At 41.3% G+C, this 288,358-nt stretch overlaps 10 protein-coding genes and 1 long non-coding RNA gene across 27 annotated transcripts in view; 7 read left to right on the forward strand and 4 right to left on the reverse strand.

Moving 5' to 3' along the window:
- The first annotated feature begins 12,766 nt into the window (after window positions 1-12,766).
- LOC117552240 (putative nuclease HARBI1) lies at window positions 12,767-13,456 on the forward strand. The gene has a single exon (XM_034225580.1). It carries the CDS (start codon window positions 12,767-12,769, stop codon window positions 13,454-13,456), a length of 690 nt encoding a protein of 229 aa, XP_034081471.1.
- Window positions 13,457-21,828: 8,372 nt separating this feature from the next.
- dock10 (dedicator of cytokinesis 10) lies at window positions 21,829-84,403 on the forward strand. Of its 7 annotated transcripts, none has more exons than XM_034225422.1 (57): window positions 21,829-22,077; window positions 50,920-51,039; window positions 55,051-55,140; window positions 56,189-56,271; window positions 59,047-59,119; window positions 59,422-59,547; window positions 59,791-59,925; window positions 60,239-60,425; window positions 61,207-61,295; window positions 61,680-61,763; window positions 61,987-62,145; window positions 62,247-62,495; window positions 62,622-62,744; window positions 63,249-63,331; window positions 63,452-63,574; window positions 63,661-63,740; window positions 63,828-64,015; window positions 64,161-64,226; window positions 64,345-64,437; window positions 64,615-64,738; window positions 64,853-64,974; window positions 65,136-65,219; window positions 66,149-66,241; window positions 66,425-66,543; window positions 66,776-66,845; window positions 68,201-68,314; window positions 68,495-68,566; window positions 68,689-68,835; window positions 69,036-69,119; window positions 69,206-69,302; window positions 69,458-69,490; window positions 69,700-69,878; window positions 70,525-70,641; window positions 71,166-71,283; window positions 71,384-71,505; window positions 72,303-72,417; window positions 72,741-72,807; window positions 73,160-73,207; window positions 75,578-75,688; window positions 76,167-76,276; window positions 76,469-76,584; window positions 77,057-77,194; window positions 77,287-77,469; window positions 77,567-77,677; window positions 77,790-78,005; window positions 78,111-78,168; window positions 78,822-78,923; window positions 79,462-79,568; window positions 79,781-79,903; window positions 79,992-80,105; window positions 81,280-81,426; window positions 81,585-81,795; window positions 81,884-82,074; window positions 82,153-82,253; window positions 82,998-83,136; window positions 83,319-83,391; window positions 83,552-84,403. In XM_034225422.1, the coding sequence occupies exons 1-57, from the start codon at window positions 21,970-21,972 to the stop codon at window positions 83,608-83,610; spliced, it is 6,594 nt and encodes a 2,197-aa protein (XP_034081313.1). In that variant the 5' UTR covers window positions 21,829-21,969; the 3' UTR covers window positions 83,611-84,403. The 7 variants fall into 7 exon arrangements, with proteins under 7 accessions (XP_034081313.1, XP_034081312.1, XP_034081311.1 ...); XM_034225420.1 differs by lacking the exon at window positions 21,829-22,077 and adding an exon at window positions 41,772-42,198 and having other exon boundaries at window positions 71,402-71,505; XM_034225419.1 differs by lacking the exon at window positions 21,829-22,077 and adding an exon at window positions 42,040-42,198.
- A 256-nt stretch (window positions 84,404-84,659) lies between these two features.
- Window positions 84,660-88,458, forward strand: LOC117552156. Its single transcript, XM_034225426.1, has 3 exons — window positions 84,660-86,721; window positions 87,211-87,433; window positions 87,627-88,458. Exons 1-3 carry the CDS (start codon window positions 86,388-86,390, stop codon window positions 87,754-87,756), a joined length of 687 nt encoding a protein of 228 aa, XP_034081317.1. The 5' UTR covers window positions 84,660-86,387; the 3' UTR covers window positions 87,757-88,458.
- Window positions 88,459-90,788: 2,330 nt separating this feature from the next.
- Window positions 90,789-99,143, reverse strand: cep57 (centrosomal protein 57). Its single transcript, XM_034225390.1, has 11 exons — window positions 98,927-99,143; window positions 98,306-98,492; window positions 97,743-97,943; window positions 95,146-95,267; window positions 94,856-94,984; window positions 94,462-94,539; window positions 94,268-94,363; window positions 93,744-93,824; window positions 93,414-93,634; window positions 91,777-91,921; window positions 90,789-91,683 (listed from the first exon to the last, which is right to left on the reverse strand). The coding sequence occupies exons 1-11, from the start codon at window positions 98,972-98,974 to the stop codon at window positions 91,507-91,509; spliced, it is 1,485 nt and encodes a 494-aa protein (XP_034081281.1). The 5' UTR covers window positions 98,975-99,143; the 3' UTR covers window positions 90,789-91,506.
- A 170-nt stretch (window positions 99,144-99,313) lies between these two features.
- mre11a (MRE11 homolog A, double strand break repair nuclease) lies at window positions 99,314-107,077 on the forward strand. 3 transcript variants are annotated; one of them, XM_034225537.1, is made up of 20 exons: window positions 99,314-99,455; window positions 99,951-100,025; window positions 100,156-100,288; window positions 100,426-100,586; window positions 100,669-100,756; window positions 100,880-101,021; window positions 101,152-101,266; window positions 101,609-101,794; window positions 101,896-102,067; window positions 102,165-102,245; window positions 102,329-102,458; window positions 102,886-102,986; window positions 103,098-103,268; window positions 103,356-103,415; window positions 103,492-103,657; window positions 105,736-105,822; window positions 106,038-106,099; window positions 106,187-106,248; window positions 106,408-106,498; window positions 106,696-107,077. In XM_034225537.1, exons 2-20 carry the CDS (start codon window positions 100,006-100,008, stop codon window positions 106,732-106,734), a joined length of 2,067 nt encoding a protein of 688 aa, XP_034081428.1. In that variant the 5' UTR covers window positions 99,314-99,455; window positions 99,951-100,005; the 3' UTR covers window positions 106,735-107,077. The 3 variants fall into 3 exon arrangements, with proteins under 3 accessions (XP_034081428.1, XP_034081427.1, XP_034081429.1); XM_034225536.1 differs by having other exon boundaries at window positions 99,435-99,522; XM_034225538.1 differs by lacking the exon at window positions 99,314-99,455 and adding an exon at window positions 99,679-99,797.
- A 264-nt stretch (window positions 107,078-107,341) lies between these two features.
- Window positions 107,342-122,793, reverse strand: tmprss4a (transmembrane serine protease 4a). Of its 7 annotated transcripts, none has more exons than XM_034225356.1 (13): window positions 122,655-122,793; window positions 113,474-113,525; window positions 113,095-113,238; window positions 112,690-112,842; window positions 112,474-112,600; window positions 112,230-112,349; window positions 110,488-110,531; window positions 109,970-110,132; window positions 109,698-109,864; window positions 109,361-109,456; window positions 109,111-109,253; window positions 108,760-108,912; window positions 107,342-108,651 (listed from the first exon to the last, which is right to left on the reverse strand). In XM_034225356.1, the coding sequence occupies exons 3-13, from the start codon at window positions 113,204-113,206 to the stop codon at window positions 108,640-108,642; spliced, it is 1,290 nt and encodes a 429-aa protein (XP_034081247.1). In that variant the 5' UTR covers window positions 113,207-113,238; window positions 113,474-113,525; window positions 122,655-122,793; the 3' UTR covers window positions 107,342-108,639. The 7 variants fall into 7 exon arrangements, with proteins under 7 accessions (XP_034081247.1, XP_034081251.1, XP_034081246.1 ...); XM_034225360.1 differs by lacking the exon at window positions 122,655-122,793 and adding an exon at window positions 119,180-119,496; XM_034225355.1 differs by lacking the exon at window positions 122,655-122,793 and adding an exon at window positions 119,176-119,496 and having other exon boundaries at window positions 110,488-110,528.
- Window positions 122,794-131,537: 8,744 nt separating this feature from the next.
- Window positions 131,538-136,210, reverse strand: il10ra (interleukin 10 receptor, alpha). Its single transcript, XM_034225498.1, has 7 exons — window positions 135,470-136,210; window positions 134,779-134,899; window positions 134,404-134,579; window positions 134,137-134,282; window positions 133,795-133,963; window positions 133,351-133,469; window positions 131,538-133,188 (listed from the first exon to the last, which is right to left on the reverse strand). Exons 1-7 carry the CDS (start codon window positions 135,555-135,557, stop codon window positions 132,268-132,270), a joined length of 1,740 nt encoding a protein of 579 aa, XP_034081389.1. The 5' UTR covers window positions 135,558-136,210; the 3' UTR covers window positions 131,538-132,267.
- Window positions 136,211-153,512: 17,302 nt separating this feature from the next.
- On the forward strand, window positions 153,513-165,249 carry tmprss13a (transmembrane serine protease 13a). Of its 2 annotated transcripts, none has more exons than XM_034225499.1 (13): window positions 153,513-153,794; window positions 158,567-158,741; window positions 158,855-158,965; window positions 159,571-159,738; window positions 159,989-160,115; window positions 160,516-160,611; window positions 160,843-160,886; window positions 161,872-162,034; window positions 162,304-162,482; window positions 162,794-162,892; window positions 163,919-164,061; window positions 164,158-164,310; window positions 164,435-165,249. In XM_034225499.1, the coding sequence occupies exons 1-13, from the start codon at window positions 153,777-153,779 to the stop codon at window positions 164,447-164,449; spliced, it is 1,491 nt and encodes a 496-aa protein (XP_034081390.1). In that variant the 5' UTR covers window positions 153,513-153,776; the 3' UTR covers window positions 164,450-165,249. The 2 variants fall into 2 exon arrangements, with proteins under 2 accessions (XP_034081390.1, XP_034081392.1); XM_034225501.1 differs by having other exon boundaries at window positions 162,307-162,482.
- A 35-nt stretch (window positions 165,250-165,284) lies between these two features.
- Window positions 165,285-174,520, forward strand: fxyd6 (FXYD domain containing ion transport regulator 6). Of its 2 annotated transcripts, none has more exons than XM_034225503.1 (8): window positions 165,285-165,526; window positions 169,365-169,418; window positions 169,862-169,885; window positions 170,754-170,789; window positions 170,883-170,957; window positions 171,362-171,398; window positions 171,486-171,535; window positions 173,217-174,520. In XM_034225503.1, the coding sequence occupies exons 2-8, from the start codon at window positions 169,370-169,372 to the stop codon at window positions 173,252-173,254; spliced, it is 309 nt and encodes a 102-aa protein (XP_034081394.1). In that variant the 5' UTR covers window positions 165,285-165,526; window positions 169,365-169,369; the 3' UTR covers window positions 173,255-174,520. The 2 variants fall into 2 exon arrangements, with proteins under 2 accessions (XP_034081394.1, XP_034081393.1); XM_034225502.1 differs by lacking the exon at window positions 165,285-165,526 and adding an exon at window positions 165,535-166,123.
- Window positions 174,521-186,357: 11,837 nt separating this feature from the next.
- On the forward strand, window positions 186,358-285,714 carry LOC117552194 (Down syndrome cell adhesion molecule-like protein 1 homolog). Its single transcript, XM_034225504.1, has 36 exons — window positions 186,358-186,415; window positions 195,582-195,902; window positions 202,170-202,316; window positions 244,211-244,357; window positions 245,978-246,256; window positions 247,279-247,554; window positions 248,139-248,430; window positions 249,173-249,180; window positions 250,586-250,728; window positions 250,915-251,044; window positions 252,693-252,971; window positions 253,160-253,288; window positions 253,460-253,639; window positions 255,084-255,289; window positions 257,467-257,563; window positions 257,720-257,848; window positions 258,426-258,593; window positions 258,874-258,944; window positions 259,109-259,349; window positions 262,300-262,446; window positions 262,533-262,688; window positions 270,154-270,293; window positions 272,678-272,831; window positions 274,411-274,528; window positions 274,808-274,971; window positions 275,165-275,263; window positions 277,413-277,601; window positions 278,021-278,149; window positions 278,337-278,495; window positions 278,637-278,792; window positions 278,955-278,985; window positions 279,117-279,235; window positions 279,378-279,530; window positions 279,689-279,883; window positions 280,058-280,366; window positions 280,867-285,714. Exons 1-36 carry the CDS (start codon window positions 186,373-186,375, stop codon window positions 281,400-281,402), a joined length of 6,240 nt encoding a protein of 2,079 aa, XP_034081395.1. The 5' UTR covers window positions 186,358-186,372; the 3' UTR covers window positions 281,403-285,714.
- A 559-nt stretch (window positions 285,715-286,273) lies between these two features.
- The window catches only part of LOC117552183, a 3,397-nt gene continuing 1,312 nt past the window's right edge, over window positions 286,274-288,358 (reverse strand). The window contains exons 2-3 of the long non-coding RNA XR_004569910.1: window positions 288,133-288,175; window positions 286,274-287,287 (exon numbers count right to left, since the gene is read on the reverse strand). This is a non-coding gene — a long non-coding RNA (uncharacterized LOC117552183). The remainder of the gene's footprint in view (window positions 287,288-288,132; window positions 288,176-288,358) is intronic.

The raw sequence follows: 288,358 nt of genomic DNA on the forward strand, positions 1-288,358 counted from the left end.
CATCCTTTTGCTGTATGTGGTTAAAGTGGTCTTTATGAAGTGTGTCCTTATCTGATTTGAGGGTCTATAAGGTTTAAGTATATATCAATGGTACTATTTTGAAAAGGTCAAAAAATGGTCAATGCAAATGTATAACATCATAAAAATGTCTCCATATACTACCAACAGAGACTTAATTTGATGTGTGGCAGTACTCTGTGTCGATGATTATACTATATGTCACTACAAGAAAGAGGGTCAGTATTGCACACTAGGCTCGCCAAAGAACTGTCATTTGGCACTGTAGCTCTTCTCTCATTCTGTGAGTGTATGTCCTGCACCTCGCTAACCTTTTTCTTACACACCAGTGTTACACACCACTTTGCTTTGATTCAGCCAACAGCTCTTCAGATACAGAGCTGCACTGCACCACTGGGTCACCAGCACAGGTGAAGCAGTCCAGGTGAGCTTGGCAGGAGAATGCACACGGCTGTCTGTAGGACGTGAGACTCAGATGGGCTCTGAAGCCTCATCTTGGCATCCCACTTCGCACGGAAAAACAATGTAACCCAGGTAAGGCAATAGTATACATGTACACAGCATTGGCCAGGCTCCACCGTGCATTTGATTGGCCAGTCATTTTTGTAATATACTGGGATACAATTGTGTTTAATTAGTGCTTGTGGAACATAATCATTCAGGGTAAGACCTGAGTCTGCGGGACGCAAATTGATTTCCTGATGAATTAATGAAAGAATACTTGAGCTTGATTGTGTTGTGTGACTGTTAGTTCACTGTCTTTGCCAAGCCATTATCTGCTGCCCTGATGTTGAAGTGACGCCATTGTCTTCTTCGCCTCCAGAATGATCTGAATAGACAAAGCTCAACTTTGTTGCGTCATAATACAAAAGTTGCTGAAATACCAGCTGGTAATAAGGTTAGTCCGTCGTCTGTTGCTTATTAAGTTAAAGAGTCAGAGCGTAAGTCAATCACATAACTTTCTTGCTCCAACTACACACACAAATACACAATCCATATGTACTCTATTCATCTCTTCTCTCACACACACAGTCACACACTCAGAAGCTTAACAGGTCCGAGGTCTCCTGACATGGCCTCTCTAGTGACATTTCGTCAGAGGGTGAGTGCGGCGTCCCTGCCGTGTTGATGTGATTGGCTTTGTGCTTTGCTGTCGTACTGACCGGGGGAAGATTGATTGTTGGGGCGCAGGGCTCTGTGTGTCATAGTTTGGTGGAGGGTCTTTTAGTGAGGGGACAGGCTGGAAAGGTCAGTCTCTGAGGTGAAGCCTCTGATATTGACTCTACAAAGGTTCGCTCTGATGAGAGTCTAATACCTGTGGTCCCACAGCTCCATGGTGCACACACACAGGCATGCACACACACATGTACAACCACACATATACAAACACACATGTACACACACACACACACACACACACACACACACACACACACACAAGTAATAAAGATGCTCGTGGGATAACTTTGAATTGATTACAGATAAATGTAACTCATTCTAACATCATGCTGATCTTTTTCCCATGTGCTGTGCAAAATAAATCAATTGATTTGATCCAAGGTTTACGTTTTTAAAGCAGGGCAGGCCTATAATCTGCAAAGTAGCTAGTTGTCCTTACAAACACCTTTCTTTAGTTTTTGTCCAGCGTTTTCTTTCCTTTCTTCACTTTCCGTCTTTCTTTCCCTCCTTATTTCCAAGCGTCTTTCACCACTGGCTGGTGTGTTTTCTTCCAGGACATTTCCTATCATTGTTCTTCAGTTCGCAGCACCGTGCCTCTATGTTTCCTGCCCGTCTCAGTCTGTGCCCGCGCCCATTCGTCTTACGGCCACCTGGCAGCGCAGGCTGCCTCTCAGCATTTTCTCGTCTGATGCTGCTCCACGGGCCCAGGCCCCTTCTAACTCGCTCAGCCCCTCACCCAGGGAACCTGCCTGGCTAATTAAAGGAAAACAAACTCTGCGATTTCCACCCGCTCTGTGCAAAACACTGCTTATTAAGGAGTAAAAGTCAAACTTCATGATTCATTAAGAAAAGGAAGTCTGAGCAGACTGGACAGATCAATGAGAAAGGAGAGATGGAGCGAAAGAGGAAATGGGGGAGGGTGTGTGTGTGTGTGTGTGTGTGTGTGTGTGTGTGTGTGTGTGTGTGTGTGTGTGTGTGTGTGTGTGTGTGTGTGTGTGTGTGTGTGTGTGTGTGTGTGTGTGTGTGTGTGTGTGTGTGTGTGTGTGTGTGTACTGCTTTTTAATTGTGGGGTGGCAGAAACTTGGATCCACCTGATAATAATTCCCTGATTAAAATTGTAGATTTTGTTTGCTTTAGTAAAACACGTCTGTCATGATTATATGCCTCACACCTTTTCTCTCTCAGGTCTGTTACATCTCCTGGCCTCTATGTGTTCAATGTTAGCCCTCTAATTTCCTTTAGCAAATGTGTTGAATGAAATATTGATTTGTGCGCCGAAAAGCTATACACAACTGCTTTAGTGTTACAGTTTAGAACGGATACAGTATCAGGCAAAGTAATTAAATCACAATCAGGTTTAGAAAGCTCTTTCAAATTATTTAAGTCAATTTAATTCAGGCAGTTACTCCTTGGCTTACCACAAATGCTCTATAATCATTTTACAACCCATGTTCTTTTAAGTGAAATGTTGCCTGTATTTACATGCTTTGAACATTTAAAACATTCATATTATGTTTAAATGTTATCTTTTGGGATATTTAATACAGCTTTACGTCTTAGAAAAATATGTCGTTTTGGGTTTTCTATTTTAAGGATGGGGACTTTCCATCATAATCTTTGGGAAATCTTAATAATGAGAGTACTTTACATTTGTAAAAGGTTCATAATAAATAATAATAAACCAAAACGTAAATTCTCAACAGATTTTAAAATAATACATTTGAACAGCAGTATTTAATTTGTTGTTGTTGCTTGTTTTATTAACCTAATTGTACATTTTTAGCAGGTTTGGCCAAGTTGAGTACAATTGCTAAATGTTAATATATTTGACTCAGAAAGTAAATTCTACAACAACTGACTGAGACCAAAAAGGACCTCCAGAGGTAATTAGCCTGGACGTATGAGAATAAGAAAGTAATAGATGCATACTAGTGATGATGCCACCTGATTTAATATCATCATTATCAGGGGTTTTCAACATGTGGTTTGGAATAACAATATTATAAAATAATACAAATATACACCGGTAACATAAATTCAATAGTTCAAATGTCATACTAGTCATGAACCACTACTTAAACATTTCAGTCTACCACGTGTGAATGTTAAAAAACTCTTTTCAAAATGAATTATCGATTATTTAAGCACCAGCAACTACAGCATTTAAGCATTAACTCAAAGAATACATTTGGTTAGGGGTGGGATCTGACAATCTCCAATGTTATGATGAGGTTACTGTGTATTGTATATCTATGTGTACATAACTGCTTAAGTGTGTCTATACGTATATGTGTGCCAGGATGCATGTTTACATATGTCACCAACATTTTCACGATATGCCAGCTATAGTGTGAAGTTTCAGTGTGGACAGTAACATACAGTGTATCTGTGTGTGCGCGCATGTGTGCGTGTGCGTAACCCATTCCTCTCTCCAGCTTTCCTCGGTGTGATGTTTTCCTTTAGCTCTAATGAGTTCTAAGTGGCCAATACTTTCTTCTGCAGGAAACTCGTGTCAAACTAATTAACTTTTAATGAGAGGAAACCCACTGATTAGAGTGTTTTTCTTGGCAAACGAGCCTATTAATTCTGTTGGTTTGAGCAGCAGGGCCGAGGAGCCGGGGAAGAAGAAGGCCTCTCTTCAGCAGTCAGCACCACTCTCTCTCTCTCTCTCTGACACACACACACTCGCACAAACTTACAGATCCTGCCTGAACCCCTGCTCAGTCTGTTTGGCCAGCTGCTGCAGCTTTGAGTTTTCTATCTCTCTCTCTCTCTCTCTCTCTCTCGCGCTCTCTCTCTCTCTCTCTCTCTCTCTCTCTCTCTCTCTCTCTCTCTCTCTCTCTCTCTCTCTCTCTCTCTCTCTCTCTCTCTCTCTCTCTCTCTCTCTCTCTCTCCCTGCCCAACACTGCTCTCTAGTGACTGAAAGATTCTTTAAAACATTTAGTGGTTGGTCTTATTTTTTCTGTTCAAGAATGTTAGGGTGTATTTTCAAAAGCCGCCTGTCTGAAGACTTGAGAGAGAAAAAGAAGAAAGAAAAGGATGGATTTTATAGCAAACTATCATTTTGGAAGTCATTTTTTATAAAGAAACAAATGAATCCAGAATATAATCAGCAAACTGATAAATATGATATCAAATCGTTAGTTACTGCACTTATACTGTTTGAGGCACATTTTTGTCCTTTTTGTATTATTGAAAGAAGCACCCAAGAGAAAATTCAGACCTGAAAATTCATATTCTTTAAGAGGTATTGGCCTACATGTGTACATTATTTAAATGTAATCGTAAAGCAACCAATCCATCCAATCAATGTACTAGTTTGAAAAATGCATTTTCCTAATGGATAGGCCTATTCATGAAAGCCATATGGAAGTTTGATTAAATACAAAGATGAAGGCTTGGATACATGACTGATAACATGGCACTCAGGCACTATTTAAATTAAAAAAACGTTTGACACAGATGTCAGTCACTCCCTTTTGTGGGGCAGCATGTGTCTGAATTATGCTTCCATTATAAATCTGTGTAATGTTAAACTGGCAGTCACATGAGGGCCACACATTAGGGGGCAATATTTCAATGACAGACACATTCATGCTACTTTTTGAGCGTGTCTGTGTGTATATGTGTGTGGTTCACCGGCATCAGCAGTGGGCCTATTTGACACATATTTTCATATCAGAGTGGGTTTAACTGCCAATAAACCACATTAGAAAGTACTAACATCTTATTACGGCGGCATTTCGATCCAGTGGGAGCAGATATATGCTCTCTGCCATTCCCTGGAATCCCGAGTGGGAGCGTTTGATGTGCCGTTCGGTGTGGGCCTCTCAGAACCTGGAAAATGTGTCTGTTTCATCTCTCAATTACTGTCAGGGTTTGAAGTGCTGATGTTATACCTTTATCTGTCACAATATGGCTCAAGTTTGTTGAAGTATTGAGAAATAAAAAGGTACGCCAGCGAGTCCAAAAGAGAAAGAAAGAGAGACAAGCAGGCCCGGCAGCTGGTACCGTTTCAAAGCCTGCCCAAGCCCTTAAAGATGAAATCCATTTTGTTTCAAGTTCCACAACCAGCTTGCCTGATGAGGGCTCTAGGGGTGAAGAGGGAGAGAGTGAGAGAGAGAGGGGGAGAGAGAGAAATCTGTTTGATTTGTCAGAAGTTCTTTAATTTAATCTACAGCTGTCAGGATGCTGACGATCCAGACCTCATCACTGCCTTTTATCTGCCTGATTTCACCCCAGGCACCAGACACTCTTCGCTAACACAGCGTGTCGGCACACACACTCACACACACAAAGTAAGTGAATGGGAGAAGGGATAAGAGAGGATGAACACTATTCATTTATTAAAGAACACAAAGAGAGACTAAGAGCAGAAAACAAATAGAGGAGGGCATGTCATCGAGCATTGGACCCAAGAGTGACACTTCACATACAGTATCTGGTTGACTTTGTACAACTCCAGTGTGTAAACAGAGAAAGAAGAAACCAAAAGATAAAACTAGAAAAATATGAGGATGAGAGCAGGCGAAAGTATCTCCCTGTGGCAGATATGGAGGTGAGCATAGCGAGTTGATAAATATCAATCTATGTCTGATCTTCAGTGTATCACTAAAGTAGAGGTGAAAGTATTCAAGTCAAGGTTTTTTTAAGCAAACATGCAAAACACTTTGACCATCATGCTTCTCAAACATGAGGATTTGCTTTTTTGTGTGATAATGGTGGTTTTGGACTTTTGGTTGTTTGAGAAAAAGGCAAGTTGATGACAATACCTTTGGCTCTAACCAACTAAAATGGTTTTCTTTGAGATTGGAGAAAAATGATGATTGAAATCAGTGACAATGAGGTACAGCAGCTAAAAGAGTGAGTATCGGACCAGGCATTCAGTGAGAGAATTTGGTTTCTAATACTAGGTGCAGTCAGATAAAAAAGTATTGAATAGTGTGTGTGTGTGTGTGTGTGTGCGCGTGCGTGTGTGTGTTTTCAAATACACTCAGGTAGATGTGCTTCTATTAGCCTTTATAAATTATGAAAAACTCAAGTTTCTGAAGGAATTATGCACTGTACATTAACTACTGTGAACTAATACAACAAATTCATGATTCATCCCAACAGTATTACTAATAATATTTACTCAATTTGTGTACATGAATCCGACTCTTTCAAACCTCAAGGGATACAGTTGTCTCTTGGACAAAAACCCCAGTGCACGAGCTGCCTTAAAGTATCACAGTTGAAGGTCAAATGTAATACTAGTGTCAATGACTTGACAGATAAAGGGACTATGCACATGTAAGTATAAGACAATAAAAGAAGAACTTTTTTTTGGATTGATAACAAAACAAAAACGTTCTTGTAAATCAGTTCCAGGCTATGTCTCTTGAACGCATCACACTAGAGCTTTTTCCTATTTTTGTTCAGCCTTTGTAAAGGGGTTGCTCACTTTCACATGTATCGACATAACTGCCTGATGTGCAAAGAATAACAAATTCCACTTAGAGCTACACAGTGGATTTTCCCCTTGACATTCACTTGTCCTCCACATTTGAAGGCCCATATGTTCTGAAACCTCAATTGTCCATATGTTTGCAAATGTTCCATTTTCCTCCCTTTTTACCTACATTTTTATTATCACTGCACTTCTCCCTCCGTCTAAGTCTCTCGTTGTGGTTGTATATCCACCATCAGCTTGTCCTCTACTGGCAAAAGCTCTCATTTCCCATAGACTCTCCATCTTACAAGTGTGCTCACTTACTCTCCTACACATCGTATCCACATGTCTCCAAGAATCTCTCACACACTCAGCAGCACACATGCATGCATTGGACCTATACACACACCAATCTTCTCTCTGCATTGATGGACCCTATTGCAGATGTACACACACGCCTTTAGTGTAAGAGGAAATTAGAATTAGACACTGGGGCGAAGCCTTGCCTGCAGAAATGTGATTCTGCTGTTCTCCCGGAAGGCTTCAAAAAGTATTTTTTCTTTCTTCACTCCTCAAGATAGTCTTGAACTGCAGAACCTGTGGACGCTGGAGAGTGCTATCTCGATATTGAATCTGAGGACTTGACAAGAAAAATAGGCTGCCTAAAGCTGCACTATGTCCAACCCCTAGAAGAGATCCAGCATTTCACCAACCCTCTTCATTCTCTTTTTTCTGTCTTGGCTGCTCTATTTTCTCTTTTCCATATCCTGCATTTCACATTCACCTCTCAGTTAACCTTCACTGTCAGCCATACAGGACTGGGATTGGGGTAGAACTCGCAGTGCACTCATAACTGTCTGGCTGACCCATTATGGGATTAATTTATCATTTATGAGTAGACCAGCACTTATTTCATGACTACTTTACTTGTCTTCTTCATTTCTGCTCTTTTGCTTCTATCCCCTCTTATAAATCTACCCTCCCCATCTGGATGTCTCTGTCTGCAGCACGAGGTGAGCCGAGATGTGTGTCAGTCCGCACAAGATTTAGTCATGTGTCCAAATTGTATTTCTACACCCTGCGGACACTTTATTACAAGTTGCAGAATCTAGTAGGAGGACTGATTTGCCCGCAGAGCAGCAATATTTGGCACGTTTAATGTGAAAATCACTCATCATGTGTAACTCCGGGAAACAATAATCACATGCATTTATTTATTAACAGGCATGCTCCGTCCATCACATCTACACTCATGTCTGCATTAAACGGTGTAGAAACCGAAAAAGAGGACAGCCAGCCTACCATCGGAGCTCCATGAAAAGCACACTTAACCCCAGTACCCTATACAGCACTTCAGACGTACCATCCTGACATCTTAAAATGGAAAAGAACCAAATAAACCAGTGATTAGCAAGCTGGCTAAAAAGAAATACCACGTAAGACATCTCTGGAATTCCCTGGAGGCATAGTCAGCCTCTATTAGCCGTGGAATAAAAGTGGAATTATTATCATAGTGTATATTTTCTCATCAACGGTGTTAAAATAAAAAATTCATAGGTGATAAAGATTTTACAGCACAGGGTAAGAAATATTTCCCTGGAGATTGGTCAATACTTAAAGTTATGTCTTGTGGTCCTTTTTCAGATGGACCATAGTAATAAAAGACAGCAGTAAAACAAAATGGTGAAGAAAATCAAGAAATAATAAAAAAATGAGTACAAAATCCGAATGAAATAGTAATGGAACTAAGTAAATGTGTGCACAAGTTTGATTTATAGTTTCTTGAGCTGAGGTGTCTCGCACTTTTGATCAAGCCATGTTGAACTTAGGTACCATGCAACCCTGTCTAAAAACAATGTATCTACTGAATAACACATAATAAACTTAGATTACAGAAGTGGAAAATCTACCTTAAGTGTCCATTGAGTGTGTGTGGATGTATTTCACTCATATGAATAGAATAGATTTTCATCTATTCCAGATGGCTTCATATGACAAGTTATATGAAGTATATGTTCCCAAAGCCTTTGCTGTGAACTCAGTGAAATATTTAATAGTTATTGTTTCCATGTTAAACATGACATTTTATAATGCATGGTTAACCTTTGGTTTGTTCTGCTCAGATGCACAGACTCAGCTAAGGCCACGCCTGGTGTGTTACTGCCACCCAGAGGTCAAAGTTGGTATAACAACTTTATTAGTTGCACCCAGCGCTATCTTTTAAACTGTCCTGCAGTAGGCCAAATCCTACCTTTATGAAGGTTATGATGTTCAGTTGTTTTTAAACTTTTACAGAAGTGATGATTAACTTGACAGTAATTTTAAAGGCTGCCGTTTGTTGTGCTGTTGTATTGTGATATTTGTATAATAAGAGGCGTTTGTATTATTATCTCTATCCTTATTGTTATGAATAGGGTGGGCCAAAATGTTGAAGACCCCTCTTTTTATAATATGAGATAGTTTAACAGCACCACACTGCAGCGGTCAAAATTTCCATTAAGTTGACTCAACGGCTCACTAAATCATCAAGGCTATTTTAATAGACTGCAGTTTATTAGCTAGGTTACCGTGTACTAATAAACTAGAAACTAATTTGATAGGGCTAACTCTGAGTCTGAAGAGTCAGTCCTCAGGGTTCACACACTTTTTCAACAATGATTTTCAATGACTTTTCCATGACCGTTACCTAATTTTCCATGACCAAAACAATTACTCTTTCTCAGCGGTACCACTGAAAATGGTTTATTTTAACATGGAACAGGAACATAAGGTCTGCATATGAAACATGTTGGTCCTATCTAAAACAAATCAAATAGTAGGCTTACTAGCTTCTACACGCTAAAGTAACTAAAATCTCTCACCAGCAAAATACCTCGTCAGTTAAATGCCATTTTACGTTTCATTACTACCATACAGTATGTATTATCATTATAGTCAGGGCTGCACATAACTGGTGCGCATGCGCACCCGCCGCGAAAAAAGGAGCACCGGATCATTTGAAAAAAGGCGCATTTGCGCACCAACATTGAGAGAGAGAGAGATATTTGCGAGTTGCATATGAACTGGTAAGATAGCAGGGTTTCCCACACATAGACTTTAGCTGGGCGGGCCACCCAGGTATATTAACGGCCGCCAAAGTATAATTCGTAAGCCGTTTAGGTTTGATTTTTTTAATCCGTCCGCGAGCACGACGGCATCTGTCGATCCCTCGCTCTACCCCCTCGCTATCGTGTGAAGGGTCTGCTTTATGCACTCCGCACAGTAACCCTGCTGCGAGGCTCCGGTGAACAGTCCATGAGCGTGCTCACTAGCGCAACTCCCCCCCCGTTTATAAAGTCAAGTACCCCTCAAAAGGTCCGGTTTATTTCATTTTAAGGATGCGCACCAAGCAACATCTCCAGGTGCTCCTTTGAGAACCAGTGCAAAAAGGTTGTGTGCACCCCTGATTATAGTATTACTATTTCGGCGATTAGATAAAATATAAATTATATTTGATGCAACTTTAGTTACATTTCCATGACTTTTCCAAAACCTTGGGAAAAATATTGTTTTCCATAACTTTTCCAGGGCCTAGAATTTGCATTTTGAATTTCCATGACTTTTCCAGGCTTTTAATGACCGTAAGAACCCTGAGTCCTGTCAAATTGGTTCTACTCGGACACAAGTACTTAACTTGCATGGATCCCAATCATGACTAAGTTGTATCTAGGCTATGTACCTGCAGAGCCGGCCCGACCCATTAAGCGACATAAGCGGCCGCTTAGGGCCCTGCAGCCACGAAGGGGCCCCCTAGCAACAACAAATAAATAAAAAATAGCTAGCAGCTAGTTTCTATTATGAGATGGACAGCCAGAGAGAATAAATGAAAAACAGTTATGAAATACTATATGACAAAACAAGAATACAGTTTAAGTGATTTGAAAAATATCCATAAAAAAAAATCTGCTTACAGTTCTGTTTCATATGGGTGTTGAGAGATGTATCCATATATCTCTTAATTTTGTTCTCAAAGTGCACCAGATTGATGCTTTTAACTTCAATATTTTAAAAAAAAATCTTCCCAGGGGAGCATGCCCCCGGACCCCACTAGAAGAGGTGAGGGCCCCCTTAGAGGAGGTTAGGTCCACGGTGTTTACATGCTTATTTATACAATATGTGTGCTTATGCTAACATCATAAGACAAAAGTTGGTTCCGTGTTGTGTGTAGTGAGAATGCGCTAGAGTGAGGGGGGCCCCCAAGCCAAAGCTCGCTTAGGGCCCCCAAAAGTCTAGGGCCGGCCCTGTGTACCTGACATTCGAAAACAGGTTTACATTACTAAAGCTATGAGCACAGCTTAAAAAAAAAGAGACTTAACAAGAATTAAAACTTTTCACAAGCGACTAACAGACCAGACTCATTGACAAATCACAGTCACCAGGGCCCAGGAGTTCAAAACTTTTAATCTCAATCAGATCCGATCAGATTTTGAAATCCCATTGTTTGTGATCCAGGATCAGACAAGTCGGCCAAATGTTGTCCCTGGAGTTCAAAGCAATTCAGGATAGGATCAGCCTGATCCAGATTACGATTTTTCAAGATGACTAGATCCTGAATATCAGTGCTTTAATCCTACCAATCGCCATCTAGTGGACATGAAAAATAATACAAGGAAGACAAGAGACCACATTGCAGAGACATCTATAATGTTTAATTATATTTTTAAATACATAAAGGACATCAAATCATAATGAAATTGTAATTTAAAAAAATACTCCCACTAGGGTAACAACAATAAAACATTCATTTAAAGGCAGCTGGATCATCCAGGCGTGCTTTGAGGAGCTGAATTCTCAGTGAGGTTTCAGTTTGCTGAAGCCGGCACAGCTGTATTTGTTCTTCGGCCAGACGGATCTGCATCTCTGCCCTTTCCGTTTCACGGCTCAGCAGAGTCTCGTAGGCATCACCCCTCTGCTCTGGTTTTCTGGTGCGCTTGCATTTTATCTTTAGAGGTGGCTCTTGCAGTGTGTCATCAGGCCTGGCTGAAGGTCCAGCTTCTGGATCCACATGGGTTAGGAGGACCTCATCTTCAATGGTGTGTGTCACATCAGGTGCATTGACGACCTGAAATGAAAGTTTATCAATATACTTTATACCCCTTAATAAGATGATCACAAGCATGCAAGCTCCTGGAAAATGGTAGTACTAGGATGCTATGTAAGACATATAGCCATTGTAGTACTATGAAAATAACAATTATACAAGATAATAATTGTAGTTCTATAGGGACAAGGATAAAATCACACATACCTGCGACTCACCATCCAGTACAACGTTTGGTATTCCATGTAAAGATTGTGACTGCTGACCACCAATGATATCAAGTACCACATCTGTGTATTGTCCCCTTTTATATGGTTTGTTACCCGTCTGTGGGTTTTTAGCCTGGCTGTGGTCTTTGGTACTGTAGCTTGCTGCTTCAAATTCTTCCACCTCAACCTCACTTGGTCCACCGTCCTCTTGTGTCCAGATCCTGTGGCATTCACATTGTCTGTGACTTCCATCCATATTCCGCTCTTTACTTTAGTCGCTCCACCCTCTCTGTTAAAGCTACCAACTATGGAGTCATAATTGTTCCTTACACCCTGCAGCAGTGCATGGGTCTCAGCAGATGTAAAATTAGGCCCCTTTTTGTCCATCTTTCCAACTCAATGGTTTGGTCAGGTCAGCAATTAGTTTTATAGGTCTGGCCTTGCTATTAATTACATAATTAACCACAGGCCCTAACCAATCTGGACATGCATTCCAGGTGTGTATTTGCAATTAGTTGTTATTCAGAGACTAATGTAGGCCTACTGACTGAAACCACAGTCAGAACACAGTCATGGCAGGGATTGTTCACATCTTCCATGCTGGAAGGAGAGGTTACCGCCAAAGGGTCCACACTGAGCACCCCAAACCTCTCCAACAGTATACACAACAGAAGAACTGTACAATCGTTTTCGATTTGGACTTGATGACATCAACAACATTGCTGATCTGGTCAGGCCACAACTGCAGTGCAGAACCTTGCGGAGTCATGCTCTGACTGTAGAGGAACAGGTCCTCATTGCCCTGCGCTTTTACGCATGTGGAACATTCTATGAGGTCATAGTGACAGCATGGGAGTCCACAGGACAATAGTGGGTGAAGTGGTGACAGCTGTGTCTGATGCACTGGCTCGCCTGCTGGATCACTTTGTGACTTTTCCCACTGATGGCCAGATTGCCAAAGTGAAGCAGAAGTTTTTTCTTCTGGGAGACATGCCCAACACCATTGGGGTGATCGACTGCACCCATATACATATTCAAGCACCTCGTCAGAGGGAGTGGGAATATGTCAACAGGAAAGGGAGGCACAGCATCAATGTGCAACTTGTGGGAGATGCTGACCTTGCCATCACCAACTGTGTTGTGAGATGGCCTGGGTCAGTCCACGATGCACGTATCTTCAGAGAGAGCCGGTTGTTCACTGAATTCCAAACCAACAGGCCGGATGGAGTTATATTAGCCGACAGTGCCTACCCACTCCTACCATGGGTGATGACACCTTTTCCCACGGCCAACACTCCCTCACAGATGCGCTACAACAACGCCCATGGAAGAACAAGGTGTGCCATTGAGCGCTTGAATGGAGTACTGAAGAGGCGTTTTGCTTGCCTCAACTATCTGAGAGTGGAACCCCAAGGAGCATGCCAAATAACACTGGCTTGTATTGTGCTACACAATATCGCTGTCCATCGCAGAGTCCCCCACTCTGACATCGATGATCCCCCAGAGCCCCTCGCACCTGCTGATGATCGAGGATTCTAGGCCCACCTATGGATTTCCCTCTAAATGAGAGACTGAGTGGTGGTGCAAGGTGAGATGCTATTGTCCACAATTACTTTTGAAAGGTGATGACAGATGATGGACTTTTTTTTTGTTGAAGATATTTTTTCATTAATCTAAATTACATTTGTGATTGACAATCTTTGCTGTGATACTTTCATGAGCATAAACATTTATGTCATCAACATTTGGTTAAAAACAAAATAGGCCACCACAAACGTGAGCAAAAATGAAAAAAATAAAATGTATTTCCCATGAAGGCTAAAAAGTGTGTATTATTTCAGTTAACAAACGTTGCCATCTTATTTAAATTCAAACATATTTTAAAATAAATTGTACAGTACATTTTGCTCTGGTAATCCACTGGAAATCCACCCCTCTGGTGGGATCAGGATAATCCAGTTTTTTGGGATCAAACTGAACCCAATCATGTGTTGTCGGTTTGAACTACCCATTTTGAAGATTTGATCCAGATTAAAGCTTGGATTGGATTTCCTGATCTGATCGGATATCAAAGTGATCCTAATCCTGTTTTTTGGTTTTGAACTCCCCAAAATCCAAATCTGATCTGATCAGATAGGGATTACAAGTGTTGAACTCCTGGGCCCATGTGACTGGATAACCAATAAACTGGATACAGAAATCCAAAGCCTTCCCAGTTTACTGTGTAATGTTTCCAGATGACCACATACAGTAAACATCAACAAGCAACACAGCAAAGAGTTTTAAAACACAGAAAGCCAAGCACACATTAAACCAGCGACGAAAGAAAGATCATAAGGGATATCCGACTCACCTTTTTGACGCTGAAGACCCTTCCAACTTGCTTTCTTTCATCGTGGTGAAGTAAAGTTGTCCATGTTATTCCCAACTGCACTTTTCGCAGGGGTTTGTTGCAAAGTATTTTGTATTAGTACTAGCTAACTAACGGACTAGCTCCCAAAAGCACATTAGCTAATTTTATAGCAAAACTGTGAAACCTACTTTAGCTAGTTAACTCTCGATTAACTTAGCCTATATTAGCTTTATAATGTTAACTTTCTTATGTTGTGACGTCCGAGAATGGGTGGCTATGCTTCACAGTTCAATTTAGAACTGTACATTCACATTTTATTCATGCAACGGGACCGCATGCGATTGACAAACATTTAAAAATTCACCCGGCGTCTAGTAGTTGACAGTTAAACTGCATTGTCATCTTTGACCACACGGGCAGTCCAGGGACCACACCTGTAGACCCGCACCAGCTGTGTTTTCCCACAGTCCCGTTTTGTTTATTGTTTTGTTTCCACTTTAGAAGTGAGGTATTTCCTTTCCTTTTGTATAGTACTGGGCAACTCTCTTTTGGAGACCCTTTAGTGAGATAGTGACAGATTGACCCGTTGTTGGGCCAAGCTGTTTGTGTACATCATTTACACAGTTGCCGTTACAAATAAAACCACCGGTAACATATACCAAATCCAATCTGGTCGTGTCGTTTCCCTTTTGTATCCCTAGACAAGAGGGAACGTAACAACTAGTAAAGTAAGAGTAGCTATATTTAAAAAAAATAGGCTTCAAAGCTACACGTAAAAGTCCTAACATCGTACTACAGTAGGCCTACTAGCATGAAAGTCGCTTACACATTTATTTGCTTAAACATACTTTTATAATTAGTGAAACTGGTGTATCACTTTAATGTTCTGGTAAGGTGGGGACACATTTATTATCATACACTGCTGGGTAGCTTAACCTTTTAATAATTAGGGGTGCACCGAATGGGAAATTCTTGGCCGAAACCGATACCGAAAATAGGAAACAGTTGGCCGAAAACCGAATGCCGAAAGGCCGAAAATGATTAATAGAAATATATATATAATGTATATACATTTTTTACCAATGTTGTTCTGATTATGGAAATAGACATGATTATGGCAAAACTTAACTTAAATAATAATCACTATTATGGGTCCATAAAACATTTATTCAGCACTTTTGAATGCATACAGTACATTTATATATGTCATGTATTATTGCTAAAAAACATTATATCGCAGTCTTAGTGTCGCCAACTCGTTTCTAATATGCAAAGACAACAAATGCGTCTATGATGTATTTTCGATCAGACGAGATCTCTCTCCCCCGTCTGTGTGCGAGGGGGCGGGGCAGTTTACGCACACGCAGCTGCTACATGCAGCGGAGCACACTGCGGAGATGGCGGGGAGAACGCGCTCCGAGGTGTGGTTAAACTTTACCCGTCTCGATGTGGAGAATACTTGTTACCATAAGTGCAATAAGAGTTTAGCATGTAAGCACGAGCAATTTGTCTAAACATTTAGCAAAAGTGCACCGCATGCAGACGGAGGAATGTACCGGGTTCGACCGTCTTTCTAGCAGCTCTGTAGCCCCATCCACGAGTAACGTTTCCACGTCAGGTGTTATGTATGCTAGCAGCAACACACAGAGTTAACTCCATGATACAAACATGGGTTAATGATTAGAGGAAACTGAGTTATTTATTTAGTTAAAATTTCAGCTATTCTGTTTACAGTCTGTCATCAGATTATTTAATACGATTTGTTAAAGGCTCAGGGCAATCTCGATGACAAAGGTCAATGTTCCCCCCCCCTGTGAGCCAGCCGCGAGCATGGTCGCCGCGTCTTTATTACGTCATCACAACGTTAGTTTACCAACGTAAGCCTGTTCTGACATTCGGTGATATTTTTTCGGTGCTAAAACCCTTTCGGCCGAAAGCCGAAAGGGCCTTTTTAACCATTTTCGGCCGATAATTTTCGGTGGCCGAATATTCGGTGCATCCCTATTAATAATACATTTTAATTCATTTTTTAATAATATATTGTAGTGCCGTGAAAAGAGAGTCTGAGGCGGTGTATTAAGAATGGAGTTCCAATCTTTATTATCCATTACTTTCAGAGAGGTTAACACATGCACTGCTCTGCCTGATGAGCTAGCAGGAATGGCAGCTAAAGCTACAGGTGTTCCCCACTAAAGGGTCCGTGTGGCAACACAATAAGCAAGGTGAATTATGTCCAATAACGTGTCACCACACAAGCCCCCCCAGAATTCACACATAAACAAAATCAGCATGGCGGGGAGGAACGACACGCCGACCCCCACGACTCCTGAGCACGGGAGTCGGAAAAGTGACTCCCGCCTGTGCGGCCCCCGGAAGGGGAGGGACCGGAACAACAGGTCTTAAATCCGTGACAGGGGACGAGGCCGGGGGGGCGGCCCCGTCGCGGAGGTCGAGCCAGCACCACAGGCTGGTCCAAGTCCAGGTGAGCAGCCTTCACCCGGTCCACCGAGACGTGCTCGGCCTTGCCACCCAGGTCGACCACCAGGTGCTTGTCCCCGTGCTCCAAGACCCGGAAAGGCCCATCATAAGGGGGCTGCAGGGGGCCTCTGTGCGCATCGTGCCGGATGAACACGTGCTCCGCCGAGTGGAGCTCTGCGGGAACCTGGGACACCTGAGTACCGTGCTGAGTAGTAGGGATCGGAGCAAAGGCCTCCGCGGCGTCACGCAGGAAAGCCCGCTGGGCCGACGCCGACCAGGGAGCCGATGCATTTGGGAGGAAATCCTCAGGCCCAGCATCACCCAGGGCAGCTTGTCGACCCAGTTACCGTCCGTAAGGCCGGCCTTGAGGGCCGCCTTCATGGAGCGATGAAAGCGCTCGCAGAGGCCGTTAGCCTGAGGGTGGTAAGCGGTAGTCCTGTGCAGCTTAACCCCCAAACCGCCTGCCACAGCGTTCCAGAGCTCGGACGTGAACTGAGAGCCCCTGTCTGAGGAAATGTCTGACGGGGTCCAAAACGACACACCCACGTTGCAATGAAGGCCCGGGCAACGTCTGCGGCTGATGTCGAAACGAGCGGAACCGCCTCCGGCCAACGGGTCGTTCTGTCCACCATGGTGAGGAGGTAGGAAAACCCCTGAGAGGAAGGCAACGGACCAACCAGGTCAATGTTGACGTGATCAAACCTCCTCTCAGGCACCAGGAAACGCTCCAACGGGGCCTTCGTGTGGCGGTGCACCTTAGCGCGTTGACAAGCCACGCACTCCCTGGCCCAAGTCCTCACGTCCCTTTTCAGTCCTTGCCAAACGAACTTCGCCGCTACCAAACGCACCGAAGGTTTAACGCCGGGGTGTGACAGGCCGTGCACAGCCTCGAACACAGGACGCCTCCAGCTGGCAGGGACGACAGGCCGCGCCAGGCCCGTAGAGACGTCACACAGGAGAGTAATGCCCGCGTCGCCGAACACCACGTCCTCAAAGCGCAGCCCCGCGCTCTCCACCTTCAGGACCTGGACGCCGGGATCTGTGACCTGGTCTGCCGCCATGCGAGTATAGTCCAGGCCCAACTGGACGGCACCGATGACGACCCTGGAGAGGCAATCAGCAACCAGGTTCGACTTGCCAGCCACGTGCTTAATGTCCGTAGTGAACTCCGATATGTAGGACAGCTGCCGCTGCTGACGTGCCGACCAAGGCTCCGCCACTTTTGACATGGCGAAGGTGAGCGGCTTGTGGTCGACAAACGCCGTAAATTCACGGTCTTCCAGCATGAAACGGAAGTGCCGCACGGCCAAATAAAGTCCGAGGAGCTCCCGGTCAAAGGCGCTGTATATGCGTTCTCTAGGCGTCAGCTGGCGGCTGAAAAAGGCGAGCGGCTGCCAAGCGCCCTTCACCCACTGCTCGTGCACTGCGCCGACCGCGTAGTCTGACGCGTCCGTGGTGATGGAGATGGGAGCCGTAGATGATGGGTGTGCCAGCAAAGCCGCCTGAGCCAACGCGGTCTTGACCTCAGCAAAAGCGCCGTCCGCCTCTGCTGTCCAGTCGATCTCCGGGACGGGGGTCTTGCCTTTCAACGCTTCATACAGCGGCCGCATGATGTGTGCGGCCCGGGCGATGAAACGGTGGTAGAAAGTCACCATCCCCAGAAACTCACGGAGCGACCGGGCTGTGAGCGGGCGAGGAAACGCCGCAACAGCCTCCACCTTCGCTGGCAGAGGTGTCGCACCGCCCTTGGTGACGCGGTGCCCCAGGAAATCAATGTCCGACACCCCGAACTGGCACTTTGCAGGATTGATGATTAATCCGTGTTCGTTGAGCCGTGTGAAAAGGGCTCGGAGGTGGGACAGGTGCTCCTGCACTGAAACGCTGGCGACGAGTATGTCGTCGAGGTAAACAAACACAAACGGCAGGTCCCGCAGCACCGAATCCATCAGGCGCTGGAACGTCTGAGCGGCATTCTTGAGTCCAAAAGGCATCCGCAGGAACTCAAAAAGTCCAAAAGGCGTTATCACTGCTGTCTTGGGAATGTCCAGGGGGTGCATGGGCACCTGGTGGTATCCACGCACCAGGTCCACCTTGGAAAACACCCCCGTACCGGCCAGATGCGCCGAAAAGTCCTGAATGTGCGGCACCGGATAGCGGTCAGGCGTAGTGGCGTCGTTGAGTCGGCGGTAATCCCCGCACAGGCGGAACCCGCCGTTCGATTTGGGAACGACGTGCAGGGGGGAAGCCCAAGGACTGTCGGAGCGGCGGACAATGCCCAGGCGCTCCATGGTTGTGAACTCCGCCCTCGCTACAGCCAGCTTAGAAGGGTTCAACCGCCGGGCCCTGGCGTAGACAGGAGGCCCCCCGGTAGTGACGTGGTGTTCCACGCCACACTTAGTGGTAAGCGCAGAGAAGGTGGGTAGCGACAGGTCTGGAAACTCGGCCAACAGTCTAAGAAACGTGTCTGCACCTGACAGCGAGCCTGACAGCCAAGTGTGCACACGAGGGAAGAAAACGTTAAGGCATCAACCAAACGCCTATTCTTAACGTCCACTAAGAGTCCATGAGCACACAAAAAATCCGCTCCGAGGAGGGGAAAAGAAATGTCCGCTGTCACAAAATCCCAGCTGAAACGCTGTCCTCCGATGCACAAACACATAGGCCTCACGCCGTACGTGCGAATGGGACTGCCGTTAGCCGTCGTCAATCGCGGTCCGTGCCCCCCACGGGCGACGTCTTCACTCGACGCTGGAACTACGCTCCGTTGAGCGCCCGTGTCACACAGAAACAAGCTCCCCGAAACGCTGTCGCTGACGAAGAGGAGCCTGCACGTGCCGCCGACACTCAGAGCCACTACTGAGCGCCGGCCCCTCCGTTTCCCGGGGGTTTGTAGCTGCACGGAGCGATGCTGCACGGAGCGATGCATCTCTTCGCCCTTGTCCCGAAACGTGCGTGGTAAACGCACTCTCCGGCGTCTTCACGCCGGCTAGCCACAGCCGTGTCCGGCCTCCGCCACGCTTTCTTGACTACCGGTGGGCCGCTGAGCGTCGCGGCTAACGTCTCTGCCCCGGGCTGTTGCGTAGCCAGGAAAAAACGATCCGCTTCCTCAGCCAAAGCACGGGGCTCCGTGACAGGCGTGTTGGCCAGCGCCGTCTGTACCCGGGGAGGCAAGTGACGCAGGAAAATCTCCGTGAATAAAATCCGGGGATCTTCCCCCCCTAGCAGATTTAGCATTTTCTCCATTAGCTGGGATGGCTTGCTGTCTCCTAGGGCTTGAATGTCAAGTATCTGGCGGGCCCTCTCCTTAGCAGATAAACTAAATGTCTTAAGGAGAAGGGCCTTAATCGCCTCATATTTGCCATGATGTGGGGGGGGCTGCGATGAATCCCACCAACCTGGATGACGTGGAGCTCCCCAGCGCTGCTACCACATGGTAGTATTTTAGGTCCCCGTCACGGACCTGTCGGCAGGCGAAATGTGCCTCCACGTGTGCGAACCATGCCTCCGCGGCGTGCTCCCAGAATTCCGGCAGCTTTATGAAAACATCGCGCTCAGCCATGTTCGTTAATTTTCCGGAAACTTTCTCGGAAAAGTCAGGGTCACCAGTGTAGTGCCGTGAAAAGAGAGTCGGAGGCGGTGTATTAAGAATGGAGTTCCAATCTTTATTATCCATTACTTTCAGAGAGGTTAACACATGCACTGCTCTGACTGATGAACTAGCAGGAATGGCAGCTAAAGCTACAGGTGTTCCCCACTAAAGGGTCCGTGTGGCAACACAATAAGCAAGGTGAATTATGTCCAATAACGTGTCACCACAATATTTCGTTTTCATAATCAAAATCTGTAAATTAACTATTAGTTTGCGTGATTAAACAATTGTAATAATAATAATATATATTTTTTACAAAAGCCTTTCGTGTCATGTGACCAAGTGACATTACTACACTAGGCAGGTAAACTGAGTGGATACCTCAAAAATCCAACAAATAAAACTTAAATACATATATCTTAGATATCTTGATCAAATTCATTACACATTTTTCCCTGATGGTTAATTGAACACACACAACGTTGGACTTCTCAATTCATACTGCAGTACTCTTTGAGTACACAAGAGGGAGGTAAAGTATTACAGTACTAATAAAATCTGTCCGACTGATTCATTGGGTGTGTGTGTTTGTGTATTAAAAACGTTTTATATATAAACTGTGAATGGTTAAAAACAGGTTTCTATGAAGGTTATTTAATTGTGAATCCGCCAATAGTTGTTCAGGGAAAGAATAACTCAACCAACTGATATATTTTTTTATCACTAGACTGATGCTGTCGATTTGAAAATGTCTTAACCTTTACCACCAAGTGTCGCTGTTGGCCTGTGTGTTTCCCACATATTCTAACCTACTGTAAATGCTGCTCCATCCTTCCTTGGTCGTGACTGGACTGCTGATAAGTAGTTGACATTTCAGAGGTCCCCTTGAGATTCAGGATGTATACAGTAAGGTGCAAATACCCTGGTCAAATCTAGTTTAGACATTTAAACCGCTGGTGTACTGTTCAATGATTAATTAATCCATAATCTGCAGAAGAATGGGGTTGGCTTTTACAAAATTATGTTTTGAGCATTTTTTCTTTTTTATAAATACATGTAGAATCAGAAGACATGGAATTGGCTTATATGGTGGTGCAAAAATAAACAACATTAGACATTGTTGCTGCTATTATTAGCAACACGTGACGAATGGATCCATATTCATGGGGATTAAATGGGGTTGGCTTTTACTAAATTATGTTTTTTTTAATAAATACATGTAGGCCTACATAGTATTGCAGCTTTATGGAAATTACAATTCAGTTGCAGCAGTGTGGAAATGTTTATTTTCACATGTAAAGTTACAGATAAAATACATCAAATGATGGTTTGTCCCTTCAAAATAAACGCACCTCTCAGTCGAGCATTAATCTCGCTCGGCATTGCCAAAGCTATTGTTTTTATTTTGAAAGTCGTGACAGGAAGTGTACTTTTTTTGAACCAGTCCAGTTTGACAGCGCTCAGGCATCTTCTGCACTCCGCGCGCTGCGTGTGTGTGGACTGACGGTGTGTGAAGCTTGTGTGCGTGTGTAAACACAGCTCGGTCGGCTCATGTTAGGAGCGAGGAGGGCCAGGCTGCAGCAGAAACAACAAGCAGGCTGAATCGTACTGGGGGACCGCTCAGATGAGGAGATGGCAGCCGAATCCACCCGGAGATTCACCAAAAACCTTCTGAAGCCGGGGACCGCGGCGGAGATACGGCAGACAGCGTGCAACGCAGTCAGACACTCCGCAGTGACGGTGAGTGGACCCCAATGAATCGTGAAAACATGGTGGTAGTAAAAAAAAAAACGCATCACCACCTGTGGGCCTGAAGCTTTTACTACTATGAGCTTTTGATTGCCATGCCCACCAAAGCTTTGCATCTGGATGTGGTTTTGGTGTCTGCCTCTAACACCGCACCTCAGCTCTGGCAGATCTGACATTGGCATTCATGTTGCATCTTTCTTTGCAGAGGATGAGCACAGTGCAGCACCGCTGTCTATTGATCCTGCAGGGGGAACGATGCAATACGTTTAATGCTCAGTATTGTGCAGGAATCTACACATTTGTTCCCACTATTGAATTTCGCTTATTGGCTGGTAATGTGACTATAAAATCGTAGAGCCTATCATATTCCCATGTGGGTTGGAGTTTATTTCTGTATGGCTGGCTGGAGTGAATGAAATGAGGCTTAGTAGTAGGATAGTGGGATGCGGCAAGACACAGGCAGCGGTTTACATCTGCCCAGCGGTGCAAAGAAACACCGGGAAAGATGGAGGGAGGGGCACAGAAAAGACAGAACAGAGGGAGAGGAATTCGACCGCTGGGCTTGATTTACGACTAATAACATTTGCAGGCTATTTAAATGTCGCGAGTTGTGAAATGTATGCTCAAGTGGGTGTGTCACGCCGTATAATGAGAGGCTCTGATTGACGTATGCTATAGTGGGAGGAGGGGTATTTCAGAAAAAATGCAGCCACACGCACGCATGCACAAACACGCATGCACAAACACATACAAAAAAGGATTTGTGTTTTGATGATGTCCTTTTGACTCATCTGACGGAGGACAAATCCTCCACCTTGTGTGTGTGTGTGTGTGTGTGTGTGTGTGTGTGTGTGTGTGTGTGTGTGTGTGTCCACGATGTAGGGATTAGCATAGAGAAAGGTTACTCCACTCCAGTCTCTTTGCTGCTACTCTACATCCTCTTCACTCTGGTGTTAGTGTGTCAGTGGGACACATGTGTAAAAGAGCCCAGGGAGAATTGATTGGAATAAAGAGAGAACATCGAGCTTTGCTGGTGCATGTGGGAAGACAGGATTAAAATGGAAACGAATTGAATGAATGAAACCTTGCTTTTTCCCTGGACAATCGAAGTGTTCCATCAGCACTCGGTCAGCAGAATATAACATTATTACAAGATAATAGCATGAACCTTAAGACTAAAGGTTTACTGACACTATACATGTGTCATGGTGCCAAATGGAGTACAAGAGAATAGTGTTTATTGATTCCCATTGGATGTAGAAATTGACTGGTGGACTGGTAGTCACCTTGTGTTGGTATCATTAAGAACACTCATACACATGTTGCACTGCATGAATAACATACAGAGCTTCACTGCCTTGCCTACAGTATAAGCGCTGCAGCTGATAACAGATTGTGTCTGTAGTTTTGAAGCACACATACAAGTGACTAGTGTAAAAAGGAAGTAAGAGATAAATTAGCCTGAAGCAAGAGGCACTTTTGTGGCCCGATGTCCCCCCAATATTATAGTATCATACATACAGTCAGGCTATATGAAGATGTTTAAAGAAGTCTGTCAACATCAGGGTTTCCCACACATAGACTTTACTTGGGCGAGCCGCCCAGGTATATTAACGGCCGCCCAAGAATATTTCGCGACCCATTTCGTTTTTAAAGTTATTTTCATTTTTTTGTATGTATTGTGAACGCAACGCTGCACAAATGTGGGTCTGCCTCCCACAGGGTGACTGGCTGTCTACATGATGTAGCCTGCTGACATGGCCACTGTCATACAGATCATAAATCAAAGCCCTTGATTGGTCTCTGTGTGTCATTCAAGCTCGGGATATCCTCAGCTCAGGTGAGGGACTCTCTGAGTGTTTAGATAGTTAACTTAGTCTAAGGTCTCAAACGGTTTGGTCACCATTTATGTAAACACATATTTCCACTTGAGGGGGTAGTGATTAGTAAAATATGCATGAATTAAAAAAAATTGTTTAACTAGGTGAAAAAAGGTAAGATACACTTTTAAAGGGGGGAGAGGAGGGAGACAGGTGAGGCTGATTCAGGAGCCCAGACACACTCGCAACTATAAATGAACCAAAAATAAATAAATAAACAAGTTTCAGTGTTTTTTCATATTGGATATGGTATGTTATTGGTTATGGCCATGATTTTATGATTATTGAAATGTATACAGTTCTGTTTCATATAGGTGTTTCCATAGATCTAGTCTCTTTATTTTCCCCTCAAAATGCACCAGATTGATGCATTTACGATAATACGATACGATAATACGTTATTTGTCAGATCAAGTCTGAAATTTGACTTGCGTCACAGCAGCTCCATGTCCAACATCAACAGACAAGTATCCAGACACAATACATGAAACACAAACAACAAACATTTAACATAACAGCACAATCAGTGAGAGAAAACATGCCCAAAGAGCCTTCAGCGTGCATTTAACTCCAAAATAAATAAAAAACTAACTGCACTTATTATCACATGGACATGTTCCTAAATAAATGTACACATTTATTTAAATAGTAACCCATGTCCATATATTTATTTGTGGGTAGTAGATTTAAACTATAGGGCTATCACTATGGGCAGCAACGCTGTAAATATTGACAAATAAATCCAACAAAATGGCACAAAAATAAACTGGTAGTTGCCTGGCTGGGTGTATAATTTCCTGCCTGACTTATTGTCTCGGTCCGGCCCTGGCTGTACCTGTTCGCTCTGCAATCGCGTGAAGGGTCTGCTCACAAGCGACCAACAGAAAGGTTAATGTTGTTGTTGCACGTCACCTCACCTTACTCCCCCCCCCCCCCCCAAGTATATTTCAGATCTGTGGGAAAAACTGAACATGTTTGTATTCTTTATTTGTTTATTATAGCCACTATTAATTTGTGATGAGTCATGCAATTTCACTTTATATTCCTATTTCTTTATCTGCTTAATATGTGCTTTTATATTTATGGACCGTTGATAAGTCAGAATCTTTGTTACTATACAAGTGTTGCCGTATATTATTCCCGCTACTTAACCTGCTGTTTTGCCCACAATATCCTCAAAGATATAGCCTAAATTAACAATGTCACAAATGTGTATTGTCATATGACCCTACCCTATGCAGATTCATATAACAGTTGAGTTGTATTCGGTAAGAACGGAAATGGAAACCATGACTTTGAATATCAGTATGCTCAAAGACACCTGTTTTTTTGTCTTCCTCATCCTCAATGATAAACTGGTTAGTTTCAATTATTCCCTATATCTTTAACAAGATTGAAAAACCCATAAATAATTAAGTCATTCTATATGTGGATATAGGATGTAGAAAGAGAGAGTGAGTGTGATAGAAGAGTAAGCATGTGTGTAAAAGTGTAGGTATGTGTTGGGTTTAGGGTTAAGTGGGTGTGTAAATGTCCATGGGCATTCTCTGTGTGGATGTTTTTAGTGAGTGTGTTAATGCATGGTCTTTGTTGGTGAAAGAAACCAGGTCAGCAGAATAAGGCCCCATGGCATAACATTGAATGAAGCGTGATCCTCTTTCACGCTGACCCCCCCTCTCTTTTTATAGTAGTCTGTTTCCTCATTCACTTAAACATCATTCCCCCCAAACCTGACTTTACTCCCCATCTCTCCATGTTTGCGATTCTTCCATGTTTGCATCTGCCATGGTTTTCTTTCTTTGTTTCTTACCGTTCCATACCTCTGCATCGGTCCTCAGTCAGGTTAGGTCCGTTTCTGAAGTGTGTGTGCTTGTGTGGATTCAGGAGTGTATAGCATACACGATAACTGGTAAATGCTGCATTTCCCTCCTCCGACGTGCTCTGTGGAAGCAATCATAGCTCTCTGACTACTTCACTGTTTCTCATAGTGGTCAGCCCACCCATCCCCAAATACGCACAGAGCATGGAAAGGGAAGATAGATACAAGAATGAAGGATGTCAGGGTGGTTGAGTTTGGGTTTTAAGAAGCTACAGTTTGTTGCTTCAGTGACCATGAGATATGTTCCATTACATATTTTCTGGCCTCTGCCTTAGCCGCTGGACAACAAATAACAACAACATTTTTCTTTTTTAAATAAAATATATTTAAAACAAATATATATATATCTAGCAAATGTTGAATATATACGGTAACAAGGCTTGTTTTGTATCAAATTAACACCTTAATAAAAAAATACAGTATTTCAATCACATTACTGCTGATTTTGTGCAACAGAGAGTGAGTGTTTATTATGACTCACTGTCACTGCTAAAGTGAGCAGTAGTGTAGACACAAGCGCTGTTCTTGTTGTGACTCTGGTTGCCTGCTGGGATGAACCACATGTCATACCGTGCCTGGAGGATGCCAGCCACACTAACCACGCAGCCAGAGAGTGGAGCCAACAACCCCCCCCCCCCTGGCAGAATTTATTTACCCATGGCACAGGGACGCTTGTATACAGTCATCCTCACTCGTCTCTTAATGCATGCTCATGCATTTTCACATGGCATTCTTATGTTTGGTGTCATACCACCCATCTTTGCTTTGGTGCCAAATTAAGCCATTTCATGCCTGATCAGGTTTTGACTATTTTTGGTGCCCAATCCCAGGCTCCAGACAGTTACTGGGAATTTTCCATTTCGTTACAACCCAGTGTCTGATGTCATGTCATGGAGATGTACGTTAATCCCGTAATGTAAAGGTATCATAGCAGTTTTTTGCTGATTTAGCTTATTAAATACAAATTACTGCATTTTTTTTAAAATTGCTGACTGTTTGCTATTGGCTCTTCCGACAAATTTCTCAAGACTTTGCATTTTTTCAGTCATCTAAATATTGACTCAAATAATGTTTTAAGCACCATATAACTGCAGGAAAGGCCCCAGGAAGGAGTAACTGATATCAGGTTCCTAAGTGTATTCCTTCCTCTGAACCAAATAAATTAGGTAACATTTATATAATCCTTTTTGTTAGATAGCTAGATAATTTTATGTCGCTTCTGCTTTGATAACTGCCTGGAGTTGAAAGCATTAAATCACTCTGTAAACGCATGTAGTGCTTTGGAAACTAGCTGATAGTGATGTAAAATACATGTGACTTAGAGTTAATGGGTTTACACATACAAAACCCTTTAGTATGATGAACCTTTACCAATGTGGTTCACCTCCATGCTCATGTGACAGTGTGTGTTCTTTGGCCTTAACACCATAAGTGAAAACTCACACAGCAACATATAAAAAGAAGTCCAAGTGCTTTCAGTTCCTGTATTCTACCACATTTTGAACATGACACAAGGCTTTCAAGTATAAAAAAAGATGGTCATATTTTATTGAGCTAGTCTTTTTTTATTGTTCACTCGCTTGGATGCTTTATCCCATTTGTTATATAACTCATCAATTTGCTATTTGGGGAATAAAGGATGGGAGACGTGATATTTCAGTAGGTTGCTAAGGATCTCCTTTCCCCTCCTCTCACTGGGAATGGAACCCTTTTTTGTCTTGTCTCATACCATTAATCAATTTCAATTTCTCTTTTAATGTGTATGAACATCAGCCTTAATGTATCTGCTCCTGGACTTTACTAGTCATAGTCTGTTTCTATGTTTTGGTTGTTCTAGTAAAATACCACCACTGGGCATGTCTGTCTGTCTGGAGCTAAAATGTGTGTCAGACAGCGTGGAGCAGCCATTTGTTGGTTGGGGGCTCGTCTACCCAGCGATGTGTTGTGTGTGTGTGTGGGATGGTTTGTGGGGACATGCTGTCAGACTGACTCTGCTCGCTCCTCATGACGCATCATGACAACAGCCTGGGATTCATTGTGCATGACTGCTGACCTGTCTAATATAAAAGAAAAAAATATATTTTGAATACATTTTTCTATTTATTCAACCGGGACAGTGCACATTAATAAACATTTCTGTAAATGTGCCATATGCTATTTTTCGACTGAACCGATGTTGTAATCACCCTAAAAAGTAATCACAATCAGTAGAAACATGCAACATACAATACTGGAAATGCTAATATAAAACAAAACATACATATTACATAGCAAGATGTTTGTTATAGTTGTGACATAGCCTATATGTGCATGTGTGTTATCTGTGTGGTGAGTATAGTTATTCTGAAAATCATTTAGACTGCTGGTAAATTCGTGTCAGTGTGGTTTTATCTTGTGTCGACCACAGTGTGCTGCTGCCCTGTTTCAAGAAGACAGTTGTCAGTGACACGTCAATCAGCATTAACACTAACTATATATGGTCATCCAATGCAAACTGATAATGCTGAAAATCAATGGTCCCAGAGGAGAGAAACAATTGAGATGAACAGTAAGTAGCGTACTCTACCACAGACTAGCCCCTGTTACCACGGCAACAGAGAAAGGTCAATTATGATGGAATTCTAATTCTAAGGAAGCACTCGTTGCATATCTCTACATTTAGTCTTCTATCTCATTTCATCTCATCTGATGTGTCTCCACTCCCACGCTCTAAATTACTTCATTTAGCTGGTCTGCTCATATTACACTATTATTTTAGCTGTATCCAACCCGCCTCCTTTAACTGCTTTCCTTCCACTGCATCTATTATCACCTTTTTTTGTATGATTATTTTTAATTTATCTAGCTTGCTTCTCCCTTCTGAGGTTATTGCTTGCATGACGACAGTCTGAATCTGATATGTCTTTGGTCTGAATAGGAGATCTGCTCAGATCCTGACCTTCCTGTCACATGCCTCTTATTACATCTGGACAGGGCATGGTAGGACAGGGACAGGAGAGCAGCTGGAGCCATAATCAAGCTTTTAATTGGGTCAGACATCGGCAGTCTCATCATTTCAGAAAGCCAGATCTTAAAGAGGGGGAAACCCAAGATGAAAATGAGGAAGGGGGATAGAGAAAGAAAGAGATATGGTAGATCTCTCACATCTCCCAGAGGAGTAACAGCCAAGGCTCTACAGCAGAGGACTTTTATTTAAACACTGTCCTGTGTGTGGGGTATCACACATGTAGCAGGCTATTGTTCAATTGCATCGCTATTTACATGTTTTAATGAACATTGTTTGCACATGTGGGTGTCTCATTAGCATAAGAAGGCTTATGATAGAGTATACATGCAATGTTGAGTATCTTTGTGCTATATTCACAAGTTACCACACCAGCAACTTTTCAGGTCCCTGCGGATATTCATGTAAGTGCTCTAGTTTTTGAAGAAAGTTTGTTCCTCAACACTCCAGGCCAGAAAATGCAAATGCTGTTCTGTTGTCTTTATTTCCAGAGTCACATGTGAAGCTGCTTAACAAATCATCAGAGGCAACATCTCCCTGCCTGCCAATACAGTTATTCTCTTACATAAGTTGGGGTTTTAGAAATCATACCACAGCCCGATTGTATAACCATATAAATAAGACTGAGCGAAAGAGACTTGTCCAGCAAGAATAATTAAGAAAGGAGCTTTTGGACTTCAACATTGCAATGGAACTATTTCGTTTCACTTTATTGAATGATTTTCAGGGATTATAGTGGTTGTGGGCCAACATACCTAACATAAAGATCAACTCGTCTACTAATAAACATCACATCATACTTAAATTATTTGTATGAAATAAAACTAGGAAAACAAATAATTATTACACAGTGAAAGATTATTCTGTTTAGGCCATTATCTAATAAAGACATTGATCATGAAACAAGATGGATGATGACCCGCTCTGCTAAACAATTCTCGGGGGGAAACCATCATTACACTGTAGCTAGGATAGCACTAATACATGGCACTATATGTCGATGGTCAAGAGCAGAAGACGCACTCCATGAAAAAGCAAGGAAAGCCAGAAAAGCAGTAAGATTGGTGTTTGTTCAAAAGACTTTAACCTCTATTTGTATTTGGTTCTGTGTCATTGCCTGGGACCACTGTCTCATGACCTATAGCCTGTAGCTGACGCGTAGTGACACACCTCACGTTGTTTCCTTTCCTCTCCATCTCGCATTTTGGTGTATGTCAGATCATAAATTCTAAATGTGTCAAACCAAGTTGTGAAGTTTCACCGCCTTGATTGTGTTTCATGACGTGGGACAGGATGTTTGTGTCTTGCATATCGTTAATTTTGTGTCTCTGAACAACTCAGCATGCATCTTTTCTGAGAAGCCATGCTGTGCAGTTCTTCAGGGCGTCTTCGTCATGCAGTGCAACCAAAGGGTCTGTTCGTGTCACTTTAGAGATTTTATCAGCAAGGACACACTTCTCTTCCTCTTTCAAACTTCCCTTCACCCCGTCTCCCCTTCTAATCTTCCTGTTATATTTCACTTCTTACATTCATTCTTCCTCTACTCCCTCTCTCCATTTTCTTCTTCTTAGTTTTTTTCCACTTCTGCACACATTCCCTAATTGCCTAAACTCCCTTTCTATTCCCTCATTCTCACTCAAAATCAACTGGATTACATTCACCCTGCTCTTTGCTTCTCACTCCTTGTCATGTTGAGTGAATGCTTCCATTGTACCGGGTGTGTGTGTATACACATGCAGACAGGAGAATAGAGAAAGGGATTAAAGGAGATGAATAGTTCTTTGACATTTGTTATGACTGAGCTGCAGAAGACTCAGCCGTGTTTGCCTGATAACAGTAGGACCGTGCACTGCCAGGGCTTGGTGTATGTCTGTCCCCATTTTCTCAATGACTCATTCAGAGAGGACAGAGAAATAAAAGCAAAGAGGCACTGGAAAAAAAAATCTAAGCCGGCTACTGTCACTAGTGACACTGTCTCTTGCTGAATTCCCCCTCTGTTTGAACTCTGCGGGAGGCTGTGCAGGGATCTCACTAGTGTGTGTGCTGGGTGTGAGCACAGGAAATTCATTTTTTTAACTTTGTAGTGTCAGACTGGCAGTTGTTTGATTGTACATTAAGACAAAAGGTCTGTTTAGTCTAGGTTGGAAAAGTGGATATAGAGAAAGTACGTGTGTGTGTCCTAGCATTACTATCCTTGTAGGGACCTAAATCTGTTTACATAGTCACGTGTGGGGACTCGCCTCCCTTATGGGGACAAATTGGAGGTCCCCATGAGGGGAATCATTAATTTTAGGGTGAAGACTTGGTTAGGGTAAGGGTAAGGTTAAGGGTTAGGGTTAGGCATGTGTTGGTTATGTTTAAGGTTAGGATAAGTCTCCAGGAAATGCATGTAAGTCAATGTAATGTCCCCTGAAGTGATGTATACATGGTATGTGTGTGTGTGTGTGTGTGTGTGAGGTCACATGAGAGGAGGAGAGAGAGAGAGAGGTCCCCCGGGCTCCATGCATTGTGCCAGTGTACGTACAAAAGACTCTTTGGAGAGGCTTCACAGCCAGTGAACTGCTCCATTCAGACTTAGCTGACCGAGCTTTGCCTCACTGGAGCTTAACTTTTATCCTGTCTCTCACTTTTTGTAAAGCTCTCCATCCAGCTTCACCATCCTGCCCTGTACCTTTTATAGACACCACGTCAACTCGTCCATCCAGGCTTTTTTTCACGGCCCTCAGGGAAGGGGTTAGGGAGGGGAGAAAGGGGGGGGGTCCACTTCACATGCTGGACTAAGAATAGTTCAGTGATTCTCTGCTAGTGAATTGCAGTGTTGTGTCTCTCCCTCACTCTGCATTCCAGAGTAGGAGGCCTGAATATGTTACTGCCATTACCGTCCGACCCCCATGCCCTGCTGCCCTTGCCCTGTTGTATCTACACACACACACACACACACACACACACACACACACACACACACACACACACACACACACACACACACACACACACACACACACACACACACACACACACACACACACACACACACACACACACACACACACACACACACACACACACACACACACACACACACACACACACACACACACACACACACACACATGCTCATACACACTGTGTGGCAGTCAAAAGTGATATGGACTTTCCCTCATTAACTGTCTTCACCGGCTGGTCAGGGTGAGACAGATAGAGCGCACTATCTAATTAGGAAAGGAAATGTCTCATTTGTACAAGCTGTTCTCAAAGATATAAATCTTAAAACAAAACTGTGTATTTGTTACATGTTTGAGACATGTAAGTTCTTTGTGTGCCATTCACCGCCATCTTTCCAACTGTTCCTTGCTTTGATCAACCCGGCTGACTTGCCAATCATGCTGTCCGTCCGTGTATGTCCTCTTAGCCGTGGTTTCAGAAAGTAAAACTGAAAGAGACAGAAACAAGCAGCCATTATTCATTTCAGTGCCAGCTGTACTTACCCACAATCCATCCATACCCAAAGATAAAAGTGCACACATTCATGCACACACATTATTATGTCTGCAGAGCCTGGGCCCCTGTCAGAAATAGAACAGATAGTTTTCACTTACAGATATTGTGTTGTCTTAAGTAGACATAGCTGGCATAGCTTGTTATTGCAAAAGATAAATGGCTAAAAAAAAGCCTATAGTTTCAAGATATTGCTGTTCTCAACATGCTCGAAAGGAATCTGGTTCTAACTTAAATGCACTCAGATTCATTTTAATTTAAAGGTAGGTTAACTGGATGTGGCGAAAAATCAATTGCATCTAACCAGAAGTTCAAACAACCGGACAGCCAGCAGTACAGTATCTGTAAAGGATTAGGATTTCTTAAAAGCTGTTGTGTAAAACACAGGGCTCTAATATTCGTTGGCCAATGGGTAGTGAATCTCCACTGTTTACTGAACAACACAAATCAAATATTTCATTAATTGAAAAGCTTTAGAGATGCTTGCAGGTGTTAGTTTAGCTTTTTCCCCCTGTTTTCAAGTCGTTACCTTAAGCTAAGCTAAACTAAGCTAAGCTAGCTTCCAAGACTAGGCAAATAAAGTGTTTACGGTATTTCCCCAAATTAAACAGGACAAACAGTAGTAAGTCAACCTGGGAAGTTCAATACATGTTGTTTATTTTTACCAGAATATTTCTGGAGAGATTCCTCTTGAAAGTAAAGTGACTGTCAGAACTTAAGGGTGTATGGTCAGTGTTTAATCACACAGTTTTGTCTGTCGAGTGGAAGAGTAGAAATAGATTTTACTCAAAGATGCCAGTTTCGCTCATTGCTATTTACCCTGACTGTGTCTCTATGACATGTGTCGCACAGGAAACATAACCCGGAGCCAAAACGCTCAATAAGTGAAGGGAGTTAAGGTCAGGGTGCTCAGATCTCTGGCTGTCTGTCTTTCTTGTGGTTGCTGATGTTAGAGTGAAGGAGTTTGTAGGATTTCTGTTTTTGATTTAATGCCTCTCTACGGCTTAATGTTTGCGTCTGTTTGGCTTTGTATGTTTTGGTGTGCGTACACAAATTGTGTTTGTCTTAAATGTCAGCCAAAGAGCTGGAAGGGGATCTGCAAAATAAATAAGAAAGGGGAAAAAAGCACTGAGAAGAGCGAGAGACAGAGGAGTGATTTTGAGTCTGTAAGATAGGGGCGGGGGGAAGGTAAGGAATAATAGATATGAGGAAAAGTCTTCAGAACAGCTGTGTCCTCGGCCTAAACTGGGACCTCAGGGAGAAGGAGCTGTGCTGAGTGGGCGTCTGGTGGATAGTTAGCGCTGGTGTGGAGGTTATATAGAGGTTACATGTAGGCTTTGTGTAGGTGTCAGATGTAGGTGTCAGGACTGAATGATTTATTGCTAACTAGACATTCTAGTTGGCTTTTTCTTCACTCTGAGGGTGTAGATCAGGGGGTTGGCATAAAGTCTTAAGATTTATTTTACACTCAGGCTGGATGGACGTGACTGTGCATAACCATAGCTCATAACCATAGCATGCATTGTGATGGTATGTGTTTCTGGCATTTCTGCATCAAAGTAAATATTGGCTTGGGCATGATTTAAGATGAATATGGCAGGTTCAGAGTGAGGACACATTTTTCAAGCTAACAGACCTACAGGAAACATAAATCATTAGGCGTAATTGCCCGAGGAGTAGTTAGGGTTTCCGAGTGTCAAGAGGCTCCGGCATGCTGTGGAAGTCGAGGAGAGTTTTAAGTACAGTATTTCTGAGTTTGATTTGGCCAGCATGAAGGAGTCTGTGAACTTTCTCAGTGTTGGAGACTCTCTTACCTGTACAGGAAACAGGAGAGGCCTAACAGCTGTATAAATGGCCAAGATAAGATCACGGAGAAACAACGGATACATGGCACTGCTGAGAGAGAAATGATGGCTACTGTACTCAAGTGGTATTTATTATGTAGCTGCAGTACTTTTTCCAGTAGTATCAGGTTCTGATGAACGAATAAATACTGGCAAAGGGTCTTTTTCTGTTTCTAATTAATGTTCCCTCTTGGACGAATAAATCACGATATAAGTAAAAGCTCTTTTGCTCTGCTTGCTGCTATTTATTTAAACCTTCCCTGTATTGTGAGCTGACTGCATCTGTTTTTCTCATTGAAACCTTAAAAAGCAACATAAGAGCACTGTACCCTGTCTGCGCGAACCAAAATAAGCATTACCACCTCATTAAGGATGGGTATTATTGTAAATATATATTGCAGAATGCATTAAGAAGCCGGTGACCTCAGCCGGCTATGCTTGACTGCTGAGGCCAGAGTTGAGACATGGGGGGGGGAAACATCAGGGAGATATGGAGAGATGCCACGTGGGAGAATGAATTAATGAGACACCGGCTCTGTGACAGTACAGTAGCTGTGTGGAAATCTACTGCCCTTGCTCCTGAATGGATGCTAGATCATTCCAGTGTTCAGCTTTTCAAATCTCACAGGCCAGATTCTTTATGAATTTGTGAATTGTCATTAGAAAAAACAGGGAGGTAGAAAGGTACAAGCTGCAGTTTTATTGTTTTGTTTTGCCATTATGTTCAAGTTAAAGAGTGTTTGAGATAAAGGAATCTGGAAGTCTCAGGGGGTTCCCAAGAATGTTTTTATTGGATTTGGGTCACTGCACTCTAAACATAGTCCACCTTCCCAAACCTGATAAAATATATTTGTATTTAATTAAAAATAACAGTTTAGAGTGAATAAGCAAATGGCATGCATTTAATGAGAGTGACTATTAATCAAAGTATTAATTTAATGTAAGTATACCTCAACGAAACCGTTTCTAAAACCATTTCCTTGATGTGTAATGTAAACCAGTCTGTGTGTCTTTGTACAAAGTTCCACATATATTTCATATAGGTGGAGTCCAAAAGTGGTCCAACTAACAAAATGTACATATTTATTCATTAAGGTTTGTAAAGACAAATGGATGTATGCTTTCAATTTGTCTTTCCTTGATTACATAACATTTAAATATGTCGTCTGTTATAAGGAACATATGCAGATATACTTTTCCCATGAACTCAAGTGTATATGTATCTATTTTGTTACTTTTGATCCATGCTAAATTATTATTGAAAGTAGAAATACTGAAAGTAATTTTCTGCGAGGAAAGTACGTTGAGGTTGTTGTTGTTTGGTTAGATGGGTGAACTTTTAGTAAGAGGTAAGGAAAATGAATGGAAATGTTTAACAATGCCCCCCCTTTCCCAGCAGTTGCTACCTAACAACTTCCTCTCTCCCACATTCTCCGTCTCATCTCCCCTCTCTTGCTCCCGCCCCCAACATCCCTCCTGCCCCAGGACTTTAGTTCTCAGTTAAAGACATTTTAATAGCTTCCTTTTCTAAATAAACCAGAGGAGCAGATAGTATCTATGGCACAGAGCGCCTCCTGGAGGTCATTCATCAAAGATGTTGCTGTAAGGGCCACTGCAGCACTGAGGTGAGCAGGGTGCCAGCCTCTCACCCTCCACACGGCCTGCTGTGTCCGGCTCTCAGCACTAGATGGCATTGGCAGAGTGCTGTGGCGCTGAACTCTGTCCTTCCTGTTAACACCTCCAGAGAAAGAGATACTTCACAGTTTTCAGGTTCACAACATGATCCTGTTACAGTCAGATTGTACAAATGGATCAAAGTGATTCATATTTGCAAATGCATTCTCTCATGAAAATATGTCTGCAGTGTTTGTTTTAGAAGGGCAATGGTTCGCAGAGAAGGTAAAAACGACAACACATCTAACATGTGAAAGAGAAAGAGAGAACAATGACAGTGAAAGTAAGAGCTCTGGATGAGCAACAGAACCAACACAAATCTTAATCATGAAAACCCCTCCAAAAGTACAGAAAAAGTCTTACATCTGCTCTGTGAGACTCTTCCGATACAGAAAAAATGAATCTGAAAAGCACATACTTTCCAAGCACTATTTTTCCACAGCTGCAGCACAGCAGGCTAACGCCATTAATGTATACAACCACCTGAAACAACATCACAAAATACAATATGATGAAACACTCAAAGCCAGGAAAATAACATAAAAGTATATGACCACAAAAACATCTGACAATTACAGGTACAGGTCAAACATAGTGCAGACAGATTTGTATTGCAATGTTTTTCTTATCAATTCTTAGGGGTGCCTGGCTGAAACTCACTTTAGACTTTAGTCTGTCTTCCTGTTTGTGCAAGATAACGTGTGCTGTGGTGTTGCATCCGCAGGCTGAGGTTTTACTGCAAACAGCACATCAGGATTAATGTGAAACAATATTAACAATATACAAGTGTAGCAACAAAAGATCCCTTCAAATACAAAGAATAATCTTGAGCTAAATTTGGCCCAACAAATCAGATTGAAACGCATTTTGTACACTATTTGCAGTGGAGTTTATCAGAAAATTACCTTAGATTAACTTGACCTTAAAGTGTCCGGACATGGGTGTATTTTTCTTCTTCTGCTCCGTTCTTTTTCCTTCTCTTTTTTATTCGAGTCAGTAAACTTTCTCGATGACTGCAGCCTGTAAGAGTGCGTGCTGTGTTTAAGAGTAGGGGGTGGTGCAGCCAGAAAGAGGGTGACCCTGTGCCCCTCGTGTTGCTCTGTGAGTGCCAGGGGGCCAAACCGTCACTGAGAACCCAGCCCTCTTGAGTGACAGCATCCTTCCTGTTGTGGTCTCCATGGGAACAGGAGAGTGTTTTCCCGAGTAAACTCCGTGAAGCTCTGCACCACATCAAACAGCGCTGCCGTGAGTCAGCCTGCAGCGCTACAGGGAACCTCACTAAAGCAGAGCTAACTGCTTACAAGGCAGTGTGCAGGAGTTTAATGGACTGTGGTTTCCTCCTTGGCCTAGTTGGCTGAGCTAATCGAAGTCAGTAAAACAGCTTATGTTCGTCTAAATAGTTAACATACATGCGTATGCTTCATGCACACACGCATCACACTTCTGCAAATCTAGCGTACATAACCACCACTTTGTCACCGTCAGTGTTGTTAAGCAGAGTAACAGAAGGGTTGTAGAGACTGAGGCTACACAGCTGGAAAACATTAACTCAACAAATGATGGCAGCTCTCTGCCCTATGCACCCCGATGATGTCATCCTCTACAGAGGTTCAGACTTACACACAGTGAAACCCTCGGTCACAAAAAAAAGCAAAGGTGAGCACAAAGAGGACACATACTCAGGCATGCTGTAGGTCCAAGCAATAGAAAAGGTGCTCACAATTAAATGCTAATGCTTAAATGTAATGGTCCGTGTGAGTCTCTATAATATATTTGACGTTACCTTGTGTGTAATGATTTGTTTTCTTATCTTAGAAGCTTACCATTGTGGGTTAACAAGAACATATTTAGGTGGTTTATCTGCAATTTGCTTTACATTTGTAAGAAAGAAAGTGAGCATGCAACAGTTTTTAAGTTAAAGTGCATGTTCATATTTTGCACTTAAAAATGGAATCTACAAAACGAAATGACCAAACTCGCTCCCTTCAGATAAGCTAACAATGTAATACTGCTTACATTTTCATTCATTAAACTACAGCAAGTTTATAATAAAAAAAACATTATTTCTTGGAATTATTCTATGACATTTAAAGCTAATTGAATACCAGACTCATTATCTATGTTCCTAGTATATTATTTCCTCTTTCTTTTTCATGAAGTTACTGTCAAAAATAGCACTGGCCAAGCTGTTTCTCCATTTACTCAAACTAAATGCTCAGTTTCGAGTTCCGTAAAAATAACACTTACATATCAGTTACTTTATTGAACATTAATTGGAATAAATAACCCATGAAACTAAAGATACAGTTATGGGGCTTGGCATTTATTATGCGTCCAAGGTAGTTCAGAAATTAGATCTTTGAGTGGCACATGATTAACTGAGAAGAAATAGGAAGCGACAGAGGAATAACAAAAGGAGTCAGCAGATTATTCCGTCTCATTGTGTACATGGCGGTGTTTGTGGTTGTGTTTGGGCATGGGACACGATCCTTGTACAGCTTTGTTCTTCCATTTCATTGTGTGATTTATTTACAGTAGTCTCCTAACCGACTCTCACTAAAGGACAGGTGTCCTGGGAGCTGAGCTGCTTTACACTGTACCATCTCCATGTCTCTCTCCAACCACAGAGGGCGGTTTCCTCACTCTCTTCCATGAAAGTGCAATGTCCTCATCACTTATTCAACACTCACCACCTCGTTCACTGAAAGTTGCCTCTGTGTTTTGCTTTAAATTCACTTTTCCTTCTACTTCTATTTAAAAAAATGGTGGAGTGAAACAATTACAAAATGCAGAGAAGGTTGTAACTAAAGAGGCTTTCCTCAATGAACCCCCTACTCTGCCTCTGCATTAAGACTACATTTCTCTAAAATAGTACATTTGCAGGCAACTTTGATTGATTAGTGCATAACAACAAACATAAAGCATGAATATGGTGTGATCAGGCCTCGTCCTAGCATGATGATGGTATAATACATCTAGACTAACAGACTGCAACTCTCCTGATAACAAAAATAAGTACTTGTCTTTACTCTGTATTGCCCATTTTGCATGTGTGCATAACAATAAAGTGAAAGACAACCAAATAAATCTTGCACAGTATAATAATCTGCTCCTGCTTTCCTTTCTGAATTTTGAAAGCCAATGAAGACAAAGCACCAGCAAAGTACTGCTGTCTATCTTCATGCTAGAGTACCCCAATATACTGTCAGAAATGTCAATGATTCCTCATAATGTGTGTGGACAGACACAATTCATTTATAGTAACATTAATGTAACATGAGCTTCAATTCGACACTCTTCAAATAATCTTATCTTGTGATAATCTTTTGCAAATGCTTTCATGTCACCAGTTCAAAATGTGGATGGAAACATACTCACAGCAGCCAGCGTGATGATATAATGTCAATGTGAAGGCAGGCGGGGTGAATGAGAGCACAACGCCATGCTAGCTGTGTAACATGGGGACTGTGCTGGAGACTACAGTGCATGTTTGTGTGGGCATATTTTCATGACAGGACCATTGTGGAGGCCTGGCATACAAACAAAGCCCATCTCTGTGGGCTCTGTCTGTTTTAGCTGCTGTTATACGGCATGTTGCAATGCAGAGCTTTTAATGTGAAGTAATTGTTTTTGGAGGTGTTAGGGAGGGGATGGTGGTGGGGGTGGGTTTAATTTTACTTTACTTTGAACATTCAATGGACATATTCACTATCATCTCCTTTAAAATGTGTATGCCTAAATGTGTTTTTCTATGTGTCTGGTTGTGTTGGGCTGTTTATATTTAGCTATGTAAAGCATTATAATAATGAGTGTTTATGTGGGTGGTGGGTGGGTTTTTCTGTCATGCAGACATGGACACTAATGACCCTAATCATGACCTAACAACATCACCATGGTTACCTCCTACTCTCTGCAGGGAGCTGAGAGTGGGCAAATGTCATTGCCTATACATTATGTGCCACTTGAAGACCAATCGACCGACCGCCTTTAAAAACAATGCGTGATGTAGAACTAAATTATAATGTAGTTTAATATAGGTTGAATATGTAAAGCATTACCTTAAATGACCCTAGGCTTGGGTTACTAGCTATATCTTTGTCAGCGATGCTTTGAGATCTGCATTTCCATGTTTTACTTTATTTGTGTTAGTCTACTTACTCTTTCCATCCTTACATTGATTAAGTTACCAATTATCATACAAACCATGAATCTCCAAAGCATCAACTTTTTATGGCTAAGAAAAGAGAACTGTTTTCATCATTGACACTGCATTATTTTAGCCAATCCAATAGTTTTAAACCGATAATTGTCTTAATACTTTTTAATTTTAAAAGGAAAAGATTATGACAAGATTATGATGTCATGTCATATTGTACCAATTCAAATAATGACACAAGTGTCGACATAAAGAATGTGTAGTTCTCTAATACAGTAGCTTCTGGATGCTGATTCCTTGAAAAATAACTTTTAATACATTAAATTGTTATATTTTTTAAAAGTTTAAGTTATTCTAACTTCTTATTATGTGTATTGCATTGGTGATTTTGACAACCATTGTTCCATTGACGATATTTTCCGTCAGTGTTTGATTGATTGACAGTCTCAACCTGTCACATTCAATTTGATATGTTTGTTGGTCCCGTCTTGCTCCCCCTCCTCCCTATTAACCAAATTAAATTAAGATTCCAGAGACTGACAAAGATGGCAAAGAACAGTTACCCAATGTCAAGGCTTTAAAATGTCCCTCAAGAAACCTTTGTGAAAAAACTGGTCCTAATGTACATCAATATTTTTTTCCAAATGTATGTATTGGACGACCTCTTGTTCCGCAAGTACAACTCGCAGGAAGAAAACATTGGGAATTTTCAAATGAAAAGGATTTCAAATGGCTGCAAACATGTGAAGATCATTTTGGTCTCTGAATGCATATTGCTTTCTGTCTTTCCATTTAGCCACACACAGTGAAAATGGAACATAAAGAATAAAGCAAGACCAGATGTTACTGTGACATGAGAACAATTAGAGCGTTGAAAGTGATTGTCCCTGGCACATCTGATGTAATGTCATTTTATGAGTTTCATTTAGCCAAAAGCCCAGTCTGTATCCTGTTGCAGTCTCTGAGCTAAACCAAAGTTGCAGGAATTCCCCATGTTAGCTCTACAGTCCGAAAACTCCAAGTGCACGCTTCATCTGTTGCCACCCACTCCCCAATTACCATCCACTTTTCGTTCAATAGCGTCTCTCACCACTCCCCAACTCAACCCCAGAGCTGCACACACACTCTGCCAACATCCACTCTTGAACATTAACCTGATTTTACCTCTAGCAAACACATGAATATGCACATTTTATACACTTTCGTAAAACAAAAGCAATAGTTTATTTTACCAAATGAAAGTGTGGGACAGCGTTTTTGCTTTCTACGGACTGTCTGGAGTCCATTAAACACAAATGCCCAGCCAGCAGATCTGGCCACTTGAAAGGACACGTGTGATTGAGAAAAAAATTGTGAGGAAGAGTGCTGCATAATGAAAATCTGAAAAATGATGTAAGTTTGTATGTGTGTGTGCACGCATGCAGCAGCTGGTTCTGGTCAGCTGACGGCTATTGCAGACTGTGATTTGTTCGGTGAGTCGGGCTGGGCTGAACCGTGCACAGCTGTTGTCAGTGTGTGTGTGTGTGTGTGTGTGTGTGTGTGTGTGTGTGTGTGTGTGTGTGTGTGTGTGTGTGTGTGTGTGTGTGTGTGTGTGTGTGTGTGTGTGTGTGTGTGTGTGTGTGTGTGTGTGTGTGTGCGTATGTGGTGTATTGGAGGAAAAGAGAGAGGGAAAGAGAGAGAGAGCCAAGTAAGGCTGCCAGTGTGTAAGCTCAGCAACAGCAACATTAGGAGCTGGAGACTGGAGAAGAGCAGTGCAGGAAAGAAACAGAAAGCTTGCAAAGCAGGACTGGTTAAAGGGAAAGAAGACCAGAGAGGACAGTAGGATGGAGCCTCAGATATCCTACTGGGCCTGAAAAGAGCACAGCACCACTGGCCGGACCAGGTGCTATCTGGACTGAACTGTGTCATCAGGGCAGGCACTTCAGGTTCAGGTTAGGATAAACAAGGAGTCTCAGTTCAGGTGAAGCCTACACTGCTGAACGGAATCACGCTGGACTAGGAGACGACAGCAGAGGATTATGGGTTGTTCGGCCAGTGTTGTCCTGCTTCTACGTTCAGTGGGCGGTGTAGACTGCGGTCACATGTGTTCGCGACAGGACCAGATGTCATTGGAAGCTGCCACTCCAACCCTAGAGGGTTACACCACTACCACATCCCCTCTGACCATCATAGTAATGGTAACCTACTGCACCTCCAACCCTCCATTAACTCAGCCTTACTACCTTATGCATGCGTGGGCAGGTAAAGGGGGTGGCAGTATGTGGGTCTGGAGTAATGTCATAATTTTTGGATGGAATGTGTGTATATATTTGTGCATTTTGATTGCATTAATGGATGGATTTATGTCTTAAGCCAGAAGGTAAAAGCAAGTTTTACCTTAGGTATACATTTTCGTTTATTAATTGTGACATTCTATATTGTTTTTTCTACATATATGCCTTTTCTTACAAGCATACTTTTTTGTACTCTCCCTGATGCTGAGGTTGATGTATGATCAATGATTGGGGCCTGGTCGTTTCTCTTCACAGCTGAGAGGCAGAGGGGCGGAAATGGAGGGAGGAGAATAGAGGGGGGTGGTCGGGTCAGACATGAGGAATCTAATTTCTGTGGGAAAAATCTGCTTGCTATGCATATGGCCAAGAGAGAAGATGATTAAAATAGCTATTCAAACGGGACTGGATAAAATGGTGGATGAGGTTTACATGGTTGAGTGAATTAATGAATGACTGGATGAATATATCGATGAATGAGTCACTTAAAAGAACATGTGTACCTTTCTTCACAATTTTTTCTTTGCAGGTCAGTCAGTACATCTGTTTGGTATCTGTATCCACTAATGGTTACCAGTTTTTTATTCCGAGAAAGACCCTGGTTTCTGAAAGCCCAGTGGAAAAAATGTTCGAGTTTTGGCAGAGTGGGCCCTCTACACTCGCCCCTTCTGTTTCCCCTTTCTTTTTTTCTTTCCTTCTTTATTTCTTTCCCTCCATTAACCTCTCTTCTGGTGCCTGTTTTTCTGGTCTCTGTGGCAAGCTAGAGTCATAATAGTTTAAACTGCAAAGTCATGCTAAACTGCTGATTCTTGTACTGTAAGTATAATCTAATGTGCTGATATATTTAGGCTTCACTACAAACGAATGTGCTAACTAAGCCTTTCCCAAATCAGAGAAAGACATTCATCAGTGCTGAAACAATGCCAGGGTGTCTACAATTTTCCAGGCTAACATGGTTTGAAAGACCCCATTCCAATAAGCACATTTTGTTTAGGCAAGGCAAGTTTATTTATATAGCACTTTTCAACACAAGGCAATTCAAAGTGCTTTACAAAAAATGAAAGACATTAAGAAAATGGCATTTAAAATCAGTCATTAAAAAGAAAAGCTAATGAAATAAACATTAAAAGAAAAAATACATGGATAAAAGTTACAGTGCAGTCTAAGATATGAATAGTTCAATTAAAAGCAGCGACAAAAGAAAAGTCTTCAGCCTGGATTTAAAAGTAGTCAGAGTTGCAGCGGACCTGCAGGTTTCTGGGAGTTTGTTCCAGATATTTGGAGCATAATAACTGAACGCTGCTTCTCCATGTTTAGTTCTGACTCTGGGGACAGAAAGCTGACCAGTCCCTGAAGACCTGAGAGATCTGGATGGTTCATAATTTAGCAGGAGGTCAGAAATGTATTTTGGGCCCAAACCATTCAGTGCTTTATAAACCAGCAGCAGTATTTTGAAATCCATTCTTTGACACACAGGAAGCCAGTGTACAGACTTCAGAACAGGAGTGATGTGATCCACTTTCTTAGTGTTAGTGAGGACTCGAGCAGCGGCGTTCTGAATCAGCTGCAGCTTTCTAATAGATTTTTTAGTGAGACCTGTGAAGACACCATTGCAGTAGTCGAGTCTACTGAAGATAAAAGCATGGACAAGTTTTTCCAAATCCTGCGGTGATATTAGTCTTTTAATCCTAGATATATTCTTTAGGTGATAGTAGGCTGATTTAGTAACTGTTTTAATGTGACTGTTGAAACTCAGGTCAGAGTCCATGACTACACCTAGATTTCTGGCTTTATCTGTTGTTTTGAACATTGCAGACTGAAGCTCAGCGCTAACTTTAATATGTTCTGCCTTCGCTCCAAAAACCATTACCTCAGTTTTATCTTTGTTTAATTGGAGAAAGTTCTGACACATCCAGTCATTGATTTGTTCAATGCACTTACTCAGTGTTTGAATTGGAGCATAGTCTCCTGGTGAAATTGTTACGTACAGTAAATGTGTGTGTCATCCGCATAGCTATGGTAACTTATTTGTTGTTTTTCATTATCTGAGCCAGTGGTAGCATGTAGATGTTAAAAAGAAGAGGCCCCAAGATGGAGCCTTGAGGAACCCCACATGTCATATTTGTCAACTCAGATGTGTATTTACCTATAGAAACAATGTTGTTTCTGTCCTTTAAATAGGATTCAAACCAATTTAGAACTGTTTCCGAAAGTCCCACCCAGTTTTCCAGTCGGTCTAGTAATATGTTGTGGTCAACAGTGTCAAACGCAGCACTGAGATCTAATAATACTAACACTGAAGTTCTGCCACTGTCTGTGTTTAGGTGGATGTCATTAAAGACCTTTACAAGAGCAGTCTCAGTGCTGTGGTTTGGACGAAAGCCTGACTGGAACACATCGAAACAGTTATTTAAATGCAAGAAATTACTCAACTGTTGAAAAATAACTTTTTCAATGATTTTACCTAGAAATGGGAGGTTTGATATGGGCCTGTAATTGTTCATTACTGTAGCATCTAGATTATTCTTTTTTAAGAGTGGTTTAATGACTGCAGTTTTCAGGGCCTGTGGAAAAATACCTGAGTGAAGAGATTTGTTTACTATATGAAGTAGATCTGAGGCCATGCAAGGCAAAACATCTAAGTTTAGTAACTTAAATTAGTTGGTCACAGTTTCATGTCTAGCCCATATTTGTGAAAAAGGTTTTGGGTTGTATGTCATCTGCATACAATTGAATAACATCATTACAATATGAGAACGTGGCAGCATGCAGACATTATGGGAAAGGTACTTTAACAGGACATGAAAGTCATTCATAACTCAGTACCATCTCCTTACCATTGTTGAGAAAGCCCTTTGAATTTGTTGTCATGAAACCAATGACACAATCATCTTCAACAACTTTCGTCAGCAGAAATGTTTGGAAGTTGTGGTCAGAGAAAGAACGAAAATCCTCTGATCTCTATCCTCCTTGTTGCTGGCAGCTTGGCATATTGTGTTGCTGCTTGGTCAATTGGTCATTGACAACATGAGTAATTCAGGGAATTATTTGTTAATTCACGGTGGAACGACGGATCCTTAGGGTTTGAGTAATGGCCTTCCCACAGATTAAAATAGATTTCAAAAGTCAACAGCCACCACAAAAAACTGTAGTGTGTGTTTTGGAAGAAGCCAAGACATTTCGTTTTTTATTTTCACCACTACTCAACACGTCAAATAGGCCTGGCAGAAGCGATGAGCGCAAGAAAGTCAGACAGTCATCAGAGGAGCAACGTCTCTTAGAAGAATCCCCATTAGTCCCAATGCGTCCCTCCCCAGACCTCGCATTGCTCTAATAATGTAAAGCAGATGCCTTCTGTCTGCTTTCTTCTCCTCTCTACTGTCCCAGTTGTCCCCTATCTCCCCTTATTCATCTCTCTCTTATACTCCCTCAACCTTTCACATTTGTTTTCTTCATCCAAACTCCCCCTCTTTCTGCTTCCGTCACACTTTCCGCACATCTTTCCTTTAACAGGATGATAAGCCCTTAAATCTGTGCTTGAGAATGACACAGACCAGCTTGTGCACATAACGTGCAAGGAGTTGAACCCTGTGAATTTTCTCTATCTTTGTCTTAATAATTTCCCGAGCTTGATTTATTCTGCTCTTCTTCTTTGAGTACCCCAACCCATCCTCCTCTATCTCTGTCTTCGTCTGTCTCACTTTCTAGTTCACAGTTATGTTGGAGGAAAGCCACGCTGTGAGCCACCAGTGTAGTGCTCTATTTGTGCCCTCCAGAAAGCTGTAGTTTACCAACATCAACACCCTCTCTATCTCACCCCCGCTAAGAGGGAGGGAGGAAGAAAAACAGAGCAGCCAGGGAGTGAAGGAGAGATGTTAAAAGGGATGTTTAATAGGGTGAGAACAAGAGATCAGGAAAGAGACCGAGATAATCAAAGGAAGAATTAATAAAGGAGTGTGCTGCTGAGGATGTTTGATGAAATGAGACGGATGGAGGGATCGAGCCTGCCGAGGCTGCTGCAGAACAGAGGATGGATGGATGGGGGAGGTAGGTAGGGAGGCTGAGCTGCACTCGTTAAATGGGTTTGAGCGAGCGCAGTGCAAAGAGCATAATTATGATTAACTATCTCAAACACAAAACATCAAAGAGTTATTAACGATTATTAAATGAAGATACACAGAGTAGATTAAGATAAATGCTTAGAAACATCTTGTCCTGCCTTTCAGATTGTTGTTTTACCCTCTCATGTCTCTGATAAATAACCAGATGCTAATTCGGAGGGAAACACAGGACCAGCGTTTGCATTTTACACTCTTTGTATTTGACATGTCATTTCCATTACGTGTGAATGTGAAACCGTTTTGCACTTTAACCTCAAAACCTTAGTTGTCACTTCACATCACTTGACCAAAACTAACTGTCACTAACTGACAATAGGTCCACCTACTTTTAACAATAATAGCATGCGGCATTACACTCTTCCAAGAATGGAGTCTGGATAACCCACACTTTCTTTAGTTTACTTTTTAACAAAGATATACTCACTATAATGTTTACAGTTGATTCTTTAGATTATCAAAAGTCAAACAAGGACACTGTTTATACTGTAGGCATAGATTATGGTTTTTAATCAATTTATGTATAAATTATTTTAAATGAAAAGTCGTTGACCTCTATTGCATAGGGTGGAGGCATAACATTCATGGCAAGGCAAGGCAAGGCAAGGCAAGTTTATTTATATAGCACTTTTCAACACAAGGCAATTCAAAGTGCTTTACAAAAAATGAAAGAGATTAAGAAAATGGCATTTAAAATCAGTCATTAAAAAGAAAAGCTAATAAAATAAACATTAAAAGAAAAAATACATGGATAAAAGTTACAGTGCAGTCAATTAAACATTAAAAGAAAAAAGTACATGGATAAAAGTTACAGTGCAGTCTAAGATATGAATAGTTCAATTAAAAGCAGCGACAAAAAGAAAAGTCTTCAGCCTGGATTTCAAAGTAGTCAGAGTTGCAGCGGACCTGCAGGTTTCTGGGAGTTTGTTCCAGATATTTGGAGCATAATAACTGAACGCTGCTTTACCATGTTTAGTTCTGACTCTGGGGACAGAAAGCTGACCAGTCCCTGAAGACCTGAGAGATCTGGATGGTTCATAATTTAGCAGGAGGTCAGAAATGTATTTTGGGCCTAAACCATTCAGTGCTTTATAAACCAGCAGCAGTATTTTTGAAATCTATTCTTTGACACACAGGAAGCCAGTGTAAAGATTCAGAAACCTCAATGCAATATTTGTGCAAATATAAAAAACTACAGATATATTAAGTGAACAATATGTCTGTTCTCTTTTGGAATAATGCAATACATTTATTTTACTGCAATATTTAATTAATGCATGCTCCCAAAAAGCCTAATAGCGCCACCTCCTTATGTGTTAATGTGTGCAGGACAGGTATCACAGTTTATCATCAGGAGTTGTTTCCTCTTGCACAGATCTCTGTTCTGCTATATGGTTTAATCCAGGGGGAAGTGTATGTACAGGCCAAAAATAAATACAATGCTATGGTGCGTTTATATGGTCTGGCATGCATTTATATACATTTGATCAAGCAACATTGGAAACCTATACGTTTTTGTTTTGTATATGCCTTATTGTATACACAGTGTCATGTACATGAGGATGACAGGCTTGCTTTAAAACAGGAAGTTGATGGTGTGCACGCTGGTTTATATATGTGTGCATGTGTGGGCTTACGTGAGCTGTTGATACATTTGGACAGAGCAAGATAAGGTCTTTAGAGTTGACTTTTAGTGTGTGTGAGTAGACGATAGTGTTATGTGTAGAGAGGGGTTGTGTCTGTTTGTAGGGTGGGTACTATCAACCTTAAATGAAATATATTTTCTATTGCACTTACAAAAATAGTTATAGAGAAGTCAGAAAGTAAAGGCATCGAGAGCATGATGTGTAGAAACTGGAGTGTCTAGTGGGTTAGTTTCTCATTTGCAGGGGTTTTTCAGCGAGTGTGTTCTTGCATATGTGTGTGCGCTGAAGTGAGTGTTGGACATCAAACATCGACTTCCTCTAGATGCACTGACACAAAATCACAATCCCTCAGTGTTAGTTCTGCTTCTCACAGAGCACATGCCTGCGATTTGCCTTTTAGTTTAATTCACTTTTAATTTAGCTTCAACCATTTTCTTACCGGCAATGAGCTTCAGGAGCAAAATTACCTTCAGGAGGAAAATAAAGAGCAAAAGAGTACGATCGGATTTCTCCCGGCTGAGTATTGTATGTATTTTTTTATCTCTGCCGATTTCATTTATGATCAATAACAACGCTAAACTGCCAGTTATTGACTATCACGTGGCAACAGTTTACTATCAGTTACTTCCATGTGTTTATATGCTGTCAAAAATAGTCATCATTTTATTTGCATTCATTTATACAGCTTTAATGATTATAGACTACAGTCAGTGCCCTATATACTGAAATGATTTTCAATTTGTCTGTGCTTCATTTACTCCTCTTATTAATAATACCTTTGACACATGACATTTAGAAAGGCTGTGACAGTAAAAGATAGAGATAGAAGAGAATTGTGAATACTCAATGGTAACAGATTCAATTATGTGTGTATTAATGATGCACACCTCACAGAGCTAATGCTACATTGCTGTGGGTGACAGATGTCAGCTCATGAAGGGAAAGCCTGAGACTTTCCCCTGAAACATCAACACTGACATCACATGGGTCAAAGAAGAGTCGGAATGCACGTTTGAAAACCGCAAGCTTAATGTACTCGCCTGCCTATTCCATCCTGTGTCTCGTGTGCTTCACTTGCTAATGATTGGTGTGCAGAGAAGCCATTTTTTTTCTTCACATTTTTATTATGATTATTGATTAATTGTTTGTCTAAGATTAGATAGAAATGGAAAGAAAACCAATCACAATTTCTCACAGCTCACGTTGACAACAGCTAAAAAGTCAAAGTCAACTTTATTGTCATCCTCTTTGATAAAGACAGAGAGATCCAAATGCTGTTTCCTACCATCCCGAGAAATACACATTTAAAATGTATACAATTAAGATTTACATTTAACAAGAAAAAGTGAAAATATGTCAAATCTTGAACTTGAAGATTGCATAATTAATTTAATTGAGTAATCAATTATGATGAATGTTGTTAAGTGTGCTTATAATCAATTTATGTAAATCTTGTTTTGTTGAAAAGGATGATTGTAAATGAGTTTTACATTTCTGACAAGGAACAGAAAACAAAAGAAATGGCACTGTAAATTAACTGTGGAGTATACAACTTGTAATGGGGGTAAAGGTTAACAGCATACAGGTTGGGGGGTCAGGGCAGTGCTTAGACAGATGGCCCACCTTGTGTTCAGTTATATATTTCCTTCTTGTCTCTGTGCTCTCTGTTGGTTGTGCGCCAAGAGGCCTGTTCTGACTGTTAGCGTTGCTGTGGTGGGTAAAAGCCCCGGTCTGCAGTGTGTGCGTGTGAACCAAACCAAAGATCATTACTTCCTCCGCGTTCCTCCCCACAGCCTGCTGCAGCTCTCGCTCTGCTGCTCTGTTGCTATTCTCTGAATGACAGAAGTAACAAACCATTGGCCGCTATCTGTGAAACACATGTTTGAAAGGTTGGCTTTTTGTATGACTCATTGACACGTTACATCATTCTTCAACATAGTTTTGAATCTCATTGAGAATATAAAACATGTTAGTGTGTAATGTGTACACCATCATTTTACAAGTTCAGTGGTTTGTATACTAAGTGTGTAAAATGGGCCTTCACACAAAGAAGTGACTGTTGATCAGTGGATCCTGAATGTAGTATTTCGAAGTCTGAGGTCATCAAATTTCAGTATATGTGGGTCTGAATGCTTAGGTTTTAATTTACTGAGAAATCCAGCTGTATCTCAGTGTGTCGGTTAAGAAAGCTCTTTCTACTCTACACACACATGTATTTAAGGTGTGGTGTTTCACAGTCTCACTTCAGCTGCAGCGCCACTTCCTCTACCAATCTTTTAGGTCCTAATGATGTCATCACAAAACACAGGAAATGCCATGACTAGTTGTCATGGACACTGCTTTTAAAAATACTTGTGCTGTATTTAGGCTGCAGTATTGCAGTTCATGAATAACCCTATAATTATACTGAGTCTTTTTTTCTGCTTTCACAATAACTGGTCATTTAAAAGAGTAATGAATTAATAAGAAACTTTGAGAAGCATTTTGTTAACTTTTTGTGACCAACTTTGTATTGTTTTCTAGTTGGGATATATATACACAGATACAAATTATGTAAACGATAAAACAAAAAGAAAGTGAAATAACATAGGGAGTCCCTTGCCCACGCCACCCCTCTTGCCATTTCACAGAAATCATACCTGATGCTTGTTAGGAATTGTCTGAGTTCATCTATTTACATATTTTAGCATAACCATTCATACACATCACATACATTCATACATTTATTACATAACATTTCATCTGTTTCAACTGGATTGACATTGAGTCATAATCATCTACCAATGCACCAAGGTGTGCAATTATGTACGATCTTAATTTACATGAATGATCTAATCAAATGTCTCTGTGTTTTCCATTTGCAGCAGGAGAAGCCAAAGCTGATCGATCCTCTCGACTATGAGGCTGTCCTTTCTGAACTGGGGGATGAGTTGAAGGAAGACCCTCTCAGAGACCTGCTCCTATTCCCCGACAATGATTTCTCAGTAAGTCTGTGAATGTGTGGATTGTACGGGTTAGGTGAGGTTTCAGTGGGTAATGCATTCAGAAAATAAGGTTCTCAGTCGAATGTGAATCCTGATTGACCGGCGTGGAGCTCTATGTCAGAAATCTTTCACATCTATAAATTCCTTTGTGGTATTTTCAGAAAGTATTTTACATGATATAGACATTATAGACATTTGAACCTTTGTGTTCCCCTTACTGTGCATTTTCCTGGTTTGATTGTTTTGACAGCATATAGTATAACTAAGATCCCCTAAATATGCTCTACACATTAAAAGCCAACTCATTAACACTAGTTTTACTTATCTTATTGCCATTTTTGGTCAAAGGACCGTCAATTTAACCACATTTTTGAGTTAACAAAAGGCCAACAATTGGATTTTTTTTCACCATAGTTTAGATCACAGGAATATATCTTGATGGATTGTCACAGACTTATATACGTCAAAGTTTAGTAAGGATTCTGTTTAAAACCATTTAAAAAAAAAGATTAAGGGCATCACATAATGACACCAGATGCTATACATTTAAATGAAACGCACATAATAAAAAAAAAAATAGTAATCATAATCTGTCCTTGCGGAGAAGGTGGTATGAAACCATCCGTGTTATTTGTGTGGCAATGACATGAAATACCCTCTTATCATGTAATAAATATTTAGAAACAGGTCAGATTTTACCCGAAGCCAACAGGAAGGTTAAGACACTACTGTATAACATGCATACATGACAGTCTGTATAGTTACTACATAGTCATTTGGGTGTGATATTGAACACATACTGTACAACTCTCCAGATCATAATTTGCCAATAGAACATTGTTGTTTAAAATGCAACGTGTTACTTATTTTCCCCATTACAGCACGACACACTTATTCACACTAATCATGCATGTTGAGCATAGTGTTTTTTTCATTACGGTCCACAATTTATTCTCCCCTGCTCCCTTTAGGTCTTTGTTCATTAGTTCTTTCATTACCGTGCTAATACGTTTCTGCAGACACAGATCCACCTCACACTAACATGAACTAATTGGCTGCTTGTGGTAAAGGGAAATGTCTGCTTGTGAAGTTGTAGCTTTAATGGCTGACTCTGCTGATTCCCAGCTCTGTCTGGCTGCAACACAATCTCCTCTGATTCTCTTTGTCTCTGCAGCCTAAAGTCAATTTTCATAAGTAAGTGAAAGTGGTTTGCCGGAGTATTGCTAATGCTCAAAAGGCATTTACTAGATCGGCTTCTCTGCCAGTTGGTTAGTGAGTGCTGCGCTCCAGCCAGCTGATTGGGTTGTGTAATCAAAGTCTGGGAAGAACATTTCTTTTGAATATACATTATAAAACCATAAAAATGGTCTTTGCATAATTAAAGTTTAATGGGTAAGGATATTAGTTGTAGGTGTAATCACTGCTTAGAAATACATTATTCATCTCCACTGCAATAAAGCTGGCAAGAAACTATTTCTGTAAGAAGGAATGAATGAATATTACATCAAAATACCCGATAAGTATTGCTTTTTCTCTCAAATCATTGCTCATTAAGTGTTACCTATAAAGCATGATGAGCAGTTCTGATCGTCCAAAGCCTGCTCTAGATGAAACGGGACATGAGATAACTTCTGTTGTGATTTGCCTTATTAAAAAAACTCTGAGCCACCCACTAGTCCCATGGCTGTGAACCATCCTCTGAGTGAGGACAATGAATGTCTGTACAAAATGTCATCGCAATTTAAATAACGGTTTTAATTTTTTTAGAACAATTCAATCTTAACAAACTGGTGAACCACAGAGAGACCATAGCCATCCCTAGAGTATTTGAGCTATTATGGCTAACAATGGACGGGGTCGATCAGAGCATTTAAGTTTTGTTTATTTTCATGTTGGTTAGTTTTACCAGTGAGAGTTAAGAGGCATTGTGGTAAGTCCTTATATTTAAATATGACTATATATATTTACTATACAAGCATAGTCGACTCTAGTATACAGTTGGGTGACATTAAAAGAGAAACAACATACTGTAAGTGTAGTCTGTTGAGCCAACACGGGCCTTCAGAACAGCTTAAAAAGCTTCTTTACCAGGGTTCCTGGAGAAAAAAACATTCTTGTTAAAAATTGGCTGTCATGTGTTTTGGTTTTAGTTGAAAGCACTGTCCAAGTATATCTGTTTTCATGTTTATTTTTCAAATTTTGCCACCCCTTTCTCCATCTTTTTTTGAAGGGCTGTACATTTTCTTCCTAATGGGAATCAGGGATCTAAAGATGGAGGATGTTATATGCTGTACAGACTGAAAAGCCCTTTAAGGTTCAAGGTTCTTTATTTGTCATACGAACATAGCTACAGAGTAGTTATGTCGATGAAAATCTTAGGTCACAGGCTTCTCCAACAGTGCAACACAATAATACAGAAAAACTGAAAAATATAGTGCAAGTACATTTTAAAAAGTAAATACAAAAAGAAAAATTGTTTAAAAAAAGTGAAGTAGTGAAATAAGAGTCTATATGCAAGCTATTGGAATGATATATTAGATAAATAATTACTAAGTAGCAGATGAATGTTATGGATGTTGTTACAACAGTTCAGGTGTTTAACAGTCTTATTGCCTGTGGGATGAAACTGTCTCTGAATCTGGTGGTTTTTGTCCGGATGCTGCTGTAACGCCTGCCAGACGGGGGTCTTTTATAATCCGGAGGGATTTCTTCCTGAGCCCCTGGGAGTATAGGTCCTCCATGGATGGCAGGATTCACCACCCTCTGTAAAGCCTTACGATTAAGGGCGGTGCAGCTGCCGTACCAGGCCGTGATGCAGCCAGTCAGGATACTCTCTATGGTGCACCTGTAGAAGTTGCAGAGTATCCTGGAATCCATTTTGAACCTCCTCAGCCTGCGGAGGAAGAAGAGCCGCTGTCGAGCTTTCTTGGTGATGGTGGTGGTGTGAAGAGTCCATGTCAGGTCCTCAGTGATGTGGACCCCAAGGAACCTGAAGCTGCTGACTCTCTCCACCGTAGTCCAATTGATGGCGATGGGGGCGTGTCCCTCTCCCTGCTGCTTCCTGTAATCCACAATCAGCTCCTTTGTTTTGCTGACGTTGAGATGGAGGTTGTTATCCTGGCAACAAGATGTCAGGTTTTCGACCTCCTCTCTGTACGCTGTCAGCAAACTTCACGATGGTGTTGGAGCTGTGTGTGGCCACGCAGTTGTGAGTGAACAGGGAGTAGAGGAGAGGGCTGAGCACGCAGCCTTGAGGGGCACCGGTGTTGAGGATCAGGGTGGAGGATGTGATGTTTCCCACCCGCACTGCCTGGGGTCTGCCCGTCAGGAAGTTCAGGATCCAGTCACAGAGGGCGCTGTTGAGCCCGAGGTCTCTGAGCTTAATGGCCAGCTTGGAGGGCACAATGGTATTGAAGGCTGAACTGTAATCAATGAACAGCATTCTCACATATGTGTTCCTCTGGAGGGCACATTACCCATGTATTGTAATGGGCTATAAAAGTAAAATAACTTGATTTGACAGTTGGGTGGAGATCTGGTGTGTGTTAGGGCCACAGCATATGATTCACATTTATTTGGTAGACATCCAGTCATCAATATGTATTGATTGAGTTTCTTTTCTTTTATTCGTCATTCATTTGTTACTTTCATTTTCATTTAGAAAAACGATTTAATTGTTGAACGATGTCCTAGACTGAGTGAAATATATTTAGAAGCCATTAGTGGCTTGGATATAAATTAGAATTGATGAATGGATGATTTCCTATTGAGCCACCAAGATCCTCACTCATCTTGTCCTGTAATCAATGTAGTTAATGTATGAGAGTCTAGACTCTAAACAATACCCATACGTGAATATGACATTTTCTTTGTGTAAGAGCACATTTGCTACTTTTTTTTCAGTGGTTTGATCCCTTTGAAGAATATGTTTTTTGAAGTAGCTCATCCTGCCATAACACACTTTTTTTATCATTTTTTAACGGTCCCTTTACAATTTGTTTAACCCTCCAGGTATCCACTGTGCCTCAGGAGAGACGCACTCTCAAATCGACTGTTCCTGAGGGGGCAGAACTACAGGCTGAATGTCTGCTGGTCAGACAGGTAAGGAGTGTGTGTGTGTGTGTGTGTGTGTGTGGTGTGTGTGTTGTGTGTGTGTGTGTGTGTGTGTGTGTGTGTGTGTGTGTGTGTGTGTGTGTGTGTGTGTGTGTGTGTGTGTGTGTGTGTCAGTGAGTGTGTGTCCTCATATAGCCTTGGGTGTACAGGACCGCTGTACTGTCAAATATAAAAGGTTTCGGTTGGTTGGTGGTTAGGTCTGTCATTTTAGGCTCTCAATTTAGGACATCCTGACACCGGTGGAGCTGTGTGTGTGTGTGTGTGTGTGTGTGTGTGTGTGTGTGTTGTGTGTGTGTGTGGTGTGTGGTGTGTGTGTGTGTGTGTGTGTGTGTGTGTGTGTGTGTGTGTGTGTGTGTGTGTGTGTGTGTGTGTGTGTGTGTGTGTGTGTGTGTGTGTGTGTGATCATATGTTCTTTCTCCACTGAGCCCTTGAGATTATGGCAGGTCGATCTGAAATGAGGCCTGAGTAGACGGAAACTCCCCAGACAGTACTGTCACAGCTCAATTCAGACTAGTGTGTGTGTCTGGCTTTCTATGTGTGTGCTATCCTGTCCGATGTTGATGTTGTAGCTGATAATATGTTTCGTCTGTCTATCATTTGTGAATTTGTTAACAAAATATCAAGATCTTTCTAACAAATGGATCAAGGAAAACAAGCGCACAGCATACAACAAGCAGACACGAGAGGATGTGAAACTGACTTGTGTATGTGTGTGAGGCGTGAGCCGTAAGGACCTCCTCAGCAGAGTACTATTTCCACCCTTGAGACAGACAAGAAATCTATTAAGATGTACAGATATCTTTATTTGCAGATTCCTTTGGGACAGAGTCTTAATTCAGTTGCTTTTTATAATTTAGATATTTAAATCCCAGGCTGCACATCAGTGACTAGGCCTCAGGAGAGCTGAAATATGGCTTTACTCTCAGTGTGGTGTAGCTTTCTACATTGTCTGCAGACGTTCCTGCTGCCACAGGTCTCCCAGAGAGGCAGAAAAGAAAGTTAATATTTAAAACTTAATCTCCTTCCTCTCCTCCAGGCCTGTCAGTATTACAACTCCGACCTAAATGTGGTCCAGTTCAAGTATGATGAGTACGCTGGAGACTACCGCCTGCTGCCCAGGTAATACACTCTGACATTACTAGATAACCTCTACTGTAAACTACTGTATTGTACCTGAAGGAATAGTTCATCATTTTGGGAAATATACTTCACCTAGAAGATTGATAACAATTTACATTACTTTATGTGAAGCTGCAGCCAGGATATGGTTAGCTTAGGTTAGCAGTAACACTGGTTTTATTAGTTGTATCTTGTTTCTTTGTTGTGATATACCTATTCTGAACAAAGAGCCTCTGTTAATGAAATAAGACGTTAAATAAAAAAGGCAATACAAATAAACATTAACACTGGAAGCAGAGGGAAATAGTTAGCCTGATTATGACTTGTTTGCAAGCCTCCTTTTGCCCTGATTTGAAAAAAATCATCATGGCTGTGGCTTCATGTTTAACCTACAAATATGAGCGGGGTATCAATCTTTTCCTCTCACATTTGAAAAGAGAGCAATCAATAGCTTTTACCAACATTTCAAAACCATTTCTATAACATGTACTGCCCTGTTGGGTAGGGCTGCTCAATTAATCGTATTTTAATCGCAATTACGATTATGGCTTGCATCGATTACGAAAACAACGTAATCGAAATAAAACGATTCTTTTTTTTTCAAATACTTTTTTTTTTATTATTGGTTTTTCAGTTGAATTATACTTAAAGTTCAGGGTAATCAACTGTTAAAAACATACTGTTCAAATAGTTTTTCTCCAATAAATTGACATTTTCAAAGTAAATGGATAATCGTTATTAATAATCGTGATATCAATTATTGACCCAAATAATCGAGATTATGATTTTTGCCATAATCGAGCAACCCTACTATTGGGTTCCTCCTATAGAGCTGCATATTGAGCTTGGATCGATTTTTGATGTACTTTCAGGTTCATCATCTTTTTTTACTTATTCTCGGATTACAGGAATCTCGATTTAACATTGAAATGTTTTTATTGTCAATACTTATCTTTTAAAGGTATTGAAATCATACCTTTTTTGTATTTGTATCAAAAACTCAAGCTCGCCACAAGTACTGCATAATTACGTTACCCAGCCTAAGATTCTACATGAGCAAAATTCTGTACAGTTTCAGTATGTTATTTGGAGATGTATGCTGATTGGAAGTTTAAAAAAAGTGGCTTGAGATTTGTTTGACTTACTGACTTGATCAAACACATGCTGGACATTTTCCCTCATTTACAATGAGACCCACAAGTCGCCCCTAACATCGAGAATAACCATAATTTGTTACACTGAGGTGGGAGGTCATTAACAAGAACAAAATGTTGGGAGGTGTTGAGTGAGAAAGAGAGTCAGAGTGGGAGAGGAAATTCCTCTCTAACAAATGTTAACTTTTACTGCTCCCTCGATATCTATTATAAATGTCAGTCATCCAATCAGACACCCATTCATTCAGGCGCTCATTTGTCAAAATCAGGCTGTCAGTGAACTTGAAGTTGTATCCGTCCTAGTGAGGCTGACCCTGAGCCGCCCTGCAGTGACTGCTCTCAACCACAGGAATGTCCCTCTTTTGTCCCATGGGTTGCCACTGTATTCTTTCAGTCAGTTCACATGACCTCTGAACTGACATCCAGGGTGAACTGTAAAGTGAAATGCAGCTTAAATACAAGTTATAGCACAATCACAGCACATTTTCTTGTCTTTTTGCAGCAATTGATCTAGCATTAAACCTATTGTTATATGTTTTGTTTATAAGCCAGACAAGCTTACCAAACATAAACAAAAGGCATTCAGGTTATAAGTTGCATGTACAATACAGGGGATCCAAATACAATGGGAATCTACAGCTACTGTATATGTGTGGTTGTCACCACTGAGATAAAGTGGAGCGTTTTTCATCTGTGCAGGACAGTATTAGCATTCCTCTGTCAGTGGCCAGCCTACAATCACCAGCAATCTTCTAAACATAGTCCCCTTAAGAGATTTGTTTCAGTCTGCTTTTACGACTGTGTGACTTTGAGCGAAGGGTTGTTCCAGTGTTACCCTTCACAGACTGTAGCCTAGCTGTCTGCAGCTCACAGCACACACACAAAGGCATTTTATCCCATGGCTAGCACACAAAGACAGGTCGGCCATTGGAATCAGCGGAGAGGGATCAAGTGAGCACTACCTATTGTCGACTCCTGACAGAGAACGATGGAGCCCAGTCAGCCACCCACACTAATTTACACCACTCAAATAGAGTGGAATAATTACATTCCTGAAATCATTTTCTCTTTCCATCAATATACACTGAACAAAAATATAAACGCAACACTTTTGTTTTTGCTCCCATTTTTCATGAGATGAACTCAAAGATCTAAAACATTTTCTATATACACAAAATAACCATTTATCTCAAATATTGTTCATAAATCTGAAAAAATATGTGATAGTGAGCACTTGTCCTTTGCCGAGATAATCCATCCCACCTCACAGGTGTGGCATATCAAGATGCTGATTAGACAGCATGATTATTGCACAGGTGTGCCTTAGGCTGGCCACAATAAAAGGCCACTCTGAAACATGCAGTTTTGCTTTATTGGGGGGGTCTGGGGGGGTCCGAAAACCAGTCAGTATCTGGTGTGAGGGGTAGGGTTAGGGTTAGGGTTAGGGTAATGTTGTGAATTGAGTGGCCCATGGTGGTGGTGGGGTTATGGTATGGGCAGGTGTATGTTATGGACGACGAACACAGGCCACTCGCAAAAACAAAAGTGTTGCGTTTATATTTTTGTTCAGTGTATTTCATTATCAGAGTTCAACATTTTTCTTCTTCCAATTCCTTTATAGGAAACTGTACAAAGCTGAGAAGCTGCCGTCACATTCTTTTGAGATCGACCATGAAGACATTGACAAGGATGAGGTCAGTAATGACCGTCTTCTGACAAATGCTTTTAGAATGAATGCATTACACACTCAATACATCCTGTTTAAATTAGTTTACTACAGCCTTAAAGCTGTTAAAACATACTTTGGGAGTGCAGTTAGTTCATTACAGGTCAGTGGGACCTTGTTTATGAACATCATTTGACTGACAAATAGCCATCCTAAGATAGAATGAGTCTTGGAAAGTCTCTTTTTCACTATTGATCATCTGCTCCTCTTTGTCAGAGGGATAAACAGAGAGCTAATGTTCCCACAGCTGACCATATTTATGTTTTACAGGATACAACATCCCTGTCCTCGTCCAAAGGAGGGGGAGGTGGTGGAGGTGGGATCGGTGTGTTTCGGTCAGGATGGCTCTACAAAGGGAACTTTAATAGCACCGTCAACAATAGCATTACTGTTCGGGTGACACACTTTTTCTATCTTCCTTTATCACCCTGACCCTCACTTGCCCCCCATGTTTTAACTTTAAGTGTGACTCTTATTAATGACATGTTTTTGTAATAATAATACGGCATCATCTACATTACTGTTTGATTTTCAAGCAATAATGCACTTATTTTGTGTTTTGGGTAATTTGAGCACATACCCTAAATACATTGTTGTCTATAACTTTGTCTTAATAATATTTGCACCTTTTCTGCGCAGTCGTTCAAGAGGAGATATTTTCAGCTCACCCAGTTGACGGATAACTCGTACATCATGAACTTTTACAAAGATGAAAAGATCTCCAAGGAGCCCAAAGGGTGCATCTTCCTTGACTCCTGCACTGGTGTGGTACAGGTGGGTCTTAAATCATTTAAATAAATAAGAGCACCATTTACACTATCTCATACATACTAAAGACTTGTATATTCAGAGTAATATAGGGAGGCTTTTTATGCTCCCGTTCCTATTCAATCCTCAATATTGCACAAAGCAGCCAAGTAAATAAATTGTAACAATTAATCCCATGCAAGCAAGGATATGTTTATAATTCAGCACATGCAAAACCTGCACTTGGAAGAAAGAGTCAAGTTTTCCAAAGCCGAACCAAGCTCTGGTTTCATTGCTTAACCACATTATCCTATTCATCCTTCCATTCATCCCCGTACAGAATAACCGTCTAAGGAAACATGCCTTTGAGCTGAAAATGAACGAGGTTACGTACTTCGTGCTGGCCGCGGAGAGCGAGCAGGACATGGAGGAATGGATCAGCACTTTGACCCGCATCCTACAGATCAGTCCCCACGATGGTCCCGCTCCTGACCGCAAGAGTCTTGACCTCACCGACCATCGGCAGGGTGAGAGCGGCTCTGTTTTGTATTTAGGAAAGCACAAACCATGAAAAATAGTTGGAAAGAGCAAAGAGGATTGTAAGCACAAATGGTAATTTAGTAGCGAGAGGGGTATTTAAGGAGGGGAAATTTAAGCAGAATTCCAACACATGTATAAATCATGGTGCCCTAAAGAGAGGAAGACTTTTTTTAACCCGGTGTCAGCAAAAGTGTTAACGTCTCCTCTCTGTCCAACTCATTTCAGCTAGTTTTAGGTTCATTGACTCCACCTTTGTTTAATACATCATACTTTATTATTAAATAGCAAAATGCATGAAACTTGATAATATGTGAGAGCCTGAATCATAACAGACAGCAACAGCAATGAAACTCAACCTGGTGAAAAGTGGTGGAATGATGTAATGGCCTCAGCCGTCATGGCTCTGTGGTGCCTCTAAATCAGGCTGTGAGCGTGTGGTGACCTACCACTAATGAGCCATTTTGTTGAGGATGGCCTTTAAGAAGAAGTGCTACGGGCACATGACCGTTATATATCTGCAAAAGCCTGCCTGCCTTATTACCCGTAAATACCACAAATAGTCCTATTTCATTCTGAGATGGATATATGCCGGCTGACTCCGTGAGTGTGTATTTAGTGTACTGCTGAACCTATTCTAGAAAACGTAATATAGCCTTTAACCTTTTGGGAAAATGAAGTGCTTAGATAAACTTTCCCATCCACTCGGTGTCATCACTCATAAACAGAGGTCCCTCTCAGGAGTACTGATCGTGTTTGTTCTCCCTCCAGATGTGTTTGACCTGTCGTTGAGTGACTGCTGCTTACAGGAGAATGAAGATACTACAACAGAGAACGGCATCAATCCAGAGCTAGCAAAGGTAGTACACATGTACACATTCAAGCAGAACACATTCCTGATGGTTTTTCCAATGGGCAACAGTAATGGTAGAAAAGAAGCAATGCATTAGCTAAAGACAGAAAATAATGAAAGTGCTTATCAGCCTTACATGGATGTAAACAATGCCAATATCCAGATATAAAAAAAGTTGGCTTTGTAAATATTTTATGAGGCAGGAATTTGCCATGTTTTTATAGGCCTCAAGAATTCCCACAATGCATTTTTGGGAGAAGCACTGAACGTAAACATGACTTTCCTGTTCCACAAGAAAACCTTTTTTTGAAAACTTGTTTTACTGATATTATAATCCATAATAAGCTATTTATTATTTGTGTAGTTGTTAATTTACTTTTTACCCTGACAGTATATCTCTGAGACAGATGAAGGAATTCGTTCTGCCAGGAGAGAAGAGAGATTGAATCTGTTCTCCCTGGATCCTGATACTCCTGTAAGAATAAACTAATGTGGCTGCACATCTACATACTCTATATATCTACATATATTCTTTGAATATTCCACAATTTTCGTAGCTCATCATTACTTATTTTATGTTTAACTTTATGCATTTTTCCTTTATGACATGAATCTATTCTTTATGTTTGTCATAATTCTGCATTTTTTGACCAGATCTCATCAGAAGAATTCTGTCAATTGTGTTTCACCAACCACAGGTCCTGAGGAGCCCGCGGACCGAACATTCGTCAGTTGAAAACTCAACCGTGCGTCCGTTTGAGGAGAAACTGGGCAGGAGGTTTATGATAACCTGCCGATCTCTCAACCTCATGCTACAGGGCTGCATCAACGAGACTGAAACTGGACCGGTCACTAATGTGAGGATTAGAAAGCATTTCAGACAGTTATTCAAACATATTTAAATGTTTATCACCATGGGTCTGTAATGACAATGACTGGACTCCATTTGTTCCACCAGATTGAACCCCTCTTTGTGTCACTGGCTCTGCTGGATATACGAGAAGGAAGGAAGGTGTCTGCAGATTTCCACGTAGACCTCAACCACGAGGCGGTGCGTCAGATGTTAGGAGGCTGCTGTAACGAGACAGTTGAACCGGCGACGGGGGTCGGAGTTCAGGAGAATGGCCTGAGCTCTCCTGCTGAGAAGAAGCCAGGTGACTGTAGCCTTAGCCCGGAGCTGGAGCAGTGGCTAAGCTTTCCCAAACAGGTAAAATAATGTTTAAACCACAGTGTGTTCTATAAATTAGATGTACGGTGCTACATGTCGAATGCTTTACTCTGCATTTAACATGTAGAATATCTTTAATTTGTATTTCCTATGCTTTACATGCAGGCCATTTTCTCAGTCACCAACCCCCACACCGACATCGTGATGGTGGCAAGAGTGGAAAAGGTGCTGATGGGAAATATTGCTTGTGGGACGGAACCTTACATCAAGAATACGGACTCCAGCAAGGTCAGAAAGTCCTCTTTTAATTTATTCAGTCAATACCACTTTGCATCAAAATTCACATTGCTTAATTTATGTTCTATCATTGATCAACAACATAGAGCCCAACCTTTTATATCGTCTTATCTCTTGAAGCAAGCAGGGAAATGCCTCATGAAACATGCCTTTAGGGCATTTATTGAACGGGAAATGGATAAATCCACTCAAACACTTTAATGCATGACATTTACAAAATAGTTTATCTTCATCACTGAATGCAAGTCCGGTCAGATATTTCAAAAGAGGTTTTTCCGACATCCTATCCAAGAGATTTCCCGGCTTTCCCGCTGGCAGCTCTCGATATGGTCCTTGTTCAAGTGGCTAAGTGAATCACAAGACATTTAACCTCCTGTCCCTCTGTCTAGGTCAATAATTATTAAGGGCTGACCACATCCCAATGTAAAAATTACAGCCTTGGTGTCTTGCTAACATTACCTTCTGTCCTTCTTCCTCTGCTTTTGTCTTGTACAGACTGTGCAGAAGATTTTGAAATCCAACAAACAGTTCTGTAGCAAACTGGGAAAGTACCGCATGCCATTTGCCTGGTCCGTCAGGTCAGTGGCCCTGCTTGGAGACTCAGTTGTCTAAACATTTAAAAAACGTTATCTGCCATGTTTTCTCAACAGGATCTGACAGCTAACCAAAGTCTGCATGTCTTTTTTTGTCTATTGTAGGTCAGTGTTTAAGGATAACCACGGGGCCCTAGACAGAGACTCTCGTTTCTCGCCTCTCTTCAAACAGGAGAGCAACAAGATCACCACAGATGACTTGATTAAGATGGTGTCTGAGTACAGGAGGTAAGGCACACTGTAGAACACTTGGACTCTTCCAAGGCAAGATAAACAGTTCTTACAACATCTAATTCACATTTTTGGTTGTGCAGGGCTGAGAAGACCAGTAAACTGCAGACTATTCCTGGCACGCTGGAAATCTCCGTTGACTATGTTCCATTGGAGCATCCCAGTATGTGTTTTTAGGGAACACCTCCCATTTATTTTCCCGTTGTGCTGTCTACTCTGCTATATGTCTGAAACCTTTCTGTGTTTTCAGACTGTGTGACATCCTCCTGTGTACCGGTGAAGCCCTTTGAGGACCTGAGCAAACACCTGCCTACTGTGGAGGTGGAGGAGTTTGTCCAGGACACCACCAAGTTCACACAGCCACACCGCGTCTACAGGAATCACATCTACGTCTACCCCAAACACCTCAAATATGACAGCCAAAAGAGCTTTGCTAAGGTATAGTGTGGCAAATTAAAATGATCATTTGAAAGTATCCTTAAATCCCAAATAATCAACAACATTCCTCTTGTTTCTCCATACTTGATATATTGCTTTTGTACATGCCCAATTATAAATGACACAATGGTCCTTTTGTTCGCAGGCTCGTAACCTTTCCGTCTATGTGGAGTTCCGCTGCTCAGACGAAGAAGTTGCCAAACCTTTAAAGGTGGAATGCTGATGTGACTTTATTGTCGTTTATACAGCTCCAGTTAAACTCTGTCTTTCATGAGAAACTGGCTGAACCTGACTTTATTTTGCAACTTTTTCTATTGCTGTTTTTCCAGTGTATCTACGGCAAGCCAGGAGGTCCAGTCCTCACCACAGCAGCCTGTTCTACAGTCCTACATCACTCCCAGAACCCCGACTTCTACGATGAGGTAAAGGATGTGATTATTGTGTGATGAGGAATCACCACATACATATCTTAATAGCCGTGAATGGGATTTTTTACTTCTCCAGAACATGAACTAGAGCATTTTTATAGACACCTTGACAATCTGTAGCATCCCTTTGCAGCCCATAATGTAACTCATTACATGCTATTGTGTCCTCAGGTGAAGATTGAGCTTCCTACTCAACTTCATGAAAAGCACCACCTTCTCTTCTCCTTTTACCACGTCACCTGCGACATTAATGCTAAGACGAATGCTAAGAGGAAAGAAACCCTGGAGACCCCCGGTGAGTCGATTGATCTGGAGCTTTCATTTAAATGAACTTTTATTTATGTGCAGATGGTTATTTTGTGATTCGTCTTGCCAAACAGTCAGTACTTTTGTATTTGTGTGTTTTTAGTGGGGTACTCTTGGCTGCCCCTCCTCAAAGAAGGCCGCCTGTCTTCCCAGGAGTTCAGCGTCCCTGTCTCCTGTAACCTGCAGCCTGGATACCTGGCCATCAAGGAAGCCAGCAACACCAAGGTAAGAGCGAGGAAGGAAAGCCACAAGGTGTATAAATATTAAAAGTACTGCTGAATAATAAACACATTCATTTGGGATGAGGGGATTATATTTAGATTTAATACATGTGATACATTGTGGGATTGTTGGTGTGAGACTCAAGCTGTCTTGACTTTTTACAGAATGGAGCTGATGTAAAATGGGTCGATGGGGGAAAAACTATTTTCAAAGTGTCAACCAATGTCGTCTCCACAGTATACACCCAGGTAAGACCCTCGTCTGGGTGTCTGCAGTCTCCCCTGGCTTTGTTTTTACTGTGATGGACTGGCTATGTGTCTTACTGTAAGTATGCTCTGTGAAGGATGGCATACAGTATGAACAACAACAAAATGGATTATAATTGATGGATGGCTGGTTTTCTCTTTGTTAAAAAGAGTCAGAATCAGGAAATGCACTGTAAAGGTATTAGCCTAAAAGAAAATGTTCACCCCAATAAGGTAATTGGCTTCTCTAGCATAATTAAAATGAATGGCTTGTGTGGGACAGTGAATGGACATAAATTGACCATCAAGCTACCCGTAAAAACATTGTAAAAATAGTTGAAACTATATGTGCTATTAATGTGGAACATGAAACAACAATGTGGATGTTAACAGTATGCCAGTAGATGATGTTTTGAAGTGCTAAACAGCAATCTCTTGCTGGGCTATGTCAGTCTAAGTTTCACTTGCAATACTTTGTGGAAAAAAGTCATTCGTATTAAGTTAACAAACACTGGCTGCTCAATGGAGAAAATAAAATGTACATTTACTTGCACCCTAAAAGGACACTTTAAAAAAGATATTGATATATATTAAATATTCATATATTTATTGTATAGATATAGTATAAATATCTGAGCTACTGCAACATAGCTGAAGTTTTGTTGTTTTTTAGGTTTATTATGTAGTACATTGGCCTCCATAATACTATCGTCAGCCTATTCAAATGTTCCACAACAAACCTGGTGTTTATTTCATGTACTTTTTGAAATACTTAAACTGTTGTTGACAACGCTGAGACGATGACATTTTGACAAACGTGGTGATTTGGTGGAGTTCACATTTGAGGAATAATTGTTTGCTAAAATGGAGCCAGTCCAGTAAGTGTTATTGCAGATGCTGCTGATATTCATGGCCTCTCTTCTCTCTGCCAGGACCCCCACCTGAACCGATTCTTCCAGCAGTGCCAGAAAAGAGAGCTGGACCTCTCACTACCTCCTACCTCCAACTTCCTCAACTGCCTGAAGGTCAGAAAAAAGACACTGCATCCCCCTAGCTTTCATTCAGACTGAGACACAAACTAAAGCCTTGCTACTTGTCTAATACATGCAACATTACTGTGTGCCAAACCTAATTTTGTTTTTTGCCTGTTTGTGGTTTACGTTTTTATTTATTTCCACCCTTCTCTATCTTCTCCCCCTCTTTTCCAGGGTCTTCTCAGTATGGAGAGAATCCCAGTGATCATCCGATATCTGCCTGTGCTATTCAACCAGCTTTTCAAGGTTTTGACACAGAATGACAACGATGATGTCACTACTGCCACCACCAGGTAGGCAGTGGTACTACAACGTTCACAGCAGCTGGGCTCATAAGGGTGGGGGCTCAGAGGATGTAGTAAAGCAAACAGTGAGGGTAGTGTTCTGTTTAAACACCATATCCATTAAAAAATGTTTTGATGAATCCAGCATTTTTAATTAAAATATTCTGCTTTTCAAGAGAAAATATGTGTTTTTCAACAAAGGATGTAATAATTAAAGCTCTTTGTTATCCTGTGTCTGCAGAGTGCTGGTTCACATTGTTGCAAAGTGCCATGAAGAAAACCTGGATCACTACCTGCACTCCTATATCAAGGTATAATAAAACACTCTGTATACCAACATAAGATGTTTTGATTAGTGAGCGAGTAGCAGCCCTTGGATTGAGCCTTTGTTTGTATGCGTGTGGTCAGGGTTGACCATATAATAATTATGAAGGCTGTTGTTTTCCATTAAGGAGTGGAATCTCTGCACAGACTATTTGATTTCTGAGGCTTTATGTGTTTGTATATGTGTATGTTTGTGTATATGTGTGTGTGTATGTTTGTGTGTGTTTGAGCTAGCAGGAGTGTGGCTAGGGCCGCGTGCCCAGAAAACTGTGCAAACACAAACAGAGAAGTAGCGAGAGAAAGAAGATGAGGGAGAGGAAGAAGAAAGAGTGATTGAGTAGGAGGCAAACAAGGACATCCAGCCCCCTCAATCAGAGTCATAAGGCGTGTTTGTTTAAGGGGGAAATCAGTAAGAGAATTAGAGAAAAGAGCAGGAGAAACCACAAGACCTGCTTCATGTTGGAGACAGTGAAGGGAAACCGCAGCGCCTGAAGAGGCAGCGGCAGAGACGAGTGGTGGGAGGGGAAGAGCAGCACAGCTAATGGAACCAGGGTTGCCATAGTAACAGATTGGCATGATGTGCAGTAGCAGTGTGTGTGTGTTCAATGAGAAGGGAGGAAAGGGAGGGGTTCAACTTACTGTAGCATGAATTGGGTAGTATTCACATTTTTTTTTAATGTAATCAAACCTTCAATTTGTTGCATTGTTTTATTTTTCTCAGCCAAATGGAACCTATTTTATTTGCCTTATTTCAGTGGTTTTCTCAAAATGCATCTACCTTATTTGTGACTATATGTATTTGAACATGTAATAGCTGAAACATTAAACACAATTTACCAGCTAATCGCTGGTAAATAGAAAATCAATTGTCAAAATCCATTATTTGTTTATAATTTTTTGGAGAAGAAATACATATAATTCCCTACTATAGTTTTAGTTTGCGTAGGACACTTTTCAACCTATTGATTTGTTTAACCATTTTATCGATTCATTAAAACAGTAATGAGCTGATTGGAGCAACCTGTGTACCTAGGGCCAGTGACTTCAGCTGTGACTAATGGCCTTTAATGTCTTGACAAACCGTCCACAACTGGAATATATCCCATACTGAAGTGTAAGACAAAGAAAAGCAGCTAATAATCTCAATGGAGAACTAGAAAATGTTTCTTTAATGTCTTTTTTGCTATAAAAATATTAACAAATTAAGTTTCTTTCAATCAATCTCATCTGTTATTTTTCTACTGTTGCTTCTCCGAAATGGAAAAATCAATGCTCCAAAATCATTAAAGAATTATAAGAATGCACATGTAACTGACTCGTTTCCCTTTCTCCCTGTTTGTAGTATGTGTTTAAGTCAGAGGCCCACGGCTTCAGGACGGTTCACGAGGAGCTGGCTAAGGGGATGACCTTTGACCTGAAGAGCAATGAGCAGGCAGCAGTCAGGAACGTCCTGAAGGTTTGTTTCTCTCTTCATACTTGCTTCAGTTTAGTTATTATGAAATGGAAAACTTCAATTTGAATTATTACTAAGGTCCTCAAGAATAGTCAATCAGGGAAAATAAATCAGTTGTCAGCTGGAGCAGATTATACAAAATTGGAGCAAGATTGACCTTAATTGAACCCCTCCTGGTTTCAGTTCTCGTGGTTCTTCTTTGAGCTGATTGTGAAGTCCATGGCCCAAAATCTGGACGATTCTGACAAGGTCAAGGTAAGGTGGCATATTACTGCTCCTGAAAGCCTACACTTGGACAGCAACGTTTCTTTGAATTTAAATAATCTGACATGGGACACAATGCATGATTGTTTTACGCTGACTCTGTGTCACTACAGCTTCCGAGGCCCCAGCGTTTCCCCTCATCCTACCTGAGCCGCGTGGAGACCCTGGTGGAGACGGTGTCTGAACACATCTTCTGGAAAAACAAAGATCTAGCAGAAGAGACACGTAGCGCAAACTTGGCCGTAGCAGCTTTTGTCAAGGTGGGAGCAAAATGCGTTGTTTAATCATGGATTTAAGGATAATGTTAAAGAGAAAATAAACATAATAGTGTGAGTACATGTAAACATACTGTGGTTTCTCTGGGAGCGATCATTGAAAACCCTTTAATCATTCACTTAAAAGCAACTTATTCCTCCATTAGTGTTTAATGACCCATATCTTTCTGTCTGCTTCTTTACAGCGTTGCTTTACTCTCATGGACCGAGGCTTCACATTCAAACTCATAAGCAACTATATAAACATGATCACTGCCACTGACAGCAAGGTAAAAACAACATTCAAGAAAACAATATAAATGTGCAACTAGATGCATATTCAACTTAATAATACCTTTTTTTTTGTGTCTGGTAGGTGTTGTGTGAGCGGAAATTTGAATTCTTGAGAGACGTGTGTAACCACGAACACTACATTCCTCTGAGCCTGCCGCTACCCTCCGCTCGCATCGCAGGTAAGAGCCCGAGTCATACCCTGTAACTCATTGACACCGTGTTAATGTGGTAACTCATTCATCAGTAGCTCTCACTCTCATTTGTCTATTAACACTCTGTCTTTCTCTCTCTCTTTCTCATCCTGTCATTTTCTCTGACTTTTTGTCCATGTCAGACCATTCATCCCCAGAGCCACAAAGTACTCATGGTAAATATGTTCACTCATTCTTGTCTGTGTGCTCACGCCTCAGTGTGCGTGCGTGCTACAGTGGTGTGATGATAAGGAAATCCATGGAACATTGGCTTGTCACATTATTTGCTTACTGTCACCAGATTTTTATTTAGAAAAGGATTCATTATCTCCCTGATGGAAAGCGAATATTGGATGAATGAAGTGAATCTTTTATCCCTTCTCAGTGTCAGTGCCCGAGTACAACCTGACCGGAGAGTTCTGCAGGAAGCACTTCCTGACTGGCCTGTTGCTACGGGAACTGGGGCTGGCCCTCCAGGACGAGCAAGACCTGAGACACCTTGCGTTAGCCACCTTGAAGACTCTCATGGCCAAACACTCTCTGGATGCACGCTATGCCACCAAGGTAGCCAGAACACATGTTTACACGGGTGAAAACTAAAAGGCATGAACAATGAGTCATGGGCTAACAGTAGACATTCTTCCAATGTGACTCATACGTAACACACACACACACACACACACACACACACACACACACACACACACACACACACACACACACACACACACACACACACACACACACACACACACACACACACACATACACACTGACATGTGATTGTTCGTAGCAGCTGCAGGCGGCAGAGACCATTTCTTGATGAATGCTGGGAAGTGTCCAGATCAGATCGAGGCAGTAATTTGTCCTCAGTTAAACAGAACCAAATACTGCCAACCACAACACAGCAGCACGGCTCTAGTCAAGACCAAATGTCTGCCAAAGAATTACAAATCATGTTGGCAGAACATATTAAATATCATGTAACTGCACTGACGTTTTCTATGGACAACCCACATACTGTAAAGATATACATGTTTTATCTCTTGCCAGGGTAGGTTGGCTGTGGAAACGTATTTAGTGTATCATTACAAGCTTTTTAATTCAAACTGCATGTTGTTCTTTGTTGTATTACAAGTTTTTTTTACAGGATATAAAATGTGCACACATCCTTTAAATGCTATACCCTTTTCTTTGACTTCCCTTCCAGGAAAAGCAGGCAAGAATTGCATCTCTGTACCTGCCTCTGTATGGCCTGATCCTGGACAACATGCCTCGATTCTTCCTCAGGGACCTCTTCCCCATCTACTTCACTTCAAGTGACCAAGTAAGAGTCAAGATGATAAGATTGATTGACTCTCTGCATACTGGATGTATTAACTGTGACCAGCATCATTCATATTTCTGCAGCGTTTGTTCTTATTTAGTTAGTTTCAGTTCTCCTTTTGTTAGTTATCAGAACATGTAAACTCCAACAGTTTACTTTAGGACACGCATAGTGGGTCTTAACCCTGTCATTTATACAACAACAAAAGCTCTGCTCATTCCTACATTTGGTCAAGTTCATGTTGATTTCCACAACACTTAAACACAACTGTGTGCTCATGAATAATGTGGATCGATCAATATACATGTTGAATGTTGCTTTCATTTGGAAATAGAAAAGAATAGTAATAATTTAAGTATGATCATTTTTTATGTTGATTACCTTCATGGATAATGTCATAAAGTATTAATAACATGGTCTTATAACTAATAAAATATGAAGATTCTGGTAAAACATTTTTTTTAAATCGAGCAACAAATATGTTTCTCTAAATGAGTCCTCTCCCCTGTCCGCGCCCCCACCAGGGCTCTCGAGACGACCTCAGTGTAGGAGGGGCAGTGGCGGGAGGGGTGATTCCCGTTACTCGCCATGGCAACTCTGTGGATGCATCCTTTTCTAAAGAAGTTCTAAACTCCATCACAGGTATGACATGCTTGGGTGTAGCTGTATATGTATTTCTAGTGTGGTTATGAAAAGGTGTGAATAAGGACATTGTTACTGAATCCCCCCCCCACCCAACCAGCCTTCTCCTCCTTGGCAGTTGCCACGGGTAACCAGACCGACTCTCGGGGTTCTCTGATCAGCGTGGACTCCAACCCTAGCAACAGCGACAGGAACAGTGAGAAAATGGACGGATGTGAGAAGGTGAGCCATCAGCTCCTGTGGTATTACTCACACGTCTCGCATGGTCTGACAGAGGTGCTGCTGGCAGATGATTTAAAACGATTTAAATTGTGTAGATACATTGTTTGTGTTTTAATATACTCTGTGTCTTCCTCTCTGTGGGTCGTATCTAATACATTCTTCAAAAATATCTATATTTATTTATACATATGTATTTATAAAAGAGCTGTATGCAGCAAAAATATGTAATTGGTTCCCATTTTAGACCACCGATGTTAGACAAGCTGCTCTAATACCAGCTAAAGAAACATCGAACCTGGGGCGTCCTGGTAGTTTAGGATTAAACATACTTTATACTTTACTTTATAATTGAGATGGACAAATTGCACTTGAAAGAAGAAATGCTGCAGCCTTTGATTACAAAAATAGACCTCCCTTACCCTTAAATAATTTTGGCTAGACTCCAACAAATACACTCCTTAATTGAAATATATGTATTTCTTTTAATTAGTAACTTCTGGTAATAAGTTACTAATTTAAATAGTTAATTGAAATAGTTTCCCAACATGTAGGTATATCGTACCTAATGATGTTTCCCAACCTTTTCCTAATTTCCTGAACTATTGTCAGGAATTGCTGAAAGCTTTATTTATCAATAATTGTTTCGACTTAAAGCAGTGAAATTAAGGCTGAAGTTACTTTATCTTAAGTTAGCCTACAGGTTGCTAAAGCATACACAGTAGATACCATTAGATACAGATTATATACTAGCAGTTTATCTCTGACTGTATTTCTGTCTGATGTTTCTGTCTTCTCAGTTTGCACGGCCGCAGTCCCTCATAGGCTACGGTTCTCGTTGTGACAAGCTGGACCAGGCAGAGACCCGCAGTCTGCTCATGTGCTTTTTGCACATCATGAAAACCATATCTGAGGGTAAGACATGTTTAAACCAAGGTTTCACACAGGAAAGTACAGTCCAGAGCTCTTTTGAATTGTGTACCTTAATACTAATACAGAGGCCCAGAAGATTGAATCAATAGTTGATATTTTTTATCTTTTATTAAATTATAAAAATACAGCAAACCTCAGATATCTATATATTTTGCAGATTTAAACACAAAATATTGTTAAGTTTTGTAACATGCCAGCCATTTCAGCATTGAAATACTGATTCTATACATTGTAATGGACACTTGACAGGCCCTGGGAAAATCTGCCATAGTATGTAACAAGATGTCTTTGATTCCTGTCTCCAGATGTGCTGGTGTCCTACTGGCACAGGGCCATTCACCAGGAGATCTCCGACTTCTTTAACATCCTGGAGTAAGTCCTCTTCTTTTTCATTGAACAGTATTACCACAGGTCCTTTAAGGCTGACTAGAAATATTATGCACAAAGAAGAAGAAAAAAGGCAAAATGAGAAGACTGTAGCTAGAAGGGAACAGATGAAAGTAATGACACAGCAAGAGAGAGAGAGATGAAAAACAGACTGTTATTCCAATGAGCTCCTTCTCCACAGTGGAGTTAATTAACTGCCTGTTTCCTGTTTATGTCAGCATCTAGACTGTTCTGTTGCTACTCAGTTTGATCACATTTATTCCATGTTCTTAACTTACAAAACAAAAAAACAAGCAAAGCTTCACCCAAGATATTGTTGCTTTGTCCCTTCCTTCAGGCTGTGTCTTCAGCACTTCAGGTTCCTGGGAAAACGTCACATCGCCAGGTGAGTCTGTGCTCCCTAACGCTTTCTCCGAAAAAGAGGTGGACCAGGTCATATATTCACTTGCAATTATTATAATGCTGCATTTATGGAAAGCGCTTATTAACTCAACATACATGCCACAGCTAAAGGTTGTAACCCCCCCACCCGCATCATTCATATAATCATGCAAACACATGAACGCACAATGTGTAAATGCAACCACACACAAATAAATGTATTCAAAACAGTCAGGCAGAAATACTAATATGTGTTCTGTATGCATGTGCACACTCAGGGATGAGCTTCAAGAGGGGAAGAGGTAAAGGGGGGAAGAAAAGGAAGAGAGGGGGAGGGGGGACTCCTGGATCCTGCTGTTAGGGAAAAAAGCACTGCTGGATATTCTACTGTAGTAGTTGGCAAGCACAGGATGGGGGTTGTTCTCGTGTGTGTGTGTGTGTGTGTGTTGTGTGTGTGTGTGTGTGTGTGTGTGTGTGTGTGTGTGTGTGTGTGTGTGTGTGTGTGTGTGTGTGTGTGTGTGTTTCTTACTGGAGCTGAGCCATTGGCACCGCTAGACTCCTCCATCTTCTGGTTCCTCCCAGCTAATTAAATTAGCTCTATTTTTCCTTTCAGCATAGGATGCTGAGATGTAGGCCATCAAAAGGCTAGAAGAACACACTGCTTTTCTGTGCGTGCAGGCATTAAAAGAATAAAGATAGCTGGAAGCCTAGGTAGCGCTCTCAGACGCATATGAGCCTGTCTGGGGCCGCTAGCTACTTAACATTCGTCTGTTATACCAAGCCAGGGGGGATTCACAGTCTTACGCCTGTGTCTGTCTCAGTGTCTCTCTCTGTTAGCTCTTTGATGCCTGGCTGAGTCAGTGTTGGCACCCATTGAAGTTCAGGAGAGATGAATTACACTAGCAATGTGTAGCCAGCCAGCAAGCTCAGAGGACAATCAGTCAGCCAGCCTATCACACAACAATCAGTCATTTAAGCCCCTGCTGAAAACTTGGTTTCAAATTTCTCTTTGAATTTAAATGATGATTAAAGCAGGACCTAAAGTTAACGCAAGAAAAAAGAAACAGCTTTTATCAAATTAGATTGGCACTAGCCAACACACAACTGTCATCAGTTTGATTCAAATATTAAGGATATACATGACATGACCCTTGTAATGAAACATATAGTCAAATAGTTCAACATTTTCAATGAAGTTGTGTGATCTTGTAGGTTGGGTTTAATTTAGTCTGTGGGTTTAATTCAACACAATATTCTGACTGGTCCTGTTTTTTTCTGAGTTGGTGCAGGGAGCCTCACGTCCTTAACTTAAGCCATATTTTACAGTATACTTTTAATACGATACATGCACACGTTTGTTGATGCAATAAACACTACACGACACAAGCTAATAACTATGAATTGTAATGTATTCTACATGTTCAACCTGTGCTTTAGTCTCTGCCACAGTGCCTGCCTCATGCCCTCGCACTCTGCATGCTGCAGCTGTTAATGGATGTCAGTGTGACTGACTGCACATTTATTGATGTTCTGTTGCATGAAGTCACCCTTTCTGCATTATGCATTGTAGTTTATGTTGGTGCTGTATGTTTTGTTTGCTCTTAACATCCTGTTACACATTTGTCTCATTGATGTTGCACGTCGTCCTCTGTCTCATGACCGCCGGCCTCCACCTGCTGCTTAACGAGCTCTAAAGCAGTTGTTTTCGATTGGCTTACACATCAGTTGTGTCCTGCTTCTCTTGGCTGGCCAAAGCCACATGTGCTTTATGTATACTGGCCATGGTTTTTCAATAGCTGTTCATTCAAAAATCATGAGAATATATGTCAAACATCTGTTTGTTACTAAGCTGGATCGCTGCAGCTTAACCGTGTTGGTTTCACCACATCCTAATCTCCTCGCTGTCCACTGTTAATGCTGACTTCAAGCTTTTTCTGTCCACTAACACTCTACCTAGAGTTCATTAATTATTATTACACAATAGTCTACTAATGGCAAACTAAAGCTATTGACTCTGCTACGCCACTAACCTTTCCATTTGGCTGACCTCCCTCTTGATCTTTCTCTCTGACTTTAGCCGCTCTCATTAAGCCAAGGTCAAATTGAAGATCTGCTTTTAGCATTACAGGAATACAATGTGACCTGGCTGCCACAAATATGCAACAAGGTCACAAGTGCAAACATGTATTGCACTTGGTTTATTTTGGTCAAATGTTATTGATTGCAGGCAAATTCAACTATTAACATGCCACACATAGTTCAAATATCACACTAATAATGGACTCTAAACAATGACGGTCTCAACAAATCTCACTAATGTTAGCTTTGACTAAACTAACTAATGTTAGCTTTGATGTGATTGGCTCGTGAACAGGAAGCTAGCAGCGGCAGTAAAGCTGGCCCAGTCCACCCACGCCAATGGCACCCTGAAGGGCTCTAACCACCCCTCCCAGTCCTCTCATCCCTCAAGTCTCTTCCCACAATGGTAATCACCCTCCTCCAGGAAAACACCTCAGCCACGATGACAGATTCAAACTGATTACAGAGTCTTCTACTGAAATTGTTATTCATGCTAATGATGTCTGGTAATTGGCTCAAAATGTAAATATTTTATTTAACAGAAACTCAGGTACAGGTACAACAACACTTGGATGTACATAGATACATTATTCTGCTGTGTATATTCATCATTGATGTCACCACTGTGTGTTATAGACTGCAACTGTGTTGTCAGCATGCCCCTCCTCATACCTGCAGTGTTTTGTGTGATATGCCAGTCTCTGTTTCTGTAATCCCATGTGTTAATAGTCTCCCAATAACAGCATGTCCTTGGGACATGAATGCAATTTATATTAAACGGTCTGCTAAAATGTGCTCTTTGAAAAAAACACAACAAGGATTAAATTAAATGTGTGATGGAACTGTAATTGACACCATCCGCTGATCCCTGCTGTTGCTTCCAGGATGGCGTCAGGAGGGGAAGGTCACCGGCATGCCCGCTCCCAAACCATGCCCATCATCAGGGGCAAGAATGCTCTCAACAACCCTAAGCTGCTGCATATGATGGAGACAGGTAACAAATACACACACACACACACACACACACACACACACACACACACACACACACACACACACACACACACACACACACACACACACACACACACACACACACACAAACACACACACACAAACACAAACACAAACACAATATAAAGGTGCTGAGATGGATTTAAGTGATTCTTGTTGATTGTGATTCCAGATGGGAACATTCAGGATGGGGACACCCTGAGTCCTACAGATATTGAGGCAAACATGTCCACCGAGGTGGCCCTCACTGTGCTGGATGTACTGGAGCTCTTTGTCCATCATCACAAGGTCTGTGCATGAAACTACATTTCACACCAAACACTTAATAAATCAAGAATGTTTATGTTCAATCTGAGCTCTGGGCTTAGTTTTTGAAATTGACAATTACATTAAATGCTACATATCTGTTTAAATGTGTCAAACATATTCCTTTGGCTCTACTCTATTCTTTCATATTACTGTTCTTGTCAAAAATCCAATAGTAAAGTTATATATTGGCTTTGTTACTATAACATTAAAAAGGACTTTTTAAATTACATATTTTCTTGATGAAAAAAAAAAATAGTCAATACAAATCGAAAAACGTATTTTGAATAAATTACAATGCACACTAAAGCCAGGAAATGCTACTTTACTGCCACCTGGTGGCTAAACAATTATAAAAAAAATCATGAAACCAATCAGTTAGATAAAATAAACTTGCCTGTTGAAACTTTGATGGTAACATGTATTGTTTTTCTTCTCTAATCAACCCATACAGAAGCAGCTGTTGCTGGATGATGGACAAAATGTACTGATGAAGAAGGTGCTGGACACCTACTTGCTCTTCTTTCAGATCAACCAATCAACGGCCACTCTACGGCATATCTTCGCTGGACTCAGGCTCTTTGTACAAAAGGTCCTGCAAGCTTCATTTTATCATACAACATCTAAGTACAAATTTAAATAGTTTTTCTAATCTTCATCCGTCATCTCTTTCTGTACATGCAGTTCCCCAGTGCATTCTTCCAGGGTAAGGCAGACCTGTGTGGCTGTCTGTGCTACGAGATCCTCAAGTGCTGTAACCATCGCTCCAGCTCCACCCAGACGGAGGCCGCTGCCCTGCTGTATTTTTTCATGAGAAAAAACTTTGAGTTTACAAAGGGCAAGTCTATAGTCCGCTCACATCTGCAGGTCAGTGAGACCAATTATCCTATCTGTACTGTGTGTTTTTTTAATCATGGATTTGGTGTAACAGTGTCCTCACCACATACTCGTACATCCACATCAGGTCATCAAGGCAGTGAGCCAGTTGATAGCAGATGCTGGCATTGGAGGCTCCAGATTTCAGCAGTCTCTGGCTATCATCAATAACTTTGCCAACGGAGATGCACCACTCAAGGTATAGCAGATTAAAGCGAAATGTGGCAGATTTGTTATAATTGTTTGTGGTGCTATTTCATTCTCTTTTCTTAGATATAAAAAATGAATGGAGATCATTCTTATTTCTGCAGAACACTCCATTCCCTGCTGAGGTGAAGGACCTGACCAAACGGATCAGGACGGTTCTGATGGCCACAGCCCAAATGAAGGAGCATGAGAAGGATCCGGAGATGCTGGTGGATCTCCAGTACAGTCTGGCTAACTCCTACGCCAGCACGCCCGAGCTTCGATGCACCTGGCTGGAGAGCATGGCTAAAGTTCACGTCCGCAACGGCGATCTCTCAGAGGTTATAAACCTTTCATGGAACTCTTGCTTAAGAGACTTCACAAATAGCTATTTTGGATTGAAGTATGAATTCAATATGATATTAATGAGTCTGACGTTCCTTTAGGCTGCCATGTGCTACATCCACATCTCAGCCCTTATTGCTGAATCCCTGAAGAGAAGAGGTTAGTGCACACATGTTGCTGCTTTTACTTTTTGCAGCATGGTTTGAAAGTGTTTACGTGTATCTTTCTTTCTAATTCTTGCAGTTGTGCATCTATACATTTTTCTGATTAAAAGTTACCATAACTTCTAATCAGAAAGTCCGATCACAGCCGTCTTCCGTCAATCAGCAAACCTCTCTTTCTCTCTGCTAACACGATCATCACAACTATCTACAAATCATTTAAACTTTCAATCATCAGTCCTTCATTTCTTCATGGGGTTAAATATGTGTGTCTGAAAGTGAGCACTCTGGTGACTTGAGTGTGTCTTTCTGTGAGATTAATAGGAACTAGTCAATCTAGATCTATCTTTGCATCTCAATACTCTTCCCAATCACAACTGTTTTCTACATGTTTTGCTGTGTGGCTGTTCCTCTATCTGTAAATCTGTTTGCTTTTAAGTGTGCTTCCTCATTGAGACTACAGCATGTTTTTATCTTCTGCCGCATGTGTGACATCTTTTTGCATGCTTTTTATCCACCAAGCCTGTGTGCCAAATGTTATCAAAGCATGCCGGCAGCTTCGCCGATTCCTGCTCCTTGTCCTTAAACATTAAAGGCAAAAGCAAGTGGAGTTTGTAAACCTCGTCCTCCTCCTCCCCTCCTACCAAACAGGCTACTGGAGAGCTGACAAGGCCAGGATGTCCAGTGTGTCCCCTGAAGAAAGCCCTGTCTATAACTGTAGCTCCTTACTAACTACCTCCCGAGATCAAGACAGTGAGTGTGTGCGCCTGGGGCCAGCTGGGTGGTGGGAGTTCAGAACAAAAGGATGGAGAAACAAAAGAGTGTGGGAGGGAGTGGGTGTGCAACGAAATGTTTAAACTCCTTCCAATTTTGTGGAAAGTGTTCATACTCACAGGTGGACATGGTTTGGATCGAAGGGACATCGAGTCCGGTTCCAGTTAAAATCGTTACCATTTCAGGTTTTCAACACCGTGCAGTTCAGTTTGGACCGCTGTTCTTGCCTAAATGATATGATACTGTGCTGGTTATCACTAATCACTGTCACTGTTTGACCTGCACGGTTCACTCACAGGAGATGATGTTCAGTGCGACTGGAGTTTGATAAGAAGCATGCTCACTTTTTATGTTTTTAATTTAGTCTACACAAATGGTATGATTTATGTAAAATGCTTGATTGTATTTTATACAAAGATGTTTGTGTTTCAGTATGATAACAGGCTGAACATAACTGTAGGGTAAGTTGGTATCCTTTTACCTGCCTTCATGTCACTTCCATTGTTTATAACCCCAGCGTCGTTCTCCATGGGCTGGGCAGCGTTCATGTGCATCAGCCCCAATGTCAAGGAGGAGGGGGCCATGAAGGAAGACACTGGGACACAAGACACACCATATACAGAGGTCAGTGTTAGCCTTCCATCCTAAAAGTGTTGTGATAAGGGCTCCTGATTTCTCAAAATCCAAGATGCCCTAAATGTCTTGTTTTGTCAGTCGAAAAACCCACGGACACTACGGTTAATGATCATAACCATTACTGCAGTTTTGAGAAAAATGCCCTGTTACGACTGAGTTGCAGTGTTTCTCTCTAACATGTATCCTGGTGCGCTGTGTAGGACACTCTGGTGGAGCAGCTGGAGCTGTGTGTGGACTACCTGTGGAAATCAGAGAGATACGAGCTCATCGCTGACATCAACAAACCTGTGATTGCTGTCTTTGAAAAGAGAAGGGATTTTAAGGTAACTGTTAACACTTATACCCTGTGTGTGTTTGTGTGTGAGTATATATTGAGCCTAACCTCACATGTGTGTTGGTGTTTGACCGCAGAGGCTGTCAGAGCTGTACTACGACATCCATCGCTCCTACCTGAAGGTGACTGAGGTGGTGAACTCAGAAAAGCGACTCTTCGGTCGCTACTACCGTGTAGCTTTCTACGGACAGGTGAGCGACAACTCATCGTGGCACACACTTACACAGACACGTCTGCACACACACATCGCTTAAACCAATGCAAAACAACAGTTACCAAAAAGCTGCAGCCGACGATTTGACCGTGACTCAACTGAAAGACTTATTTTTTATAAACAATGTTACTATTATAAACAAAAACACAGGACGAAAGAAGTCTGGTAAAGTTATTAACACCTCTGGAACAAAACAAATATATATGTAGAGCGAGATGTCACTAGAGATAAGTGGGAAAATGTTCTTTTAATTTGGATGAACTAATTCTTTAGATTTTGCATAAGCATATATGATATTATTATCCTTGAATCCCTGGCATTATTAGAGAAAGAAGCACAGTGCAGTTCAGGCTTGTTTTTTAAGAACCTGCATCCTTGACACAGTTTCCTTGTTAATGAGGGGATACTATTTCCAGGCAGGGATTTGAGAGCCATGAAGTGAAGAAAGAATTAAAAAAGCCGATAATGAGAATATGAAATCCTCTCACCATTGGAAAAAAGAGGAGAGAGATGCAACGTCTCATCAGTGAAGCGTGGAGATGGAGCATAACGAGAAAGATTCCTCACTGAGTCAGTGTCCTTAATTTCTCTGTCTGCTCTTTTCTTCCTTTTTTTATTATATTCTATATCAAGATTGCGGTAAGTTTTGTACGTCTTTGATTTTCCATTTTCCTCGATGCTAACCACTTTTACCTCTCTTCTCCTTCTACCACTATTAACATCCGCTGCTCTTACCCATTGAAGGGTTTGTGTCAAGCTTGCTGTGCTATTCTACTTCCCATAATCTCCAATGATGACGTTTTTCCCTCCTAAACATAAATACTAGCTTTTTTCAAACAGCCACAGTGGACAGGAATAAACCTCATTCACCTTTGACATTTGCCTCAAATGCTGCTTTGAATATGACCTCTGAACTCTCCCATCCAGAACTAAACACCTTGTCAGGGCCAGGTTTTGCTCACAAGTGTTACAGCCTGTTTGTACAATAGTGGCTCAAGAAACCTCTAGGGGCAACATTAAGTCACACTGGCATGTGTACAGTTTGATGTGACAGCAAAAACCACATTCAAAGATTACATTTGCACACACATACTTACACATATAATTAACAGGCATGCTAAGCTATGTTTGCTGTGTATGTGTTCCTGTAGGGTTTCTTTGAGGAAGAGGAGAGCAAAGAGTTTATCTACAAAGAGCCGAAGCTGACAGGGCTGTCGGAAATCTCGCAGAGACTCCTCAAACTCTACTCGGACAAGTTTGGAGCTGACAATGTCAAGATGATACAGGACTCCAATAAGGTATGAAGGTTGTTTGTTTAGACATTAACAAAGATGCCAGACAAATTTGCAATATAATCGCAATAACTTGTGATTGTGTAAAATGTTCGTTTACTGTGGGTCTTTTTTGGCAAACTAAGTATATTTACTATTGTTTGCTTCACATTCTTTAAAAACAGGTAAATCCTAAAGACATCGACCCCAAGTTTGCCTACATTCAGGTGACGTACGTGGTGCCCTTCTTTGATGAGAAAGAACAACAGGACAAAAGGACAGACTTTGAGAGACATCACAACATCAACCGCTTTGTGTTTGAGACGCCGTTCACTCTGTTAGGGAAGAAACATGGAGACGTAGAGGAGCAGTGCAAGAGACGCACCATACTGACCAGTAAGTATTTGTTTACCACAAACAAAAACACCATGTAACACACAATGTAGAGTTGTTTTAATCCATGGGTTACTATGTCTCTCTTTAGCGAGTTCCAGTTTCCCCTACCTGAAGAAGCGTATCCAGGTGGTGGAGCAGCAGAGCACAGAAATGAACCCGATTGAGGTGGCCATCGATGAGATGTCACGAAAAGTATCTGAGCTCAACCAGCTGTGCAACATGGAGGAGGTGGACATGATCCGGCTGCAGCTGAAACTGCAGGGCAGCGTCAGCGTCAAGGTGGGGGTTCTTCCACAACACAGATTATCAGGGGGTTTGGGTGCCTTGTAATTTCTCACCTGATGTTTCCCTTTCCAGGTGAATGCAGGGCCCATGGCCTACGCCAGGGCGTTTTTAGAGGAGAAGAATGCCAAGAAATACCCAGACAACCAGGTCAAACTGCTCAAGGAGATCTTCAGGTACGATTAAAAGTTGGGAAATGTGGTCCTAATATAACAAAGTAGGTATATATTGTGCACTGTAAAACTGGCCGATACAACAGCATATTCTTTAAACATAGAACAGCTTTGTTGCTTGGTATACAACATCATGCCAAGCAAACAAGGATATGGACATAATAAGGACAAAATGATGTCGGATCGAAAATATGAGAAATAAAAAGAAAAGCAAATAGTGCACTAATATAAAAAGACATTGATCTTGTTCTTATAGGGCAGTGATTGGATTTGAGGTGTTAACCCTTAGGGTGTAAAATGCAATATGATACCACTCTTATATATCCCAAACCCATGATGCTCAATTAAACATGTTTTTATAATTTTTATCTAAAACCGATCCAATAGCCAATGAAAACAAATGAACCAGATTTTTACGATAAAGATTCTCACCCAGAGTATTAAAAATCAATGTGAAGGGTATTATTTGCAACACTGATAATAAAAGAACACTTTCTCAAATACATGTGAAAACAATGTACAGGAAAGTTATAGAATTCCTTCATAAAGTGTAGTTCTTATTTGATTTTTGTTGTTTTGCTCATGAGGATTTATATATCTTCCACAAAATGTTGACTCTTACATTGTAAAAAACAACCATCACACAAAAGCTTCTTTCAAAATGTAATCTCAAGAAAAAAACGTACCGCTTAAAGGTCAGTTCAATGACGTGATTAATAATCAGTACAACTCGTTTGCCCCCTGCAGGCAGTTTGCAGAAGCCTGCGGTCAGGCACTGAATGTGAATGAGCGCCTGATCAAGGAGGACCAGCTGGAGTACCAGGAGGAGATGAGAGCTCACTACCGGGACATGCTGACTGAGCTGTCTGGCATCATGAATGAACAGGTCTCACTCTGAAACCAATGAGTGTCCTGACATATACAACCACCACATTGTTGTTGTTTTTTACTTATCCATCTGCAGGACATAATGAGCATCCTCTCTTCCTGTGCATTCCATGTGTATCAGCTTCTGTTTTTACTTCATAGTTGCCTGTACTTCCTTTCCAACTTTTTCTCTCATTTCAGCTACACAAAAGTGTTCATGCTGCCAGTACCTCCTCTCTCTCTAACAGCTCTCTGTCCACTCTTTCTAAGACTGGTATGTCATTTCATCAACCTCCTTCATAAAATACATCGTCACCTTGCTACTTGCTTATCCCACTTTATCTTTCTTCATTATCGTAGCCAAACTGCAAGCCTGATGCCCTACTTTCACATTTTCCTGTTCCAATGCAAGCTTTTTTACTCTTCTTCTGCAGATTCCTCACACAAGACAACCAGGAACGGAACGGCACAGCGCCTACTGAATGGCCAATAGACTCTCAAAAAATCCATTGTGCCAGTTTGAGCTTCATAAGTGGCTTATTTTCTTTTTTCTGACTGTAGTTGTTTCCTGCTGTAACAAGCGGCAGGCTAGTGGAACTGTGCCTGATGGTGAGTTCAGAGAAAATAAGGAAAGAAGTGTGTAGACTGTGGTCGTGATAGTAGTCCTGTGGTTGAACGTTGACTATCGTCGGTAGAGGCCAGGCTGCTGGACTGTTAGCTACTGTTTGTTTTGAAGACTCGATCCCCCGCCCTGCCAACTGATTCATCAGCTTACATACTGACAAACACACTCACAAACAAGTACACAAAGTGCATATGTTCACACAAACAACATGCGCCTTCTCTCCACAACCCCGTCCCTTTAGAGAACAGTGACCTTACTGAGCTTGAGGTGCGTTCAGCTTTATGTAACATATACTTCTCCGGTGCATTTTGATGACAGTTTTTGGATTTTTTCCTGTGGATATCATTGTACTTTACACTATCTTAAGAGATATTGTAAGATTACTGATGTGAACAAAAGAATATTTGATTACAGGTTTTCTAACTAACGAAGCATCTGAAGAGTTGAACGCACCTCCAGTTCCTGTATGAATGTAGAGCAGCTCCACATTGCTACTTTGTATCCTTGCTAATGTTCTGGATATATCACCTTCCCGATTTTCAAACGGAAACAAAACAAATTATGTTTTGTAACATTTTTATGATTCCAATTGCATTGTTACTGTTATTATTTCCTGTACTGTTTTGAATTGTAAATAAGAAATATTAATATTTAAAACGTTTGCATTTTTTCTTTTTATAAAATATACAATATATGAATATTTGTTTAGCTGAAAAAAAGAAACAAAACTAAAGTTTTATGTATAACATTTAAATAAAATTTTGTTAATGTCCAAAATGTATGATTGATGATTCCTAACCTCAGGGTTGCTACTCATTTTAATTTTGTCACTTTGGGTTAGGTGTTGTTTTTTGGCATACTAGCCCCATTTCTTACACTTTCTTACACCGTTTTTGTAACTAGTCTATACTAGAATGACCCTTGGTGTGTTCTGCACTGTCACAGTTTTGTCTGCAGTGTTCATGGTCTGTTAATCTGACTGCATGTTACCATCTGTGGTTCCAGACTAAAGACACTTACATTACAATACTTACAGTACATGAGGTTGAGGTTTCACTGAAAGTGAAATGACTGACACAGAGCAGTTTTCCATTGGATCTGGTGACACTTTTTTCCAATAGTTGGGTATAATTACTGACCATGCAGCGCGCAGGCAGCAGAGTGGTTGTTTAGTTATTGATGCTAAGCCTGAGGTTAGGGCACTGCATAAAAAGAGGTTAAGTGGCCCTGAACATACAGCTGGTAGTAAGAGACTGCATGTGGCCCTCTGTCTCTCACTTTTCTGTTTTTATCTCAGCCTGACAAGACAGCTGACACATTCATATGAGTGTCTCTTCACTCTCCCTCTGTGGTCGCACACCTGAGGTGGAGCAGATTGAGTTTCACTGACCTCCTACCTCTTCTTCTCAAACTCCAGCTGATCAGTATTTTGCTCCTCCTCTGTCTCATCTCTACCTCCTCCCTCCCTCTCTGTAGCCTATTTTGTGAACCAGAAAGGGGGCTGATTGGGTTTCTCTCCTGTACAGACAGGCTTGTGTACGCCTGTCTCCCGCCATGTGGCCTTCACTGTGGCGGGGTCAGGTTGCTTTGAACCAGAACAATTCAGACCATGGTCACACACGACAACATGGTTCAAACCTGCTCCCTGGTAGCCAACAGCTCTTCTGACAATATTTCATAATTTGTTTTTACTTGATTTAAAAGTATTTGTGTGTCACTGGTGTGCTCAGAGACTGTCTGGGCTCATGGGAACCTGACCATTCTTCCCTGTGTGTGGAGACCCCACTGAGCGTCATTATCTGTCATTTTCTCTGTGTGTGCAGCCTGCCTGTATTTGATATCTGTTGCATGATTCCTTCTCTTATTTTTAATCGAAGCCCCCTTCTGTCTTCATGTATTTTCTTTCCAAGACATCTTTGGGTTGACCTCCTGACCTTAACGTTTATCAAAGACATGTGTTAGACTTAAATGAAAGGCCTACCTATCCATAAATGTTTTTTAACATTACGGGCTCCCGCATGTATAAATGTGAATTTTAAAAGACAGAAATTCAATCTACATTTGATCAGATTACAATTAATCAATGTGCCCTATAGCTTTTTGGTCTTGTTGGATGATCTTCTAAAAAACAATCAGATCAGAAGGAATTCTGATACTTTCTCAGTTTCTTTCCAAGATTTATCTTTGCTGACAGGTGTAATCAATATTTTAGAGGAAGGATATTGTAATCCCAACATAGACATGGGCATTACAAGAGGAAGAGTGAGGTGCCCAGACAAATCTGATCTACCAAATCTTCATTTGAGCTATAACAAAGAGTTTTGTATATTTTGTAGGGCCAGATGTTTTCATAAACGCGAATTATTTCACAGAACCTGCAGGTTTAGTAGCTAGGTCTCCCGCCACTCAAGCTCCAGCGCAGTGCACATTTCATTTCCGACCCCTGCTTAGTTTTCCTGAAACAGGACGCCGGGGCTGATGAATAAAACATCCTCTGTGTGCTGCTGGCTGATCACCGGAGCCCTTTCAGCTGTATAAGTGGTGAAAGGCGACATAATCTCCCCAGAACAAGATCTGGACTGAGATTGAGGAGCACACAGTAGAGAAAGACAGAGGGAGGACCACAACAACTTCTGGGAGCAAAAATGTTAAAACCCCAGCAGCGCGGAGAGCTTCTCCTGCACGACTGCCCTCCGGTGTTTGGGAAGCCGTGGTACTGGCAGCGCAGCAGCAGCGCCATGGAGAGCACGCGCAGCCTGGCGCAGGTTATCATGGAGATGCGCGAGGACATCCAGAAGCTGGAGGCCGAGAACCGCGAGCTGCGGGAAGACTCCATGGGAGACTCCGGTCAGCGGGCATATGGGGCCAAGCAGGGGGAAGCCAGGCTGGGGTTTTCAGCAGCAGGGCAGCGGGTGGAGAACCCGTATGTGAACCTGAGGCGCAATGCGTCTGCGCCAGTTCTGGAGGGACAGTACAAAGGTAAGAAAAAGCCTTTTACAACACAGGTGCTTTAAACTTGTCAGAACAGCAACAACCCGTTTTGTAATTTACATTAACTGATTAATAAAGGAAGGGGGTGGGGGCTGTTATGAAGGGACACTCCAGTGATTCAGCATACAACACTTTTTAAAAAAAAATGAAGAATACTCCAAATCTGAGGAGCAAGAGCATAGATTTGTCCAGCAAAAACACTAAATCCTATTCTCATTTTTGCAATTCAGTAGCATCTTTATTGAAAAATGTTTAAAGAAATTAACTTGCAATGCACAGCAAGATGTAAAAAATAATATTATTTCCTTTTTTTTTGACAAAAAAGTTACATTTTTAAATGTGAGTAGAAAGATATGTCATTAAAGAGGCATGGGGAAATATTAAACCCGAAATTTAAATTGGACATCACAACTTCCCATATCTATCCCTGCACTGTTGAAATTGATAAATGCCAACACACAATCTCTTATTTCACAGAGAACACCGTCATGACTGTCCGAAGGTACTCCATCAGCTCCAACCTGTCTGGTGTGACCATGACGGAGGGAAGGACTGACGGGGCACAGCCCAGTGACTCTGGATGGGGAAGACTACAAGGAGAAATCCAGCATGGTAATGGCATCTTTGGTAACTCGGCGATGGAAGAAGTGGGAAAAGCTACCAACAGACACTCCCTGCAGGAATATGTACACAAAAACAGGTGAGCACAGCTATCTTCTGCACTTTTCATTTCAGGAATGTAGATATTGAAATGTGAAATGTGTTTTGAATTGGAGGTTTTTCAAAGTTCTCCCCAGTTCAAATATACAAGGTCCATTGTCTATAACTATACAATGTTTGCTAAGTTGCAGTTCTGTTGCTACATAACAATTTTGATTTCTTTGACCTTTTAGGGCCAAGGTAAAAACTGTCACGTTTCTTCTACCTGTGGATGACATTTATACAAACAGGCCAGTTCTGACCAAACAACAGGAGGAGCCAAAATTCACCGAGCTGGCTCCCATAACTGAGACAGATTCCTGAGGGAAGCAGAGCTTTTTAAGACCTTGGATATGGACCAATGTGCACCCATGAACTGAGGTTAGCTTTTTCCTTTAGGTCAGTGTGGATTGGGCTCTTAATGATTGAGCCAGCAGACCGATTTTATCACACCTGACCACACAAACAGAAGACTTTGGTTACAGGTGTTGTTTTCATCCGGCCATTGCAATCCGGGCCGGGTTAACAGTGATGAGACACGGGGCCCTCTGCGGCGAGGATCCTATGTCTGTACTGCTCACCTGACCGGGTGACGTTTCAAAGTGACACACCTGCAGGTGACGGGTCATTTACGGACAGTTTTGGTCAGTGACTAAGGCTTTGTGAGCAACATCAGACTCATTAGTTATTTACCTTTGTTTATTTTCACATATGGGTTGTCAATGGGTCACGTGTGTATAAACATGTGATCTCTTTCTTAGCCGTGATCCTCAAAACTGAATTTTGTTTTGGTACATGTAACACAGTAGTATCTACTTTCATGTATGGAAATCTCTTTGTAAATATATCGTATATAGTTTGGCATATTAACATGAACATTTAGGCTAAGGCACCTTATACAGTCATAATACTATAAATGTTAACATGTGATATACGCAGTTCTGTTGATTATTTTTGGCACATTTATAATTCATTTATAGTTACCATTACAATATAACATAAAACTGTAACATGAAGTATTTTTAACTGGATGTACAACTACTTTTTGTGCCGTGCTCACAAGAAGTAAAGTTTAAAGTGCCTTTTTACCTCTCCTTTGATAAACTGTAGAGTTCATATTTAAGCCACATAACTTAATAATGTTCACCTTCTGTGCTCGTAAAACATATTGGTAGTTTATCACAATATTTGATATTAATAATAACATACACCCACACGCAAAGCACACAGCCTACATTAATGTAACATTGTATTTGCTACAGCAAAAATTGTCAATATTTACTTAAGAGAAACATTGACAATGCAGAGAATCGAAGAATCTGATGTAATTCAAAGTGAGAATGATACCATCTACACAAAAGCTATTTTTCTATGACTGCTGCTCAAGAGCATTGGCATGAGTAAAATATGCTGCACCTTTTATGAGTCTTCTATATCAATCAGCCATTCGTCATTTTTAACCATCTCTATATTTGCTTTGATTGGTTTCCATGGCAGACGTAACCAGCTTTTGTTTCACTGTCGCTAAGACAACGTCCAACATGTTTTTCAAATTATAATAAATGAAGAAAAAAAGAAACACTAGAAAGTGATGCAATAATTATTGGATTTACAGTTATGTCTTATTTTAAATGTTTTAAGTGGCCTACACTATCATTGCAGCGGTATTGTTTTTGTCTTCCAATGAATAACATTGGTTTGCTAGAAGGTATAAAGCTAAATGTAGTCTTGAAGAAAGTAATTAATCATAAAGGTTTTTGGTAAAAAATCAGCAGAAAATGTGTTTTAAAATCCTTATGATTTTATTATGGTCTGATGTCTCCTGAAGTAATGATGGTGGTCCATGTTACCAGCATCAAAGGTAAAAAAAGACAATTATGTCAAAGCAAAAGAGCCCAACAGGAGCACAGCAGGGTACAGGTTCAAGGAATATCTGGAATATCTTGAATAAAAAGCAATGTGCTAATGCTGTTTGCCAAAACAAAAACAACACAAAACAGTACTGTAGACATATGCAAACATAAATACTTCATAACTCAGAGAAATACTTTTTCCACTCAAAAACATGTACCCATGATTTTCCAAAAATATTAAAATCTGCTTGCATAATGTATAAATAATCCATCCATCCATCTTCTCCCGCTTATCCGTGGTCGGGTCGCGGGGGTAGCAGTTCCAGCAGAGCCCCAAACTGGCCACATCAACCAGCACTGACTGGGGGATCCCAAGGCGCTCCCAGGCCAGCGAAGAGATATAATCCCTCCACCTGGTCCTAGGTCTACCCCTTGGTCTCTTCCCAGCTGGACGTGCCTGGAACACCTCCCTAGGGAGGCGCCCAGGTGGCACCCCTAACTAGGTGCCCGAACCACCTCAACTGGCTCCTTTCGACGCGAAGGAGGAGCAGTTCAACTCTGAGTCCCTCCCGGATGACTGAACTTCTCACCTTATCCCTAAGGGAGACACCAGCCACCCTGCGGAGAAAACCCATCTCGGCCGCTTGTATCCGCGATATCGTTCTTTCGGTCATGACCCATCCTTCATGACCATAGGTGAGCGTAGGAACGAAAATGGCCCGGAAGACAGAGAGCTTTGCCTTCTGGCTCAGCTCCCTTTTCGTCACAACGGTGCGGTAAAGCGACTGCAGTACCGCTCCCGCTGCTCCGATTCTCCGGCCCATCTCACGCTCCATTGTTCCCTCACTCGAGAACAAGACCCCGAGATACTTGAACTCCTTCACTTGGGGTAAGGACTCATTCCCTACTTGGAGTGGACAGTCCATGGCCTCAGATTTGGAGGTGCTGATCCTCATCCCAGCCGCTTCACACTCGGTTGCGAACCGATCCAGTGAGTGCTGAAGGTCGCAGACCGATGAAGCCATTAGAAACCACATCATCTGCAAAAAGCAGTGGTGCAATCCTTAGTCCACCGAACTGCAGACCCCCTCCCCCACGACTACGCCTCAAAATCCGATCCATGTATATTAAAACAGGATTGGTGACAAAGCGCAGCCCTGGCGGAGGAAACCCTCACCGGAAATGGGTCCGACTTACTGCCGAGGGCCCGGACACAGCTCTCGCTTTGGGAGTACAGAGATTGGATGGCCCTGAGTAGAGATACCCTCACCCCATACTCCCGCAGCACCTCCCACAGTAACTCCCTGGGAACTCGGTCATACGTCTTCTCCAAGTCTACAAAACACATGTAGACCGGATAAGCGTACTCCCAGGCCCCCTCCAGGATCCTTGCGAGAGTAAAAAGCTGATCCGTCTATATCTATGTATAAATAATGACAAATGTTATAATCATAACATACAACATGTGTGTACACACTATACACACATAAAGAGAGACGGCAATAAAGTACATCACAGTGTATTTTAGGTCCTTCAACACAGTAGGTAATTCACATACAGTAATATCGATTAAAGCATTTCATAACTTTACAACGCTAAAGGCTGCTGCACTATTTATGATGTGTAACTATTAAGAAACCCAGGAATCTTTTAACACCAATAATTTAAAAAATATATATTACTGATATCCTATTAGTGTAAAATATATTTCCAAGCCCAAAAGCACTACAAGAAAAAAATCAAAAACTGTTTCCATCACTTTTTGGTAGTTCACTTTTAGGATAGTGAAGCTGTAACTATAACTAGTATGCCCTCTGCTGGTGAAGGAGTTAATTTAAAAAGAAAACGGATGTAGCCAAAATGTTTTAGCAGACATGCTCCATGAACACAAATATAGTTTCTTCTGAGGTATTTATAAAGAATGAGTAAATTACAAGTTAAAGCCCCCTCTTTTATTTTTTGGGATAAAATACACTTTGGGTGGACTGGTATAAACATCCGTCTGGTTTAAAACCAGACTTTTTGGATCTGTTGCATGTTGCTCAAACAGTAAAAAATATATTTTCCACAAGGGATCATAGCTCATATGTTCATGAAGGGATATTCTTTAGTTATAATCTGTCAGGGACTGTGTGGATGGTTCCCATATACGACCAAAGGTAGGTAGATAGCACTGACAGGATTAGTTTAGGGTTCTGTGTGTGTTCCGTCCTGCTGAGTGTCAGGTCCACAGGGAGGTCTGCAGAGCCCTCATGTCCCTCAGCAGCCTCAGGTTGCTCTGGCTCCTCTCTCCTGGTCTCACTGCAGCTGAGCGACCTCTGGTGGAAACTGTGGTCGTCCCTCTCACCTCGTTCCCTCTGTTCTGCCTGGAGTTACTTTCTTTTCTTAACTTTTTTATCTAGAGGAGAGACGAGAAAAGGTCAAATATATATACATCTTAGTGCAATTAGTTTGCTTGTGTGAACTGAATTGTTTCTGCTTTAAGACCTACCTGTGTTTTGTGTTTGTAGAGTTGACCGATCTGCTCTCCTTTCCTCTCCATTTTCAGCAGCAGCCTCTCCTGCTCCCGCTGGAGTTCTTTTCTTTCCTGCGTAGAAACACTCGCCTCCACCTGCTTCATCAACTCCTCCTGCTCTCTGTAGCAAAAACAAATGATAACATTGAATACTATGCTCATCACTTCCATTACATTACATGACATTGCATTTAGCTGATGCTTTTATCCAAAGCGACTTACAATAAGGACATTCAACCAGGAAGATACAACCTTGAAGAAAACAGAATCATATAAGTACACCAGGTTTCATAGAGCTAAAACATTTCAAGTGCTACTCAACTGGCTTTAGATAAGCCAGCCCTTTATTAGTATATAAGTGCTTTGTTAGTAACTCTATCGCTCGAAGTGGAGTCGAAAGAGATGAGTTTTCAGTCTGCCCTAGAAGATGTGCAAGCTATCTGCTGTCCTGATTTCAATGGGGAGCTCATTCCACCATCTTGGAGCCATGATAGCAAACCCACGTGTTTTTGCTGATGGGAACTTGGGTCCCCCTCGCAGTGCGGGTGCAGCGAGCCGTTTGGCTGATGCAGAGCGAAGTGCACGCGCTGGGGTGTACGGTTTAACCATGTCCTGGATGTAGGAAGGGCCAGATCCATTCGCAGCATGGTACGCAAGTACCATTGTTTTGAAGTGGATTATAGCAGTTACCGGAAGCCAGTGAAGGGAGCGGAGGAGCGGCGTGGTGTGGGAAAATGTAGGAAGGTTGAAGACCAGGCGAGCCGCTGCATTCTGGATGAGCTGCAGAGGTCGGATGGCACATGCAGGTAGACCAGCCAGGAGGGAGTTGCAGTAGTCTAGGCGTGAGATGACGAGAGTCTGGACCAGAACCTGCGTGGCTTTCTGGGTCAGCTGGGGACGTATCCTCCTGATGTTGTAAAGCGTGTATCTGCAGCAACGGGTTGTAGCAGCGATGTTTGCAGTGAAGGACAGTTTGTTATCTAGGATCACACCCAGATTCCTTGCAGTCTGAGTCGGGGAAACAACAGAGGTGCCAATGTTGATTGTCAGGTCAAGAGTGGGACAATCTTTTCCCGGAAGGAAAAGCAGTTCAGTCTTGTCAAGGTTGAGCTTGAGGTGGTGAGCAGACATCCACTGAGAGATGTCAGCTAGACAAGCAGAGATGCGTGCGACGACCTGGGTCTCTGAGCGGGGAAAGGACAGAATGAATTGGGTGTCATCAGCGTAGCAATGGTATGAAAAACTATGCGGGCTAATGACTGATCTGAGCGAGTTTGTCACTTCCTTAGAGCTCTCATCACGCCTGGCTCGCAGAGAACTCACAGCTCCATAGTTTATCTTTTGTTAACTGGACTTATAACTTCACATTATACATTCATATTTAATTTAATATGACATTCATTGCACACTTAATGTAAATAATATCCTACTTATATACTGTGTTAGCTGTAATTTGGCCCTTCAATATTGTTTTATTTGTCAATAGTTTACAGATTTGTATCTTCACGGTCAACTGGTCAAATATGTGCAATGCCTTGTTTTACATGCTGCTGGAATGAAACATTTCCCCAATTTGGGATCAATAAAGTATATTATCTTATATGTTCACTCACACGCTCATAAGTCGCAGCTCCTCGTGCAGTGCTTGAAGAAGCTCTGACAGCTCTTCACCACTGCCAGAGGAGGAAGAGGAGTAGCTGTCTGAATGCCTCCCACTCCCCGTCTCACAGCTGTTGGAGAGGACACGGCTGTTGCAGAGCTGAGGCTGGTGTCGCTTCAGGAGAGACAAAACGGACTGGACGTTAGCTCGGACCGAGTGGCTGCAGCCGGCCGACTGAAAGGAGATGGGAGGAAGAGAGCCAGTGTAAGGGAAGTGCAGCATTAAATAAATCAATTTGTAACCAACACTTTATCCACTAAACAGGCTAATGTGCCCAACCTACCGTTCCAGCAACAAAAGGAATATCCCTGAGGCTCAGTCTATAGTGTGGCTCTGTGAAAGACGACTGCTGTGGTGAAGATTTCTGGAAAGAGAAAATCGACATAAACAATATTAAGATCCACAAGAGAAGTGCACATTTGGGAGTATAAAGTATGCACACAGCTCTGGATTGTTTTATTAGCACTACATCTATCAAAGCTAATGATTCAATCATTTACTGTTTTAAATATTCAACAGACTTTTGTTTTCCGACCAAATAATATACATCAAATAAAAACCAAGAAAATAATGTTTCTTTCCTTTTTATCATTTTAAGAATGTATCAAGATATCCTTAGAAATGCACCCAATTTGTTTCTATTTGATTCAATATAACCTTTACATATATATACCCACAATATAGATAAACACTTGATTTCAACCGCCTTTTCACATTTGTTTAAACATTTACAAAACCGAGAGAAAAAAAAACATTCTCAGTGGACACAGTTCGAAAGCCTTGAACCACCTCTATTTAGTTCTTTACCTTTGAATGTGACTTTTTCTCTTTTGACTGACTGGAAGACAGGTGAGGTGACACCGACTGCAGCAGTATCCTGTTGGTCTCCAAACCTGTCTGTAGCTGAGGAACATACAAACAAAATAGCAGGCATAGAAAATGTAAAAAAATGTTTATAATAATGGCAGCTCAAGATAAATTACAAATTAGGACCTTGTTACCTGATTGGCCTTGTCCTGGACCAGCTTCCTCTGGTGCTCCTCCTCCTGGAGTTTCATTTCCAGCCTCCGAATTTTCCGCTGATGTAATCAAACACACGTAATAATCATTATTGTGGTAATCATTCATAACAATACCAACAATTAAGATTACATTTTATTCATCACTGCCCCCTTTAGATTTAAGCATTTTTTACATCATCCTGTCATACCCTGCAAATAGTGGGCCTAAATTCTTGAATAATGTATGCCTTTTGACAAAACCTTCAATAATCAATGCTTTGTTTTCATTTGTTTGCAGACCTGTAAACTTCAGGACCTGTTCCATCTACCTGTACATAGAAATGTTAACCAATGATATACTCTAGGAAACATTTAACTGTGTGCTTTTCCGTACCGAAGCATTGTTTTGGGTGCGTGTCAGCCTGAAATACTCCTGCTCCAGTCGCTCCAGCTTCTCTAACTGGGCATGCTCAGACTCTGTGCCACAATGTGGATCAGCTGACGTGGCTGTCTCGACGGGAACCTGAAAATGTAGAGAGAAATTCAGTACATAACACAATACACATAAGATGCTTTTACTCAAGAATACTGCATTTAAGGATGAGGGTTTTTAGTGTGTTTGTGTAAACAATTTTTTTTAATAAGATTTATCTTATTTCAAAGAATACAAGGAACTGTGTCAACCTGCTGTTTGAGCAGGCTGGTCCCGTCAGCCTTGGCGCTGCGCAGCATCTTCTTCATGTGATCCAGCTGTTGCTCCAGCTTCACACAGCGAGACTCTGCTGCAGCCAGGTGGGTGATCAACGCTGTGGACAACATTCAGAGCAATAACCCAAAGTCCCTTTTTTCAACTATTAACAAGCTCCTCAACCCCATGGATAATATCTCCAACTCCTTCACCACCTCAAAGTGTGAATCCTTCCTCTCATTCCTCCAAAGCAAAATTGAAATAATACACAGCAACATAGCCAACTCCTCCGTCTCGTCCACCACCCATCCTTTTCCGGAACCTGCCTACCTTCCTCCTTCCAGGCACCCTTTTACAGCCTTCAGACAAATTACCTCACTGGACATAGTTGCCCAAGTCACCGGCATAAATACCTCAACTTCCATCCTGGACCCCATGCCCTCCATCCTTTTCAAGGCCTGCCTCCCCCAACTCACTCATCTTATCACCAGTCATTAACTCCTCTCTGTCCACTGGACTCGTCCCCCCTGATCTGAAACTCGCTGCTGTCACTCCCATACTCAAAACACCTGGTCTCAACCCTGATTCCCTCAATAACTACCGGCCCATCTCTAACCTCCCATTCCTGTCAAAATTCTGGAGCGAACTGTTGCCTCCCAACTAAAATCCCATCTGGACTGCAATAACCTTCATGAACCTTTTCAATCTGGTTTCCGTACTCGCCACAGCACAGAATCTGCCCTACTCAAGGTGACCAACGACATTCTCCTCTCTGCTGACTCTGGTTCCCTCTCAATTCTCATTCTCCTTGACCTAACAGCCGCATTTGACACGATCAACCATTCCATCCTCATCAACCGCCTCCAGTCTTCCATTGGCATTCCCGGTACTGCCCTCTCCTGGCTTAAATCCTATCTCTCTGACAGATATCAATTCATCTCCATTAACAACTCCAAATCCCCCACAGCCCCCGTCAATCATGACGTCCCTCAGGGTTATGTACTTGGTCCCCTTCTGTTCATCATCTACATCCTCCCAATTGGACAAATCCTCCATCAACACCAACTCCAGTTCCACTGTTATGCTGATGACACGTAGCTCTACCTCTCAACAAAATCAATTTCTCCAACCACACACTCCCAGCTCAGCACCTGCCTCACTGACATTACAATTTGGATGCAAAACAATTTTCTAAAACTTAACTGTGACAAATCGGAACTTATAATCATTGGCCCAAACTCACTTACCCGCTCAACCCAAGATTTTTCTCTTACCATCGATGTCTCCATTGTCAACCCCTCCACTCACATCCGTAACCTTGGCATCATCCTCGACCCCACCCTCACTTTCATCCCTCATGTCAACCAGGTCACAAAAACGCATTCTTCCATTTAAAGAACATCGCCCGCATTAGACCCTCCCTCTCATCGACCGCTGCTGAAACTCTGATCCATGCCTTTATAACATCCCGACTGGATTACTGCAACAGCATACTTTTTGGATCACCTGCATTCACACTAATATGTCCAAAACTCAGCTGCCCGCTTGCTCACCTCCACCCGACGCTCCGACCACATCACTCCTATCCTCCATAACCTCCACTGGCTCCCCATCAAACACCGCATTGACTTTAAAATATTACTTTTCACTTTCAAAGCCCTCAACAACCTTGCCCCCCCCCTACCTCTGTGACCTCATCCAACGACACAACCCCACCCATCGCCTCAGGTCTGCTGAAGCTAACCTACTGCAGCCCATCAGGACAAAGCTCCGGACCTGGGGTGACAGGGCCTTCGCAGCAGCCTCCCCCGCACTCTGGAACTCCCTCCCCAGCCACGTCAGATCCGCCAACACTCTCACATCATTCAAACAATCCCTCAAAACTCACCTTTTCACTCTTGCCTTCAACTCCTAATCAACTAACCCCTTGCCCTTATTCCACATACAGTAGCTTAGCACTTTCTACTTTTGTTGTTATTTTGTTTTACTTGCTTGTAAGCGCTTTATAAATGTAATGTATTATTATTATTATATAAGAAATAAGGAATAAGAGGAAAAATAAACCAGTTTAAGCCTGGACAACATGGCCAAAAACTTCTATAACCATATAGGTAATTTCCTATCTCAGTAACAGATTATATCATAATATAGCTCATTTTCTGGAAATGTAATATCAAATCATCATATAAGTTAAGCATATTTCTGTATGCTCCTGTCTGAATAAAACACTGACCAAGTGAAAAGTTACGAGTATTGTCTCATTTAAATGAGAACTTTAGAGAAAAATAAAGAACACTTTTAAGTGTAACGAACACCAATTTAAACAAATATATATTTCCAGATATACACTGTGTTTGTGTATAAGCATGGCAGTAACTCATATTAAAACAATAGTTCGAGTTTCCTACTTTGGGGTATTTTCAAAATAAATCCTGCCCTCTGCTGTTGGAAAACAATACACAGAATTAATTTTTTTAACAATGAATTATTTTAACAATATATGATTTGATCACAATATGATTCTATTGAAAGATACATTAATTTAATTAACACACAGCAGCCTTCCATTTTAATATGTTGTTGATATACCCACCTTGATTGCAGTTGGACTTGCCATTTCTCTCTCTATCTGTGTCTGTGTGATCCTTCAAGAGTTGCTGTGTGACTTTATCACTCTGCAGATGTGTGGACAATGCCTCTTTCCCCATAGTGTGCAGACTGAGCTTTGCAGCTCCTTTCTCCAACTCCAACCTCCTGATCTTCTCCTGGAGATTCCTCAGGCCAGATAGGATCTCTACACATGGAGATCATAACAGGATATGATGCACATGGGGATATATTGAACATATTCAGAGCAGGAGTATAGTAGTTGTGGTGTAATCAGATATTATTTTAAAGTTTGGGTGCAAGAATAGCAGTGTAGGATCGATAGAGGGAGAGAATGAATAGATGTCGGTGCAACTGAGACATCCAAGTAGTGGCTTCATGTTACACATGCTGTAACCATGGAGCCCTGAAACACTGCAATACCTGAATGGAAACTTTGTAAAAGGGAAAACAACACACACACACACACACACACACACACACACACACACACACACACACACACACACACACACACACACACACACACACACACATATTTAAAGTTACCTGTACAGTTGGTCTCTGGGAATGCCTTGCTGGGTGATGGTGGTCGACATGAAAGATGTGTGCGTGTTTGGGGTGTGTGATGCACAAGTGTGCTGATGAAGGGACGGTGGGCAGGATACTCTCTGTAGGATGGGAGTGACATGATGTCAGATACTACTCCTCTGGGTGCTGGAGGTGGACAGAGCTCCTGCAGGAAAAGAGGGGCTAAATGTTGACAAGCATCCACAATAGCTGGCAAATATTGTAGATTTCTACAGTATATTTTCAATGAGGGATAGTTCTATATTGCAGTGAGAGTAGCATGTGATCAATGACCAGCAAATAATAAATACATAGACAATAGGGAAGTAAATATGAGCTCAAACTTGTATTGTCATGCTCCAGCTTCCACTAAAATTACAATATGATTTTGCCCTGCTCAAGTCAAATATATTGCACATTGACACTTCAGCACACTTTCTAGTTCTGCAACATCAGCTGGACTGAGTTGTAGCAACTGCTGCTAGGTTATTTTTATAGTCCATGATCCATCTAACTCACCATAAACGGTGGCTCGCAGCTTTAACGCTTCATTATAAGAGTATTTTAGATGAGTGTTAAGTGTAGTAACGATAAAGCTACCTTCTCCCGCGTAGCATCAGCACCGAGTGTCTTTGACAGCGTCTCCATCGAAATGCAGCCAATCCACTTCCTCTCGCTGTCGCTGTTGCAAACCACGTCGTAAAATAGCTAGTTTAAATTATAGTTAAAGGCAAAACAAATGCATAACGATTAACAGCCTGCTAGCTAAACGCAGATTATATGGCTGCTAGTGCTAATATGGGTTGGGAAAAGAAAACATCACTTGACAGGCAACACAATCCAGGGTTTCTGATGGGTGTGAATGATTTATATACCAGCTTGGTCCGTCAGGTGCTGAACATCCGTTATTTTTGAGAGCAGGCTAGACCGGCGCGACCTGAGTAGTAAAACAAACGCTCTTATTTGCTTACCAGAAGTGTAGTTTATCAACAGCGGAGATTCTGCATTTGAGAACGGCGATCATTTCAAATGAAACTACAATAACCATTAGGCATCTGTTGGAGGCGGGGAAAGGGTTTGCAGCAAGACTTGCCGGGATTTTCTCGCATGTTTACATGCTCATGAGGAGGTGGGTTACAAAAAGTGTTTCTTACACGTTGTAGCAATAGCAAGGACAAATAATTATCTAACCAAATGTAAGTTAAGACCTATAAACATTGTAACATTCTCCCATTACATTGAGAGCTTGCACTCGTAAGTTCTCTAGGAAAAGTGAAAGCTAACGTAAACTTGACTTACTATATTGCTGTTAGCTACGATTTTACTATATGATAATTAGCTAGCTAGCTATCTCAGAGTATAACACAATCATGTCTGACTGTACACCGTATCGTAAAGTGAATAGTCGGTGAGCACGATGTAAACATAACAAGTATGCGTATTCTGTATTACTTCTCAGGAAAAGCTCATGGTTAGTTAATTATTCATTACTTACCTTATCACTGTGATATCAGTGGAATGTATATGATCTCCTTAAAAATCAACATATTATTTGCACAAATAATACTTGTGATATTTTTGTAGCATGTCTAAAATGTTGTTTTTTTATGTGTGTTTTCTGCAGAAGCAACCTTTTGCTGACCACCTTTCAACAGTGACATCTCATCTCCCACATCACCATGTCCTCAGAGAGCACCTTGTGAGTTTGTTTAACTTTGCCTAAACAAATATATGGAGATTTTGCTGGTTTTTGAAAAGGTGTGCCGATGAACAAACAATCTATGAGCTGTGTGTTGTAATGGTTGTACGTGTGTATTTCTTTTTACTAGGGATGATGAGGATACTTTTAAGATCCTTATTGCTACAGATATTCACCTCGGTTACCTCGAGAAGGATGCTATCCGTGGCAATGACTCTTTTAACACACTGGAAGAAATCTTAAAATGTGCCAAGACAAATCAGGTACATTCAAGAGTTGATAGATGTGTATATGACTCAACATTACATCAGATTATTGTATATCTCAGACGAATAGCCCTAAAAATGTACACCTGTTTTCAAAGCACACTGCTTATTCCTACTCCTTTGTTTGCCTGCAGGTGGATTTCATCCTGCTGGGTGGTGATTTGTTCCATGAGAACAAGCCGTCACGACGATGCCTCCACACCTGCATCACGATGCTTAGACGATACTGCATGGGAGACAAACCCATAAACTTCAACATTCTCAGTGACCAGAAGGTCAACTTTAACACAACCCAGTCAGTACTGCTTCGTTTGAAAGATCATTTTATCAAAACCCTGTATTCTAGTTACATTAACGTTGTTATATGTGTGTTTAAGTTTTCCATGGGTTAACTATCAGGATGAAAACCTGAACATCTCTATTCCTGCGTTCAGCATTCACGGTAATCATGATGACCCAACTGGGGTGAGTTTTGTGTCCAGCATTAATAGTATACAATTATTTGACATAAGACGTGAATATTTGTGTGTATTTTTTGTTGTACCCATTTAAAGTTGTTTGTTTTATTTTCACTTTATTTCCCTCAAGGCTGAAGGCTTGTGTGCGTTGGATCTGATAAGTGCGTCTGGTCTTGTCAATCACTTTGGTCATTCCCATTCAGTGGAGAAGATAGAGATTAGTCCCATCCTCATGCAGAAAGGAATCACCAAGCTAGCCCTATTCGGTCTTGGTAAGTGTTTGTAATGTGTATCATGGTGGACTAGTAATATCTATACCTCATGTAGTCTATTTCTGTGTTCTTCAAACATTATTGAAATGATTCATGTTTTGCTCTTAATTATGTATAATTGTGTGTGTAGGCTCTATCCCAGATGAGCGCTTGTACAGGATGTTCGTTAACAAACAGGTAACCATGCTTCGCCCCAAAGAAGACCAAGATGAGTGGTTTAATCTCTTCACCATCCACCAGAACAGGTGTGTGCATGTGTATGTGGTTGGACGGTTTAAATCAGAGCAAAAAGCTGTATATCCTAGAGTAACCACAGAAAAAGTCACTGTATTAAAGATGCATGTTGTCCTCTGTACATATCGCTTACTTTAAATCTGTTACGTACCACTTCGTGATAATGCAGGATTTGTGTGGTAAGAAAAAACTATTTTTAAGAAGGTGAAAATATTTAGGCTTTCATTCATTTCGTTTTCCTTTACTGTATTATCTCTCAAATACAATACCTGTTAGTGGTTTGAGTATCAAAACAGCATTCTTTTCCTATATTACTCTACATCGTGTTTTTTCTTCTTCTGTGTCTTCTGTAGGAGTAAGCACGGTCCCACTAACTACATCCCTGAGCAGTTCCTGGATGACTTTATTGACTTGGTGGTGTGGGGCCACGAGCATGAGTGTTTGATTGCTCCAACCAGGAATGAACAGCAGCTCTTCTATGTGACACAGCCTGGCAGCTCTGTAGCCACCTCTCTGTCCCCTGGAGAGGCAGCCAAGAAGTACCCATGAATACACACAGAAACACACACAATGGATAGTATACTCTCAATGTGTATAAGAACAATGAAGTAACCATGACACTCTGTTTGTGTGGCTCTAGACACATAGGGCTGCTGAGGGTGAAGGGTCGTAAGATGAACATGCAAAAGATCCCCCTCAACACGGTGCGTCAGTTCTTCATCCAAGACGTGGTGCTGGCTGACTACCAAGACATCTTTACACCGGACACACCCCAGGTCACAAAGAAGGTGGAGGACTTGTGCTATGCAAAGGTAACACTAAAAGTCACCTACAAATGTACAGAACCAGCTCTTACTCTAATTTCCCCTTTATGTGTCATCTCATAATATTCTTTCTGTCATTTGGTAGGTCACAGAGATGTTGGAACAAGCAGAAAGAGAGAGGCTTGGTTGTCCGCTCACACCAGAGAAACCTCTTATTCGCCTGAGGGTAAGATGGACACTCTTTCAAAGTGTACACACACATTCCTATTGCAGTACACACAAATGCATCATCTTCACTGCCTTCGTCAGGTGGACTACAGCGGAGGCTTTGAGGCGTTCAACACTTCTCGCTTCAGTCAGAAGTTTGTGGACCGTGTTGCCAACCCAAAAGACGTCATCCACTTTCTCAGACGCCGTGAACAGAAGGAGGATAACAAAGGTCTGACACACACACAGCTGTGAATCTACAGTATACACCAGCGGATCCCAACCTGTGGGCATTGCAAGTGGGCCGCCAAATAATTTGCAAAACATTATGATTTGTGTGGAAACATTTTCATTTTTAAGATTTTTTTAAATTTTTTTAAACCTTCTTTCCTTTCTCTTTCTTGATCCTCCGTAGCAAAGGTCATTGCAGTCCTTAACAGCGGTCTGTACTTCTGGATTAACAACGTGTCACATGTTCTGAATTGACCAATGAGAACTTTATTTAGCTTCCGTATTGTTTATGGTTGAATGTAGGCCGCAAACATTTTTTGATTCTTAAGTGGGCCCTGGGTTGAAAACGGTTGGGAACCGCTGGTATACTGCATTCATAGATGCAGAGTTTCGTAAATGTAACATGTTTTAATCTTTGTGCTTTTCAGATGAGGTCAATGTGGATTACGGCAGACTGTTAAAAACCACAGCAGTTGAGGGTCTGAGGGTGGAGGATCTGGTGAAACAGTACTTTGAGGCAACTGAACAGGTACTGCCACACATGGATTTACATTCACACACTTACAGGGTGCCATAACACTTTCATTTTCATCTACTTTTTCTCAGTATTCTTTAAAAAAAAGTGTGCTTATCTTCTCAGAACGTGCAGCTGTCCCTCCTGACCGAGCACGGCATGGGGAAGGCAATTCAGGAGTTTGTGGACAAAGATGAGAAAGACGCCATTGAGGAGCTGATCACCTACCAGTTAGAGAAGACACAGCGCCACCTCCAAGCCAGAGGAGTAACCACGGAGCAGGACATAGACCTGGAGGTGAGGGGGGGGGCTTGCATAAGAATTAGGGAAGGCTGAGGTGATGGTGTACGTCATTATAAGAGTGCTTGTTTTTTACATTTTCAGATCCAACGATTCAGAGACTCCAAAAAGAACACCACAGAGGAAGAGAATGAAATCAAAGAAGTAAATACATATTTCACATAAGCCTGAAGTGTTGTGCTGACTGGTTGTGTTTAATTGTATGTGCTTTATCTCTCAGGCTATCAACAGAGCTAAAGCTCACCGTTTGGAGCGTGGGGAGATGCCTGTAGATATGTCGGTTGATCTTGCTTTGGAATCTGATGAAGACGCGGCCCCATTAGCTCCCCCAACGCGAGGCAGAGGGCGAGGAGCGAGGGGGCGGGGGAGCCGGGGAAGGGGCAGAGGTGAGTTGATGTGTTATCTGTCACAACCAAAGGCCCAGAGAGATTCACAGTAGTAAATAGATTAGATTTTAGGCTCCAGACTGCCTACCAGACTCTATGTTTAAGGTCAATGGAGAAATATGCCTAATAACCAATGCTAATGCTCACAGTAGGTCATTGGAAAGAAAATAATAGAAACCAGTTCATTAGAATGTTTATTTATGATGGATAGACTCAGCTGACATTGGAGGATACATGAGATATTGGCTAGTATGTTGGTTAACTAATACATCATCTAATAATCTAATAATAAGAATAGCATTTTTACAATGTTAAATTCAGCACAGACTATAATGAGTACTATCTATGGATTCATAACGTTTGATAAAATATTCTAAGAATATGTGCTGTCGACTCACTTAAATAAACAACATAAGAACTGTTCAGTCACACCTTAAACTCCAGCAGAGGGAAGACAAGATGATTCAGACCATGTAACACACTTTCTCTAGTGAACCTGGGTGTTCAAATTAGGGAAAAGTCCTCATTTAAAGATTGTTTTGGCAGGTCAGTTGCACACGAGATGTTTGTGTCTTCGGATTATCAACAACCAATTAAAACAATGCTCTTTAAATAGTATATACCACTTAAATGAGAGAGTAAAACAATTACATTACATTTAGCTGACGCTTTTAGCCAAAGCGACTTACAATTAGTAACTAAGTAACTAAGGGCTAAGTGCCTTACTCAAGGGCACACTAGTGGTGGTGTTCCTGGCGGGATTTGAACTCACAACCTTCCGATCTTCAGCCCACCTCACTATCCATTAGACCAGTGGTTCTCAAACTTTTTTCAATAATGTACCCCCTTTGAAAAAAATATTCCGCCAAGTACCCCCTGACCAGCGCAAAAACAATTTGTTAGGGACAAAATGCCTATATAAAGAGGTACAGTACAGCACTGCACCATCAGTGTCTGATTTATTAAAACAACAACCTTGTAACTGAGAAACACTTAAATGCTACATTTCAAATGTTTATAATCCATCACTAAATTCATGGCAAACCAATTTTAACATCATGCAATAACACTAAGACGACATTAGTTGCATTGAACTGATCTTTTTAATAAGTTGTACTTACAATGTAGTGAAACATGGGCTTGTGCTTCACTGAGGACCTTTGTCATTCTGACAGGGAGGCAAACTGCAGTTATTACACTCATCGTTTTGAAATATGTGTAACTCTGTTAATATAAAACCCACACTGCTCAAACTTCCTTACTTTTCCTAAAATTGGTATATTTATTTATTTATTTTGGGGCGTGGGGAATGAAGAGAAAAAAATATATAAGCATTTTATGAGCATGGGATTTTGACCCCTCATATAAACATATGCATAATGCTGCGCTATACTTTGCGGCCACACGCTGTTGCCAAGCAACGCTTATTGTTTAGGTCCTTTGATAACCAGGCAGTCATATCATTAGCTAGAACTAGCTAGATCTGATAGATTTGGACATAAACGCGAGTGAAGTCTAACTGGACGCGAGAGAGAGATCAGAGATCAGATCAGCTGCTGCTGACGGAGAACACGCAGCTCTGCATGATCACAGCTCCGCCGCTGTGACGGACCGTTGAGCGGAGCAAAACACACTAAGAGTTAGACCTAACACACTTAGCTAGTACATCTACTCTGGAACTAGCTAAACTAGTTATAAATATGTGTATTCTTTACTGTCGGGTCACTTATTACAAGTTCAGCGAGCTGCACGAGACTGACGGGCTGTCAGGAGAGGGAGAGGAAAAGAGAGCACCCCGTTTATTCTTCCCATTTTATTATCCAGAATTACTGTAAACGTTTGAATAAAGTAATTCGTTTAAATGCATTAATTATGTTTTTTTTTTTTATTAACATAAAATAAATCTCACGTACCCCCTGCAGTACTCCAACGTACCCCTAGGGGTCCGCGTACCCCCATTTGAGAACCACTGCATTAGACCACCACTATCCCAAACAAATTAGAATCATAACACTAATGATAAAGTGCAGTGAGTGCATCGGGAATCCTCGTCCATAAGTGTCTATCCGTCCATCCAGGTGCAGCTGCCTCCGAACCAAAGCCAGCTGGTCGGGGCCGTGCCCAGAAATCTTCAGCAGCAACCCAAAGCAGGAGTATTATGCAAGGTAGGGGAGTGTGAGATGTGTGTGTGAGTGTGATGATCTATAGAAACACAAGTTAATATTCTGTAAACAACACTGATATGCCAAAACTAGGCATCACAGGAATCTTCTATACTTTTGGTAAAAAAAACTATAAATCAGTTTTCTTCTGTAACCCATTCCTCATCTTTCAATTCCTTCCTGGACTTCAATGTGTCTCTCTTCTTCTTATTTTTCAGCATTTCAATCTCCATCCCAAAGATCATCTCGACCTGGAGCCAACAAATCCTATGCAGATGAAGTAAATGAATCCCTAGTTACACACACTCATACAGTATGTCAACTGCATCATCCTCCAACTTTACTTCTCATTTGTATCCTTCTCTAGGTGACCATCGAGGACTCAGATGAGGATATTCCTGTAATGAAAACGACCCGCCCTCCTCCGAGGTATCTACAACGTGCCAGTGGAATACATTAAGAAACCTGTACACACACATAGCTGTTTATACTGCATTCACCTTCTCTGTCGCTAACTTCATATTTAAAATGTGTGATGTGTTTTTGACTCGCATATTTTACCATGGCTTCTTCTCTTGCTCACCACAGACCAGCATCATCGTCTTCATCTTTCACCAAGTTGAGCTCTCAGAGCCAGTCAACTAAAGGAGTTGCATTTGACGACAGTGATGATGAGGAGGTAAGAAGGGATCAGAGAAGATTATGTAGCCTGAGTGCTGGGGTGCGTTTTGTAATGATGAAGAATGAATTTTGTGTTACATGCTTAGCAAAAGCCATGTTGTATTTACGCACTAAAATGTTCTTAATTTGATCTGATTATCTTATTTTGGCAAATGTTTTAATAATTTTTCTTCTCCATTTCTTTTTTTTATACAGGATGACCCATTCAAAGGCCCCAGTCGTTCACGGAGATAACCATGAATGCATCTTATATGTACACTTGTTAATCTCTACATGCTAATTATTAAGTGAGCTGCTACAGAGTTGTTCTGAAGGACTTTAAAGTTCATGTTTCAATGTTCTCAGCACTCATTCTTTCTAACGTTGACAATTAATAATTGAATTGAACAGCTACTGCAAAGATAAAACTATCCAATCAATCTGCTTTAGTGAAAGAGCTAGGTTAAATGCTATAGGGGGAAATGTGTTGATGGCTTTCAGACCAGACTTGCTATGCGTATTCTGCACTTAGGTTTTCCCATTAGGCCTTTGTAGTGCTCTGATATCCAAGAAATTATAAATGTTTTTTCATACATAATCACCTTGTCCTCCTTTTTTATTCATTATGTTGTGTGTCTTTTTCATCATAGAAGTCATAGAAAAAACGTTCTAAAATAGTTTATCAAGCTATACAATTTGGTTATGTGAGCATTCAGGCTAGTTGGACCTGTGGAAACTGGTACAACACGAAAAATAACATTTTCTCCACAAGGGGGCGTTTTAACAAAGTCAAGGCACAAGGTGATATTCATACAAAATATCAAGTTAATTGTGTGATAAAGCAATCTTTCGGAATGCCAGGTTGAAGGAGAAAGTCTTTATTATATGTACAACCTATTTACAGGTATAAAAAATAATCAACAAAAAGTACCATATATATACAGTCAAATATTATTATCCACTGTGGCAACCACCAAACCTTACAAGAAAAGCTATTCCTATCCTACAGTAAAATAAAATATGTAAACTATTATTTTTAAAATTCTGTGCCAATGTATACTATTTTTTGTGCATGTCTCAGACAAGAAAGGATAAATATTTCAAAAATAAAAGGTAGATGCATTGTTTTGCTTTGCAACAACTCGATTATGGATTTAAAACATAGAAATACAATTATTTTTCCTGAATGCACACATTTACATACTTATCTCTATTGCTCGCTCTAATGAATTTACACTAATATCCTTTTGCTGTAAAGGCCTACATCTCAGTGGCCACCACCTAAATCTGGCCATGGTGTGAGTTTTCTTAATGCATGCTGGATATCTGATTGCACTTTGAAACTCGGTGTGGCAGCACCATGAATACGTAACAGTGTGGTTAGAGTTAGTCTTTAGTGCATTATTAGTAAATTAAATGATATGGGCATACATAGTCAAGTAATTTTCAATTAAAGTGCTCATGTAAAACAATCTGTAAGAAGAATGCAAGCACATGTCAATGCTGTAAAAAGGTGCGTTAAGGGACAGCCATCAGATCAATTGAATAAGCACCATAAACGTGATCACTTATATTGGTGACATAACCTGACACACTGAATTCTGCTGGATTTGGCACAGGTTTACCCTGTTTCTCGCCTATTGCCATTAATTGTATAAACCCATCATAACACATGGCAAAACTAAAATCATAGCACATAGTAATCAAGTACATTATGTCTGAGGTCTGCCAGTCTGGTGAGGTCCAAACTCTACACAATTACAAGAGTTTGAACAGTTATTGCTAAGTCCTTTTGTCAAAACCAGTGGTCAAATATATTCACATTTGATACCAGCTTTATTTAAAAACGCATAATCAGTACATTTGGTCTGTCAAATGACTACATTGTTGATTTAAAAAAAACATTTCCGACTAGCCAGCAACACATAACATACATATACTTTTCCCCTGAGATAAGAACCTGAAATGGCACAAACACCTGAAATACATTTTGTGTGAAACCGTGTGTGTGCAGTGTTTTTGCATTTGGCTGTGTTTAACAGTTATTTTGTGTTGCTATGATCTTTGAATTTCCCTTTCTTTCCTTCTTTCTACCCTCTTAAGTCATCCACATTGAAACAAAACATTTCTTTGAGTTTCACAGGCTGTCCAAGGCAGACCTCAGGGGGTTTTCTAGAGGAAGAAAGTAAAAATCATTAGGGCAGGCTTTGTATGTATTGCACTTCCTATATTTTAGAAAGTTAAGTTGCCCTGACTAACACAGAAACGTATATTCTTTACCTCAACTACTGTTCGAATCCAGTTTAGCATTTCTTCGACGTTGGAGTAGACACCTGGTTTTCTCTCCCGTGCACAGCCGACCCCCCAGCTCACCACTCCAACCAGATGCCATTGAGAGGAGGCGAAATACACCAAAGGACCCCCACTGTCCCCCTGGGAGCCATTACAGCACAATAAAATGTTATCTCATCTCTGAATATCCAAACAATTTGCCAGTAGAGAACGTCAATATTGGACCATTCTTTAAACTACAACATGTACAAAACTATAGAAGTATAACTCAAAATATTCTTATTTGTGTTTTAAATTCTTAAGCGTTATCGTTTCTGACTTGAATCAGTGGTCCGTTACCTGGCAGGCATCCACTCCCCCATCCAGGAAACCAGCACAGATCATTCTTTGGGTTATTGAACTCCCATACACTGTGGGGCTGGCACACTTCAGCCGCCCTATCAGAGGGATAGAGGCCTTCTGAAGTGTAGGAGAAACCTTACCTAAAGGGAGAATACGATGCAACATTTGGGTTTTAGCGAAAGATAAGAGAAGTTCTTGTTCACAGAGTGGCAGTTGATAATGATGAGGTAGTGAGTAGGTTTCTCACCCTTTTCCTCCAGGTATCCCCAGCCAGTCACTGACATGGAGGCTTGGGAAGGAAGGCCAAAGGCTTTGGGAGGTAGACAAACCGGTTTGCGGCTCACTGAAAAACAGGGGGAATGCATTCAAATGTAGGCCTTAAGCTTTGTTACTATTTGTTCCTGTCATACATGTAGCTTTGGCAAATTAAAAAGTACAGTTAAAGTGTTGATAACAATGGCTGAATTTGATCTACTGTAAGGTGGAGAGCTTGAAATGTACATCACTAGAGGGCAATTTGGAATAGCTACAGACTTTACAATAATCAAATCCATATTTTCTAAAGTATTTAATTAAACTCTAACCTCCCACTGATATCGGGCTGCTCAGTCTCATCATTGCAATGTCGTAGTCGTTTCGTGCTGGATCGTAGTTTGCATTTAATATGATTCTGTCCACATAGGAACCTCCTAGTGTGCCTATGTATGTCCGGCCTGACACCACTCTCCAGCGACTCAGCTCTTTTTTACTGCTGCAGGGCCCAAAAAAGAAAACAAGGAGAAAGTGTGAGTATAAGTTTATGTATGACATATTAACCACAAAGGAAATTCATTGGACATGTGGAACTCATACTGACCCAGTGAAGCAATGGGCAGCAGTGATAATCCAACGTGGGGACACCAGTGAGCCTCCACATGAGTGTTGGCCTCCCTGTTGCAAGCTAACCTGCCAGGGCCAGTCCTCAATGAAAGCATCTGAACCCCCGACAACACGGTCCTGAAAGCCCACCTGTCCACAGTCTGATAAACAAAGTTGTCTTGTTAATTTAAGAATGTTTTCTTCACTGTAGTCCATTCTAACGTAACTTTTATTTTATGCCTTTGTTGGTTAATCCATCTAGATCCTATTATTCAAACTGTCAAGGTCAGGTTAGACTAGTTTCTTATTATTTCACAACCTTTTTTTGTTGCTAAGAATAAAAAACAGTGATATGTTGCTAGGAAAGAGTTTTGCCGTCTAGACATGTGTAGGCCTGTTGAGCCAAACTGCTCCCACAACCATATGATTTCCAGCCATGAGACATACTCTGCTATCTTAAAACAAACTGTAAACAATGTTAGTGACAATGGTAGATTTTCTAAAAATAAGACTCACCTGAACAGGACAAAGAAATCACAGAGCCGGATTTGCATACACTGCTGTAAAGGAAAAAAGTAATTAATCAAGTATTTAGAGTTACACATGAAAAACAAATGTCTGCACAATAAACAAAATTCATAATAAAATGTTGACCTTAATTAACCATCATGCTGAACTTTGTCTGTTTCTCTTCTGCTTTATTGGAGTGAACTACGAGACTTTTTGTGTTGACTTTCATAAGGTTTAAGCCAAAGAGGGAACAAAAACTGGATTTTTAAAATATTTTAGGAACAGAAACTGTGAGAAAAGATAACAACTAAATGTGTACAAGAGACAAAAAGCAATAACACACAGTAACTCCAGATCAAAGTGCTCCTTACAAAGCTGACTCATTTCAATTTTTCAGCAGTTTCGATACATTGGTTTAAGTCTTATTTATCGAACAGAAAACTGTGTGTTTTGGTCAACGGTACCAAATCCCCCTTCCTTGTCAACCCTGTTGGGGTTCCACAAGGTTCCATTCTTGGACCGTTACTGTTTTCTCTGTACATTAATGACTTGCCTAATGTATGTCCTGAGTTGAATGTACAAATGTATGCCGATGATGCGGTCATCTTTGTACACAGGAAGAACACTGAAATGATCTCACCTTGTCTCTCAAAAGCTTTGGACAAGGTTCAACACTGGCTGAACAACATTTGCTTACAGTTAAATGTAAAAAAAAACAGTATGCATGATGTTCAGTAAACGACCAGTCAAAATCGAAGGATCCAATGTGTTTTTAAACGGAGCAGAATTAGAACTAGTCTCCCAGTTCAAGTGTCTTGGAGTCATACTGGACTCGAACTTGACTTTTAAGAAACATATCAAGAAAGTCTCCAATACCATTAAATTCAACTTGCTAAATTGTAAACAAATTAGACCTTTCTTAACTGTCAATGTTGTAAAGTCATACCTCCACTGCATGATTCTATCCCACATTGAATACTGTTTTACAAATTGGTCGTTTGCTTGTGCCACAAACCTGAAACCTATAGAACAGCTGTACAAGAGAGCTATCAAGGTGTTTGACAGAAAGCCAAATTCATACCACCACTGTACCATCCTAGAAAAATCACAATTTCTTGAGTTTTGACAATTTTAAGTCTTTTAAAAGTATGTGTTTTTTTTATAAATGTTCACATGGACTGGCCCCCCCTCCCCCCCTTAGGAGAATTCATCCACAAAAAACACACTGGACGCTGCACTAGGTCAGAAACCAGCAGACACTGTGAAGTCCACCATAGACGGACAACTATTGGACAAAATGTCCTCTCCATTAAAGGCAGCTCATTGTGGAATAGCCTCCCAACTGAGATACGGGATTGTCCCACTCTCAATAGCTTCAAAGGTCAACTCAAAGAATGGTTGAGCAACAAACAGACGTGTAATCACCGCTAAATGCACTTTTATAAAGGGGTATCTACTCTTGCACTTTATATATCATAGCTGCTACATTGTACTGCCATGTGGTAAATGCTTGTATGCTGCTCATGCTCTTCCTGCATATCATGTATTTATTTTTGCTATGTATATAAATGTTATGTTCTTAAATGTTGTATGTGACGGGACTACGGATGGAAATAAATCCGGCTCATTTACACTTGTAAGCATTATTTTGTTTTAAAGTGTTCATCAATGTGCACTGTCCCGGTTCAAATAAACGATTAAATGAAAATGAAATCAAATTCCTGTTTAATGACAGATGTCCTTCTCACCGGTCTATAGTAGCCTGATGAATGGGTGTTTTTGTAGTCCCGGGCCTGATAGCTGTGAATGGTCCAGTTTTCAAAGGAAGCAACAACGTGTCCACTCTGACACTTGTGCTTTTAGGTTTACTGTAAAGACAAAAGGGGGACGATGTAAGACTGGATTTCAGGTCAAATAACATAGTCTGCAACAAAAACTCTGCATTGGTATAAATCATATGTATATATAGTGTATATTCATGTGTAAACTCACTATGTGTATCCCAGTTGTTTACATGCTGTCTGTGTGTGTTGCTCGGCCCAGTCGTCGCTACACACACTCCGCCAACCTGGGCCAGGACTGTAGACCTGCAGGACCTGCTGCGCTGTCATGAGCCGCACTGGAGGGAGGAATAGCCCACAAAGTAAGAAAAGAAGAGACATATTTTCTAAGCTTTGTTTTTGTGTCTAAGCAAGGTGTTTGTTTTACCTGGAAAGGTAGTGTTGACCTTAAAGCTTGACAGACATGACAATTCATCCTCTCCTCCAGAACAGTCATTATTCCCGTCACAGGCCTTGTCTATCGGGATAAACTTCACGGAACTCTTGCAGAAGAAATATTTGCTGTCAATCAGCTGCTTAACTAAAGGAAAAAGGAGAGGCACAATGGAAAAGAAGGGTGTAGCACAGGTTAGACATCATTTTGCTTGGATGATTAAAATACAATGAAAACAACTGAATCCCGTCAACACATATACACCTTTACAACAAATCTTTCTATGGAATCGAAGTAGTGATGGCTGATAAAAATAAATAAAGGAATTGTCTGTTTGGTATGTTATCCAGTGATTTTCTGTGTTAGAGTAAGAAATCATGTCCATGATGTGTGACTCACTAAAGTATGCTGCAGTGACTAGTATGCCCAGTAAAACCACAACAACCAGGACAGTCAGAATTATTCTTTTCTTCTTAGACGCCTTCTCTTTCGGAGTCTTTGGAGCCGTCATGGGCCTTCTGTGGCGGCCTGGCCGGGGAACCACTGGGAAAAAAAGAAATAAACATAGCAAGGGAGAAATAAACACAAGAGAGACAATATTAGATAAATGCAGTTGAGAGAGAGAATTAGAGTACAGTTAATGAATCAAAGAGAAAATATAAGTTTGCACTAACAGTGATGCACACAGTATTCATAACATTACAGTTTCCAGTATTTAATATGGTATTCATAACACATACAAAAATAAACATTAAACCAATACCAACTGACAGCTCACCTGGCAGTGTGGGATTCAAGGGTCGAATGCTGTCCTCAGGCACCTGGGCAGGCTGTGAAAACATTGACAATGGTACATAAGGCAAGGTGAGCACAGGTGTCAAAACAACAGTGCGCTTGGCATCAGAGACGTTACTGTTTGTTTTTAGGTGTAGATTTGTATGATTTTTGTGTATTCATGTGAATATCTAAGCTTTTATGATCTGACTGCATAAGACCTTTGTGATTATTTCCAGGTGATCGTGATAAAAAGATGCAATACATTATTATTATATATTCATCCATAACAATAAAACATAGAACACTTAAGCCATGTATACAACAGATGTCAAATACAATACATATCCTTGAGAGGAGCCCCATAAGGATGACAGGTTGTACACACATGGAACATGGTGTGCCATTATGAGTTCACACATTACACCCATGTGCATTCCTGCAATGTGAGCTGCAGGTGGTTCCCATAATCTGTTAAAGGACAGACTCCTCAATCCCACCATGAAAAGGATAGATTTTGGAAGTACAGTACTGCAGGGTCTATTGGGACATGCAAGTCTTCCATTCAAATGCAACTGATATTGTGGTGACAGAACACACAGCATCTTCTGGAGGATACTGAGTGATGTTACTCAGGTATCCTCCAGAAGGATCAGCTGTATCCCTGTTGCACCCTGTGTGTAGAACAATTACTCAATGAATGACAGTAGTTATTTCCCAATACAACAGGTAGATGAGGCAGGATCCTTCAAAGCTATGTTTCCCACCCTTTTCTGTGTTTGACCATTTCAAACAAATGTGGGCAACACTTTGAGCAATGGGGTCATGTTAGTTGACTAGAACATTTTTAGTTTTTCACCTTGTTAGATTAATTCATGGCGGTGTGCTTGAATCTCAGTTTAAGTTGATTCAAACCTCCAAACTCTTTGCTTATGGTAATTTAAATTAAATTAAAGTAGGCTATAGTACTCCAGTAAAGCTTTCATGAAGCGTTCGGGGACTAGGCTAACGTCGGAATTGTAATTCCCGACGGCCGTCACATTTGCTAGTTAGCCTACCAATGTAAATCTCCATGCGGCTGCCCGGGGTGTAAATTCGGCGAAACTTTGGTGGTCGTTTTCTTGTAAATATGCGAATCTCGGTAAGTAGTTTTCACATTTGAATGTTGTGACTTGTTAGCATGTTTGCTTTAATTAACCACAGGTAGATCTACTCACCTGTTTTAGTTGGGCGATGTTTGAACTCCGAGGCGTCACTGCTCCTTGCTTGCAGTCAACGGGGCTATCGTTAAGCTAGTTTTAAGTGTTTATTGTTGGCCTAGTTAGTAGTCTATGTATCTCCCGCACACAGGAAGAATGTTAAACCACCATGTGTTGTTATCTGTTTGTAGTTTCTGCAGGACACGCAGATGGTGTCTTGTTGTGGGCATTTTTACTTTGGAGTAGGCAGTGCTGTAAAGTAACTAAGTACATTTACTCAAGTAGCCTACTGCACTTAACGTACACTTTTGAGTTACTTGTACTTTTCTTGATTTATTTATTTCCATGTTGCTTCTTTGTACTACTCCACTGCAGTTCAGAGGTAAATAGTAGCCTACTTTTATTTACTTAGCAGATAGGCTACATTCATGATAAACTAGACACACCTGGATTAAATTCACATTCTACCCAGCAGTAAATAAAGTAATATACAAATAGTTTCACTTTAATCAGCGTCTACAAGTATCAATACATCAACCCAATCCTCTCAACCCAATGCTTACCTATAACCAAAACATATTAGCCTATATGGTTCTGATATGATGAAGGTCTGCCAATACTAGTGTACCTTTTACCCAGTAGGGCCTGGCTCATTTCGTGGCATCTGTGGCAAGTACTTCCGGCATATGCCACAGATGCCACGGAGTAGTGGCATCTGTGGCATATGTACTTCCGGCAGATGCCACTACTCTGTGGCATCTGTGGCAAGTACTTCCGGCATATGCCACCGATGCCACAACTTGCCGAGGCATCTGCCGCTGCTCAACGGGAGTTGCCACAAGATGCCAGAGTAAAAGAAGGTTTACGGTAGCTGCCACTCGCCTTCCGTGGTAAATGCTGCTATTTAAACCCGTATTTATCGTGTAAAATGTCGCTGTTTAGGCATGACTTTATCGAACTGATCTGTACACAGAGCTGTGTGCTCTATCAGCTGACGTCAACAGGCAGGAACAGTGGCGTAACAAGGTTGTGATTGGCCCCGGTGCAAATATTGTTTTGGCCCCCCCCCCCCATCGCCCCAAACATAAGCGCACGCTGATGCGCTCACACACACACGGACATACACAACCACTCAGAAGCGCAACATGTATAGGCAATCAACACCAGCCTGCCCTGGCCTCAGACCACCACAGCCTGACAACGGCACAGCGAACTAAGAACTTTTTGTCGCTGCTTTTAATTGAACTATTCATATCTTAAACTGCACTGTAACTTTTATCCATGTATTTTTTCTTTTAATGTTTATTTTGTTAGCTTTTCTTTTTAATGACTGATTTTAAATGCCCTTTTCTTAATATCTTTCATTTTTTGTAAAGCACTTTGAATTGCCTTGTGTTGAAAAGTGCTATATAAATAAACTTGCCTTGCCTTGCCTTGCCTAAGAAGAGGATTACACCTGTTTCCTTGATGTTATGAATGGGCCGGTAGGCCTACATAGACCGATTGCTATAATATAGCTTTTGATCTTGGCGTCGGAGGTCTCAATAGCGACATAGAGTCCCCTATCGGGTGGGGCCCTTGGGGGAACTGTAGGACCACCACCGGGCACAGCCAAATCCAGCCTCTCCTCCTGGCTGGCTGGAGAAGAAGGTTGCACAGCCACGGCCACGGATACAAGCTGTATGCGTGGCCGTGGCTGTGCAACCTTATGGACTTATGGAGCTAGATAGCAATGATGTTGGTGAGCTATCGTTAGCCTCCAGCTCCGGCTGCCGCTGCACGTCAACATTGCTAACGTTAGCGCTCGATTTCGAGGACGATGTATGACGGTCTAATTTTGTCAGTTTAGCTGTTACATCTCCTTGTTCTCTCTTGTCCTTTCTCTTTTGAGCGCTGCTCTTGTGCTTTGGTTTGCTGTACATTATAGATGCAAGCTATTACATTTTTTATAATGCTACAGTACAGTACAGGTTGATTAAACGGTTCGCTCGTCACGCAAGGTATCACATGACATGAAAGGGAGCAGGGTCTTTGGACAGACAAATTACAATTTAATTTAGGTTGCTTGGTTACTTTGAAGACAGCGTGAACCGGTCAATGCCATTGGGGCCCCCAAATAAAAAAAAATAAAAAAAAGAATATTAAAAAAAACAAAAAACTTTTCTTCTTTTTTTTGTTTTTGTTTTGAATGGGCCCCTTGCCGGCTCGGGGCCCCGGTGCGTTGCACCGGCTGCACCGTCGATAGTTACGCCACTGGGCAGGAACATATAATCATAACACCTCTATCAGCTGACGCCAACAGGCAGGAACAGGGAGACAGAACACTGAGAGCACAGCAGCCAAGGTTATGAGGTGCTTGTGCTCAGTCAGGACAGTTTGAACTGATAAACTGGGTCAAAGTTATGGGCCTTGGAAAATATTCCCCAACAATAACAAATAACTGTTTCACATCCACAGTCAATTCAGATGATGTCGGATGACAATCAAGCTATGGTATTGTATAGCCACCATAAGACATGGGCTAAGAATGTCGTTGGGCAGGTTTTTTAGATATTTTTGGAGGGCAGCTTACTTTAATCAGCTGTGCTGGCTTGAACAGTTTGGCTGAGAAACTTCCTGAGACACTCTCGTATAAGACAGTAATTCAAATTATGTGGTTTCATAGCAGGAAAGCTGCATGACAAAGACCCAGACACTTTTTTCTTTACTTTTTTTTGGCATCTTATCACTCTCTGGAAACAAGAACATGTTTAACTTGCAGCACTTTATTATCTAACATACTAAACTCACTTATAGTAAAGAAAAAAAGGTTGTGTTTCATATATTTGTCTGTAACAATATACATTTCACTTTATGTAAAGGGTTGTAAAGTGATTCTCAGATACCATCTCTTTTCAAATTCCCAATAGGTTAAAGACTCCTTTTGTAAGTTAAGTGCAGTTTTCACCTTACAATACATGCCATACAGTACAGTTCAGGAGCCTAAACATATCTTAGTTGAAAAACATGCACAATAGCACCACAACAATCGTTCTACATAAACAAATTGTTCGAGATGAAGGCGAGATAAATGACACATACAAAAAAAGTGGGAGGTCTGCGTACTTGTAAAACCAGAAATAAAGTAATCTTACCGAGAGTGGACAAACACATACCAGAAAAAACAAGTTCTGTTTTGTCACACCATGACATAATTAATAGTGACTTCTGGGAAGTTGTCTTTTGTACCATGACTAACATTTACCATGTTATGATGACGGTAATATCTTCAAATAATCAGTTAGTGAAGCACTACCACATCTCATGTTTCTTACTTCTGCAGTACGAGTTTAGGGCTGCTCAATTAATCGTATTTTAATCGCAATTAGGATTTTGGCTTGCAACGATTATGAAAACAACATAATCGAAATAAAACGATTATTTATTTATTTATTTTGTATTGGTTTTTCAGTTGAATTATACTTAAAGTTCAGGGTAATCAACTGTTAAAAACATACTGTTCACATTTTTTTTTTCAATAAATGGATGTTTTCAATGTAAATGGATAATCGTGATATCAATTATTGACTCAAATAATCGAGATTATGATTTTTGCCATAATCGAGCAGCTCTATACGAGCTAATGTGATAAGCCTGATTTTGTTTTTGTTTGTCAGGTTAACCCATAGCCAGTAAACCCGGCGTTAGGAACCAAACCTGAAAAAAGTATAACTGGGTCAGTCCTGACAGGTAAAAGCCTTTTGTTCAAACGAGGTGTTCCCCTTGCTTCTTTGTTGGATTATGTATTGTTCCTCCAACAGAAATGTTCACAAAAGGCCTTTTTGAGAAGCTACGCGTGACATGCTAGAAAAGCTTTAATAAAAGACAAAGATCTAGACCAGTGCAGTCCATACATGTTTGGATATCTTGGCCATGTACCTTTTATAAGGGCAGAAATGCACACTATAGATCGCTTTGAGTAGGCTCTACTCACTAACCCACAACTAACTCCACACACATTGCTCATTCTTATACCGAGGTGGGTAGGGAGTACAGATTCTGCAGAAATGTTGTGTTGTTTGATTTACAATTAAAATGAACTAAAAATAGCATAAATACATACAATGAGCCGTATCAATATTAGGAAACATGTTCCATAGCCACCAGGAACTACCACTGATAACATGTCAGTGATAAGAAGCCATATATAAAGCAAAAGACAGCATATGCTTAACATATCAACTACAGCCAACTGTAAGTGCTGATTGTTCTCCTGTTTAGTGGCAGATAGTATTGCTGACATGCAAAAACATTGCTGCTGTTTGAGCCAGTGCTACAGAAACTGGTTCAGTAAGCAAACACAGACTACCTTTAGTATCACAACATGTCTTTGTATCTCAGTATGATGGCAAACTTGAGACCAGGATATGCAACGGTAACAATAATTGAATTGCGCCCCCAATGCAAAGCAGCGAGCTGATCTTCCATCTTTACAATGAAAACGTTGATTCTACCAAGTTGCACTCACCCACATGTTGTAGCGTCTTCTTTGGTAAGGCCTAGAAGCACCTCATCCAACACGAAGCACAGAGTTAACACGACCCTCCCTGGAGGTGGGACTCTCCAGTAACTCACTGTCCCCTGGATGTCCTTCGTCTTCTTCCTCTCACCCTCCTGCTCCACTTGCTTAAACTACAAAACCTGGTTTGATTTGGTATTTTGAAGGGTGCCTGACTTGCCCCTCTTTGAAACCCCACGGCAGTAATACAAGATACTGGTTGTATAGAGTTTTGTTTTTTTATGCTACGCAAATTCAGAGAGAGCTGTATTTGAATGACCAAGCCTTGCTGACAAAACAAAAGTATTTCAGGTAACCTGAAACTTAAACCCTCCTCTCTCGGTCACTGTCCCTCCTCCCACACATCCTCCCACCCCAAACATTTTAAGCCCTCTGGACATAAAGCACACAATCTTTTTTGTTGTTGCCCCCTTTAGTGTCTTTAACTCCGTAGCTCTCCTCAAGTACCTCTTTGCCTCTCAAATGCTACCCAAACATAGCAACAAATTCATCTGCTTCGATACAAATAAGTGCACGTGACACATTGCCTCCCGTATGCAAACACACAAACCCAGACTCAACATTATGTTAATCGTGGTGTGGTGTGTGTGCAGTAACATGCCCTGAGGCTGAGGTGTGTAAACTCTTCTCAGCTGTTGTTTTGACAGTCTAATGAGTCAGTTGGTGTCGGTGAGGCGTTCCTGACATCAAATTGTGACTCATACTGTGCCATGCTAGCATGAGCAGAACAGGAATATGACAAAAACATTCAATGTCTTACAAGAACCAAGTGCATGCCTTTGAGGCTATACTTAGGCACAGAAGTGCTTTGAGGTAAATTAGTTTGAGCATGAAGAATGTTCACAATGACAATGGTAACATACTGAGGAGTTAGCATGTATTTGTGAGTCAAATAGATAACCAGCTGTACTTAATTTTTACTGTATGGCAATCCATCTGATAGCTGTCAAGGCATTTCATAAATTAACTAAAATGTCAACCTCATTGTGGCACAGCTTTACAAGTCAGAGCATCAACAAACTCATTAGCAAACATCCTCTTGGAACAATGAATGAAAACTTATGACAATCCATGAAGGCTTTCTGTAATATGTTAGTCCGGAAGAAACAGATTAACATATTGCCATTTTCTAAACTTTAAAGTCTTAAAAATATATTGGAATATGCCTTTTATCTAAGCAGATTCAAAGGTTACTTGAAAATGGAATTACGCATGACGGAAAAGCATTTGACTATGTTGTATTAGTAAATTGGCATTTTTTTAGATACACCTATTGTCAGGGATGTCCTTGGCTGTAATAGTGAAATGGTTTGTTTGATTGGATTGTTGCCAGTGGAGCAACATACCTGGACTATTCAAACAATAGAAAAAAAACGGCACATTTATTCCATATGTGAAAGCGGTGTTACATTTCCTTTTTACGGTTTCAGTCAATGACCACTTTGGTCACCAGCTCAGTGCTCCTAGTAATTAAGTCTCTGTGACTGTTATGGGACACTGAGCATAGGCAACTGAGAAAAAATATATTTGTAGTGTGAGAAAAAAATCTGAGGTTTGCTAAAGAGAGAGAGACATTGTTAGAAACAGCAGCTGATTGTGTTGCTTGATCTGCACTTTGAACCTTTAAGATGACTCCTCACTTTTCCTCTCATAAAATGTGGTCTATGGACTCTAGACTAAATTCTGTCAAAGTATACAGCAAATGTGAAAATAGATTAGTGGATAGATGTATAGGGTGTTGGTAGGGAAATCAATAGATGTATAGATACATTGATAGAGCTAGGCTCACTTTGAAGCAAATTACCTCTGAACCTTCTCCACACAAGGTCTCTTTCAGCCAATAACCTCACATAATCTTGATGATATTATGGTTGCCATAGGGTTGCCAAGACATACAGAGACTCTAACCTTGTATTAAATCTGGAGTAAGCCCCCATGTTGTGGTTTGACTTGACTGAGCTTAGTTAAACTCAATATAGTTTAACTTGGATACCAGTTTGGTAAAAAAAGGTTGCATGCAAACTGTGCCCATTTTTTTAATTTTTCTATGAGGTCAAGCTGTCCATTTTTTTCATTTTGCCCTCAGTAATCACAGCATGATATTCAAAAACAGTTCAAATTTAACGGATGATCCTTTCTTTCTTTATCAATTACATCCCCTTTTGCTAAAATATTTGTTTTCGTTAAACTGAAGGGGAACTAAATACGCTGCTGACTTCCTCAACGGTTTATAGTCCAGATGGGTTACATATTAACAAATCTAATCTACTGAGGGCTAGAGCTATTTTTTTAGATTCACAATGTAATACAACTAAGAAAAGGGGAGCTAAAACGGTTACACTGTAATACGTATTCTCTAACAGCATCTTAGGAAAATGTTGAAACTATTTTATTTGTCATTGACGTTCAAAAATGCAGCAACTATATTACGCTAAAATATCTCCGAAACTTAAGCAGGGATCCTTTGAAACAGTTTCTGGAAGAATTTGATTTCAAGATAATTTTTAACAAAGCAACATGAACATAGAACCAGCTCTAGTCCAATTACAAAAATACATGTCTTACAGCTAAACGGGTTGTTAAGTTGATCTAACTTTGAAAGGAGATATATGATTTTTTTTAAGTTGACCTACCTTAAGCATATTATACTTTATGTTTTAAGTAGCTTCTTTTACAGGATGACTAGAAAGCAAATAATTATGTATCATGGATTTAGGTCATTTGGCAGATCAAAGACATAACTCCTTAACTAGATGAATATAATATTCACTTTTGTAAAGTAAGTATACATACTAAAATGTCTCTATGAAGTGAAACTCAATATTCCAGCCCATGTAATAATAGCCAAGTTGTACTGAACATCTTCATTCTTGCCAAGTGTACCTACTTGTTCACCTGACATTGTTCACAAAAACAAAGCTCATTTGTTGTAGTCTGAAATGTTGGTGCATGTGACATGTAATTATTCTAGGACAACATTTGAAACCTGTAAAGCTTTTTACTAGTGATATTTTAAAGGTTCTTTACTTTGATAGATCATTTGTTAAATACATTTCAGGATCATATGGTACCCACACTGTGCTGAATTACACTGATTTAAAATCTGGAACTTTCCTTTAAAGCCTTATTCATCCTTATGAGACAAGCTGATAAGGATGGTATGCAGTTTTAACGGAACACTTATCTAGAGATAAAAAAGTGATATAACAAGATATATCTAGGTTAGAATTGTTTGTACTAATATAGCAGGACATTCATACGTCGATTCTCCCACACAATGATTTTGTTGTTGCTGAAGAAATGCGCTTCAGACACATTAGTTCAAATGTTGAGGCTATGGTGGTTAGTATTTGAATACACAGAAATAAAAAAAATAACATAACTTCTCACGCAGAAGTCACTCCCCACATCACTGTTGTCTTACTCACCTTTAAATTAGTTGTCACCCTTTTTCTCCTTTTCAGAAAAGCATCTGGTTTGAAAACTGGTTGGAGAAAAGTTTTGCTGGCGTCTGCATGCACAAATCTGCATTTTTCTCGGAGTAGTTTCCTGACCGACCTTTATTGATTTAACAGGGTACACCTCCCTTCATCCCACCTCTCCCTCCACTGCAAACAACTCTGTTTTGCTCTCTCCCCCTTTCCCCTCTCTCTCGCTCTCTCTATCTCTCACTCTCACACACACACACACACACACACACACACCACACACACACACACACACACACACACACACACACACACACACACACACACCACACACACACACACCACCATCAGTCGAGCCACCAACGCTTTCCTTTGTCCACACAGGTGTGCCTTTTGTGTAACTTGATATTATGTTTGATTCATTTTAAGGGGAAGTATGAAAAAAAAAAAAGGATAATTATGAACAACTTCCCACTTTATGTTTACCTGGACACCCACATTTTTTACATGTGTTCTTTTATGAGACGTGTGTTTTTGAAGTAATTAGAAAAACAGAATTTGGAAAATGCAAATGACATTTCATCCATACAGGACAAAAGAAAGAGAAGGAAAATGAAACATTTATAGAGTGGATTAAACAAAGACACATGTTTACCAAAATGGTATGTATTTACTAAATACCACATATTATCTTAGGCATTTTTTATTGTATTTCAAGGTTTAATTGTGTGGATATTCAGTCTCACGGCATTTCGTTATAGTCACGAAATACATTTATCTATTGATTCGTGTTCACCAACACGATTTTCCCATTTTTTTCGTGTCACACAGAACGATTTTAAAAGCAATGTATTTCTATTGGTAGTATGTTTCGTGCCTACACCACGTCTTTTTGTCCGGTCGGGTCTTGGAAGACCGGAAGCTGTGTGGTTCATAAAAACACTTTCTTACTCAATATCAAGCCACGATTATTGGTTTTATTTTAAATTGTATAATGTCTGACTTTTTTTGCCGTCCGTGAGGAAAAGAAATGGGGCTCAGAGTACTGAAATCTGTATGTTTTTAAATCTTTGTTTCCTTCTAATTTGTTATTATTTGGTGCAGGCACAAAACATACTACCAATAGAAATACATTGCTTTTTAAAAAAAATGGGAAAATCGTGTTGGTGAACATTAATCAATAGATTACATTTCGTGACTATAACACGAAATGGGTTGTGATATTCCAGTAACAATCGACACTACACCTGTGTTCCAGTTCCCTGTAGAATCATAACATACCTCTTTAATATGGTGTCATTGTATAAGCTCAGCCGCAACCAGCCTTACCGGCAATAATACATAATGGATTTACAGTATAAGGAAGTATTTGTCTGGTGAGAAATAACACCATTGTTATGCAGCATAAGTTTGCTTCATTTCTCGGCAGCAATTCATTCCTTCTCACATGGGAATAGATGTGAAGATAGAGGCCTTTGTAACCTAATAATCTATTATTGCCTTAATCACCCTCAAGAGGATCAATGACGCCTCTACCTGAGATGCGATGGTCAGATACAATTGTTTCCTCATAATTCGAGCCATATTACCAAAGAATCCCAAAAGATTTACCGATAATTTTTTTCTCTGCTTGGAGTTACTGCTCATCTCATGAACACGCAGACACACGTGCACCACCAGAGATTCACAAATGTATGAAAATAGATATGCAGATTTATAGTTTGTGGTTTTCATCTAAATTTCTACTGAGATTTTGGTTTGGTCGAATTTATTGACAACATTTCTAAGAATATGTTTGGGCATTCAAATCTTAAATTGATAGGGATATAGTTGAGAAAGATGGGAGAGGAGGGCAATTACATGCAGGGTTTGACTGCTCAGGGCATTAGCGCCTATATACTAGCACCCTAACAACTCTGCTATCTGCTGCCTCTAATGCTAACTTTTAAAGTTGATGATTGGATTTAAACATATCGTAAGTAATCGTAAGTGACCAAAAACCCTTTCCCCCTGATATAACTGGTTTTTAGGGATGCAGGATTATGTAAGTTTGAGATACTCAGAAAACCCTATCAACCCTACAAATATAACAACAAAATACTAGTATCTGCTTATCACACAATATATCTTTAAAACCTTTTCTTAAGTTTACCAGCACTTTTTTGTAGGCCAATGTCTTGGTACTTTTCAAGTGCACGTTATATTTACTTTCATTCAGTGTTTGTATACTGTAGTACATACAGTATAGTGTGAGCACTATAGTATTTGCAGCAATTATGATGAAGCGCAGTAATTCAGTCATCCAGTAGGAGTCCCCATGCACCTGGTTTATGTGTTATTACCTGGCTCTCTGTTACTGATTTGTTCAAGAGGTACAAAATAAGCAGCTCTTTCTTGAACTATGAGAACCTGAGGCACAAAAGAAAGAAACTGATGCTGTTGCTAAGCTTTGGTTTCTAAATAGCTGTCGTTAAGCTTTACAAGTCCATAATGTTGCAGAGTTTCCAGTTGTGTTCGAGTTCCCTGATGTATTTCAGTGAGACATTCATACAAAGGGGTTTTGTGGAAATGCATTAAATTGAACAGTATCAAGGTGCTCCTGAGTACATTTGTCAGCAAAGATTGCTAAGCATTTGTGTTCAGGTGAGAACAGGCCATAATATCTGCTTTGTTAAACATTTTGCTGGTAAATAAAAGGGTGGAAGAAAGGCCGGATAAAGAAAGAAGATGGACTGGTTTAAAGGAATGACTGGTATGAGGACATGGACAGGTAGATGTAGGCATAGAAAGAATAAAAAAGAGTACTCTGATGTGACACAGCAAGACAAACCATTTGATGAAGACTGATGTAAAGTAAGTGAACAGAGCAGACCTCTGAGTGGACAGGAAGGGGAGTCGAAGAGAGACAAGATATTACATCTGCTATTCTGGCTTGTCAGCTATGGGGAATGGAGGTAAGAGTGTTTAAGCCTAGCTTTTTTATTATAAATATGTGATCCACGATAACACCTTTTTAGAAAATGCTGTTTAGTTATTCAGATACATGTTTCTCCTCAACATTAACATGTAGTTATGATTCAGTGTTTGATGGGCTGCTTGTTGTTGCACATTTCTCACAGTCTTAGAGCTCAGCTTGTTTCCTGCACATTACAAGCTGTGTCAATGTTGTTTGAAAAAGATAAGGTAAAACAGTGAAAACTATTTAGAAAGTTTAGTAAGACATAGTTCTGCCTTTACTGCTACTGATACTAATTCACTAAAGAGAAAACATAAGGAAAATGTAATGAAAGCCTTTTACATCAAGTGCCGCTACCCGCTGTATTTTTGTTTCTTAAATCCCTCCATACTTTCCAAAGGCTGCTAATGAAGGTGAATGTAGAGGCGGTATTTTGATTGATTTCCTAATCTCATTTCAACAGTTAATATTAATTCACAATGAACTGATATTGATCCAATTAAGCACAGGCAGCCACACAGACAACTATTTCAGTTGGTCATTATTTATGTTACCCTGTAAAATTCAAAACAAACCTTGTTGTCATTGATTTGGCTTGTTTATTGTTCTTCACAGGCTTGTAAGGTTATTTGTGTTGAACTCTGGCTATTATCTAATCCTCTACCCTCTGTATTTTTATCGTCAGATAGCAGGGTAAACCCGACAGCAGTCGGGATCGCTGTGGGCTTTAGTATCCTGTTTATCCTCTTCACCATTGCCATTGCGCAATTCTGCTGCAAGTACAAATGCAAAAGCTGCAAAAAATGCTGCAAGAAAAAGGGTGAGCAGAGCTTTTGAAAAAAAAAAATTCCAATCTTGTTTGTATTAAGGCTTGCAGATAGCTTTGTTGTTGTCTGCCCTGGTCTGAAAACATGTTACTGGGCGTGTTACTCTGAATAAGGTGAACGTTTGTCATAGAGTAGGACCTACTTTCTGACTAGTAAATACGTGCTGATTGTGGGCTCTAAAATGTGTATACTTTAAATGAATCCAGATTAAATTAGAAGACATCTAATCTATGTGTATTACAAGCTTCATTCACCTCCTCTGGGAGGGATTTAGGCACACATCTCAGTGGCAGGTATCCTAAACATGCATGAATAAAACAAAACTGCCCTTTTAAAGACATTTAAACTTCTATGATATATATTTGCTGTATCGTTTGAACTGGACAACATCACCCAAAATTAAGACTGCTATATGATGAATTTGTCTTGCTTGTTATATATCCACTCTCTATCTCCTATTCTATAGAGCCTTCACTGAAAGACAAAGTGCTTAAGTAAGTCGATTTTCCAATACAAAGTTTTATTTTCTCATTTATATTTTTCATTGTTGCACGGGTAAGCATGTCGTGTTTGATCTCTCTACCTACAGAAAAGTCGGCTTAAAGAAGTCCCCTCCTCCCTTCTCCATCAGCAATGTCATAAAGTGATGTTGACTTGCTGGCAGTTGTTTCTGGCGTCAACCATGAGAAGACACTCCCAATGCCTGTCACTTTCCTACGCATCAACTCTTGTTTTCAGTATGTTATCTTTTTCAGTTTGATGCTTTAATTTATGTTGATGTTTTAACCTGATTACTGAGTGTTGGGAAAATACTGAATGTACTCTTCGAATATCAGAGTAGCACATGATAACAAAGGCCCTACGTAGCTGTGTACGTAACAGGATATATGATTACCTAGAAGAGCGCCAGGACTCACTATTTTAGGCATATGATAGCTATGTGACAACGATTAACATAATGATTCAGCCTCTATGGAGATAGACATATGACTGTCATGTTTATTGCTTACGTGGGCCTTAGCTAATCTGAACTACGCATAAGAATACTGCTTTGAACCGGTATACATGTATCTTGTGACTGAATACCTATCTTGTATATAAAGCATGTGAAGGACACTATTCGTGTGTTCGTGATAACTACTTCCATTCTTGCAAGGATAATAAATACATGTATCCTGATATTGAAGCTCAAGCTGGTGACGAGTGATATTTTTCTAACACTGAGTAGGGATTTTTTTCATTTTATTTAACATAACTTTGTTTGATGTCACTACCTCTCGACTAAATTAGATTTTTTGGTTGCATCTTGAAATCAAAAGGGCATCCTTGTTTTAAAATGGAAATAGGGCAATCCATACTATTGTGTATGCAACATTATACTTCCATATCATTTAAACATTAATGAGAAATTACGAGTTATGTGGAAAATAAATTAAAACATTCAGTGAATGTCCTTGCAATTTCACTGTATCAGTTTGTGTAATGTTGACATGTTGTTGTGAAATTGGAGAATGAGTATAGACCATAGACTGGTATAGACCTATATACAGTCTATGGTATAGACACACACGCACATCAAAATATCAACTGCTTAACCACAGACACGAGGCAGATCGGTTTCCTATAAGCTGCAGGTATCTTCCCTTACAGTCACATGTTTACTTTCGTCGTACTTTCTATAGTTGTCGAAACTATGTCTCATTGTTTTACCTTCGTAAAAACCAAAACATGTTTCTCTTTCCAATGTTTTTTTCTGATATGTGCTGCCTACAATATGGAAGAAAAGGTCAACTTCTCTTCTCAGTCACAAACAGTTTAGACATGCATAAAAGAACAGTAGCGGGTTAGTAGTTGGCACATGTTAGTTGAAATTATTTTGGTGACTTCAGTCTCCCTTTTTTGCACATCAATGGCAGATGATCCACTAATGTGGCTGGCAATGCTCAAATACCCTTCCCTGCATTTATTCCCTTGTTATTATACTAGAGGTAAAAGGTAGACTTTTAAGGCTGACATGAATTCAAAAGTTGGGTATGTTATCGTCATGAAAAGGCAAATTCAGGCCTGCCAGACAAAGATAATAATTGCCACTTTCTTATTTCTGAGTACGCTACTGTAGAAGTTATGATGTTTTTATAAAACTTCCATTAACTCCTAATAGTAATGTGATAAACATATTTATTCAATCTGCTTTCCATACTACACATTGTGCTTCTTATCCACTCATTAAAAAACCCAACTGATAGATTAAGGTTTCAACTTTCATTTCTGCAATGCGATGAATATCTTTTTGGTTAACTGTCAGCGGCTGTGTGGGTTTGCTAAATGTCACGAAAGTGTGCACACACTCTGTATTAACTCATGTAGAGCTCCTGGCAGTCACTCGTGATTTGATTTGCAAAGACTGATATGAGTGATAAAGCGAGGTGACTATGAACTCGCTTCAACTTGTTGCTTATGGTTTTTGGGGTCAGAATAGCACACAGCATTTGTCTGGAATCAGTGTAATTTCATTAGAAAATGTAGTTGATGAGTAATTTGACAATGTCTATATTCAGGGTGTCTGCGGGGTCTTAAAAAGTATCTGCAAAATCTGTTAAACACCTGAACAGTTGAAACAACATCCCTAATATTCATCTGGCTGCTACTTAAAAATTATTTTAAAATTATTTATCTATTTACCTATCCTATTTCAATAATAGCATATAGACTCTTATTGCACTATTTCACTATTTCACTTTTTTAAAACTATTTTTCTTTTTGTATTACTATTTACTTGCACTATATTTCTTCTGTTCATCTGTGTTTTGTGTTGCTCTGTTGGAGAAGCCTGTGACACAAGATTTTCATAACTACACTGTAGCTATGTTCGTATGACTAAATAAAGAACCTTGAACCTATTAAAACGGCATTTTCCAAGGTATTACATTTTGTAGCTTGTTTTCAATAAGTATATAAATTGTCCAAAGAGGTTGTATTCTACAGTGTGCCTGAATGTAATCATTGCGTAGGTGTGTAGTGTGATTCTGTGTAGTTTATTTATGGCAAACCGTTGGATTTGACATCATCTGAACAGGACATCGCACGCTCACTGCTTGATAGCGCGCCAAGGTCCGTTTACGCTGGTTGTTAAACAACATCGTTATGGGGAAATGCAAGTTTGCGTCCAAATGGTTGGAAGATAAGGAGGAAGGACAATCAATACTGTATAATGTGAGGTAAAGTGTGTCGCCAATGTAACCGGTTAAAACTCGAAGTGGCGATGAGGTCTTAAAATGTATGGAAATGGTCTTAAAAAAGGTCTTAAAAGGTATTACATTTGACTATAAAATGTGGAATTTGGACATCTAAAACCAACTTAAGCTTTACCTGACCAATTAGCTAATTGTGTTACTCTTTCCTGTAGATTCACACTGCCTGGAAATACAATTTAGGGAGTTTTGTGTTTAATTTAAATCAGCATACTATTTGTTGGGAAAATACTGAATGTACCCTTTGAATATCAGAGTAGCACGTGATAACAAAGGCCTAACTGTAACTGTACTTAACCATATATTATGTATTATCATTATTATGTATGGATTACATGGATGACGCTCATGAGACGCTGTGTTTTACATACGATAGCTATGTTCCTACGATTCACATGATGACACAGCCCCTAAGGAGATATGACTGTCATGTTTATTGCTTACGCAGGCTTTAGCTAATCTGAACTAATGCCAGAATACTGCTTTGAAGCGGTATTCTTGGATCTTGTGACTGTAACACCCTCTCTTGTATATAAGGCATGTCAAGGACACTATTCGGGGAAATTAAAGCTTTAGCAAGTTCAATAAGGAAGACCTAACATGAGTCACTTACACGTCACTCTATTGCTCCCTTCCCCCCTCATTAAATACGAGGGCGTCACCCCTCAGCAGCCAATTGCTGCACAGGCTAAATTCCTTAAATACCTGCCCTTCCTCCCTGTCAGTTGTCATTTCAGGTGACTACACGCAACCCGCCTCCCCCCCTCTCGCCTCCCGTCTCCTCCAGGACAAAGCTAAACTTCCTTCTTCAGACCGGTCCCACCTACTTATCACCATCACCAGTGTCTAGACCCCGGGGATTTCATCGGAGCGGTTCTTTCCCTCCTGAATGATTATCCTGCAAACCGGGGCCTAATCGCCAAACACCATTACATTCTCCTTTTGTATTATCATGGCAATCATTTCATTCATATGACGTGTAAACAATAAATATGTATTCCTTACATCACGTCTCTCCGGTTTGAACTATTTATACCATGCAACCTCTGTATGTGATGACTACTTCCATTCTTGCAAGGATAATACATACATGTATCCTGATATTGAAGATCAAGCCGGTGACAAGTGATATTTTAACAGTATTACTCCAGTATTATAGAACTGGACGCACTGGGTCAGTAGTGGCTTGACAAAAAAGATGTGCTCCAATGCCTCCTGACAGGATAATCCAGCCAAATATTGACCACAATTGAACTATCATCTACATGTGGTCATCATCTGTGGGCACGTACTGCGAAGTGAGTAACTTGGGTTATTTTGCAGTTCTAAGGATTTATTTTTTCTCTCGATCTATCTAAAGGTTTTCTCACTTCCCCCTGTACTTAATGCTGCATGTGAAGAAGTCTGTCACTTTATTCTACCACTACTGTATGGGATCTGCTTTATCCCCATAAAGCAGCATTTAAATAAAGGGTGATGTAAAGATATTGTTTTCACTTCGGTATCCGAAATGTCAGTACTGTTTACAGTATTTCCTCTCTTTGTTGTCAATGTGGCACAGGACTTGTGAGTGGAAACCTGAAAGAGGAAGTGATTATTTCAAGTTGAAGAACCACTGCTCTAATTCCTGTACAGAATTTGCATATGGGGATCCCTACAGCAGTGTATGTCATGTTTGTCTAACTATTTTCATTTGTTTGTTTTCAGGGTTTTCCTTGTGGTTTTCTGGGTCTTGGTTTCTGAAATGTGCTTGGGATTATTTATGAATGTGTGACAGTTACGGGACACTATAGGGAGAACAGTATTGTATTGACATGTAGAATAACAGACACACAAAACCTCACAGAAGTACACAATAAATAAATAGTTTTTTTAATTAATTTAAAAAAAGTAAAAAACGAAGTAGCTCGGACACTGGGTGCAGTTTATGCATATTAATGTCACATGCTTCATATCTCCATAATATTTCCTGCACATCATCGTAAATTAGAATAGGCACATTTTACTCCTTTGTTTAACACGAGATCACAGTACTTTAAAGTGGCTTCCAAGTAATACACTTTGTCTAAAACTTAAGTGGTAGTGGTAAAAAAGAAAAGAAAAATACATTACATGTCGGTTACCAACATAAAAGTGTCCTTTTTTAGCAGAGGTGACAGCCACGGAGAGATCGCAAAATGTCAAGAAGTACGTATCCGTCAAACTGTTTCTCTGCGTTGCTCCCCACACCAGTTTCACTTCCGGGATACAGCCTTTTAGTCAGTCGTAAATACCAAGTAAGGCAGGGTTGGGTAAGGTCTTTTCTACCTCTAGAAGCTCCTGAAACTTCAACTGACAGCGATCAGCGTGCAGCTGTGTGGTCTAACCTCGATTTCCTGCCTATGTTAAAAAACAACCTGTTGCTTACAGTTTTCCCCCTTTGTATTCTCAGGCAATTCCTCTCCCCACAAAACAAACATATGCCTCTACTTATGAATAAAAAGTGTGTCATGGAAGAAAAGGGAGTGCATTGCTCCAGCTTAGCACTGGGACTTGTTAGGTCAGCATGATTTTATAACGTTGTTGCATTCCACTGCGTATCACTCAGTCGTCAGCTGTATGTCACAGAGGGAGAGAGACAAATTGTTCATATTGAAGTCTTGTCCTTCCTCCACTAAGGAAAGCGGTGACAGCGTTGTTAGCAAAGGGAACGTATTCCCCAGTTGTATAAAAGTTGTTTCTAAATCATTCACTATAACAGTGTCCATTTGTGTTTGTTTGTGATATCTTGAAAATGTAAGCTGCCCTTTGTAAGAGTCCACAAAATTACATCTGTTGCTGACTTGTCCATTTTCAATACACACAGCTCTGTATTGTTTTATGACTTTGGCTCCATAATGTCCTTGTGTATGGCACCAAGTGCACTGCCCTGTTCCTGAGCAGATACACGATTGAGGCCCAGCCCTGTAACCTGTCACCACTTCAGCCACAACTGAGTCAGGAAGCATCTGTTTAAACATCTCCTCCTCATCACAGACATTAATCTGCACAGCACAGGGGCTCTGACTGCGATAATTTCCCCTAGCCACCTTTAGAGACCCACTGTCCTGTCCATCTAAGTTTATGGAAGATATATCCACCTGGCAGCACAGCCCCACCCCACTATCCTCCCTCTTCCCAGTGTTGGAAACAAACCCCTCATCCTGCAGGGGGTAATCTGTCTGGCAGCTAGTGGAGCTCTCAGATCCTCCCAAGCTGCCAAAGCCGCTGTCCTCTTGTCTCATTGGAGGACTTCCCTCGCTGTTTGTAGCAGAGTTGGTCTCCATGCTGACTCCGCTGTCCTGGCTGGTCCTCCTCTCCTCCTCTTCATCGTCCACTGTTACCGTAACCTGTGTCATCGGATCGTTGACACAGGTTTTCACTTCTGTTCTGTAGCTGGACAGGAACCATCCTTTGTCTGTAACAACCTCCACAGCCCCTTCTCCAACAGAAAGTGGAAGCCAGCCTCTAACAGGGGATTTCTTTGGTGAGAAAGGAGAACACAGCAGTTGTTGTATTATTCATTGTCAACTTGATCATTTCTGAACTGCTAATGTCAATGTGATGGTAAAACTAATTAACTTGACGGTAAATGCCTGCGTAACAGTTATTCATTCAAGTTTTCAATAATCAAATCTACTTACCAATACAGCAGGTGTTTTCTCTTGACCTCTCAGGTAACACAAGAGGCTGGTTACTATGATCGCAATGATGGCCAACACACCCAGAATCGATAGGGATGACACAGCCATTATAAAAAACTCTGGAAGGTAAAAATAGGGAAAAGTTTTGGACAGAGCCAAATGTAGCACATATATTTCCCAAACTGTCAAACTATTCCTTTAAGAATTATTCAATTTGCAATGTTTTATCTAGCCTGATTTATAAATCTACTATGGCAGTTGTGTGCCATACCTGTTTTTCAGCAAGAGAGATGTTTGTTTTGTTTGTTAACACAATTACACATTTTAATTGACAATGTTTTATTTATTATTTCTATTTGAATTACTTCACCAGAATCATTTTTTGAATGTTTTTTTGTGTGTAAATGCTGTTCAATGTTGCTGTCTCTGGGCTCTGTTTCTCACCTTGCTCTGGGAGCTGCAGACACTGTTTGGGGGACACACTGCTGCTGGATGTAGCTCCATTGCCCTCCACCTTGATGCTGACACAGTACTCTCTCCCCCAGTGAAGGGAGCTGAAAGACGTAGTCCTCTGATCCTCGGCCATGTTATCTTCCAAGTATGCTGTGGTATTCTGTAGAGGAAAAAGCATCACATTCAAATGTCCAGTATTGAAAAATAGTTTCAATTTATTCACCTTACTAAGACCAAATCCTTTTTTTTTTTTTATTGCATGTATATTGACATACATAATTGTTAATGTTTTACTGTTTGTATGTTTCTCTTACATTATTTAACATATTTTACCTTTTTTTCTTGTCCTCTCTCTTCCAGGTAGATGGTGTAGGTGAGCCCAAAAGGAAAGAGTTCTTTCAGAATCGGTTTCTGGTGAACAGAAACTGTGAGAGTGCTAGAAGTCGCCCACAAAGTGAAGGATGGTGGCTGCAATGACCCTGTAGGAACAGAGAGCGGTAAGAAAACAACACTATAGTGTGATCAAACTGCTTAAACAGCCCAAATGCTCGTTTTACTAAGGTATTATGATGTATCTACCAAACTGCCAACTATGCTCACCATCATTTAACAAGAATTTCTTCCTTTGTGTCCACACAGACACGTTATCTCCTGCAACCAGCTGAACTCTGACCTTATAGCCATCGCGTTTTTCAAGTATAAGGCTGCTTAGATCACAGCGGGTCTCTTTGATCCCTGTGCAGCTGGCGACCATGGCCCATTCACCATCCGAGTACCTAAGGACAGAAATCATAATACGACCAAGGAGTAAATAAATGATTGAAGAGTAGCATTTCAATAATAGTCAATTTTTGCTTGTTAATTATTTAAGTCAAGGGAAATTAATACGACCGGTTTGAAGGTAAAGGAGAAAAGAATACAGTGTCATTTAAATTAAAAAATAGGACGTTTGTGATGAGAAAAGGTTAAACATACTTTGCCATTTCTACATTGTAGCGGGGGTCTGACGGAGCGTCCACAGGATGTTTCCAAAATACATAAACCTCCCCTTCTGAAATCTTCACAATCACATTGTCAGGCTGAGGGAGGTCCAGTCCTGCAAAAATAAAGTAAATGATGATGTATGTTCAGTGCTCATTATGACAAGACATTGACATTTCTCTAAAAGAGATTAATATTGTAAAATCATCAGCCTTGTCAAAGCTAATTCTGAAGTGTTATCTTGAGATAGAAGGCTGTGGTCAGGAAGAGAAAAGGAAGTATGATAAAAAGACGCAGTTTTCTTGCAAATCGTTTATGGGATTACTGAAGATTTGACACAGTGGGTTTTCCGTAAAAGGAACAGAGATTGACCCATTTCCACTGTGAGACTTATTAACCTAAGTAAAATAGGAACATTTCTGATAAATGTTCTGTATATTTTTAGTTTCTCCCCCTGATGCGTTCATTATGGAAACCTTATTGCAAATAGGTTTTAAAACGTTTTCATTGTAACAGCCAAACATTTTACCAGTCTGTATTTCTCCTACGGTTTAACCATGACTGCTATAATTCTACAGTCATAAAAAAGTCAGCAAAATGTAAAATAATTACAATATAAATCTAAATAAATAAACTGACAAGAACATTTGATTTAATATACGGTGTAATAAAAGTATTTAATTACCTGACACGAGATTTAGGTATAAAATCAGGAAGAGAAAAATGGTGTTATTGTATATATCCATATCCGGTATCTGGAGAGATAATATCATTGAATCATAATCCACACTGGCAGCCAAAAAAAGTCCCCTATTCCAATCATCAGTGAAGAAAATCCAACTGTAGAAAAGTCTTCCCTCCACAACAATGTGTAGCTGTTCAAATTAACATTAAAGTGTTGATAAATTAAGAAGCAGCAGCTCTTCTCTCGCTGATGTGCTGTCCGTTATAAGAAATGAAAAGATCACTAACAAAGGTCTCCACAGATATCTTCCTCTCTTACTCAACCCCCTCCCACTCAGCTGATGAGCTTCCTGTTGTGACTTCATCAGTGACGCTGAAGCTAATTTCATCTCTCTCGAATCTCCAACCAAACGTTTTCCTTCCTCTTTTGCCTTTTTCTTTTCCCCTTTGCACACTGCTGTGAAATCATGGTTTGAAGTTGAATTGCTAATGAGGGCTGTCAAAATAACACGACAAAAAATCCCTCTCTTGGACTGGAGCTTCGGAATTTCCCTTTTGAATTTTGTAATTAAGGCATTAGTTCTGGAGCCTTTTTAAAGATATCTTGATTTTGTTTGATATCCATAATGGAAAATATGCATCCTCAAAAGGAGCAGTAATTGTCTTCCTTTGCTTCTGTTCAGTTTTTGTGTGTACGTGCCTTTTTGATTAGAGCACATACATCTGTGTTTTTTCCTGATATAGTCTGTGACGATAAATAGCAATGGTAGAGATGTCTGTGACAAGGATTCAAACTAACAGTGATTTAGGGGGATTTGAATAATTATGTTTAACAAGCCAATCAAGCCTGAACAACAAGCAAAAACATTTAAAGAATTGTATTTATTTGTTGATAGACGATTAAAGCACCATTACAATTTAATCTTAACTCAATTAATTATTAGTAGTTTGCAGGAAATTAGGCTGTAATTTTGAATTATTGGCTTCTATTTAGTGTTTGAAAATAAGTCTTATATGTATCTAAATGTTAACTATTGGAAATTAAGAGAGCCACAACTTTTTTTTAAACTTGGGTGGAAGATCTGTATCTCTATGGTCTTGACAAACCACAGTGACCGTAAAAATCCCTCTCCACACCTCATCCCTCAAACATATCACCTCAGTTTTATAACACTTTACAGGAAATGTCTGATAACAATGTTACTGTGGGTGGATATTAAAGCTGGTCACTGGTTAGAAATGATATGCCTTAGAACCATTCTCTGAAAATATTCCTTATTTTATTAATGGTCAAGTATATTCATTACATAGCATATTCCAGCCTGTCCTCCTACAAAAAACGACCAAATAGGTCGATTGTTTAAGCAGCTTAGATTACGACCCACAGCCACGTTTTAAAGTGTAGCACCTCTAGTGGTCGTGTAAGAAACAACATGCTTCCGTTTATTCGTTTATTCACAAATAACCCTCTCTGGAAAATCCTAAATTGTAGAATAGTTTGGCCATTAAAATGCTTTTTGATTAGATTTCTAGTGAGAAGTGTATATTGTACTTTTAGAATCCACGTCCAGTGGAGGGATATAGTTTGATAGATACGAAGATGATCTGAGGTCTCATCAGGATAACGTGTATGCAGCTTCCATGTAAAGTTAGCGTGGGTGAAAACAGTTTTTCCGGTCTCGAAGTTTTCATAATAAAACCGGATATATTCCCCTCACTGTCAAATGATTACACAGTGATATCTGCATTACTCATCCACTAAAAAACATCAGTTTATCCTTGATAATTACACATTACATTACATTACATTGCATTTAGCTGACGCTTTTATCCAAAGCGACTTACAATAAGTACATTCGACCAGGAAGACACAACCTTGAAGAAAACAGAATCATATAAGTACATCAGGTTTCTTAGAGCCAAACATTTCAAGTGCTACTCAACTGGCTTTAGGTAAGCCAGTCCTTTATTAGTATAAAAGTGCTTCGTTAATAGTTCTAACGCTCGAAGTGGAGGCGAAAGAGATGAGTTTTCAGTTTGCGCCGGAAGATGTGCAAGCTATCTGCCGTCCTGATGTCAATGGGGAGCTCATTCCACCATCTTGGAGCCAGGACAGCAAACCCACGTGTTTTCGCCGATGGGAACTTGGGTCCCCCTCACAGCGAGGGCACAGCGAGTCGTTTGGCTGATGCAGAGCGTAGTGCACGCGCTGGGGTATACGGTTTAACCATGTCCTGGATGTAGGAAGGGCCAGATCCATTCGCAGCATGGTAAGCAAGTACCAGTGTCTTGAAGTGGATTCTAGCAGTTACCGGAAGCCAGTGAAGGGAGCGGAGGAGCGGAGTGGTGTGGGAGAATTTAGGAAGGTTGAAGACCAGACGAGCCGCTGCATTCTGGATGAGCTGCAGAGGTCGGATGGCACATGCAGGTAGACCAGCCAGGAGGGAGTTGCAGTAGTCTAGGCGTGAGATGACGAGAGCCTGGACCAGAACCTGAGTCGCTTTCTGAGTCAGCTGGGGACGTATCTTCCTGATGTTGTAAAGCGTGTATCTGCAGCAACGGGTTGTAGCAGCGATGTTTGCAGTGAAGGACAGGTTGTTATCTAGGGTCACACCCAGATTCCTTGCAGTCTGAGTCGGGGAAACAACTGAGGTGCCGCTGTTGATTGTTAGGTCAAGAGTGGGACAATCTTTTCCCGGGAGGAAGAGCAGCTCAGTCTTGTCAAGGTTGAGCTTGAGGTGGTGAGCAGACATCCACTGAGAGATGTCAGCTAGACAAGCAGAGATGCGTGCAACGACCTGGGTCTCTGAGCGGGGAAAGGACAGAATTAATTGGGTGTCATCAGCGTAGCAGTGGTAAGAAAAACCATGCGGGCTAATGACTGATCCGAGCGAGTTTGTGTACAGGGAGAAGAGGAGGGGACCAAGAACAGAGCCCTGAGGGACCCCCGTAGTTAATTGACAAGGGTCGGACTCAGACCCTCTCCAAGTCACCCTGTAGGTACGGTCTTTCAGGTATGAGGTGAGGAGGGAAAGTGCAGAGCCTGAAACTCCAAGTTTTTGGAGAGTGCGAAGGAGGATCTGATGATTCACCGTGTCGAATGCAGCAGACAGGTCCAATAGGATGATGACAGAGGAGAGGGATGCAGTTTTGGCAGTGTGCAGTTCCTCCGTGACAGCAATGAGAGCAGTTTCTGTGGAGTGACCTGCCTTGAAACCAGACTGGTGCGGATCCAGAAGGTTGTTCTGATTGAGATAACAGGAGAGTTGTTTAAAGACAGCGCGTTCAAGTGATTTAGACAGGAACGGGAGGAGAAAGACAGGCCTGTAGTTTATAACATCAGACGGGTTGAGAGTGGGTTTCTTTAGGAGAGGGTTTACTCTTGCCTCCTTGAGACTGTTTGGAAAGTGACCAGAAGTTAGAGAAGTGTTGATGAAATGGGTGAGAAACGGTAGAATATCAGGAGCGATAGTCTGAAGGAGGTTTGAAGGGATAGGGTCCAGAGGACAGGTGGTAGGGCGGGCAGAGGTAATGAGGGTAAGAACCTCACTTGGAGAGAGAGGGGAAAAGGAGGTAAGTGTGTTGGTGGAAGGAGGGTCTGGTGACCCAGCGGTGAGTAAAGGTGAGTCAGAAAAAGAAGAGCGAATATCATCAACCTTTTTTTCAAAGTGGGTAACAAAGTCGCTTGACAGAAGTGAGGAGGGGGGAGGAGCTTTTGGAGGGTCCAAGAGGGTGGAGAAGATGGAAAATAGTTTTTTAGGATTGGAATAGGAAGATTGGATCTTATCTTGAAAGAAGTGGATTTCCACCATTTCCGCTCTGCTGCCCTAAGGACGGTTCTATTAGCACGCAGTCTACACAATATTGATTGGTTTAAATTGTGTACAATGCTTTTGTGTTTTTAACCTTCGATTCAGAGAAACAAATAGTTTTTTAGGAGTTTAGACACTACAGTTTCCGAAGACACTACACTACCCAGAATCCCCAGCTATCGTTTGGGACTACAACATCCGCCTTGCTTTACAAACCCCGTGATTAGTCATCAAGCCCTGTGATTGGATGTTGGAGTGGCAGCGCGACAAGGTTATGCTGAGCGTCAACAGCTCTTTGAAATGGAATGGCCAAACTATCCTACAATTTAGGATTTTACAGAGAGGGTTATTTGTGAATAAACGACCATCTGTAACGTTTGCATTCAACAGGAGCACTAGAGGGCGAACATTTTAAAACGTTATTATAGGACGTATTAAGCGCTTGAACAAACAACATATTTGGTCGTAATAATTGGGCCTGAACAATCGGCCTATTTGGTCGTATAAGTTGGAGGACTTGTTGCATATTCATAAAGTGCAAAAATGTAAACGAGGCCTGGAGTTTTCACACACATCGGGAATTTCCACCTGCATATAACGGTTAGATTTTTTTTAAATAACACAATGGATTTGTATTACAAAGCCAAAAAAGGGTTTATAGTTAAATCAAACAAACTATCAAATGTTTCTGTTCTGCTTTCATTACCACAGTGCCAGCCTTCAGCCAGCTTTTTCTCATGTACCTTGTTTGGTTACTTACAGTGGCGTTTCTATGTACAAAAGTGGTGGGGCACAAAAAACGTAGATGTATATAAGCTTCTGCAGTGAGGTTCATGGCTGGTGAGGCACTGGCACTGACTCTTCAGGTTTACAAATATTATATTTTGACCTAAATCAAAATATAATATTATTTTCAAAAGCCTCTTTAGTCTGATGCTTCAATTAATTTTAAACAGACAGTTCAACAGAAGGATACCCAAAAAATGTAATTTTATCATTTAAATATTGAATTGTTCTCTCTTAGTAAGATCCCATTTTCAATAAAATTGCGGTCTTACCTTGACTTGAAGATGAAGTCCATTTGCCTATCCTTCAGGACAAAAATCTCTATTACTTTTTTATAAAAGTCCTCCTTATCTTCTTGTAGTTTCAAAAGTCTATCATAAATCTAAATGATGGATTTATGATTCGAAAATGATAAAAGTAGGGTAGACATGTGGATATTATCCGGATGAACAAAACGTACATGTATCTAACAGCTACGTTTCCTACAGATCTTATTTTGAGCTATTTTCTAAAATCCTATGGAATAAATCTCATTGCTTTTTTGTGGAGGGAAGCCATACGCAGCTTACTTCCTGGTTTTAGGACGCGTCTCTCTCCTCCTCTTCACCTGCTCTTCACACACCACACTTTTCGCGGCACACGTACAGCCAATCAGCTCTGAATTATGTGAGATGACGTATGGTGGGATGGCAGCTCTGTACTGTAATACTCTGAGCATGCGCAGTGTAGTTTTTACAGTCACCGTTCACTTAGACAGTGAGAGGGAGGGGCAGGATCGGGTTTTGTCCCACATGGCTCTAAACCAGTGGTGGGGAACCTCCGGCCCCCGGCCGTATACGGCCCGCGAGACAATTTGGTACGGCCCTCGAGGTAATTTATAAACACACGCAAAGAAGACATTTTTTTGAGAAATCTAGACCACAAAAAAATTAAACAAGCGAGTGCCTGTTTTTCCTGGCCAATGTCAAGGTCCTTGAACACAACACGAGCCTAACGTGTCATCACGTGGTATATGTCTCGTCTGACAGGGGTTTTTACATATATCTATGGGTTTTTAGTTCTGACAGAGAGCACCAGAACACCGCTCCGCCACTTCAGAAATTGCAGTACCCATAAGGTGCCGTTCACATGCCGCAGTTTTTGCGTGGCTGTGTCTTTAGTTGAAAGCCCAGTGGCGATCTGTTCATCTGTCATACAGTCAATAACTATAGGTTACTTGCGTAACCCCAGTTCTCAGAGTAACATGAAGTGAGATGTCTCACTATGGGATGCGCCTCATCGCGGAGCAAACAGAAGCATCAATCTCATTACGCCAATCCTGATTGGCTGGAGATCTTGACGTCAGCGTCAGGGAAATCACCCCCTATAAGTAGCTTGCGCCACAACGCATGCGCCATTCAAAATAAGCACCTCTTCTCGCTTCACCATAGCAAGGAGGGCCGTCTGGTGAGACATCTCACTTCATGTTACTCTGAGAACTGGGGTTACGCAAGTAACCTATAGTTCTCATTCATAACACTCCGTTCGATGTCTCACTATGGGAAATTGTAGCTCCCGTATTGCCAGACGAGCTTATCTCGAAAATCACCAAACCAACCAGAACTTAACAGGTAGAGCTCTGACTCAACCAGGTGCCCAGCACTGCTTGAGTCACACTGGGAGCAGAACGTCCAGCCTGTTAGGAGGCAGACAAAAGTGAGCGGCGAGGACCAGCTCGCCGCTGCACCAATGTCTTTGATGGGAGACATCCTGGACAGAGTCCAGAATGCAGCCAGACTCTGAGTCGAAAGAGCTCGCGGACCCGAGGGTGCCTGCGAACTCTGACTCGTATGAGCCCCAAAGCAATTGCTTCCACAGACCAGTGGGAGAGCCGTTGCTTAGTAACAGGCTTGCCCTTATAAGGGTTAGCCCAGGACACAAGGGGTTGGTCATTATGACAAAGCACCCTTGATCTGTCCCTGTACGTGCGTGAAGCACGGGCTGGACACGGCAAATCCGGCCGCTGTTCCCCGGAGGAATACAGTGGCGGGGAGGATGCCTTAATGTCAAATGTGGTACCCGAACCGACCGCCTTAAGATAAAGGCAGGGTCAGGCTTCAACCACACTCTGTTTGCCCTGGGGAGAACTGAGTGCATGAAAACTGTACAGATAGTGCATGAGTGCCACTGGCTCGCTTGGCAGCTGCCAGGGTCAGCGTCATGTCACACTGTATTTAGATTGTACCACTCACGGGCCAGGCCCATAGAGCCAAGCGCTCTGGGTGTGGGTGAAAGATTGCCCCCCCCCGCTTGGGACAGTATGTCCCTGCGTAGTGGGAGCTGCCATGGCTGCCCGCACAGCAGCTGATATATCTCCGCTAGCCAGTACATAGCTGGCCAGTGCGGAGCTATCAGGATAAGTGTGTGGCGTTGCTCTCTCACTCTGGCCAGAGTTGGGGGTATCAGAGCCAGGGGTGGGAACGCGTACAGAAGGCCCGGGGGCCAATTGTGCGCGAGTGCATCCACGCCTAACGGTGCATTTAGATCGCGCATCGAAAAGAACAGCTGACACTGAGCGTTGTCTTTCGATGCGAACAGATCCACCGCGGCTCTGCCGTAACGCACCCACAGCTGGCTCACAATCCTTGGATGTAGAGTCCAGTCTGCATAAAGTGGTATACCTCTGGACAGTAGATCTGCCCCGAGGTTCCTCACTCCCGGTACGTGCGTCGCTCTCAGAGAGAGGAGACGCCTACCGCTCCATAGGATAAGTCAACACATCCTCACTCCCAGGTCGGCCTATGTTGACGTTATGTCAAGTCCCCTGTCGGCTTTTTCCAACGCAAGGGGGGGGGGCCTTAGCGTCCATTTTCAACGCAAGGGGGGGCCCCTTAGCGTCCATTTTCAGCTTTCCGGGATGTCCATATGCTTCTATAGACGCTCATGGAAGCACGGCATTCGTTTGTGTCGGCTGCCCTTAAAGGCAATGTGAGCGTCCATTCTCATTGGATAACGGAGAATTGTACACCCGGAAGTAAGTATTCCCCTTACTGTCGATTGATTTTACAGTGATATCTGCACTACTCATCGACTAAAAAACACCAGATTATCCTTGTTAATTACACAACATTGATTGGTTTAAATTTTGTGCAATGCTTTTGTATTTTTCCCCTTCGATTCGGAGAAACAAATATGTTTTCGGAGTAAAGGATGGCAGAAGACACTACACTACCCAGAATCTCCAGCTATCGTTTGGACTACACCATGTGCTCTGTTTGACGTCACGTGATCTTCAAATTTCTCCCTGAAGAAAAAAAAAAAAAAATCCGAACTTCGTTTTATTCTCGATGGAAAATGCCTATTTTAAAGTTAGTTTGGCCATTAAAATGCGTTTTGATGTCATTTGATGCGAGAAATATGAGTTGTTATTTCAGATTATGTGTGCAGTGGATGTACATGATCTTTAGTTTGCTAGTTATTACGAAGATTACTTCAGGAAATTGCGTCCATAACGTTTTCATTGTTACCAAGGTGGTTGCTAGGGACGCTGCTATCGATATTATTTCTGTTATGTTGTTTAACTGTTTAATGGTGTTATCTTTATTGCTACCCCCTTCCCCGTCAATGTATAGTGTTGGTCCACAGCGCAAACATATTAGTTTAACAAAATCCGCATCTAAAGATAGCCTACGTTATTTTCCCCTGTGCAATTCCAGTCTCACATCTCACAGCACATCGTCATGAACAAATAACGGAAACAGACCGAAAACATTTAAAAAAAATAAAATAATACTTTATTCCGAGTGTGCTTGCTTTTCTCTTTGGAAGTCATCACATAACGGCATTGTAATACACGGTTCGGCTGTATTCAATATTACATATCTGCCGTAGTTCTGTATTTATAGAGCCCTGATGAGAAGACTTCTAGACAAACATGAGGAACTGAAAACGTGACGTGGATCATAAATATATCAGCCATTAAACAACATCTTACATTTATTTTCACACAATACGTCTCCTTGCAGTATCAACACTAATTCGGCTGACTTTTATATTTGATCCAATTGGTAGATAGGCTGTATTTACACCATAAAGGTGCACAGCTGATATAAAGGGACACCTAGTGGTTAAAGCATGTTATTGAATTTCATTATTTTTATCATTAGATATTAATAGGATCCCTATAAAGTATATTAATTACTCGTTATTCTCTACTAATAGTCCATTAAAGACTGTATATAATGACTATTTTGCACATCCCTTTCAAGATTTCAAGATTTTCTAAGGTTTATTGACATATCATATAGGCCTACACAACTATGGTGTAGTTATGCATTGAATGAAAAACTTGGGTCGCAGGTTCCTCAATAGTGCATTACAAGACATCTATCAATATTTGTGCGTACCTCCAGCAATGTTAACTATGTTGAAGCACTTATTTTAACTGATATTATACATAATGTATTATACTCTTATAAGATGTATGTAGATATTTCATCTCCGACCTTGTCAGGTATTGAACAATCAATAAATAAAGAACACAGAATTGTTGAATATAAAACACAGAATTTGTGTGATTATACTAAATTATTTACAAATAAACACCACTGCATATTTAACTGTTACACATGCTGATGTAACGCAAATGTTCCAACTTGAAATCAATAAAGTATATCTTATCTTAAGCTGATCGATGGCTATACTGCCATATTTGCAAAATGTGCCTCTGAACCTTAACAAGTGCATGTTTCAGGCTTATCAATTAATGTAATGTAATGTTATCAATTAACAACAGGGGTCACAAACATAAGACCAGCTGTTAAATAAAGCTCTTCTGACCTTAGCTGGCATGTGTGTATATATATATTAATGCTGCCCATTATGGGCACAAGCAATTTTCACCCATTTATTAATTATATGTTTTAAATGTGAGTGTTTCCTATCCCCTAAACCTCCAGGGATGTACACAGTTTAATACTGGCAACTTCTTATTATGGGAAATACGAAAACGTCTTTTAAAACTACAACTCCCAGTAGAGACGTGCCATAGATACAGAACATGTTGCGAAACAGAATAGCCAGCATTTGTAGTTCTGGGGACAGGGTGGGGGAGGGGGGGACGCGGTGGACCCGTTCAAATCCAGTTTTGGACAGTCTGCGTGGTTCCATCCCATTTCAAGTGCTGTTCGAGGCTCGGCGTAACCCTCGGAGCACACTCTCCAATCACAGAGCTTGAGGACTATCACGGGGTTTGTCAAACAGAGCACATGGTGTAGTCCAAACGATAGCTGGGGATTCTGGGTAGTGTAGTGTCTTCTGCCATCCTTTACTCAGAAAAAACATTTGTTTCTCCGAATCGAAGGGGAAAAATACAAAAGCATTGCACACAATTTAAACCAATCAATGTTGTGTAATTAACAAGGATAATCTGGTGTTTTTTAGTCGATGAGTAGTGCAGATATCACTGTAAAATCAATCGACAGTAAGGGGAATACTTACTTCCGGGTGTACAATTCTCCGTTATCCAATGAGAATGGACGCTCACATTGCCTTTAAGGGCAGCCGACACAAACGAATGCCGTGCTTCCATGAGCGTCTATAGAAGCATATGGACATCCCGGAAAGCTGAAAATGGACGCTAAGGGCCCCCCCCTTGCGTTGAAAATGGACGCTAAGGCCCCCCCCCTTGCGTTGGAAAAAGCCGACAGGGAACTTGACATAACGTCAACATAGGCCGACCTGGGAGTGAGGATGTGTTGGATAAGTTTGCGCGCCAGTGTGTGTAACTGGAGAGAACGCAAACCCCCTTGGCGGTTAATATACGATATTGTGGTCGTATTGTCTGTCCTCACGAGGACGTGATGTCCCCTGAGGAAAGGCAGAAAGCGTTTTAGGGTGAGAAACACCGCTAAAAGCTCCAGGTAATTTATGTGCGCCCGCTGGAGGTCTCTGCTCCAGAGACCCCTCACCGGGCGACCTTCATAAATACCTCCCCAACCTGTCAGACATGCGTCCGTGGTGACCACTTTCCGTGAAAGGACAGCACCCATAGGCACACCTCGTACTAGAAAAGTCGGGTGTAGCCAGTGGCGCAGTGCCATTACGCATTTCACAGTAACCATCACTCTCCGCGCGCCATGGCGCGCAGGGTTTAGTTTTAGGGCGGCCACCCAGCGCTGAAACTCCCTCATGTGTAAGCGTCCCAGTCGTACGACCAGGATGGCTGACGCCATGAGCCCCAGCAATCGCAGGCATGATCTGAAGAGAACATGTTTGCGCAGCCGGAAAAGAGCGAGACAAGCTCTGAAAGCTTTCACTCTATCCGCTGACAAGCGAGCTGAAAAGGGCACCGAGTTCAGGTGTAAACCCAGGAAGAGTATAGTCTGCGCGGGGCACAACATGCTCTTCTCTGTGTTTATTATGAAACCCAGGTTGAGCAGGTGCTTTACGAGGACATTTGTCTGCGTAACAGCCTCCTGCTCCGACTGTGCGAGAAGCAGCCAGTCGTCCAGGTAGGTCGCCAGGCGAATACCCTGTTGTCTTAACGGGGCTATCGCGGCTTCCGTACATCGTACAAACACCCTTGGACTGAGAGACAGACCGAAGGGGAGTACTCTGTATTCATAACAGATCCCCTGAAATGTGAATCTCAGATATTTCCTGTGTGGGTAATATACTGGGATGTGAAAATACGCATCTTTCAGGTCGACTGATGTGAACCAGTCGTCTTGTCGCACGAGCCGCAGCAGAGATGTGTGAGTGAGCATTCTGAACTTATATCTTCTTAGATATTTGTTCAGAGCCCTCAAATCAAGTATTGGCCGAATTCCGTTCCCTCCCCGTTTGGGAACGAGGAAGTACTTGGAATAGAAGCCGCCCTGACTCTGCTCGGCGGGTACAATAGATATAGCCCTCTTTTCTAGGAGAGAGAGAATCTCTTTCTCCAGAATATGGGCTGACTCTCCTCGGGCCTGCGAATGCAGAATGCCCGAGAAGCGAGGGGGGGGTGACAGCGAATTGGAGTCTGTAGCCCCGTGTTACTGTCTTGAAAACCCAAGCAGATGATGTGAGCATCTTCCACTGCATGCTAAGGAGCATGCAGTGGAAGATGCTCACATCTCTTCCCCTCTGAGTCTCTATTTGTTGTGTTATGGGGCCCTCTAGTGTCTGAACACAGTGGTGCCCCCTTTCGACAATCCCCACCGACACTGCGCATGCGCATGACGGTGGTGCCTTCACAACCCCAGCCGGCACTGCGCATGCGCGTAGCGGTAGTGCTTTTAAAACCCCAGCCGGCACTGCGCATGCGCGTGACGGTGGTGCCTTCACAGACCCGCCTGTAATCCGCCTTTTGAGAGATGCCGAAGCTGCTCTCAGAAGGGGAACAGTTGACGGGCTGTTTATTGGTTTTATTGTTTTTCTTATCATTTTTTTGAGCTGCGCCCTCGGCCTGAAGCCTGGATGCGTCAGCGGCAAATGTTTAATGACAGAGGAACAAACAGATTTGTGACATGTGTTTTTGCGGACTTGAGGATGGTGTTGAGGCATCTCTCGAGGCGGCGGGAACACATTTAGAGCTGGGGAACCGTGGACTTCCAGCTCTGTCACGGAGGGGAGAAGGAGGGGCTGTCACGCCGCTCGCTTCTTCTTCCTCGCCTGCTGGCCGAAATTCTGGGTTGGCTGCGCCTGAGCTGCAGCCGGAACCGGAGATTTTCTGGGCCAGCTCGCCCTCGTCTCCAGCCTGGGCTGGGGACTCGGGGCGGGCTGCGACCTCTGCGTTTTCGGTGTTTTAAACCGAGCAGGGTTCAAGGCAGCTTGGGCGAAGGACTGCTGCTGCGAAGGCAGCGGCTGGACCCTTCGAGGGAGGCAGAGGTGGAGTCCCTCGTCCTCCCTCTTTTTCGACTCACACCTCCTTTGCATGGAAGCAAGAGCGGAGCCGAAAATTCCCTCGGGAACGATGGGCATATCCAGCACATCCTCCTTTTCCCGGTCTGGGAGGTTGGTGAGGTTGAGCCATCTCGCTCTTTCCTGCACCACCATGATCCCCATTGCCTTACCCGTGGCCTGGACGGCGCAGCGTTGGACACGGAGACAGATGTCTGTGACCGCCGCCATCTCGTCCAGAGTGGCTGCACCCGGGTTACCCGACAGGTCCTCGCAGAGCTCCGCTTGGTAAGCGGTTAGCAGCGAGGCCACATTCAGGGCCCTGGCGGACAACGCTGCGGCTTTGTAGGACCGTTCAGTCATTGTCGACTGAAATCGGTCCGACTTTGCCGGCAGCGTGGGGTTCCTGCTTGGTGACGGGCCCATCCTCGGTAGGAGGTGGGCTGCTACCAGCGGTTCCATGGGCGGCATGCGGAGCAGGCCGAGCTTCTCCATTCCGTCACAGTCTAGGGAGGAGGCACCCTGGATTGGGACCTTGTTGCTGAAGGGCCGGTCTCTCCACGAGACCGACACCTCATCCAACATCTCCGGGAAGACCGGAAGGAGTTGTCTCTTTGTCCGCGCTGCTTGGGGAAAATGTTTCCCTTCGTAGCGGGACCTGGAGGTCTCCTTGGCCATTTCAGGCCACGGGATGTCGAGTCCATACTCAGACAGGGCGAAGCTGGTATGCTATCGTCTGGGAGAGCAGCCCTCGCTCCAGGCTTTGCAGCCTGAGCCGATGACATGAAGATGTCCTCTTCATGTTCATCCGACTCGGACAGGAGGAACACCGAGGCGTCCTCTTCGTCCTCGTCGTAATTCAGCTCGAGGACATCCTCCGCGGGTGAGACCATGGTGAGGTCTAACTGGGAGCCCCAGCTCGGTAAAGCGTGGGGTCCCGTTCCCGCGTGTCTTGCCGCCACCGGGTCCCGGCCTGCCAGGGCGCGGGAATCCGGTTCTGCGGCCATCTCAGATACTGAGCCCCAGACCGACATGGAGAGGGGTTCACTCTCTGTGGCAGATGCCCCCGCGTCTTGACTGCCGGCCGGCAGGTCAGAGGACATGGGGGGTTCCTGCTCCGACAGGCTAGCTTGGCGTGCTAGCCGTCGGCGGAGGCTCTTTACGGTGAAGCGGACACAATGTCCGCACGAGCCCGGGTTGTCGATAGCGCCTCGGGCGTGTTCCAGCCCGAGGCAGGACGAGCAGACCTGGTGTGTGTCTGTGCCCGAGATCTTCAACCCGCAGCCGCAGAGTCGAGCCACCGAGTCCCTGACTCCTCTGGTGTGAGGGAGAGGGGCGTCCATCTTGTTCGCCTCGTGGCGTGGAGAGGACCCGCTCTCAACAGGTAGGTTGGGAGAAAAAGAGGTAACCACCCTGTCCTTAATCCGGAGAAAAGGACGGTGTGGGTCTTTTATTCCCAGAGAATACTGACTGGTGTGGCAGTATGCTCCTTTTAATCCTTTCCTCCTCCGTGGGGAAGAGAAAAGAAAAGACTTCCTCGCTACCGTGGTGTCGGTAGTGATGGAGCAAGCTAACGCTAGCTTGAAAAAGTCAGACCTAGCTTACTTTCCGGGGAAAGAGAGCGGCGAGGTCGATTTCAACAATAACTAGCGTTAGTAATTACCGTCTTCCTGCTAAGCAGAAGGAGTAGCCGGCAAGCGCCCGTCGACCGAAATGGATATTTGGGTTCAGTCTGTGGACCGTGAAGCTTGTCCGGCTACCATAGAGATGTGCTCTGAAGCGAGAAGAGGTGTTTGAATGGCGCATGCGTTGTGGCGCAAGCTACTTATAGGGGGTGATTTCCCTGACGCTGACGTCAAGATCTCCAGCCAATCAGGATTGGCGTAATGAGATTGATGCTTCTGTTTGCTCCGCGATGAGGCGCATCCCATAGTGAGACATCGAACGGAGTGTTATGAATGAGAACTTTGTTGTTATTAGCATCTGGTTAGCTAGCTAAGCTATGCTAACGAATATAAGAAGCTTTTTCTACAACCAGTTAGGTAAAGGCACATCTTTATATGATCATTATAGTTATAAAAAACAAGAGAATAAAGTAAACAGGTATAAAATACTATATGACAGTAAATAACAGTTGTTATTAATAAACAAGAATACAGTTTGAAAGGGGAGTGATTTGTAAAATATCCATAAAGAAAAATAAATCTGCTTACAGTTCTGTTTCATATGGATGTTGAGAGATGTATCCATAGATCTCCTCACGTTGCTCTCAAAGTGCACCAGATTGAGGCTTTTAACTTCAACATTTAAAAAAAAAAATCTTCCCGGGGGAGCATGCCCCACGGACCCCCCTGGAGGAGGTTAGGTCCCCCCCCCACTTAAATCATGTCCACATGGATAGGAAACTAAATACTTTTGCACACATCTTGTGTCCATATCTTTCTGTTTTGGTGGTCATGCCACAACCGTGCACGTGCAGGGTTGGGTTGTAACGGAATACATGTAACGGCGTTACGTAATCAGAATACAAAAAGCAAGTAACTGTATTCAGCTCATGTTACATTTGAAAAACGAGTAATCTGATTACAGTTACTTTCGTAAACCTGAAGTGAATACATTTTGGATTACTTATTGGAATTATTGGTGGAAAGATTTCCTCACAACATTTAATATTCATTACTAAAGGTACAGCCGAATCATCACAGCCCACAAAACCTATTACCGCCGCAGATGGAACAAAAAAGCGTTTGAAAAAAAATCGCGGGTCCGCTCAGTGAAACAATAACAGCGAAACATGGAGGAACACAAGTCTGCGTTTAAATCGCGTGTGAGTGGTTAAAACACATCAGCCTGCGGTCGCTCTTTCTTTAGCCTTACTAATGATTATTTCTGAAGGTAAACACAGTGAAGGCGGTGCGTGAAAGGCACTGCGTGCTCGTCTTCTCAGAGGCTGAGTTAACCCTCCCGCTGCCTCCTGGCGCTGCAGAGATTTCATGAAGTGAAGGAGGTGTTCCTTCTATAAAACAGCTGCGGGCAGCAGATACTGTGAGAGTCACGGACATGAATTCATAGATCAAGGCAGACTGGTGCACACACTCTCCTGTTTTGCCAATCCGGTGCTTAAACAAATATAGCTCTACACCCCTGGCCGTAATGTCCTTAAAATGAAGTCCGAGTTTGACATTTTAATTCATGTCCTGCCAACACTGGCAGGACAGAAGGCGACACGCTCGTTCTAAGCCGTGTCCCTCACTCCTCACATCCCAAGCTGCATCCCCAAAAAGTTTATTATGTTGTTACATCGTTTCAGATGTTATGTTTCAGTTGTGCTCTTGATAAGCCATTAAAACAGTAAAAACACATTCCTTTTGCTTTTTGTGTCTCCTGTACACCAAAACATACCCATCTGTGATGGAAAAAGAAAGTAATCCAAAAGTAATCTAAAAGTAATCTGATTACGTTACTTTTTTAAGACACGTAACTGTAACTGTATTCGGATTACTTTCAGAGCCATGTAATCAGTAATCAATAACTGATTACATTTACAAAGTAACCCTCCCAACCCTGTGCACGTGCATGCATGCGTGCGTGCGCAAGTCATGGTAAAATATCTGGATTAAGAATTTTTAAGCAGAGGTCAATAACTTGCATACGGCCCTCGGAGGATATTGTAAACATTGAAATGGCCCTTGAGAGGAAAAAGGTTCCCCACCCCTGCTCTAAACAAACAGCTCAATAGGCACACACTGTAGACACTAATTAGAAGAACACATACTAAAACAGCAATGTACAGACGAATCAGATGATTAAACAAATATATTTTATATATATTTTAATTTATTTTTTGCATTTTGTTGTAATCATTATTTTAATACTTTCTGCTGACACTAGGTGGGGCCTTCCCCTAATGACCAGTCGCCACTGGTTACTTATAACACAATGTACACAACCTCTTATCGGACATCTGTCTTGTCATTAAAAGACCAAACTCTTCAACTCAACGCTTTTTAAATGCTTTTAAAACTTGCATGAATACCAGTATTGTTCCCCAAATAAGCGTGTAAAAGCAGGTCAGGAGGAGGTGTCAGTCATTAGATGATGATTTGTTTTAGTTTGATTGAACTCTTATAGATGTGTCAGTACTTATTATTCAAAACTATACTTTCAATTCTGAGAAAGGACTTTTCTTTTTAGTAAATCTAAAGATATCACCACAGTTTCCCTCTCTGTTTCTCATCTGCTTTTCCCATGTGACTGATCGAGTTTTGGTTCCTGGTTTATGAAAACATGCCAAACCATGAACCTGTGGTGCTGACGCCTTTTGGTTTCTGTCTTGCAGAAGGACCGAGAACAGCTGGGTCAATTTGTGATGTGGGACGCCACTTAAATGTCACACATCATCTGCTGTTGTTCAGAAGGGGAACTTTCTCACAGGTCACTTTTGTTACATGAGGGTAGCCCAGGGGCTGCTCACACACACATGGGAAGATTGAATATATCACCCTCTAGTTGTGTTACAAGTAAACACACCCTCTCAGGGAATACACAGTAGGGCTTCTTTCAAACTGAGATACTGAATCATTTCTGTATATTAGTAGGGATAAACTTATGACCCACACAAAGACTCCGAGTATGACTGATCATCAAAGGTCTTCGCAATTCAGATCTGTTCCACAAGTGTCTTAAACCAGGTTAAGATCTAGGTCATTGTGGTCATGTGTTGTGTGGCTCAGACCACCAGGCCACCACAATGTCTTATATTTATAATGTTGTGTTTAGTATATTATATGACAGTCAAGAAGAGCAGGCAAATGGAACCCATTAAATTGTGGGAAAGATCTCAATATCACATCGCAAACAACAAATTAGATTGGTCCAACATATTGTGTCAGAGTGATGAATCAGAAATATGACTACTGTTAGATGAAGTTATCTTAGAAAGAGGAACTGTTGGTATTTTTGGATATTCAAACCTTGACAAGTACTTGTGAACCAGAACCATTATGCAAATAAGTAAGGAACATGAAACTGGAGAAACATTAGGGGCATGTGATCATTAGGAAGGTGAATGTAAGTGAACACATATTTGGAAGAGGACATCAGATGAAGGAAGCTGCAAACGTTTTCAGAAGCACCCACAAGATCTGTGTACAGAGAGGGATAGCTGTGGGAACATTTAAGACGTTATCTGACATTCACAAATAAAGGTTAATCAAAACACTCAAACATTTCCGCCATTTGAGTGCAATATTTACACTCTCTTTAATAATTACCTCTGTTTCTAGGATTCAGTAAAGGGCATTTCCTCATACTCCCTATGATTATAAGGTGTGACATTCACAGATAGGGCAGCCTGCATTAAACAGAAATCATTTTTGAATGTATTGGATGTGAAAACAATTTAAGCCCCTGTCATTTTCTGTGCAGATGAAGACATTTGGGTTCAGGGCCCTGACAGCTCAGCTGGTGTCATTTGAGCCACAATGGAGCTTGATACTGTGAAACAAGCTCTGACATTCTCTAGCTGCCACGAAACTGGTCGGGCAGGTGGGAAACTGAAGCACTCGGCACGCCCTTCTCTGTTCGGAGAAGAATGGAGGACTAAGAGAAGGATGGACGCTGGAAGTGGGAGGTGTCAGGCTCTGAGGGGGAAGGCAGACCTACCTGTTGCCAGATGGAGGTCAGAGACTAACACAGTCAAGGAGAAGAAAAGAAGAAAGCTGTGGTGTTAATGTGGCACCAGCATGCACTAATCTCTGCTCTGTGACTGAGTAAACACCTGGATGAGAAAAAGCTCCACCCACCTGCACTCACCTCCACTTTCCACTCTTTAATTTTCTGAAACCAATGGCAAAGCATGACCCGGTAAGTTATTTTGTTGTCTTTTTTCTTATAATTGAAAATGTCTTCCTCTTGATAAACAGTGTCTTGGCTTTTCCTCAAGATGTTAACCTTCCTCCAGTCAATAGTCAAACTTTCTTCTTGATCAATACTCACCTATCACTCAGACTCTGAATGGCAGCTCTTGTTCTGTTTATCTGCTTCTCTCTCTGTCCTGTTTGAGTTTCAGAGTGTGTGTCTGTAAACCTTTGCAGCCTTCATAACTTTAAGGGTGCTTTGCATTGACTGAGTATAGGTTTTATTTGTTTCTGTATGAATGGAGTTTGAATATTGCTTTTACTAAAATATTGGTTTTACCTAAACCAACAGTGAAAAATGGTTTCTATCAATAGTTTCCATTGTGCACTTTTATAGCAGCTTGAAGCTCTGAAGAATATAACACTTTTTATGAGCAAAGAAAAAAATATTATTGTAGTTATTTTTACAATTTTTGACAATTAATGTTTCCAAATCAGAAATTGGTTTTATCAATGTGTCTCTACATTTGGGGATATGTGGTTCTCATCGGATATCTATCTTTACAATTGCGACATAATTTTAAAACCGTGTTTGTGGCACGTTTGCTTATGCAAATCACGGGTCTTAAGATAAAAGAAGAAGTATGTTGTTCAGTTGTCAGAGTCAAATGTAACCTTTTTTGTTATAAAACACTTTACTTATGATGAGGCCACAATGTATTGGATATGCCGCTAGTTTTGGGTTAGGTCTTAGTTGCAGTCAAGCTGAGTTTACTACCTGATGTTAAGAAATGCAGAGGCCAGACTTGTATCCGCCTTGACTCTTTTCAGACCCGATTATAGTACACATTAGTTTCCAGTGACATTTTGGGTGGTTTTGTAACTTTATTTTGACACAGTTATTGTTCGGGTACAGTTTTCACCTTTCAAATGTCATGTGAACTTCCTAATATTTAAATGTTTTTAGTACTCTTTGGATGATAATGGCCGACAGGCAAACTATGCAAGATGACCTGTGTGTACTCTGCTGGGAAATGTGAAAAACCTGCTCGTCTACTTTTTTTTGTTCAGTAATTTTCAGTTCAGGCATATTTTGACAATTGATCAGCATGCAATAGAAACATTCTTATGGAACACCTATTGTAGCGAGTCATCCCATAGTCTGCGCCAACTGAATAGAGAATACCCTTTTATGCAAAGGACCACCCCGCACCCTGCCTTAAATTAGCTTTCTCTATGGGTGGATTTTACAAGTCAAATCAAAACAAATGTTCCTATGATGAAATCACAGTAACAGACACTGTTCATGTTAAACCTTTGCTATGCTGTGGCCCCTCTGATTAACCCATACCCAAGAGTTGATAACAAAATTAATTAAAAAAACTTAAATCAGACCTTCTGTACGTAACCTTTTTCTAGTTTTTTTTAGTCTTCTCAAACTCTGTTGTATGTCATCATAATCCGTAATACATGGGTGACACTGCAAACAGGTATTCAGGCCACATAGAGACAGAGTGCAACATATCATACTCTGAAAATGTCAGCATGACTAAGGATAATTTTATCAACCTACTGTATCTCTACCACTGGTGCTGGTGATAACTTAAATAATGATGGCAACAGTAACCCTTTTTGATTCAACCACATTCCACTACTATTACAGAAAGAGTGAACAATGGCCTGAATCTGACATTTGGAAGACAATCTTGCTGCACACATATGATAACTGAGTTTCAGGATCCAAGTTTTCTGTACATCTCATTGCCTGTATACAATGTTGTCTTCTTTACCCTGTTAATAGTGAATCCCACCCAGAGAAACTATTTAGGCATTTTATTTTATTTACAGCAGCTACAAAGGTTTTCGCCATTGCTCTGGCACTTAAAGTGTTTCTTTGTTGATCTTAAGCAGGTTTAGTCACATATTCTGCATCGGTAACTTTCCTTTCCCTGCTTTAGCCTCCCTAGCTGCATTCCACATACCACAAAACCGCATAGCATGTTGTATAAGCTCAATTGTATTGATAATAATAAGATTTTTGGGAAAGAAGCTTATTTTCTATCTTGCAAAAGATAGATGAAAAGAACAAAACCACTTAGAAGTCTATAAAGTAAATATGAAGCGAGTGCTAGCAGCAGGTTGGGTTAACTTATCACAAAGACTGGAAATAGGGGGACACAGCGAGCCTTGTTCTGTAAAAGGAAAACAATTCCAACACCTCTAACACTCACTAATATCTTGTTTGTTATGTCGCATATATTCAGAAATGTACTGTGCTTAGCCAAGATATAGTAAACAGCTTAACCCCCCGCAACAGCACAACATGCTGATTTTACTATCATATTTTTCCTCGGATAAAACAAATGAGATAAAGTGTGTAAATCAGTGAGCTTTAGAATACACTTTAAGGAAGTAATGTTTGCTGCTGTGCTGACAGAGCTAAGCTTACTGGCAGCTCACTCTAGATGTTAGGATAAACACACAAAAGTGATATCAACCTTTCCATCTAACACTCAGCAAGAAATTAATAACCGTGTATTCCCGGAAAAGTAGAATGTTTAGTTAACGTAATATATCCACATAAAGTAAAATTATTGGAAGCTCAATCATCATGACATCAGGAAGAAAGAAGAGAAGAGAGTTTGAACCATGAAAGTAGAATAAAAAAAAAAAATTGCAAGTCATTGTGTGACAAAGACAAATATATAAGGTCTTTAAACGCATTGTCGAACTAAAGATAGAGTTTGACCAACCCATACATCTGTTTACTCTGACTCATTCATAGTGAGCTCAAGTGGAGCTGGTGGAAAACACTGTTGCCACAAAACCTCAGTTTTAGTCGCCCTCCTTCTCCCCCTAAACCAGTGGTTCTCAAACTTTTTGTCAGGCCCCCCCTTTGGAGAAAAAAAAAAAGTCGTGCCCCCCCCAACACAAATAGTCACGTAATGGGCCAAGTTAACATTTATTAAAATACATCAATATGAACATTCCTTTCAAAAAAATAAAAAAATCACTTTGCTAGAACAGTGATAATAAAACAATGCTCCATAAGTCTGTGTGCTCAAACAAATAAATACATAATACAATTTTGCAATTCCTTTGCTAGAACAATAAGTTATAATACTTTGCCACTTTGCAATCTGTGCAAAAAAATTAAAAGAAAGAAAATGCTGATATTTGGCAAAAAAGTGTGTCTTATCACAGTGGCTGCAATGAGCCTGTTTTGCACTGCACATTTCTTCAAAACGGGGTTGCAGACTCAGTGGCGGCGCCAGAGATTTTCTTTTAGGGGTGCTTGACGTTTCATAGAGGGTGCTCAAACATGTAGGCTTTCCCATTAATGTACCGGTCGCTACAGTTGAATTTTGTACTGCAACAATCCCCACGCAAATACACAGTATACCCGCAACTGTTACAATGAAGGCTCGATATCAGCTCACGGCATATAGGTGTAAGCAGGGGTAAAGTGCTATTTTTATAGGTGGTGTGTGGACCTAACATCCTCTAGGAGGGTCCGGGGCTTGCTCCCCCGGGAAGATTTTTTTTTAAATATTGAAGTTAAAAGCATCCATCTGGTGCACTTTGAGAGCAAAATTAAGAGATCTATGGACACATCTCTTAACACCCATTTGAAACAGAACTGTAAACAGATTTACTTTTTCTTTATGGATATTTTACAAATCACCCTTTTAAACTGTATTATTGTTTTACACTCATATAGTATTTCAAACCTGTTTTTCATTTATTCTCTTGTTTTTTATACCTATAATGATCATATGAAGGTGTGCCTCGGAAATAATTGTTTACATTAATCGTGACTAAACCGTTTGAGACCCACTGAGATAACTTGGACTAAAGTTAACTATCTAAACACTCAGAGAGTCCTTTAGTTCACTGAGCCTCTCAGTCTGACAGGAGAGGACTCTCTTCCACCTTGTTGTTGAAAAAGCTCCCCGTAGCTTGCTAGCACCAGAAGCTAACAACAACGATCTCCAGTACCGGTGCGCTCTCTCTCGCGCGCGCTCGCACACGCACACAAAATGGCTCGTTCCACACACACACAAAGCCGAGCTTCAATTAAACACAGAGACATACTTGTGCTGTACTGTAGCATATTATTTTCGAATCAATAATTTTTGAATTTATTAATTTCTTATTTATTTCTTATTTTTGTCATAACTATTTTTCCTCCTGGTCTCTCGCACCCCCCCTGGCATGCCACTCCGCACCCCAGGGGGGCGCGCCCCCCCACTTTGAGAAACATTGCCCTAAACTCTAATTTGTAAATACCTGTTATCCAACCTGTTCCAAACACTCAATCGCTGATTAAATCCTTTGTCAGAAGTACTTCATATCGCTACTGGAAGAGTGAATCAAAAAGGGGCAGAGCAGAGCAGATGATGATGCATGGCTAGATAAACAAGGAAATGAACTGTTAAAGCCTGATCTTTCACAAACTGTTGCTAGGATACATCACCTTTTATCTCTACAGGAAAGCATGTTTCCCAGGCGAGGATTTACAGTAAACATAGGCTTGATAATAGTCGCAAAGAGGACAATGGGTTACGTGCTTAGTCTTGGCAACCATCCAAATAATTTCCTTTTCTAGCCTTTTTCTATTGTATGTCTCATTCCTTCTATAATAAAACATATTAAACATAGCAAAGTGTCTTGTTTCCAACGGTGATAGATTTCACATTGTATGTATAACAGCCTTTCCAACACTCATGATGGCTAGTGGATTTCTTACCTGTTTATTCTTTTCTATTTTTCTCCCAGAACGACCTCCCTCCTCCTTACTACTCTCTTGACTTGCACACCCAGCCCCCACTCAAGCCCTATGAGGAGCTGGTTTATGGTGTGGGTCCAGGCCTGACACCCCCCAGCCATCCACGTTACATCCCCCAGTATCCACCGCCCGTGGTGGTTTCGCCAGTCACACAGTCTAGCATACGTGAGTGATATCCACAGCTCACATATTTTCCTGAGAGAAAAATACATGCAGGTGTGGGAGCAACATAAATGGAGACAAGGAGTGTTAATGTGTGTTTGTGTCCCCATGTCCAGCCCCCAGCAGTAAGAGGAGGAGATGCTGCCACAGTAATGCACAGTGCTACGGAGGGTCGGGGGGAACCTTACTGCTGCTCGGCCTGCTTGCACTGGCCATCTGGCTTGGAGGTACACTGATTCATACAGATCATTAGTTATTGTCATTAATATTCATCTGCTGTTCTAATTTGTTAAAGTATATGTTAGTCAATTGTTCTTGTGTCCTTGTGTTCCTGAAGAGAGTAGATGTGATTTAATTTTTTGTATATAAGGCTTACTTTTAAAAAGACTATTGCAGGTGTAAATGCCACTAAAAAGAACAAGATTATGGTTGCTAGGTTCTGAAAGAGATTGGTTATGGTTTCATTCTCTAGCATCACTTAACTTTTTAATCATACAGCCCTTTTAAAAAGTTTTTATTTTCACTGAAGCTTTATTGCCATTCACAAAACATTGGTTGTTAAAATCTAGTGTTTTTCCAGGGTTGGGGTTGTAGTATTTATGGGATTTGGATCACCATGTAGTGAATGCACAAGTTTAAAGTATATTATATATATAGAAATGCTTTTGAATAGTTGCTGATATTCTTTAGGCGAGGTACCCAAAGGTGTTGTACTCCTTTAAGTTGCATTTTACTGTTCTAATTTCATGTCAATGTGTAGTTTTAGTTGATTCTAGCAATAATGGCACACTCTATCTCTACTGACCACAACTCCTTATTACCCAAACAACAGTTCGTTATGGCACCCGTTTGGCAACAACAGCAATCCTCCACGATGACTACAATGATCACGATGATGACGACGATAACATTCCGCAAAGATATGACACCTGCTCCAACAGTACTGTTAAATGTGATGGGATAAAAGACTGCAAACAGGGATCTGACGAAACAAACTGTGGTGAGTAGGCACTATTCTAAGCACATGCAAAGAAACTGCACACAACAGCATGCTTGCATTTGTCAATTCTTGCTGAATGAAGCTAATTTATTTCCCATTAGATTACTGGTTTCACTGTACAGTAATTTTCTGTAGTTGCAACAGCAGCAGCACACGGGCGAAAGACTCCACATTACAGTCACATTGAGTTAAGTATAACCAAATGATGAGACACCATCTAAGTTGTCCTATTGCTTTTTTTCTTCCCCAGTGAGATTTGACAAGAGCAACGGTCTGCAGGTCAAGACATCTCAGGATGGCCGCTTCCTTCCAGTGTGCCACGAAGACTGGAACAACAACTATGCTGACGAGACCTGTGCTCAGCTAGGACTCAGAAAGTAAATCATCATCCCCTGACTTCATTTATTATTTCGTAATTCCTGACCTAATGTGTGCTGAATAGCATTGGAGCGGTAGCAACAGCACTCCAATGTGAAAGAAATGTGTTACCAATCCTCGTCATCATTCGAAGGGTTTCTGAATAAGTCATTTAGCATCATTTTGCCAGACCCAATTTCAACAGCAGTGCGGGAGCATGTGGGTTTCTATCTCACCTGTAATTGAGATCCATCTCATTTCTCCTCACATGCTGCTATGCGTTTAGGGTGAATTGATTCTCCACAAGGTTTTCCTGGGGTATGAGTTTCCAGACTCAATCAGGCATTGCTTGGACAAAATGATCTCTGTATGTGCAAGTTTATCTCTACAGCTTTCTGAACTGCCTCTCTCTATCTTTAGGTCATATATTACCAGAAAAATTAAATCCCAGGGGGGCAATGTTTTATCATTGACAAGCAGAACATCTCCGCTTCTCCAGAGTCGGGTTAAAGTCAGGTAAACAATCTAGTCCGTATCCCACCTGTTTCATACACAGCTCAGTTCTAACCTGTAATCTTTTTATTATAAAAAATATGTTTCATCATTTCACATTTTAGAATCATTTGTGAAAGTAGTTATCCCACAGACTTATTTTCTGCTTTTATTTTGTTATAATACTACAATACAAAGCTGTGTTGGTGCATGCATTTATACCTGACATGTTTTTCTCACTGTGGCATTACGCAGTTCATCGTGTCCAAACCAGGAAGCCGTCTCCCTGCAGTGTGTGGGTAAGGAGCCTCCATCTGTTCCTAAAGCCATGTGTCACACACAGCCCTTGTCTTTTTCTGTCTCTTTCTTACACATATACTCACAAACACACACGCAATGTACGACTGCACATTAAGCCATTTGAGTACTTGATCAATATCACTTGACATTCTGACAATACCTTCTTTTTTTTAAGTTCTTGCGCTCTTTCAATCTATAACCTTAATTAAACTCGAGCCTTCAGTGTTGGGATGACATGGTTGCATTTAAACAACTAGGATACCAACCATGATATGCAAAACACAAGGTTTAACATGCAGGCTAGTTGGGACATTCAACCACAGTCCTGGAGTCTGCTTCTACACGCACACAGCCTTTTCCTGGCACTGCAACACATATCCACCACACCCTTTCAATCCTGTTTACCTAGGCCATCTGGTGCTTTGCTAGTTCATTTGCTGGCCTACTGCTAACCTTAAACTATGCTTACACTTTATACAACTGCTGCTGCTGTTCAAGCACTGTTGCATTTCATAATACCCAGCGTCCACCTGTAGTCCCTGAGTCTACCTTTCCTATCATCACTCCCCACTTCCTACTGTGTTATGCAAATATCATCACAGAAACAATTCTATATTTGCATCATATTCCATATTTAACTAAGTTGGCACACTGAAATAGGCAAGATCATAAAAAGAATAAACATATTAGTTTTGGGTGCAATGGACTGAATTTCACTGTATGATCAAATCTAATTTGTCACATGCACTGTACGAGCAAAAAATTAGTAACCCGTTTTGAGAAGCAGTAACAAAAAGCAACACAGTCCCTCTGGGAGGGCAAACAAAACAAAAAAGGAAGCAGTAACACAATATGATCATTATTTTGCCACCTGATACCCGTGAATCTATCATATTGAATTATCTTTCAGCACCTACTATAAAGGATTTGTTTAGCTGTTTCTTTGGACATGTGCAGTATTTTACATTTTTCTTTTATTCTCAGACTGCGGACGCCAGAAGACCACGTCCCGGATCATTGGGGGTAGCGCGGCTAAGGAGGGCCAGTGGCCCTGGCAGGTGTCCCTGCACTTCGGAGGATCCCACGTCTGCGGGGCAGTCCTGATCTCTCATGATTTTGTTCTGACTGCTGCCCACTGCTTCCCAAGGTGACTGACTGACAGATTAAACCCATCTGAGAATTTGTATACAAACTTATGGATTCATTTTTGTTCTTAACGTGTTTGTTTTTGTCTCAGTTCATAATGCACATTGTAATTATAGAAATGCATATTGTGTTTATATCAAGATTCTAATATTTAAAAACTTGCTGAAACTTAATTGCCATTCACAAAACATTGGTATTTAAGTAGCTGTTTTGTTTATTTATGAGAAACCCATTGCTTTCGACTGAATTATTTTTTGTTTTGATTTGCAGCAGCAACTCTTTATCTCTCTCCACGGAGCACTGGAAAGTGTATGTTGGATTGATGTCTCTGACCAGACCTACTCAGCCCTACATGGTTAAGAGGATTATACTCAACAATAACTACAACAGCAAAACTAATGACCAGGATGTCGCTCTGCTAAAACTTGAAACACAAGTTACTTTCAATGGTCAGTAAATTATTTATTTAAAATCCTTATCATTTTCACCCTACTTTCATACCTGTTTGAAGGGAGTATGCATATGTAGGAAGTTTGTTTTGCAGTGTGACCTGGTGGGTGACTGACTCTCGTGAAACACTGACAGTTTGCGTTCAAGAGCCTGTGTCAATAAACATTCACTCAGCAGCTGACAAACAGATCACTCAATATCTACAACCTACTGTACAGAGATGTATGTGCTGCTCTGCAGCTGATGAAAAATAACAGCCCTGTGTAGATCTAGAATGTAAAACAAATATATGTATTTTTGTGTTATCCAGATAATGTCCATCCAGCTTGCCTGCCAGCTTTTGACCAAGAATTTAAACCTGGAACCGCATGTTGGACCTCAGGATTTGGCACCACTGAGTCAGGATCAGGTAAGAATATGATTTTTTTTAAAAAATATTGTATCACCATTAGCGCTCACTATATTAAAAGACACGTTTACATATTCTGCTTAAGGTACACCTGCATATAAGCAATTTTCATTGTTAGGGATTGTTCAATTGTACAGAAACCTTGTAAATGAATGTATGTATGATGTCCTTTTGTTGTTCTGTTGTTTATGTTTTTATGTCTTCTTGTGGAACCTACTGCTGCAGGTCTCCCTTGAAAAAGAGATCATTGATCTCAATGGGATTTTACCTGGATAAATAAAGGTTTTGAATTGAATTGAATGTTTTAAGAGGTTGTTCTTGAGTTCATGGATAACGTATTGTTATAAAGAAGTTTCAGGTAACCCTAAAAATGCAGCTTTCCTTGAAAACAAGCACCGTAACAGTATAAACCTCATGTTAAAATGCAAAATGTTAAGTTGCAAAGGGACTATTTAAGCTATACCAGATCAGAATTTATTTATCTGTTTATTTAAAAACATTGTCTTTCTGTGTCTTGAACTATGTTTAATGCATTCTCGAGGAAATACAATATAATATTTCCATTAAACTAAATAATACAATAATATATAAATGAAGGCATGTAACGCATGATATAGAACCCAAAGGATTACAATTGGCAATAAGAATGCAGTCAGACCAGATAAACAACTCCAAAAAGGTTGGGGCGGGTATTCCTCAGAAGAAGTAGGTAGAATAAAGTCTCAATCCCTTGGGGAGACATGAATGATTTGTCTGAGAGTAAGTAAATGCCTGTCCTGTATATACTGAGAATGATAGAAAATGAGAAAGATGGACATGAACTAAGAATGCACAACAGCATGATTAATAATTGTATTGGAAATAAAAGATAGAAAGAAATACCTGGTGTGGATTGTTTATCAATCAATTAATCTTTTTCTTAAACACAATATAAAGCATCGCAATTATTGCGACACTATTATTAGACATTCTTATAAAAGGAGTCTTGTTGGAAATACAAATCAGCATATGTTTCCTCCAACACAGGCGTTGTCTCCAAGGAACTGATGGAAGTGACTGTGGACCTCATAGACACAGGTGTGTGTAACGGTCCCGTAGTGTATCGAGGCGCCGTGACCAAGCACATGCTCTGTGCTGGGGACTTGGATGGAGGCAAAGACTCCTGTCAGGTGAGCATTCAACGTGAATGGACATGTTAACATCCGCTGTGACGTAAACATACACCTCTGAAAACCAGTGTTAACTAACACAAACGGTATTTCCAGGGGGACAGTGGTGGACCTCTGGTGTGTAAGGGAGACAGCCGTTGGTACCTGGCCGGGATTACAAGCTGGGGAGTTGGCTGTGGTGAAAAAAACAGACCGGGTGTTTACACCAAAGTCAAAAGTGTTCTGCCATGGATCTACAGCAAAATGCAGGTAAGAATAGATATGAAAAAAACTTTATAAGAGGGTGAGTTTGACATCCAAATTATTAAGATGCCTTACATTTATGCCACAGGTTTTCTCTTTTTAATCTTAACTCTGTCTGTGCCTCCTACAGCAAGAGAAGCCATGATGTCCCTTTGTCTCCTGCTGGGGTCTAATCCCCCCACCACAATAAACCCTGCACTATGAAGCAGAGAGGTGAAGGAATTTACTCATAGAAGAATGAAAAGATGAAAGAGATACTTTAGGCTGAAGGTGAAAAGTTGCATGCACGATAAACCTCACAATTTGGACAAAGAACTCCTGTCTTCCATCTTCCATATTTATACTCTGTCATACAGGTTTTGTGAATGACCTAAACCTGATTATTGATACACAACAATTGATGCACTGACTTTAGTCCAGGCTTCTTGATTCTTCTGTCTCTTGTTATGAAGTATACTTGTGTTGACATACATGTTAAACAAGCTTTAAAGATGGCTGGCCCTTCTCTTATGTGTTCTGTGCCAATGAAACACAGTCCACTCTACTGTGATCTACTTAATTAGTTTAACCATGAGAACAATTATTTATGATTGATAGATGTGTTTTATACTCAGGGACACATCTGGGATGTTTCAATACAGAACAAAGAAGAAAGGACACTTTGTTTTGTATTTACTTTAAAAAAGAAAGCAAGTGTGACCCTTGACTCTCTAAATGAGCTGGGACTCTAGCTGTGAAACTCTGTGTACTGTACCTTTATACCCACAATGTGACGTTTTTAACTTGTTCTCCTGAAATTGTATGTCAAAGTGTGGGTTCTCTGTGTCGTATTCATGTGCATTGGCCATCTTGTGTAACATAATTGTGTGTCTAATGTGTGGGATCAACGGGCAATATAGTGAGCACACATACAATAAAGATTAAGCAAGCATAAGCTTTCAATCACACATGAGTCTGGCATGATGCTGGGGGTCTATGACGTGGGAGAGAGAGAGAGGAGAGAAAGCGAGAGAAAGCAAGAGACAGGGTTCAATGCACTGAAAAAGCAGTCACTCCAGGAATCACATTGTTATCCATCACACCAATTTTTTGCCAGGACAAGTAGATGTGAGCAGTGTGCATATTGACAGATGATAGTAGCCTAAAAAGCCGGAGACAAGCTGCTTGATTTTTTAGGGTGGATATCAGTTTGTTGGCCAACAGTCGGCTGGAGAAACAGGTGGTAAGTTGATAAGCGCACATATTTGATGTCTTATATATTTTTATGTTCTCAGAAAATGTTTAGTAAGAAGGGGTAAATATAGCATGCAAAGATGGGTTGGAAGAAAACGCAATTTGTTTTTAGGATTTTAGTGAATACAAGCACATTTATAGTAAAATTATTTTATGCCAACGTGCAGTATTTGCAATATTTTGGATACACGATGCTGCTCTCATTGACTTGCAGAGATGCCATTTACAACGCTGCTTGTGGTTTATTATCACTGATACAGAACGAGGGTGTGTCTGCTGGCAATGATCACTAGACTTCAGTGGTTGCGCGTTATTTTAAAAAAAAATTACAATTACAGAGACATTTTAAATTCTTAAAAAGAGCGTGACCAATTCATTTTCTCTCACCGATGTCGTTGATAGCCAAATTTCGGTTGTCGTGCGTGATGTCACTGCTGTTATTAAAGACGGCTACACTGAAAGGGGATATCACATTGCGCATGATGGCTGTTTTTTCTGCTTCATCAAATGATCCACAGGTTGACGGACGCACAAGTGGATGGATGCCCAGACGTCACGCATCGGGTGTTGAAATATATTGTGCCAAGTGTGTATAAGTCTTTGAATTAAATCTGTCGGTGTGTTTTACCATGGCATTAACATGGATGTTCGTTCAGCCTTCATTATAATGGTGAGGTTATCAGTGCGTAATTGCGGGCGATCTGTGATGTAAGAGCGCGATTTACACAAACAAAAGCCGAATTTACCATCACTATGTAGCCGATGCAGCCATTGTAAACAGATGTGGGGATATTCATCAGATAAATAGAAGGTTTTAAAGCTGCCTGCCACACCCCTTGCTCCTGTTTATGTGGGAACTCCGGTTATCTGTGTGTTTCCATTCGAGCTCGTCACCTGAACCCATTTCTCTTTCAGCACCAGAATATGTTTAGATGGAGACATTACCATGGAGATAACTGGACACTAACGACGCACAATGTTGTCGTGGTGATGTAACATCATTATGATGGCAGATATCGAGTATTTTTTTCACAAAGGTTAAGGAGATCTGATGTGATGTGTGCCCTCCAGTATAATCAAGGTTGAACTATAGTCAATGTATATAAATTGGCACTGGGACTTTGTATTTAATTTGTTTGAACACTTAGCCTCAGGGTCTTTAGTAACCAAATTGATGTCCTTTGCCCAAGCATAGAGTGAAAGGCATTTGACACAATGACCTTACTTTTAAAACCTTGCATTTAAACAAAGACACACACATATATATACAATACACACACATATCGAATTCCACAAGTAGCCTACTTGTTCTCTCAGAGACACAGAGATTTAGAAAATGCAGCCTTTCATGTGAAGTTCTATCTCCCACGTTAATGTCAATTGGAATATAAATTACAGCAGACCAGAAGGACCTCTGACAGGATATCATCCTCTCTGTGTCATTGTGTTTTTGGTCGGGTGTGGTCTCATGTAAAACCCCACATACAATAAACCATCGGTTTAAATGTAATTGTAGACGTTGGTGTTAAAAAAGATTGTTTTACACTGAACTAAATCTTGTCTGAGATTCACACTTCTGCAAAAAAGTATGGTGTAGAATGGATCAATATGTTTTCTTTTTGATCGCCCTCATGTATTTCCTTCCCTGGTCACATTTGCCTCACCACATTTCCAGCTCTATGTATTTTATACTGGATTTGTCACTTCAATAACCCCCCCTTTTTCCAACAGTGTCTCCTTTGCATGCCCTTCACCTGCACTCTGCTGCTTCACAATGCCGGCTTGTCTCCTTTTCTGGCTGTCGTTAAGCCTGCCCTTCCCTTGTTCCCACATTACAGAAAACAGCTCATTGCCTGCTGTTTCCTTGTCTTTCCCAAACAGATACTTATTTATGCCCGCCCCTTTCTTGTACTCTCCTCCCAGACAATGGGGAGCCTGGCTCTGCAACTTGATTCTTCTAGTGCAGTCAGTCCAGGTATAGAGAGGCAACTGACAGGGTGCCATATGTGATATGATGTTAAGAGAAAGGCTGGCATTAACTGTCTGCATGCTCAACACCTCAAAGGATTCTCACAGAAACCAACTGATACTTCTAAAATGATTAGTCACCATTAGATAGTTTGTTAACCAGAGAACACTAACTACTTTATTTTTTGTCCATAAAATACCCCTCTTTGTGTACAATTCTCCAGTGTATACAAATAAAATGTAGAACATTTGGAAATAAGGTATCGGATTAGAACTAGAAATCATTATTATTTTCTATAACACTGGCAGCAATATGCTGCTGTATAAAGAGCAAACCTACCTTAACTGAAATAATTTCCCACCTGCTGTTATAAGCTTAATCAGTGTTGTTGTAGTTGTGTGACTGCAGAGATATGTATATATGATATATTTGTTTAGGATATGCCATCAGTCATCACCTCTCATGTAAAAACATATTTCCAGGTGTGTAAGACAGGCCTGTAAGAGTAAAAAATAAAAACATTTAAAGACTTCAGTTTTGACTGTACAGTCACAACCGAATTGAATTCCTGACTGCAGACATTCTCTTTTTGAATAGTTCAGTGTACACTGTAGATTGTACACTGTACATTTTAAATGACATAGTATTTAAGTATACTGTAAATACATATAAGGAGAAGAGTACTGCAAACTTAGAAACAAGAGAGCCTCTTATCAGAATGTCTGTGCAAAGGAAATAAATTAATGCACATTGACATTCATTGAAAAATATCAAAACAAAACACAAGTTCCTACATTTTAACTAGTATGTTCGAGGTCAGCTCGACAGTATGGTTGATTTTCATCTTTAGGGTAGACAGTATCAGTCTTATTGATTCCAATGGAGGCCTTTAATTCCTGTGCTGTCATCTTCTGTCACATTATTTTATAAATGTCCTTGAATCTGTATGAGTTCTCACAAATCAAATATACAAAGCCCAGACATACTGTACAAACGGCCACTGAGCAGGAAAGCTGCAGTCAGTATCTCTCTCCGAATGACTATAATTGAATCTGTTCATTTAAAATGTTATTGATGGCTGGATAGACATAAATTGACCCACTCAAACAAAGGGACAGTAAGTCAGGTGGAATGAAATAAATAAAACCATGTACGGCGGTGCAGAGAGCAAGTTGGTACTGTCAAAGTCATTTTTGGTATTCATCTAAGAACTATAAATATATGGAATTAATTAAGTTAGTTGTTAAGATATGTCAAGACATATCACGAAAAATATTATAAATATAGATATTAAAATATCAGAGGATAACCAAAGTCTAAATGATTCATCCTCTGGGGACCATGTATGTCTCTATAAAGTTTCATGGTAAACCATTGAAAAATGTTCCCTGGTGCCTTGCAGTCAGTATGGTTAAACAGTCGCTGGGTGACTTTACAGTTCCTCCAAAATGCACACATTCTGTTACAGAAACCGTTGGCATGTGTGCATTGGTTAACCTACATGAAAATAGGTCAAGGTAGGGAGGAAAGAGTACTCTTTGCCAGGAAAAGAGAACATGTTTGCAGACTCTGAACACGGATCGTTATGCAAGATATCCCTTTACATCAGTTAAACTCCAGGGTTTGGTATAAAGCCGTGTTGTGTGATGTGATTCTTTTTTCTTCACAACATTCACTTAATTGTATGAGTGCTTGTATTGTTGTGTATATAAACTGTACTTTCATTGTTGCAGGAGGAATATACTGTGTTTTCTGGAGTAGTGTAGCTTGCCAAGACAGACCTCTAAACCACATTTGTATTTGTCTTTCTTTCTTTCTTTCTTACTCACCCTCCCTCTTTATTACTATATGTCTACAGTTGCCATGGAAACTATTCTGCTCTTCCTCTCTTCACTCCTGGTGTGTGTGGCTGGTAAGTTGCACTGTACACACATGCATACAAACAACACCAATAGTCCATAGGGAGGCAGTGTTAGAGCAGGAAGTTGTGTTACACCAATAGGCACACACTGGGTGTGGACTTATAGTAAAACATCAATTACTGCTTCTCTATGTGTGGCTTTTACAGACAGGCTGTGTCACTGGTTCTGTGTGTGTGTGAGGTCTGTTTAATAGTGTATGATTAAAAGTAAGACATATGAACACATTGTGCACAGTCACTACAGTAATAGATTAAATCGTGCTTTGAACTGTCTTTTGTTTCGCCTAGAGCTTGTGTAAAATAGAATATATATCAGAGAGATGGATAGCGATGAAGTATTTGTTGACTCCTTTCTAATATCCTGTGCTTGCACTCTCACCTTTTTCCTCTTATCCTCTGACTCACACCACGTCTCCTCTTTGGCTGGCTCTCAGCTGTGGCAGACCCCAGTGCACAGGGTGAGTACTCTTCATGTAATCTCTAATAGGGTCACACTCGGTCCTGACAGCCATATAGGTGGGTCTATTGGTTGCCAGATCAAATCAGACCCTTATGGATTGCTCCACTACAGCATGGCAGTGGCAGAAGTATGGATTAAGCATGAAAACGACGAAGAAAAGTGTGGGTTTTTTTATGCAAGGGAGTTAAATCAATGCAGTAGAGATGAGAGTGGTTGTTTGGTCTCAGAGACAGGTGATAATGACAAAATATATAAAATGTTAATGCAAGGTGTTTATATTACAAGTACTTTTATAAACCCTGTAAACCATAAAACTGTGGTAATAGTATGGTTAAAATCAGTCAACAAAACCCCCTAGTTTTGGAGATAATGTCGATCGACTCAAATTAAGGTCGGTGACTGGCGATGCTGCTCCAAGGATGCAATTCATTATAAGTGTCAAATAGACTGTATATATTTTTTAAGGTTTGGTTATAATCTTGAAAACAATTGTTGAAGAAATTGACATGTTTTAGAAGCTGCCACCCCCGATGTATAAAAACACAGACATGCATGCCCACACCATACAGTGGACATAATTTACAGTGCCTTGGGCTTCTGTTTTGTCAAACTGATTATGTTTGTCATTCTGAATGGAATCCAACTTAATTTCAAAAGTAATTTTATGTTTTTTTAAAGAGAAAAAAGTGGGATTTTGTTTTCCAAATACTACAAAGCATTTTGACATATGAGATATCTGATCAATTAACAATTAGACACAGGATAATCATTTAGAACATTTATTTGTTCTATTTTCTGTGTCTATTATTCTCTTTTGAAACACCTTGGTTCTAAATGTGTGGTTTCTTATATACATTTTTTTACAGATGGCAAGGAGACAGTTGAAAACCCTTTTATTTATGGTAAGTTTAGAAAAATCTGTGCTTTCTGCAATTATTAATAAATTACATATTGATCAATGTTCTTCCTCCTACTGTCATCCTCTTCTTCTGTAGACTATGAGACCCTGAGGATCGGGGGATTGGCATTGGCCGTGGTGCTGTTCACACTGGGCATTCTTCTCATTCTTAGTATGTTAACCCTCTGTGTGTGTGTGTGTGTGTGTGTGTGTGTGTGTGTGTGTGTGTGTGTGTGTGTGTGTGTGTGTGTGTGTGTGTGTGTGTGTGTGTGTGTGTGTGTGTGTGTGTGTGTGTGTGTGTGTGTGTGTGTGTGTGTGTGTGTTTGTGTTAGTGGGTGCACAAACACGGAATCAAGTGTTTAGTCCCTCTAATTATAATAATAATAATGCATGAATCATAATTGTATTTCCACACTGTGTTACTACACCATCTTGTTTTCACACTTTATGTTCGCTAAATACATAATACATTATGTTTATCATTACAAATGAACCACTGTTTACATTGGTGACATTCACAATACATCTTTATAATTAGACATCTGGTAGGCACAGCTAATTATGTCTTATAATTAGGTCGAAGGTGCCGCTGCAGTATCAACCAGAAGCCCAGGTAAATATCAGCCTCTGATTAAAAACAAACGTCTTTTTTGTCATATATGATCTGGTTAACATGAGAATCTGTGGATTGTCTCTTTAGGCCCCCTGGAGACGAGGAGGCACAGGATGAGAACCCGATTGTCCCCACGGGTAAGATGCACATTGAACTCTCTGTCAGCTTCTCTCACCTCTGGCTCACCCCTCAACACACGACCATAATGAGTTTCGCTTTGGGAGGGCCCATAGCCCGGGGGAGGGGGGTGGCGATTCGCTCGGTGTGCATGTGTACACTGTATTTGTGTGTGTAGTTGAGAGAGAATATACAAGTTGTATTATTACATGTCATTTGTTAGATGCTTTTATCCAAAGTGACTTACTGCCTTCAATACTGTGGACAATCCCCACGGAAGCAATTTGAGGTGAAGTGTCTTGCCCAGGGACACAACGACATGCTGACTGCAGTGGGACTCAAACTTGCTACCCACTGATTCGAAGTCCAGCACACTAACCACTTAGCCACAGCCTCTCTCCCTTTATAAATGTATAATACTTCCATACCTTCCAAGCTGTTTCAGGTTTGAATTCACTTAAAGGTCCCATGTCATGGCCATTTCTACTGATCATAATTCCATTGTTGAGGTATAGGCTACTAAAATAGATTTATATTGTGCAATTTTCCAAACTCACATTGGTTTCTCATACAGCATCTCTATATAGTATGTGTATTCACTCTCTGTCCTAAACAGCTTGTTGGAGCTCCTAACACCACCCCCCCTCCCTGTCCCGAGACACAACAAAACCCAGCCCGAGCACACACACACACCCGCAGTCTGGCTGGGAGTTTGTGTGTGTGCTCACATACCGACTCACAGCCTCGCCGCATTCCGCCGTCTCAGGGAGGAGAAATCGGCGGAGCTGCAGCTGAGAAAAGATTGAGTGTGTGTGGGTGAGGAAGTCCGCGGATTAATCCACAGACGTAACGTAACGGCTCCACTAATTGGTCCATTTGGGTATGGGCACGTCACCATACCCAGGAAGAAAACAATGGAAAAAGAGAAATCTCCAACAAGGTGTTCTGGGGCAGCTCAGACAGGTATTTTCTGTGTTAGAGTTTTACTCCCTACAGGGTGTACTTTGAGGGTTTGTGACTTTGCAGACCGTTTACATGCATTAAATCTTCATAACACACAAGGGGACGGGTAATAACAGGAAAAGCATGACATGGGACCTTTAAATAAAGAATAACAATCAAGCAGCATCGACTTGTTTAGAATCTAATACATGGTCATTTGTTCACAGCATCCATGTTTTCCTTTTATTTCTGTTACTATTTTATGACAAGTACCCTCTGAAAATGAGCTTATGGCCAGGGCTCCATTTTGCCGATGACTTTTCCCACACTGTTACCAAAAACCCAATACAGAACAATGGCAAATATATTTTAAAAAAAGTCAATGAAGAAATCTTAATTTCTCCACTTTTTTTTACCTCTGCAGGTTTGTTTTTGTTTCTCATGACGCTGAAGTCTATATTTGTGATTGATCTTGAGGCAGAACATGTCATTGGCACACTCATAGCTTATCTTACGTGCAGCAGTACATATCTTCCTTTTCCAAAAAGTGTCCATCTTGTGAGCAAGCAAGCTAATTAGCTAAGGCTCTGGTGCCTTCATTTATTTTGAAAAAGGTCAGCAACACAACCTTGTGATAGCAGAACAGTGAACATTGTCCTTTCAGTGAATCATGTAAGTAAATGACAGAGGGAAATAGAGCGAAAGCATAATGATTTGCATGGTGCTTCAACTAAACCTCTTGTCGTTGAACTCTTCCAGCTACACCGGCCGTCAAGGAGACTCCAGCAGAAAACTGAGGGAACTTCACCTGACTGAGCTGCCTTCTGATGTGATGATCGTTTTATTTGATATGAACCCACTATAACACTGATGAAATGGATGATTGTGATAATTGGTTATATGATAGGGTTAGAGGGAGGTATTCGTTTAGAGGTGTGATATGTAAATACATCTTAAAGACAAACCTTTAGCCCCTGTACTCCGTTGTGACCGTGCCAGTCCCTCCGTGCTCTTGTCCGTTCTTGTGCCTTTCTGTGAAAGTCTAGTCCAGTTCTTTGTTTTAGCCAGTAGCACCTTGGACACAAGATTGTCTTAAAATCCCAAGAAAATTTCTAAATGTTGTGTGGTCTACAGTTAATTGTGTTGTACTCCTATTTATTGCCTATAGGTTTTAGGAATTGTCAATTTGTTGTTTATTTGTCCTGGATAATGTTTTTCACTTTTGGATTGTAAAACAAACATATAAACTGTATAAGTATATATAATTATATACAGATAGTGTACAGATACGATATACAGTCTAATATCCTTAATTTAGGTCTGCTTTTGAAAGATTGTGTGTGTTTGCATGCACATATGTGTGTGCATACACTGAAAATATATGATTGTGTATATCACAGGTGCATGTGTATCTCTACATGTAAATGTGATGAGCCTTATATAAGACAATCTGAACTGCCACAGCTCTCTGACCGAACACAGGTATCAGCACGAGCTCCTTCACCGCTATGTTTGACTAACCATAGTGGAGGGAGCTCCTGCATCAGCTGTCTCACTGCCTTCTTCTCCAAAAAATCACTTAACCGCACCGTCACTGGCTCCGCTTGGATTAACTAGTCTCCAGCAGACTATGATTAGTTTCCCCTCACACATAGTGTCGCAAAGCTATGAAGCCTTTGTCTCTTTCTTTTCTCTTTCATTCTTGTTTATTAAATTGCTTGCTCAGGCTCTCTGATGCTTTGAGGAGCCACACATGTACATTTTTGAAAAAAGAGAGACAAAGTTTTGGTGCTGAGTTTGGGAGAAGTAAAATTAAAAATGTACATTTTTTGTGTGCAATATTTCATTGATAGTAGCCTTAGCCAAATCAAATCGAAAGAACAAATGAGCAACCCTTAATTGTTGTGAATCTCCTGTCAGGCTTTTATCAATTGTTTTGTCTGACTATTCAAAGATGAAGGCTGTACTTACTAAATGCTTTGTTCATTTTGTGTGTGAGGCCTTGTTGTGTAGCCACATGTTGTGTTTTGGCATAAATAAATAAAAGTATGTTTGAACACACATACAGTAATAATGTTTTTTATGTTCACTTAGATAATATACTGATTTTAGTGTGCAGCTTAATATTTCTCTTTCAGAATTCTATTCTTAAGCATTTTTGCCCAAACCATTTTATTTCACAAGGGACCCTATACTTCAAATCCATCCAATAATAATGATTCCAAAGGTTAACTGTTATACTCTTTATTGGCAGCAAAGTACAAACTTTATGAGACTACTGTCAACATCAAAAAGAGCGGCTGGACTGAGGTATGGCTGTGGGTGGGTATGTGTGTGTGTGTGTGTGTGTGTGTGTGTGTGTGTGTGTGTGTGTGTGTGTGTGTATTTGGGTGTGTGTGTGTGTGTGTGTGTGTGTGTGTGTGTGTGTGTGTGTGTGTGTGTGTGTGTGTGTGTGTGTGTGTGTGTGTGTGTGTGTGTGTGTGGCCTAGCATTACTATACTTGTGGGGACCTCAATCTGTTTACATAGTCACGTGTGGGGACTCGCCTCCCTTATGGGGACAAATTGGAGGTCCCCATGAGGGGAATCATTATTTTTAGGGTGAAGACTTGGTTAGGTTTAGGGTTAGGGTTAGGGTAAGGTTAAGGGTAAGGGTTAGAGTTAGGCATGTGTTGGTTATGGTTAAGGTTAGGATAAGTCTCCAGGAAATGCATGTAAGTCAATGTAATGTCCCCTGAAGTGATGTATACATGGTATGTGTGTGTATGCAGGTGTGCGTGTGCGTGTGCGTGTGTGTGTTAGTGGGTGGATCTGTGGGGTTGGAGTTTGTTCTGCATCCAGGCACAGTCAGGGACACACACACACACTCATCTGTACAGAGGTAACACAGAGCCTTCAGCAGCTCAGGTGAGTAATCATTTGCTTTTCAAAACAGTTGTTAAATTAAATGTGCATGTCATAAAAATAATTCTGTTGTGTGCATGTGTGTCCGCTATAAACTGTTACTAATCATAGGACCAAGTTCCTCACAAGTACAATCTAAATCTGTGTTTTGCAGGTGTTAGTTGATGTCTATCTACCATGTCTACATTTATCTGTTCTTAACCAAGTTGCGCCATTATTCACTGAGGCAAATTGCAAACGAGGTTCGATGTTGTAAAGGTACTGTATGTTATAGGACAGACAGTTTTCTGTTCTCACCAGTCTTGGTAATTGAAATCTAATAACAGTAATGCGCTTTACAGGTAGTATTGTTATGTGGAAAAATCATTGCGTATCATTACTTCATTATTAGTCAGGCGTCACCAAAGCCTTTCTTCATTGCACCATCTATAACCTCTATCAAACTGTGCAAGGTTCAAGGTTAATGAAAGCGGAAGCTGTTTCATATGTGTTCATATATTAATGAGTAACATCCTAGTATGCCCATAAGCTCAGTGGTGCATTGAATAGGCCCAGACACATAATAGATGAAAGCACCGAAGTCCACAATTCACAGCGGCGCACTTAAACAAAATGGAGACAGGAATGGAATTGTTAGTCTGTTAATCTGTGTAAGTTAATGATTATAGGTCAGGAGATGTAGATCAGACGAGACGCTTGTGTGTGTCTTTGTGTTTGTAAAGGATGCAGATAGAAAGGGATGGGGGAAGAGGATCAATATTGCTATTAGCCTCTTAAGTTAAAGTTTCAGTGGAGAGCAGGGATATCATTTTGCTCCTAAATCTGTAGTAGAGGTACGCAGAGAGGCAATTTGTTCGGACATATAGAGTTTCCAAGCTGTCAACTCCATCTCATCTAAAGTGAAAAAGCCAATTTAAAACAGCCTCTAAAAGTCTTTAATTAAAATGGAGTGACTAATGAAACCAAATCCATACTAATCTTCCTCCCTGCAACAACAGTTTTCAGATAGCAGACCTCATCGTGAATACTTGTATGGCTAGTTTCCTAAAACAAATGTTCCTGGTTAAGTTATTAAATACTGATGTGGACGCATCGCCAGCTGCAGGCTGCTGCAATCACCAGCCTTTTGTTAACTGTTTGCATTATGTCTCTCCAGTTTTGTCAACTGAATACACAAACAGACCAGCCATCATGTCTTCCAAAGGTAAGTTACACAGCTCCTGAACTGCTGATTATCCACAACCAGGAGTGTGTAAGAGAGCCACTTTAATATGACACCATTTCAGTGACACAATCTTTTCAAGATCACAGCCAGTCTGATTCTGAGTCAGTGTAAATCATACACCTGGGCAAAGAAAAGGTTGACTTATTAACTGCTAACAGTGCCTGGAGCATGCTGGGCTGGGCATTAATGAATAACAATATCATAACATGATGAGTTAGAAGACAATCTATAATGTGGAAGGCAATGGATGAAGGCAGCCCTGTAGAGGGAGCAAAATACGTTACAATGTTGGGTATTGATTACTTATCATGTCATTATTAATTATTATTTGTGGGAACATTTGTAGTTTTGAATCTGATTTCCAGCTTCTATGTCAAACGGAAAATAGCATGCTGTCTGTGAAAAACACATACAGGGAATGGACCAATGCTGCTTATGAACTATTTTCTCAATTTTCACAGTTAGAAAGCAAGTCCTTCAGGCAATAGTTTCTACATCGGTACAGGTTGCTTTAATATGACTTTGTCAGTAGTTTCAATGAAAGTGCAAAATAAATAGAACACCTTATATTTGCTGCAGAAGTTATGTTGATGTGGAGTAACTGTGTGTTTCTATTTGGTTTATACCCATGTCCATTCTCTACTTATCTGCAGATGCCGACATTGACCTTGATGCAGACTTTGTATACGGTAAGTAACTAGAACTTTGAAAGTGTATCTGCACAGATGTTGTTTAAATATTTTACCTCTGACTGTCTGAAAAAGACAATGTGGAAAGCATGCACAGGTTATAAGGAGAGTTTCAGCAAGCACATGTGGATGTTAGATGGGCAAATAAAATAAGAGACAAAGTGGAGGGATATATCGGAAGCTAGTTTGTGAGACTCATGTTCTGATGACATTGTTTTTATTTTTTATTTGTAGACTACTATACACTACGTGTCGCGGGTCTTGCCTTTGCAGGAATCATTGTGTTCCTTTCCATCATCCTGTTGGCAGGTAAGTCAACAGCAATACATCCTATGTGATATTGTGTGTGTGTTTTAGTGCGAGTCTGATGGAGGGGGTGCAAGCAGACAAAACAGCATGAAACAGAAGACGCTCTAAGGTTTATGTGTTTGTGAATGGGATTGGGATTTAATCATACAGCATGTTGCTGAACAGAGTAGTTAAATGCAAACAAAAGTTTTTCTTTACCCATTTCTTCTTGAATAGTTGGGGTTGAAATGTATCGCTTGCTCCCATACTAAAGCTCTGTTTCAATCAGCGTTGTCTTTAGAGCAGCTTTGAAAGAAAAGCACAGTACTTATTGACTTTAGTAATAACTAACCACTCAATCTATTTCTTTAAAGGCAACAAGATCGTCAACTGTGGCAAATCCAAGGTAAGAGGGCCATGTTAGAGAGCTACATTTAAAAGCTTTATAATGACATCTGCTGGTCATACAAATATGTATATACACTTTTACTTTTTTAAAGGTCAAAGTTTTAACTTCTGCATACTTCAGGTTAAATGTGACATACTTTTCTTAAATGCTGACCTTAACATATGATTCATTTAAATATTAATATGTAAGCAAACCTCCAGAAAGCAATGACAAACTGTTGTTTTATCACCTCCAGCCAAGACCGGCGGAAGAGGCCTAAACTGAAGAGAACAGGCCAGGACCCCAGGAGAGTGCTACAATGTGCTACAATGCTGTTATTTCTGTAAGAATGTGAGGATTTTGTACTAATAAACTGTGCGTAACCTTACTGTGTTTATGTTTCATTTGACATTGCTGCTGCACTAGACCATTTGGATATTAAATTAGGTTACATTTGTCATTCAACAACAAAATGTCAGTTGCAACTTTAATCATACAATACCAAAATATAAAATAACAATAATTTTATAAAAGTACTAGAAATATATGTTATAGCCTAAACTAACACTATAGTATATGCTTAATGTACAATTATTTTCATTTAGAAAAAAGATTAAATAAAAATAAAAAGGGAATTAAAAATACTATTAAGATATCACCAAAACAAATAAAAATACCAACATGCTGTGCTTCAAATCACGTGATAAACTGTCAAATCAAACAAGCGCTCCTGCCTGAAAAGGACACACCCCAGGTGAGATCACCTTTATGAGAGTTCCTCCTTCCGGTTTGCTCCTCTTTTAATTTGTTTTACTTTAGCCACGTGTGTTGTTCTGTGAGTCGACTACCTCATTTGTTATTCATGTTAATAATTGTGTAGTTTATTTGCTTAGCTATACAGCACAAATGAATATCAAAATGTCCACCAACAAATCAAGGGAAATAAAAGTGCTCTTGAAATCATGCCTGGTCTTGTATCTCACTCTCAAGTGGTAGTTATACGTTCACCATTAGAAGTGGTTTAGGTGTTATTTCGTTTTTATCCATTCTTCCCTCTAAAAAGGACAGAAGCCCAATGAAAAGCGGATGCTAATGTATGGTTCATTGGACCTGTGATAACCAAGACGAGCACAAGGTGGCGTCATGGGACCAGCATGACTACAGGAAGAACTACAACTCCCCTCGCCAGCCGACAAGAAGAGTGGAAGCTGCTGACAAAAGCGAGGGAAATGTGCCCATATCGCTCACTGTGGGAAAGAACAAGTAGGTGGACCAAAAATAGCGTTGCTCGTCAAAGTTTTGAAGGATAGTCACGGATATTCCCACGAGCTATAAATTAGACAATATTCTGATAAATACTAATGTTAATAGTGAAGACAGCGATTAAATAAAAAAAGAGCGGCACAAATAACTGCAACAGCAAACAGAAAAAAAAACGGGCCAAACCCTGAAACTTGAAGAAGACCACCCTCAGTGGCATTAGCAGTTTTACAATTTTAAAGCTGCAGAAAGGTCCTTCATTAAGTTACATTCACTGATCCTGACGACTTTAAACAGGACGTCCCGTTCTGCAGCCAAAGCCGAGCACTGGCATCACAGGCCTCTGTTTTTTCATCCTGCAGCACAGCTGACAAAGCGCATTAATCATACCGCCAGAAAACTGCGCATGATTAATTATCCCTCCCTGAATAAATAAGTCGTTACAGGCAGAGACAGGAGCTGTCAACTGGGTGAGTCCCAAGGACCCCCTGCTCTCTCTCCGTCTCTATTTGTAGGTGAAAAAATGGAGGCCCGAGCTGTAAAAGTTAACACAGCCTGCAGCCCAGCGGTGGAGCAGGCAGTTTTACCGGTTGGGTCCCTCAGGGCTCAGGTCAGCTGCTTTCCATAAGGGCTTCAGTTGAGGTAAGCATGAGAAGCAATTTATCACACTTCACCCAAGCTGATAACATCACAGCACCAAGAGGAGTTTTGGAGAACAACACAGAAACAAATGCACAGTATGCAGGACAGGTGTGAGAGGGCTGATCAGTTACTGTTCCCATAAGCATTTAGAGTGGCTGCTGTTATTTGCTGAGACTCATGGAACATTTCATCCACTCTACACAGCTGTAGAGTGGATGAAATGTGGTTTCCTTGCCTGGGTGGAGGTTTTTTTTAAGGGCAAGATGTTGACAAAGTAGTATACACACTTCATGACAAGTGACTTACTCCAAAATTGTTCTGCTCTGATCCTTACTTTGTTACTTCCACTTTTTGTGTTGGTACAGTGTGGCTGCATTTAAAATGTAATTTAAGTTTTTAATTATGCACCTGTAGATTGTGGTCAGTTAAAATGTCATCTATGGTTTATTTTTTTCAATTTGGAACGTTAGTTTTAACGAACACTCCTCAAATAGGAGTTTTGTGTAGTCATTGTGGTTTATTAGCCAAGGACTGACACGGATTGACTTTAGTTGTCTAGTACGAGGGATACTCAAAATAAACTGCATTGTAGGCCTAGTTATAATAATAATAATAATAATAATAATTCCTTACATTTATTATAGCGCTTTTCCAGATGCTCAAAGCGCTTTTACAAATACACATTACACATAATCATACAACTGTGGACAATACCCACAGGACCAAGTTCAGGTGAAGTGTCTTGCCCAAGGACACAATGGCTTTACAGACGTAGCAGCGGCAGGTTTCACCCCTTGATCTGATGATCATTGCACAGTAATGAAGGAACATATCAGTAAAATCAACATTGTTGCTTATTGATTTGTTTTTAGTTTTGCAGAGAGGAAGCTACATCATCATGATTTGGCTGCAGAGGCTGAGTGATAAATGCTATTATGATCAGTTCATTGTTTTCCTTTGGATTTTTATAAGAAAAATAGAAAGTAAGACCAGGGTTGTCTTCAAATAAATTCAAATGAATGTGGGTGTTGTTCCTTCTAAACTTGCCTTGGTCACCGTATGGTCCATCAAATCAGTTGTCATAATCACCATGCTGTCAAATCACAATGTAACTGGTGGTGATGAGCCTTTGAAGATCAGTTTTATATGATCACATGCAGTTTATCTCTAAGAATGTCATTGTTTTTGAGCGTTTAGTGTGTGTGTCTCTCTGTGTGTTTGTATTATTACTGTGGACCTCCATGTGAAACAAGTTGACAAATAAGACAAGTTCAGGAGTGTTAAAGCGTGGGAAAGTGATAAGATCAAAGCACACAGGGTCAAGGTGGAAAGTGCCTTCGGCTAAGATCTACAACGTCTTTTCGCACCTGCCAACTATTTTCTTTCTGTCTGTCTCTCTAACGCATTGGTTTATTGTTGACTCAATGTGATGTAACAGACCAGAACTGTAAAGTTTTTACTCTAAACAGTAGTTTATTTATGTTTGTGATGATGTATGGCAGTTAGTATGCAAAGTACTTTCTACATTCCTTTGAATGACCAGATACAATCTTTCAGAAACACACTTTATTTTTGCCTTTGCGGTTAGTGGAGGAATACACCTGTCATATCTGTGATTCTTTTAAGAAGGTTTCATAAATAGGACTCTGTTGGTTTGGCAAGGATAACTCAATGATTGTTATAACTGACATTAATCTAGCTTTAATGTTTTTTTTTCTTAAAGGTCACCTATTATGCAAAATCCACTTTTTCATGTCTTTTGTACATAAACATGTGTCCGCTAAAGAGATTCTGAAAGTTTCAGGAAAAAAGATTCGCTCACTTTTTGTCCTGATCCATTTATATCAAAACCTGTCTGAAAATGAGCTGATCAGATTTTGGCCACTTTATGATGTCATAACGATTTTTTGGCTTGTGTAACCATTAGCTAATAACCAACCAAGGTAATACCCCCCCCCCCCCTTATCACCTGAATCTCCTCCTAGAGCACCATTGTGTTCTTTTTAACCAAATATCTCTCAGAGGGGCGTGGGGGGTAGCTCCTTATTTTCATCTAAAGTAACAGACAGAGAATCAGCACTTTTGAAACAGGGCTGAAACAGAAGGGATTATGGGATACTACAATGATCTGTTTGGTATTTAGAGCCAAACACTTCAGAGATATCTGATACCTATAATATATTGATGAATGACAGTATAATAGGGGACCTTTAAAACAAATGACTTTTTTTTCTTCTTGGAAGGGGAGATACTTGATTAACAGGCCAGATGCTGGGCATTATTGATCTATGTATCCACACCTTGAACTGTTGCATAGGTTAGTTTGCACCACAAAAACATAGCTAAGATCACCTAAATAGCAGTGTATGATCGTCTAATGATAACATCTTTAATTGTGACCACTGGGTGTCACTAGATATCTCTGATCAATATCTCTGTACAAGCTACAACCACATTCATCTGACTCGGTCTTTAATATATTCAAATTCAAATGTTCATCCTTTACTGAGCTGTTCAAATTTCATTCTCTTCGTTATGCTTTAGGAAGACAGTCAAAGTCGAAAGGTGTGTTTGTGTGTCACCCACTGCGGAGCGAGATCTGTGGGTCTCTAGGTTGGTCCCACAGAGGACGCCTCTAGCGGCAGCCATCTTGGAAGTGGTGGTATTGCCCTGGCACGGTGTGTTTTTTGTCTGCTGGTGTTCTGTCTGCCTCAGAATCGTTTCCCTGTCGCTTTTTCCACCTCATCGTCTTTCTTCCCCATCTCTCTTGCCTCCCTCCTCAGCCATTCAAATAGTCTAATTTGCAAATGTGAAAAAACAAGTGGGGAGGAATAAAGAGAGAAATGGAGAGATGAACCTCCAGCTGAAGAAGGTGCCCCCCTACACACACAAACCACCTCCGCCCCTCACCCCATCCTCTCGTTATCCTCCCCAGCTCATTTGAATAAATTAACACCCCTTGATGTCTCATGTGCACGTGCATGTACTCTTATGCAAAAACACACATACGCAAGCACGTACACACTCAAGCAAATACACACTCCCAAATGCATGTGCATGCAAACCCGACTGTAGGGAAGGAGAGCCGCCAGAATGATATGCCCTGCTCTTTGCCGCCATGTAAACATGCACACACTCTCTAATGTGCTCATATGTGCTCATACACTCTCACACATCTGCCACAACAATCATGCATGCTTAGTTTAAAGACAAACACAGTCCATTGGTAGGTGCCTTCCTGTTAATGTACTGCGGCAGGGTGGTGTGTGTGATTCATATTAGCCTAATGCAGTGGCTCGTTCATTCACGGCGGTACGCAGATCTAGCTTAGCGGCCCAATGAGAAACAGGAGTTCTGCAGCACATTGCTTGGACCATGTTAGGGACTAGCACTTAACACAAACTGCAGTTTTGTGTTTTCTAACTGTTTCTTTCACACAATAAGTGCTCAATTGTTGTCATCATCATCCTGTGTTTTGCCTCTTTTAGCTCCTGTTACCAGAATCCTACAGCATTGCCCGTATTCCTGCACTTTCCCCCCCATCCTCATTTGATCCCTTTGACCTTGTACAGAGCTGAGCACTAGTACCATGTGCCCTCTTTCTCCCCTAATTCTGACCTTGCTATGGTTTCCCTGGGCTGCAGAGCTTTGCATTAATACTGGATACATTAGCACTAATATGATCCTAGCATGTAGTCGGGCCTGAGGGGAAGCTTTGATTGTCTGAGCATTAACATCCACATTAACTTATCCGCCTCATCACTCTCCCTGTTTGCCCCCCCCCCACCCCTCCCTCTTCTTTCTGTTTCTCTGCTGCCTGGCTCACCCCGATTCTTCCTCAGTCAACAAACTCTCACTCCCCTTATTTCCTATCTCCTTCCCTATCTCCAGGCAACGACGGAGCAGAGTGATGGAGATGAGTCACATGGTGCTGTTTTTTAGTGGCGTGGTGGCAGCCTGTCCTGGGTCCTTTCCTCAGTGACAGTCGCTCGAGCTGTCTGGGAGCTTCTTGCCTTTTCCCTGGCCTGGCTGGCCCAGCTCAGCCTGTCAGCCTCCATGATGATCACTGGCTGACAGTACAACCTGCTTGGTGCTGTCAGGCCGACTCACATCGGCCTCTTAAGCAGCTCGCCACACTGCCTTTTGAAGTCCTGACCGAGTCCTTCATGTGTTAGTAGGGCTGCAGGGTGGAGCCTGTGTGTATGACGAGTTTGGTTTGAGTGTCAAGGTGTTGGGTGCTGTTACATGACTTTGGGAGGGGAGAAATACCCAATGCTGTGACAGATTATTTGTTTCACTCGGCATACACTACAGGCTGCACTTGTAAACCTGGATATGGTTACTGACTGGGGGATGTGCATAAAGCTGTGTTCATTTATAAAAAATATTTTGGAGTACACATGCGGATGTAGAAAATGTGTAATGGAAGTGCTCATGCACACTCACTCTATACTTGTCCCTTTCGCCGGGCTGTGTTTGTGGGTCTGTTTGAAAGAGAGCCAGACATAAGAGGGTGCGTGGGTGTGTGTGTTTCCACCTGTTACATAATAAGAGAGTGGAGGCACAGTGTGCTCCCTTGCCTGCCACACTACAGCGGCTCTTCAGTGGGAGTGAGAGAGGCCACAGCTTGCCTCAGCTCCATTCCACAACCAGGACTGCGTTTGGTTACGACACTCAAAACGCCACATTACAACACTGAGAGACACAGAAAGAGTGATGTTGGAGGTTATGTCAATTAGAAGGTGTCTGATGTTGGAGAAGTAGTGTGACTGAGTGGACAACGAGTAGAGTTTGGACTAAAATGGATGAACAACAATCCGCTGAACTTTAGGGTTAATGGTATTGTCTGTTGATTATTCAGGAGTTGAACTGAATGAAAGTAGAGAGGAAAGTATTTAAAGAAGCAGTTTTGAAACCGTGCAGTGTATTATTCTCTGAGGCCATGTGGGTCTGTTGATTGTTTTTTCTTTTGTTATTGATTTAAAGTGAAATATGACTGCAAAATTATGGAAAAGTTTGTAGATCAGCCAGCACAGTGTTACTGATACTGCACCACATGGGGCTTTCACTCCCACTTGGGCTGCTGATACTAACATGCATAGTTAAGATTATAATTAAGTATTTTGAATAGTTAAAACATACACTATTTACATACTAGAAAACCATCAAACTGAAGTCAGATTTAGATTGGATCTTGGTAAGGTACTACATCTGCTGTGTGAACACAAATTAATGCAAATCAGGCTTGTGTGACTGCACACATGCAGGATGTCCTTCGATTCACCCCTGTTGTCTTATTTAAGTAGTTAGCAATAATTAAACTCACATTGTTCTCAAATATCATAATGCATCTGGCAATATTTGTCATAGATTTTTAATATAACTTAATGGCTAAGAATCAGAATCAAGTTTAGAATCAAGTTTATTGCCAGGCAAGTTTACACACAAATAATCTGGTGGTGCAAATAAAAAAAATCTAAGAAAATACGTTTAGATGCTCTTCTCTTGTAAAAGAGCACAATATACAACACAAAACAGAGATAACAACACTGAGGAAGCCATCTTCAAATCCATCTTCAAAGCCATCTTCCTTCCTTAAGATAAAAGCACAATACGTTTTGTTCAGAGATTCACAATTCTCAAGTCTGTAACCAACAAAGATGACACAGCGCCCCTGTTTGAGTTCAAGTGTGTGTCAAAGTGTGAGTGTCACCGATAACATTTTATTAATTGATTGGCCATATTGATTACAGTATGCACCCTTTCATTAAGACTGGTTGCAGTTAGTGCTTTAATTTTCAAACGTTTCAGTCTGCTTTGAAAAAAAGTGATGTGAGTTGGTTGTGACACTCAGCGCTGCGCACATTCCCCCTCTCCCCTTGAATGAAACAGAGGCTGCAGCTCTCCTGCGCTCCCTCTCCTCCTCACCTGGACTTCGCACACCTCACTCCCGTCTTCTTTCTAACATTACAATGGCCCTTTCTATTGGTTTTACTTTTACTCTGTTTGCTCTCCACTGCAGCAATGACAACTGATTTATGCAAATTATTGAGATGATTTGCATGGGAAATACACGAAGGCATTTCCCCCAAACGGCTGTTTTTACTTATTCTTCTCATAAACAACATTGAAATGACTTGTCTGGAAGCATATTTTAAACTTTGCTTTTGGGATTCCACCAAGATTTTGGAGAAAAGTGCGTTTAATCCAGAAGTTTTCGTCTGTTCCCCCATTCGTGCGTAAATCTCATCTCTCCATCGCGGCTCATCATTAGGATACCGGGGGTGGGGCGACAGCAGCCTGTCCCGGTAAGGGGAGGAGAGAACAGGGAGGAGAGGCGGTACTTTCTCCGCGGCTCGTTTCTCGGCGCCGGAGAGTGTGGGACCAGGGCTGGAGAGACCGCCGGGGAGCATCAGCAGAACCAGTCCAGCACGGAGCCTTGCCTGGACGACCCCTGCGCCGTGCACTCTTCTCGGGGGACTGCACAACATTCCTGTGAAATATAACTGCTTTTAATGGCATGTGGCTTGTAACTTTACTTCTGCTGTATTCTTTGCAAGAAGGTAGGTTGGCAACATGTCTTTTTAAGTGTTTCTTATCTGCATGCTGTCTCCTCCACAGTGAAGCTGAAGTTGGCTGTGCATGTTTATTAGCTTGTCATGTTGAAAAAGGACGTTTGATCGGATTGATTGGCATCACAAAAGAAAGGCAGAAATGACAAATACAACTCTGAATCACCTTCTGAAGAAGAATGTTAACTTTTTCTTTATGTTTTGAAGTGATGTTGTCCTGATCTGCCTGAATTTTCCTCCTAAACGAGTGCTCAGATTGTCTTGCGTTCTCCATGCCTCATAATGATCAGCTGATAATATGATTAAAAGCGATCACAAAGGGGATCATGAGCTTAAAATCAATATGCACTTAATTTGGACGAACAGTGATAAAAACCGATCTAAAAAGTGTACACTGCGTTTGTCAAGAGGAAAAAGACAACGGCATTTGCATTTTGCATAATGAATATGTGGAGGTGTCGTGAATATGGAGGCTGTTGAATAGGAGAGGCTGATAAGGATCTGCAGGCGCGCGCACGGGTATACGGGCGACCTCGAGCGTTGATATTGGACACAGCTGTAGGGTGTTTACTCGCAAAAGTCCAAGAGGGCAGAGGAGTTTAATGTATTTGCTGACTTTTCTGCCCTGTCCTGTCACAAATAAGATGTTGCTGTTTGTTTGTGTGTGTGTGCGTGCACGCGCTCGTGGGGAGGAAGATAGAGGAGGGGTCCCTAGGGGTTAACGCATCCTTTTTATCAGCTATTTTCCCTAAAGGAACACTGAAACAGAGCATTAACATCAGTTTGTGTGTGTAGCTGTGTGGCAACAAGGGTCAATACATTTTATGAGAGACGTGTGAACTGATGCTGGGGGTATTGAGCGCATGGCCTTTAATTTCTAGATAATGTGCCCCAGTTGGATATTTAAAAGACGAGGCAATATATCGTAGTTTGTTTTCTTTGATCAGATGTAGAAGTGTCAGTGTATCCAGACTCAGTTGTTATCATCCCTGGTCTAATTATTCATCCACCATTTTCTGTGGCACCAGATTCCACTGATTGGCTTCGCTCTAAATACTGCAGATGGAAGAGAATGACTCAGGTTGCTCTTTAAATATACAGTGATCTGCTCTTTTTGTTATTTATGAATATATATAAATAACACCCACAATTTAGAGAAACAATATTTTGTATTTTCCTTAACATTTCATCGTTTTTTTTATACGCACAGTTCTGTAACTGAATATGCCTCATTGTAAACCTTATTAGTTGACACATTTGAAATCATCTTTAGCATTTGTTTATAATTGTGGGCAGCACGCGTGTGTCATGGTCCTGGTCTCATTGGCCTTGGCAGTGCCCTCTGTCAGGCTGCAGCGAGGACTTTTGTGTTGTTTTTGTTGTATGTAATTGGATTACAGGGTCTATTTCGATTATACACACTGTACATCGCCCTGTCCCGTGACTGAACGAGATGTAGTGTGTGTGTGCGTGTGTGGTGAGGGGAGGAGGGTTGGGGGCTGCAAACAGCCACTGGAGCGGAAAGAGTGCTTGAGATGGGAGAGATGTAGATAACGCAGTGGAAAACAAACTTCCATTTTCCGTTGTTTTTCAACGCCATGTTCCGCTCATTTTGCACGATTCGACTGTGGTGTATGTATTCATGTGGCTGCTGTGTATTTTAGAGATGTATCATTTTTAATTAACTTTATTTTGAAATGCAAAGGTAGGTCTATTATCATACATGCATATGCATTAGTACTGCGTATTTTCTCACTCGGCCGCGCCTCCTAGAATGGCACACAACTCTGCTTATTTTTCACACCAGTATGAAGATATATTTCAGATCACCCCACTAGATCATTTTAAAGATTTAGTAGCCTACTCTTTTTTTAAATCTTTTTTTTCTGTCATTAATTCGTGAACATTAGATTCTTACTGACTGCCTTTGCTTTGGTTTGTCTGAATATCAGCACACCTGCACCCATGAGTGCGGAGAGGAGTAGGAGAGGGGTAGAGAGATAGAGGAGGGGGGAGGATACAATCATTCTTCTTTGTCATGATTTGGGATGTTGCTTGTCATTTTATGGAAATACAATTGAGACAAACTCAGCTGAGGGATGTGTGGGAATCTACTCTCAGGCCTGATAGGCCAGGAGAGGGCCTTAGAAGTTGGAAAGGCTAAACATAATTATTACAATTAACATATTTCTAAATCAGTAAGAAACAACGATAGTCGTTTTGGTGTGGAATTTGGGAGATTCAACCCGTAATTGTACAGATTTTAAGGAGAAATGCAATGAAGTGAGAGCTCTGGCTATAATTATTTCATCAATTAATGTGATTCCGGTTTTATCCAGTTTCAGTCGACAGGCCTCCTGCAACACACACTCCACATTCAACTGAACATGTTACAGTGTTCCTGCAGAGGTGTAAAACACTGCCTCATATTTTGGGTCTGCATTTGATTAAAATGTTTTGAATTTCATGGACTAAACGTCGTGTGCACCCTCTGTTATATTTGTTTAGACCCGTAATGCGTGAGTATAGTATTAAGCAATATGATAAGATGATATGTTTTCATGTGTGCTATTGTGTCTGCACATTTAAAAAAAAAAATATTTCAGAAGGATTTCACCAAAGTTTAAAATGTATTTACAAGGGGCTCTTGTGTATTATTGAGACCGGCCTGAGCAGCCGAGTTGCGGCGTGGCAGACCGCGGGCTGTGTGTACATTTGGAATCAAAACAGTTACAGACTGGGAGAAATGCTTGGAGGGGGAGCCCGATAATTGCGGTATGAGTCAGACTCTGGTGGCTAAAGGCTACAGCAGAGATGTCGCGTCAGGATTGGACAACTGAGGCTGTATCAAGTGATGGAAGAAACAACTTCAGAGTGTTATCCCAACTCCGCGCATATATGTTTTGTGATATCAAGCATAATATCAGGGTGATTTTGTTTAGGAATTGTGCTATGTGATAAAGTTCAAGTTTCCCTGGTTTTGTCTATTTGATGGAAAGGAAAAGAGGTAGATACATGGTCAGAACTTGGAAGGTATTCTGTGTAACAGAGTCGTGAGGACTGCAGAACTATAAAGACCTGCGTGTAAAGTTCACACATTCAGATCAAAACTGTAATGTGGATGAAGTACTAACAATTTATCCATGAAGCATTATATGCTCGATCATTTACGAAAAATGTCACAATAATTGAAACTTTAAATGGATCTATGTGCTATTTCTCCGGCTCGGAGTCCCCCCGTGCCTGCACCACCTGTTCGTTTTCTTGGATAGAGAGACAGCTCCACAGTATAATAGCTACATGTCACTCGCAGGTTAACTCGCCCCCCTCGTTGTGCTCCGGCGAGCAAAGCCTGTTTTCATTGTTAAGTGTTAGCGCTCTGCGTTTAGTTGACCAGTGCAGCACAAACATATTCATCTGTAGCCTACACGTCTGAAGATTTGTGTTCGTCTTGAAACACACACCTCGACCAATCGTGAGATGATCGTTTCGGTTGTCTTAACTGCGCTAAAAAACACTTTTTCTTAAAACGGAACGTTCTTTAAATTGATTTCGGGATGTTTTTCTTTCGCTTAAGAAAAATAGGATTTGAAAAGGACTTGGTAAGAGGGATAATCGGGCTTTTAGCATTTGTCACGCACTACTCAAACAAAAACAATCCCAACGTTCCCAAATATCTGACTGTTTATCATCACACAGTTGTATATTTTAAAGCCCATAGCAACAACATCATTATTGCACTAAGCTGTCACACAGAGAAGTGGATTTTGACCGCCCACTCAACAGGTTTTACGCACAACACTAGTGTCCGGTAGCCTGGTGCCCTCTCCATTACGCACGTAGAAAGAGTGATGTCGTGAATGACAAAATAATCCAACGATCACCTTTGACATCTCAAAATCGCCTCTGTTTTTCACTCTTTTTCTCCTTCTCTGCTATTCTGCTTACTATCAAACAATTTGTTGGCCCCGTCTCTGAGGGAGAATAGAAAAAAACACATCTCTACAAATCTGACACTCACTTCAACAACGGAAATCATCCTTTTGATGTAGGAGATGTGAATTTCCAAATACTGAAATGGCTGCCTAATATTTTACTGACACTGCATAAACTGTGTGTATGAGTTGTTTACCACCCCCACCAACGTCCCCTATATGTGTGCACGTATCCACATTTCTAATCCGCCATGCAGTTTTTCTTTCTTGACTACAGCATTTCTGCCAGTGAAATGAGACTGTTAGAAATGATTTTCTTTCTGACTTCATACAAAGGCAGAGAGACGCATTGTCATGCAACCCTAATATCTCAATCTGGAGTCATTGTATAAATGAGCAGCACTCTCTATCGAATATGATCATATCTTTTGCCTTTTATGTTCTGCCATTTTCAGTAGCATCACTGCAAATACTGCATTCCCACTGACTTCTATGCTTCTGTGTTATTTAGCATGAATATGTTTTGTGTGCGGTTATCTGAAGTACATGGTTCACCACATAGAAAATCGACTTGCTATTATGAACATGTATATGCAATCTGAAATGCATTTATGTGACTTTGTGTGTATGCATCTGTGTGTGTTTGTGTGTTTTGAAGGAGAGAAAGAGAGAGAAGGATAGGGATTTATAGCCCTGTTTTTCTATGCACGTGATGGTATGAATCTCTGTGTGTGTCTGAATGAATGTAGATGAGACAGAAAAAGCTGCATTATGCATAGCGGTTCACCATAGGCAATATCCTTGCTTCTCCAGCATACATATTCATACTCCATTTTCATATCCACTGCAAAAACAGGAAGAAAAAGTGCAAATGTATTTGAGTGTAAAGCAAGGAAAGATTTGAGACAAAAGGGAACACTGACAAAAATAAAAACAGAACAAAATCAATATATTTAGAAAAAGAGTGTGAGAGGTTGAGCCGACACACAATATATTTCTGGGGTTTTCACCCTAAATCACTTTGACCTTCTTTATTGTAATCAGTGTGCCCAGGCTTGAAGAAGGAAATCAAAATACAGGTTAGGATCGGATGAGTGCTGCTCCTTTGCTCCTTCTTTCTCTTCTGGGGATGGGGTGGAAAGTGAGCCCGTGGCTATGAAAGGACTCTGATAACCATCTGAGGTTAGATGTTGCCGAAATAAAGAGGATAAACTAGGTTATTGTGCCTCATGTTATATGCATGAGATATTAACAGTTGATTATTGATAACATTGTTTTTTTTTGTTTTCCTGTGGTCATCTTTAATGTATTCCAATTTGATTCTCTGTTGGATAAATGTATTTATGTTCATAATCATGCTACTTGATGCAGCCTACTGCATTTTTGAAAATAATGCCAATGATTGCTGTCCCATTTGTGTTCCTCAACTGGCGGATATACTGAAGAGGGAAAGGCTCCAGGGATAAGAATATAACAAAATAAGAATTACACTATTGTCCAACAACAAATTTAAGCTCTTCCATGTGTATATCACATCAAATATGACCCACAGCTGCATCCTGGGAACTTCTAAAGACAACATATGGACAGATTTGAGGCAGATGCCTAAGTTTCTTGAAAATTCTTTGACACTCTCATACTTTTTTATGTTTTGAAATCAAACCATGACTGCCGTATGATGACACGTGGTCGACATCATCAGCTCACTTCCGTGTGGTTATACACACATGTCTTTGCGTGCATGTGTGTGTGTGTGTGTGTGTGTGTGTGAGAATTCAGTGACCTGAATTCCAACCATAGGACAAAGCGATTAGCCATCGCATCATAAGCTGCATGCTTTTTAGAGGTTTTTTCTCTGACTTTTAGTTGGTGCATCCAAGCTGTTTTGAATTCATATTAAGGTTTTCAGTTTATTTGATTTCAATAGATTATCCCATTTTAGGGATTATTAGGAATAAGCAGTAGTTTTCCAACTTGGGAATTAGGACCCCTTTTCAGGCAATTGGTCACAAGCTGTTGAAAATGGCTAGTATAGACATTGCTTTCTTTTAGGGGGTTAAAAGCCAAATGTTTGGGAGCCTCTATTAATAAGCAGTGATTCCCTACTGAGGAAACGTTTGCCCTAAAGAGGGTACTTATATAGTTACCAGAGAGTACCTGGATATATTGTGGAATGGCTCAGAGAAACAAAAAACAAAATAGAGATTATGATTCGACAAAAGAAAGAAACGTGAATCCACTTCTGCTCTGATGCTTATCTTAAACCAGTAATTGTTAAGCTTCAACAAGCTGACTTCATTCCTGGACACCGAGTTTTGGATTTAAAAAAGCCGGCAACAATCGAAGAATGGACATAAATTGTTGACACAACCAGCTGCTGCCATACCATGTAGTAGCATGAATGCATTTACACTTGACCAAGTGATACAGGATACCTTTTTGGCTGCATTAAACAAAACATTTGGTTGGAAAATCTGTGATCTGAACACAAGATCCTTTCCAGTTTCTTTCATAAGGACTTTTACAGCGAGAGAGTACATCGTTTTTGACATGAAAAGATTTTCCTTGTAAAAATAGCATTTGCCATCAGAGAAATGCAGGTCACTGTCACTGGTATCATCTTCTAATAGCTTCCTGCTTATTTGGGCTGCTGGGTTCCTCACCCAGCAGCACATTGTGGTGCTGAACATGCAGATCACTCATCCTAGCAGCCTGTGAGAGTGATTGACATGGATTCGAAAGGTAGGATGGATTGAACTTGACCTGAATTCAGATTTTTGAACACAGAGGATCTGCTCCAATTTGAGCTGGTAGGCAGGAGAACAACGACTCTCTACCTTTTCGGCATCTTCGCTGTGCTTTAAGTCGCGATCACATGTTTTTGCTGTGCCACTCAGCATCTGCTGTTGGCTGAGTTTGACATCAAGAACTGAGGCAGTCATTCAACATTAACCTCTCTATACCTTTGACCTTACAGCACAAAGAGATACATGCCCCATTGCATCCGAACACCTTTGCACCTGAGCACCTTTCCCCCCCGACCAGCCACCCGTGCCTTGTCTACAATATCGCACTCCGGCCTGGCTCCCTGATCTCCCCTTCCGCTGCACACCCACACACACATGAGAACCAGGGAAGTCAGACACGGCCTCCCACGGCAGTGCGATTACAGAGTGGATAGACTTTGTGTGTGTTAAATGTGAAAGGAGATTATGTGGGTTTAACTCTCTGCGTCTGGCATACAAATTCCAATCGCATAACATTGCCTGTCTCTTGTGTGGCAGAAAAAGACGGGAGGCAGTGTCTTCAAGGGGTTAGGGTGAAATAATGATGGCAGATTGGAAACGCAAACTCAGAAGACAAAAATGAGAAGATGGAAAGATTCAGACCAATGCATAAAGTATCAAAGAACAGACAATAGAAGACAAGAAAAATCCCCGTGTCAATTGAGATTTTTATCCCTAATCCCTGCATTTTACTTTTGAGCCTTTCCTCATGTGATTCATCCTATTCATTCCATGTTATTAATGTCATTATGTCCTTGAATGTTCCTATTTATACTGAACAGAACAGATATAGAAATTGTCTTTTGATATCAGCCATTCATCCATGTTTTTGAGATGTATTAGGAGCTTAAAGAGACAGCCAGTGGGCTTCTGTTCCTTATTTGATAGCTATTATGTCCATTGATGTAGAGGATCTGTAGAAATTAGAGCCTAAATGACATCTGATAGTGTCTTAATATCTTCATTGATGTATCTAAGCCAACATCCTATTTTCTCCCAGAGCATAGAGAATTAAAGAGATAGGGTTAATCCAGGCATTGTTGACACAATCCAGGAAAAGGGATTAATGAAGTATCATTGTTTGAGAAGAAACTTCTCTGGCCCGGGCCACAGCGGTTTTCTATTGGCCTCTAGCCAAGCTAAGCTCAGCACATCTTACAGGGCCTCACACCCCCAGCACAGCAAACACATATACAGAAACACACAGATCTGAAAAGATGACTACCCCACTCTCAACTGGAAGAGGGCATTTTAAGAGCGAGGATATATGGTGGTCTGTCTCCCCTAGGACAGGATCTGGCTGTAGCTCTTCATCTGTGCCACGATAACAATGTTTTACAGCAAACATCTGCGGTATCCAGCTCCTCAGGCTTGTTCGGCTTTAGATGGAGAACTACATTCAGTGGATATGACAGCCTTTGCTATCAAGCAAGTGTAAATTCTTTGTTTCCCTGAATAACGGAGGATGTCAACAGAACAGATACGTTTGGTTGAGGAGTTATGTGACCCGATTTTCTCTGATATTGAGAGGCAGATTTCCAAAGGGCTCTCTGGATACACATATTAGATCAAAGATACTAGGATAATGCATAATGGGATGAGATGGATTTCTGCAGTTTGGCACACAGGGAGGAAGTTGTTTGGGTGGAGGTGACCTGAATGCCCGTAGATCAAACGTATATACTTAATGAGTTTGCCTGTGAGAGTTTGAGTTATATCAGGAGGTATTTTTTTGTGAGATTTGAGACTTGCCCAGTTCAAAATATCCATTTTCCAGTGAATGTCACTAATATATTGTCAATTGCTCCCTTGAACTCACTGCTAAAATAACAATACAGTAAAGAAAATACCCTAAATTCAGTTTGTTTCGTTATTTTTCAAATTGTCAGTTGCTTCCCAGATGTTTTATTAAACAATCTTACATTTACTGACAAAGTAAAGTACCAATTTTGATGAAATGCTTTTTAATTAGAGGGGAGTTCAGCATATTTGGTGTAAAACGTACTGTACTGTTATAAAGTCATCATTTGTATTGTTAAAAACTTTTTGTCATTGAGTTAGTTGGCTGATTTCCTGATCTCATACCGTACAACTTACCTTAACACTTACCTTACTAGTCAGCCAGTTTAACATACATTTAGAAAATAAATACTCAACATTGTTGTATCATACATCTGCAAAGCACTCGTTTAAGTAAATAATTACTGCAATTGTGACTGTTAACATTTGTATACCTACATTGTGATGTTTCATCCTTGTAAATATGGCTGGTTGAGTGCTACAGTATATGTTCTTTGATTATTTTTGTACTTGGAAAATAGTTATGGGTTTTGTGTTATTGTACTCCGTAATCATTTTAAGGACATAGTCTCATATGTGAATGTTGCCTGTATGTCTTACACCAACTGACTGTCTCCCTTTCTCTCATCCCAACAGTCAACAGTGAGGATGTTGTCTCTACGCGGCTGTACTTTGTGAACGCCTCCCTGCAGCGGGTGACCTTCTCCAGCTCGGTGGGGGTGTCCCTGCCCTGCCCTGCGGGCGGCGCCCCCCATGCTGTCCTGCGCTGGTACCTGGCTGCCGGAGACGACATTTACGACGTGCCCCATATCCGCCACGTGCACGCCAACGGCACCCTCCAGCTCTACCCATTCTCCCCCTCCGCCTATAACAGCATTATCCATGACAACGAGTATTTCTGCACTGCTGAGAACCAAGCCGGCAAGATTCGTAGCCCAAGCATCCACATCAAAGCAGGTGAGGGGTGAAAACAATAGATGCAAACTAAGCCAATGATGCAAAATAGTTTATGTCTGCACATGCTTTCTAAAGGTATTTTGAACTGACATTTCCCTAATTAAGCTTTTGGATGTCTATTGAATGAACTATAACTTCCCTCAAACTGCAAAGACAGACCTGGGAACTCTCTGTCAAAGTGTACTGGAACTGGAAAGTGGCCCTTTCAGCCTGGAAATTAACCAGAGCAAGGTGCAACAATAGTTTGGCACAGCTCTATGCTAACCTTCTGTAGCTCAGTAGCCTCTACATCTCGCTTGCTAACACTATTAAGGGTTACATGTTAGTATACCCTTCTAAATCACTATCTTTAGTTGGATCAGAATCTACATTTTTCAATCAATATCCGACAAAATTGTCAATAATTTATGCCGTGCTGGTGGCTCCTGATGGACACATGCTGTGATATAATTTAGTTTGGACTTTCATTAAAAAGGGTGACTCACAAGAGACAAATCAAAATAAGAGACATCTGCAGCTCAGATATCCTGATTATTATTCCCTTGTATCAATCATGCTTTTAAAGTGGTGGATAGCACAATTCCCATAATGCAATTGAATATTGTCTTTTATTAAATCATCCCTACCTGGTAAAAAAAGCCCACATCTTTTAAACCCCACAGCTCCAGTTTGTAACACAGTCTTTCTGTTAAAAAGTTTAATTCTCAAGCTCAATCTGAAATAACCCGGACCCCTTCAAGAGAAGGTATAGGTTATCTTTTTGGCAATTCCCAAATACATCACTTTGCTAAATTATTATAATAGTAGATAATAATAGAGCACTTTACTTTGATGCACGTGTTGTGTCATTGAAATCGTCATGACAGCATTACCTAGTTACTGTCCGGCATTTGAAAATATGGTCACCTTAACGGCAGTCATATTAGCATCTTCAACCAACAACTTCTCTCAGTGGGGGGGAAGTTTCTCAAACTGCGGCATCTTGACCCTTTGTATTAAAAATCCACTAGAAGACACACAAGCAGCTACAAAGACAGTTGGTTTGTTGACCTGTCCGCACTCCCTGCCAAGGTCAAAGCTGGAGAGAGGCGCTGAACACACTGAGGGAAGATGTTGCTGCTGCTTCTCACACTTATCACGCACACACATAAACATTATGAACACATGCATATGACCTAATGTGGTACACACGGCATACACGTGTATACAACAGACGAGCATGCATGTTTGGTCACACGCATATGCACGTGCACGCACCCACTCAGACTCACACACTTACATGCACACCAGCCTGTGTGTAGCCCATGCCAGCAAGCCTCCTGTCTCCCAGTCTCTCCATCTGTCCATGGACTGGAAGTCCCCTAACTACACGCACACACACATGCACACACAGACACACAAATGCACACACACACACGCCATTTTCGTCAAGCTGGCTCTTGGTGTTTAGTTGCCAGCTCTTTGTCAGGGTGTTTGGCAGGAAGGATTTTTGGAGAGTCAGCTACAGACATGGAAAGATGTGAACAGAACCATGAAAAAAAAGTGGATTTTCAGGTCATGGTAATAGCCAGGCAGACATTTTGACTGTGTTGATCAATCCTGCATGAAGAGACAGTCAGCAGTTCCCTACCCCACACATGGATACGAGAAAATAAATTCTCCAAAATGCTGCCGGATTGTCTCCCTCACCACACAAACACAGACACACGCACACGCACATTCTCTCTCTACACACACACCCATATAGCCTGTGTGGTCCCTAGAGGAGGACAGTCCCTCCAGCGTGAGAGTGACCTTCTAGCCAGCCTCGGTGTTCGGATGACCTTCCTGCCCAAATAATTACAACAATTAATCAATTAAATGCTGAGGCAATCACAACTCCACAGCTCCATAACCAGGGCTCACGTGCATGTGTGTGCACCTCATTACCTCCAGAGTCCTACGCAACACACACATGCTCACGTGCATGCTCACACACATACACAACACTGCAGTTGCCATGGGCGACAGAGGCGTGAGCGCCAGGGTGTGGCATTCCCTGTCTCAGGTGGCGCAGGAGAATGATGGCAGCTGACAGCACGCAGTGTGACACCCCCCCAAAAAATCTGCCCCACCCCCACTCCTCCTTGCTATCCGTCTCGTCCTTCCTTCTCTTCACATCTTCAAATCTCTCTCCATCCCTCCCCCTCTTTCTCACCCTTTCCCATGCATGCTGATTGTGGGCCAATAATAGCACTAGCACCTGTCTGGAAATCTCTGCATTTATGAAAATCACTATGTGGTCTCCTTGTTTTCCCGTACTCTTTTTTCCCGTACTCTGTGTCATTTGGGCTAATCTGTATTTTTAAAGTTTTGATAGACAGCTCACACATTTTGATTAATAAATGAAATTAGGACATAATGTTATTTTATATGATATTAATATTATACAATTTGTATGGGCATCCCGATCATGGTCTTTGAACCGGACTCATTCTCATACCGTACCAGCGTGTTAGCAGATTTTATCTATTTTTCTTTTAGATTTTTAAACCACTACAAATATTGATGTTTCAAATATTACTGTTAAATACATACGAGGAATAATTTCTTAAAAAATAAACGTGTTGTTAGTTTTACCTTTATGTGACTGTAATGATCTGTGGAGGTTGTGACTTCTACCAGTTTTGAAACTGTCAAAGTTTACACATCATCCTCAACTATTCTCCCTTCAGAAGGATAATGATGTCTATCGGTTTAGTCTCCTAAAAGATTTGCAGTTTATAAACTGAGTATTTTGAAGGAAAAAAAGCGGTGAAAAATCAATTTCACATTGACAAAAAAATCTGTATTAGGCCATTTTTGTGAATTGGATTGTAAGCCTTCCAGCTCTCTGTGTGTTTGTAAAACATTCATCAGCATCTATAAGGCCTTTCTCTATTTAAAGGATCCCATCACCTTTCACATCTGAGCATCTTTTCCAAATGCATTTCTTCACATCCATCTTTAGGGATACACATTATGTCAGAAGTGCTATAAGAGTCTGAGGATTTCAAAGCCCTGTGCACCCAAGTCCTCTTTACTCAAAGTTAATACAAGAAAATTGAGGACACTTGTTCAATGAGCTCACCTCAGCTCCCCTTTGTTCCCAGCATGACACCCAAACCAATGTAGGCCCGGGCCAAGACAGCAGGTGTTTAGATCGCTCTCCTCCATCTGCCCTCCTCATCGTATCTCTGGCTGACATTTCCTTACTAATACTATAAGAAGGGTCCCTGAACCTGATACACAAGGTCTGCTTTTCTTATGCTATCCATTTAATAATGAAACCAGCATCCTTTCATTCCCCTTGTATGTCATTATTTTTTTCTCTTTCTCCTTCTCTGTGTTTTTGCTGCTCGCTTTATGAATAAGTAAATGCAGTATTTGGTTTCCCCGTCGTTAATTATTGAAGCGACAGTGATACAAGACTTGCTTCCCAGTGCGCCCAGTGCACCAGACCCGTGTTTTAGCTCGTTCCTAGGCAACCAGGCTGCATATAGTCAGGCATCAGTAACATCCTAATGATTCTGCTGCGCATGCGATGAGGGGGAGTGCAATTTACACACAAATCAGTTGGGCTACCATTTACATCCTGTCACAAGGCTGAAGATAATGAATATGTAATGTTTTTCTATCCTCTCTGTCTTTCATATCTTGGAGGAGGAACGTGTGTTAAATGAAAATGCTATCAGAACATTTGCCTCTTATTGGAGCTGGTTGCCATCCAGGGCTTATTTGGCTTGTTTGAATTAGGAGAAGTGTGGTCGGACAACACTTTTATTAGAGGTTAACAAGTGTAGAAAAAGCTGGGGTCAAAGCACAGGAAGAACAAACCTGAAGTGACCTTGACTGGATTTGAACCTCACTAAATTGGCATGTGCTTTCTGTCATCATTGCAACAATCCTTTACTAGCTGTCAGACTGGTTTTAAACACTCTATGAGAGGCACAGTGGGCATTTGGGATTTCCCCAGATATTGACAAGAGGCAGCAGGGTCAATCAGAGAGTAAATAAATGATTGAAAGAATTGTCTGGGCCACAATAGCTGGAGCTACTCAGTCGATCCTGGATATTGATCTGTAGGTAGATCACATCAATGAGAAGCAGGGGCTGTTTGAATGAATAATTGAAATGAGGACTTGATTGGAATTATTTGTCCTTTAGCTTTGACTTGTTTACAAATGAGGCTTCAGCTCACATTAGTGTCCCGAGTGTGAGGTGGCCATAGTGAGAAGTGATATGCTCTCCAGTCTCCAGAGGACAACTTACTTCAACCATTAATTTAGTTGAGGCACAAAGTATCATCAGTAACACCACAATTGGTGTTCGAAAGACCCAGAATCCAATGTTATAACCCTCATTTATGTTTGGCATTGTTACACATAGTATATAATGCAAGGTTACATTTTAAATGCTACTAAAAGAATAGTCCCTGCTTTACTCCAGTGTACTCATAGCCCGTCATAAGTCGTCAAAGAAGAAATAAAGGGTCCAAGGTTCAGCCAATTAGGAAAAAGTAGAACAGTGTAAAAGCAATGGATGGAATCAGACAAAGACTTGGGAAATTAAACCTAGGACCTAAGGTGAAAGACTCCCCACCATTTGGACAAGGACATCGGCTTTGGTTCCACTGGGTTCCAGTGACAATGGCGGCTGGCATAAAGCATTATTAATGACCAAGAAAACTGGCCTTCGGGCTAGGCGTTAATTATATCACTGGAGAGCTGGGGGAGAGAGCGAAAACACGGGAGGGCGGGGCAACTCCCTGTGTTGTGTGTGTGTGTGTGTGTGTGTGTTTTACATTGTTAAACCATTACTGTCCTCATTTCCAACGGAAGCATGGTTGAATAGCAGTGTTAGATTGTGATGCCAGAAACACTCCCCAACATCAGCCATTCTGATACCCCATCTGATTTCTGTAATTTTTCTTTCATCCTTCTCATGTCATGTAGCCTGTTTTTTGTTAAAGTGACGACAATGTGGCAATGCCCCTTAATACAAATTCACAGGCCCGTGTTCATTGAGTCAAGCTAGCATGCCCTTGAACTACCCGTCTCTCCTGGTAACCCAAATAATCAATTATTTAATTTCGCTTTACTTAATTTATTTAATGAAAATGTATGCTCTGATTCAGCATTTTGCTTTTCTCACTTATCTTAATGTGACGGAGTTAACTGGAGAGATAATTTGGTTAGCTACAGGCTACTGTTTTCATCATTAAGCCTGTCTTAATCACCACCATCCTTTCTGTACACTGACACAGACTCACAGTCTAGTGCTCTGCATGCCATGTGCAGGGTGTATGTTTTTGATGCCTTGCGCCTGCATGTGACAGGACCATCGGCCATGAGCAACCCTCCACTCCTCGCCGTCGCATAGCATCTGTGGCGTTGTACTTTAAAAGGCCAAGGGCCACTCACTGTGTATCCCCCTCAAAGCAGCTCTGTGTCAACCCTCCTTACAATCATAGTGTGACTTAGAATCTGGGGCTAGGGAGGGAGATGCTTGCTTAATGGGGTTGAAGAGGACACCAGGCAAGTTTGTTTACAAGACCTGCCCCGGCTTTTACTAAGGGTTAAACGGGACAAGAGGATGTCAGTTGTACAGTGTGAAAATGAAAGAGGCTTTTACAGTATAACAATTGGTTGATGTATCAATCTACTAATTTATAGGAAAATAATGAATGAATGGAATAATTCAAAATAATGGATTATTCATTCATGTATTTATTAAACTAAATGTTTTGCTGTTCTCAGCGTCTTTAAGACACATCCAAGACATTTGGGAAAGATGTCACCTTGTGCTTTGGTCAATTGATTGCATTGGGAAAAAGTCATTGCTACCATTAATTTTTGCCGAAATGTAAGGTTGCAAAGTAACATCAACACCATCTTCCATTGATTTGTTTTCCTTAAGGCATAACATGCTGAACATTTTCTGGTTCCAGCTTTACAAATGTGTACATTCAATGAATTCTGGTGTTTTATATCATTAGCAATTGAAAACATTTGGGTTTTAGACTGTAGATCTGACAATGCAAGCAAGTTGATACATAATCTTGTGCTCTTGGAAATTGTGATGGACATTTTTAACTATTCTCCAAATTACTTGGAGCCCCATTTAATCAGAAACATACACTAAAACAGTTCTAACTCTTACAATCTTGTCAACAGTTAAAACCTTGTTCTCCCTTACTGTGACATACTCTCACCTCGACTAACTTCTGTTCTTTTATCCACACCTCAGTGTTCAGGGAGCCCTACACAGTGCGAGTGGCCGACGAGCGCTCCATGCGGGGCAATGTCGCCGTGTTCAAGTGCCTCATCCCCTCAGCAGTCCAGGAGTACGTCAGCGTGGTGTCCTGGGAGAAAGACACCGTCTCCATCGTCCCAGGTAGGAAATTCAGCCAATGGCAGTCATTAGTTTCAACAAAAACACACCAGGCCCCAAATAGTTAGTCTCGCTGAAATTTCACAGCAAACTCAATGCGTGTGACCACCTGAGTTATATTTGGCTTAGTGCGTGCTTGCAGTGTTTGATCAGGTGGTGGATAATAATGGAAAGCAAATTATCTCATGTCATCATAATATGTCAATGGACTGGAGAACATTTAGAGAACTCTTTAGAGAAATCTAAAAACTATTTTACACTGAATAAATCCCAGAACACATATACCTTGTTCTGTCAGACTTTCTATCAGATTGAATATAAGGAAAAACCAGCAAAGATGGAGGAACGTTTTTAAAAGCGTCAAATCATTTGGAAGTCTGATTATATGGCTTTTGCTTGGCAGAGCTCTGGACCCTCACTCAGGCAGTGTCTCATAGCTGTGTTGCAGAGATAAATCAGACATTAGTAGTCTTTTTTGTGCATGTGTTTGTGTGCATGAGTGTGTGTGTATGAGAGATCTAATTTGATGAGTGATGGATCTGTTTAGCTGCTCATCACAGTCACCCAAAAGAGAGCAGCCACACCTCTAGGGGTCTGCCTTGTCTGAAGCTGTTCTCTCTGCTTTGTCTGATCCTCTATTCAAATCATTCAATGTGTAATAAGGAATGATAACATGAGTTTGAAACTGGACCTTTTACATGCTGCTGTAGGTCGTGTCTATGTGTGCAGCGTGTGTGTGTGTGTGTGTGTGTGTGTGTGTGTGTGTGTGTGTGTGTGTGTGTGTGTGTGTGTGTGTGTGTGTGTGTGTGTGTGTGTGTGTGTGTGTGTGTGCAGGGTTGTGCGTTGCAGTGTTAACATTTGCTCCGTGGAGCATTTGCAAATTGCAGGGTGTCAGATGAGACTGTTTAGGTCAGATGATACGTATTGCTCCCTCTGCCCCTTATCTCACTCTCTGATACCGAGAACCCTTTTCATCCCTCTCAATAGTGTGTGAATAGAGGTGTGTGTTTGTGCGCCACTTGGTATGGCTCTGTCCTTCACACGGGAGCACTCATTGATCCAGCACAGCTGTAGCGTGTGTGTATGTGTGTGTGTGTGTGTTTGTGTGTATGTGTGTGTGGCCTGAGGGGGGTTTCCAGTCTGGATCGATAGAGCTTGCTGTTGGATTCCCTCTCTTGTCACGGATCCCTCAGTGTGATAGTGCTGAGAGCAGGCCAGTCAGTTTGATGGTAAAACATGCACATATGAACAAGTAAGAGCATGTGCGTGAACACACACACACACACACACACACACACACACACACACACACACACACACACACACACACACACACACACACACACACACACACACATACACATACACACACATACACACACACACACTCATATGACCAGCTTTCTGTGACTAAGCTGATCAGGACAAGTCATCCGTATGCTTGAAAAAAATGTAATATACAGAAAAACGCTCCATGAACATATGTTATATTTATATATATTAAAGAATGTCGTGATCAATAATTTTATGCAAAACATTTATTTGTCTCCATACATTTGAATTATTCTCTGGTGTTTGATGAATTAATCGAAAAAATAATCATTATGCTATTTCTTATAGAAATATCATCCTGCTGTAAAAAAACTGAACTCATTTAAATAAAAGAAAAAAAAAGATTTCAGGGTTTTTTTGTTTTGTATCTTCCACCTCCCCCCCCTCTCTATCTCTCTCACCAGGGCTGATGAATAGGTCTTATTAGTAACACAGTGCTCCTCTTCTTCTTCCCGTCCGTCTTTGGCTTGAAGCCTCCTCTCATCTCATCTCTTTCCCTCCCTGGTACAGACTGGTGGCCTGTTTCAGCATCATGACCACACACACACACACACACACACACACACACACACACACACACACACACACACACACACACACACACACACACACACACGCATGCACACACACACAGTGCATGTGTGCGCTCCTCTCACCCCACTACACTCCAACACACACCTCGTCCATCCATCCATCTACTCCATCTATCAGCTCCTGATGGCATGTACAGCTTTCTCTCTTTCGATAGCACTCGAGATGCTCTAGTGGTTTGCCATTTATTAGGGACAGTGTATGCCAAGGTATTGGCTTGACAGGATGACACATGTCACACAGACGGCTGTGTTGGTCAATAAAGCTGAGTTTGAATGGGCTTTGATGAAGAGGCAGGAGGGTGTTTGCTGACAGCTGGCCTCACTGCGAGACGACCCTGCCTGGGTGTCGTGTCAGTATTTGACAGCCAAATCTGTTTGCGTTGAGGCCCGTTCACGCAGCAATGCGGGGGGGAGTAGACGGATAGATAGAAAGATAGGCAGACAGTCAAACAGGGGAGGGCTTTGTGTGCAGACTGGCTTTCCTGGTTTTTACTCCCCTGTCATACCCCCCGCTATCTCTCTATCTAGCCATGTCTCTTGCTCTAATTGAAGGTTTGCCGGTGTTGCTGTTGGTTAGAAAATTAGCATTTGTTTGCTTGTCATTTAGGGAACTGAAAGAGGATGCTCTGTTGACGGATGTGTGTGTATGAAGGAACTTCATCTGTGTGTTTGTTTGTGTGTGTGTGTGTGTCTGTGTGTCACTTTGTCAGTATCCATCTCCTCCTCCAGTTGGAGCTTAAAACAGTGTGAGTTTTATCTGGTCACCATGGTAACGGATGCGAACCGGCGGGCGGAATGAGGAAGGTGTGAGGACGCATCGCTGCCTGATTTTTATTAGTGCATCACCACAGGCGCAGCTCTCTCTCTAACACACACACACACACACACACACACACACACACACACACACACACACACACACACACACACACACACACACACACACACACACACACACACACACACACACACACACACACACATGTACACTTTAGTGAGAGGTAGCCTAGATATACATGTCATCACTGTCAGGAGAATTTATATTTTTTCTCTCCAAATGCGGTGATTTAAACACTTTCCCTTCCATCTATCACTCTTTCTGGTTTATAGATGGGCCTGTTTATTAATAACAAGAGCAAAGCAAAACATTAACTGGCCAACCTTTGGCAAATATCCTCTTATTGCAGATAAATCAATATGTGTGTATATGTCAATGAATATGTATAAAGGAGATCAAATTACAGACATGCTAAATATATGCCCTAAGACATTTAGGCAGAATCTTACCATTACATAATCATAACAAACAACCTTGATGACTATTAGCAGATAAATACTTCCAAACTCAAATATAAGTAATGGTGTCAGCCTCATATATCAGAGCCAATATACACATAAGCAAATATTACTCTGTTGGTCTTCAAGACATACTGATGTTATCCTCATACAATACTGATGTTATCCAAATGCACATGAACAACAACAATGTAATAGAAACATTCAGAGCTCAGTTCTCTTATGGGAGGAGAAATTGGACCAATACTGTACATTTAGTTGGATATAGCTTTTTGAACTACATTTCTTCAGAAGCAAACCTTAAAGGTAGGGTAGGTAAGAATGGAGAAACCAGCTTGATTGCTCTAGAATTTGAAACTACGCAGCCGAAAAAAAAATCTGCCCCTTCCTTCAGACTTCCTTACAGAGCCCCTCCTCCAACACACACGAACGCGCACATGACCAATAGAGAGGCGAAGTCGCTCCCTTTCCGGGGGATCTCCATGGGACTTTATTTCGGAAAAAGTATGTATTGAAGTCAATGGCGAGAGAAAGATTATCTTTCGATCCTGTTTGAATTGTACCACAAATTATACATATGATTTTTGTCAATTTAAAAGATAATTTTGTAAATCAAAAGAATAAAAATGTGTCGTACAACTGTGAAGTAACACTTTTTTGTGTGTGAAACCGCTCAATGAACTACATCTCCCGTCTCGTACCACACACCAAGATGGCCGTCACGTTGGCACATTTCACTTCTTTCTTTCAGAATGAGGCGAAAAGTATTAAAAGAGGTGAAAATCACTACAAGTCTGGGCATGTTGAGAGCTGTACATACACAAAAGGGGAGTTAGTCGGGACCGGGATTCTGGGATTTGTAGTCTTTCTAGTTGCGTATTTTTCATAGTCTTATATTTCAACAATTTTAAGACAAACTGTGACTTTTTCGACATGGAAATTATTTTTTAAGATTGACAAACATCATGTGTGTAATTCGTGGCACAATTCAAACGGGATCGAAAGATAATCTTTCTCTCCCCGTTGACTTCAATACATAATCTTTCCGAAATAAGGTCCCATGGGTCGGAAGTAGATGGGCGGGACTTCGCCTCTCTATGAGGGCACGAGATAAGTTTGTGCACAGATGGAAGGCTGACAGGCAGGTAGGCCATCCAGTTCTTTTAGCCGGGCCGGCTAAAATGATTGGTCGTGCTTTTTACAGCGCCACAGCTTCCACAGATGAAATATTTGTATGTATTTATTGTCAAAGCATTAATGTATTCATTGCTATCGGGATGTTAAGAACATTCCATGGAATATAACAAAAAGTGTTTCTGAAGTGAATTAACTACCCCACCTTTAATGTTTATGGAAATTACATCAAATATATTTTTGAATATAATAAACTAGTGACTCCTAATTAGCTTCATTAAATGCTAAAGATAACATTGACAGCTACTACAGAATTAAATCAGCCTAAGGATTATTGGACTTTATTGTCCTGCTTTAGCGTTAGATTTTTAAACAATTTGCTGCTTGAAAAAAAGTTGTTTCTATTTTAAGAAAAAAATATATAAAGCATTTTACAAATATATTGAATCATAACTTGTTAAAAAGTGTCTGTAGATTCAAACAATATGTCTGACATGGTACAATACTTCCACACTTCTTAGCTATTACATGCAGATGATTCAGAATGAATACCACGGGAGAAATATTGATTTATTATCTACTAATTGAATAATTGATTGGTCGATACAGTGGGAAAGAGAGGGAGAGTATAGGGTGTAGAAAAGTGTGATGTCTGTGTTTTTGCATTCATTGATTGAGGTTGTTTAATCCCCTTCTCTTCACACACACTGCCTCTCTCTCTCTGTGAAGTGTAGCGTCACCACAGCTGCTGCAGCTTCTGTCCCAGTCTCCATTTTGTGGCCACTCTGCAGAGGCCCTGTACTCTCTCCACCTCTATCGACTCTTCTCTTCACTTTATCTCTGTCTCTCACGCTTCCTTTCTAGAGGCACTTATTAGGAGATGAAGTGACAAAGCATCGTGTTTTCCTTCCACTCCATCTAACCTGAAAGTGAATAACAGATAGGCACAAAAAATGGCAGAATAGGCAGAAAAAGAAGGACAGAGTGGCACAAAAGCATGACATGCTAAATTATGCAGATGGCAAAATGGGCATAGGAAGGAGGGATGATGGAATGAGACGGTAGGTATATGAGGATGTATGAGAGGCAGATGGACAAAGAGAGAGGTGAGTGTGTCTTTCTTGTTGTCCCCAGCACCCTAGGGAGGACGAGGGGCTCTAAAGACGCTGTGTCCTGCCATTAAAGATGCATCTGACAAGTGCTTAATACCCCCCCCACCTGCCCTCTCTTTCTCTGTTAGACTTTTTGTTGTCGTATCCCTGCTCTGACCATTAACCATTAGACATATAGTGCACATCTATGTGTATTTGTCTTTGGGATGGTAGCAGTTTTTGTCTAGTGTGAGGGGTAGGTGGAAGTAAGGCAGGGGGCAGTTGTTAAGGGGAAATAGGTGGTGTTTACTTATTGATGTTTACAGGCTGTGGTGTGTGTGTGTGTGTGTGTGTGTGTGTGTGTGTGTGTGTGTGTGTGTGTGTGTGTGTGTGTGTGTGTGTGTGTGTGTGTGTGTGTGTGTGTGTGTGTGTGTGTGTGTGTGTGTGTGTGTTGAACCTGGCAGTTATTTGTGTTAGGTTTGGTTATTTATTCAGCACTCGTGTTTGGATGTTTTACAGAGAGAACAGGTGCAGAGCGACTCTGAGCGCGCTCTGTTTTGAGCGGACTCTCTGTGTGTGTGTTTGTGTGTACGTTAGTGAGACTGACAAAGTAACACACAGGGGCATTCACTGCTGTCCAGGCACTGATAGGGCCGCAGTGAGTATTTGAGTGGTTTACATGATATGAGGGTTTTAGAAGGGAAATGTTGATTTGTAGCTTTTAAGATACACTGAGAGCTAAATTCGCAGAGCGACAGACAGACACTGTACATGCAGAGGAACATGGATGTTCTGTTTAGAGATTGAAATGGCGGGAGAGATGGAGGGGGAGATTGAAGGAGGGAGGGAGGTAGGAAGTGAGAGAGTGCACGAGGAGAATTTCAATGGCACTCCAATCATGCAGGCAGTCTCGTTAGCCCAGGGAACATTTGCATAGCGCTTCGGCAAATTCATTTGGACTTACTCAGAGAAGATGGCTCCCTTTCCTCTCTGCAAGTTAGTTATTCATTAACCGCACTCAGCCAAGGTGTGTGCGGATACATGCATGTGAATATGTGTGTTTGTTTTTGACCAGCCGACCGATATGCTTTTATTTTATGCCGTATAGTCTTTGTCGTTTGTGCACAAGCTTAAAGTGTTTTTGCGGCGCTGCAGTGCGTCTGCATCGTTCTGACTGAATACATATGTGCTTCATCACTTCCTCCTGCATATGTTCTTTATAATAATAGTGTAAGTACATGCCAGCCGACAGAATTGCTGTCAGATATTTTGCCAAATGCAGAACCGACGTCAGAGCATTACTCATCACCCACCGTGATCTGCTCGCCAACACCCTCTTCCTCAAACAGCGAGGGTGCCTCAACTTTAAGAACCTAATTAGGGGGAAATACATGATGGGGGTTCAGACAATCAGATCTATACTTGAGGCAATCACTAGGGATCATGACTTGACTTAAAAATGCATGTGACTTTTAGGATGGGGTGAGAATGTGTGTGTGTGTGTGTCAGGAGTTGGGGGCTGGGTGGTGTCAATAAGAAAGCACAGTAAGTGAAGATGACACACAAAATGAAGAATACAGTCAATGTCTTATTTTAATTATCCCACCGACACCACATTGCATTGACAGTGTTTGTGTGTGTGTGTGCGCATGTTACGCACATTGTGTATACATTTGCAAGCAGGCATCTGAACGAGTCCGACAGTGTTTGCCACATGTGCCTGAGCTAAAGCGAGAATTTGTGTGACCTTTACTGAAGATAAAATGCTCTGTCAGTTTAAACGGACACAAACACAAAACATCAAATAGGTATGTCCTGTAGCTTTACTTTAAAATGAACATAATCAGATCATATATATATATATATACACAGTATTTGTGTAGGTTGAGGCCTCGCAAATTTGCTCAGTGTATCTCTTAAAAATGTTTTAAACCCTGAATTACTTACCAGCATGTTTAATAGCTTGTGGTCTTCTTCCTTATTACCTTTCATCACGCATTACCACCCCCAACTGTTAATCAACAGAATAGCGTGAAACCCACGGCAGAACGCATGCTTGCTCGTGCACAATACAAACAAAACAGGGACACGCATACGATTGGTCAAGAACTCCACAGGTACCCATTTTAAAGTCTTATTTATTTTCAACGATTATTACAAAATATTTATACTACATTATACCATTTTGCTGTTGTCACTGAACATGTCCATACCATTTTATAGTCAAATATCCGACTCTGCAATTTTGCCCAACATACCAAGTAGATAAGGTAAAGAAGAAACAACATGAAAAAAGTGAATCAAACGTGTGTGTGTGTGTGTGTGCATGTCTGGTGAGGGACGTGCATGTGATTTTGAGTATTTGTGTTTTAGTAGCGCGGTGGGGGCAGGGCAATATGAGAGATATCCTGTTCCGACACATCCCCTGGAGCCGACTTAATGACCCGTGACCCAAAGATGTACATGCTTGGAAGGAGCAAGGGTGGGTGGGAGATCAGCCGAGGAGGGGCAGAAGGGGAGGAGAAGGAGCACTAAGGTGGTGGATTGAGGAACCAGGAACAAAATGGATGAAAACTGCAGCAAATAAAGCAGAGTGAGTGATGCAAATGTGTGCTGGGTGACGCATCAGTCTCTCTCTCTCTCACTCAGATCTGTCCTAACTTGACCACAGTCATATCCATCAGCTGAGAGAGCTCCTCCTCTTACCTCTTTCTGCACATCTTTGCTGCTTTCACTCACTTTTCCTTATTCATTTCTTTCATCGAGCTCATAGATCACAGCTAATCAAAGACAGGACAGCCAGCGGAGCTCTGACATGCAGCCCACAATGGACGCAGGCAGAGGCAGCGAGAGAAAGAAAGATAGAGAGCCTCAAAGTGAAAAGAGGACAGGGAGATAGAGGTAGAATAACTTGGTAGAGGAGTGGGCAGAAGACAGGTGAAAGATTGCCACAGTTTACCTGCTTTGCGTTCTTTTTCTCTTTTTCAGTTTCTCTACTGTTGTTTCTACTTGTTCCCTGTCCTGCTCTTTCCCTCCAGTGTGTGTGTGTGTGTGTGTGTGTGTGAGAGAGGGCCCTTGCTGACCTCCCTTGTGAGAAATAGCATCTCTATGCTTTATTAATAGCTAATCAATGGGCTCTCTGGGGTGTATGGGATGCCCTGAGGACTCCCACAAGACATATGCCGGCGTGTTAACACACACACGGACATTTACTAACACACACACAAACACATACACACACATCATTAGCACATAGCATCCAGTGGAGTATAACACATGTAAAGGTTAATTTGCAAATAGTGTTTTTAAGGTTTTTATTTAGCCACTGCGACAAAATGATTAAAGTAGATAGCAGACAGATGTGTCCTTCATGTTCCCCTACTTGGTTTGCTGGCATCATAAGTGAACTCTCTCTTTCCGCTTTCTCTGTTACCTCCTCCTTGTCGGGATCTCTTACTGCTTGACTTGACATATATTCCTCTCAAGTGCTTATCAGGCCCACCTGACCGCCTCTTGTTTTGCATCATTATTTTCTTCCATTTCTGCTATTTTCAGCGTGCCTGCCCTTCTCTTATTCTTCCCTCACCTACTTATTTTCTCTGCTCCACTCTCACTTTCTGTACCTTAGCTCTTGGTATTTTGAAAGTGCAGTCTGAATTTGTTCATCTGCATATCCATTGTTTTGCAATGCCAAGGGCAATACCATTTTTTGTTATTGTTCGTTCCTCTCACTCTGTCCCACTGGAGACACTGTTTGAAAACAGCAATGTGAGTTTCAAGTCTTGTAAGGAACAGAATCCTGCATGTTTTATTTTACCCCCCTCGTCTCTTATTTTTATTCAACCCTCTCTCAGCTAATGGCTCTTTTCTTACTCACTTCCTGTACTAACAGTTGCATGAATAGCCCGGCTTTTTTTTTTTTTACAGTTTTTTGTTATACATTTCATCATCCCAAACCAAAATAAAGGACAAGGCTTTACTTCTTCTACTGTCATCAAATCCCATGACATGACCAAAACCAATAAACTCTTTGACAATTTATTTGCCCCAGCCTTTCTGTGGTACTAAAGACACACATCTTCAAAGATTTGTCATAAATGCATATGTTTTAGGGAACGCATAACAATTTACTCAAACAGCTGGGCAACGGTTTTTTGTTTTAGGAATAGTGTTTCATCAAGATTCACTCATTTGCTTGTAATACCCAGAGGTGTGATTGACTACACCCCTACAGTGTCAGTGTTAATGGTAATAAAGGAACATGTCGTCAAATGAAATGGTGTGATTTAAAACGGAGATCTGTGGCTCAGAGAACTACAGCAAGCTATATCAGGCTTTAGTTAAAACGGACATGAGCAACTACCAGTGACTTAGCAGTCATTAACCTGGCGTTACGATTGGTGCCTACTCAAGACACCAGGACTTTTAGGAAAGCAAAAGTCAGGCACATTATCCCCTGTAAAACCACCGCTTTTGTTTTAACCTGTTAAGCATCTTAATATTCAATAAACTATGAATGTTTTATATCCATGTAACGGGAAGAGACTCAGCTAACTGATCTTTTTTTTCTTTCTTTTTTTTCAAAAAACCCCACAAAGCTAGCGCTGAGCCTATGAATTAGCCATGAGCGAAAAAATGCTAACGCATTACTGCACAGAAACTCACTCATAATAACACCCTTATTACTTATCGTAGCTGCACGTCCAACCCATCTATTCGCATCGTGAGATGACACAGAATCGATCGGTACATACATCATCACTCCATGATAAGAACTTGCGAAGATATTAACAAGAACAGACATCAAAACATGTGGCGCTAGGTAGCTAAAAACGGCAAAATGGCTCATCTTTGTCGTTGTCTGGTCAAAAGTGGTCTTCAATGACATGAAAACGATAAAAACGCTGCTGAAGTTAATCCATAGGTTAATCCAATGTGTCTGTGTCACTTTGAAATGATGATGGCTAAGAATGTGTGTGTGTTTGTGTTTTTCCAGTGTGTGTGTGTTTGTGTGTGTGTGTGAGAGAGAGAGAGAGAGAGAGAGAGAGAGAGAGAGAGAGAGAGAGAGAGGCAATTCGTTTTACATCTGAGCTTAGCTGACTAAGGCTCCCAGAAGACAAAGGATGGGGGAGAGGTGAAAGGAAAGTATAGAGGAAAAAAGAGAATGTAATTTGAATCTCATATACATTTCAGTTGAAAGTCGTTCTTGCCTTGATATATTCTCCCCCACCCACTAGTGTGGACAAAGCTCTTGTGTATGACCACAGATTGACAGTTGAGTGTTCGCACTACAGCTCATTCATCCTCTGTCATACTGTACATCTCTGCTGCCAAATTGAAAACACAATATATGTCAGTATGCAGCCTTTCCACAAAATGAAATATATTGTTATAGCTTCAGTCGCTTGCACACTCAAGTACCCTGAATACAACATTGCAGGCTATAAAATAAAAAAGAATGGGAGAAAAACACAAACTATAGGGACTGAACTGATTTTTGAGGTGCTCTTTCTCCCTCCAAACTTTTTCTCTTTTGTCCTGAGAAGCAAACAGCCATCTCATAAGTAATACATAAAAAATGCATCCATTGTCATGCTGAGGTTTTCAAGTCCAAACATTTCTTATGTAGCTACAGAACAAGTAAATGGACGGTGGCCTTGACGTTTACCTTTTATGATAGATTTTTTGTCATTTTGGAGATTAAGGTAGTAGAATTTGTGCTTAAAATGCTTTTAAGTAGCTGTACTGTAATTTAGGCCCACACAGCAAAACAAAGGAAGGCCTACATATAAAATGCTTCTCAAGGTGTCAAGAATATACACGCAAATATTTTTTCTGTCCCCCTTTATGCACATTTGTGTGTCTGTGTGCGGTCTCTCTCTCTTTTGCTCTGCATAAACAGTGTGCCCTTCTCTTTCAGGCTGACAAGTGAACGCCTTGTTTATTTCTGTTGAGGGGAAAACAGTCGGGTATTTATTCTATCTCTCCCCTACCTCCAAGTCATTCTCCTCCTCTCATCCCCCTTCTTTCTGACATTTTCAGAAAAGCACAGAGTTATAGCAGAGCATCATACAGTAATGAGCTAATATTTCATCCAGGTGAGGTTGTTTGAGTAATGACAGATAAGGATACATGACCATAAGAGGATTTATTGTAGGTTTAATCTCTAAACTAAATGCATCAATTCATATAGATTATAGTGTATATGCATGTGACATAGTGGAATAGGAACAACATGCCAATATGTCTAATATGTGGGATTCAGCGATCTCTGTGTCTTTTAGTTTGTCTACTCGCAGGGATATAATTATCATTTTGTCACACTTAAGTCTTTGTCATCTGATTTTTTACTCATTTGACATCATCCTAAAGGGCATAGTTGAGAAAAGGATTGATCCTATACGTTTATTGGGAGAAAAAAGCATTGTAGAGGGCCCACAGTTTATTTCGTTAATTTGTGGGGGATGGGGGCAGAATTAAATTTGATACCGTGTATTAAAATATCAGAGGGGGTTATCATTGAGTTTATCCAAACCACCGTAAACAGATTGTTGTCCAGTAAACAGAATGCCTTTAATGCTACCAGATACCTTAAATCACATTTAAAGTTAGGCTTGTGTAACTTACATTATCTAACACTTTACATTATCTAACACTTTAGTTTGAGGGTAATTGTTCTCCATCCATCCATCTTCTCCTGCTTATCCGTGGTCGGGTCGCGGGGGTAGCAGTTCCAGCAGAGAGCCCCAAACTTTCTTTTCCCTGGCCACATCAACCAGCTCTGACTGGGGGATCCCAAGGCGCTCCCAGGCCAGCGAAGAGATATAATCCCTCCACCTGGTCCTAGGTCTACCCCTTGGTCTCTTCCCAGCTGGACGTGCCTGGAACACCTCCCTAGGGAGGCGCCCAGGTGGCATCCTTACTAGGTGCCCGAACCACCTCAACTGGCTCCTTTCGACGCGAAGGAGGAGCGGTTCAACTCCGTAATTGTGCTCTTGCAGAATACCCTCTTTTATAAAATGGACAAGTCAAATCAAGCAATCTGATTGGTTCTTAGCCGTGATATACTGAGCGTATACCACGGGTAGAATTGTAGTTACTTTTCACAACAAGTCAGTATCCCTCCGCGTCTGAGAAAAACTGTATACAGTTGGGCTGAAAAGCAAACTGCCTGATTTTCAGAAATCCTGTTCCACTCGTTTAATGCTGTCGTGAGCTATTGCTTGAATATGACTGTTTTGAGTCATATATTATCTATCTGTAACATTTGCAATTTGAATTACAATTGAATCTGATCCCTGCTTTGCTAAAGTCTGAAACGCCTGCATCAGGTTAGCATCTGTTGCTAAGGAGACAGCACAAACTAGGAATTCTAGCTTCCAATGCCTCAAGCTGAAGCTACTTCTTCATATTTTCATCCTTACATTTTATTAAACATGTTCCCATTTAATGTAATCTAAAGCTGACTTATTAAACAGTTGTGTGTATCTATCTTCATGTCCTTAGATATAAGTCCTAAATCTACAATAACAGAAGTACTTACAAAACTCCCTATAGCTTCAGACATGCCAAGGAGTGAGCTACCACAGATCCGGACCAATTTACCAACCTACCAGTAACAGTCAATGGTGGCACAAAAGCAGCACACTCAAGCTTAAGAGCATTGGCAGTACATATACATGAAACAGAGGAAGTATATTAGCTATCTTTTAAGTCTTTAGAGGGTTATTGTTTTATACTAGCCAGCCAGACAAACTGAGTATTTTCTCTGCATGTTTCCTGAGGGTACGTTGCTTGTTTAAACAACAGTGTGCAAAAGTCCAGGAGAGAATTATCTAGAAAGTTGAGTACATAAAAATGTAAAACTTTTTTCTCAAGAGATGGTGGGAAAAAATTAAAAGCTGGAAGGCGTGATAAATGTTACACTTGCGACGGTAGGTCAGAAACTCCAATGGGATGTTTATGTTGTTCCATGTCCACAATAGGTTGCAGTGATGCATCTTTTTCTTATTGCTCCACATGCAGGGATTAAAACACCTTTTCAAATAGTTTTTGATTGTAAGAACTTGTTTAGGGGTAAAAAGAATGGACCTGTCTTGGAACATGGTTTATTTTGCCAGATTGTGTTCCTATTTGGAAAAGACTTTCAGAAATCCTGTCCCACTCATTTAATCCTCAATTACCCCTGGGCAGATATTGAATCATCTATTCATCTTTTTCTGTAGAGTAGGACATTTCGATCCATTACTTCCTTTCTCACCCAATGCTGTGCCCTGCCTTTTTTTCTTAGTGCATGGTGCAATACCCTGCAGTCTGTCTTCATCCTGAACTGGGTACAGAGAATTGCCTAGATGCATGGATGGCTGAAGTGCAGTGATGTAGATGAACACTTATGCTGTATAAAATCAGTTGTGCTTGAAAAAGGCTGGAACTAATGGTGTTATGTTATGGTAGAATATTAAGTAGATGAATGAGAAAATCTGTTCAAACAAGCTGACAAAATCTGTTATAGACACTACATAGTCTACTATTCATGAAGTATCTACCGGTGTCTGTTGTTCAAGAAACGGGTCCTGAGCTTTCTGTCTGTTTAAGACCTCATAAGAGTCACTGGGACCTCATTTGCATCTGGCATCCGTCAGTTTCCATTTGTGATCTTCCTCCACCAACTGGAAGTGACCTAATTTTTCAATTACATTAATTCCTTTGGTGTCATTATTTGATCATTATAGTTTTGTATACAAAAGTCACCTACCTATTACTCTGCGAAGGGCCGGGTGCCAGGTGGAGGGGTGGGTAATTGTGGCATCAGTTGATAACCAGTGGACATGACTGTATGTTTTCCTCTTCAGAAGTCAACAGCGCGTAGCAGCGTTCCACTAATAGGGAGAGTGGCTCTGCATATACGCAATGTGTTGCTGTGCAGGAGAGAACCATTCTGCCACTGTGTGTGTGTGAATATATGTCCTTACTGTATGTGTGCATGAGTTTGAACATTAATGTATGCACAATTGTGTCTGCGTACATAGCCGTTTGTGTGTTCATTCATGCATGCTCTCATATCCAGCGTGTACACATTTGTACTTGTGACAATAATATTGGGGTTTGCTGACAGGTAGAAGATGAGATTTAGAGTGAAATGGAGAGATTGGAAGAAGACGGGTAAGATGAAGTGATGAAGCAGATAAAGCATGAAGAAAACGAGAAGAGGAGAGAGTGAAAGACAGAAGAGTACTCTCCAGAGAGATGCACAGGGGGACCAGAGACGCATTCTGCCACCATAAGCATGTTTAAAATTTGAACAAGCACTTAAGAGGGACAGCACATACATGCATATATCTCAAAGAGGTTGGGAGCAGTCACTTGTGGGTAAAGCAGTGATTTTGTTGTACTTTTGAGAGAGAAAGAGGTCTTTAAAATGAGGGTTGGAGCAGAAACGAGAAGAGAAGAGTGAGAGTGGAGGAAGGGAGGGAAAGGAGATGCAGGCTTTCTTAATGGAGGTGTTTTTGCTTCACTAATTTTAGGGCCCATTTAACAGAGTGTGCTCCTCTCTTCTCTCCCACTGTCTCTGCCTACCTCACCCCCCCCACCCCTCCATTCTTCCACCTCACCCTCTCGTCTTTTCCCCTACATCTCCAGTTAATTTAATGAAGGGTTGCCCGATTGCTTTTAGCATTAATATTCCAATACCAAGTGATGTAAATAATGAATGCAACCTCCCTCTTTTCTCTCTCTCACTCTCTGGATGATGTTGGGCCCCATCTGTCGTCGCTGTGGTGGCACAGAGCACTCCCCAAGGATGAGAGGGAAAAGTAGGATAAGAGGGCAGAGAGAGAAAAGAGGAGAGAGAGAGAGAGAGAGAGAGAGAGAGAGAGAGAGAGAGAGAGAGAGAGAGAGAGAGATAGAGAGAGAGAGAGGAGGGTGAGGGAAGGTGTGCCTTGAGCAGTGGTTCCCAAACGGTGTGCCGCGGCACACTGGTGTGCCGTGAGCCAAGTCCGGGTGTGCCGTGGGATTTTGTGACAACCATACGTTATTATTGCAATATACAACTAGGCCTACACAAAAATAATTATTTTTTAATTTACTATATCAGTACTTTGTAGCTTTATATGTGCGCAATCTGCGCGACTTGCGCGTCCACATCTCCACGTGCAGTGCTGCATAAACATGGCTGAGTCAGCGATAACTCTCGAGGGGTGGAGGTATGCCCATTATTTTGAGTTCGTCCGAAGAATAGACAGGAATGTGACGGTGAGGTGCAAACTGTGTCCAGGCCAGAAGCTGTTATCCACTGCTGTAAACACCACGTGGTCAAACCTCAACAAACACCTGCAAAGAACACATGCTAAGGTGAAGCTACCGCACACGCTATTTGTTATTTGTTTATATCACGCAGTCTGTTCTTCTTCTCTGTCTTCCGGTTGTTGTCTGATTTGAATGACAAATACACACTACCGCCGCCTGCTGGTAAGGAAATGTATTGCCACTCACGCATGCGCAGTTCGTACGTGCTCGGTGAGTAAAGTAACGAGTTACTTTATGTAGATAGTAACGAAGTAGTGTAATATATTACTTTCTTTTTTTTAAGTAATATATAATATATTATTTTTTTTTAGTAACGACCCCATCTCTGGAGTTGGCGTTCTCTACTCTGGTTTACATGAAGAACAGGAGGCCACGGCTCTCTGTTGAACACGACTTGCGAGTGGCTCTCTCCTCAGTGCCACCAAGGATTAAACAATTCTGCGCGCCCCGACAGGCACATGTATCTCACTAATTTGTAAGTCGGCAAAAATATTTACAATAGCACATGTTTCAATGCTGATTGCTGAAATGTTACATTTATAATTTGTAGTTCAGGACCATGGACAATGCAGCTTCCTTGCATTGACAGTTCTCTGTGCTGAATTTCTGCTGAGTTTCCTTTGCCTCATTTTTAATGTTGTGACCTGTCTGGTTTAAATGAGTGTGTTGCTGCTTTGATGAAGCCTAATTTGATAAAGTTTCAAATAAATTTATGAAATATTTCGTTAATAAATATTTCATGAGTAATATAGTTGTCTTTGTCACATTTTATTTGGCATTAGTAAATAATTATGCACATTTACAGATATTTTACATGATATGAGTGATAACACGTGTTATAAGGGCTATTTTGCACAATAGGTGTGCCTTGAGATTTTTACTTGTCCTTTGGTGTGCCTTGGGCACAAAAAGTTTGGGAACCACTGGCCTAGAGGGATAACACAAGCATGTCTTGCGTTTAGTGTCAACACTGAGATTTTCTGGTTGTGGGTTTGTTTCAGTCTGAATGGGACATTAAACATTACACATTTTGAATTCTGTTTCACTATAATGATAACAATATACACTTAGGACCGTAAGAGTTTTAAATTATTGACCTGAGTGCCAGATCCATGAGAACATTTCATGACCTCCACATGTTATCTTTTTTCATTCGACCCACAAATATACTAAAATGCAGAGCAGTACAACTTGTTTAAGGGAATGAAGTTGCTCAGCCTTTGAATGTATTCAGTTTTATTTTTCTGGTGTGTATGTGTCAATTCCATGAAAGTTATCTCTGGTCAATTTGAACATTTTGTGTTTTGCCCCAAACATCCAATGTGTCACATGTATAGACGTGAGCTGGCTCACAACAGACACACCGTGTGTTTAAGTTCAGCTCAGCTTAACCAAGAACTATTGTTACCATGAATTCTCTCCCTTTTCCTCTAATCTCTACACATTTATATAAAAAACATGTATTATGCCGATAAGTAATTTAGTTTGCTCTTCCGGATTTGTTTTTGCCACAGTTAACAAATGTTTTTGCACCCTCTTACGTCTTTTCATTTACTTTGTTTGCATTATTGCTGCCTCCAAAATGTAACTTGTGCTCTGTCTGAACACACCTTAAGAAGGAAAGATCGGGACAGGGGTCTTTAGGTAAAGTTGACAGTACACCTCTTCAATTTAGTATTCTAGTAGATTATAAAAGTAAACATTGGGCAATCACGGTCTTCATCTAAGATTTGAAAGAGAGTGAAAGAAGAAGTGATTTTAAGAAAGGGAAGTTAGGGTGCTGGTGTCTGGTTTAGACTGCAGGCCTCTTGCAAACTAGTAATGAGTGAAGCTAATTAATTTAGACTGCCAACAGATGGCTAAAGCCACATGGCAGCCGCTAAGGGAGGTACTCTTCTTTCGTCTCACTCTCTCTTTCACGTTAACTCTCTCTGTCCATTTTTCCCGCAACACTTACTATGAGTCCCTTTGCATATATGTGTGTGTGTGTGTACCTGTGTGTGTGTGTGTGTGTGTGTGTGTGTCTCTCTGTGTGTGTGTGTCTCTCTGTGTGTGTGTGTGTGTGTGTGTGTGTGTGTGTCTCTCTGTGTGTGTGTGTCTCTGTGTGTGTGTGTGTGTGTGTGTGTGTGTGTTGTGTGTGTGTCTCTCTGTGTGTGTGGGTCTCTGTGTGTGTGTACCTGTGTGTGTGTGTGTGTGTGTGTGTCTCTCTGTGTGTGTGTCTCTCTGTGTGTGTGTCTCTCTGTGTGTGTGTGTGTGTGTGTGTGTGTGTGTGTGTGTGTGTCTCTCTCTGTGTGTGTGTCTCTCTCTGTGTGTGTGTGTGTGTGTGTGTGTGTGTGTGTGTGTGTGTGTGTGTGTGTGTGTGTGTGTGTGTGTGTGTGGTGTGTGTGGTGTGTGTGTCTTCGAAGTTGTCACCGGCAGCCAGAGTATTTGATCGATCTGCAGCGGGCAAAGGCCTCTGGAGTAGACATGGGAGCTCTCAGGCTATTAAACAATTACACACTCTCAAGGTGGTCACCCCAACCTTCAACACATGGAGACATACTGTAGTGAGGGAGACTGTGTGTGTGTGTGTGTGTGTGTGTGTGTGTGTTGTGTGTGTGTGTGTGTGTGTGTGTGTGTGTGTGTGTGGGGGGGGGGGGGGGGTGTGCTATGCGTTAGCAGGTACAGGAGACTGGATGGAAGGAGGAGAAAATACAATGGAGAACTGGTTTTGGTATTAATGCCTACATTTGTCTGAAGCTACGTTCGCTCGTGTCAACACCACTCCGACATAATATTGTGACCCCTCCCCCCCCCTCCACACACACACACACATTCCAAGCCACTAACCACTTAAATCTCCATCTCTTACAATACACACACACACACACACACACACACACACACACACACACACACACACACACACACACACACACACACACACACACACACACACACACACACACACACACACACAAAAGCCACACTGCAACCACTCTGGTGTTTCTGCAACCAAAGCCATTTCTGAGGAGTTTCCTTGAGTACTTTAGCGCGAAAACACATTAAAGTTTAACTGGAGGAGAGAAAGGAAGAAGGAACGAAAGAAAGAGAACTGTCGCACACGCTATTCCCCCCCAATACTCTCAATCTTAATGTTCTGCCTTCCTGGCCGAATGGAAAGGTTAAAGAATGCAAGGGACAAGCAAGGCTGATGAAGAGGAAACAGGAGGAGACATTCAATCAGTAGGGTAGAGGAGATGATCAGGTATTTGAAAGAATATTGATATTCAGTAATATGTCCATCCCACTACTGACGCTACTCATTCTATTTCAGATTTCACACCACTGAGTAGACCAATTGACAACAACTGTATCAATATGCTTTGTCATTGAAACGTAATCAACAGCCTTAAGCACTGAATACATGTAAGTTGTAAAAATGACATGTCTTTACTCCACCATTTTCAAATCCCCCTCTGTAGTGGATTTTCCCTTTCCTGCCAAATAGCTAATGTCAAAGGGTGCAGAAACAAAAACAGATAAAAATGGAGAGAGGGAATAGAGAGAGAGAAAGGGGTACGAGTGTAGGGGACAGATGGGGGAGCTGGCAAGCACGTGGCACACTTTGCATGGGAGTGTGTATGTGTGTGACACACAATAGTGGTAATTATCTTAGCCGTTGAGTGCACAGAGGGCTTGGCAGTATACGGTATGATGGGGGGGTGCAGGGTGGGGGGGACAGGCAGTCAAAGAGTAATATAATCATAGTCCTTTGTGTGAGCGAGAGCAGAGGGCAGCTCAGTGTCAGCTGTTATTGAGTGCTTATCCCCTAACGGCCCCCCCTACACACAAACACACACACACACAATGTATAGCCATGTCCATAAAATTGTGCTATTCATATATTCATGCTCAGTCACTTTCACACGTCAGTTCCCCACAAATCCATCAGTCACAGACGAACAATGTGCAGTATTTAAACCAAACATTATGCCTAATCTGACATGCAGTGAAGGGTTCCTTGTGGTTGTGACACGCGACAATTTGATCTGCTAATACAAAGCCTAATCGCTATAGTAACTATTGTTAGAGTTGTCTGAACTACGAGCAACACAAGCTTTGTTTATCTGTTTGCTGTCCGTCTCTTAATTGTGTACATACAATCTAAAATCCCTTCTGTTTGTGTACAGACATCTCGCATATACATCTATTGTTTCTTGTATTGAATACATTTTGGGGACATATACCATGCAGTTACAGTATATAGCCTGCTAGCAAGCCAAGGTAATGGACACATGATATTGTGCTAGACATGATTTAGTTAACTAAGTGGTTTCGCACAAAACAGAATGTTTGTATGACAAACTGCAACTTTCCTGACATTTATTTTCAGTTCAGTCTCAGAACTCCCCAACAACTTTTATTTTTCTCCTTGTACCTATACATTTATGAAGTGGGGTCAAAGGGCTTTATGATAACTGCACAAAAAAGCTTTCTTCCCTTTCTTTTTCCCTTCTAAAATGGTTCCGCCTTTACCCATTTTTAGGACTTTAGGATCTATTTTATTCTATTGTAAATTAAATTATGTTATTGTTATTGACAATATATGCTATTTAAAATTGGGACCATCTTGAACTTGTAATGGGCACTCATCTTCACAAAATGTGTGAGTGACTAGATGTAATATGTAAAATCAAATAGTAAAAACATAAAATAGTTTTAACTACAAGAAAGCCTTCTGTATAGCTTTTTTATTTACAAAGTCAAGACAGAGAGCAAATATATAGACTGGTGGGCAGAGTGTGAGACTGGAGTCAGGGGATGGACTTGAGCCTGGAACATTAAAGTTTGTGTAGTGAGGGGTTAAGCACACGGTGCACCATGGAAGCCTTTTTATGACCCAGTAAAAAAAGTCTCTGGCCTGGTCTTGATCCTTCAGTCTGCAGGAAATCCCACAGCTGACCAGAGCAAATATTCCGAACACATCTTAGACTTGACCTTCTACTGTATACCCACACACAAAACACACTCAACCCTCCTTAGACATCTCCCTTTCAACATGGCCTCTTTCTGTCTCTTGACCCTCACTTACTCTCTTCCTCTCTCGCTCTCTCTCTCTCTCGGCTCCGCAGGGATCAGCTCAGCTTCTACACATCTACGATGATAAATAAATGTTTCGCTTTGTCTTCTCATCAATAATGCAGACATACTTTAAGTGCTGCTGTGGGGCCATCCATTCTTTGTCTTTTTTCTCTGCTGTTCCCTCTCTCAATTCTCTCCTCACCTCCATCCCTCCATCTGATAGAGGAGAAGAGGCAGAGAGGGGAAACATAGAAAAGCACTCAGAATCTCGTCCAGTCTTTCAGAGCCTACCTGTGGCTTTGTGAGAGAGTAGCATGGGTTTACCTGAGCAACAGGATACGACAAAGTAGATGTATATAAGATGTAATAAAAAAAGATTTAGGTTTTGGATTTTCTTCGATAATTATTTCTAATTACATAGTAAAACGCATGCATACAGTGGGTTGACTCCTAAGATTAGTTTTTCAGTTTCAGGTCTGCTGCTTTATTAAATGCTCACAGTTTAAAGTGTTTGTAAACTCATTGTCTTTTTTACTTTCACAGTTTGATGTAAACACAAATGGTCTGTCTATGGCTATAGCTAAACAGAGAGACTCACCTGTTGCAAGCATAATGATGATCGTTTTGGACTCCATATTTCCCACAGCCATGTTATTGGTAATTATTAGTTATGTTTTGGCCATCTTATCTCATGCAGATGAAACTATGTAAATGCCCATGAATAATTTGATATACTGTATGGACGTAAATGCGTTACCTCCCATACATTCAAATGTGCTTGTACAGTTTTGTTGACTTGGTACAAGCCAGTTTTTTTACGTGCAGAGCATGCTTATATGGCTATATTATTCTCTTTAGTGGCCCCTGTCTTTAAACTATACCTAAGGGCACAGTAGCTACACAGAAATCTGCTGTCAAGGATCTTTATCTTCTTCTCAAAAGATGCTGAATGCAACTGAAGCTCGTATCTTAACATGGAGCACACTGTCATTGGCCTTAAAGATCTGCTTTACTCTCCAAAGTGCCCTTACCTTGATTCTTCTTTATTCAGTGGGGGACTGGTTGCTTATTCCAGCAATAGCTCCAACATGTAAGGTATGTTGGCAATATTAACCCATTGATGTAAGAACCCATCATTCAGGCAGCTGAGTTGTCCTGGTAACAGAAATATTATATGAACTATTTCATATCATTTTCTCCCTTTTTTTTCCTTTTGATTAACTACGCATAACTTCATTTATGCTAAATATTTCCATGGTATTTTCTCTGAATGCTCTACGATCACAGGAGTACTGAGCTGGGTTTTCAAGTTAGTCGTCTGTGTCAGAGCATCAGCTTTATGTATAAAAAGATTGATTACAATTCGTGAAATTCCCATACAAGAACTTAAAGCAGGAGTCAAAAGAGAAGTATAAGAAAAGGTGAAGGCTTTTGTGGCAAAAGGAATCACCTTGATAATGCCATGACATCGTATAATGTGCCTCATTGAATGCTGGTGGCTATAAACGCGTGTTTTCATGTGCATATGTGTTATGTGTCTGTTTTGTGTCAATGTGAGAAAGTTTAGCCTTGTATCTTTTGTAATATAAAACGTAAAAGCTTGAGCATCCACCTTTTACAGACTGAGTTTAATGAGATATTTTTTTCTTACCAGAGTAAAATTATAATGATTAATATAGTATATTTAATAAATAAGAAGGTTACCTTTTGATTTTTTGATTTTTTTGATCCCAGTTTTGAAAGCCCAGTCCAAATAGGCAATCAGAAACCGGCTTAGAAGGACAAAAATATCTAAGTGTGTATTTCATTTTATTAGACAACAGTGATATAAATGAACGGGATGTTTATTTAAAAGTGTATGTTAAGTCAATAATGAATTGGTTTAGATTTGAATACCCAGATAATAAATTGTGTTTTTCACAATACTGTCCAGGTTATAAATCTAATTACGCCGTAAAATTAAATACAAATAAATTCAATAGACCTTTTATATGGAAGAAGGAAAATCACAAGCACATTAATGGCTCACTGTCACACTGTCATGGCTTACTGAGACACTTATGTAAAGCGGGGTCATCATTAATGTTGCCTTTGCTTTCTTACTTTAACATGTCAAAATGTCGGTTGTGAAAAATTGTCCTGCTTACTGATTTGACCAACAACTACACATTCAACGACGAATATCAAAGGGATATCTACCTTCAGATCAACCAAATACCTGTAGCAAAGTCACTATTTGTTGAAAAATCTTTACAATCCATTTGTATACAGAATGTTGTCATGTTTTCCAATACTACTGTATTACTTACTGTAGGTGCACATTGTAACGCATGTCCTCTCAGAATACTACAGGACAATACTGTACATAGTGTATGAGTGTTTGGCATATCTAGTAAATGCAATCTGACAGTATAAAATGCTTAGAGAGTGTGTCAGCATTTGGTGAAGCAAGCAACAGTGTCTGTGTGTCATTGTGGTCCACGAGTTGCGGGGTTAGGAGCTGCTGTGTATCTGATGTGATGTGCAGTATATGCTGTGTCACAGAAAAACAGCTGTTCCTGCATACAGCCTTTGGGCACCTGTGTGTGAGTGTATGTGTTTGTGTTGTTGTATGAGTGTGTATATGTGCAAAGGGCTGACTGCCTTGTATCACTGTCACTCACAGAGACCGAGGAAGACACTGATGCTGTTTCACACTGACACTTATCTGACTCCCCTGTCCTTAACTCTTACCCTGCTCAGGGCAGATATATCTGTTCTTGTGTGTGTCATACAGTCACATCACATCAAACCATGCACCCAAACTCTGGCCTTAAGCCCATTCCTCTCCTCCACAACCATTTTCAGCTCCATCACTCCATGCCTCCGGTTTCTTTTATTTCTCTTCTTTCCCTGACCCTTCAGCAGTGTGTGCCTCTTTAGTAAAAGGATTCAGGAGGTGACACATGTGGCTATATTCCTGTTTGTTGTCTGTCCAATTACATTGTGTGTCTTTACGTGTATGTAAGGGTTGGTGGGTTATCTAAATCCCTGATTTAATCAAATCACATTTGAATCCTTTAGGTCTGTTTAGTCTAGAAAAAATTAAGAAATGTACAGTCATAGAAGCAACCCTCGATTGAGCTAATTTGCTAATTACTTAATGATAATAATAAATGAAAATGTTTTGGTCAAAACAAACAAACAAGTAATTTACCAATTAAGATTCTGATTCAAATTAAGAGCCTTTTGGAAACAAACACTAGTCTTTCTGCTCCTTCATTTCTACCAAATGTACAATGCCTTGTTTTGTTTTTTATGCTGCTGCAACGCAAAGATTTCCCAATTTGTAATCAATTAAGTAAATCTTATCTTATCTTATCTTAGTCTGTTTACAACATCATTTAGGTCCATGCAGTTGCTGTGTTCAAGCACACATTTCACATAAGGCTAGATTAGTATTGCTGCCATATTGTTACCACATTATCTTCATGTGTCTGGCCTTATAGCACCATAAGACTGTCACCATCAGCAGAGGTTTGCGGGTCACAATATTGTGCCTAGTTTGTGTTAGTTGTGATATGAATGTATAATTGTGTTTTTATCATAGCACTAGTGTCATGAAAATGGAGCCAAAGGAACTCTGATCTCTTATGAAAGAGACGGTTTTATGTTATAATGACTTTGGTCTAAAGAGAGGGTTAATCGTCTGCCCACCAACTCAACCTCCTGGCTGTTATTATGAACTGAGTCACACGGAGAGTTTGATGTTTACCTGGAGTGAACAGGGCTGAACAGAAATATTCTCTATTTTTCTGCTCTAGTTCTGTTACAAAAATACAGTCTCTGATGTTGTTATGCTCTGAATTGACGGGGTTAGGCCATGACTCGCACACACACAAATGCACACGCACACACAGTCAGCAGTCATGTTCTGCCAGCAATCCTTGTAATCCCTCAGACAAATTACAACGTGTTCTGCTCCTCCCCCTTTCTCCTCCTCCACCTCGCTCACTCTACTCTCTCTTCCAGCTGCAATTGGATTTGGATAAAGATGTCTTTTCCTTGTCTTCTCTATTCTTCCCTGCTTTGGCTAAAGAGGGATTTGCCTGGGGAGATTACACACTCACACACACACACACACACACACACACACACACACACACACACATACACACACACACACACATACACACACACACATGCACGCACACACACACACACACACACACCACACGGCACACACACACACACAGCACACACACACACACACACACACACACACACACACACAGACTGCAGCGCGTAGACATTGCATTTGAGGAAAAACATCTTCACTAACAAACAGCCCCCCCCCCCCCCACCCACCACCCCTCACTCCCCCTGCCTGCACTATGGTGACACGCTCCATAGCCAGAGGTCAACAACCTCTCTTGCCTCTTCTCTGTCTGTCATTGCTTTGCTTCTTCTCTCCCACATGCTTGGTCACTACAATTATTTAACACTTTACGCTACTTTCTCTGTCCTTCTCCTCTCTCATTTTTGGACTTCCCTCTCATCCCCCCGCCCCCTGCATTTCATTATCGTCCTCAGTGCACTTGTTCGGGTCAGAGGAGTTAGCCTTAACACAGTGTGATGTAAACTCGGAGCACCCCACTGCTTTCTCAGAGAGCAGGGGTCGACCTCCTGAAACTCCACTGAAGCCACTAAAGTTGTGTGTGTGTGTGTGTGTGTGTGTGTGTGTGTGTGTGTGTGTGTGTGTGTGTGTGTGTGTGTGTGTGTGTGTGTGTGTGTGTGTGTGTGTGTGTGTGTGTGTGTGTGTGTGTGTGTGTGTGTAGGCATTGTTATCATGAAGGAAGCGACTCCTTTTAGATTGACAGTAACAGATAACTCAGCCATTTTGCATAGTGCAGTGTAGAGTGCATAGCATTGTGTCATTACGCACTGAAAAGGGAACATATCCTCGGGGACTAATTTGTGTGTGTGTATGTTGGGGGGTAGGGGGGTTGGTGGTGATGTGACTGAATAATTGAAGGGTGGAGTCCCAGATGGTCTTTAACCCTGAACCCCAGAAAACAATCAATATTTAAGCAGAGAAGGAATGATACACTACATGTGCATACACACACACACCAGTGTAAGGTAAACTCAGTTACACATTTTTACGAGCGACAGCACATGGCTGTCAGTGTGGATGATGTATGGGGTGTGTTTTTCTGCCCACCGAGGGAATTCGTTCTGTGTTTGCAGTGTAGTAGAGGAGTGTAAAGTAAACGTGTGTTTGTGAAGTGTAGGTGTTATGGAAAGTATTTTTTGTTAAATTTCCCAACATATTTCCGGCAAGTGGCCAGCATGCAAAAATGTATGAAAATGTCTGTTTGCAGGCTCTGTTTCTATGCAAATATTCCACAATAATATATGTGCATGTATGTGCACAATAAGGGCGTGTTTTGAATTGTACAGACAGTCGGAAAGAACCAGTGTCTTCAATGTTTTCCCCCTTTCTCTGTCTCTCTCTCTCTTCCTCCCTGGGCCACCAGTAGTGGTAATGGGGAGGGACCTGTCAGCTCACTTAATGCAGCTAATGTTTGCCTGCGCCTGGGGACACGAGCACAGAGACACACACAGTCCTGACACACACAGCGCTCCGCTCTCTCCCTCTGTCACCACTCTGTCACATTCCCTCTATTCTCCCCCCCCCTCCTCTTCCTTTCCTCGCTCTCCCACTCTCCTTCCCTTCCTGCATCACTCATTCTCTTCCAGCTTCTTCTCCCACACTGCACTGCACCCAGTCTCTTAATATTTTTATTTTTCCGCTTTGGTTTTTAACTCAGCTTGAAGCTTTTTAAGCCATGGCTATTATAATCACCTTCACCTTCCATATTACTTAGGAGCTCTTGTTATTCCAATTGACCACTCCACTTCAAAAGCAGTGAAGAGGGCTGCTTCAAATGAAATTGTCTAATTTTAAAGTACAGAATAACACCAGCATTATTCTGTATTTTCTTTTTTAAAGTGTCGTCAAATGTAATGAAAACACACAAACAAGGACACCAGTCATGTCTGATAATACTTTCGGACTTCACTGACCTGTCTGAAGCACGCCCATTCATTGTTTCCTAAAGATGCTAATTGCAAAACAGGTAAAAAATAACTACATTTTTTGTAAATATATATATATATGTATCCTGGGCACTACTAGCTTTCAGCAAATATTACATAAACACGAGTGAATGTGTTTTTATTGGGGACAATTTTGGCTGCGAATGAATATGCATTTGGTGCATTAGTGAGTATTAATGGAAGTAGGATAGTTAATGTGGGATTGACCCAAAATAAACAGTGGACATGTTCTTCATATAACATGTCACCCAGTGCAATGGTGTGACTTCAGTTTTTTTAATAGTTTGTGGATTGAGGTCTCTTCCACACAATAATTATATGTTAGTTTTTTTTTTCTACACAGGTAATGCACAAGGTTAAACTCTGGCATTGCTATTTTAATTGTCCTTGTATTTTGAAACATGTGGTGAATATATAATTTAAGGCCAATTAAAATATGAGGAAATCTACTAGAATTTAGGGAATGGTAAATTCTGCATTTAATCCATTTTATTTGCTTTTGTCAAACCGCATCACATAAATAGATATTTTGAATGCCACACTTTTCTTTATGCTTCTAAATACCGCTATACAAGCTTGCCCCTGTAACCAAACATAAACAAATACAAGCCAGTGGAGAGCCCAGAAAAAAGCTACAAGGACAGGCAGGGAAGCTTAATAAAAACAAATGGCTTGTAGAACAAAAAATACTTATGCTTGTTTCTCTCTGTTCCCTCCTCCCTTGCTGCTGCCTCCCCCCATCTATTCCTCCCCTACGCTCTGTCGCTCTGATGAATATCACCCAAGCAAATCAGAGATGCAGAGGAATCTCTCTCATTTCTCACCCCTCTTTCCCCTCTCCTTATCTCTCCCTTTCTCTCCACCCCCCTCTGTTTCTTTGACTCCCCCGTCTTTCTCTCTCTCTCTCTCTCTCTACCCAATTTCCTTATCTACCTTCCCTTCCTCCCTCTTGCGTATGTGGATCTCATTCTCTCTCATTATGATGATTTGAGGTTCAGCTTCAGTTGCTGGCCCATTAAAACCAAGCAGCAGCAAACCTCTTCTTACACTGCAGGCAGGCAGCTAGGCAGCCTCAAGATGGCCTCTACTCTGCATATTGAATTATAAACTGAAATACAGAAATGGTCCATATCTGCACTGTTCTTGTATGAAAATGTAATATGTTTGAGTTTCCTCATGCAGCAGAGATGGTGGCACACGTGCTACACATGCTGCATGACCTTGGCAAGTGCCACCTCTAGCCAAACTGCCATATCTCAGTGCCAGCCCTTGATGAGACCTCCCACTCTTTAGGGAGGGATGGTGAGGACTGTACAGGGATTGGACAGTTGACAGAGGAGGCGAAGAAGAGCTTTGTGTTGAGGGGGGATGCAGGGCCTACAGATTGCAAAGGCGCTTTCACGCTATTCTGCTCTTACATGATGTGATCAATATGTATCTGTACCCAGAGTTCATCCACTATTTTGTTTGGGTAATCATTACCAGGAGACATCCCCAAACACCCACACAATCGCTTAGCATGCAGAAATACAACAGTAATATGATTAAGTTGATAATGCAAAATAGGAAAGAGCCAATGTTAACATAACAATGTTGTGTTGCTAATGGGGGTGAATTCAAGATGTGAGAGCTCCTCTTTATGTAGTGTCTTCGGCACGTCTGTTTATAGATTTAGACGAGTCCCTTGATTTATGTTATAGCATTATAGTATAATATTCGGTACTTCTTGTAGTAAATATGTGTGGTACTGAGTCTGTAAGGCTGGGGGAGGACTTCTCAGTTTTGAGCTTTGCAGTGTTTTGTAATTATATGATCAACACTTTCCTATATTTTTGATACTACAAACTCTTACGTTAGTAATAAACAAAATGACTTCAAAACGTATCAAGGTCTCTGAATGATGTTTGTCCCTTTTGGTAATTTATCTTATTTAAATATGGAACAATTCAGAAATGAATCATGAAGAGTAATTAATTACATTTCTGAATTAAACATTCAGAGCTTAATTATGTTCAGATAATTATTTGTTACCGATCATTTTGTACGGTTTTTCAGATTCCTTTAAAGGTCCCATGTCATGGCCATTTCTACTGATCATATTTCCATTGTTGAGGTCTACTAGAATAGATTTATACTGTGCAATTTTCCAAACTCACATTGGTTTCTCATACAGCATCTCTGTAAAGTATGTGTATACTATTCACCAGTATTCACTCTCTGTCCTAAACGGCTTGTTGGAGCTCCTGCCCCCCCCTCCCTGTGAGCCTAGTGTCCTCTGATTGGTCGGGAAGTTGCGAGGCTCGTTGCTGCGAGGAGCGGACAGGCTTCCGGGTCGGCGATACAGCCAGACAAAGCGAAACTCATCCTGAGCACACACAAACACTCACAGCCGAAGTAAAAACAATAAGTGTGGCTTGATATTGAGTAAGAAAAAGGTTTATAACGCTGTGAGAATGGGTCTGCGGAGAGCATTTCTCCGCGATCCCAACTTAGCAGCCCGAAAAACGTTTACCCATTTAAACAGTCGTGGTAGATACCTTGTTTGTTTTAAGCATCATAAATACATAAACAGCAATAAATACTTACAGGTTGTGTACCCGAATCTCCCGCTGATCCAAACAAAGTAGGAACAGCATCGTTCTTCAGTGCCCTACGCTGTACATATCCGGCATGAATCGCTGAAAGGTTTGGGAAGCTTTGTTTCGTGAAATGCTGGCAGAGGGTGTGACCTCTGGGTATTCACACGTCACAGTACCCAGGAAGTAAACAATGAAAAATGAGAAATCTCCAACGAGGCGTTTTGGAGCAGCATAGACTGTGTTAGAGTTTTACTCGCTACAGGGTGTACTTTAAGGGTTTTTGATTCTGCAGACCGTTCACATGCATAAAAACCTTCATAACACACAAGGGGACAGGTAATAACCAGAAAAGCATGACATGGGACCTTTTAAAATTGTTTTATAATACATAAATAAAAACACAAGGCCGAGCACATCCATAACTTTAAGTGTTACACATTTCTCTGTGTTATGACCAATGTTGTTCTCAATATTGAACATTTTCCTTTTAACGTACATTTGTCACAGCTTATTTGATCAAGTCTTGTCTTGCATGTTGCATTAGAGCAAATAGTACAAATGATTACAGTACACAGTAAGCCATTTGATTCACATGACATTTGGTTAAATCCAAAGCTTGTGAGCAGCAGGGTTCATACTTCTATCAGTCATGACAAAGTGTCAACCGACGAGGACAAAGACAAGCTGAAAAACTAGAATGGTGTGTGGATTTGATAAGCCTGGTCCTCATCTGTACTTCAGACAATTAGCTGGACCCTACATTAGCCACAGCTAGCAAAGCACACCAGAATATCTGACCTGTTGGTAATCAAACTGCATTGTAGGTAAAGTAGGCGTAGGATTTTGAGAAGGAAGAAGCCATTCATGAAATGAAAAATAAATATACATTTTGTTCTGCTGCATAGATTTTGATCCTTTTTTTTAATCCATAATTTTGAGTCCAACATATTGTGTTGCTAAATTGTACGCTTTTAATCATTTAAATGTATTTCACCCTTAACTATTTTTTATCATGACTTCTCGCTGTAGTGTAAAGGTCAGTGCTAAATTGTGTGTGTCCAGTAGACTGCAGGCGCCATCTGTAATGGTTTATGGAGCAGTTAATACAATTAACAGTATCAAAGCCCAGCAAGGAGAGAGAAACATGGTATTTATTGAACCGTTTGGGTTATTGTTGTCCTGCTTATCTCCAAACAATCACATGGGACGCTGGATCAGCTGAGAAGACTACAAAGCAAGCCTGACTTGTCACTCTGTGTGTGTGTGCGGGCGCGGGAAGCGCATGCCGGCACATACATGCATCTGCAATGGGGACTTTATGCCTGACTGCTTGTGTAACTCTATGCTGAGTGCGCTATGTTTGTGTGACAAGGGAGACCAAATAATTCCCAGACGAGGGATTGTGAGAGAGACCTGAATACATGAAAGCATGAAATGGCCCCTCAGCTGGACTCCCTGTACTCTCCTCCAGCATCAGGCCTCATCATCACCATAATCTCTGCGATATTTCACTTGCAGTCCTCAATCTGTCTTTCCTTTTTCTCCACCTCTTAGTTCCTCTTTGATTTCTTTCTTTTTCTTTCTTCTCCCTCAGTCCCTTTTTGATGTCCCCTCCCCCTTGCTATGGCAGTGACATTGGGCTAAAGTGGGACAGAGTGTAGGGGGGCAGTGAGGCAGAAGAGACAGAGAGACAGCCAGGCAAGGAGGCAGGGAGAGCTGCTGCTGCTGTGGTGCCCCCCCCCCTCCTCTGAGCACGTACCTCGGGTACTCCCGGCCCCTCAGGCCTCCCCTGAATGTCTGGGGATCCGCTTTTAGCGTGTCACCACTACTCCACTGCAATCTGAAACATCTGTCTCTGCAGCTCTTCTGCTTCCCATCATCCCTCATTTGGTTCTCCTGCTTTAACTCCACCTCCTTCTTCTCCTCCTCTTCATCCTCTTTTGGGTCTCTGTCACCAAGATGCCCAGCAACAGCGATGAGGGTGCATCATCACGGAGGCACAGGCGAACGAGAAGGGCCAAAGAAGGAATGCGTAGGAGAATTGCAGGCCTTCGCCCTCGCTTCCCCTCTTCCTACCCCTCCCTCTCTCCCTCGCTCCTCACATCCTCCTGCCATGCAAGGTGCACTCAGCCGCACACAGGCCTCGCTCCCCGGTGACCCCCCTGTTCCCTCAGATTCAGTATGTGTCACCGTAGTGCAGCTTACACGCTGTGGCACTGTAGTACTCCCACTGAGGACAACATGGCTTTACAAAGGGCAAGGCCTTATTGATTTGTGTGAGAGTTTATCGCATGTGTGTCGGCGTGTTACCCTTCTCTCTCTCCCCTATGCACATAGCAGCAGCATTGTATGTGTGCGGATTATCGCGTTTACATAGTTTCATTAACTTGCCACATATAGACGGCTGAATCAAGTTCAATAGCTCAACAGAAGCCAACGAGCTGCTTTCAGGAGATCAGTCTTTTCCCCGTGTGCTGTGTCTTTCTCTACATAATGGATGACAATCACACAGGACTGATTGTTAAATTAGACGCTTGGCACACCATTGTTTTTGTGTTTTCCACAGCAGGAATAAGGTCACGCTTTAGTAGACTTATCTCTGTTTGTGTATAATGTATTCGATATGTCCCGTAAGCCTTCTCATGACCGGCGAGCATGTCCCTATCTATTATCTATGAGAATAAATAATTAAAGACAAAAGAAACACAATGCACCGCATGTTGACAAGTCTGGAGTATGTGTTTGCATATATGCCATTGTCAGCAAGCCAATAGACCCACAGATATATGTAGTTAGAGCCATTTGTTTTAGGTTGTGTGTTTGCGTGTGCACTCTGACATAAAGAACATAATTTCAAAAGAAAGCATGCAAACAGTCAGAGGACAACAGGGTGCTTTTGTTTCACTTGCTCTTATTTGAGTATTTTTGCCTTCTGTTTTCTAACCATGTTCCCTTCATCCAGCCATCCACCCCTGCCTCCATTTTGCTGCTTGAATATTTATGGCCATTCCAATTAAGATTGCTTAAGTGTGGTGGAGGCCTTTACTCATTACAGAGGGGAAGACAGAGATGAAGACACGGGGAGTGGGCCGATGATAAAAACAGACAGATTATCAGATTTCTCCCTCTTTCTATTTCTTTTGGTTTGGATGAGTGCATTTTTCCATTTCCTTTATTTGTTTTTCTTCTTCCTCTCAGTTTTTCTCTCTCTCTCTCTCTCTCTCTCTCTCTCTCTCTCTCTCTCTCTCTCTCTCTCTCTCTCTCTCTCTCTCTCTCTCTCTCTCTCTCTCTCTCTCGAGTCTCATGCATGAGTTGCTCAGAGAGGGTGAGGGGTGTGTGGGTGTACAGGGTGTCACCTTCTAACAACAGATATAGAAAGAGAAACGGAGAGACAGCAGCAGAAAAAGAGACAGAGGAAGAGAACAGAGAAACCGAGGAAACGGGTAGATATGGAGACAGAGAAAGACAAAGACAACAGGAGATGTGATGGTGGTGTTGGGGAGGGCGGCAGCTGGCATTTGACGGTGAAGCATGCCTTTTTAATGAGTGCATTAGTCCTCTGAATACCTATCCTCAGATCACTGCATCATATTGAACCTGGTAAACAGACGAAACAAAGCAGCAGAGGAGGATTAGAAGGTCAAGGGTTGGAGCTGGAAATCGAAACACTTGTAGAGAGATAAGAATAGACAGAGTGTGTATCTGTGTCTCCTCTTCAATTATTCTGCCTCTGGTTACCATGTGTGTCCTTCCCTCACAGAGGGAGAGAAAGAGACACAAGCTTAAAAAGTGTTTTAACCTCCTCCTGTTATTTTGACACAGCATCTTCACAGTCCTTAAGCAAGCTTTTTTTTTTTTCTCATTCAGGAAAGTGACAGTAATATAACATCCTTTCGGTTCTTCTTTCAATATCTGGCTTGTTCTCAGAAGCACTTACATATTATAGACTGCTTTGAATGTGAATAGAGAGGAGATAGGAGCAAGTGTCATTCATTTCTTGCTAGAGAGAGAAATAGGCTCGGATAGGGAGAGAGCCTATTGTCAGTAGGTGTAGATTTCCCTTTGTCAAACACATGTCAATTCTTCAGACCCAACAGAGGAGAGGAGAATAGGAAGATTATAGCAGCAGAGAAAAGGATGATGGGAGAGAGGGCGGGTTGAAGGCGGGAGAGGAACAGAGGAGGAGGGGAGTGGTATTGATTTGACACTCGGGGAATCACACCACAGCTCTGTTCCTTTTCATTCATCTGCCCTTGTAATGGGGTGTTAATATGGCAGGTAGGGGGATTTAAGAGGATGAGAACATTTTATTAGAATCCAATGTTTATTATCCTTCACCCCTGCCCACCTCTCAGCCCCTACACACACAGACATGCATGTATGCACTGGTGGCCACGTGCAAGCTTTAGACACACATGAGGTTGGGGTGAAGGTGTTAATTACATGTTGGGCCTGAATGGACTCACAGTTGTACAAGTCATGTTTTATATAGTGCGTGCATGTGTGTGTGTTTGTGTGTATGTATGATGCAAGGAGGCCGCTAAGAGAGTTTGAGAAATTCAAATGAAATGGCTTTTAGGAGGCCTTCCCAGTGCCTCCTAGAATCAGCTATAATGGGCCCTTGGTAATTATCAAATAAATGAACTAGCAGAAGGAATTGAGGTAGCGGAATCATTGACTGACTCCTTTCGTTCTTTCTCTTTCCCAACAATATTGTACTTTACTTATTCACTATTAAGTCCTTATTTCCTCAGGCTGATCAAATGTATTTCTTTAAAGATAGAATCAAAAGCGCGTAAGCCTTAAAGGTGGGGTAGGTAAGTTTGAGAAACCGGCTCGAGATACACTTTTTGTTATATTCCATGGAATGCTCTTAACATCCCGATAGCAATGAATATCTTAAGAGCTTTGACAAAAAATCCATACAAAAATGTCATCTGTGGAAGCCGTGGTACTGTAAAAAGCACGACCAATCATTTTAGCCGGGCCGACTAAAATAACTGGATGGCCTACCTGCCCTGTCAGCCTTCCATCTGTGCACAACCTTATCTCGTGCCCTCATTGGTCATGTGCGTGTTCGTGTGTGTTGGAGGAGGGGCTCTGTAAGGAAGTAGCAGATTTTTTCCAGCTGTGTATTTTCAAATTCTAGCGCACTCCAGCTGGTTTCTCCAAAATGACCTACCCCACCTTTAATATTATAATTGTTATATTTTAGTTTATATTTGTAGTCAGTAAAGAGAAGATGATAACTAATTACTCTTCTATCCATGACAATATTGCACATGCAATATTTTCCATTGAGAGGCTGAGGTGAAAGAAGCATTTTCAAACAAACAGTAACATTTGTAAAAGCATGCAAGAATCCACACAAAAAAGAGTGCTGCAACTGTACATGCTACTCGTCCCTACTTTACATATCACATGATACTCCCTGATAGGTAAAGGAATGCTAAAATACGATAGATTTAGTTTACTTAGCTGTAGTTTTATATACAATTAATTCATTTATACTGTGACCCGACATGCCTCATATTGAAGCATGGAACAATGTTAAAACAATGTTCCACCACAGAAGCAATGTTGTGATCATAGCTTACAGAGGATAGTTACAGCTTCACTCGTTTTCTTACGGGAATATTTAAAAATCAACTTGACAGTAACCCGGCCCAACAGGGTGTCACATTAGTGCTACTTATACTGCTAGATGACTGTTTTAAATTAAAACATAGATGACACTGTGAGGTCATGTACGTCGCTGCTTGTGTTCTCCTGCTGAAGCTTTGTTCCTTTCACTGATGCTCTTATATGCTTGCCTTTTTGAAAGCTTTCTCCAGCCTGTGTGTGTGTGTAGGTTGCTTGATTGCATAACCATTAAATTGACTATTAAACCTTTTTGTTATGTATGTTGGATCTGTCACACAGTCTTTTTTCCAATCACATATACATCCACCTTGTTTCCAATGTGAGATGTTCTGTTTCTCTTGCAGTAAGTTAACTGACTGCTGGTAGCACTGGGCCATATGCCACATTACTATTTTATTACTCTACCACAGTAACCACTGTAGCTAACATTACCCTCAGAGACACACACATACACACACACACGTTTAATTGTGCCAACCACTGTACCATCACAACATGTAAGAGACTTTACACTAGAAGGTTTCCCGTCTTTGGGCTGCAGCAGCAAAGCTGTCCATGGTGCTGATCTGCGGTAGATTTTGATCCTTTCTTCTATTTCCACCACTTTTCTTGAGCATCGATACTAAATGTACTTCAGTTGGTGTTCCTAACAGCATGTTGTTTTTAGCTTGTAACACAACCATGTACTATACACACAGCTGTGTTTGCTGACTGGGTGGTGCATTCATTGTTGGTGAATAAGGTAGATGCATTTTGCTGAACTGTACTAATGTACAATAACTGACAACCAGGTGATAATTGAATCCCCGAATCCATCATTTAAATATGCTTGGCGATCCCTCAACTTGTTGCCACTATAGCACACCTATTGTTTGAACTAGTTGTATCTTGCTGCTATGTATCTTGATGCCTTTTTGCACCCATTTTTAGCCTCGATGTTGACATGTTATTAATGATTTTTTTCTCATTGTAATAATTCATTCAGTGTATATGTTTACTTGGACTTCATTGAAGTGGACTGGCGTTGATCTCACTGAGATCACACCATTCTCTATTTCACTTTGCACAGAGTTATTTGTTACAACATTTCTCATGATTGATTCAATTCCGGAAATTACTAAATATGCTGTTGTGTAGCTTATAGAGTTGTAAAATGCTTACAAACAGGCATATGCACCCAATCCCTCATTTGGATGTAGAATCAAAATATCCTGAAACAAACACGTTCACGCCCTAAATGCCTCGCACATAGGCCCTGTTCATGTGTGTGTGTGTGTGTGTGTGTGTGTGTGTGTGTGTGTGTGTGTGTGTGTGTGTGTGTGTGTGTGTGTGTGTGTGTGTGTGTGTGTGTGTGTGTGTGTGTGTGTGTGTGTGTGTGTGTGTGTGTGTGTGTGTGTGTGTGTGTGTGTGACAAAGCTAGTAGAATTAGCAATGTAATGTTAAGGGGGTGGATGGAGACACCGTGGAAGGAATGAAAAGAAGAAAGCGGGAAGGAAAAGTTGAATCAAGACGAGGAGAATGTGTAGGTGTACTCCACTGTCTGCTCACACTGTGGCATCCTGTAGTGAGGATGCTCTGCATGAAAATACACTAACACACACACTCCCATACTCACAATTTGTCGAGTGCACTCTGCAAACGTGGATTGTGAGACAGTGGGAGGAAGGATGTGTAGATCGAGAGACAGATTGTGAGTGTTTGCGTATCTGTGTGTGCATTCATTTGGAGACGTCCATTTGTAGCATACTACTGCGGATCTGTATTGTACTGAGCCCGCGGTCCATTTAGCCTTAAAACCTGAAAGGCAAACCTTGACAATAATGGAGGTGACAGTCTTCAGCATGTGTTTTTGTTAAAAAGCATGGAGTGAATGACATGATGCAGTGAGAGATGTGTTGAGCTCCTCTGTGGCCTATAGCCCGGGCCTGTGGACCAATTACAGATCCATTCAGCAGTTTCTCTCCTCTCCTCTGATCTCCATCGCCATCATTTAAATGGCTGATTCCGTTTTTACCTCTAATGAAGGGTACTCTGCCGCACACACACACACGCACGGCACACATGAAAAGCACACTTGCACATGTCGCTGTGTGCCACCGCAGCGCCCCCTACCCAGCTGTTGTCACGTGAGCGCACGGGCCCTAGCAACAGCGAGCGAGAGAGCGAACAAAAATGAGAGATTCTGGCGAGAGCAGGGGAGAGAGGAATGGGTAAAGAGAGGGAGAGCGAAAGAGATGGGAGGGAGGGAGGGGGGAGCCGTAGAGCATTAATAAGTGATGAGTCCAACAGTGTGAATTGCTGTTAGTTAGCATTGCTGCAGCGCCTTCATTTGCATGGCAGCTCCAAGAACAAACCCCCTTACTTGCGCCATTTCCTCTCTTGCTCTGTTTTTCTCGCATAGGACTTTTTTCTTGCTTTTCCTCTCTATTTGATCTATTTCTGTCTCTTTCTTTTAGGTCTGGCCAGCATCTCAAATATTTTCTTAGATACTTATTTAAACAATCCCTCTTTCCTGTCTTATCCGACCATCCTCTCCTCCCAACCTCCACGATTGCTTCAATATTCCCACATTAACATTTTCATTTTCTCTTATCATTGTTTTGCTCGTTATGATCTCTTATTCTGCTATCCCCCTCCCTTGTATGACAATCATTTGTTGAAGATGGCAGCCATATACTATAATGGGATATACTTAGATGCGCCTATCCTGTATCCCTTCATCTTCCCGCTCTGTCTAACCTGCCCTTCCCCTCCTCTGACTCCCCCACCTATCTCAAAGAAGAGGGGTGTCCTGTCTCTGGGGGAACTTTGGGGCAGACAAGTGATGCTCCAGGGCTCACTAATCCTTATTGTTTCCATCTTTCTCTCCATTTCTGTCTCTTTGTCTCGTTATTTGCATGCATGTCTCTTTCTGTGGGATTTCTGGCACACACACACACACACACACACACACACACACACACACACACACACACACACACACACACACACACAGATCCAGCAGCATCTTCACTCTGCACTTGACTTGAGTTCCTGCCTCAGGCTCATCAGCTGAACTGATTCCATTACTTACAGACCCCCCCCCCCCCCAGACTCTATGGACTAGAAGGAAAAGAGGCAGACATAGAAAGAGGTAGAGGGCAGAGGGGAGACGGGAGGAAGAGAAGCCGGCGATGATGAATAGATGTCCCACAGATTGTAAAAGAGCAAAAGGAAGGAATGAGAGGGTTAGGAAGTGAAATAGGAAGTGAGGGGATTTTGAGCCTCCCTTGGGTGGGCTGGACCTAAAAGAATCTCACCCTGCCTCCTACAGCAGAAAGGAAAAGGCAGACACAGAAGCACATACATACACGCAAACAACAACAACAACAACAACAAATTCCTGGAGGCGTAGGCAGACTAGACGAGAATTGATTTTCTCTCCCACAAGGAGAGGCTTGCAACGGGAGAAAGAGAGAGGGAGGGAGAGAGACATAGAACAACGTAGAGGAATTGTTTTACCCGTGTGTGGCTCTCAGGCCTGCAGGCCCTCATCCCTCTCACTCTCACTCCCTCCGCTGTCACTCCCAACGGCATGTTTTCTCTTTATCTCCCTATCTCTCCCTCCATCAATCTCCATCTGCCCTCCTCCTCCCCTAGGTCAGCCTCCCTCCAGTGCAGCCTACACCCTCTCCACTGTTTTAGGTGTGTCACATCTCCACAGACAGCAGGAGAGCAGGCAGTGAGTAGAACTTAGGTATCAGGTAGAAAGAGCAGCAGTGAAGGAGAGAGGAGGTGAAGGGTAGTCGGCTAATCTCACAGCAGTCAAGGGAAGATGGAGAATAGAATACTTCATTAATATGCCACTGTAGATAAGGTATAGTGATGAAATTATTAATTGATCAGAGAAATAATCAACAACATCTCTTAAAATGTATTCATCTTTTATCCATCTGAACTGGCTCATTTTGCTTTACTTTCTGTCGATAAATTGTGTAGCTGGACATCTATTTGCCACAAGCGTTGACACACTGTCTCATTAATGTCCCCTGCACTCTCTTTTCTCTCCATTCTTAACCATCTCTGAATTTGTTACTCTACCCCCCACTTTCTCCCCTCCCCACCCCCTTCTGGTCTGTCTTCCTCTCTCCAGGCATGTTGTGACAGGGAGTAGCAGTGTGTTATACAGGGTTCTACTCGCCAAGTGCATATTATCCTGTAAGGCTTAATACCCAGGTTGTAACAAAAGGGCAGGCTTGGAAATTACAGCTTACGTCGCTTAGCACTCAGCACAACAGTCTGACTCACATGAAAACACGTGTGTCTGAACTTTCACATATGCATGCAGACGCACAGGCTGTTACAAGTGTGTGTGTGTGTGTGTGTGTGTGTGTGTGTGTGTGTGTGTGTGTGTGTGTGTGTGTGTGTGTGTGTGTGTGTGTGTGTGCAAATTGTAGACTTACTAAATGAAAATATCATACGTATTAATATGTCGATCTGACATTTAAACGGGTCTCTCCAGCTCCAGAAGCTAGTTAGCACCACTTGTTGTATACTGTAATCAGTCAACCAACATTTATTTTTTCTTGGTTTTTATCAGTTTAGATTGAATATCTATGGCTTTTGGTTGAGGAAAGACATCTCCTTGGAATTTTTCTAAAAACTATGGCTAAAAACTGGCCATAGTTTACTTCAAATTTATTTATAGGATAATATGAAATTCAACAGAATGAGCAACAATAAAGAAATATCCACTGTGATCTTGAAAAATGGCACATTTAGATTAGTCTGTCCAAACTTGGCAGCTTTGACACAAGAGGTAAAGCCTTCAGTATTCTTCACATATCAGTCTTGTTAGTGTGTGTGTGAATGGCAGGGAGCCAGGCCAGCCCTATTTGTTTGAATCAATCTCTTTTGGATGGAGTTGTGCAGCTATAAAATGCATCGATTGTTGCTCACATTTTGGCAGGGCTAACACACACACACATTTGCGCACACACCCAAACACTGGCTTGTTTAATGATACTTGCCCATTTATATCTACACATGTTCATTGATACATACATTTTGTCAATCAAAAACATAGGACTTACAAACCATGTAATTATTAACTGCCAGTATTGACTCTAAGAGGATCATTTAAGAGCAAAATAAAAACCAACTAAAACTGCGGCTTATGTTGTGAAGTTTTCACAATACAGCAGTCACTTTTCATCAACAATCAGACACATCTAACAGCTAGAACCATAAGTGTTTCAGAATAAATATGCAGTGACTAGATGCTGACCTATTGCTTGGAGGTGTGCGTGTGTGTATTTGTGCATGTTTTTGCGTTGTGTGTACATCATATATTTCCCGTATTCAACTATTCAATGTACCTGTGTTTAACTCAAGTCCTCTCTTGTCAACATTGCAAAGAGACAACTGAAACATCATGTACAGCAAACAACAGGCAGAATATTCTCACAAACACACTGCAAAAGCATCCGCATAACCGAACAATCTGCAATCTACTACAAACTCGGAAGTGCACACTGTCTAAAATAACCCTTTGGGGGAACAGAATACAAAAAGATGCAGAGAAGCGGAAAGAATCAAACACCGAAATACACTCTCCTCCTTCCATCTCTCTCTTCTCTTCTTCTTCTCGCACACATAGACACACATGCACATGCTTTTTCTATTGACATGTAGATCAATCAGAGGGAGACCAAGCAGTCACTGATGTGAAATGAAAATGACACTAATCTGCTGTTACCATAACACACAGAGACGCATCAATTATTAACACCTACAATAACTCCCTCCTCTCTTCTCTCTTTCTCGTCTTCCTTATCGCTCTTCCTCTATTGTGTAACTCTCACTAGATGGATGTGACAGAGTTAGTTAAAAGCTCCCCTGTGTTCAAGTACTGTGGTTTGGCCTTTTGAAGACATGTATATTCTAGTCCTGTTTTCTATTCTTTGGAGATCAGTGATTTCTCTGAAAAATATGCTCACGGTTTGTCAAGAGGGTCTCATGATGGAGAGGTTGGCATCTCTCATCTACTTCAATAGCATCACATGTCTGAAGTGACCTTTTCCTCACCAAATAGGGTTTTCTCTGTACACTTTTTCCTCAGCAAATGTATAGAAATGAGAAAGAAAATACAGTGAATACAGAAGATTGTTATAAATGTGTGTACACCATTAAGAAAAGTGAATATAACTTGAAAAGACATTGAAGCATCTTCTATTTCTGTAAAATTGTGCTAGAAAATATACATATTATTGAGCCATAGAGAAGGCGAGAAAGTAAATAAAGCCCAATTCTGGACAGTAATCACATTTGTCCGAATCACAATGTGATGTGAGATAATATTACCTTTTAACAAAGAAAGATTAGGCCTCAAAGCTCAAATGTCTAAACTGGAAAATTCCTCTGCCCAATGCACCCAGGCATGAGACACGCTTTACAATCTGTGCAGCACCCCTCTATCTGTAAGGCAAGGCAAGTTTATTTATATAGCACTTTTCAACACAAGGCAATTAAAAGTGCTTTACAAAAAATGAAAGACATTAAGAAAAAGGCATTTAAAATCAATCATTAAAAAGAAAAGCTAATAAAATAAACATTAAAAGAAAAAATACATGGATAAAAGTTTCAGTGCAGTCTGTAAACCCTCGCATTGCTTTACATGCTAATGACATGCCTTATTTATCATTTTTGCAACTCATATATGTTGACTAACCTATCCTTCCTTTCTCCCCTACCTGTTCCCCCTCTGCTCTCCTACACAGGTAACCGTTTCTTCCTGACCTCATTTGGCGCTCTGTATTTCTCAGAGGTGCAGAAGGAAGATGCTCTGTCCACCTACCGCTGCATCACAAAGCACAAGTACAGTGGAGAGACTCGCCAGAGCAATGGAGCCAGGCTCTCTGTTATGGGTAGGCAAAGTTTCCTTTTCCACTAAAAGTACTAAAATGCCATCAAAACATGAGCAGCTGCTTGTCTTTTATAATTGTATTACTTGATAGAATTGCATTACAGAGTTTTATGTTTTAGAGGAATAGTTTAACACTTTTTTAGTTTTTTTTGTTGCCATGATGAGATGAGAAAATCAACACTACTCTGTACAGTAAATATCAAGCTGTAGCCTGGAGGTGTATACCTTAGCTCAGCATAAAGACTGGAAACGGGGCGAACAGCTAGCCTGGGAAGATAATCCACCTACCAGTACTTAAGGTTCAAGTTCAAGGAAATATATTGTCTCTGTACAACACAGGTTTGTGCAATGAAATGGAGTTTAAAGATCCTTAACCAGCATAGAAGCATAAAAATAACACGTGTTATCCAAGTTACTACTATAGTGCAGCCCATAACTCATAGCCAGGCTAGCTGTGTCCACTGTTGGGTCATTCTACAGAAAAGTTGGAAGTGCTGTCACTTACTTTTGCAGACACCAAAATACATGACGTTGACCTAATACTCACATTCATTATATATGTTGAATAAATAGAGATTGTCTTTGCAATGGTACTAAATAAAAAATAAATAAAAAATGGTTTTATACGTAAATTGCAATTTATTTAAAATGCCAAGTTCAAGGAACTGCCTTGTCACTTTGATCATACATGGAAGTGGAGCCTATAGTTTTCCTTTAAAACATTTTTTTTTCAATAAATAAATCTAATTTATATTTACATAACATTACAAGCATTAAATATAACACTGAAATGGTAAAAAAACGCAATTTATTATTAATAATATCAAATAAATGTCAGTCACCCAAAATTACGTCATTGGTGTTACTGCTACACAAAATGCTTTTATTTTGAAATAATGTACTGTCTCTGAAGTGCCTCCTGTAACAAGAGATCATTTGAGGCAGTGCAGTGGACAAAGACATGAGGAAAGTCAGATACTTCTTACTTTGTTTGTTAAAGGTGTCATTTTATCTTCAAATTTTACATGCGTCTTTCAAGTCTGTCATTAGTGTTACTAGGGGTGAACATTTGAATGGGAAAATGTATTGTATTGAAGAGTTAAACGATTTTGATATTGACTGAAGCCATATTTGGTCTGACACATTGCAGCCATTTTGTTAAAATGGTAGTGTTTTCTCCAAATTGTCACTGGTGTTACCGTCACTGGTGTCACTCTTCTTCCTGGTAACACGTAACACCAGTGACATTCCTATACAAATAACCTTTGTATAAAGTATAAAAATAATAAAAATAATAAAAATATTTTAAGCTTTACTTGTTGTGGATTCATCAAGTTAAGAGTTAGTTATTGCTATTTAACAGGTTTTAGATGTTTTTAGAAGGAATATATTTCAGCAGATTTGTATCACCCAGATCTACCTTTTCTGTAGAATGACCCGTTTACAGTCTTTGTGATAAGCTAACCATCTGCTGGCTGTAGCTTTATGTTATGGTACAGACATGGGTGTATTATCAATGTATTCATTCAACTCTCAGTAAGAATGATCCAACTATTCCTTAGGAACCAAATGTATGAATTCATGAATTTACGTTTCTTTCTGTGTCGTGCTACACCCACAGACCCTACGGAGTCCACCCCCTCAGTGCTGGATAGTTTCCAGTCCGGTGAGGTGCAGATGGGGCACAGCGTTGAGCTGCCCTGTGTTGCATCCGGATACCCAAACCCCACCATCCGATGGCTGAAGGATGGTCGGCCTTTACCTGCTGACTCCCGCTGGACACGGCGCATCACCGGCCTCACCGTTTCCGACTTGAGGCTTGAGGACAGTGGCAACTACATCTGTGAGGTCACCAACAGCTTTGGCTCCAAAGAGGTGACGGGTCATCTTAATGTCATAGGTCAGTAAAACACTAAAGAGATTACAGTAGAAGAATACAATCTCAAAATTCAGCACACAACAATGCATCACTTAGCACTCCCCTAGCTATCTTGACCTCCATTGTTCAACACTGACAAGTGCAGTTGGAGCGTAAGTGAGATGGACAGAAGTAATGAATGATGATGTCAGGTCATGGACAGGTGCAATGGAGACATCATATAAGCTCTGTTGGCTTTGCCCTGGCCCCGTGCCTGCTACACGACAACCCCCCCTCCCACATACATCCCACCCTCACAACCCACCCTCGTCTGGGCCGAGCGTGAGCCTGATGTCCAAGGACGGCTCATTCCCCCGCTGTGCTCTCAAACCCCAGCGAGGCATTGCTACGGTGACAGAGCAGACCAGTGGTCTTGCAGGCCTGTCGCTCTGTTTACCAAGGACGTGAAGGAGGGAGGCAAAAACAGAGAGGATTTCATAATGCTGTGTGTTTGAATGAATGAGGAGGGGACGCTGGGAGAGAGGTAAAGGGTGAAGTTAGTGGACACTGGGCAGACTGGCCATGGGGCACATCACGGCGCATCCCACAAACCTCCTATGACAGGGCATAGAAGGTGGTACACATACACACACACTTTAACACACACTTGCAGTATGTGCACTCATTGCCTGTGAAGAAAGTCTTACACATGCACTGTCACTCTCTCACACACATTCAGCAGCCTCCAGCACTTAACACCAGCTGCTTTATTGCTCACTGACATTTTCTCCCCTTTCTGTCTCTCTATCTCGGTTTTCTTCGCTGCCTAGCACACGCACTCACACACACATAAGCAATGGAAGAAGTCTTGACACACAGACAACTAATACACACCAAAACAAAATGTGATTTGTGTTTCCTGGCCCTTACTCAATACAAATTACTTTTGTTCAGCTATGGAAGTTATACCACCACTGTAATATTTCTCAATGTTTAGGTTGTGACTTATGAATGAGAAGGTGTGGCTAACATTTCCTTTTCTCTTTTCTTTTCCTTATCTCTAGATCCACTGCGGGTCACCTTGTCTCCCAAGAACCTGAAGACGGGGATCAGCAGCACAGTCATCCTATCCTGTGCCGTCCAGGGTTCCCCGCACTTTATGGTGTCCTGGTACCGTAACACTGAATCTGTCCTGCCCGATCAGCACTTTTCCATCCAGGGGGCTCACAATGAGACATTGTTCATTTCCGCTGCACAAAAGAGACACTCGGGAGCTTACCAGTGCTTTGCCACGCGCAAGGGCCAGACCGCCCAGGACTTCTCCATCATACTGCTGGAAGGTGAGGACAGAAGGGGATTACCATGGCGGTGAATAATCACGAACACTGTCCGGGGTTATTGTGCTGGTGTTTCTTCTGATGCTTAATAAGACACTAATTACGCATGATTTACATTATATAAATACACCTATGGAGAAATTATGATATGTTTCTACTTTGTATGTGCAGTCTTGTTGGCAGTTTTTTCTGTATTTCCAAAAATATACTATTGAGGATTGTTAACAAGGGAGAGAAAACTGATTGAGTGATAACAGTTTATTTTACATTAAACGGATAATTGCATAGGATTCCTGGTATGTTCATCGAGTGTAATCTCTCAAATTATTTAAAATTAATTGTACTTTTATCACACACATTGAGTACATGCATACTGTATACACCCATAGCCTATGTATCTAGGACACAAGCAGATTGGCTGTATTATGACTGAAGTGTTACTTTTTAATTCAGTACCTTACAACAAATGTCATATACTTCTGCTTCCTACAGTATGGTGGTTTTTAACATAGTGCTAATTTAAATACAATGTAACACACTGTTATCATTTGTTTCTAAATTCTCACCTCTCGTGTCTTGTTTCTCAGATGGCACGCCCCGCATTGTCGCCTCCTTCAGCGAGAGGGTGGTGGTCCCCGGTGAACCCTTTTCCCTGATGTGCGCTGCCAAAGGAGCGCCCCCCCCCACCATCACCTGGACCCTGGACGACGAGCCTGTGGCCCGGGACCTGTCGCGTGTCCGAGCCAGCCAGTACACGCTCTCCGACGGCAGCACTGTGAGCCACGTCAACGTCAGCAGCCCGCAGATTCGCGATGGAGGAGTGTATCGGTGCGCCGCACGAAACTCGGCCGGTAGTGCCGAGTACCAAGCGCGCATAACGTAAGAGGTGCCTGTCTACTTTTCAATATCAGTCATACAGATGCTTACCATAGCCTGACCCCTACCCTGTACCCTTCTATATCTCTACCTCTATCTCTATATGTGTGTTTCGCTTTATTGTAAATATACTTTTCTTTCTCTTTACTTTTTTGTTCTGTCCGTCAATCTTTATTCTTGTATGTTACTGTATTTGTTGCTTCAGCAGCACATATGGTGTTTATGTTGTTTTTCTCATTCTCTTTCTTTCTTGCAGTTTGTTAATGTCCTGTTGTCATGCTTACTGTGGCTCTGCACATGTGCCTGTGAAAAAGCACATGCATAAGAACACATACAAAATGCACCCACTGATCCACCTACTTCAGTTATCTGTATACACACACACACACACACACACACACACACACACACACACACACACATACACACACACACACACACACACACACATACACACACACACATACATACACACACACACACACACACACACACACAAACACACACACACCCACACACACACACACACATACATATACACACACACACACACACACACACACACACACAAATTGTTAAAATAGTGATTTTTTTGCAAAACATATAGAAAGGAAAAGTGACAAAAAGATATGAAGTGAGATTTAGCAAATGTGAGACAAATGCATGAAGACACTTTAGAAGAGAAAGAAACGGAGGGCAACAGATAGAGGGAAAAGAGAGCTGAAATAAGAGAAGAGGTTAGAAGAGTGAGGAGTGCCAGTGTCTGCTGAGGGAGTGATGGTGAACTCTGGTGACAGGACTGGTGATGTCACTGTCGTCGGAGACAACAAGAATGAGGAGTGACACTGATGGACAGGGATGTATCACACTCTTTCTCTCTGTTTCTGTTTCTGTTTCTGTTTTCTCTGTTCTTTGTGGAGATGTGTAGTTGTGACATGTGAGTCCGCTCTAAGATGACATGCCAGGATAATCATTGGAGTGAGAATGAGCTTCATTGCCAGAGAGTTTCAGCTCTACATGCAAGACATATTCAACAAATACACACACACATGGACTCACACCTGTATAACCACACACGAGAAAGCAGTAACACATTGGTAAGCGTGCCCACTTGCTGAAATGTGATACACTCAACTTATCCCGTTCAGTGAGAGGCCAGCAGCAAATATACTGAGCCACACAGACTTTGTTGAACACATGTGCACGTTATACCGTATATGTGCTTGTGTGTCGGCGTGTGTGTGTCTGTGCTACTGAATAATACATCTTTCACTCGTCAGAGCTGAGACTTCAAAGCTCAGCACACACTGAGAAAGGAAGGAGAGAGAAACGGAGGAAGAGAAGTGGGGGTAGGAGGGCTGGAAGGAGAAACAAAAACAAAGATACAAGACTTACAATGGTGAGAAGGTCACAGGAGAAGTGACGGATGATTGAGGGATCGCTCCCAGTGACTTCCAGTAATGCTAAACACATTTAGTGTCCGTCTGACTGTCTGTCTGCCTGGTGGCCGACAGCCTTCGGTCTCTGTCTTTTGGCAACAGTACATGACAAACATATTGAGGCATTCAAGATGAATTTCTATTATATATTTGTATTTCTTTTATCAGATCTTTTCTAGATGTTTTGATCCTGTGAGTCAACTGTGCCAATTACTTGCTTTGACCAGTATTGCTAATTCTCCTCGTCCCTCAAAACACTATGTAGTTTGAACCTTATAGATTTCACATGTTCATTGCTTTGAAACTATGAGAATACAATGTGTTTTTCACACTAAGCAACCTTTAACAATGTACAGCGCTTTACCCATGCCCCACAGTCAATAGAAAATGCATTGAACATGTCCATGATGAGGCTGGCCCTGCACTCTACACATGTGGCAGGTTCAGGATACATTGACAGTGATACAACTCATAGCAGTTTGCACTCTAACATCTCTCTTTATACACTCACATGCTTTTTTTCTCTTCTGTCTCTTAACTACTCCCCAACCCCCTTCCTTTTCAACTCTCCCATTTATTCCTAAAATTCCAAAACCTGTTTCTGACACCATCATCTAACGATTTTATAATTTTTCCCTCTATTTTCTTCCTCTTGTCAATCCTTCTCTTTTTCTCTGCATCCCTCTCCCTCTGCCCATATGTCTCTCTCTGCCCATCAGGTCCACCGAGGATTCGGCCTATGAAGAACATCACTGCAGTGGCAGGAAGAAACTCTTTCATAAACTGCCGTGTGATTGGGTACCCTTATTACTCAATCAACTGGTACAAGGAGGGGCTTCTGCTGCCTGACAATCATCGCCAGGTGGATTTTGCTCTCTGCATTTCTGCTCAAAATATATCAGAACCTGGGGGGGGAGGAATGGGGAGGTCTGAATCAGTGCCGGATATGTTTAGGACTTAGAATCATCTCATTTGAATTCACAGCTTTAAAAAAATGTGTGAGTAAGAAGACCATTCATGTATCATAACACTAATGGTTTCTGTTCAGGTGGTTTATGAGAATGGGACCCTGAAGCTCAGCGATGTTCAGAAGGGGATGGATGAGGGGGCCTACGTCTGCAGCGTGCTCATCCAACCACAGCTGTTCATCACGCAGACTGTCTATATCACCGTCAAAGGTCAGTTGCAGGTCATCATTTAAAAAGGTGAAAACTTTGTCGGACAGTTTTACAGTTCTTTTACATAAGGCTGAAGAGTCATCCAGATGTCTCTCAATATAGCAGCGCTCATAATTAGTTTGTTCGGTGGTGTAACTGATACATAAGTGTATACTTTTTGGGGGATTGTCCAATGATTTAAACATATTGAGTGAATTCATATTTATATCATAATTTAGGTGAATCTAGGTGTGTTTGAGAGGGCCATGATGTCGAAGACGCAGGCGGAAGAAATTATGAATGAATTAGAGGGTTACTGAAGGAGGGATGGAGAGTGAGTAAGACTGGTTGGGAGCAGGAGGGGGAGAGTGAAACAGAGGGAGAGGAAGAAGAAAGCTGTACGCTCTGCATTGCCTCTAATAACCCCTGATTAAGGGGCAGAGCCGACAGTGCAGCCTCTCAACCACATGTTGAGTGCTATTGGATAAAATGTATGTGTGTGCATGCTATTCTTATGCAAATAGGTGTGTGAATTACATAGTGTTAGTGTGTGCTATATATTCTTCATGTCATCTTGTATGATATTCGCTCTTCTCTCCGGCGATGGCATGACACGTTTGTTGAAGGAAGTTGTTGAGTGTGAGTTTTGTGTGTTTCGTCTTGAAATTAGCCGATGTGTGAAGTCTGTGATGCTCGGGTGTCTTTGCAGTGTTTTTCTATGCGTGTACTTGTATGGACATGCACATGCGTGGGTAAATGTGCATTAGCTGCGTTTGGTATGGGTGTAGGTATGTGCTTGTATAAATGTGTGCTCGTCATGTCTCTGATTTAATTAGATGAATTTTAACGAGGCCCAGATTAAATCCCCCAGATGTCTCAGCTGTTATCCCCCCCCCCCCCCCACCACCACCATCACCACCACCACAACCCTCCCCTCCTTCCCCACTCCAAACCACCGCCATCACCTCCGCTGCTCTCCATAGCAACACCGTTCTTCCCCCAGCGGATGGGGCTCTAATTAGAGCAGCTATTATAGGCTGGCTTTACCAGGGCAGGGTGGAGTGGAGTGGAGGGGGCACAGGCAGCTGCAGAGTGGGGAGTGGGCTAGTAGGCCAGGGTGCAGTGTTTTTGAAGGGGTCCAGGCTTTGATGACAGACTTAAGAAATCAGATGGACAGAAACACCACTAGTTTACCGATTAGCATGTCAGGTAAAAATAGCAGCTTCTGAAAATGCCATCTGAAAAAAACCTCACTCTGTCTTTATGTCTCCCACCTCTGTATCCTTCTACCTTACATCACTCACTCACTCTCCCATCCCATGTCCCCTCGATGCCCCCCAATCTTCACATCTATGTGTCTAACCATATTCTCTCTGTGTCTTCACATCTGACTCTTTTCTTTAACCTTAATTTATTCATATCTGCCTCAAATCTCTATATTCACCTCTTACTCACCCACTCATTTAAACAACCCTCTCACTGATTCATTCATCTTTTTCCTTTATTTTCCATTCCTTATCATCATATGTTTCCTCGATTTCATCTGCCTGAACTATCTGTTTAACTTATGTCGGTTACTTCACCTCTACTTCATTTGTATTTACTCCACCTTCCTTACCTTTACATCTCTTGCTCAATCTTTCATCCACCCCTTCTCCACCTCTTACAGTTCCTCCACTGATCCAGCCATTTGACTTTCCACCTACTTCCATCGGTAAACTGATGTACATCGCCTGCGTGGTGTCGTCTGGAGATATGCCAATACGCATCACATGGCGCAAGGACGGGCAGGAGATCGTGGCCTCCTCGGGCATCACCATCGACACAAAGGAGTTCATGAGCTCCCTTCAAATATCCAAAGTGTCGCTCAAGCACAATGGCAACTACACCTGCATTGCTAGCAACGATGCTGCCACTGTCAGCACGGAGAGGCAGCTCACAGTTACAGGTAAGAAAAAGTGGAGTGGAGAATATAAGTATAAAAGTGATATTTTGAAAGGGTAAAGGGAAGAGTTTTTTAATGAAATTACTGAAGGGATTTAGTATTGCAGTCAAATAAAGTTGGGCGACTTAAAGTTGGAGTATGGTCAAAATTAAGTGTTTTTTTATTCATATCTTCTCTCCTTCTTCCCCCAGTGCCTCCTCGGTTTGTGGTTCAGCCCAACAATCAGGATGGGATCTATGGGAAGGCAGGGATCCTAAACTGTTCAGTAGATGGGTACCCTCCTCCAAAAGTCATGTGGAAACATGCCAAAGCTGCACTAGGTACATGACCCATGTTTCATTGTTTATCTATGTACTGTGGTGTGTCTGCTGGCTGTTCTTGACACATTGTCATATTTATAAGTTCACACAGCCCAAAAAAAGTTTGATCAAAATCGATGAATCCTCAGTTAAGGTACAATTCATCATAATCTCCTGTCTCTTTCTGTCTAGCGGGTATTGGGAATCCGCAGCAGTATCACCCTGTGCCTCTGACGGGCCGTATCCAGATCATGGGTAACGGCTCTCTACTCATCCGACATGTCCTGGAAGAGGATCGGGGCTTCTACCTCTGTCAGGCCTCCAATGGTGTGGGCTCAGACATCAGCAAGAGCATGGTTCTTACCGTTAAGAGTGAGTATACAATCTAATGCGAGCTAATGTTGCAGAGTACGAGTTATTCATGCAATACCTGACTGCGGAGAGGCCATCGGGGATGCGCCTATGCTCCGGCCTTATCAGTCTTCACGCAAACGGTTGCAACCCAATGAGCCAGCTCGCACTGCTCTCCCTGTGATGTGTGGGCAGCAAAGCTGACCATGGACATAAGAGCAAAACAACAAAGAACACTGAGAGGGAGAATGGGGGTTTGTGTCAGTGTGTGTGTATGTGTGTGTGTGTGTGTGTGTGTGTGTGTGTGTGTGTGTGTGTGTGTGTGTGTGTGTGTGTGTGTGTGTGTGTGTGTGTGTGTGTGTGTGTGTGTGTGTGTGTGTGTGTGTGTGTGGTGTGTGTGGTGTGTGTGTGTGTGTGTGTGTGTGTGTGTGTGTGTGTGTGTGTGTGCGTGCGTGTGACAGGCAGCGAGAAAGTGAGCAACTGAGCAATTGATCTTTTGACTCTTGGGATCTGTCTGCACACAATCAAAAACACTTTGAGCTTAATCATTATCTGCAATCAATCTCTCTCATCCCGCCCTCACTGTCAGTAACACCCCTATGTAATGCAATGTGAACATGCATGGGGGAAATATACACCCATACAGTCAATATCAAGTCAAGCATTACAAGTGGGCAGTTTTCTTTGAAGGAAGCGGTACCTTGACCTTAACAAACAGCAATACCAACAAAAGAGATGTTAACGCTTAATATCTGGCTTCTTTTGACATCTGCAAACACAGACACATGTAACCCAGGTGCACATAAAGACAGGCAATAGTTTCACCAAGCTCTGCTTTCACAGGATTGCCTCTCTCTCCCTGGTGTTAATGTTATTGATTGAACCGTTCCTCTCCTCTGCCTCCCTCAATGCTGTCTGTTTCGCTCAGCGGAGAGGGAGAAAAAGAGGAAAAGAGGGAGGGTGAGATGAATTAGTGATGAAAACAAAACAGCAGAACCCTCCTCAGATCGGTATTGTGTGTGTGTGTTTGTGTGCGTGTGTGTGTGGCCACAGAAGATTGGGAGTGATTTTGTGTATAGAGTGTACACGAAAGGTGGAGTGTATCGCTTCTTCCTGTCCATTCACCTACACTCTGGTGTTAACTATTGGAGAATAGGAGAGGAGGTTTATTGACTTTATCTCATTAACCATAGCTCTTCATTACTCTACTGCAATGGAACTTGGCTACACTGAACTCCACCTTTTAAACTGCCCTATTCTCTTCTCTTCTCCATTTCACGTCTTACTCTCTTTTCACTTAAACCCTGCTTATTATCCACTTACTCCATCTTTTCCTCCTCTCTCTCTTTCTTATCCGCCTCTGTCTTCTAATATCCCCCTCATCAATCTGTTTACTGCCACCATTTCGCCCTCATTTGTCCTCCCCTTCTCTTCATCTCACACTTCATTTCCCTTCTCCTTCCAGTCCCCGCGATGATCACCAGTCACCCCAACACCACCATGGCTAAGAAGGGTCACTTGAAGGAGCTGAACTGCACAGCCAGGGGAGAATGGCCCATCATCATCCGCTGGGAGAGAGGCGACACAGTCATTGACCCTGACCGCAACCCCCGATACTCCATTATCACCAGTCCCAACGAGAAGACGGACGAGGTATTGTCTACACTCAAGGTAAGAAGCTCTTATATAGAGTAAGGCATCTAATTCACGATATCACACAGCAATTTATTTATGACTCTTACTCAGTTGACAAATAGATAGCTTTGACAAATAGATAGCTTTCACTTTTCTCTTATGTCTGTCTGAGCTCTGTTTTTATGAGTCAAGGCAGATTCTAGTGTGCAGTGTGGGAAATAACGGGGAAATCACACAGTGTGTCAGAGGTTGTTAGAGGTTGTTAAAGGTTGGTAACAGTCAAGGCCTATCTAATTGTTTAACATCAGTTTGCTCTGCACCATGATATATCATTACTTAGCTGTTAGTGTTCGGACCATCATCTCACGAGAGGAAGCCATTCACTTTTGGGACATCCACACAACATATTTTGCCAAAAAAGAATGGTGTCTCTCTTCCTTTAGACCTGCAAATAGCCATGTCATTATTGTGCTCCACCACACAACGTTGGTTAAGGCAGCCACATGTCTACCTCCACTAAAATGATGTGTTGGGTATCACAGGAAAGGTGAAAATGTGCAGGCAGCTGAAGCACCTGTTGATGGACTGTCTTTGGTTTATGATACTAAGAGAGGGTCACCCTGTAGCAACCAAGAGGGGCTAAATAACTGTGTGTCCAGTGAGATTTGAGGATAACCCCCCTCCTGCTGTTTTGATGCTCACAAGAGGGAACAAGTTTGTGTTTGCATATTCCACAAGATTAATTCACCTTTGGTGTCATTTATCCATCTCAAAATATAGACTTCAGACTTCACCTGTCGCCTTAAAATTATTGTAATTCATCTCATTCAAAATAATTCATTTATTTCACGTGTGCTTGTAGATATATCTACTTGTTAAAGCATGTCTTTTTATTTAAAGTACAGGCAAAACATGCTTCAATAGGGTTATTGTGATTTAGCGACAGTCTGTGAGGATACGCCATTACCAGCCAAAGGGATACAAATGGTACAGAGTAGGGGTGTAACGGTATCCGTATTCGTCCCGTACCGTCACGGTTCGGACGTCACGGTTCGGCACACGCAGTCACACGACGAATACGCCTTTTTTTTATGAGTGAGAAAAAAGTGTCATTCAGGGCAGTATCCACTACATTATATATAATCTAGGGGGCGGTGTTGCGCCTAAAAGCTGTTTGCCAGCCGCCCTTAAACAACAAATGAAGAACAAGAAGAAACACAACAACAAAACGTACAAAATACAAGAAGAAGAAAAGTTAGTATGGCGATTTCAGATAACACAGGAGCTAGAACCCACCTGCTTCTTTTAAATCAGCTGTGTGGGAACATTTCGGGTTCCCTGTGGACTACAATAACGATTAAGTGTGCGAGTGGTGGATCGGACGAGGACGGTGTGTCGCCGTTGTTCTACAGTGGTGCGGTATGCTAATGGTAACACACGCCAAACATGCTAAATCATATCAGAAGGCATCACCCAGATTGGCCAATCACCGGAGCCCGGCCAAAGACAACAGCAGTTCAACAGCTGATCCCCGCTGTTTATAAACCAATAGACATGAAAGCCGTGAGACCAAAATAAATAACGGAAGCTTTTGGCATATGTTTTTCAACGACTTTGCGCTCTTGAAACACTTTCTTATTATTTATGATGTCATATTTTCAAGACATTCTTTTTAGTTTTACAGCTTGATGAAACCTTTTTGTTTGACATCAGCCATTATAGATAATATGGCCATCTGAGTGTACTGTGTATGGTTTGTTTTTAACTGTTTAATACAGTTCATTATTCAAAAAAGAGTTCTTTATTTTTAAACTGAAACTTGCACTACTGTTCAATCATAAATAACAACAAACCTGGAATTATGCATTTGGGACTTTTTTTTGCTTTTTCTTGTTGTACCGAACCGTACCGAACCGTGACCTCCAAACCGAGGTACGAACCGAACCGTGACTTCTGTGAACCGTTACACCCCTAGTACAGAGGGTGTGTCATTTGATGTTTTTTGAGCAGGTGGGTGGCAAGAAGTGAATCTTGACACCTGGGGTTACCAAGTGCAGCTCTCCTCCCAATGCAGCGAGCAGTGACTCACTTAAATACCAAATATGCGGGTAGAGTAAAATATGTACTGACACCAGGGCAATGAAGATGTGCTTTACATTCAAAGATGTTGTTGGTCTCTTTGACATTTTGTATTCATACCTTTCTCCAAACAGCTAAAGCCAGCTGAGCGTGAGGATTCAGTCTTCTTCTCATGTCATGCTATCAACTCTTACGGCGAAGGACGAGGCCTTATACAGCTCACTGTGCAAGGTAACCATTCATATACAAATACATGTACCATCCCCATTTTAGATTGATCACAGCTTCACAAACCTGCTTTTTCCAACCAAAAGTGTCTCTGTTTTGATTTCACTATTTCCTCCCTAATGTTGTTCTTCTCCCTTTGTACCTAATTTAAATCGTCAGAGCCCCCAGACCCTCCAGAGTTGGAAGTGCGAGAAGTGAAAGATCGCAGTATGAATCTACGGTGGACACAGAGATTTGATGGAAACAGTGTCATTACCTCGTACGATATTGAGTATAAGAACAAGACAGGTAGGTGTAAAAAGGTATTTTATTAATTTTACAGGAAATAGGATAGAAAATGTAATCTGACAGCGTATGTATGTGCTGAGCTCTTGGTGTTTATTTTTCTTTATTTGAAAGACAACAGAATATATAGAAATTGACTGTTGAACTACATACTATTCTCAAGAGCTGTACTTGAGTCTTAAATAGGACTTAGTGTTCAACATGTCATACTAACATACACTGTACTGCATACAACATTTGCCCCTCTTTTGTAACTGTTTTATTCAACCAGTTGGATAAAACACTGAGGACACAATGCATTGTGAGGCAGTTGAGTTTGTCCAGTATGCTCACGTCTCATACTTGAAATTCTTGCTATTCCAACATATATCTCGACATTTCCTGTGTACACAACGTCCACGTAATAAGCAACTGTAAAAATGAAATGCAACATTTCAGTTCAGACTTTGCACAATGTTAGAATGGGATTTCAATCATAGCCTTAATATTGCATAAGAGTGAGAACAACATATCCCCAAATCTTTTTTGAAGTAGGATTATGATGGCCAACTAAGTAATTTATCATTTAAATTTCCACCAGATACCTGGGAGCTGAAGCATGCAACCCGAAACATCTCCCCCAGCAACAATCAGGCCAACATCGTGGACCTGCACCCCGCCTCTGTCTACAGCATCCGCATGTACTCCTATAACTCGATTGGCAAGAGCGAGGCCAGCAAGGAACTCACCATCAGCACAGAGGAAGCACGTAAGTACAGCACTGCACTAATGTGAGCAAATATTTCCTTTTTGCTTGTTGTATTACCCCTTAGTCATTGCATCTGTGTTGCCCTAACATCTGTCCTTGGACAAATATTTTGTATTGGGTATCTACCTGAATGAAAGAGAGAAAACTGTATGTGAAAAGTGTAGAACAGAATATTTGAGGGGCATGACACTTAAAAGAAACATGAAAGCCACAGATTGTTGGTTTGACCGTAGGACATGCAACCCATATAACCCTCTCTCACAAATCTCTGTCTCTGCAGAGCCTGATGGTCCTCCCATGGAGGTGATCCTGCAGCCAGTGACCTCTCAGAGTATCAGGGTCACATGGAAGGTAAATTATTCAAATTGCCTGCCTTCTGAACAGCTATGTACTTCCTGAAAGATTATGTGTTTGTGTAACATTGAATTATCTGATCGTCTCATATTGTATCTGCTTGCAAAGTAATCTAATGTGTTTTTGATGTCAGTACTGTATATCTGTTTTTCATTCTTCAGGCCCCCAGGAAGGAGCTGCAGAACGGGGTTATCAGGGGTTACCAGATTGGATACAGAGAGAACGGCCCGGGCAGTAACGGCCAGTACAGCATTGTGGAGATGAAGGCCACCGGAGACAGTGAGGTCTACACCCTGGACAACCTGAAGAAGTTTGCTCAGTATGGTGTGGTGGTCCAGGCCTTCAACAGAGCCGGCACAGGACCCTCCAGCTCAGAGATCAATGCCACAACACTGGAAGATGGTGAGGATCGCAGTAAACACCACACACATATTTATATATATCTCAGCATGGGGACTTATGGGGAAAGGGATGTATTTTATCTTGTCTGTTTTAAGAGCGGAAATGTGAACTGGTCACCAGCAGCAATAAAGGACACAAGTTAAACTGCATGGTGTATTCAAAACAGTGGCAGAGTAAACTGTCAGGCCTATGAAATATCCCCCACTGTCTGCTCTGGCTTTGATTCACTGTTACTGCAGTTTGTCTGCTGCCATTGTTCTCTTAGCTGTCTCACTGTCTGATCTATGTCAAATCATGCCATGCTTTGTATCCTAAAATTACTACATTCTCTCTCTTCTCTCAACAAGAATAAATGTTGGCTGCTGGCATCCAATGCTTTTTACAAATACCAAGGACACACATAGTCTCATAGACACAGTACCCATTCAGAAGCACCACAAAGAGCATTGAGTGATCCCTGTACAGTGAGACATGCAGAGATACTGCTATGCAGCCTGATGGGCCAAATGTTGAGCGAATGGATAGATGAATGAGCAAATGATTGAATGAACTACAAAAGCATTTCCCAGTATTCATATTATGAAATATATAGGTTATTATTATATCTGCAATACACACCTCTATTCAGCTCCAAACCAAACACTTTTTAATTTGAGATTATCTACAACCAAATTGAATAGAGATCTGCAAAAACATTTTTTAAATGTATTTTTTCCTAAAACATAAAGAAATAGGGCAAAGATTATCCACCACTATCTGCGTGTTCGTATTGAACAGAGTCACTATTTAGATTCGTTTTTTTTCATTATTAGAAATCACTTTTTAGTAGGAGTATGGACTTCATTCATGTTGGGGATTAGACCTCCAAAGGCATTCTTGTAAACTAATAATACATTTGACCTTTTGACCTTTGGCCAGGAAGGAGCCAAATAAATCCAAAAAGAAGCTGCCATATTCTAACAACACACCCATAAAGGCATCTTTACAAGGACAAATATCATCATATCTTATAAGAACACTTGGTATTGTTCTTGAAATATATTGTTCTTCTTGTGCTCATTTTTTTCAGCGTTAAGCTGCAATCAATTCAATTAATCTGTACACTTGAAATTTCTTTCACTACAGTACATGCCGCCTCTCTCAATCATACATGTACCTCATCCACATTTGTTTTTTCTCCCCATACAAACATACAAATACGTCACATACATACTTGTCCCGAACATTTGGCGGAGCCCCATTGGTCCAGAGCCGGATGAGCCCTCCAGTTCTTCCCTATGGCTGTCACCGTGGCGACAGTGATATTGATGGCCATTATGATAATAGTGATAACAACAAGCATACTAAAAATAATTATAATTAGCTTGTCTCTCTGTCTGTCTGTCTCTCTCTCTCGTTCCCTCCGCTGCTTCCTGCTGTAATTATCCACAGCTGAGCACATTGTCTCTCTGCTCCTTCTTTTCATCTTTTTCTGCCCTTCCCTTGCCCCCCTTGCTTTTAACTCCCTTCCTCCCTTCTTCCTCCGCCCCTCACCCCCTTCTCCTCCTCCACCCTTGTCGCCCAGTCCAAAACTGCCTTTCATTGTGTCCTCGTATTCCTCTTCTTTTTTTTCTCCTTCCATTTATGTTGTATTTATGCAAGGTTATTCAATACATCAACAGTCTTACTGATTTGTTGTAGTGTTTACCCATCATGCATCTGCCTTCCATCTTTTTAACCCCAAACCTAATGCTTACAATTTGGAAAACCAGCTCACCTTTTCATTCATATCCTCAGTCTTATATCTCTTGTTAAGGTAGGACAACATATTTAGTTTCTTTCTAATTATTTAGCTTAAAGATTTATTTGTGCCAAACCCTGTTTTTCAGAATTATAATCCCCCTTCCCTCTCTTCCTCCGTCCTCCCCCCCACCTCCTCTCTCCACCTCTTCACCAGCTGCAGAGAAATTCCCTGGTGGACTTGGCCAAATCTCTCTCTTTCATTGCTCTCTGTCTTTCACTCGCCTCTCTTCCTCTCTTCCGGCCCCCCCTTCTATCACAAGTTGACTTCTGTTCATCTTCAACAGTGTGCGTTATTCAAAGCCTGAAAGACTAATGGTCAGCGGCAGCCAATAGAAGAGACACCTGGGCTTGTGGGGACAGAAGGAGGCTTGTACAGAGAAAGAGAGATGGTGGTTGTAGAGATGGTCCTTTACATCAGGCTGGACGCATGTCATTAGCTTTTTATCGATCGCTAGCCTGTTTGCTCACTTCAGTTTTGATATGGAAATGTAGGGGTTTCAGAGAGGAGGTATTTATTTATTAAGTTGCCAATGTCATATAATTTTGAGGCGAAAATGGCAGCCTCTGACCCCTATGACCATGTGATGGACCAGTCATTACAAACTCAGTTTTTTCAAACCTATTTAGTTTTAAAATATCTAAAAATATTCATTAATCTCAAATATATCTGGCAACATTTGGAGGAAATGTGTATCAAATGACGCAAAATCAATTAAATTGATAATTTCAAACCTGAATCCTACCTAAAAGGGAAATTAAGTTAAGTCTCTAAAGATACCAAATATTTTCACAGAGAAATGTGTAAAAGTTATGCACACAGCAATCTAGACTATTGGGTTTTTCAATTATTCACTCTGTATAAACATCATACAGCTTTAATGAAGAGCTAGTATAAGCTGGTGCAAGACATATGAACGGGATATTGTGACAATGTGGAATAAGATCATCCAGTTTAAGCTATGTAAAGGGTTAAATAAAACTAAATTCTATGGGATTCAATCATTTAGTTATTTTCTCAATTGTATCTGTGGCTTAGCTCAGTCAGCAAATGTTTTACTTCCTCTACGAATGGACTATTCTTTTTTACGTGATATACATAATGTTAAATAACTGAATATATGTTGTTTTGATCTTAACATTTCTCTTCTCTCTTCTTCTTTGTCTTCAGTTCCCAGCCAGCCTCCTCAGAATGTGCGAGCGATTTCTGTAACATCGGATGAGGCAGTGATCACATGGGCCGAGCCTCCCAGGATGACGCTACATGGCGTGTTAAAGGGATACCGCGTCATCTTCTGGGCTGTGTTTCCGGACGGAGGTGTGTTCAGTGTGTCTGGCTTCTTCCTTTATACCTCAAAACTGCTCAGCCGTTTGTCTGAACATCTCTGTCTTTTTGTTTATCAGAATGGGGTGAAATGCAAAACATCACAACCATCAAGGAGCAGGTGGAGCTCAAAGGCCTGGAGAAGTTCACCAACTACAGCATCCAGGTCCTGGCCTACACCCAGGCTGGAGATGGGGTCCGTAGCAACGTCCTGTACATCCAAACCCGTGAAGACTGTGAGTCCACATTTTAGTAGATCTTTCCACATCTATAATGAATTTACCTTTATGTCTATTACTTTCACCACATCTTTGGGACAGGTCTAAAGGTTGTTGTGCTTTGTTTAGGCTGCAAGGTGGGAGGCCGAGAGCCTGGGGGGTGCAGGGCGTGTTTGTTAGACTGAGGTTGCTGATTAAAACCCTCTTTGTGCTCTGATGTGCCATTACCAGTGCTAATGAGAATTAAGAAGCCTAAAAGTGTGAGTGTGTGTGGTTACAGAGCCTAAGGGTGCATGTGAATATGAATATGGAGAAGTGTTGGGGGGTGTCAAGTGCTTTTGCATGTGTACAGTGTCTTAGAGTTGGCGTGTGTGTATGTGTACATGTGTGTGTGTACAAACGCTACTGTTTGTGTGCAAGTCTCGCTCAGCACCAAGCACAAGGAGGGGGATTAATTCTTTGTGGCTTAGAGAGAATTAATTTTGTGCTTACACTGGCGGGCTGTGGATTACATCCGTATCCGCCTCTCCTCTCCTTCCCTGGGGCCAGGCGGAGGAGGAGGCAGGCGTCTGGAGATGGAGAAAATTAGAGGGTAAAGGGGGCGCAAGAGAGAGGAAGGGGAGATTCTAAGAAGTGTCATTTCAGAAAATACCTTTCTTCTTTCTTCCTCACTATATCTCCATTTTATGAGCTGGCCCCGCTGCAATAGCTCTTCAAATACGTGTGTTAGTCTTTGAGTGTGTGAGTGTGCGCAAGCTGAGTGTCTCCTTTGCCCTGATGCGGGTTGACACTGTGTCTGGGGGCAACCTTTTCACATACGTTTAGCGCTCTCTGTCTCTCTCCGCCTCCCCCCCTTCCCTTTGCCCCTCAGTTGTGTCTGCAGCATATGGAAAAGTGTTTGCAGTGGGATTCTGCAAACAGACAATTCTCAGCTGTCTTCTTCTGTTCTGCCTCTAACTCACGAAGACAGTAGGCAGTAAGCATAGTAGCAGGGAAGAGACTGAGATCCATTATTGTTATCTTTCTTTTCTCCTTTTAAGGGGCCGCCACACCCTGGCGGCCAAAGCATCATGTTCTTTTGAATATGTGGATATGTGTTAATTGTGGAATTAATGTATGTTTATTTAAATTACTCAACTAGCAAATGACATTTTCAGCAATTATAAAAAAAAACGTTTAATGATGACCAGCATCAAGGTGTGCATCATTAGAAATCTACTATTATAAGTATTATAAGCTCTTGTTTGAGTTATTTTGAAACTGTCACAAACATTACATGTTTAACTCTTCCTAAATCTTAAAGTACTGGTCATCTTAAACCGGAAAAGAAAAAATACTTTAAAATGATCTATGAATTGCTAATTAATTGAGGAATTACATACAAAGAAATGTTCATATGGCAAACAAAATGCATGAAATAAGTAGTGTTCCCTTCCAGTAATCTGTACCACTTTACAATAAGACTACCCTTATAAAGGATGCATAAAGGGTTTATAATTAGGCTATTAATTAGGTTGTAAACACTTTATTAATCATTAAGAACCATTTATAAACCAGTTCTAACATAGTTTTCATATCAACACATCAGGCTCACTATTTGGCAAGATGACTAAGCCTTATATTGGCACTAGCTTACTTCGTCTTCTTCATCAACCAGCATCCTTGGTATCTGTTGTTCACTGAGTTGATTCTCCCCCCATCCATCTTGATGTTTCTTGGCATCTCTTTATGACAATTTATTTATGAGTTACTAACATTTATAACTGCCAAAAGGGAGCCTTGTAAAGTGTAAAACACATTCCCATTTTTTATTAGTTACTACCATTTCGAATTGGTAAAAGGGAGCCTTATTTATTAATGAGTTACTACCATTTATAATTTTTTGAAGTTATATTAAGCCTTAAAGTTATGCATACATTAGGGCGTGGTCACATTGAGTGACAGGTCTGTCCAGTGACTGCTGTTGTTAGCTTTCTGTCTCTCTGCTAGCAGCTCTGTGATGCTACAGGGACTCGGGCCTCATGGATGTATAATAAGAACTGGATACAGCGTGGGAGGCAGGGCCTCGTTCATTCCTATGAGAGTTGCTCATTGGCGCATGAAGAAAAAATGGCCCAACTTTTGAGAAAGTGAAACGCCACGAAAGTCATCATATAATCCGTTCTTATTGTGCATTATGGGTAAAGGTAAAACTGAACACGTAGTACTGAACACGTCACATGAACGTGCCAGGCGGCGCGGTCCCCTGGGTTAGATGCACGTTCATAATGCAGAGGAAAATAACTCTCAGAATAACGTTATTAGCACATTTTACAACTTGAGGACCAAATGTTTTTAATAAGGGCTATACAAACATTCATACTGGGTAGTTTATTTAGTTTAAAAAAAATTATCCAACGATTTACAGACGTCGCCGAAGGACTGTTCCAATCTCCAGCATACTTGGAATTCCATCGAGGCCGCGTCCTTGGTTTGGGGGAAATTTCGAGGCTGCACATGGGTAGACTTCGCGTCCTTAAAATCCCCACAATGCTTTGCGCACGGACCAATTTCAAAAATCCTTTCGGAGAATGGCTGAACCGATGCAGCACACATTTAAATGTAAGTATGTAGTGGCGTAGAACATGTCAAACTCCCGTTACATTCCTCCGAGAACCAGGCTGGGGGGGTCAAAAGGGCTTGACCAAGGCCGACCCAAAGTGCACGGTGGGCGGACTCATCACCTCCGTGATGAGTCTCCATTGTGATTTGAAAACTTCCATCAGACGAGTCCTTTGGTGGGCGGGAAAAAAAAACGTGTTCGTCAGAATCGTCACTTCCTGTACTGACAGTGGAGGTGTCCTGAGAGTGGAGGTGTCAGTGGCTGCTTCTCAGGTCGACTATTTTCATTTCCTCGCTCCTCGGTCCTCGGTCTCACCGGAAGTTGATTTGCCTGCGCCATCTTGAGTACCGTCCCATGGCTCTTATTTCTGCCGGAGGACCGAGGATCGAGGAGCGAGGAGCGATCATGGAGGAGCGATAACCGAGGAACCACCAGACCATCCTCCGATGAAATCCTCAGATACTCACCCCGCCCCCCTTACTGTGTATCGCTCACTGATTGGACGAGGCAGTGCATGCACTGATCTTGATGCTTCTTGACATGAGAGCAGAGTGAAGAAAATACATGAACCTCACGGGAGTCACTCCTCAGTTTATACCGTGTTTTGTTTCAATTCATGTTTCATTTAGTTACAAATATGTGATATATCTGAACAACAAAGTGGTCAAAAATCATTTAATTCATTTTTTGGAAAAATGTTCATGATCGCTTTTTTCGTTTTACATTTTCATTTATTGTCATTTCCATTCAGTCAGTCATTAAGTGCTATTGAAATGTTAATTTACTACATATCCACACAAAGAAAGAAAGTGTGCAATCCAATGAATGTTAATCTAACTGGGTTTTGATAGATAACATATCTCTTTTTCTTCTCTCAATTATTTTATTTCTATTGTGCACTCTAATCAATATTAATCAAACTATTGTTCGTTTATAAATTTTAAGAATGGCGTTTATCTTTTTTGAGAATTAGTTCTTATTTTATTTTATTTATTGGGGTCTACAACAGATGATACAAATGTTTGTGTCAGTAAATGTGTACTAACAGAGGCGGGGGTGTTTGTGGAAATAACGTGGACAGAGCTGCTGTCAGACGATCAGCTGTGCAGCGTCATCACAAACGGACGTCGCTTCACGTGACGCTCCGGAGGAAAGGACGTCCCATTGCTCTTAAAACTCATTTCCCTGCTTCTCGTGGTTTCCTTGCGTCCCTCCATGCTTCCCTGGTGGGAGGGACTAAACGCAGGGAAACGACGCAAGTGAGGGAAGCAAGGATTTAATTTAATCGACCTGAGAAGCAGCCAGGGTCACTACCCGATCTGTAGCTCTGCCCGATCTGCTGTGCGCATGTGCGAGATGGTCCGCCATATTGGACAACGCCGGACGGCAACCCAAGTAGGACAAAATTGACATCTAGACCGTCTGAACCATTCGCAAGTTTTTACATGTGACAAACGGTGATTTGCATTGCATCTGACAGAATGAAGACTTTTGCATCTGACAGAATGAAGACTTTTGTGTTTTATTACAGAATGAAGACTTTTGCATCTGACAGAATGAAGACTTTTGTGTTTTATTATTTGGGGTTAAGACAGAGCCTATCATACTGAATACATATTAGAGCAAATCTCTGTTATCAGTCCTTTTCTTCAGACTATTATTGCTAAATTTGAAAGAGTCCTTACCAGCTTTGGAATTGTGTGTATATATATATATATATACACAATTCCATATATATATATATATATATATATATATATATAGCACCTTCTGCCATATCGTCACCCTTTGCAGTGATTGACTTGAACACTGGGAATGTTTTTATGAACTTCAGACATTTTCATATACAAATGTGATCATACACCAACACACATTTTAGAGATATACATTTTTCACACACAACCATTTACTAAATTAAACCATATCCCATCATAATACGAGCAAATAAGAAGGCACAGCAATAAATATATTGTGTGTGTGTGTGGGTGGGGGGGGGGGGGGGGGGGGGGGGGGGTTGTTAAGATCCAGGTCCAATGGGGGGAGAGGTGGGAGAGTTCAGCATCCTACAGGAAATGTCATTTGCATGTAATATTATTTATTCATATGGAATTATATAACTGGAGTTTGTTATCCTTTAATTTTGCTTGATTAATTAAAAAAACACAAACATAAAAAAGGGGTCATTCAGGAATACAATTATTATATTATAAATAATAATAAAATAATAAATTATATTATAATATTGAATTAAATATTTTTTTGTATAGTATTATTTCATTTAGAAAGGCAATACAAATACAATAGAATAAAAATACAATACAAAACGTGGGACAGAGCTAAGTAACTGATCAGTTAGTCACAACACAAAATAACAGGAGAATGAGAATGAATTACCTTTTACTATAAAGTTCGATGACGCACGGCGCATTTGATCTCGCTCATTTTTAGAGAGGTCTGTGTGAAATTCACCTTCAGACATGTATTCTCTCAAATTGTTGTAAAACACTAAAGTCTTCATTCTGTCAGATGCAATGCAAATCACCGTTTGTCACATGTAAAAACTCTGCAAATCACCGTTTGTCACATGTAAAAACTCGCGAATGCGCAATGCATATTTTGTCACATGTAAAAACTTGCGAATGGTTCAGACGGTCTAGATGTCAATGTTGTCCTACTTGGGTTGCCGTCCGGCGTTGTCCAATATGGCGGACCATCTCGCACATGCGCACAGCAGATCGGGCAGAGCTGCAGATCGGGTAGTGACACTGACATCAGTACCAGATATGTTCGGGCTACCAGATATGTTCGGGTGTATTTCCGTCGCATCCGTCATATCCGTCATATACTCACCTCCCTCTGCTCCCAGCGCTCTGCTGCCACACACCGGCCGTCTGCGGAACTGCAGCCAGAGGAACTCGGGACAGCCTGTTATGTGTGGGGTGCTATGGTGGGGTCCCATGTACTTGTGCACATAAATAATGTTTCTAATTATTTACAATTAAAAAAATATATATATATATTCTGCGTTACTTTAGCCAACACTTTTATAAGGCCACTATTAGAGAGAGAGAGAGAGAGAATATATATATATATATTCTCTCTCTCTCTCTCTCTCTCTCTCTCTCTCTCTCTCTCTCTCTCTCTCTCTCTCTCTCTCTCTCTCTCTCTCTCTCTCTCTCTAATAGTGGCCTTATAAAAGTGTTGGCTAAAGTAACGCAGAATATATATATTTTTTTTTTTTAATTGTAAATAATTAGAAACATTATTTATGTGCACAAGTACATGGGACCCCACCATAGCACCCCATATATATATATATAGGTCGACCGTCAAAGGACATGTCCGTAGACTGAGAGGAAACCGTACAGAGAGTTTGTTGGAGGAACACCTCAAGGTTCTTGAATGGTCATCTTGGCTTGGCTCTGCTCACCCTGATGGACTGCTTGGACGCTTGTTCAAGGATATACACAAAGCCTTTCCAGTCTGAATATCACCTTATAAGACTTTCATTTATGTCTGAGAAAAGCTTTTATGTTTAAATATGTATATCAGTCATACTAAATAGTCATTATTTTGAGTCCTGATTTTCTTCATGTGTGAATAAAATGTTTGGCTTGGTTCTGTTGCATCTTACTTTGCATTTCATGTGAAAAATGTGTATTAGGTAAGCGTGAATGTTATAACTCATACATAAATGGACATGTGTATTAAACTTAAAAACAACGCACCCTTTCAGCAGTTATAAATGTTAGTGACTCATCAATAAATGGTGATGTGTTTCACACTTTACAATAAGGCTCCCTTTTACCGATTATAAATAGTAGTAACACATTCATAAATGGTGTTTGTTTCACACTTTACAATAAGGCTGCATTTTAACAATTATAAATGTTAGTAACTCATTAATAAATGGGAATGTGTGTTACACTATACAATAAGGCTCCCTTTTGGCAGTTATAAATGTTAGTAAGTAACTCATTAATAAATGGTCATAAGAGATGCCAAGAAACATTAAGATGGATGGGGGGAGAATCAACTCAGTGAGCAACAGATACCAAGGATGCTGGTTGATGAAGAAGACGAAGTAAACTAGGTAGCCAATATAAGGCTTAGTCATCTTGCCAAATAGTGAGCCTGTGTTGATGTATGCAAACTATGTTAGAACTGGTTTATAAATGGTTCTTAATGATTAATAAAGTGTTTACAACCTAATTATAAACCCTTTATGAATCCTTTATAAGGGTAGTCTTATTGTAAAGTGCTACCCAGTAATCAATCTGCCAATCATCGTGTCAATTAATTGTTTGGTCGATAAAATGTCAGAAAATTGTGGAAAATGCCCTTTCCCAAGCCACAGACTGACCTTTTCAAATACTTGTTTAGTCAAAACAGCAATCAGGATAGTCCGTTTACTGTCAAAGAAATTGAATTAAAATTACATTTGAGATTGAAGAAAAGATAAAGATTAATTTGCTGTTGATCAACTCATAATTACGGCCCTTAACTGCACGCACAACGAATGTTGCTCAAATGTGAGGTTCAAAATGTGTCTTATGGCAGCCATCAAAGTACAGTAGAAAAAGTGTTCTGTATAAAGCTTACTGCAATATCTCAAATATTGTACGTTTAAGTATGGAGTACTAACCACCTTCATGTGTCTAGTGGGTTCATGTGAATGTTTTTTGGCGCTTGTGATTTAATTTAATTTTAACAGGCAGCAACTACAATAGGGAACATCTGCCCACAAATCCCTATGCTGTGTAGTGTACACCTTTTAAGGATCTATTTATTCTGTTAACCTACAGGCTAGGAATGAATACTGGTTCACATTTTTAATGGTTTGCCCCACCTTTTCTCTCTTTGCTCTTCTTCATGATTCAGACCCCGGACCCCCGGCTGGCATCAAAACTGTGCCCTCTTCCTCCAGCAGTGTCGTGGTGTCCTGGTTACCCCCTCACAAGCCAAATGGAATCATCCGCAAGTACACCATCTACTGCTCCAGCCCCGGGTCCGGCCAACCGGTGAGTTACAAGAGGGGTGCAGAGAGTTTTAGGATTAGAAAGAAAAAAGAGGGAGAGGGTCATCCAAACATAGCTGGTAATGCTGGTGTGTGTGTGTCTCTGTGTGTGTGTGGTCTAGTGCTGCAGTCTCAGCTAGATGTGTGTGTGTGTGTGTGTGTGTGTGTGGTGTGTGTGTGTGTGTGTGTGTGTGTGTGTGTGTGGTGTGTGTGTGTGTGTGTGTGTGTGTGTGTGTGTGTGTGTGTGTGTGAAATGAGCTCTCCTCATACCGCAGTGTGTGTGCGTGCAAGCTCACCATCCAGCCTCATTTGCATATCTGCGTCTCATCACGTTGCCAGGACAACCTCATCTGTTCATCAATGAGGGCAGAAAAACAAGCCGACAGCAAATACACACTCTCAATTACGCACACACACTCATAAATGTATCACACCATGCGTATAGAGTTCCATATCCATCTATGCAACTCATGTTTTTATGACAGTGTGAATTCAAAAGCAAGAAATATATCCTGGTTGCATACTTGCACACATGTCACACACACACACTCACACACACACACACACACACACACACACACACACACACTCTATCTATATATCTATCTATCTATCTATCTATCTATCCCTCCCTCCCTCTCTTTTTCTCTCTCTCTCTGAAGCCCCCATGCAGAGTTCGGGATGATTACTATGTAAATGAGTGCGACTGGAGAGAAGGAAGGAGGGATGGGGGGGTCAGACACACCGCACGGGGAGTACTTTTGTTCCTCTTTTCATTATCTCGCTCTATCGTTCCCCGGATCACCGCTATCTCCACGCCGGAGGAATATTTTAATATCCGTTACAGCAACACACTCTGTCACTCCTCCCTCCCTTTCTCACAACACACCCCACCCACCCATCCATCCATCCATCCCTCTGCCCATACCACTGCCTGCAGTAGAAACTATAGAGGCACATGTACAGAGAGAAACAAGGAGAAAAAGAAGACATAGATATACGCAGAGAAGATGTAAAACAGAGGGGGGTTCTCGTGGATAGATGGAAGGAAATGCACAGAGTGGGCCCCCCAGATGACAGGCAAATGTGGAGAGGGGCAGGGAAATGAAGAGAGGGATGAAGAGTGATGGCAGTAGGCGAAGGGAAGGATGGCGCAGTGGGGTGAAGGATAGGCAGAGAGGAAAATACAGAAAGGATGGAGACAAGAGGAATGGATGATGAACAGGGAACACAGGGAAGTAATAAAAAGCCCAGTGGATTCTTCCATGACGGCCTGCTCATAAATGTGAAAAACAACATGAATACTGGAATCTATTTGCCCAGAATAAACCGTTCTGCAGACAACAACCCAGCAGGCCAGGACGCAGCTCAGCAACACTGCAGTGTCTTCACTGCTTTTACAGGCCGTTTTCAAAACATTAGACAGTCGTAATGCAGTCTTAATTTCACCTGTGCAGTTGGATTGTCAGTCAGAAACGTAGGTCACTGTAGGTGCCCCTGTGTGTGTGTTTGTTAAATGTGTATTTGTGTGTGTGCTGAAGGGAAAGTGATGTGTATATGTCTAGACAGCAAACACATGGCTGGGTTAAACACTCTGCAATTACACATCCACCTCGAGGTCATGTATGCCACTGTATGTGTGTGTCAGTATATTTGTTTGTGTGCTTGCTTGTGTGTCCATTTCACCTCTTATTTCCTTTCCTTCCTTCCTGGTCCTTTCCACTAATTTCCCTTCCTTTTCTTTCCTTTCCATTTTGTTCCTCTCCTTTCTGTCATTACTGATGCCTGCAGTAGATAGGCCTCATTAGCGTATGACTGTTCGTGATATCTCTGACTGGCTCATTTGTCTGTCCCCCATTGTCTTCCTCTGTTCTCATATCTCTGTTTGCCCTCCCCAAGGAGAACAGAGGAGGAGAGGCGGTGGGCTTCACTCGCCCCAATCCAACCATCTTGCCTCTCTCCCATCCAGCCTCCTATCCTACCTCCAGCGCCATCCTTTCCCACAGTTGTTGTTTTTTATTATAATATAACATTCCTGGGACCCTTTGTATGTTCATCCCCATCCTCCTCTCTTTTCCTGTAGTATCGAGGAGAGGAGAGCATATAGGGCTTAGGTCACATTAAAACGATGTTCACTCAGTCCGTCACATAAAGACTGCCTTTCCAGTAAAGTGACAATATGATCTTGTCTTTGGCATCCCCCAGATTCTACTTCATGCTCTCTAGCACATATGATATGATGCAGATTGTTTTGTCATAAAATCTTTTTAATGGAGAACTTATTATTAAAATTAAGATATTTGGAGGGCGCTCATCTCTGTATAAAACACGTTGCTCCTGTAGTTCCTTCAAGATACAATTTTTTCTTTCCCGTATTGCTTCATTCAGCTGCCCAGTGAGTATGAAGCGAATCCAGAGCTGCTGTTCTACCGGATCACACACCTCAACCACCGACAGCAGTACCTGATCTGGGCGGCGGCCGTCACCACCGCAGGTCGAGGGAACTTCAGCGAAAAGGTCACTGTGGAGCCGGCGTCCAAAGGTGAGTTCCTGGAAATGAAAGGCAGAAACGAGAGACAAACATCCGAGTGCTTGGAAGCAATTGTTGCTACCTAGGTTACATTTAATCATTCTTTCAACAAGGGGGGTTCACAAATGAATCCCAATAAAGTATGGGGGTACCTCCAGCATAACAACATCATCTTTGACCAAATTGTCACAGGTAAGATTGCATTGTTGGCAATGTACGGAGCAGTTTTGACAATGAGGAGGAATGTGTGGGGAAATAAAGACGATATAACTTAAAACAGTGTAATACTCTTCTGATATACTCTATTTAAATGTATATATAAACACTCCTTCACACTGAAGATGTGTCATTAAAATACAGTTGAAACTTGGTTATTTAATGTATCAGAAAACATTCACTTTACAACCACACGTTGTCAGATTTATCCAGGACAGCTGAAAGGCTTTTTAACCTACAAATCACCATATCAGTGGTGGTTGGGTGGATGACATAACAGACAATGCCAAGAACTACAAATATATATTTTTTAAAGGATATTTTACTCATGACTCGTATAAAAAGTCTCCCTCTTATTCTGTCTCTTGCTATTACTATATAACTGCATATTTTCAACCTCCCCTCCTGTTTATGTGTTTTTGAGCCTCTGCTATTGATTTCAGAGTTCAGAGGGCACCAGATAAACTGTCCTGAATCAGGGAAATAATAAGAGGGAGAGCAAAAGGGAGGACAGCAAGTGGAGGAAAAGAAGAGGAGAGAATATGACATGACGGGAGGAGAGCTAACTAATACACAAGACGATAGAGAGGCAGGGTGTTTAAGAAAATGAAGAGGGCAGTTAAATCAATAGGCTTTGGATTAAAGGAAAGAGGGAGTAAGAATGAATAGAGTGCACTTCCCACCATGTTATCCTTTCCTGTATCTATTCGGTCCTTTGACTGCTGGATGCAAAGGTTTGCGAGTGTGCGCTCGTACGGGTGGGTGCGTCAGCTGATTGGCAGCTGTAAAAGGCAGTGTCCTCCAGGCTTGCCCACTCAATACTTCATTCAACCTTAACATAAGTGCACTAGAGCACTTGCATTAAGACGCCAAGCTTGAGAAAGAAAGAGAGACAGAGAGAGCGGGTGGGTGGAGTGATAGAGAATAAGAGGGTTATGTGCCTGAATGGATGGATATTTTTTTTAATATCCTCTCTGCTCATTCTTCGTCCTGTCTTGTATTTTTATTCATATGCTTTTCTGAGCTGGACAATGTCACATTAAACATAGATTTATTTCCCCCCTGAGTGTGAATCACGGTAAATACATTGCACACTCTCTACTGGTAAATCATGTTTATTGAAAGAATCCCAAATGGAAAACAAATCAATTGCATTTCAACCATCACATTTCTCTATTGATTCGACACATACTGAAACCTAAAGCATTTGTTTATGGGGTTTGAAAATTGTTTATCTGACAAGGCCAAGATTAACCGATTGGTACATATTAATTAGAACAGAAAACAACTGTTCTTGTGTAATTGTTAATACCAATAGCTCTAACAGTCTCCATACACTTTAATTCTTTACATTCCTCTCTTCATTTTTCACCAGCCCCGGCTAAGATCCTTTCATTTGGGGGCACAGTGACGACCCCCTGGATGAAGGAGGTGCGACTGCCCTGTAGCTCAGTAGGAGAACCTACACCTACCATCAAATGGACCAAAGACAGGTGAGAAACCTTCCCAGAATTATTGTGTAAATCTGAGTTTATGGTGTTAGTGTGATACCTGTTAAAAGTGAACAAGTATTGAAGTATCTCAGTTGATTTAGGGAAAAGTCAGTTACTGTTTGCAGTTGTTTATATATAGCGATGGAATTATGTCACAAGTTAGTACAACTATCTTGTTGACCCCATGCTTTTGGATTGTTTTGCATCCTATGTTAATCAAGACTAAATAACAAGGTAAATAGCATGTTAACCTATTAAAATGATTCCTTTCTCTGTTAGTGAGGACACAGCCATCCCAGTGTCTCTAGATGGACAGCGGCTCATCCTGACCAATGGGACGCTGGTGCTGCGTGCGGTCAAAGCTGAGGATTCTGGGTACTACACCTGCACGGCCACCAACACGCTGGGCTTCGACACTATCATTGTCAACCTTGTGGTACAAGGTAGGATAATTGACAATAATGGCAATAACCTTCAGGCCTTTCATTCAAGCCGCCCAATTATTGTTGCATCTCACTTAAAATACTTGCTGAAAATGAGAAATAGTGACATGTTTTTAACCCCGTTAAAAATAATTTCCCACATATTTTATTACACATGATATTGAGCTGTTAACTCTTTGCGTCCCTTCCTCAGTTCCTCCTGACCAGCCTCGTCTAACCGTCTCCACCACTTCCATCTCCTCCATCACTCTGGCTTGGATACCAGGAGACAACGGAGGGAGCTCTATTAGAGGTACATGACCCTGCCGAACAAAGCTGTCTCTTTTTGTGCCAACTCACATCTCTTTCTTCTTGTCACATATTTGCCAATGTGTTTAAAGGTATATAAAGTTAGCTTGAGGTCGTCAAGTTGTGTTTTGAAAGAAAAAATATTTCCCACTGACCTCTGAGTTTACCCTCTGTCTGTATTCTCTTTCTCCTTGATCCGGCACATTGTTAATGTGCACATTATCTATTAGTTATTGATTGGCCCTCTGGTTTTACGTTTCCCTGTTAACTCTGGGTCTCTTTGATTATCCGATTGTTGGTGATTCTGGTGTGAAGATAGGCATGATGTGTGTGCCTGAGTGGACATCCATGCCTATGTGGTTTTAATCCCTTTTCTTTGTTCATGCCGTTTGTCAATAAGAGGCTGTTTCAGGGTTGTCTTTCTGACTTGTTGTTGCTCTTTATGCCTATATTAAACTATAAAGGTAATGGCTCAAGACATCACAGCACCCAGAGAGACTTATTGTCCCACATTGTATTACTAAAGAATTTGTTTAACAGCTCTTTGAACCCTTTGGGTCAGTCGGTAACTATACTTTAATTCTGCCAAAAGCTGTTGCTAAATACATTTGTATGTTATTCATGTGGGTTTAAATACTGCTCTGCAAGTAGGGAATACCAAGTCATTTGTATAGTGTGTATTAAAATCATGATGTTCCACCAAGCAATATTTGCATCCATCATCCAGTGTCTCGTACATCAGGGAAGCCTTTATCTTGTGTGTATACCACAATGCATGTCTGTGTGTGAATTTCGACACAGTGTCAGCAGTCAAGGATCTCTTTTAACATTACTACTGCAGTGGCCAAACATGTTAGCTTTCATTAAAAAAGAGGCCTCTTTGCCGCTTGTGTAATAATCAAATTAACCAACTGTATAGGCTAGTGATCCTGAGTAGTTTGTTATAATGCTGTTCCTTACTGTTCCTTCTTCTATGTTCTTCTGTGTTCTCTTCTGTTCCGTGACAGACAGGGTGACTCCAAAACTTAAAAACAAACACTGCAGGATCTGCATGTGTTAACCCCTCTAATGTTTTGGACTCTATCACACCATCTGTTAGAGAGAGATGGAGAAATAAATGGTACAGAGAGTACAAAGAAACACAGAGAGGGAGACATTTATATATACATAATTATATACAGACAGAAGGAAAGAGACTGAGGATTGGATGTAAAGTGTCTCCGAGCAGCAGGGAGTTGGCTTTCAAGGCAGCTGATTATAAAAACAGTCACCACATTGCATACCCTCATTTGCATAGATGCTCAGTCAGCGCCATCCCAGTGTTGGGGTTTGTAGGTAACTAATGGCGGAGTAGACAGCGAGCAGCTACACTGTCCTCCAATCAGGGCCCGTCTGTGCGAGGGAAGGTCTGACCTGCCATCTGGTGGACAGTCAGGGTACACATGTGAAATGTTTAGTAGGGTTGGTGCAAATGAAGTTCTTTATCTTGACTGTTTGACTTAAATAGAATCACATTTTCTTCCACTTTTATCGTATATTTTGTAATTACTTTTAAATTATATTTTTGACAACAATTAGTTTTGTACATACTATTCAATTAACTTTGTACGCCATTTCTAAGGCATGTATTCAAAATAATATAACACTCCTTATTACATAATATACTATAAAACATTTTCTGACATTATTATGACCTTTTTATGATGCAAGATACCCTGACTATTCTTAATATTATATTATACTATAGTTTTGTTTCTATGACAATCATAAGTGAATCTACATCACGACATATTCTACTATCTACGATTTTAATTATGAAATTATTTATGGTAGAAATGGTAGACCGGTTGAATTTAAACAAATAATCATATTCATATTCAGTCATTGGAGAATATTTGGTAAGGGAAATCCTCTGTAGCAGTCAAAGCAAAACAGCATTTGCGCCTGCCAGGGAAGAGATAGAAGGCTCACCAAGTGGATGATTTGGAACCTGAACAAAATAAAGGAGCCAGCAAGATAAGGGAAATCTTGTGGAATGGGTCACGAGTCACAACATGTGACTTTTTTTTATGTCAGACCACTATGACATTTTGTATGTCACAACAGAAAGTATGATAATGATTGTGTGCATTTTCTATTTTGTGTGTGTGCAGGTTTCGTGTTGCAGTACTCTGTAGACAACACAGAGGAATGGAAAGATGTTTTCATCAGTTCTAGTGAACGCTCCTTCAAACTGGACAACCTGCGCTGTGGCACCTGGTATAAAGTGAAGCTGGCTGCAAAGAACAGTGTGGGAGCCGGACGCATCAGTGAGATCATCGAAGCAAAGACCCATGGGCGAGGTAAGAGACATGTCCTATAGGATGAAGGAAAGGAATGTGGTTACAAATCACAATTCAAAGCTGATATTACCAGGATATGGTGGAATAATCTTCGAACAATATAACACAGTACGAAAGGCATATTTTGTGAGTGGTCTCAGTGGTGGAGTCAACAATGAAGCTTAACATATCTACCATTTATTCAAACATAACAAGATCATTAGAACACATAAATCCTTCATCGCTTACTTCAAGTCCAGCTGTGAAGGACTTTTTACATTCATTGCATTGTTCTGGGACTTTGTATTTGCTCCATTTTAATTACACTTATTTAAATATATTCCTGCTGATGTTGTCCTAAGCTCACTAATTACCTTTAATGTGGCACAGTGTGATTCTGAAGAGAAAAATACAAATATCTGATTCTCCTCCTTTTAAAGAACCCCAGTTCAACAAGGATCAGCCGGTCTTCACCCACCTTAACTCCAGCCACGCCCGCCTCAACCTGCAGGGCTGGGTCAGTGGAGGCTGTCCCATCAACGCTGTCATACTAGAGTTTAGACCAAAAGGTAAGTCTCTGTTTGTCAATTTTGCAAAAGTATTTTAACATACTGTGTAACAAATCAAATAGAAAAAGTTTGCATGTGAACCAAAAATGGTGTTGCCAGTTCTCAGGTCACTTTCCATCATCATCAAGAAATGCAATAAAGTGAAAAATTAGAACAGACTCAACATTGCTATGTGTACTTGATGCAGGTACATGGGCATGGCAGAATGTGCGCACCAATGCCACAGCAGATGTGTTCCTGGCAGAGCTTCGTGAGGCGACCTGGTATGAGTTGAAGATGAAAGCCTGCAACAGTGCTGGCTGTGGCAACCAGAGCTCCCAGTTTGCAACCCTGGACTATGATGGCAGTAAGTAGAACACTCTTTGTTTGGCATTCAATATGAATGAATGGTTTTGTCTGCTAAACTAATGAAACAAATCACAACACCGGTTTATCTTAAATGTTGTTGGAAATGGCAGTTAGTAATCTCTGCTCTTCCTCTTTGTAGGTACAATTCCACCAATCAAATCCCCTCTGGAAAAGAACGATGATGTCAAGAAGCTGTTTTCTATTGGTTGTCCTGTGATCTTGGTCACTCTGGGTGTTTTGCTGCTCTTCATCATTCGCAGGAAACGCAAAGAAAAGAGGCTGAAGAGACTAAGAGGTGAGAGAAGTGGTAGGAAGGAATCAACAAGATAAACAAAGCATTCCAACAGATATGCCCGAAGCAAATTTAAGAGAGAATCTTGAATCGAAAGTTGCATTTATTTTTAGAAGATTGATTTGTGTGTCAGAAATAAATCATTTGTGTCTCTTGTCTTTCTAGATGCCAAAAGCCTGGCAGAGATGCTGATCAGGTAAGACTGACATTTCAGAATCCTGCTACATAACCTGTCAGAGATACTACTTAGTGCATCTCAAAATGTATTTTACATACCTGTATTTTTCTAAATGTTTTTTTTGTTTGCTCGTCTACACTGTGTATTAGTAAAAACAACCGCAGCTTTGACACTCCAGTGAAGGGACCTCCTCAGGGCCCACGCTTACACATCGACATCCCCCGAGTGCAGCTGCTCATTGAGGACAAGGAAGGCATCAAGCAAATTGGTGAGAGGACGGGAAAGAAAAAGAGAGTTGTTGTGTTTTCAGGCGTCTGTGCATTAGTGTTATGTCTAATAATGTATGTGTACTGTACTGTATTTGACTTGCAATAACTGAATTTCAAATATATTAATGATGTCTCTTATAGGTGAAGACAAAGCCACTATCCCTGTGACAGACACAGAGTTCAACCAAACTGGAAACCCTCAAAGCTTCTGCACAGGTGTGTCCGTCCATCACCCCGCCCTCATCCAGAACACCGGTCCTTTGATTGACATGTCAGACATCAGACCAGGAACCAGTAAGTGCTCTCTCTCTCCTCACGTTTCATTTTATCAGCACAAACTTTAACTACACCAAAACAGTGCTCGTGTAGCAGAGCATGTGAATAAAAGCAATTAGTTTTGCAAATGCTTTTTCATTCACTCGCCTTATTTCTTCATCCATTTTCTTTACCAGACCCAGTTTCAAGGAAGAGCGTAAAGTCAGCCCACAGCATCAGGAACCGCTACTCCAGTCAGTGGACTCTGACCAAGTGCCAGTCCTCCACGCCAGCCCGCACTCTCACCTCAGATTGGCGCACAGTTGGCTCCCAGCATGGCATCACTGTCACCGAGAGTGACAGCTACAGCGCCAGCCTCTCACAGGACACAGGTTGGCACATGGGATGAATTACACTTACAGCCATTAACATGCACATATTAAGTAAGGCTATTTTTCAAATGTGGAGGACAATGTGGTTTTGCAGTGGGTTACATCTCAGAAAGCATTATTTTTGAACTGGACAAAATGTGCTTAACTTTCTCTCTTTTCCATTATCTTTCTTAGATAAGGGTCGCAACAGCATGGTGTCGACAGAGAGCGCCTCTTCAACCTACGAGGAGTTGGCGAGAGCATATGAGCATGCCAAGCTAGAGGAACACCTGCAGCATGCCAAGTTTGAGATTACTGAATGCTTTATCTCTGACAGCTCCTCTGACCAGATGACTACAGGTACCAACGACAATGCAGACAGCATGACGTCCATGAGCACTCCCTCAGAGCCTGGTATCTGCCGCTTCACTGCCTCACCGCCCAAACCCCAGGACTACGATCGTGGCAAGAATGTAGCTGTGCCCATTCCACACCGCGCCAAGAGTGAGTGGTTGCTGCAAGCATTCATTTTTTTATAAGTAATTATTTTCACATGGCACTTTTAACTTGGATTTAATCATTAATAGGTCAAAACAAATCGACGTATTAATATATCAGAAGTATACTAATAGTTAAATTGTATATTTGTATTTGATAGGGACGATGCAATTTAAGATCCAGAGCATAAATAGAGTTTATAGCTATTATTTGAAGGATTATATGTATTATGACTTTCATTCATTGTCAAACAGCAGAAATAGCCATTATATAGCTAAACACGGCTAGATAGCTGAGTTAAGGATACAACAAAAAAGCATTATAACAGAATTGTAAATATAAAAAAACATCAAACAATAATATAGAAATGCACATAAACAACACATACAACTAAGTTTAGAAGGATGGTAAAGTTCTGTCTGATGCAGCACTGATAATTATTTATAGGCGTTGGGTTTTTCAGGTTTTAAACTTTTAACACATTAAATGTAATTTTTCCCCTTTAGGTGACTACTGCAACCTTCCCCTCTACATGAAGTCAGATCCCTTCTTCCGAAAGCAGTCCGAGCATCATGACCCCTGTCCAGTGGTCCCCCCACGTGAAGCCTCCATTCGTGGCCTGGCCCAGCGGGCATACCACACCCAGGGCCGTCATGTGACTATGGACTCGGTAAAGCAGCAGGCCCTAACCATGGGCCACTCTGGCCTGTCCAACCTCTCTTCCTCTGGAGGGGCAACAGGAGCCTGTGGTGGGGGTGCGTCTGCTAGCTCTAGCAGCTCCACCCTCCCCCAGAGGACTCTCACCATGCCAGGCTCCTCTGCCTCCATGGCCCAGAGTGCAGCGGCCGCTGCTACTGCCACTGCTGCAGCCGCTGCATTCTCCTCCTCAGGGGCCACAGGAGGGACTCCTGGAGGGGCCTCCTCCAAGATGGGAGGATCCAGAGACTCTCTCCTGGAGAGCAGCTCCTCGGGCTTAGGCAGACTGCAGAAGCAGAGAGATGGAGGGGCGGGGGCCTACTCCAAGTCGTACACACTGGTGTAGCCTGCCAACACCTTGGCCTGTCACTGTAACTCTAAATAAAATGCTGGTCAAGCCAGCGCTTGCCTGGAGCCTCTATGAAGTGAGAAGAGAAACATACACATGCCCAGCCGACCCGTCAGTGCCTGCGCTGTGTCGGGCTGCAGGGAGCTGCTGGGGGTCCCATTGACACGACTGTATGAAGGGATCAGAGCTGGGTCTCCACAGCACAGGGGTTTGCCTTTCTTTCTGCCTGATTGCTTTTTATTATTATTGTGTCATCTTTCTCTATCCCTAATTTCATCACCCTGGAAATCACTTGCCAAACCGTAAATGATTAATCTGTTCACTTCATTTTTTCATTTTCTGGCAAGGACAAAGTACTTATGCACAAAATGCTTTCCACGTGCACTGTCTTGTTTTCTGGATCAAGACAGTCATAGAATGAACCAAGTTTTTTTTTTGTGATGTTTTTAGGTTATTAAATATGTTGCTTTTCTGGTTTCTGATGGAAGAAGAGCTCATATCACAGCATTGTGCCATGGCAGGATGCTTTCAATGTATGCATAAACCACCTTGGTGTTACACTGGCTCTTAGTGGAAGGACTGACATCTCAATACCAGTTTTGAGATTTGGAGAATCTTCTTATACACACAATGGATGACACAGCATAGTGGTCTTAATTTATGCTTTTTTAAACAGACTCAAAACAGAGGACATACAACAAATGTCAAGCATCATCAAGTGAATCCAAACCCTCTTTTTCATCAGTTTTCAGTTTATTTTCTAATAATGGAAATATAATCTCATGTGCACTAAGAAAAGTTAGAATGGATCCAAGTAACAGAAACCTTCACAAGTGTGTGTGTGTGTGTGTGTGTGTGTGTGTGTGTGTGTGTGTGTGTGTGTGTGTGTGTGTGTGTGTGTGTGTGTGTGTGTGTGTGTGTGTGTGTGTGTGTGTGTGTGTGTGTGTGTGTGTGTGTGTGTGTGTGTGTGTGTGTGTGTGGTGTGTGTGTGTGTGTGTGTGGTGTGTGTGTGTGTGTGTGTGTGTGCGTGTATATTAAATATATATATGTATACATTTGGCAGGCACACAACAACAGTGGATCTTTTAAAAAATCAATCTGTATGCTGACCTCTCGGGCAGATGTCTGTGTAAACTGACCCTCCCCCCCTCTGTTGATTTTGGGGAATCGGGGACAGTAACAATGATAATGCTGACGATGTAACTTTATGATCCTAATTCGGTCCAGCATTATGAAAATTGTTTTTTTTAAGTGTGATTGACAGCATTGATTAGGAAATAATACTGAAAATGAAGTGGGTTCACAAAAGAGCATTTACAGAAGAAACAGGATCCTTACTTTATTCTCTTCCTCAGAACAAAGAAGGATGAAAACCCCATTATGATCCATCATCGTTCCACAATGTCATTAGTCTTTGTTTAACACATTTGACCTGTATCCACTTTTCCCCTTTCATATCTCCCACCTTCGCCCACCCAGTCTCCCATCATATCCATACAGTGTCACTGTGACCTACTGCTAGCATACGGGCTAGTTAAAAGACAGCTGGACTGAGAGGTCTCATATGCACAGACAGGCAGAAATGCTACTTGACGTTCAATGACAACTTGAATGGAAGCAAAAGTTTCAAACGTAGGCCTACAGCAAATTTACTGAGATGTATAAAAGACAATAATATTTGTATGAAATTATCTTGAATTGATGAACGGACAATGACTTTAAGATTATAGACAGAGAGATCAAGTGTTAAAAGAATTTGCAGAAAAGGGAAGAGGGGGTTACATAGAAGAGAAATAAGCGGTCTTTAAAACTAAGATGTGTTTTCAAGTCCCTCCACCTCACTGAATTTATTTGAGCTTTATGCATGGTACTGTATCTGCTAACTTTTGGTTAACTTGTTTTTCCCATTTCTTCTCCCAAAGCTTAATCCCATAACAAAGATCGTTCCAAAAAGAGTTGCTCCAAATGTTTTGCAATGGCAAAACGTAACATCAGGGCTCTCGCAATAGAAAAAAAGATATGATATATGTTTGTTTTCAAAAGTATGTACATATATATTTCTATTCAAATATATAGCAAATATATGAATATTAAAAAAGCAGAGAAATATAAAAAACGTTCTAATTGAATATATATATATATATATAAAAGATCACAAGACAATCGCTCAGAGTGAAAAACTGCGAGAAGGAAGAGAAAGAAGAAGAGGGAGGCTTAAACGGGTAGCACAACCATGGATGGGAGATCTTGGAGAAGTGGTGTGAAAGAAAGTGAAATGGTGAAACTGAGGTTTGAGGAATGATCCAATGACCCCCCTTGTGATATTGTAAATGTTCCAGCTCCAACTCCTGTGCAGCAGGGCGAGGCTGAGAGGAAAGCACAGTAAAGTCAAATTATAGTGTGAGATTGTGTCGCTGGTTAACTGTGGTCTATGGCTCAGTGCAGAAAGTGTGGTGTTGAAAAAGAAAACCGTAAAACAAGGGAAGCCTATACAGTAAGTGAGCCTGTTGTAATATGTTGTATTGTACCTTCCAAAGGTTTGTTCACAAACTCAATGCCATTATCTGACTTTAGTTAATGAAAACAAACAGACCGAAAAGTGTTTCTGTTTCTTTTCCGTTTCATAGCGAGCTCAAACTTCTGGACTGCAAGCCAATAAACATACCACACAGTAACTTCTCATATATGTGTTAATGCTCTATTTAATTTAAAACTACACAGGAGATAAATGCATTTAGCTTTTCATTGTTAATTGTTTCTTTTGGCCTTAATGTTTCACGTTGTACAAATATTGTTTTCAGTAAAACAAGTCCGGAAATGGGGCTGTCCTGTTTTAGCAACCAGAAACAGAGGCCTCATATATACAGTTGTATGGATATTGGATGGAGTGATAAAACAAACTCCTGTCAAACCTGCTTTTCCCTATTCTTCATTGAAGTTGCCTCTAAATCACTGATATATAGTCAGTTTGCTTAAAGTATATGTATTGTATGCCTTTAAGGAAACGTCCACCCTCTAACCAGTGGAGACTTGATGGTCTTACATTTGTTATACTGATTAATCTTATCTAAGTCTCTACGAAAAAGCAAAGAGGCGTATTTCTTTAAATGTTTAACTATTCCTTTTATGTATTCCAATAATTTTGTTTAATCCTTGGTTGAAATTAAACTCAAAACAGCCTGATTATTGCAAACTACACAATACTATAGTATTTTGGTTCCTAAATTATAGATTTTCCATTCTTATGTGCAGAAAAATATTTTTAGGACCAAATAAATAATTCAAGTTAAATGTACAAATAATATAAAAAAAACATATGTGCAGCTGAAAAGATGGCCTGTTATTGTGTAACATTGACTAGTTACTTTTGAATAAAATAGCAGACCATACTGCCATATTAAACTTGTAACTGTTCACAGTACTTTATCATTGTTGCAGCAACATTTCTTCTCAGCACCCTGTGTTGATATCTGCAATGTTGAATTGACAAATAAGTGAATCAGGGTGTATTCTCTCTTTAAAATACAACCGAATACTTTACAAGCTGACTTTTTGAACTCTGAGGCCAACATCACATGTCCTACTTCCCCAACCTTTCCGCATCTGCTCAACCAATACGATCTTCCCTCTCACTGTTCCCCCACCTTTTACATTATTTTAACTCCATAATAGAAGACTTGTGTACATAGGAAAGTGTTTTGTATAAATGAGTACTATTTTCGACATCTTCACTAGAAACCAGGGCACAATGTAAACTTTGAACTGACGTTATTGTAATGAAACAGAAGAGGACAAGGAAATACTATAGGAATATACAGACACTGCTTCATCTTGATTTATGAACCAGTTGAAACGTGTCAGAGTGGGCCATGCATAGTTAACAATATTTATTTCTTCTTTTAGAGGACATTTGGTTGCATTGTCCTCTTTTAAAAAAATGTTTCTAATTTTTTTTTCTGTTAATTTTTATCTTTTTTGTTTGAATTGTTTTACTTTATCACAGGTTGCTTTATTTAGCATTTGCCTTTTTTTATTCCACTTTTTGGGGGGAGGACAGCAGCATTGCATGCTCTGAAATTTTTGCTGGTTATAAAAGAGAAAGGGAAATGGTGAAAAGAACAACTTAAAATGGCAGGTTAATGAAAACATTTTAAAGATGCAGAGGTTGTTCCTTAAACTTTTACGGGGAAACGTTGCTTCAATTTGCAATTGCTTGTGTTTAACTCTACATTTTCTTTTCTATGAAAACAAACAAAAACAAAAAAAGAGTACTCAACACCTTGTGCAATAAAGCTATCTTTCTATGAACTGTGATGAAATTATTCATTCTTTCTTAACCATGAAGGTAGAACAAGTGCTTTCTGTATACACTCTTTACTGTAATCTGAACTTCCTAAAGACAAGACTAACTAGTTTGTCAAAGTATTTCGCTCATTTTGGCCCCAACCTGTAAAGACTTTGTATAAACTGCTTCAGTCATCCTGAAGCAGTTTAAATGAAAAGGTTTATCTCCGTGTTGGTGACACTAGTACTGGAGGCATTGGGTTAAAACGTGTTTTTTTTTAATGTTTTCAGCATTGCAACAAAGAAAGTCATTGTGGATGAAGAAATCACTGAGTACTTTCTCAAAATCTGGGCAAATTAAATACAAAATACCTGCATGTGATGCCGTTAGAGGTGAGTGAAAACAATGTGAGACTTTGAGAGAACCAATCATGATTGAACCCCTGCACATAAAACCATTTACCCAAAATGCAGCTCTCAATAGTGTCTGTTAGATTGAAATCCAACTAAATGCAATTTGAGTTACTACTTGTTAGAAAGAAAATAATTTAATGTGTAAATAATCTGTACATTTTATGGTCAATCTAAGGTTACTTTAATAAACGGTTCAAAGTAACACACACAAATACAAACAAGACATAAGGAAATATATCCATAACTTTATAAATGAATACAGACTAAACATGTTTACAAGTAATTGTCAATTAATCCAAAACCATTTTCAAAACGTAACTTTGTGTCAGTCAAAACAAACAAGGCAGAGCCAGTTATGTGAAAACAAATTGCAAAATAATAAATACATGTATTTATTTAAAAAATAAAATAAAAGCAACTGCAGGGTTTTTTTTACAGACTCCAATCCAGCATGTTTAAACCACTGGAAGTGCAGTTATTTCATAATATGATTCAGAACCTGATTGAAACACTAGAGGGCATCATGCTGCAATGAAACACAGCAAGTCTTAAAGAGGAGTTTATTAAAATAGGTTGTTTTTCTACACGTTCTATTATAAGATCAGAAATGTTGACGCATTATAATATGTGTTCCTCTCAATATTGTTATATTGGATATAACATTGGTTATATTTATTAACAGCATTCACAGTCACACACACAGTCACTCAGTATTCAGAGCACACAACTAACATTCATTCAGATTTTGTAATATATACAACAAATCATTCACATAGAATTTAAAATCTTTCCAGTTGTTGGAGAAAGAAACTACTACGGTTATTTTATTCTGCACAGTGTTTTACTAATTCAAAGCTCCCCTAAATGTATATTGTACAGTATGAATATGTGTGCATTTGTATAGTCACAGAGTTCATCCGTTGTTTGGTGAATCCAGATTCCTCCCACCTGCTTCCTGTTGTCTCCCAGGCTGCTGCATCGGTACCTCCATCCCTCTTTGTCCGCCTACTTGCCGTTCTTCTGTTTCTTCTGCTGGAACTTCCTGTAATGGGTCTGGATGGTGGCGGCGGCCTTCTCCACCTCCACCGGGCTGAGCGGGGGAGCAGCGGTCCCATTGCTGGTCTTGGAGCCCGAGCACGACAGGATAGCCAGAGAGGCTGAAGCAATAGCCATGGAGGAAGAGTCTGCAGCATTGATTAAGTCGAAACACATTTTTTTAAGTGGGCAAGTTTTCTGGTTTATGTTTTTACTCATTCAGATGTGACATTTGATTTGAATTCAGTAATTTAAAGTGGACCTATCATACTATATTTGAAACATATATTGTAGGGCCATACCTATACAAAACATGTCTGTGAAGTTTTTTTTTCAAAATACCAAACAGATCACCCCTTGTAGCCATGCCTCATACTGCTCAAACCCCTCTTTTGCAGCCCTGTTAGAGAAACGCGGACTTGGGTCCTTAGCTTGAAAAAAAAAAGAAGAGGAGGCGGAGCTAATGCCTGATCAGAATTCTACTGGAGATAAAGTTAAATTCGGTTGTGATAAAACGCCATCCTGTTCTAAACCACATCAAGGATTATTTCTGAAACAGTATGGAGCTCAAATGCTTTTTCTCTTGCAGGTTTATCACAAGGTGAGTTCTTTTTTTATTTCCTGCTTTTATTTTGTGCTCTTCAGTACAGGTTAGCTCTGAGTGTTAGCGAGGCTTGCTAATGTAAACAAAGACGAGATTACGTCCAAAACACGTCAGGCATTGTTTCTGATAGCAACTTTCTGTGGGTCCGCAGACGTCACAGCTGATGGAAATCTGTATCCGCTCGTTGTACACCCGTTTTTATAAGATTTGGGTACGGAGGAAAAGAGAGAGGATTTTATTTTCTGACGCTGCATGAGTTCCCCGACGCACCGGGGACACATATTTGTGTATAAAAGACATCACAAAGTGCATTTTGAATGATAGGTCCCCTTTAAGATGAATTAATATGACAGAAAAGTTGCCCGCCTTTAAATAAACAGTTGTACTTACTCTTTCTATACACGCCTATGCTGTTCCTCCTGTAGCCATCAAACTGTGAATGAAACAGAACATCTGTGAATTAGAAGACACTCAGTGACGCACAAAGGCACAAGATGAGTTGATACTGGTCAGGTATGACAATTATCAACGTTACGATCTTATCTGGAGCTTGGAAGAAACATTGTTCACATACCACTGACGGTACTAAATCCAACACATGAAACCAGATAGTCAC

This window comes from Gymnodraco acuticeps, unplaced genomic scaffold (assembly GCF_902827175.1).
Source record: "Gymnodraco acuticeps unplaced genomic scaffold, fGymAcu1.1, whole genome shotgun sequence".
NCBI classification, from domain to species: domain Eukaryota; kingdom Metazoa; phylum Chordata; class Actinopteri; order Perciformes; family Bathydraconidae; genus Gymnodraco; species Gymnodraco acuticeps.

Excerpts from the sequence above, each read along its gene's own strand:
- tmprss13a (XM_034225499.1), top strand. Across the intron at positions 162,035-162,303 it reads GCTGCCCACTGCTTCCCAAG|CAGCAACTCTTTATCTCTCT; the intron begins GTGACTGACTGA and ends TTTGATTTGCAG. Across the intron at positions 162,483-162,793 it reads AACACAAGTTACTTTCAATG|ATAATGTCCATCCAGCTTGC; the intron begins GTCAGTAAATTA and ends TGTGTTATCCAG.
- LOC117552240 (XM_034225580.1), top strand. The coding sequence starts at position 12,767 with ATGGGAGTCCACAGGACAATAGTGGGTGAAGTGGTGACAGCTGTGTCT.
- mre11a (XM_034225537.1), top strand. The coding sequence starts at position 100,006 with ATGTCCTCAGAGAGCACCTT. Across the intron at positions 100,587-100,668 it reads GTCAACTTTAACACAACCCA|TTTTCCATGGGTTAACTATC; the intron begins GTCAGTACTGCT and ends TGTGTGTTTAAG. Across the intron at positions 100,757-100,879 it reads ATCATGATGACCCAACTGGG|GCTGAAGGCTTGTGTGCGTT; the intron begins GTGAGTTTTGTG and ends ATTTCCCTCAAG.
- LOC117552156 (XM_034225426.1), top strand. The coding sequence starts at position 86,388 with ATGTTAAAACCCCAGCAGCGCGGAGAGCTTCTCCTGCACGACTGCCCT. Across the intron at positions 86,722-87,210 it reads TCTGGAGGGACAGTACAAAG|AGAACACCGTCATGACTGTC; the intron begins GTAAGAAAAAGC and ends CTTATTTCACAG. Across the intron at positions 87,434-87,626 it reads GAATATGTACACAAAAACAG|GGCCAAGGTAAAAACTGTCA; the intron begins GTGAGCACAGCT and ends TTGACCTTTTAG.
- il10ra (XM_034225498.1), bottom strand. The coding sequence starts at position 135,557 with ATGATATTATCTCTCCAGATACCGGATATGGATATATACAATAACACC. Across the intron at positions 134,580-134,778 it reads TACAATGTAGAAATGGCAAA|GTACTCGGATGGTGAATGGG; the intron begins GTATGTTTAACC and ends TTCTGTCCTTAG. Across the intron at positions 134,283-134,403 it reads GAAATTCTTGTTAAATGATG|GGTCATTGCAGCCACCATCC; the intron begins GTGAGCATAGTT and ends CTGTTCCTACAG.
- dock10 (XM_034225419.1), top strand. The coding sequence starts at position 42,040 with ATGGGTTGTTCGGCCAGTGTTGTCCTGCTTCTACGTTCAGTGGGCGGT. Across the intron at positions 64,438-64,614 it reads ACCCCGACTTCTACGATGAG|GTGAAGATTGAGCTTCCTAC; the intron begins GTAAAGGATGTG and ends TTGTGTCCTCAG. Across the intron at positions 78,169-78,821 it reads TGAATCCCTGAAGAGAAGAG|GCTACTGGAGAGCTGACAAG; the intron begins GTTAGTGCACAC and ends CCTACCAAACAG.
- fxyd6 (XM_034225502.1), top strand. The coding sequence starts at position 166,045 with ATGATCCACAGGTTGACGGACGCACAAGTGGATGGATGCCCAGACGTC. Across the intron at positions 166,124-169,364 it reads GTTGAAATATATTGTGCCAA|TTGCCATGGAAACTATTCTG; the intron begins GTGTGTATAAGT and ends ATATGTCTACAG. Across the intron at positions 171,536-173,216 it reads GAACCCGATTGTCCCCACGG|CTACACCGGCCGTCAAGGAG; the intron begins GTAAGATGCACA and ends GAACTCTTCCAG.
- LOC117552194 (XM_034225504.1), top strand. The coding sequence starts at position 186,373 with ATGTGGCTTGTAACTTTACTTCTGCTGTATTCTTTGCAAGAAG. Across the intron at positions 258,945-259,108 it reads GTATCAGGGTCACATGGAAG|GCCCCCAGGAAGGAGCTGCA; the intron begins GTAAATTATTCA and ends TTCATTCTTCAG. Across the intron at positions 275,264-277,412 it reads CGGAGGGAGCTCTATTAGAG|GTTTCGTGTTGCAGTACTCT; the intron begins GTACATGACCCT and ends GTGTGTGTGCAG.
- tmprss4a (XM_034225354.1), bottom strand. Across the intron at positions 112,601-112,689 it reads GGTCAACACTACCTTTCCAG|TGCGGCTCATGACAGCGCAG; the intron begins GTAAAACAAACA and ends TCCTCCCTCCAG. Across the intron at positions 112,350-112,473 it reads AAACAACTGGGATACACATA|TAAACCTAAAAGCACAAGTG; the intron begins GTGAGTTTACAC and ends TTGTCTTTACAG.
- cep57 (XM_034225390.1), bottom strand. The coding sequence starts at position 98,974 with ATGGAGACGCTGTCAAAGACACTCGGTGCTGATGCTACGCGGGAGAAG. Across the intron at positions 98,493-98,926 it reads CTGATGCTACGCGGGAGAAG|GAGCTCTGTCCACCTCCAGC; the intron begins GTAGCTTTATCG and ends CTTTTCCTGCAG. Across the intron at positions 94,985-95,145 it reads CCAGCCTGCTCAAACAGCAG|GTTCCCGTCGAGACAGCCAC; the intron begins GTTGACACAGTT and ends CTACATTTTCAG.